This window comes from Lithobates pipiens, unplaced genomic scaffold, assembly GCF_037356315.1.
Source record: "Lithobates pipiens isolate NorthernLeopardFrog02 unplaced genomic scaffold, aLitPip1_a1.2 Scaffold_28, whole genome shotgun sequence".
In the NCBI taxonomy this organism is placed as follows: domain Eukaryota; kingdom Metazoa; phylum Chordata; class Amphibia; order Anura; family Ranidae; genus Lithobates; species Lithobates pipiens.
In genome coordinates this window covers 208,178,308-208,441,690 of record NW_027507789.1, presented here as the reverse complement: position 1 = coordinate 208,441,690, position 263,383 = coordinate 208,178,308, and the positions used below count along the sequence as shown (strand labels likewise).

The 263,383-nt window shown below is 44.7% G+C and overlaps 3 protein-coding genes across 12 annotated transcripts in view; 1 reads left to right on the top strand and 2 right to left on the bottom strand.

Annotated features, from left to right (window-relative positions):
* Positions 1-58,069, top strand: part of DNAJC5 (DnaJ heat shock protein family (Hsp40) member C5) — an 87,530-nt gene extending 29,461 nt beyond the window's left edge. The window contains exons 1-5 of one of the 2 annotated variants that reach the window (XM_077460402.1): positions 20,267-20,408; positions 30,959-31,077; positions 33,193-33,406; positions 34,875-35,046; positions 43,118-58,069. In XM_077460402.1, the coding sequence (XP_077316528.1) occupies positions 30,968-31,077; positions 33,193-33,406; positions 34,875-35,046; positions 43,118-43,221 (600 nt within the window). In that variant the 5' untranslated portion in view covers positions 20,267-20,408; positions 30,959-30,967 and the 3' untranslated portion in view covers positions 43,222-58,069. Of the gene's footprint in view, positions 1-20,266; positions 20,409-30,958; positions 31,078-33,192; positions 33,407-34,874; positions 35,047-43,117 lie in introns of those variants that run through there. The other variant, XM_077460400.1, reaches the window with a different exon arrangement.
* A 50,095-nt stretch (positions 58,070-108,164) lies between these two features.
* UCKL1 (uridine-cytidine kinase 1 like 1) lies at positions 108,165-164,602 on the bottom strand. Of its 5 annotated transcripts, none has more exons than XM_077460399.1 (15): positions 164,480-164,602; positions 157,666-157,850; positions 147,817-147,923; positions 143,403-143,573; positions 142,133-142,204; positions 138,868-139,057; positions 138,691-138,752; positions 120,045-120,064; positions 115,939-116,037; positions 115,535-115,628; positions 113,760-113,822; positions 111,961-112,083; positions 109,857-109,964; positions 109,618-109,774; positions 108,165-108,598 (listed from the first exon to the last, which is right to left on the bottom strand). In XM_077460399.1, exons 1-15 carry the CDS (start codon positions 164,506-164,508, stop codon positions 108,528-108,530), a joined length of 1,551 nt encoding a protein of 516 aa, XP_077316525.1. In that variant the 5' UTR covers positions 164,509-164,602; the 3' UTR covers positions 108,165-108,527. The 5 variants fall into 5 exon arrangements, with proteins under 5 accessions (XP_077316525.1, XP_077316524.1, XP_077316522.1 ...); XM_077460398.1 differs by having other exon boundaries at positions 157,666-157,853; positions 164,480-164,559; XM_077460396.1 differs by lacking the exon at positions 164,480-164,602 and adding an exon at positions 159,596-159,736.
* A 7,606-nt stretch (positions 164,603-172,208) lies between these two features.
* ZNF512B (zinc finger protein 512B) lies at positions 172,209-245,232 on the bottom strand. Of its 5 annotated transcripts, none has more exons than XM_077460390.1 (17): positions 245,101-245,232; positions 239,710-239,808; positions 230,632-230,705; positions 230,385-230,513; positions 228,723-228,895; positions 223,016-223,167; positions 215,811-215,882; positions 215,370-215,504; positions 205,694-205,818; positions 202,200-202,292; positions 200,195-200,293; positions 198,191-198,358; positions 195,908-196,111; positions 193,084-193,185; positions 189,461-189,523; positions 182,856-182,972; positions 172,209-177,509 (listed from the first exon to the last, which is right to left on the bottom strand). In XM_077460390.1, exons 2-17 carry the CDS (start codon positions 239,804-239,806, stop codon positions 177,222-177,224), a joined length of 2,091 nt encoding a protein of 696 aa, XP_077316516.1. In that variant the 5' UTR covers positions 239,807-239,808; positions 245,101-245,232; the 3' UTR covers positions 172,209-177,221. The 5 variants fall into 5 exon arrangements, with proteins under 5 accessions (XP_077316516.1, XP_077316518.1, XP_077316519.1 ...); XM_077460392.1 differs by having other exon boundaries at positions 182,856-182,954; XM_077460393.1 differs by having other exon boundaries at positions 182,856-182,954; positions 215,370-215,498.
* Between the last annotated feature and the right edge of the window lie 18,151 nt (positions 245,233-263,383).

Here is a 263,383-nt window from a genome sequence, read left to right as displayed (position 1 = left end):
AAAATATTTTAGTGTATAAACAATAATATGGTACACCACATGAATATGTAGTATAATAACAGCAACAAAGGTATAAACCCACAAAAATGTGGAACTCCGCTTTAAGAGGGATTTTCCCTTTTTAAGTCTACCATTTCCCGGTAAGCCTGCATGCAATTGGTGGCGGTCTCTTCACAAGATTTCCTTTTCAATATGTTTCCATTGATGTCTCTGAGATGCTAAACTATTGACATTGTCCATTGATACCAGGCTTTTTTTTAATTTTATTTTTGGATTTATACCTTCGTTCCTGTTATTATACTACATATTCACATGGTGGACTATATTATTGGTTATACACGAAAATATTTGGTATTGTTTGTATATTTAAGCACTGTATTTTTATTTTTTAGATATAAAAGATACAAATTAATGCATCTCTGTCATAAATACATCATTCATTTATTTTTTATTTTTTGTTTTTTTTATTTTTTTGTTTAAATGCAAGCAGCGTAAGTAATGTTTGGTGCCTGTTTGTCTGATTTGGTGGCATTGATTGGTGGACTATATTATTGGTTATACACTAAAATATTTGGTATTGTTTTTAGTATATTTAAGCGCTGCATTTTATATCTTTTAGATAAGAAAAGATACAAATAAATGCATCTCTGTCATAAATACATCATTCATTTTTTTGTTTGTTTAAATGCAAGTAGCGTAAGTACTTGAATGTTTGGTGTCTGATTGGTGGCACTGGTTGGTGGCACTGGTTGGTGGGGACAGTGTGTGACCGATGTCCCTCTCACAGAAGAGCGTGAGGGGGGGGGAAAAAAAAAGCCTATGACCGGCTTCTGTTTACATCATGTGATCATCTGTCATTGGCTGACAGCTGATCACATGGTAAAGGGCTGCGATGGGCCCTTTACTTCTACCTGTGAACAGCCGAGTCCCAATGACTCGGTGATCGCAGGGCGAGCCTCGGGGCACACGGGAGGCGTAAGAACATCCAGATACATCCTCCCAACGTTTTACTCCTGGGCTGTAGCCGTCTTTCAATTATAGTGCTGGCGTGAAGTTGTTGATGATAGAGGTAGGTTCAGGAGATGTCATGCACCTCCTTGGACGTATGGTGTGTCTGCACTTTTTATAAAGTGTCTGAATTCCTGGAATTTAGCTTTATTTAATACTTTAATGGTCGATTTCTTTTTTTATATTTTGGTGTCCTGCTTTAACACAGTGTTTTTTTTTCTTTTTTTCTACCACTGGTAAAGCCAGCTGTCTGAGCTGCTCCTTGTGCAAACACACAAGGCAGTGTGTCATCGGGATGTGAACACTTTGGTGGTTGTGATGTGGCTGGAGTTCTGGTCTTTTTCTATGCTGGCCAATTCTGCCCTGGTCTGCTTAGAAAATAGAATTTATTAGGGCTGCCTGCACATACCCTGAAAAATGCAAGACTTGTCATTCATAGACAAGCTAAGCTGGTTGTAGTTGAGTAGTTTACACTGTTTGCATAGCCATAGATGTAAGCACATTAACATGACTGTTATGGGTCTCTCACAGTTCCTGCACAGTAGAACTCCGACTGTGAGAGGGAGCATCAGCACAGGGTGCCAGTTGGTTTTCCTTCAATGTTAATTTGACACGCTGATAGGAGGAGAGAGCAGAGAGACAGAAAAATGAGCTTATCATCCTGCTGATTCTCCTTTAGCTATCCAGTCACAGGCTGGGGGGAGCTGCGGAGGAGGAAAAAGACCTGTTAGCCCTGGTTCACATTGAATGGGGCTTTCAAATTGTGTGACTTGAACTTGAAATTGCATGCTTTCAAAGCCGCATGTCAGTGTGACTTCAGGTGAGATTTGGCTGACATCTGTGTGTCTTCATGCACAGATGTCTATGCGAGTCGCACCTGAAATTGGTAAAAATAGTGCTGGAGCTACTTGTTCAAATCGATACGGCACCGTAAAGTTGGAGTTGTACCGAATTAACCAGTTCCACTGCCGACAATAGGGTGCGATGTGTCTTGTGATTTGACATGTCAGATCGCATGACAAGTCGCTCTGGTGTGAATGTGGGCTGAGGCTGGCCATAGATGGAGCAATTTTAATCGCTTAATTCCCCCATCAAAACAGTCAGTGTTGACGGGAATCCATCCTGCAGAGCCATTTTTGGTGGGGGAATCCGTCCCGCGGAGCCATTCTTGGCGGGGGAATCCGTCCCGCGGAGCCATTCTTGGCGGGGGAATCCGTCCCGCGGAGCCATTCCTGGCGGGGGAATCCGTCCCGCGGAGCCATTCCTGGCGGGGGAATCCGTCCCGCGGAGCCATTCCTGGCGGGGGAATCCGTCCCGCGGAGCCATTCCTGGCGGGGGAATCCGTCCCGCGGAGCCATTCCTGGCGGGGGAATCCGTCCCGCGGAGCCATTCCTGGCGGGGGAATCCGTCCCGCGGAGCCATTCCTGGCGGGGGAATCCGTCCCGCGGAGCCATTCCTGGCGGGGGAATCCGTCCCGCGGAGCCATTCCTGGCGGGGGAATCCGTCCCGCGGAGCCATTCCTGGCGGGGGAATCCGTCCCGCGGAGCCATTCCTGGCGGGGGAATCCGTCCCGCGGAGCCATTCCTGGCGGGGGAATCCGTCCCGCGGAGCCATTCCTGGCGGGGGAATCTGTCCCGCGGAGCCATTCCTGGCGGGGGAATCCGTCCCCGCGGAGCCATTCCTGGCGGGGGAATCCGTCCCGCGGAGCCATTCCTGGCGGGGGAATCCGTCCCGCGGAGCCATTCCTGGCGGGGGAATCCGTCCCGCGGAGCCATTCCTGGCGGGGGAATCCGTCCCGCGGAGCCATTCCTGGCGGGGGAATCCGTCCCGCGGAGCCATTCCTGGCGGGGGAATCCGTCCCGCGGAGCCATTCCTGGCGGGGGAATCCGTCCCGCGGAGCCATTCCTGGCGGTGGAAGAGATAAGTAAACACTACAGATACATCTGCCCAGGTTAGATTTCATGAATCGGGTTTACATCCACTTTAAGAATTTCTAAACTCCATCAGGGAAAAAAAATCAGGCCTCCTGTCCTGCCAAAGAGAACTGTGCTGTGTGGCGGAGATGTGTACATTTTAGGACTGCATGGACAGAAAAATAGAAATCCTTTGACAGCTCTTATACAGCATATGTATTTCTTCTTGTATGTAGCCTGGAGCTCAGATTTGATTTGTGATAAATGTGCTTCCAATGGTAATGTGATGGTACAACCGACAGCAGTCGAGTGTTTTTTATTTTCTGTGAAATATATTTTTTGTTTGAGTCGCTCATTTACTGCAACAAATAAAATCTGCGAGGCTAATGCCGCGTACACACGATCGCACATTGATCGGACAGTCCAACAAATGGATGTTGGCTCAAACTTGTCTTGCATACACACAGTGTTGTTGGAAATTCCGAACGTCAAGAACGCGGTGACGTGCGACAAGCCGAAAAAAAAATTGAAGTTCAATAGCCGGTGCGGCTCTAATGCTTGATTTCTAGCATGCGCGGAAGTTTGTGCGTCGGAATTGTCTATGCACGATCGGAATTTCCGACAATGGATTTTGTCTGAAAATTTAAGAACCAGATCTCAAATTTTGTGCGACGGAAATTCCCGATGGAAAACTGTCCGATGGAACCTACACACGGTCGGAAATTTCCGACAACAAGCTCCTATCGCACGTGTGTGTACGCGGCATTAGCACAGGTGATGAATTTAAAGCAGAGCTCCACCCAATAGAGGAAGATTCGCTTGTTTGCTACTGCCACGTTTGCTATTTTTGGCGGGGAAGCGGGCACCCGGTATAGTCACTTGTAGTCACTGTTTAGAATTAGAGATGCATTGAAATTTCAGTGATCGGAAATTATGTTTTCGTCATTTTGCCAATAAAGAAAAAGGTGCCGATAATGGCGCTGAAAATGCACATTTACTGGGCCTATGGCGTGTTTTTCATAGGGCGTGTGACCCACATCAAAAAAGAAACATGGGTGCAGCATTAATGCGTTCATTTTTGGTGCGTTTTTTTTTTTTTTTTTCTGATGAAAAATGCAGCGAGCAAGATTTTTACCACCACAATGGACCAGTGTGAAGACTTGCATAGCAGTTTACAGGATAGAAAAGTGACGGCAGAAAAAGACAGATTAGTCCATCGTCTGCCTTTTTTTTTTATTATTATTTATTTTTTATATCTTTATTGCCTAATTGAGTATACCCTTTTTCCCTGAAAAGAAGACCTAGCGTGATTGTTGGTGATGGCTGCAATATAAGCCCTACCCCCCAAATAAGCCCTAGTTGAAGTCCTTGTAGGTCTTATTTTCAGGGTAGGGATTATTTTCGGGGGGAAACGGGGTGGGGCTTATTTGGGGGGGTAGGGCTTATATTGCAGCCATCACCAACAATCATGCTAGGTCTTATTTTCGGGGAAACGGGGTAGCTCTATGTTTCTCCCAAACATGTTTGAAGCCGCTTCCTGCTGACTGTCTCACTACCTCTGCTGGTAGTTTATTTGTCCCGGTTCACACTGGCGCGATGCGGGAAACCCTGCGATTCAGTGCCACTTCCCCCATAGCACCTGAATCTCGCACACTGGCTCACACTGACAACCACTGGGGCGGGGGTGTCATTGTTAGGTTAATGACACCCCCATATCGGTTTTGTAGATCGAACTGTCAAATGGTGCAGGAATCCAATTGCATGGATGTTCACACACTGGAACCAGTGATCCGATTCCAGTGAGGACCAGAAAAAAAAAAGGTTCCTGTGCACCGTTTTGGTGCGAATGCGATGCGATTTATTTTTTTAGCCACACACTGGCTGAATTCTCATCGCACAGACATCGCATGTGATCTGCACAGCAATGCGGTGTGAATCACGTGCGAGGTCTGTGATGGCACAAGGGTGAACCCAGCCTTATGCATTTTTCATAAGCTTTTCTTGCGCTAAAGGTGCCGATACTGGCCGACAATATAGTCATTTAAATTTGTGATGTTAATGAAAAAGTCGAATATAATACAATTTATATATAAAAATGGATATATAGTTTAAAATATGTTATTTTCGGTTTCAGCCAAGTGCATCCTGAATGTTCAGTTTCTGCACCAAAATTTCTAATCGGAGCAACTCTAGTTTAGAATCCGGTGAGATAACTCGGGAGCACAGCTTGGAAATAAGGGACAGCGTTGGATTTTAGGGATTTGGAGTTTACATAAAACCACTAACCTTCCTAGGTCACTATAGGTAATTGTTGTTGGGTATTGATGTGGTGGTCCGTTTAGTCATTCTTCTTAAGTAACTAAAGGGACAATCCTCAACCTACTGGATTCTTCTGACCTTTCACATTTATTCCCTGATGTTGTGTTTTTTTGTTTTTTTTTCTCTATGTCTGCTGGTATTGGTTCATTATCACAGTCGTCATACTTTTAAAATATAAGTTCCTCAGTCGTGTCTCTCGTGTTTGTTCTGTGCGATGGATGGATATTTGTTCTACACAATGCTATCAGTATTGAGCTTCTCTAGTAAAATTCAGGGCTGTTTACTGTGAAAGGTGATTTATGTCTTCCTATCTCCAGGCATGAAAGGCATGTAAAGTTTATCACTCCAAAGATCAATAAGAGCTGAGATTTAAATACCTCTGATGGTGCAGTGAATCTTCCACAGTATGATCTGCCCTGACCACCTACACAAATTCTTCCAGCCTGTTTATTCAGCACTTCCTCTGACTGCAGTCGCCCTCCAAGTGAGAATTTTCCCTAGGCGTGGTGGGATCTTCAAGAGCCTGTATAGGTGTATTGCTAGGAGGGGGCGTCCATTGTGAGCGCACGGGCGCTGCCCCCCCCACCCCCGGTTCACCGCCGCCGCTCTCCCTCTTCATGCGCCCAGCCCGTTTCAGGACACCGGGCACATGAATTCCTATGGCTGGGGGTGTGTGTGTTTTTTTTTTTTTTTTTTTTTTTTTTAAAGCATCTGATTAGAGCCAGAGGCTCTAGAAGGCTTCAAAGTGGGGTGGGCTCGGGGCGCAGAGCATTGCGTCTGGTGCCCACCCAGGTGTGTTGCAACAGCAAATTAATATTCGCTGTTGAAACACTGATCCTTCTCCCAGCCCAATTGGGAAGTGGATCTGATACCCGTGTCCCTGAAAGGACAGGCGATCCTGTTGGATGCTTAGGAGGAGGGGAGGAGACTCACGGCGCAAGCGAGGAGGAGAATACATAGAAACCGACGGACGCCCGTGGCAGCCTGATGCTTGCCGCTGCCCGATGTGCCCGCCAATGCCCGATCACCGCCGATGTGTGCTTGCCGCCTAGATGCAGTAAGTGCTGGTGGACCGGCAGACAGCGGGGGGGGGGGGGGGGGAGGGTTGTGGCCCCCCAAACAAAAAACCACCAGCTGCCACTGATTGCTAGCCATACATGGTTTGAGTTTTGGCCGATTACTGCTGAATCTGATGAAATCTGAGCCATGCATTGTCTCAGCATCCATTGATGTATGAGGTGTGACAATTGAATTCCCAAAATGGATGTAAAAAAACACACCGCATTCTTCAAAATTGCAACATCAACCTTCTATCAAGATGCGAGGCACCATCTTTGCGGAAATCCTTCTTCCCAAATCCTCGGTTAGAATCCGCTGCACTTCCCTGTTCATTTCTATTCTTCTGCCATCATTTGCATACTCATTCTTGGATCTGAGCGGAAGAAGGGTCGCACTCTGACTACATTTACATTCATGCTTTTGCATTTTGGCTTCTGTTGTCATTGTGGACATTTTCCCACCCCTCCTTGAACTGCCTATGCCGTTCAAAAACACCTGTTTACTTCATGGAATGTTCACTATAAGTCTATTGTAACAGAGCTAAAGTTTCACTGTGACCCAAGACCTGCTTTGTGTGCCGCTCGGGCTCTATTGGAGGGGGTGGCAAGTCCTATGACGTCCACCGCTGGGAGTACTGGTGTCGGCAGGGAGCTTGTCCTGGCTCCTGCAATGGTTTAGAGTGAAGAGGAAGTCTCCCTGTGGAGGGGATGTCACATCCATGACATCCCCGAGGTGTGGGTGTGGCAACCTCAGCCTGGACTCCATTGTTCTATCCCTCCAACTGATTCCAATGATGGGGAACTATTCCTTCCACTGACATCAACAATGGGGCACTAGTCCTCCTACTGCCAAACATAGGGCATTATTTACTCCCAGTGGATGCCAGGACATTTTCTACTCCCACTGGCCCTGGCCTAAAGTCTGAAGGACAGTCAACTGGCCCTTTTGTTTAGACAGTTTGGAGAACCCTTCCATAAGGCATTTTGGTGGGAAGTCAGTTGCTTTGCCCTCCATAAGCAAAGCATAGGTTAGACATTAAAGCGGGAGTCCGCCGTTTTTTTTTTTTTGTTTTTTTTTTAAAGCCAGCAGCTACAAATACTGCAGCTACTTTTAAAATAAGGACACTTACCTGTCCAGCACGCCCGCGATGTCGGCACCCGAAGCCGATCTCTCGATTGTCTCTCGGGTGCTGCCGCCGCCATCTTGGCTATGGGAATCAGGAAGTGGAGCCTTGCGGCTTAATTTTCCGGTTCCCTACTGCGCATGCGCGAGTTGCGCTGCGCAATAAGGATGGTCCCCACTGTCTCTGGGATCTGTGTGTTTCCCAGCAGACAGCAGGGGGACCTGTGGAAAGGGGCGTAGATTCTGCGGATATCTATGCCGGAAGTGGGTGCAGATACCTGTACTGTACAGGTACCTGCATCCCCCCCTCCCCCCTGAAAGGTGCCAATTGTGGCGCTGGAGGGGGGAGGGTTCCAATGAGCGGAAGCTCCACTTTAGGGTGGAGCTCCGCTTTAAGGCCCCTTTCACATATGCTGTCCAAAAAAAAAAAAACGGACAGGTGGACCTGACCAGACGCTCCATTCACCTCTATGGAGCAAGAGGTGTCACCTGTGACCTGTCCGCTGACATCCGCCGCCATCCAAACCGGTCTACCAAATCCAGATAGATGGAAACCTTATTTTGCATCCGCCTGGTGGTTCAGATGAAAACGGACCAGTTTTTCATCTGACCTCCCATTGAGGAGAGCGGGGCTCTGACAAGGTCCACCTCTGCACAGTGAGCGGAGACGGACCTCTCATCCTCCTGCTCAGCGGGGATCAAAGGAGTGATCCCTACTGAACAAGTGGAGTCTGTCCAAATGGACAAGCCCTGTGTGAAAGGGGCTTTGGGCTTCATGCACACTAGAAAGCTAAAAAAAATGCTTAAAGGGATTGTAAAGATAAATTTTTTTTTTTTTTTTTTAAATAACAAACATGTTATACCTCCCCTGTGCAGCTCGTTTGGCACAGAGTGGCCCCAAACCTGCTCTTCTGGGGTCCCTCGGCGGATGTCTCGGCTTCCTCCCTCAGATGCTTCTCACGTTCATGCGAGTTCCCTCGCATGGTGAGAAGCATCTGCGGGCGCGCTCCTGTGATACAGCCGGCGGCTATAGCTGCTCACTGTATCACTCGGCCCCGCCCCCGGCGCACCGCATCAGTGGATGTGATTGACAGCAGCGCGAGCCAATGGCTGCGCTGCTTTCTATCCAGCCAATCAGCGGCCAGGCTGAACGGTGGAAAGGACATCGGGGGACGAGCGTGGGACTTTCGAGGGGTGAGGTAAGTAAAATGGGGGGGCTGGGGGCGCCGGCACTGTCTGTCAGATGTTTTTTCACCTTAATGCATAGAATACATTAAGGTGAAAAAACATTTACCTTTACAACCCCTTTAAACAAAAACAAAAAAAAAAAACGCTTGAATAAAAAAGTGAATATTTTTTTGACGGTGTTTAGCACAGTGTGTAAGCTACATTTAGTAGCATTAGCGTTGCGTAACGGAGCCGCCAATGTCCTTAACTGCTGGTGAATAGCTGGTTGTTAAGGAGTGGGCCAAAAGCCAGCTGCCTCATCTTTAGCAACAAATGACTCATCGGCTGTCAGCGGGGTTCCCCACTGACTGCTGAATGTAATAAAAACAATTGTCAGTAATAAAAAATTGTCACAAAAAGTCACATGATCAGAAAGCCCCCGTTCACAAGCAGTGATCAGGAACTTTTCGTTAGCCGCTGGTAACTGTACTATTTGCCCCAATTCCCACTGAGAGGCCGCATATTTGCATGCAGCTGGTGCCAAGGGGTTAAGGGGAACCCCACGTCAAAAAAAAAAAAGTGTGGGGTCACTGTCCTCCCCAAAATTTATACCGGGCCATTCAAGTCATTTATTCAGAGTTCTTGCAACAAATTAATTTACAAGTGCCATCAGGCATCGCAGCAGACATACTTGTAGTGTGAATGGGGTGCGGGCGTGCTGTTCAGCACACTTTGTAGTTCGTTCGTTCTTCCTCTGGCTTTGTAACTGAAAACCCATACAGGGATACGGGCATAAAGGTAGAGGAAGACTGTGCAGGAGCCTGACATTGCACCCATAATCTGCTGATCGCAGTTGCAATGCTCTGCAGACTCCAGTAAAAAGAAAATAAATGCAAATTTTATAAAAAAAAATTATTTTATTTTTTTGAGAGGTGAACATATCCTTTTACACCACTTGGTTTTCCCGGTATCACAACCATATATATAGCGCCAATAATTTATGAAAAGCTTCACACATACATATTGTACATTCACATTAGGGCTGAAACAACTAATCGATTATGAAATTGATTACTATTTTCATAATCGATTAATCGGGCAGTAACATAATGGTGTTTAAAAAAACGAAAATGACCCCTTTATAATACAAAAAGAACAAATAATCACAACTGTAAATATGTTGTACAGTAAAAAATGAACCCCTTACACTAGTGATGATCTGTTTTTTTTTTGTTTTTTTTTTGCTGTTGTACTATAAAGGGCTAATTTTTTTTTTTTTTAACCCCATTGTTACTAAACTTCTTGGATCTGGTTCACATCTATGTGTTTTTGGTGCTTTTTGCAGAAACGCACTACAGTTCATTTACTTGGTTTCCTATGGGACACTTTAGAGCTGCACGATTCTGACCAAAATGAGAATCACAATTTTTTTGCTTAGAATAAAAAGATCACGATTCTCGTGACGTAAAATCTTTCACATTATACAAAAAAAAAAAAAAAAGTGTTAACTCTACTGGTTAGTATTTTTTTTTTTTTTTTTTTTAATTCATTAAAGTATTTTTTTTTATTTATTTTTTTTATTGTATTTTTCTATTCTATTGACAAATTGTTACAATGTTTATACTTAAGTTCAACTGATAAAGAATGTTTTGATTCTTGGCAGACTGCCCAGTTTTTCTCTTCCTTCCTTTTGATGGCTGTGGCTTCAGAAGAGCAGAGAGAATTCTTTGCATAGAAAGAATTGTGAAACACTTTAGTCGAGATCGCGATAATGATTCTTGATGATTAATTGTGCAACTCTAGGACACGTTCACATCTATGCTTTTTTCAAAAAGTCTATGTACCAGATTCACCCTTTTTAATAGTATATACGGTATATCACTTCTAATAGTGTATACAGTATATCTCCTCTAATAGTGTATACAGTGTATCTCCTCTAATAGTGTATACAGTGTATCTCCTCTAATAGTGTATACAGCGTATCTCCTCTAGTAGTGTATACAGTGTATCTCCTCTAGTAGTGTATACAGTGTATCTCCTCTAGTAGTGTATACAGTGTATCTCCTCTAGTAGTGTATACAGTGTATCTCCTCTAGTAGTGTATACAGTGTATCTCCTCTAGTAGTGTATACAGTGTATCTCCTCTAGTAGTGTATACAGTGTATCTCCTCTAGTAGTGTATACAGTGTATCTCCTCTAGTAGTGTATACAGTGTATCTCCTCTAGTAGTGTATACAGTGTATCTCCTCTAGTAGTGTATACAGTGTATCTCCTCTAGTAGTGTATACAGTGTATCTCCTCTAGTAGTGTATACAGTGTATCTCCTCTAGTAGTGTATACAGTGTATCTCCTCTAGTAGTGTATACAGTGTATCTCCTCTAGTAGTGTATACAGTGTATCTCCTCTAGTAGTGTATACAGTGTATCTCCTCTAGTAGTGTATACAGTGTATCTCCTCTAGTAGTGTATACAGTGTATCTCCTCTAGTAGTGTATACAGTGTATCTCCTCTAGTAGTGTATACAGTGTATCTCCTCTAGTAGTGTATACAGTGTATCTCCTCTAGTAGTGTATACAGTGTATCTCTCCTCTTCTGAGTGGATCAGATCATTTTCTCTCTAACCATATAGTTATTTATAATCACCACTGCATAGAAATATTTAAGAATAAATTGCCTTTTTTTAAAACGTTACATATTAACTGAATTATACACCACCTTTTTTTTTTTTTTTTTAAGGTTATTAACCGATTAATCAAAACAATAATTGGCCCTAATTCACATCGGTCCTTGCCCTCAAGGAGCTTATCCTAGGTACCGGCATATATACACATGCTGGGGCCATGTCTTTGGAGTGTGGGAAACCCGGGTTCTCACAGGAGCCCCACACAAGCACATGCAAACTCCATGCAGGTAGTGTAATGGGTGGGATTCTATGGACGTTTTATGTCACATGCAGGAACAGCCTTCATATCCAGTGCTGCTCTGACAGGACTGAATGAACATCGCCTGCTGACTGTTCCACAATAGCTGGAAGGACGTTCTCTTGCCAAAGCCCGGCGTGCGGTTTTCAGGTATCCGCTTCCTTGATCAGTGTGTTTTTCAGAGCAAAGTTTACTATAAAAATAATAATACACAAAAACTTCAAAGCTAAAGGGCAGGAAAGTTTTATTACTGTGGTAAAGCAGGTTTAAACATTACAGTGAATCTGTCAGCTATTAGTAACTAAGGGCAATAGTCACTTCTGTGCCCAAAAGGTAAAGCGGAGTTCCACACATAAGTGGAACTTCCGCTCGTTGTGCCCCCCCCCACCCCCTCTGGTGCCACAGTTGCCATCTTTTGGGGGGAGGGAGGACAGGATACCTGTCTTTCACAGGTATCCTATTTCCACTTCCAGGAGCCTCAGCCGTGGGTATTTGTGGCATCGCTGGGGCTCCCCCTCCTTCCCCGGCCACCATGCCAGTAGGAGAGAGGAGCGGGACCTCGCGCATGCGCGTAGTAGGGTTCCCGGTGTGAAGCTATAATGCTACACTGCCGGGTTTCCTTACTCGCAATGGAGGCAGCAGCACCCGACAGCTGATGGAAACATCAGCTGTGGTGCCGACATCGCTGGCCCCCAGGACAGGTAAGTGTTCTATTTATCAAAAGTCAGCAGCTGCAGTATTTGTACAGTATGTGCAGCTGCTGGCTTTTAATGTTCGCAACGGTAGGCGGACCTCCACTTTAAGGTGGAACTACACGGCATCTGAGCAGCACAAGCCAAAAACGCTATTTAATTAATTTATAGTATTTAGAGCAAACTCCCCCATCCATCCATCCATCCATCCATGTCTCCATCCATCCATGTCTCCATGCTTTATTGTGCTGGGAAATTACTTTGAGAAACACCCCCCTCCTAGCATTTCTGTCCGTAGCCATCTTGAGTAAGGGCAGATGAGTGTTTACTACTTGAAATCCATCTGCCTTTAGCTCAGGCACGCAAGCAGGAGGGTGTGCATAGCTGGGAAAGCTCCCCTCCACCCCTCCCAAGGACTCCTGAGATGTATGACATTATTTGTTGAGGCCTGGAAACTATAAAGTAACTTAAATAAATAAAACAAGTAAATATGATATACTTTCCTATCTATTTACTAACGCTAGCAGCATAAAGATTACAAATAGTTCAAGTTGAGAGTGAAGCTCCTCTATTAAGCGGATATCTATTATCTGTATTAAATGAAACTTCTCCTCTGGGGTTTCACTTAGAAATGAATTTCACTTTTTATTTCTGGGGGTTTGCCTTGTCACCCCCCCTCCTGGTCTTTCCCTTGTCAAATTACAGTGTGTATGTAAACCCCTAACAAGAACTCTTTTTGATCCCGATTGGTCAGTCCAGTTTATCTATAATAAAAGCGTTGCGGTATATCTGTCTAATGCGGCAGAATGGCAAGGCTGGGCGAAGCGATGTTTTTTTACAGCGCTTCGCCCTGTGGCCACTAGGGGCGTGTGCGCGCCTGCTGTTCGCCCCCGGCCCGGCGGTAACGATCGCTTATTGTGATTTTTTTTTTTATATATATCACAAATATGTAGAATACATATTGACCTTTTTTTTTTGTTTATAGCGCAAAAAATAAAAACCGCATAGGTGATCAAATACCACCAAAAGAAAGCTCTGTGGGGAAGAAAGGATGTCAATTTTGTTTAAGTGCAATGTCACACGCCCGTGTAATTGTCAGTTAAAGCGACGAGTGCCGAATCGCAAGCAGTGTTCTGGCCCGGGGCTGAAGCGGTTAACCACTACCAACCAGGCATTCCTCTCCTACATGTAAAAACCATCATTTTTTTTGCTGGAAAATTACTCAGAACCCCCAAACATTATATATATTTTAACAGAGACCCTAGCTAATCTAATGACTGTTGCAATTTATGTCACGTGGTATTTGCACAGCAATTTTTCAAATGCAAATTAAAAAAAAATAAAAAATATTTTCATTAAATAAAAAAAAAATTAAAAAAAAAAACACAACATTTAATTTGTTTGTATAACACAAAATATGTTGGAGCACAGCAGCAGGAGGGGTGAGGGCGTCCCCTCCCACCGCTTGTAAAAGCAATCTAGCAGCTAAACGGCCACTTTGATGGCTTTTACTTTGCAGGGAATCGGCTGCACTCACCATTCAGATATCTCCACTCAAATCCAGCGTACTATATGACAGCCTCCTGGCGGGAAGTGGATAATAAGTGAAATCGAAAAAAAACAAAAACATCATATTTGGCTAACCGCTGGACTGCGCATGCGCGACACTGCCATATGCGTTCCACCCCTGAGTCCAGGTTCAAGGCCCACCATCCAAGTGGACATGGTTAGATTATAATAATGCTGAGCGAAGCGAGGCCGTGCCCGAAGCATGCGCACTCCAGCCGAATGTGACGTGACAAAGGCATTGATTGCAGCCATTGGATTAGCCTGGCAAGTAGGAGAGTGAAGCCATAGCAGGCTTCGTATTTATCTCACAACACAGAGACACTTGAATTCTGAACAGGGCTTGCCGTTTAAAATGCCGTTTGATTCCCCCAAACACCAGTGCCTGTTAATGGATGAGTGGAGTGTGGTAGGGAAGGGGTTAATGACCCAGCCTGTGCCCCATTATTCTTTCACAGAAGGGTGAATCGCTCTGACAGCGGCATTGATTTCCATCGGTAGGGAGGAGAAGCTGCTAGCTGAAGTCTTTTCCCTTTTTTTTTTTTTTTTTTTTTTTTTAAATCTTCATAGAGTTGGGCGTAGTGACATTCACATCAACACACTATCCACCCCTCACCTGATTCACCCTCCTTCACACTTACCTTTTTTTTTTGTTTAAAGCTGAAGTTTAATCTGCTTATGTTTTGCCTTCACTATTTCCTCCTTCGCTCCTCTTTAGACCCTTTTCACACTGGGGTGTTTTTCAGGTGCTTTGGCGTTAGAAAGAAGCGCTGGGGCGCTGCGCTGGCAGGGCGTCAAAAAAAAAAGTCCTACAAGCAGCTTCTTTACAGCGCTTTTGGATCGGTGAATACACCGCTCCTAAAGCACCCCTTCCCATTGAAATCAATAGGAAGCACCTGCAAAACGCTTTTGGCTGCGGCACTTTGTGGGCGCTTTTAACCCTTTATTTGGCCACTAGTGGGGGTTAAAAGCGCCCCGCTAGTGCTCTAAAAAACGCTGGTAAAGCGTCACTAGTTTAAGTGGCGCATTTTCGGCGTTTTTTGGGCACTGGCAATGTGAAAGGGCTCTTAAAGCACTCAGGCGACACACGATCGGACATTCTGCCAACCAAATCCGTCGGATTTTGTCCGTCGGATTGTGTCCGAAACTGTTGTATACACACGGTCGGACAAAGTTGTCGAAAAATCCGATCGTTCAGAACGTGATGACGTTATTTCGTTACGATGGGACTACGTTCAGGCTAGTAGCCAAAAGCTTTGATGTAGGAATTTGATCTGAGCATGCGTGGCACTTTGTCCGATCAAAATGCTCTACACATGATCGGAGTATGTCCTATCGGACCAGTTTGTTGGAAAATATTTCCAACAAGTTGGAAATTTTGGTCCGACGGATATTCCGACGGAAACAGTCCGATGCAGACCACACACAGTCGGATTATCCGACAGCACGGTCCGATAGCAAACATTCCGATGGATTCTCCGACCGTGTGTACAAGGGCTTAGAGCACTTGGGCTTTCATGTTGGGATTGCAGATGAAGCTTCTTTCAAGCGCTTTACATGCGCTTTTTTTAACGCTAAAGCGACTGAATAACACCCCGGTGTGAAAGAGGTCTTATTAAGATTATTAAAAGAAACTACCTTTCTGTTTTCATTACATACCTTATTTTTAGATCCTGTAATTATCACTGGGTCCCTGTGCTTCTCTGTGCAATGCCGGCAGGTCTTGGCTGATGGGAGGGGCCTGGCTGGGTGTGTTAACATGGCTTCCTGAAAACATCACAGCGCCCTGCCTCAGTACCTACAGGTAAGCCTATAATAAGGCATACCTTTTAGGTAAAAGGAATATCTCCTAAACCTTCAAGGTTTTAGGAGATGATGACCCTGCATGCATGCGCTCTGCAGGTCCGGCGTATCCTGCCGGAATGAGGAGCCCCCATGCACATGCACGCGAGTTACGTCATGGTGGCTCTGGCCACTGGGCGCCCGGAGCCAGCGATCCTAGAAGAAACGCAGAGGGAACGTGTCCGCTCCGTCAGCAGTGACTAGCGCCCATTCTAAGGTAATTATTTCGTAATGTGCTAGTATGCAATGCTTACTAGCACATTATGCTATTGTCTTGCAGGTTCCCCAGAGGGGGACTCGCTGGAGGAGGAGACCGAAAGTTGTTCCTAATCACTAGGAACAGACTATCTCTCTCTCCTCCCCTGACAAAGCCAGGATTTGTGTTTTTTACACGCACAGATCCCCGTTCTGGCTTTCGTGACCGCCGGCCATGCACATCCGTTCCCCTGCCGTGCAGCGTGCCTGCTAAGGGTCTTAAAGGAGCCGACGTACCTGTACGGCGGTTGGCGTAAGGCTGCCAAACTGCCGCAGTATATGTACGTGAGCAATAAATGGAGATTTCAACAAGTTGGCTTTTTTGACAGAACACTGTGTAAGGAGGAAAAAAGCTGTCGTTGCCTTGGAGGCAGCCATGTTGGTTAGTATCGGGCAGACTAACACTGTCCACTCATTATATGGTGTACACGCTGCCGCTGTTCTGTCAAAACGGCCAACACGTCCAAATCTCCAATTATTGGTGCTGCAGAGTCACCGGAGGTGACATGGTTAGAGATTTTGGCGAGCTGGAGTTTTCGGCACAACAATCTCAGCCCAAGCAGTGAACTGGCTCTTGGGAGGATTTATGCAAACAACACAATGCCTTGATGTGTGGGTTTGTGTGGAGGAGTGGGCGTTCCTAGGCAGACTGTATTTGCATGCAGGTAATGCCCATCTTCTGAGGCTCCATGATTGAATGAACTGAAATATTATTAATGAAACAGGCCGAACCAGGTTCAAGTCAGTATGGGGAGGAAAGGCCTAGATGATGCTGGACGTCCTCCAGCCATGAAATGGGATGGGCTCTTTTTGACTTGCTGCAGCTTCTGATGCACATTGTGAGAAGCTCACAGCATGCAGGGAGTTGTGGGGGAAGGAGTTTCAGTACAGGAGGTGAAGCCTGTATAAATGTGCAAGGCTGAAGGGGAGGCCGGGGTTCAGTTGTATGATAAAAGGTGCCATACACAATGGTAAGTTGAAGCACTTGCTGGCTTTTTATAACTTGTGGAATCTTCGAGGGGGGGGGGGGGGGGGGGGTTATCCTTATCGGCAGATGGTGGTTTTACACTCCTATACTGGACTTGTACTAATGTTATTTAAAGTGACCCCGTCAAAAACTAAACAGAGCCACCCTGTATAAGAAGATATTTCATGCTTTACTTTGCAGTAGGTTGACGGTCCAATATTCACTTTTAGGACTCGTTTACACTTGCTTCATAATGTGGCATTGGACAGGCTTTTTTTAAAGCTCTCTGAATGCCAATTAAAGCTCCTGTCACTAAATAAAATGGTAAGCTTACAGTCCTGTTCACACGTGTTTGCTTTGCTTCAAAAATGATACCCCCATGTCGCTTGTTTTGTGCTTCAAAGCATCTCTAAGGCCTCCATAGAAGTCTATGACAACGCTCGCTAACAGCACCTGGAGCTTTCAAGGGTTTTTTTTTGGGGTGTTGGCGTTGCTTCGTTTTAGAAATATTGCAGGTATGAGATATCCCAGGATGCACTGGGAAAGCAAGCGAACCAGGAAGGACCTCATCAGCAGTCACTTACAGTTCATGTGTATATGTTCTGGAAGCGCCTGGTGCAGACGTCCATATCTGGTGTGCAGCAGCAGGAAGGTGAGTGGGATCTGAAGAGGAGCAACTAGCAGACGGCACACATGGCGTTTAACATTGGAACACTATAGCGGGAGGGAAATGCAGAAAAGAGACTGATTGGCGGAGGATCAGCAGAGCTGGGGGACCAGAGCAGGAGAATCTAGCAGTTCTCACACATGGTGAGCAGTGTTGGAGCAATATAGCGGGCGATGAGCAGGAGCCAGAAAGAGGAGGACCTGCAAGCCAGAGGATCACTGGGGTTGGGGGTTACTACTAAGTGGGGGATTGGTAGAGCTGGGGGTTACTACTGAGCGGGGATCGGCAGAGCTGGTGGGGGTTACTACTGAGTGGGGAATCAGTAGAGCTGGAGGTTACTACTGAGTGGGGAATCGGCAGAGCTTGGGGTTACTACTGAGCAGGGGATCGGCAGAGCTGAGGGTCACTACTGAGCGAGGGATCTGCAGAGCTGGTGGTCACTTCTAAGTGGGGGATTGGTAGAGCTAGGGGTTACCACTGAGCGGGGGGATCGGCAGAGCTGGGGGATCGGCAGAGCTGGGGGTTTACTCTTGAGCGGGGGGATCGGCAGAGCTGGGGGTTACTCTTGAGCGGGGGGGATCGGCAGAGCTGGGGTTTACTCTTGAGCGGGGGGATCGGCAGAGCTGGGGGTTACTCTTGAGCGGGGGGTTCGACAGAGCTGGGGGTTACTACTGAGCGGGGGGGATCGGCAGAGCTGGGGGTTACTACTGAGCGGGGGGGATCGGCAGAGCTGGGGGTTACTACTGAGCGGGGGGGATCGGCAGAGCTGGGGGTTACTACTGAGCGGGGGGGATCGGCAGAGCTGGGGGTTACTACTGAGCGGGGGGATCGGCAGAGCTGGGGGTTACTACTGGGCAGGGGATTGGCAGAGCTGGGGAGTTACTACTGAGCGGGGGGGATCGGCAGAGCTGGGGAGTTACTACTGAGCGGGGGGATCGGCAGAGCTGGGGTTTACTACTGGGCAGGGGATCGGCAGAGCTGGGGGAGTTACTACTGAGCGGGGGGATCGGCAGAGCTGGGAGTTACTACTGAGCGGGGGGGATCGGCAGAGCTGGGGTTTACTACTGGGCAGGGGATCGGCAGAGCTGGGGGAGTTACTACTGAGCGGGGGGGATCGGCAGAGCTGGGGTTTACTACTGGGCAGGGGATCGGCAGAGCTGGGGGAGTTACTACTGAGCGGGGGGGATCGGCAGAGCTGGGGTTTACTACTGGTCAGGGGATCGGCAGAGCTGGGGAGTTACTACTGAGCGGGGGGGATCGGCAGAGCTGGACGTTACTACTGAGCGGGGGGGATCGGCAGAGCTGGACGTTACTACTGAGCGGGGGGGATCGGCAGAGCTGGGCGTTACTACTGAGCGGGGGGATCGGCAGAGCTGGGCGTTACTACTGAGCGGGGGGATCGGCAGAGCTGGGCGTTACTACTGAGCGGGGGGATCGGCAGAGCTGGGCGTTACTACTGAGCGGGGGATCGGCAGAGCTGGGCGTTACTACTGAGCGGGGGGATCGGCAGAGCTGGACGTTACTACTGAGCGGGGGGGATCGGCAGAGCTGGGCGTTACTACTGAGCGGGGGATCGGCAGAGCTGGGCGTTACTACTGAGCGGGGGGGATCGGCAGAGCTGGACGTTACTACTGAGCGGGGGGGATCGGCAGAGCTGGGCGTTACTACTGAGCGGGGGGGATCGGCAGAGCTGGGCGTTACTACTGAGCGGGGGGGATCGGCAGAGCTGGGCGTTACTACTGAGCGGGGGGGATCGGCAGAGCTGGACGTTACTACTGAGCGGGGGGGATCGGCAGAGCTGGGCGTTACTACTGAGCGGGGGGATCGGCAGAGCTGGGCGTTACTACTGAGCGGGGGGATCGGCAGAAAGAAAATTCCAATAAGCTGGGGGATCTGTTGAACAGGGGTACTAATGATCCGGGGATCTGCTGAGTGGGGGCACCACTGAGCCAGTGTTCTACTGAGGCCCTTTAAAACAAATAGAGAATTAACACACACAGGCCAAGCTTCAACAAATCATCAGACACATTAGGCGCTTTAATGTGTGTTAAAGTCACAGCAAGTGTGAACGAGCCCTTAAAGAGCTACAAGTGGCACTGAGTATGCCATACATCTGGGTATTGCACATAGCGTATCCCCCCGCTGAGCACCGTGGCTCCTCCCACCAGCTGCCACGTCACCTCTGTTTCTTGTTAGTGTAGCTTTTCAAACATTGTAGTCTCCGCCCACTGTAAAGCTGAGTCTCCTCATTTGTGTTACTTTGTTTTTTTTTTAGTTTTTCTTTTCTTTCTCTTTTTTTTTTTTTTTGTAGCAACAGGGTCACTTTACACTGGGGGGGAGGGGGGAGGGGGGGGCAGAGATTCAGTCTGTCAGTGTACACCCAGAACTGGGAATCAGTTTTGCATGGTGCTGTCCTTTTTTAAATATTTTAAGTTTTTGTATTTATTTAAGAACTAACCACCTCCAAAGAGTGTGAAGCTCTGAGATTTATGTGCCTTCCTCCAATAAGCATTTGATTAAAAAAAAAAAAAAAAAATGTAATGCCCATAGTCCCAGTAATAAAGCCTGGCTGTCCCCTCTGCAGGAAATCAAAGTCTACTATACATTATTGGTCTGTTTAATAATGCAGTGCAAAGCAGTAGAGGCTGTGCTGTAAACCACAGATTAGCTCCTAAAAGCTGCCCTGTGATTGGTCACCCCCCCCCCCCCCCCCCCTGGTTGCTGCATGCAGTACGTCATTGAATAGATCCCATTGGCTGGTCAGCATCCTTAGTGAACATGCTCCATTGAACAGGCTGTACATGCTGCACTGCAGACGGTGTTTGCTGCTGTCTGTAGCAGCAGGAGACCGGTGATCGGCTGCTTTAGTCTGCAAGGAACAATCACAGAGAAAATGGATCATCTCCGAAAGGTTCTCTCTCTCTCTCTCTCTCTCTCTCTCTCTCTCTCTCTCTCTCTCTCCTATAACTCCGTCACTACCATAAGGCCAAGATCATCGCAGTGTTATCCTCTTGTCTGCAGGCCTAATGTGCTTACCTCTGTATATGTACTATATGATGCCCTTTAAATTGCTGTTTGGGTTTTTAGCACTGTATATTTGTCAGTATTCAGAATAATGCATGTGGAATCATATCGCTGCAGCCAATGTAGCGGTAGACTGAGATTTACATACCCGTCCACGCAAAGCTGCTATCTTTCTATACGAGTGTATTTTTATTGCTTCTGTTATGTCTTCGGGCCTTCTAGTGGTGAGATCTTTCCATTAGAGTCTCACTCATGCCATTTTGCATTCTTGATGTAATATCCTTCAGCAGCAAGAGTGAGACTTCCTCCGAATGGATGCATTTCATGTATAGGACTGGGAACGCAGCAGATCTCCTCAACACAGGAGCCCCTAGAAGATGAAAGCCTTGAAGTTTAACATTAGACAAGAGCCTTATGCATGACATACTCAGGACAGGACATACTAAGGCAGGACGTCTCTCTAAGGCACAACATACATGGTGCAAATTTCATTCCTGCAACCACGGGTTGCAAGAAAGACATTTTTCACAATTTTCCAATCAACACACACAGTGCTGACAGGGCAATCCCTCCTGCCAGGCCATTGTCTTCTCCCGGTGGGAGAAGCCACCAACCCTTCCGTGATTATCGCTAGCAGCTATAGCAGCCACCTGCGATAATCACAAGCGAATTTAGCAGGTTGGTTGTACCCAAGTTGATCGATCATTGTGGTACAGTGAGCCTTTGCATTCCTGCTGTACCATCCCACATTGTCACCCACCCTTCCGTGATTATCGCTAGCAGCTATAGCAGCCACCTGCGATAATCACAAGCGAATTTAGCAGGTTGGTTGTACCCAAGTCGATGGATCATTGTGGTACAGTGAGCCTTTACATTCCTGCTGTACCATGCCAAGTTTTGAATCGTGTATGGCTGGCCTAAGGCTGCCTGTAAACCCCAGCGTCACGTTTTTGAGTGTTGTTTTTGGGGGTGTGTGTGTGCGTTTTTAAAAACTTTTTTGACCTTTTAGCTTTTTTTTTTTTTTATTTTTTTATTTTTTTTAGCCATTAGGGGAAGATATAATATAATATGTTTCATCTTTTTGTTGCTGTTTTTCAGCTTTTTCATTTGCTCTTATTTATTAATTGTTATATATATATATATATATATATATATATATATATATATATATATATATATATTATACTTTTTTGTAAGGGGTTGAGGTTAGGGTTATTATTATGATTTATTTATTTGTATTTAACTATTGCATTTGAGCAGAAAAAACTCTCCAAAACCAAATCAAGCCTTTCAATGCATTTCTATTAATTTTCTATTTCCATGCATTTATTCATTTTTTATTTATTTTTTTTTGGTTAGGGGTAGGGATGGGCTCGGGTGTGTTCAGACCGTACCCTCCAGGAAGCAGTCACTGCACACCGCCAATCATAAACAGTGAGGCATTTCCTGGCCCCAACAGCTGCACATGCTCACACTGCCTATGATTGGCGGTTTGCAGTGACGGCTTCCTGGCGGGTAGGATCCAAACATACCTGAGCCCATCATTAGTTAGGGGTTAGTATTAGGATTCGGGATTGAGCTTAGAGTTATTTTACTTATTTTTGTTATTTTTTTATTTTTAAGGTATGATGATTATTATTTAATATTATGATGATTTATTTTTATTTAATTATTGCGTTTGAGCAGAAAAATACTCAAAAATACCAAGTGTTTCCATGCATTTCTAATGGAATAGATAAACGCTTCAAAAATGCACCAGTATGCACGATTCGAGCTGCAAAGAAAGCTCCAGAATTCTCTTGAGTTTTAGGTGACTAGAGTGTAGTAGAGATGTCAACCATCTTCATAGAGAATAATTGATTTTTTTTCCTCCTCCAGCGTTTTAAATCTTCAAGCTTCAACCTACAAAACACTTAGGTGTGAATGGGGCCTTAAAATCCTGAAAAGGTAACAAAGTTTTAATTACTTTGCTGCAGAAACTACTTTTCAGGAATCCTGTGCCAGCTGGCCACGCGACCGTATTGCCTAGGCAGTTGGCCACGCGACCGTATTGCCTAGGCAGTTGGCCACGCGACCGTATTGCCTAGGCAGTTGGCCACGCGACCGTATTGCCTAGGCAGTTGGCCACGCGACCGTATTGCCTAGGCAGTTGGCCACGCGACCGTATTGCCTAGGCAGTTGGCCACGCGACCGTATTGCCTAGGCAGTTGGCCACGCGACCGTATTGCCTAGGCAGTTGGCCACGCGACCGTATTGCCTAGGCAGTTGGCCACGCGACCGTATGCCTAGGCAGTTGGCCACGCGACCGTATTGCCTAGGCAGTTGGCCACGCGACCGTATTGCCTAGGCAGTTGGCCACGCGACCGTATTGCCTAGGCAGTTGGCCACGCGACCGTATTGCCTAGGCAGTTGGCCACGCGACCGTATTGCCTAGGCAGTTGGCCACGCGACCGTATTGCCTAGGCAGTTGGCCACGCGACCGTATTGCCTAGGCAGTTGGCCACGCGACCGAATTGCCTAGGCAGTTGGCCACGCGACTGTCTAATTCTGTCCTATAGCAGAAAGGATGTGATCTGGCAATGTGACCGTGGAATCATGGTGGAGTTCAGTGGTTATGCCCCCTTTGTTACCTTGTAAAGGGGTTAAAGTTAGGGTGTGCTTTAACACCCACACACTGCATGTATGCGTCGATGAGTGGTCGATGTTTGTGCTGTGAGCGCGCTCAGTGTGCACTTTTAACACACAGACCGAGGTGTGGAAGACATATCTTGGTCCATACTAATGATCGGTAGCTGGCGGGACCAGCTCTTGATCCTGTGACTGCCAATCACTAGTCATGCGATGACCCGATCTTTCCCACTCCTTGGTGTTAAGAACTTTTTAAAGAGACGCCGGTGAGGGGCTAGAGGAGTAGCGTGGTAAGTTTTTGAAACGTGGTCGTGGGAAGCTGCATTTGGTTGCATGGGGAAAAAAAAAGTAGTGTGTACCAGGCTTAAATGAGACCCAATAGTCTTAGCAGTTCATGGAGCCCGAGAACTTAATTGAGTATATTTTGCTCGCGGAGTTTCCCTGAACCCTGACGGAAGCTTGAGTGTTTTAACTTCTTGACGTCCGCTATAGCCGAATGACGTCCACAGCGCGGACCTGAATTTCTGGGAGGCCGTCATACGACGGCCTCCCCTGTGCAGCGTTCCCTGTGATCACCTAGTCACAGACTCGATCTGAGTAAGAGGCCGGTCCTGGCCACATACCGTGTGATCAGCTGTCAGCCAATGACAGCTGATCACATGATCAAAACAAAAGCTCAGTGGTTGTTTTATTTTTTTTTCTCCTCGCGCTGTCCGTGGGAGGAGAAAAAAAAAAGCCAATCACCGGCTCATCTGAAAGGGACATCGGTCCCGAAGAGGAACAGGCAATTATGCTTCATCTATGCCACCTGACAGTGCCCACTATGCCACCTATCAATGCCCACCAGTGGTGCCAATCAGTGCCACCTAGCAGTGCTGCCTATCAGTGTAACCGATCAGTGCCCATCACTGCCACCTATCGGTGCCTATCAGTGCCGCCTCATCAGCGTAGATCAATGACGGACAAAAATTCGCCGTTTTAAAATTTTATAACAAAAAAAAAAAAAAATTGGTATTTTTACTTTTTTTTTTTTTTTATATAACAAAAAATATAAACCGCAGAGGTGATCAAATACCACCAAAAGAAAGCTCCATTTGTGGGGAAAAAAAATAACAATTTCTTTTGGGTACAGTGTTGTATGCCCGCGCAATTGTCATTCAAAATGCAACAGCGAAGAAAGCTGAAATTGATCTGGATAGGAGGGGGGGGGGGGGGTTAAGTGCCCAGTAAGCAAAGCTTTACACTAGGGCTGCAACTAACGATTATTTTCATAATCGATTAGTTGGCCGATTATTGTTTCGATTAATCGGTTAATAACCATTAAAAAAAAAACTGGGTCAAAGGAATTTTCAGACAAATGTATGTGATTTTCATTCAGAAATTATTTAATTTTAAAAACAACTGAAAATTTCAAACAAAATTCTTTCATTCAGCCGAATGTACAAAGATTTTTTTGTCTTTCTATTCTCATCTGAAAATTGATCGGTGTGGCCAGCATAAGGCTCGGTACACACCTATGCAGTTTGCTTTTGATCTGTTTCTGCAGTGCTTTTTGCTGTGCGTTTTGGATTTCTGCGCACGTGATTTTACTGCAATTTGCGTTTTTTGCATTTTTTTTTTGGGGCAGATTAAAAAAACACAAATTGCTTCAAAAACGCATTACATGCTTTTCTGCAGCTTCTCCGTTGAAGTATATTGAACCAAAGAAGCACCGTTTTGCGTTTTTAAAAGTCCCTGACCCTTTCCAAATACGCATCGGCTGAAAAAAAAAAGGCACAGATATGAACGTGTCCAATAGGAAACCATGTAAATGAACTGTAGAGTATTTCTGCAAAAAGCACCAAAAAACATATAGATGTGAACCAGGTCTAAGGCCTCTTTCACACCAACGTGCCGTTCAGGCCCGCCTGTCAGTTTTTCAGGCGGACCTGAACGGATGCTCCATAGAGCTCTATGGAGCGTCGGATGTCAGCGGTGACATGTCCGCTGACATCCGACCCGCTCCGATCCGAAAAAGTGTGACGGAGGAAAAAGCTATTTTTCCATCCGTCTGCGGATCGGATCGGATGACGACGGGCACTGCGGTCCGTCGTCATCCGATCTCCCATAGGGGAGAGCGACGCTGTGACAGGTCCGTCCCTGCACAGTGTGCGGAGACAGACCTGTCATCTCCCTGCTCAGCGGGGATCGGCGGAGTGATCCCCGCTGAGCAAACGGACATCCACGGGGCGGATCAGAACTGATCCGCCCCGTGTGAAAGGACCCTAAGACATTTAGTAACATAATGGGGTTAAAAAGACTAAAATGGGCCCCTTATAGTAATATTTACAGTAGCCATTATTTGCTCTTTTTGTACTATAAAGAGCTCATTTTTTATTTTTTTAACCCCATTATGTTACTGGCCGATTAATCGATTATGAAAATGGTAATCGATTCATTTCATAATCGATTAGTTGTCGATTAATCGATTAGTTGTTTCAACCCTACTTTACACCCCATAATATATTCAGCCAATGAAAAGTATGTTCTCCAATTTTACTTTTCTATTACGATCTATGACTAGCACATTACAACACGTTCCCTCCACCACCTCCTCTGGTCCTTTGACATCTCCGTTCACTTGGTGACCTGGAGGCCTCATGTATTTGCAGCAGACCATCAGTTGTACTACACTGAGCAGCAGATGGCTGGGAGGAGGGGCGAGTCATTAGGAAGACTAGAAGACTAGGCCTGAGGGGATTTACAACCCTCACTGAGGACATTATGGGTGAGCGTTTGCTGCTTTCCTCAATTTCTTATCTCTTCACCAATATGTAGAAATGTACGCCTGCCCCCCCCCCCCCCCCCCCCCCAAATCATTTCCTCTTTATATTTCTTGGAATCCCCTTAGAGAGATTTTCCATTTTTTTGTCACCAACCCTCTTCCCACAAACATCACAAAAGTATTGCTTCTTGTATCTATCTGTACTCTCTGATGACTTTGACTTGTTTATTTTGCATGACAGGGAATCCTCAGGGAAGGGGGGGGGGGCGGGCGGACATGACACCACCATTTGGCTCTGTAATAGTCTTGACGGTTTGAAGAATCCAAAATGTATCTGGTTACTGAAGTCCCCAACCGTACAGAAGATAGCCGCATGTGATTCAATTTTTCAACAACCTTGCAAAGTAAGGATGAGCTCAGGCGTGTTCGCATGGACCACGTGCAGAGCCCGCTAGGAAGTTGGTGCTGCGCTAATCACAGGCAGTGAGACGTTGTCCGATCTCTGCAGCCGCGCATTGGCACAATGTCTCACTGCCTGTGATTAGCGCAGCGCCGACTTCCTGGCGGGCTCTGCACGTGTTCCATGCGAACACGACTGAGCTCATCCTTATTGCAAAGCTGTGATATCATCAGATTGGATGCAGTTGATCTTTAAATGACACCTAACCCAGAGGCCGTCAATGCTTAGATGCCCAGACCAAATTTAGTGGTGGTCTTCAGTCAAAGTGAAGCTCCAGTCAATTTTGTGTTTTTATTAAACGATTATTATTTTTTTTGTGGAGCTGCTGACTTTTAATAAACACGCACTGACCTGTCCCAGAATCCAGCGTTGTAGCCGGCCGAACCCTCGGTTCTCGACCTCTGCTTGCGCCAACATTACAACGGTGCGCATGCACGAGTCGTGCTGTGCTTTCTAGATTGTCGAGCAATCTTCTGGCACCTGTGACGTGTCCCTGAAGATTGCAGAGAGGGAGGTTAAGAGGAGAACGTCCACTAGGATCACCTAGGCCAGTGGTTCTCAACCCTGTTCTTAAGTACCCCCAACAGGCCATGTTTGCAGGTTTTCCTTTATCTTGCACAGGTGCTCTAAATTGGAGTCAATGGCTTTGCATTTTGGACAGCTATTTTATCTAAGAGAAATTCCCAAAACATGGCCTGTTGGGGGTACTTGAGGACAGAGTTAAGGACCACTGACCAAGGTGGTCCTAACGGAAGTGGGAGCAGGTGCCTGTCAAAACTAGGTACCATTTCCACCCTATCCCCTGTGGCATATGAGGGGGAGAGGAGTGCTTAAAGCGGAACTTCCCCTTTTCGGTGGATCTCCTCTTTAATATGTTACTAAACCCTTAACTGTAAAATCAGTGTGTATATGCAGTAAAGCATGCTTGTTATATACTCCCTGTGGAACCTAAGGGTTAATCCTTTGCATTGTGTAAAAGGCTGTTTGGTCCTGTCTTCTCTGATCCTCCCCTACTTCCGCTGTCCCCAATTCATCTGATAGAACAGAATTTGGGGGCACTCTGCGCATGCTCAGTTTGGTATTGGTTTCGTATTTGGTATATGTATTGCTAGAGAGTTTTTTCCTTTTTCTTGGGTGCATGTGATCAGCACAGGGCCAATCAGCACTGTCCAGACAGAGGGTCAGAGATCCTGCAGCCTCATAGGACAGTCAGAGGAGAATGGAATCTCCTCCTACAGGCGTTAAGCAGACACTGATAGAAGTCACAAGACTTCTATATATTGCTGATGAGAGAAGATATTTAGCCGTTTATATAGTTAACATAGTAGGTGAGGTTGAAAAAAGACTAAAGCCCCATACACACTATCAGATTTTCTGCTGATTTTTGTCTTCAGATTTAGCAAAACCATGTAGTGCCAGGCCCTGCCTGATTGCATACAAATTGAAACTCCTAAGGTTTGACCTCATATTATATAGTTTTGGTAAATCTGAAGGAAAAAATCTGCAGAAAATCTGATGGTGTGTATGGGGCTTTTTTTTTTTTTTTTTTTTAAACTATCAATGCTCCCCGCTGAGACCACCGCCTGTGGAAGGGAATTCCACATCCTTGCCGCTCTTACATTAAAGAACCCTCTACGTAGTTTAGGGTTAAACCTCTTTTCTTCTAATTTTAGTGTTTTAAGTTTTATCCCTATTGTGGGGTCACCAGTACGGTATTTGTAAATTGAAATCAGATCCCCTCTCAAGCGTCTCTTCACCAGAGAGAATAAGTTCAGTGCTCCCAACCTTTCCTTATAACTAATATCCTCCAGACCCTTTATTAGTTTTGTTGCCCTTCTTTGTACTCGCTCCATTTCCAGTACATCCTTCCTGAGGACTGGTGCCCAGAACTGGACATTATACTCCAGGTGCGGCCGGACCAGAGTCTTGTATCGTTTTTATCTCTGGAGTTAATCCCCTTTTTGATGCCAATATTCTGTTTGCTTTGTTAGCAGCAGCTTGGCATTGCATGCCATTGCTGAGTCTATCATCTACTAGGACCCCCAGGTCCTTTTCCATCCTAGATTAAATTTATTTCCCTATGGGATGCACAGGCTTATGCCCTTATTTAATATGCTATTAACCACTTGCTTACTGGGCACTTAAACCCCCCTCAGTCCCAGACCAATTTTCAGCTTTCAGCGCTGATGCACTTTGAGTGACAATTACGCGGTCATACAACACTGTACCCAAATGAATTTTTTATCATTTTTTTCCCACAAATAGAGCTTTCTTTTGGTGGTATTTAGTTACAGCTCGGAGTTTTATTTTTTGCTAAACAAACAAAAAAAGATGCAAAAAAAAAAAAAAAAAAAATCATGTTTTAATAGTTTGTTATAAAATTTTGCAAACGGGTCATTTTTCTCCTTCATTGAAGTGCGCTGATTAGGCGGCACTGATAGGCTGCATTGGTGGGCACTGATGGGCTGCATTGGTGGGCACTGATGGGCTGCATTGGTGGGCACTGATAGGCTGCACTGGTGGGCACTGATAGGCATAGTTAAGGCGGCACTAATAGGCACAGATAAGGCGGCACCGATGGGCACAGATAAGATGGGCACAGATAAGATGGCACGGATGGGTGGCACGGATAAGTGGCACGGATGGGTGGCACGGATGGGCACTGATAGGTACCACAGATAGATGGGACTGATGGGCACTGATAGGTGGCACTGATAGGTGGCTCTGATAGGTGGCACTGCTGGGCACTGATGGGCGGCACTGCTGGGCACTGATGGGCGGCACTGCTGGGCACTGATGGGCGGCACTGGGGTGCAGCACCTTTGAGGCAGATTTTGGGTGGCACTGTGGGTGGCACTGCTGGGTGGCACTGTGGGTGGCACTGTGGGCACTGCTGGGTGGCACTGTGGGCACTGCTGGGTGGCACTGTGGGCACTATGGGCACTGCTGGGTGGCACTGACAGGGGGGCACTTACTTTATTTCAGGATGGCACTGCGGGTGGCAGGTGGGCACTGGCAGGGGGCAGGTGTCCGTTTAAATTGCTGGCCGTGATCGGGACTGATGTCCCGAACACGGCCGCCGGCGATCGGCTTTTTTTTTTTCTCCTCGCGCTGTCAGCGCGAGGAGGAATACTAGCCGATTACCGGCTCCGTTTTATCACATGATCAGCTGTCATTGGCTGACAGCTGATCACGTGATAAGGGGTCGGGATCGACCCCTTACACGGATCGGTGATCAGGCGAGTCTCACGGACTCGCCGATCACAGAGCGCGCCGCGCGCGCCCCTCAGGGGGCGCGCAGGCCGCTCGTAACCGGGACTACGTCAATAGACGTAGTCCCGAAAATGTGGGTCCGCGCTATTGCCGTCATTTTGCAATAGCGCGGATCCCAAGTGGTTAAAGAAAACCCATATCTTCTCCATGTTCTTTGTTCCTAAGATTCTATCCCAATTTATATCTTCTAGCAAGGTTCGTAGTTTAGGAAAATTGACTCTCTTGAATTTCAGTGTCTTTGTATTCCCCTTGTGTTTCCTATTTGTGTGATTTTATACTGAAGCTAATTGAGGTAACAGTTAATCGCTGTTACCTAAAGTGCCCCTTATTTCCACATCCGTGATCAGGTCGGTATTTTTGGTAATCAGTAGGTCTAGTAGCACTTTGTTTCTAGTTGGTGCGTCTACCATCTGACCCATAAAATTTGTCCTGCAAGACATTTGGGAAATGGCGAGCCTTAGATGAATGCACGGTTTCTTCCGCCCAATCTATGTCTGGATAATTAATAATCCCCCATTATAACACTTCCCATCCTTGCTGCTAATCCAAATTGTGATAGGGGGTCCGTCCCCCGGAGGTCCGTCTCCCCTTCCTCACTCAGGTTAGGGGCCTATAGCATACTCTAAGTGTTATTTTTCCCTTAGTTTATCCCTTTAGAGCTCTACCCATAAGGATTCCACCTCCTCCCTTTATATTTACTGAAATAATTGCGTTTTCCATTTTCTGTGTACTGTGGGAGACCAGATATAGTAAATGCAGGGTCCTGGGTTTAGTAACACTTTAACTTGACTATAACACTGATTATTTGGTCAGTTTGATTGTAGGGTCTAAGAACATGGAACACGCACAGTTGCACATTCCTAGTTCTCTACAGGAATTAACATTCTAACGGCATGAGGTGTTATCCAGGAAGACTTGTGGAGGAGTATTGTAATAACAATTATAGGGTGGGAAGGAGTTTTTCTTGTGGTCAATTTGAAAATTGCATACAGATTATTATTGGTCCCATAGTGGTTGTAATTGCAAATTTTTTTATTTTTTTTTGCAAATAACAAACATGTTCTACTTGCCTGCTCTGTGTAATGTTTTTTCACAGAGCAGCCCCAATCCTCCTCTTCTCAGTTTCCCTGCAGGCACACCTGGCTCCTCCTCTCTGCCAAGTGCCCCCATAGCAATCGGCTTCCTCATGCAGGTTCTCTCCCGAGCCACCTCTGTGTGTATGATGTGTTTAGGTTTCATCTTTTTTTTTTTTTTTTTTCTATTCCAAGGTTTGCTGAATGTTACTAATGAATCTGTCTTTTTTTTATTGTAGTGAGCAAGGATGGCGGCGGACCAGAGGCAACGCTCCCTCTCCACCTCCGGGGAATCGCTGTATCGCGTTCTAGGACTGGACAAAAATTGCACATCCGATGACATAAAAAGATGTTACAGGTGAGTTGGTGCAAAATGTACTCTTACATCTTAAAGTGGAAGTAAACTCTTTTTTTTTGCATGCACTTGAAAATATTTTGCCATGAATATCTCCTAAACCTGCACTGTTTAGGAGGTATTCATACTGCATGCAGCCGGTGATGTCACAGCATACCTGCGCCCTCCCTTCAGAGCCCGTGCCACAGTCCATGGCTCTATGACTTTGCGCATTGACATGCATTGCTCTAGGCAGGCCAATCAAAATGAATGGGCTGTCAAGCAGCTCGGTGGTCCAAAAATTGGACCTACACCATACTTCAACACACAGTGCATTCAGCACATCGCTGTCGGCAAGGTACATTGGGGGTCCTTTCAGAATGAATGGCACTGCAGCCTCTCATGGCAAGTAGCATGTGGTGCTGGCCAATGTGAAAATGCGTAATCTCCCTCAGTGTGATAGGGTGAACGCGGCCTAAAGCTTACTATGCATGTTACAGTATGACTTTACGATCTGTTTACTATCTTCTTTAGGGTTGTTGTCACCAGGCTTTTGTTCACATGACACACACTATGAGAACGCAAAAACCAGCTTGAAGTGGCAATTGCAGATCAGGAGGAGGCCAGCTGCAGTTTAAATGCACATGTCAATGAATTCTAAATGCTCTTAGTGTCGACGCAGGCTCTTTGATTTTTAAAACTAAGAAACATGAGGACTTGGCTAAAACATTTCCATTTTTATCCATTCAGACAGGCCACTGCTCTACTTAAGTCGGCCATAGGCTGTTTGAATCTCTGCCGGTTCAACGGGGAACAACTGAGATTCAAATCATGTATGGGCAGGCTGAATGTACTCAAGTCGATCGATCAACTTGGGTACGACCAGCCTGGCGGATTTTACATGCGATTATTGCAAGCGGCAGGAGAGATTCCCCTGTCAACGGTTTGTCTGTGGTTTTAGGAAAGAAATTCGCTCTGTTTATGGCCAGCCTTAGTTATTGGTAGATTTAAAGGAGATTGCTTATTCAGATTGTAGCCTGTGTGTCAGGCTTTAGACATGAGATGACAGCAACCATGAGTCAGATCTGTGAGAGGCCCCTGTCTCAGATGACCATTATATGTAGAAGAAGCTAATCAGCCATTTATTTTTATTTATTCCAGGTATTTATGTACTGCAGGCAATATATATATGTATATGTTTGGGTGTCCTAATTTTCTAGCAAAAAACAAAACAAAATATATTTTGACATGTAAACAAAAAGTGCTAGAAAATGCCAGGTCTTTAAGTGTTTAACCACTTGATGTCCACACTATAGCCGAATGACGGCTACAGCGCAGACCTGAATTTCCGGAAGGCTGTCATAGGACGTCGTCCCCTTTGCGCTCCCCCCGGTGATCACCGAGTCACCGATCCCGGCCCCTTATCACATGATCAGCTGTCAGCCAATGACAGCTGATCATGTGTGTAAACAAAAGCTCGGTAATCGTTTTTTTTTTTTCTCCTCACGCTGACATTATGAGAAAAAAAAGCCGATCACCGGCTTATGTTTAAGGGACATCGGTGCTAAAGAGGAAGGAGGCACATCTGCCTCCTCTGTGCCCACCAGTGCCGCCCTGTCGGTGCCCACCAGTGCCGCCCTGTCGGTGCCCACCAGTGCCGCCCTGTCGGTGCCCACCAGTGCCGCCCTGTCGGTTTCCATCAGTTCAGCGTACATCAATGAAGGAGAAAAATTACCTGTTCGCAAAATTTTATAACAAAATATAAAAAAATATAATATAAAAAAAGTGTTTTTTTTGTTGTTTTATTCTGTCTTTTTAAATGTTTTTAACAGAAAATAAAAACCGTAAAAGTGATCAAATACCACCAAAAGAAAGCTTTATTTGTGGGAAAAAATTATAAAAATTTCATTTGAGTACAGTGTTGTATGACTGCGCAATTGTCATTCAAAGTGCGACAGCAATGAAAGTTGGTCTGGACAGGATGGGGGTTTGTGCCCAGTAAGCAAGTGTTTTAATATAGGCATTAAAGTGATTAGCTTAAAGTAAAGCCATCATGAAAAATGTGAGAGCTTCTGTTCCTAAATTCTGCATCCCTTGGAAGTCCCTTGTTCATATTTATTTTTCCTGTTCACATTGCAGGAAGCTAGCGCTGAAATATCACCCGGACAAGAACCCAGATAACCCAGAGGCGTCGGAGAAGTTCAAGGAGATCAACAATGCACACGGTATCCTAACAGACTGCACAAAGCGCAACATCTATGACAAGTATGGGTCCCTCGGCCTCTACGTGGCCGAGCAATTCGGGGAGGAGAATGTCAACACTTACTTTGTGCTGTCCAGCTGGTGGGCGAAGGTGAGTGGCAGGGGTAGAAAGGCAGGTGATTAGTATTTGAAGGATCATTGGGTAGGATATATAGGTCTGCAGTCCCGCAATGTGCCATATCGATGTTGTCAAGATTCAGTTCCTTAGGGGCCTGCAAAGATGTTTTTGAAAAATAATTTTTTTCTTTGTCTTTTCTGATTTAACCACTTGCCACCCAGCAAGGTACCTGCACGTTGCTAAACTTCATGTGGTTATAGCAGGATGCAGGCATCATCCCGGTACCATTTTTTTTTTAGAACCGATGATCAACTCGCTTGTAAAAGCAATCCTAGCAGCTAACTAGCTGCTGGATTGCTTTTACAAGCAGCAGTAGCGGGCACCCACCCCACATACCACTCCCCCACGGCTTTACCAGGATCTCCCGTTTCACTGGGATACCCAATCGACCAGTCGGGCTTCTCCTGGCTGATCATAGAGGTGAACAAAGACCGGAACAGCTTTGATTGCTTCTATGATATAGGAACCCAGAGGTGATGAGTTTATATCACTTCTAGTTAGTATACAACACCATTTTTAAAAACGAAATAGATTTATTCAAACCAGTCTTGGTATGATCAGATGCTTTTAAGGGCAGAGGAGGGATTTTGGGGGTCCTATAGACCCCACATCTCTCCATAAAGAGCACCTGTTACATGCCTACTGCTGTCATAAGGGATATTTACATTCCTTGTGACAGCAATAAAAATTGTAAGGCGACAGTGTAATAAAAATAAAGTGCACCCGTGCAAAGTAAAATGCATGCGTCGGTCCTGCACGCACAGTTTGCAGCTTGCTATTGGGGCACTCGGAAGGCAGGAGGAGGACCCCAGAAAAGGAGAATTAGGGCTGCTCTGTGCAAACATTCTTAAAATAAATGTTTTTCTGAAGGAAGACATTGTTTTTGTATGGGCAGCATAAGTGACAGCAGGCGCAGGTAGCTTTTATCAAGCCACCTGCGTATGACAAGGGAGTCTGTTATACATGATATATAATTACACTGCCTTTTTAATTTTATTTTTTTTCTTTAAATACATTTTTTTCTCTCTGGGCCTGATGATATTTACCAGTTTCAACCTCTAATTGTATATACAGTATATCTTTTCTGTCATTTGTTTAATAACGCATAGAGATATTTAAGAAGAAATTGCCTTTTATTTTTAATTCTACATATTCACTAAATTACCGTATACACCACACTTTTTTAAGGTTATTATCCGATTAATCAAAACAATCTGCCAGCTAATCGATTATGGAAATAATCGTTAGTTGCAGCCGTAGACTGGATCTCTTCAAGGGTAAAGTAGCCATATTGTGACACAGACAGAAGCAAGAATCGTTTACCCTAAAAAATAGTTTTTGCTGGTAGGACGGGGCTGTTATAGTTGAAAACCATTTTCTTTTTTGGTTTCTTTCATAAATGATGTCTAACATGGTACTTTGTGTGTTCTTCTCTCCGCAGGCTCTCTTCATGTTCTGTGGCCTGGTCACAGGCTGTTATTGCTGCTGCTGTCTTTGCTGTTGCTGTAATTGCTGCTGCGGGAAGTGTAAACCTCGGCCTCCGGAGGGGGAGGATCCAGACTTCTATGTGTCGCCCGAAGACCTGGAGGCACAGGTGCAAAACGACGAGCGGGGTGAGTTGCTTCATAAAAACGGTCAGCTCTGTGGAAGAATTATCATTACGATTAAATTAGCTCTGTCTATTCTTCTTGTGATTTTATTGTATCCATTATTGGAAACACAGTTTCATCCAATCACAGCACAACTCCTGTATTGCAAAGTTCCTTATCGGACAGTAAAGCCTAACTCCACTTTTTTTTATTTCGATTTTTGGATACAATTGGGAAGAGTTAAAATTGATGTCAGGTTTTTATTTCTGTCTGTGGCCCTTGCTGGGGATATTTCCCCCTACTGTCTTTCCCTGTGAGGGTGCCGTTGTCCTTAGAACACTAAGTCAAGAAGTTTTAATCCCTCCTTGTTTGACTCCGCTCTGCGTCTTGGTGTTGTGCTTTGCTGGCAAATTTTATTTTTATTTTTATTTGTAGTTCACACAGGAAAAATAAAAGTTCAATAAAATTACCCTTTAAAAAAATTTGTTTTTAAATTCCCTGTTTGGACAGATTGCCCACCACTTAATACCTGGACAGGAAGTGAGGGGGAATTCTCTCCCATAGGGACACAGACATTAAAAAACAGGGACTTTAACCCCTCCTTGTATCTAAAAACAAAATAAAAAGTTTAAACTGGATTTTTTTTTCTAAATAAACTAGTGCTGTGCTCCAGCAGGACAAAGCAACAGGTTCACTTTATTACCTTTCCTCCTTTCATACACCCGCCACTCTGTTCACATGCCAGGAGTGAAAAGAAAGCCTTGTGTACACTACGTGGGTCGTGGCTTACACCAGGCTAATGGATCCAGATAACACATTCATCTTCCTACCTGTGAGAGCGCTGGGCCAATCAGCACTGTCACACGGAATGAGTCACATACTCAGGAGTACTGGGTGATTCCTTCGTTTCACAATGCTGAATGGAACAGCAGGGGAACAATGGAAAGGTAAGTATATGTTGCTGGAAAAGGGGGATTAAAGGGAAAACGTACCATAAAGAGGTGTATGGTGTGAATGAAATCCATTTTGCAGTGGGTGTCAATTAAAGTGGAGGGCCACCCTGAAAAAAAAAATTCATTAAAAATTAGAAAAAAATCTAAAAGAAAAAAAATGAATTTATTTTTTATTTTTTTACTTACCAGAAATGCCTGTTGCTAGGCACATAATCCAAATATGCCTCTTCCTCCTCAGCGGAGATCTTCTCTCTTCTCTCCTCGTCGCGTTGTCTTCTGGGTAATGGGTCGCGCTGTGTTCTGGGAACTGTGTGTCCCAGAACACAGCGCGTCCCATTCACAAAGCGCAGCGCGACTCGCGCATGCGCAGTAGGAAACGGGCAGTGAAGCCTCAAGGCTCCATGGCCTGTTTCCCTTAGAAAGAATGGCGGCGCCGGGAGCCGAGGGATGGGTCGGCCTCGGGCGGCCGACATCGCGGGCGCCCTGGACAGGTAAGTCGGCTTATTAAGTCAGCAGCTGCAGTGTTTGCAGCTGCTGACTTAATTATTTTTTTTTTTTTAAACGGCCCTCCTCTTTAAGTCATCATGATTAGTGGACCAGGAGCAGCTGATCATGACTAATCAGGCTTTGTAGTGCGGTGACCTGTTAAAAAGCACCCACATTGTATTCTAGAATGCTAAAGGTCAATATTTGTGTATTGGGTTAGGTAAGCCATAGATTCATTTTTCTTTCCTTGCACCATGGGTGGAAGGAAAGAAAATTGCTTGAATTCCCCCTCAATACAGTCAGTGTTGATCTGGGAATCCCTCCTGCAGTCTATTGTGTTCTGCTGGTGAGGGAGCCTTCCTGGCTGGCAGAACATGATTACTGCTAGGGACTATAACCACCAGCAGTAATCGCTTGTAAAAAAAAAAAATCAGACAAGCCGGTTGTATCCAAGTTGATAAAATTGGGTACAATCGGCCTGTCCTTTCATGGATCGAAATGCAGCCAGTCCCTGCTAAACCATCTAAATTTAAATCCATGTATGGCTGGCTTAAAAGCTACAGAAATGAGAAGTATTGGCAAACTCTCCTATTAATAAAATTGTCCTGCAGTGTCCAGTAGCTGCTTCTGACTTTAGGCTCCAAATCAGCCCCTCGCCTTCCCATCAGGCATTGCAATATGGGGACTAGAGATGGGCTCAGGCATGTTCAGGATCCTACCTGCCCGATCCTGCCAGGAAGCCAACACTGCACGTGGCTAATCACAGGCAGCAAGACATTTTCTGATCTGTGCAGCTGCGGACCTGGAAATGTCTTTGAATGAATGAAATACTTGTATAGCGCACAATGCGAACTGAATCGCCTTTCTGCCTAGGATTGGTGGTGTGAAGGGCCAGCTTCCTGGCGGGATCAGGCAGGTGGGACCCCGAACATGCCTGAGCCGATTCTTAATAGTGGCCTATTAAAAGGCACCCACATTATATTCTAGAATGTTGAAAGTCAATAGTTGTGTCCTGGGTTAGGAAAGCCATAGATTTTGATTTTCTTTTCTTCCGCTATGGGTGGAAGGAAAAAGAAATCGCTAGATTCCCCCATCAACACAGTCAGCGTTGATGGGGGGAATCCCTCCTGCAGCGCTATTGTATTCTGTTGGTGAGGAGCCTTCCTGTCCGGCAGGACACAATGATCACTGCTAGTGGCTATAGCCACCAGCAGTAATCTCATGTAAAAAAAAAATTCATCAGGCTGGTTGTACCCAAGTCGATTGATGGATTGACTTTTGTACAATCAACCTGCCCACAGATGAACTGAATCTCAGCCAGTCCCTGCTGAACCAGCCAAGATTCGATCCTTCTATGGCCGGCCTAAGCCCCAAAGGTTTAGGTGTTTTCTAGGGGTGATAAAAGGGCCAAAGATTTTACTACCATGTGTTTTTATTTTTTTAAATGTGTCACAACTAATAATTCACGCACTAGTAGTAGCACTAGTAGTCTCTGACCCTTAACCTTACCGTAGTCTAACCCCTAAACTTTAGTGACGTCCCAGCCAGCTGCTCATACTCCTCATTTGGCCGCTGGGAGCGAAGAGATTCACCCGGTACCTGCTGCCTGTTGCCCACCAGAGGACGATTTTGAGAAGCAAAGGGTATGTTGTTGGTGTTGCTGGTGGAAGGATCTTTTTCTCATGGCAAGTCGGATTAAATTGGTTGTTAACTGAGAACGCAGGCTTCGAAAATTACATCAACTGCCTGATGTGCTGGAGCACTGATTGTAAGTTGTGTATTGTGGATGCAGGTAGGAATTCAGGTAAGCTGGCCATAGATGGTTGGAACCGCAGCCAGTTCAGCAGGGACCATGTATGAGCAGGCTGAAAGTACCAAAGTTGATTGGTCGATTAACTTGGGTACAACCAGCCTGTCAGATTTTACCTATTGCTAGTGGTTATAGCCACTAACAGTAATCACTGTTCTCTCAGTGGGGGGCAGCTTCCCCCACTGAGAGAACACAATGGCTCTGCGGGAGGGATTAGGTACGTATGCTGCTTGTATTAAACAAAAGGTGCATAATTTGTGTATTTTTTTGGTTGCCTGGATTTCAGCTTTAGCTTCGGTTCACATTGATGCGGCGTGGGTTTCTCAGTGATTACTGTGCGTTTCCCACACTGCATCACAATCGCCCTCAGTTCATGCGGACTACTGCGAGTGTGTATGTTAACGACACCCTAAAAACATAGGTCACAAAACACTGTGCAATTGGCTGAATCAGATGGCATGGCTGTGAACACCCATGCAATCTGATTCCAGTGCATGCAGCATTTCTGTGCAGTGCGATTTGAGCCATACAGAATGAATGGGCTCTAATAGCACTGCAAAAAATCTTGTGACTTGAACAGGAATGCGATACGGTTCAAGTCTGAATCACATGCGGCTTCCCGCATCGCATCAGTGTGAACCGAGACTTGTACTAAATCTTTGTTTTGCCTACACAGGGCAAAGCAGTAGGTTTCATTTTTGCATTTTCTTTTCCCAAGCCGGCCACTCGGATCTGTCACTAGGAACGGAGGTCAGCCCAGTGTGAAGTCACCAGAGACAGCTTGTACAGGGCTATGGACTTCCCTTGTGACAGCTCTGATTGGCCCAGTGCTGTCACAGGGAGTGAGTCACATGCTCCTCCATACCCAGAAGTAATGACTGTTTCTTTTAGACTCTCAGTGCCAAAGGATATGGCAGGGAACAAAAAAAATGTAAATCTATGAAGGACAGATAGATCTATAAGCACTGCCACATGGACGGGTCACATTAATATCCACCAACCAAAAAAGCTGTTTTAGGGTGTGTGTGTGTTTTTTTTTTTTCCCCCATTAACACTTTTAACATTACCTGTGTTTACATGCCTTAACATTAGATAACATGTATTTCCTTCCAGTCTGGCCAAGAATGCAAAACATCTTGCTCGTAAATGTATACAGTTGCTCAACCAGCCCTAAATTCCTTTTTATTGAAGTGACTGTCACTACAATAAAAATAAATAAAGCCACGCTGTAAAGAAAAGAATTTGAGTATCTAGACTCTAGAACAGAAATGTGATATATTTCAGTGTAGCAGTTATTAGATATGGTAGCTGCATTTGTTTTTCTAAACGGTCTTTATTTTTGAGCCTAGGTTCACATATGTGCGATTCGGGAACCAGTGCAATTCCAGTGCTGGTTCCCGCATCGCACTTCTCCCACAGGCAGTTCACACTGCCTTCTGCAAACCGCTGCGGGTGTTAATACATTGTTAATGACACCCCCAGATCGATTAACAGATCGCACAGGAATCGGATCACATGGGTGAGAACACCCATGCGATCCGATTCTAGTGCGTGGGAAAAACAAGTCCCTGCACCTTTTTCTGTGCGAGTCCAATGTGGGTTCAGCTATACAACTGTATGGCTGAACTCGCATTGCTCAGACATCGCATGTGATCCGCACCTGCAGTGCAGGTGCGAATCACTTGTAATGTCAGAAATCGCCCTAGTATGAAACCAGGCTGAAGGGTCACATCACAACTTCCAAATACACAAGGATTCCCAGTCTGGAAGCATCCGGCACAAACATGCACAATGTTCCAAATACAACTGATTAATATCTCACAAAAACAAATTCAAGCATTGCAGATAAATGTTATACATTGCAGACAGATTGTGTATAACCCTATACAAAGAGTTCAATTTCGCACCTAGAGGTTTTCAATTATTCCAAGAAAAACAAACAAACAAACACACACACACACACACGCACGCACGCACGCACGCACGCACGCACGCACGCACGTGTATTGGGACACCTGCCTTTACACGCACGCACGAACTTTAATGGCATCCCAGTCTTAGTCCGTAGGGTTCAATATTGAGTTGGCCCACCCTTTGCAGCTATAACAGCTTCAACTCTTCTGGGAACGATGTCCACAAGGTTTAGGAGTGTGTCTATGGGAATGTTTGACCATTCTTCCAGTAGCACATTTGTGAGGTCAGGCGCTGATGTTGGATGAGAAGGCCTGGCTCACAGTCTCCACTCTAATTCATCCCAAAGGTGTTCTATCCAGTACAGGCCAGTCAAGTTCCTCCACCCCAAACTCGCTCATCCATGTCTTTATGGACCTTGCTTTGTGCACTGGTCCAAATCATTTGATGGAGTGGCGATTATGGTGTGCGGTTGTTTTTCAGGGGTTGGCCTTGGTTCCAGTGAAGGGAACTCCTAAGGCGTCAGCATACCAAGGCATTCTGGACAATTTCATGCTCCCAACTTTGTGGGAACAGTTTGGGGATGGCCCCTCCCTGTTCCAACATGACTGCGCACCAGTGCACAAAGCAAGGTTCATAAAGACATGGATTAGAGAGTTTGGGGTGGAGGAACTTCACTGGCCTGCGCAGAGTCCTGACCTCCTTCTCGTCCAACATCAGTGCCTGACCTCACAAAAGTGCTTCTGGAAGAATGGTCAAACATTCTCATAAACACTCCTAAACCTTGTGGACAGCCTTCCCAGAAGAGTTGAAGCTGTTATATCTGCAATGGGTGGGCCAACTCAATATTGAACCCTACGGACTAAAGCCCCGTACACATGATCAGATTTTCTGCTGATTTTTGTATTCAGATTTACCAAATTAATGTAGTACAAGGACCTGCCTGATTGCATACATATTTAAACTCCTGAGGTTTGACCTCATATTATGGTTTTGGTAAATCTGAAGGAAAAAAAAACAGCAGAAAATCTGATGGTGTGTATGGGGCTTAAGACTGGGACAACATTAAAGTTAATTTGTGTGTAAAGGCAGGTGTCCCAATACTTTTGGTGTGTGTGTGTGTGTGTGTGTGTGTGTGTGTGTGTGTGTGTGTACACTCAAACACACTGCTCAAATAAATTAAAGGAACGCTTTGAAAACACATGAGATCTCAATGGGGAAAAATATCATGCTGGATATCTATACTGATATGGAAGGAAAGGATGCCACATCGTTCAAAGACACACCGAAAATCAAAGTGAAAAAAATGATGCAGCAGGCTAGTACATTTTGCTGAAATTTCATTGCAGCAACTGAAAATGGTACTCAGTAGTTTGTATGGCCCCCATGTGCTTGTATGCATGCCTGACAATGTCGGGGCATCTTCCTAATGAGACGGCGGATGGTGTCCTGAGATATTTCCTCCCAGATCTGGACCAGGGCATCACTGAGCTCCTGAACAGCCTGAGATGCAACCTGGCGGCGTTGGATGGACTGAAATAGAATGTCCCAGAGGTGTTCCATTGGATTTAAGTTAGGCGAGTGTGGGGAGAAATTCAATGGTATCACTTCCTTCATCCTCCAGGAACTGGCTGCAGACTCTCGCCACAAGAGGCCGGGCATTGTCATGCACCAGGAGGAACCCAGGACCCACCGCAACAGCATAGGGTCTGACATTCAGTCCAAGGATTTCATCCTGATACCTCATGGTAGTCAAGGTGCTATTGTCTACCCTGTAGAGGTCTGTGCATCCCTCCATGGATATGCCTCCCCAGACCATCACTGACCCACCACCAAACCAGTCATGCTGACCGATGATACAGACAGCATAACGTTCTCCACTGCTTCTCCAGACTGTCATGTGCTCAGGGTGAATCTGCTCTCGTCTGTAAAAGGCACAGGGCACCTGTGGCAGACCTGCCAATTCTGGTGTAAAGTGGCAAATGCCAATTGAGCTCCACAGTGCCAGGCAGTGAGTACAGGACCCACTAGAGGATATCGGGCCCTCAGGACACCCTCATTAAGTCTGTTTCTGATTGTTCAGTCAGAGACATTCACACCAGTGACCTGCTGGAGATCATTGTGTAGGGCTTTGGCAGGGCTCATCCTGTTCCTGTTACACAAAGGAGCAGATACCGGTCCTACTGATGGGTTTAGGACCTTCTACAGCCCTGTCCAGCTCTCCTAGAGTAACTGCCTGTCTCCTGGAATCTCCTCTATGCTCTTGCTGGGAGATGCAGCAAACTTTCTGGCAATGGCAAGTATTGATGTGCCATCCTGGAGGAGTTGGACTGCCTGTGCAACCTCTATAGGGTCCAGGCATCGCCTCATGCTACCAGTAGTGACACTGACCCTAGCCAAATGCACAACTAGTGAAAAACAGTCAGAAAAGATAAGTAGGGACAAAAATGTCAGTGGCCTCCACCTGTTAAACCATTCCTGTTTTGGAGGTCGTCTCATTGTTGGACGTCTAGTGCACCTGTTGTTAATCAGTTTCACCTGCTTTGGTATTAATGAAATTAACAACCCCCTCTGCTTCTTAACTGACCAGATCAATATCCCAGGACTTTAATTGACTTGATGCTATACTCTGATTAAAAAGTGTTCCTTACATTTTTGTGAGCAGTGTATATCTATAAAACACTAATCCCAGAACAGAGAGTGAGAGTTGTCACCTTAGGACAGGAAGTTTGTTCCTGGCAGGATCAGCAGGTGAAAATAAAGTATAACAAGTCTGAAAAATGGAAACTATTGCAGCAATCATATCTAAGGGCTGGTAAACTGCAATGTGGTGTTTTTTTTTGTTTGTTTTGTTTTTCTTTTCTTTCTTTTTTTGTGGTTTAGATAATCTCTTTAAACTTGAGACTAAAACTTTGTATTTTTTTTCTTTTTCCAGATACCTCTGATATCCCTGTGATGGTACAGCCTAGCTCCGCCACCGAGACCACACAGCTCACCAGCGACTCCCACGTCAGCTACCGCACCGACCCATTCAACTGAGCGTGTGTGGGGCCCCTGGTTCTAGGATTAGAGAGGAGGGGGGAGAACTGATTCAACCCTACAACCCCCTGTGTAAACATGGCCCCCCTCCCCCTCCTCCCCCCCCCCCAAACCCATCATCTGACCAGCTATTATCTCATCCCCTCGCTGGGGAGACAGGCGCATGCTCACCACTCACCCTCCTGCCCCACCCTCCATGATCAAATCTTTTTAATTTATTTTTATTTTTTGTTCAAGTCTAGTTTTTAATGGGTATATTTTTGTAATGGGGACCTGTTACTACTGCACCCCTCCCTTCTGTGTTTGACCCCTCGTTGTCTGGGAGCGCAAAGCTTTCCTCGCCTCCGCTTCTCTCCCTAGAGGAGGAGTTTGCAATCCCTTGTACCATATTCCAGGTCGGCCTCGACAGGAAGCAAACTCGTCCTCGATAATCACTTGCTGTTTTATCGGCTACTGGGCAACCACCCCCTCAAGAATTTTACCTGTATGTCACGTTGTAGTCATGCGTGTGTGTGGAGGAGCGTGTGACCGGCAAAGCCACTTCTGTAGTGCGCAAGTGACGGGACGCTGGCTAGTCTGCCGATTTTCTCCTGGCGTGGAAAGGGGGTTATAGAAAATACGTTTTTTTTTTTGCTGCTGTATGTATGTGATATTTCTTATGAATCTCATTGTTTAGTGAGGAACATTCCTTTTATATGCAGCTTTTTTTTTTTTTTGCTGGAAATTGTCAGGAAGGACTTCTTAAAAGGTCAGCCCTCACAAAATGTACATGTAAGCCATAAGGTGACCATCGCCCTTTCGGCTATTTTTTGATCTCGGGGACCATTAATCCCAACACTTCCTCAGTGGCAATCCTTTTTGTTGCCTTCTAAAATCCATCAGAAAGGGTAGCACACCTTAGTGGGCGGGGCTGTGAGCTCAGGTGCAGAGAACTCACTTTTGGTGTTCCCAAGAGGCACAGAAATCCAGGCCCACCAGTATCAAACCCAAATGGGAATATTGAATGGGACTGATTTTTTTTTTTTTTTTCTTGAAGTGTAAGTCCAGCCGAAGCCTTTTCTTTTATTTTTGGATAGGGTGGGAAAATATTAGAACCCCTGTTGTTTTTTTTTTTACTGCTTTTTGGGGCTCCCAACAGCTCCACCAGGCCAGAAGTGAGGTGAAATCTGTAACTGGCACACAGACAGCAGGAAAACACTGACACGGGTTTTAGCTTTATTCTACTCTACTAAAAAAAAGGCATTTTTTTTTATGTCTTCGTTGCTGTTGGAGAAAGCTCCATTTTGGCTGGCCATACAGTTAAACCAGCAGTATCAATGTTGCTGGTAGTGTCATAACAAATGACTGGTTAAACTAGACCTGTCATGAGGTGCAATAACCTTCACTTCCTGTAGGGCACGCTGTTTATTACTTTTCTATTTAGGAAAACATTCATTACAGGGATTAACCCCCTTGGAGCTGGCGCCTCCCGGCCCTTTAAGGGGATTAGGATTAGCGGGAGGTGGGGCGGGGTTTATAATCGTGATGGGTGGTCACATGATCTGAAAGCGCCCAATCGCAAGTAGCGATCAGGAGGTTTCCGTTAACCGAGCTCTCGGCACAGCTGTATTCACACTACTGAACGCAAATATGCGGCCGATCGCCGCTAAGGCCCACCCGCCGAGAGGCCGCATATTTGCATTCGGCAGGTGCCAAGGGGTTACAGCAGTATAAAAACCGAAAATGTAACATATTGCTGCTTAGCAATCATTTGATGTGGTGGCTACATTCGTGTTTTGTTTTTTTTGTTTTTAGGTGATCTGGCCACTAACACACCTCCTTTATTAAAGCGCCCCCCTCCCACTCCAGATGAATGAGCACAGGGGGCACATTTGCACAGAAGAATTGTCAATCTGGGGGAGGGGAGTGTTATATGTACTATCAGTTTTAAATACACTTACAAATTGAAGCCAAACTCCAGCTAAAACTTTATAAGCAGTTACAGTAACCGTTTTTGTTTCTTTTGGGATAAAGTTTGGGTGAATGACACATCCATTAATAGCACCATATCCCTTGGGTAAATATTCAAGCAGAAGGATTAATCAATGGGACTTTTGAAGGGTGCCGAGATTTATAAACTATACATCAACCTTCACTAAATGGTGGACCAAGGTCCGGATCCGGACCGACAGACAACCCAGTCTGGACCGACCGACAGCCACTCTGCTGTGCTGGATCCTCACCAAGCTTCAGTCTTTCTAGGACTTAGGACCGCCGGTGTCATAGCAACCAATGATGTTGGAACATGTGTGGCCTGCTCCCTACAGCCGCTTTTCCTCCCAGTTCCTGCACACTGCCTGCCCGGCTCTAATGGGCAATTAGATGGGGGCCACCTGATGCAAGGGGGCACTAGATGGAGGTCACCTGATGTAAGGAGGAACTCAGATGGGGGCCACCTGATGTAAGGGGGAACTCAGATGGGGGCCACCTGATGTAAGGGGGAACTCAGATGGGGGCCACCTGATGTAAGGGGGAACTCAGATGGGGGCCACCTGATGTAAGGGGGAACTCAGATGGGGGCCACCTGATGTAAGGGGGAACTCAGATGGGGGACACCTGATGTAAGGGGGAACTCAGATGGGGGACACCTGATGTAAGGGGGAACTCAGATGGGGGACACCTGATGTAAGGGGGAACTCAGATGGGGGACACCTGATGTAAGGGGGAACTCAGATGGGGGACACCTGATGTAAGGGGGAACTCAGATGGGGGACACCTGATGTAAGGGGGAACTCAGATGGGGGACACCTGATCTAAGGGATCACTTGGTGGGATTCCTGATGAAAGGTGGTTCTATTTTCTTTTACTTGAGATGTGATTGGCCTGTTTTTGTTTTATTAGAGAGCGTTTCAGACCATGGCTTGAAGAAAATTTTAGCAACTGGGCCTCTTTAAACTTTACCACTGTTATACATGAACAAGTCACCAGTTAAAACTTCAACATTTATTGATATACACAGTGTTAACATTTTTTACATGGTTGCTGGTGTATTCATTTGTGCAGTAATATGCCTGTATACGCTCCCAACATGTTTTGCCCACTGGGGCTTCTTCAGCCTTTATCCCCTGAAGAAGCCCCAGCGGGCGAAACATGCTGGGAGTCCATACTGTCATATTGCCGCACAAATTAGTAGACTAACAACCATGTAAAAAAAAAAAAGCATTTATATTTTAATTTGAAATGTTTTTAACGTATATCAATAAATGTTGAAGTTTTAACTGGCAGCTTGTTCATGTATAGCAGGGATATGCAATTAGTGGACCTCCAGCTGTTGCAGAACTACAAGTCCCATGAGGCATAGCAAGACTCCGACAGCCACAAGCATTACACCCAGAGGCATGATGGGAATTGTAGTTTTGCAACAGCTGAAGGTCCGCTAATTGCATATCCCTGATGTATAGTATACACATTCCAGCACCCTTCAAAAATCCCATTGGTTAATCCTTCTGCTTGAATCAATAAATACAAACTGATCACTGTAAGCACCTCTTTCAGTGGTAAATGATTTGTTTCATCCCTGTAACTGTGAAAGAGCTTGTGGTGGTGAAAGCCAACAGACTTATGGGCTGGATCACCAGGTGAAAATAAAGGAAATAAATCCTAGAAAGGGTAACGATTGCAGCCATCACATCTAAGACATGGTAAGCAATATAATAAGTATTTGGTTTTGGGAATAATACTGCTGTAAAAGAGACCTCGGCTTCACAGTAAAGCCAGCACCTTAACCTATCCCCAGTGCAGCCGCAGAAAACCAGTAACTCTTTCTATGGAAAAAAGAAGAGCGGTGCCTGTGGGAGTCCCTAAGCTGTAATGGTTTCATTTTTTGGAACTGTGTACGCCCTGTGCACCAAAAGCCAGTGTCCTGGTGAACACATCTAACCACCGAAGTAAAATTATCCTAATCATGTTCAGAAAAAGTGATTTCTAATTTCCTCCTAGCATGACACGGCTGAAGTGTTGTCAGTGGCGGAGACTGGCATAGGCACCTATAGGCACATGCCAACACTGACTCTGGAGGTGTGTTCTAGGAGATCAACTCCTGTTTCTGAAGCTGTAGGATTTTCTGCACTTAGAGCTTTAGAAACAACTAATAAAAGCTTATACATTATATAACCCAATGTATGCAGACACCCTGCAAACCATTGAGGTCAGGTTTTTTTTGTATTCCTCCGATGCTGCATCATACGGACATGGTAGACAATTGTGTGCTTCCAACCCTTGCAGCAATAGTTTGGGACAGACTTTTTCTCTTCCAGCACAACTGTTCCCCTTTGCACAAAGCCAGCTATATTAAAGACATTGCGGTTGATTTTTGATAGTCCAGCAGGGGAGAGCTTAGGCAGAGCGGACAACGCTTCTTGGGAATTCAGTGCAGCAGAGGCAATAGGGGGGTAGATTTACTAAAGGTGAATAGACTGTGCACTTTGCAAGGGCAGTTGCACTAGTTTTCCCCTAGAGCATAGTAAAGGTAGTGAACCTTCTTGTAAAGAATACACAACTGGGTGCAAGGAAATGCAAAAAAAGAAGAAAAAAAAAAGGAGAAAAAAAAACAACTTTTTTTTTTTCTTGCACATGATTGGATGATGGAAATCTGCAGAGCTTCACCACATTTACTGAGTTCTGGGGAAAATGAGTGCAACCGCACTGGCAAAGTGCACAGTCTATTTGCCTTTAGTAAATCAACCTTCTTGTTTGATGAGTTTTCCTGCGGAGGAACTCGAGAGTCCTGACCTCAACCCTTCCTTTGAGATGAATTGGGAACACTGATTGTGAGGCAGATGTTCTCCTCCTCGATATCGGTACCTGACCTCACACAATGTACTTTTGGGTGAGGGGGAGGGGCATGACTTCCCAGCATAGACACAATACAAAATCTTGTGGAAAGTCTTCCTAGAAGAGTAGGGGGGCTGCTACAGTCACAAAAGGGGGGGGGGGGTGGAGGGGACGAACGGATAACACCTTCTTATACCCATGGTTTCTAAATGGGTTTTTCAAATATGCTTATATAGGTGTGATGGTGGTCCTGTGGGGTTTACAAAGTTTTGACCATATAGTGCAGGGATCTGCAATTAGCGGACCTCCAGCTGTTGCAGATCTACAAGTCCCATGAGGCATAGCAAGACTCAGAGCCACAAGCATGACACCCAGAGGCAGAGGCATGATGGGACTTGTCATTTTGCAACAGCTAGAGGTCCGCTAATTGCAAAGGCAATTTAGAGTTTTTATCCTTGTACACACTATTAGTTTTTTTTCCTTTTCCGTTCAACCCAGCGGGTCAGAGCCGCTGTACTAACAGTCCGATGTTAGTACAGTGATCCCCCTTGCTGTGCTATTGTGTTCTGACAGGGGGACGCCCCATCCCTGCCAGAACACCCCGGTCAGCGCTCTCAGCCATTGGCCGGGAGCCGATCAGCAGACCTTTTTTTTTTTTTGGTCATGCCCCTTTGACAGAAGCCGGCCCTGACTCCAGTGCACACGGACCTAATCTCGCCCAGTTTCTATTGAACCCGCCGCCGCCACCCGACATTCAGCCCGTGTGTACTAGGCTTTTGTCTTTAGCTTCCTGTAAATATATTGCACTGTTTGCATAGTGTTTTCTCAGGTTCTGTAGTCTTGCCAATGGCTTTTCAGTCGTTCCCCCAGTGACAATCCCCTCTCCAAACAATGGATGTGCTTTTGTGTCAACACTGAGTACTTTGCTATTTATGAATTGATATCTGATTGTTCGCTCCTCTGATTTGTACACTTTATCGATCATTGTTGCTGGATCTGTTTTTTGTTTTGTTTTTTTGTCCTGTCGAGCCTGTTGTTTCTGGAGAGCATCTTGGCGAGGCCTGAGGAAACGGAAATCCTCTGTTGAATGAAGAGACGTTGCACATAGTGAAGTCCCCCATTCATCGCGGCGAGCGCCGGGTTCCGTTAGAGAAGCCGTAGTGTGGAGGCCCTTAGTATGTGTACAAGCCTGGCACAGTGACCATGTGCGGTGTGTATTGCTGGCGGTCTTGCCATATTTATTTGTATATATAATGTGTGTAGTACTTCTCAGCGCTGTACTTATCTGTATATAGTGTCACTAGTGTGCACAGCGCTATACCTGGTGCCAGGCGTGTGCTCGTAAGTATGCCAAAGACTCCGCCCCCTCTTCCCCCTGCTTGACCTGTGTACTATAAGTCTATGTAGCAATCAGTGTGGTGACAGACTAGTCTGCATTATTGAGAGGTTCACCTGCTAACCCCATCCTGAACTCCGCTCAACATGGACCTTTATCTGTTTTGGTTGGAGTGGGTACGGGATTTCTTTTTATGCCAGGTTGTTTTTTTTTGTTTGTTTTTTTAGTCTGACATTTTATAAAAGGGATGACTGTGGCTTACAAGCAACATGCCTCCCTGTGCCACCAGCCTGCCACTTATATGATAAGACAAGGGATATGCAATTAGCGAACCTCCAGCTGTTGCAGAACTACAAGTCCCATGAGGCATACCCTGTTTCCCCTAAAATAAGACCTAGCGTGATTGTCGGTGTTGGCTGCAATATAAGCCCTACCACCCAAATAAGCCCTACTCTGTTTCCTCAAAAATAAGCCCTACCCTGAAAAGAAGACCTACAAGGACTTTAACTAGGGCTTATTTGGGGGGGTAGGGCTTTTATTGCAGCTATCACCGACAATCACACTAAGTTTTATTTTAGGGGAAACAGGGTAGCAAGACTCTGACAGCCACAAGCATGACACCCAGAGGCAGAGGCATGATGGGACCTGTAGTTTTGAAACAGCTGGAGGTCCGCTAATTGCTATCTCTGTGATAATAGAATCCACTAATGCAAGATATAGATATACTAGTTGCCAAAAAAAAAAAAATTATGCAGTTGAGTAAATGATACAAGTTTTAAGTGAAGAGATCAAGTGATCCTTACTATGAGATTTTGGCTTACAAGGCTGGATTTACTGACTGTCGGGTAATATCACTCCATACATGAGACTGGTCTGGTTTTTGGTAGTGAGTGGATACATAGGATGCATACACATTCTTTGTATTGTCCCCAGTGCTTTTATCGCCCCCCCCCCCCCCTGGATACAGCTAGCACTGTCTGCTCAGGGCATTATCATTTGTAGTCGGGCAATACAAGAGCTCTTAGTCATGGAATGAAGGCGAGGCGGTCTAAACTTCCATTTGCCATGTCGTGTCTGCCGACCCTAAAGAGATCCGGTCACAGCTGTTCTTATAATAGAATCTGAAGCTTCAATTTTTGTGAAATTGTGCAGCGGCTGCAGCATTGGGTACATGGTACACACCACTCCCAGCTCCAGAGTGTGCATACCCATATCAAATAACAGAGCCCTGTAGTTGTTTACATTTTTTTTACTAAATATGGGGGCCTGAGTTTTGGTAGTGCTGTGCACACTCGGGATCCGAGAGGCGGTGTGTGAGGTTAAGCAGTTGACAGGGTAGGAGCAGCAACTAAAGTCAAAATGTTATTTCACATGTGGATGGAATGGGGAGGGGGTTAGGACCCCTGTCAAATGTTTATTGCGGTCGCTGTTAGGAAAATTTACTAATTGTACTGGTCACCAGTGTCACAGAAGTGAAAGTGAGGGTATGTTCAGAGTTTTCAGCTGCCAACAGAACAGGAATAGAGGGGACATCCTTCAGTGGGGACACTTATTTCCATAACACTTTAGTGGGAATTCCCTTGGAAAGATATTTTCACTTCCTCATTGTATGCAAATATGGACTGGGACTATATACGTAGCAGAGAAACATATAAAAATTATATATAAAAAAAAAAAAAATCTATATTAAAATTGTAACAGTTTAAGGCCACTTTCACACCAGCGGACCAATCGGACCTGCCTGTTTTACAGACAGGCCCGATTGGACCGCCCATTGTTCTCTATGGGGCAGCGCATGTCAGCGGACATGTGTCCACTGTCACCCGCCGGCATCTGATCCGATCCAGTCCACTAAAAAGACGGATGGGGATACGTTCACTGCCCATCCGGGGTATCGGATGGAAATCAAAATGCAGTCTGTTTCCATCTGACCGCCCCATAGGGCGTGGCAGGCTGTGTCCGCTCTGCATAGCGGAGCAGACACGGACTTGTCATCCGCCTGCTCAGCGCGGGGATCAGCAGAGCTGGTGGATCTGCTTGGATGGATTCCTCCCTGTGTGGCCTAAAAGATTGCAATCGATCACATCAAGGGTTTATGTAGCATATTTACATTCCATTAAATGCAGATATCTTCAATATCAGTCTGTAAAAACACACTTTGAAGCGTTTCAACTCCGTCTTCATCAGGTGGTAAAGAATATGTTCTGGAATACAAACATAAGTAAATATCCACAAAAACATTGTAAAACAAAACAAATGTAAGCCAACTAGCAGGTCCAATTACTTACACAGATCCCAGTGATGCATGTATACGATAGACGTGAGTCCAATGAGAAAACCCAGGAGGGCAAGCCTGATGTAATGCAAGGGATGCCAAACCCCCCCAAAAAAAGGAAGTAAAAGTGAATGATGACCTGACATATATAATTATATAGGTATGGGATCCAAGTAAAAATAGAACTATGCTACTAGGCAGACATTAGAGGAATATTAATACCCCAAAACACTCACCTAATATCTACAAAGGTAAAGCCTTGGATCAACAAAAACAAAACACATACCATATATAAATGTAATATATGTTCCCATGACATCTAAGTGGGAATTGCCTTTGAAAGATCTTCTTTTACTTCTTGTTGAGTCTACACACAGATGGGCCAAAAAACAACAACCTGACGGTAGTTGTAACCCTTTCTACTCTATCCAAATTTTAGGTCTAGTTTAGGGGCCTGCTCACAGCATTCTCTTGTAATGTCAGCCAACACACGTTAAATGCTTTGGTGCATTGCAGTGCCATTTATTCTGAATGCCACCTAAACGCACTCTGCAACCGACAAGCATGAACATGCATTGCTTGCACCAGAACACCTCAACGCATGTCGGTTGGCAAGATGCAATGAGGTGCCATTCAGATGAATGACGCCCACATCACGTGAATGCACTCGGTGCGTGTTGCCGCACGTTATTAAAAAAAACTTTATTGAACACTCAGATTCTTGAAACAGCAGGGACAAGACTGGTTCTCCTTAAGGTGACAATTGCACGGGAATTATTTCACGATGATTGTACCTAGCTTGCAGCGAGTTACCTTGACTTCAGTGCCCACATGGTAGTTGGTGCAGAATTGAAGAATAAATGGCTGGTTGCCATCTGTTCTGAGCTGTCTCTCAGTTTCCTAAATTCTGGGATGCCATGAAACAAGTCTGTACAATAAAGTGGTGCCAAAAAGCTATGACCGTTGGGGCAATTTACTAAGACCGGAGCAGCTGTGCATGTCAACCAATCGGCTTCTGTGTTTTGTTTTTAAAGCTGAAATTAGAAGCTTTTTGGTTAATATGCACAACTGCTCCAAATTTTGTCTTCTGTAGTTTTAGTAAATCCCCCCCCCCCCCCCCCCAATGCATTTAGATTTCTGATTGGTCATTGCAGCAGTTTGCACTTTCCTCATGGCTTTACTGACTAATGAAGACCACCTCCATATCTGATGTGATTAAAGTGACCCTATCGCTAGACCAGGCAGCTTAGCCCAAAAAAATTCCCGCAGGTCTATATGTTCACTTAAAGAGGGGTTCTGCCCCCACCCCAAAGAATAGTTAAGTCAGCAGCTACAAATACTGTACCTGCTGACTTTTACTATTGGGGCACTTACCTTTTGCAGGTATCCAACGGGGTCCTCACCCAAACTGATACTTGAATCGGCTTTTGGGTGCTAGCGCCACCATCTTGGCTAAAGGAAACCGGCAGTGAAGCCTTGCAGCTTCACAGACAGTTTCCTACTGCGCATGCGTGAGTTGTGCTACACTTTGTGGGGGGGGGGGGGGTGGGGAACTTCCACCTCACTTCGCCATGTCAAAACCAGGTACCGGCTCCCGCTCCGAAAGGTGGCAGGGGAGAGGGAGGCAGACAAGTGGAGCTTCCCCTTTTGGGTGGAGCTCTGTTTCAATGTGTTTTGTGCATGATATTTACCTGTAAATGCCTACATTGTGTAGGCATCTAAAAGCCCTCGAAACGGCTGCTGGGTTTTCCGGCACCGTCGGACCTCAAGGGACACTTTTTAGGCCTATTTCACACAGGCTTCAGCTTGTAAAAGAGCCGTGTGAACAACGAGCGTTCAAGAACGGTTATAGCGATGAGCCTCGAGCAGCTTTCTCTAAGGCCTTAACGCTCCCCTTCATCACCTGTTTGGAAACGTTATACACAGATCCTAATGGGAGTGCTGATTGTCACGTCAAATAAGCTGCTAGCAGGCTTTCAAGTAGGGGTAGATGCCTGCTAGCAGCTTATTTAAAGTGGCAATCAGCACTCATATTAGAATCTGTTTTCGACATTTACAAACTGGAGCTGAATGGTACTTTTAAGAGCTTCAACAAAGCTTTCTGAACGCCCTGCAAATGCTTGCTGTTCACACTTCTCTTATACAAGCTAAAGCCTTTGGGGGAAGCTGTCCTTATAGCATTTGCCTTCATAGGTTTATGTAGGCAGCGGCAGAGAAGCTGGGCCAGCACAGACAGTAATCAGATACTCTTAGAGTAGAGCAATCGTGGGGGGGGGGGGGGGGGGAGGGAGAGCTGCGCTATGGAATTGACTCCTGGGGTGGTCAAATTTTCTTATCTTGTTCAGTGACACATTGCAAGTGAATAAAATAAATAACTTTGTAAAGGAAAGTATTACAAGTGAGCATCATTCATTTACTTGATTGTTCTGCATTTTTATTGTCAATTTGGACACAGAGCACAGATACAGAAAAGTACCTCTTTAGGGACTTTGGTCAGTAAAATAGAGCAGATAATAACAATTACTTTTATGTAAAAGTTTCAGAGTGGAAGATAATAAAGCTCAAAGTTCTGCTTTTGGGGGAGCCAATTTCCTACAACTAGCTAAGGCCCATAAATCCATTGAAAGACGCCGAAGACCCCTTCTGGTGAGCCGCCTTTAGCATAAAAAATTATTATAGATAATTCCTCTTTTTTTTTTTTTTTTTTCCGTCATAGTGTAAATATAGTACCAGCTATTTCAAGGTTTACATGTAAATATATGAAAAGATTTGTGTATATGAATTATTGGTCATTTTTTAAGCAAAACTCCAGGCAGACAGCTGAAAGAGAGGGCCTTATTTCACACAGGCTTCAGTGTGAACCAAAGCTTTCAGCAAGCTTTATTGGCACTTTTAAAGCGCCGTTCAGCTCAAGCTTGTAGTTGTTGAACACAGATCTTAGTTGGAGAACTGATTGCCACTTTAAACAAGCTGCTGGCAGGCTTCAGCACGCATTTCAAGCTTGTTGAAATGTTATATGCTAATGAGAGTGTGGATTGTCACTTTAAGGCTGCATTGACACCTGAGCGCAGCGATTTTATTGGAGTTTTTGTAATTTTTGAGCGTTTTTAGAAGTGAATTACAAGCGTTCTACAGCTTCAGGCGTTTTTGTTTAGCCCAATGGAGAGCACTAGGGGAAAGCTGAAATTAGGGTTGGAGAGCTGCTGTTTGAGCAGAAAAACATGCAACAAAACGCTTGTAAAAATGCTCAAGTCAGGCGCTTCTATTGAAGTCTGAGGCCAAAAAGCTTGTGTACTTTTTTTTGAGACGCGGGCATTTTGCTTCAGTCGACAGAATGCTCACATGGAAACGGGGGGCCATTGAAATGAATAGAATTAGGCTTGTTGAGTATTTTAGAGCTACAAGCTTTAAGCAGACAATCGCTCAGGTGTAAACGGGGCCTAAACAAGCTGCTAAGCAAGCTTCAGCACAAATTGAAGCCTGCTAGTAGCTTGTTTAAAGTGACAGTCAGCACTCAGAATCGAGATCTGTGTATAACATTTCCAAGCAGTTGCTGAAAGGCACTTTATAGGCTTAGGGAAAGCTTCTTGAAGCTTTGCCAAAAGGTCTATAAAAGCTTGCTGTTCACACTGCTCTTATACAAGCTGAAGTGTCAAACATGCCTTATACACATAAGCAAATCATTTGCAATTCTGTTTAGAGAGTCTTGAGATTTACGCAGTCAGTCATCGGCAAGCAGGATAACTCCGGTAAATGCTAGGCCCCTATTTGGAAAGCTAAATCGGCTTGGCACTTGGCCTTGCCACAAGACTAGCTGAACAGAATCGCATACATATATGTAGGAGAGTAAAACAATTAAAGTGGAATTTTACTCTCCCATTCAACATTGACTATTTGTAATACTTATGCTGCTAGCATTAGTAAATGGATAGGAAAGTCTATCATATTTACTTGTTTTAAACTTTTTTTTTTTACATTTCTTCATTTACTTCCTGGTTTCTTGCCTAGGCAAATAATGTCTGACATCTCGGGAGTCTTCAGCATGGGAGGAGGGGGAGGGGTTTTTCTCAGCTGAGCACACTCCTGCATGCATACTTGAGTTAAGGGCAGATGGATTCCAGGAAGTAAGTGCTACATCAATTAGTTGCCCTTACTCAAGATGGCCACAGCCAGAAATGCTATGGGGGGGTTCTTTTTCAAAGTGATTTCTCAACCAAATAAAGCATGGAGAGATGGATGAATGGAGGAGTTTGCTTTAAATATTGAAAATGAATGTAATAGCATTTTTCGTTTGTGGTGCTCAGATGCAGCAAAGATCCGCTTTAAGCTGTTTGCCTTGAGTGCAACTACAGCGTCGTGCTTTTAGGCATTTTTTTTATTTTTGTTTAAAGCAGTGTTGCATATATGTCGAGCGTTTATCTAGACGTTTTGTCTTGGCCAATGAAAATCACTAGGGGGAGGAGATAAGCTTAAAAAAAAAAAAAAAAAACATAAATAAAACGTTCAAATCAAGTGTTTTCAGCTGTTCCCATTGAAGTCTTAAAATTCTGCCCAAAAAGAAGCTCACGTACTTTTTTTGAGGTTCTGTTCATACCATAGCACTCTGAAACGAGGGCGGAATTACCACGATTCTGCCCCTGATTCCGAATCATACTTGCGATTCCTGTTGCTTTCAATGTCACCCCAATCGCGGTGTGATTTTTGCTGCGATTGTCGGGCAACGAATCGCTGTAAAATCGCAAAAACTGAATCGCAGGATGCCTGACGCCTGCGGAACCTCTTTTGGACGACAGGCATCCCGCGATTCTGTTTGCACGATTCGTCAGGCAACAATTGTGGCAAAATCGTGCCGCAATTGAGGCGCAATTAAGTAACAGGGATTGCAAGTGCGTCTGGCAATTTGCAGCGATTTCACCCGTGATCCGGAACGCCATGGTCTGAACAGAGCCTGAGCGACAGGCGTTTTGCTACAAGGAACAGAACGCTCAGATGTGAATGGGATTTTGCTTGTTGAAAGTTTTTGAGCTACTCGTGTGAGTGAACAGGGGCCGGAAAAGTGAATCTTGTCTTATCTGCTATAATGTCACAGGGCTGGTCCACCCAAACCTGGTAGTTCACTAATGATAGCAACCTTCAAGCTGAATCACATTCTGGTTCCTTGTATCTCTCAGGTACCTCCATGGTGCGATTCCCTTATCACAGTTACCAGCTCTGCAACCCCTAAGAGGGGGGGGGGGGGGGTCGCATTCTTTGTATGTAATTTTTCCATTTATTTTTTGACCACCTATAGCACGTAAAAGACTCTGCAGAGCTGCTCACATCAGTGAGTGCTCAATTAGGAGTTTAATCTGTCATGGTCACTACAATAGTCATATACAGTAGGGTATTGGGTGCTCAACCTGTTGCCAAAACTACAAGTCCCATCGTGCCTCTGCCTTTGGGAGTCATGCTTGCAACTGTCAGCTGTGCAATGCCTCATGGGACTTGTAGTTCCGCAACAGCTGGAGGGCCGCAGGTGGAGCACGCCTGCAGTAGGGTCTAACAAGGTAGAGGCTGACAGGTATGGGTGGAAACCCAATACAGACTCCATGGAGATCCTAGGAGTATTTGTACACAGGACCCCAGTGCTATACAGCAGTGCTTCTCAACTCCTGTCCTCAGGACCCACTAACAGGTCAGGTTTGCAAGATAACTGAAATACATGACAGGTGATATCATTTGCTGCTCAGTGATTGCCGTATTCTAGTCTGCATCTCCCCAAGGTAATACATAAAACCTGGCCTGTTGGTGGGTCCTGAGGACTGGAGAGGAGAACCACTGCTCTATGGTAAACACAAGGTGACTTTTTTTGTATCTACCATGACAAATGCAATGGGAGAAGTAAGACTCTATGGTAGGGAGAAAGAACATGGAGCTCTGGAGTCCTTACTCTATATTAGGATCATGTAGGCATTTTAATCAAGTTGTCTGCTTGTATCTGTAGGTTTTGGGCACCCCCCAGTTCTGGTGGATATTCCCTTTAAGACCAAAATTTTGATTCAATTCACAATAGATACATGCTTCTCTCAGTTCAACTGAATCTTTCGACTCTCTTCTCCGTTCCATTTCGAACGCCCAGCCTACAACTGTCCTCCACCCGCCAGGAGATGATGTTGCGAATGTCAGCGTCCGGGCATCTGTGTGTGTCTAGTTACCCTGGGGTGGGGGGGGGGGGTGTGTCTGGGAAGGGCCGGGGGTGACGATGTTCAAGGTCCCTCTGACCATTTGCAGAGGAGAAAAAAAAAAAATTAAATAAGTAAATAAAATGTTTTTGTTTGTAGCATGTCATTATGTATGTTTGAATATTGCCTAACGTGAAACAAAGCGAAGAAGGATGCTAAGTTATCAGAACCACTTCTGTAAAATAAATGTTTCAGTGCAGGAAACTCTGGGCTGTGTTTTGTTTTTTTTGTTTCTTTGTTTTTTTTGTTTTTTTAATCTTGATACATTCTTTTGTTCCACAGAGTCGCACGTCATTTATTCGGCCAATCACAAACTGATTTTCTGAATACATCCAATAGGCAGAGAATGATGCAGTTCTTGAATCCATATGATCTCAGGATCATAAGTGACCCATTTGCTTGCACATGTTCCAGAGATTCGCTCAGTTTGCAAATTGATTTGCTCACTTCTGTTTCTGATGTGTGTTTTGACAGCCATGTTTTATCATTTGGGCACTTTATATGTTCAGCAGCCGATGGTGGGAGTTTGGCACAGAAAACGGGAATATTTGACAAACACATTCTACAACAGATGATCTCGGTGAGAAACAAGCAGAGCAAGAGAGTTATTTCCTTGCTGGAATCTGTGGCGCTTTCTTGTCCATCCTTATTCATTTTAAAGTAGTAGTGAGCTTCTAAAAAAAAAAAAAAAAAAAGACCTGGCCTCTTCTTGTGCCCTGATCAAGCAAGTTGGCAAATATAAGCGTTTCCCTTTCTCAGGCTGTCCTTTGAGAACTGCAATGGGTTAAACAAGCATTCTGCCAGGGTTTATTTCCTAATCTACAGGTACCTGGACTGTGCATATGGCATTTTATTAGGGATGCACCGATACCATTCTTTTCACGAGCATGAGTGCCAATCAATTTTTTTTTTTATTATAGTGATCGCGGATACCAATTTCTGATATCTACCGCAACTGTTTTGTTTACACTTCAGCTGTCAACAATAGTACAAAGCATTTAAAATGTATTTACAAATTAAATTTTTTTTTAATTTTGCGCTCTTTTTTTATTTTTATGTGAAACGTAAATATATTTTAAAGGTGTAAAAATATTAACAAACAAAGCAAACAAAAAAAAATTATAAAAAAATCAGCAGGGAAATAATTAAATGGAGGAGAGTGAGGAGTTAATTAAGGCTGATTAGAGTAAATTAGGGGTTAATTAAGTGTTGAACGTTTAATACAAAAAAATCTTTTTTTTTTACTTGACCTGTTGCTTTTAACTGTTTTTTTACTTTTAACTTTTTTTTTACTTGACCTGTTTCAGATCGAAGTTCATCCCTTTGATCTGTAGATGAATAAACAGAAAGATATAAAAAGAAACAATGGGAAGGATTTATTAAAACTGAAGTACTCAGAATCTGGTGCAGCTGTGCATAGTAGCCAATCAGCTTCTAAATTCACCTCTTTCAATTAAGCTTTGACAATAAAACCTGGAAGCTGGTTGGTTTCTATGGAGAGCTGCACTATATTTTGCACATTCCAATTTTAGTAAATCGCCCCCAATGTTTCTTTTTATCTTTCTGTTTTAGTGGATGAGCAATGTTTATAAACATAGGCTGCTTTTTTTTTTTTTTTTTTTTTTTTTGATGGTTCCATTTGCCGAGACTTCGTTTACGCTTCAGCTATCAACAGGGGAAGCCGACTGACAGCTCATCGGTTATTAAGGACACAGTGGCGCCGCTCATTAACTGATAATTGACGGCTTTGTTTTTTTTTTTTTTTTTGTTTTTTTTTTGTTGTTTTACGTTTCAGCTCTTGGAATCCTGCTGAGAGAACTGAGCCTAAAAGTATTGGTTTCGGGTATTGGAGCATTTGCACGAGTATCGGTACTCCTGCAGATGCTTACTATCGGCACTGATATCCGTATTGGTGCAACCCTACATTTTATAAAAGAGAACAACCCTCTGGGTCCCTTTAGGTATGCATGCCCCATAGGCTTTCTCACAATATCCTACAAGGGATTATGAGCATCTAAAGGAGTACTGTCGATGACCTCTTCCATACACTGCCACTTCAGTTTTTTAGGGCAGGGGTAAGCAGCCTCGGCCCTCCAGCTGTTTTGAAACTACAAGTCCCATGAGACATTGCAAGACCCTAAGGCTACTTTCACACTGGGGTGGGAGGGCGCCAGCGGTAAAGCGCTGTTATTTTTAGCGCCGCTTTACCGTCGGTTTAGTGGTGCTATTAAGCCGCTAGCTGGGCAGTTTTAACCCCCGCTAGTAGTCGAAAAAGGGTTAAAAGCACCGCTGCAGCAACACTGCCCCATTGTTTTCAATGGGAAGGGGCGCTTTAGGAGCAGTGAATACACCGCTCCTATAGCGCTGCAAAGATGCGGCTTGCAAGACTTTTGATCGTCCTGCAGGAGCACCGCTCCAGTGTAAAAGCCCTCGGGCTTTCACATCGGAGTGAATTGAGCGGCGCGTTGCAGGCGCTATTTTTAGAGCTAAGTAGCCTTACAATCACAGGCATGATTCCTAGAGACAGAGTCATGGTGGAATTTGTAGTTTCACCACAGCTGGAGGGCCGAGGTTGCCCACCCCTGTTTAAGGGCATTTCAAAGGAGGCATGTGCTGTATCCTACCTATGATTTTAAGGGTTTATGGTAATCTGCCATGACAAGCAACATAGCAGTTATATTGTCTTTTATTTTTCACAGGGGTGTGCTTAGTTTTTATTGGCAGTTACATTCCTCATTCGGACTAGAACACACATCCTAATTCCTTCTGACGGAAAGAAATAACAGCATCATTTTCACCTATATGGAGTTTACTTTTGAGATTGAGGATTATAGGGAGAGTCTCTTCTCTGTTGTTTGCTGTGAAAAAGTCTTTCTTTGCTTGGAAGATCTTTCTATTATAAAAATTTTTTTTGCAATAAAGCATACATTTTAAATAGTGGTCATAGGTCTCCCACTATATATATATATATATATATATATATATATATATATATATATATATATATATATATATATATATATATATATATATATATAATTTTTACAGCTCTGTAAAGAGTATAAAGCCCCATACACACGGTCGGACTTGTACAAACTTTTCCGTGGACTTTTGTACAAAGTGTGTTGTCCACAAGTTTGTATTGCATACACACGGTCGGACTTTTTGACAACAAACACGAACGTAATGACGTCACAACGTACTGACGCCGCTTCAAAAGAGGACGTTCAATGACTCCAGCGCCACCTTTGGTCAACTTCTGTATTGTAGTCTGATCGTTTGCAATGGTTCTGAGCATGCGTGTTTGTACCTTGTACAAAAGTCCGATGCTTTTGCGTACACACGGTAGGACTTTGCTCCATCGGACTTTTGTTGCCAGAAAGTTTGTCCGTTCGCACAGCCAACAAAAGTCCGATGAAAACAGAAAAAGTTTGTCCGATGGAGCGTACACACAGTCGGATGTTGCTCCAAAACAGCTAATTTGCATGTTTGTTGTCAAAAAGTCCGACCGTGTGTACGGGCCTTAATAGAAGCATAGCACTAGCCTGTTCCCCTTCCCCCAACAACAAGTGTTCTGAACATCAGAAATACTACACCATGAGTGGGTTTTTTTTCCTTTGAGGAACTACCACCGGATACAAGAGTCTTTTTCCTCTCCAATAACGAATAAAATCTGTGGAGAACCTTTTGAAGATACAGCCGAGCGGTGGAATCCTCAACAAAGTGGAATAAGCTTATATGCCTATAACCCCTTAGGGGGTGCGTGGATTCGGTGAGTGGGGACCCTTGAGGGGGAATGAGCACAGAAGTCACCAATAAGCAGTCCTAACCACGAAAGTCACTTTCTTGTCTCCTGAAGCAGAAAATTAGCATATTTGATAGAAGAGTTACTGTGGACTATTTTTTCTATTTTTTTTCTTTTTTCTATTTTCACTCTCTTCCTTTTTATATTTTAATTATCTTCAAAAAAATTTTTTTATTTTTTGTTTTTTCACTTTTTTATATATATTTTTATATATATTTTTTTTTCATTTCCTCACATCTATAATTTCACATTGTAATATTCCTTGCCTATGAGTGGTCCAAGGAAGGTGTAGGATTGGTTTCGGGACTTTTTGTATTTAGCACATGGGATGTTTATTTAGTTGTTTTTGTCTAATTTGTATCAATTGGGGGTTTAAGCTGCCACACTCCCTATGTATGGGAATTTTTTCCTTCTCTTGTTTCAGAATATCACATAATTGTTTAGATAGATATCACTCAATTTTTTTTGGTTAAAAAAGTGAGGAATATTTTAGCTCATTCAAGTCAGTTGGTATAAAGTATTGAGAAATCACATTTTCCTCGGTTAAAATAGTGAGGAATCTTCCAGTCTAATCACTTTAGTTGGTATAAAGCACTAAACACTATCTGAGTATATCTTAGGCCTTAGGGCCAGCAAATGGTGATTTAACCACTTGCCGACCGCCTCACGCCGATGTACGTCATCAGAATGGCACGGGCAGGCATAAGCACATATATGTACGTCCTTTGCCTCCCGCGGGTCGGGGGCCCGATCGGGCCCCCGCCCGGTGCCTGCGGCGGTCGGTTTTCGTTCGGGAGCGATCCCGGACGAGGGGACGGCCATTCATTCATTGCCACCCCCTCGCGATCGCTCCCGACGAATGGAAATCCCCGGTGACATCACTTCCTCTCCTGTAATGTAAACACAGGAGAGGAAGTGATGTATTCTCTCCTCCGTGTCGGTATTTTTCGTTCCGACACGGAGGAGAGCGGATCAGTGAGTTGCACCAACACATCCCACACACAGTAGAACATGCCAGGCACACTCACACCCCCCCTTTACCCCCCGATCACCCCCCCAATTACCCCTGCCCCCCAGTCACAGTGACACCAATGTCATTTTTTTTTTTTTTTTTTTTTTTTTGCATTGGTGTCATTTGTGACTGTAATAACTGTTAGGGCAGTTAGGGTTAGCCCCCTTTAGTTCTAATGTACCCCCCTAACCCCCCCAATAAAGGTTTAACCCCGTGATCACCCCCCGTCGCCAGTGTCACTAAGGCTGGGTTCACATTGCAGCGGTTTATGAGAACGAATGTGATTCGCACCGCACTGCAGTGCAAATCACATCCGATCTCTGTGCGATTCGAGTTCAGCCATTCGCCGCACCCGCCGCACCCGCCACACCCGCCGCACCCGCCGCAAATTCGCACGGGACCCTTTTTTTGGCCCGCAGCAGAATCGGATCGCATGGGTGTTCACACCATGCGATCCGAGTTTGCAGATCGCACTGCGATATGCGAACTGATCTGGGGGTGTCAGTAACATTTCACTGACACTCCCAGCAGTTCGCATAGGGCAGTGTGAACTGCCGCCGGGAGGCATGCGATGCGGGAACCCGCCGCGGATTCGCGGCGTTTCCGCATCGCTCCAGTGTGAACCCAGCCTAATAAGCGATCATTTTTCTGATCGCCGTATTAGTGTCACAGGTGACGCTAGTTAGGCAGGTAGGTATTTAGGTTCGCCGCAGCTTTTTATAGCGCTAGGGACCCCCATATACTACCGCATAAAGCCCCCTGATTGCCCCCTAGTTAACCCTTTCACCAGTGATCACCATATAACTGTTACAGGTGACGCTGGTTGGTTAGTTATTTTTTTTATAGTTTCAGGGCACCCGCCATTTATTACCTAATAAAGGTTTAACCCCCTGATCACCCGGCAGGTGTCATTTGTGACTAATAACTGTTAGGGCAGTTAGGGTTAGCCCCCTTTAGTTCTAAGGTACCCCCCTAACCCCCCCAATAAAGGTTTAACCCCGTGATCACCCCCCGTCGCCAGTGTCACTAAGGCTGGGTTCACATTGCAGCGGTTTATGAGAACGGATGTGATTCGCACCGCACTGCAGTGCAAATCACATCCGATCTCTGTGCGATTCGAGTTCAGCTATACAGATAGTATGGCTGAATTCGTGTCGCACCCGCCGCAAACTCGCACGGGACCCTTTTTTTGGTCCGCAGCAGAATCGGATCGCATGGGTGTTCACACCATGCGATCCAAGTTTGCAGATCGCACTGCGATATGCGAACTGATCTGGGGGTGTCATTAACATTTCACTGACACTCCCAGCAGTTCGCATAGGGCAGTGTGAACTGCCGCCGGGAGGCATGCGATGCGGGAACCCGCCGCGCATTCGTGGCGTTCCCGCATCGCTCCAGTGTGAACCCAGCCTAATAAGCGATCGTTTTTCTGATCGCTGTATTAGTGTCACAGGTGACGCTAGTTAGGCAGGTAGGTATTTAGGTTCGCCGCAGCTTTTTATAGCGCCAGGGACCCCCATATACTACCGCATAAAGCCCCCTGATTGCCCCCTAGTTAACCCTTTCACCAGTGATCACCATATAACTGTTACAGGTGACGCTGGTTGGTTAGTTATTTTTTTATAGTTTCAGGGCACCCGCCATTTATTACCTAGTCTCACTAGTGTACCCCTAAATTTAGGGGTGTCTACTTTCTAAAATGGGGTCATTTGGGGGGGGGGGGGTTTGTGCCATCTTGGCATTTTATGGCCTTCAAAACTGTAACGCCCTTAGAAAGCCTGAAGGCGGTGCTTGGTTTTTGGGGCCCCGTACGCGGCTAGGCTCCCAAAAAGTCCCACATATGTGGTATCCCCGTACTCAGGAGAAGCAGCAGAATTTATTTTGGGGTGTCATTTCACATATGCCCATGGCATGCGTGAGCAATATATCATTTAGTGACAACTTTGTGAAAAAAAAAAAAAGTTTGTAATTTTCCCGCAACTTGTGGCAAAATATAAAATATTCCATGGACTCAACATGCCTCTCAGCAAATAGCTTGGGGTGTCTACTTTCTAAAATGGGGTCATTTGTGGGGGTTTTGTGCCATCTTGGCATTTTATGGCCTTCAAAACTGTAATAGGTAGTGAGAAGTGAACTCAAAAAATTACGCCCTTAGAAAGCCTGAAGGCGGTGCTTGGTTTTCGGGGCCCCGTACGCGGCTAGGCTCCCAAAAAGTCCCACATATGTGGTATCCCCGTACTCAGGAGAAGCAGCAGAATTTATTTTGGGGTGTCATTTCACATATGCCCATGGCATGCATGAGCAATATATCATTTAGTGACAACTTTGTGAAAAAAAAAAAAAAAAAAAAAGTTTGTAATTTTCCCGCAACTTGTGGCAAAATATAAAATATTCCATGGACTCAACATGCCTCTCAGCAAATAGCTTGGGGTGTCTACTTTCTAAAATGGGGTCATTTGTGGGGGTTTTGTGCCATCTTGGCATTTTATGGCCTTCAAAACTGTAATAGGTAGTGAGGCGTGAAATCAAAAATTGACGCCCTTAGAAAGCCTGAAGGCGGTGCTTGGTTTTCGGGGCCCTGTACGCGGCTAGGCTCCCAAAAAGTCCCACATATGTGGTATCCCCGTACTCAGGAGAAGCAGCAGAATTTATTTTGGGGTGTCATTTCACATACGCCCATAGCATGTGTGAGCAATATATCATTTAGTGACAACTTTGTGTAAAAAAAAAAAAAAAATTTTTTTTTTGTCATTATTCAATCGCTTGAGGCAAAAAAATAAAATATTCAATGGGCTCAACATGCCTCTTATCAATTTCCTTAGGGGGTCTACTTTCCAAAATGGGGTCATTTGGGGGGGTTTTGTACTGCCCTGTCATTTTAGCACCTCAAGAAATGAGATAGGCAGTCGTAAACTAAAAGCTGCGTAAATTCCAGAAAACGTACCTTAGTTTGTAGATGTGACAACTTTTGCGCAAACCAATAAATATACAATTATTGACTTTTTTTTTACCAAAGACATGTGGCTGAATACATTTTGTCCTAAATGTATGACTAAAATTGAGTTTATTGGATTTTTCTAATAACAAAAAGTAGAAAATATCATTTTTTTTCAAAATTTGCGGTCTTTTTACGTTTATATCGCAAAAAATAAAAATCGCAGAGGCAATCAAATACCATCAAAAGAAAGCTCTATTTGTGGGAAGAAAAGGACGCAAATTTTGTTTGGGTACAACATTGCATGACCGCGCAATTACCAGTTAAAGCAGCGCAGTGCCAAAGTGTAAAAAGACCTCTGGTCATTTACCAGCAAAATGGTCCGGTCTGAAAGTGGTTAAATAAGTTTAATTTTAATAGTTTGAATAGAAATAAGTTTGAGGTAGCGCCAGTAGCCCACATTAATTATTCACAGGTAAAATTTCTATTTACAGCATGGAGAGCAATGCAGATTGTTCACAGAATGTAATGGTTTTAAATGTGAAAATTACATTAGCACACGTTTCATGGGTAGCTGAATCGCAGCGATTCCTGCACCCGCAACCACCTGCAGTAAAAACGCGCTCTGAATGGGCACCACCACGCAAGTAAAAACACTGTGCGTTTGTGGGTGCAGGAACTGCAGGGAAATCGCATGGTCAAAATGACCATGCGATTTCCCTGCTGACTGCGTTTTGAAAAAGGCGCGCGCACCTTTTTTCTGTGGGAAACACAGGCACGGCAGCCCTTTCAAATGGATGGGCTGCCATGTCAAGCAAATGCGGCCTGCACACGCGCATAGCCTAAAATGAAGTTGTTGTATACAGGAGTGGTTAATGTAACAGCAATCGGGAGCTCTGGAAATGTCGTCGTTAAGCTAAAAAAAATATATATATTTTGTTGTATATTTTATTACTTAGGAACAAGAAAAAGGAGATCGCATTCAATTTTATTATTTCACATGACTTTATATAATTTTCCCATGCTTATAAACAAGTCTACCTTTCCCTTTCCCTGTCACTGCAAGCTTTCAGGATAATATAAATTCCATATTCAGGCTTTTGTACATGGATAAAACCAGAAGAAGAGATCCTAGCTTACATAGTTGGAAACTTAAGTTAGCGAAATATAGAGAATCGCTTAACCTGCAAACTTCCTGCATCAATCAACAGCTACACCGGCACATTACTCGACTACTGCTGTTCTGGAGTTCAGCACCCTGGATAGTTCCTCAGTTGCTCGTCTTTCAATCGGCCTTTTCCTAAAGTTTATTTTTTTTTTTCCACTTTTGCAGTCAGATTTGAGAAACCACTTCTATATATTTGTTATGTGTTCGCATTCACATAGCATACCTAGAAATATCCAGTGTGTATATATATATATATATATATATATATATATCTCTTGTATCTTATCTTTCCACTTATTTCTTTGAAGAAGCATTATACATAGGCCTTTATAGGCAGCTTCTAATGTTTGGACTAGATGGTAATGTGCAATGAGGGGGACAGACAGAGGCGCAGTTTTTCTTGACATTTTAACCCTTTGTTGGGACAGACAGTGTGCGTTATATCTAATTTACTACTGATAATGAAGATCTGCCAGCATAATACAGACAGGATTAACCACTTCAATACCGCACCATAGCTGAAAGACAGCTACAGCACGACTCTGTCTCTGTGTGAGCAAAGGAAAGCTGATAACCGGCAAAGCTGTCGGCACACAGTTTACACTGATAATCAGCGCAGCTTCTCAATGCAGCCTATCTGTGCCTATCAGTGCAGCCTCATCAGTAAAGAAGAAAAATTGATTATTTGCAAACTTTTGTAACAGAAACTAAAAAGTTTTTTTTTTTTTTTTCCTCAAAAGGTTTAGTTTTGTTTAGTAAAAAATAAGAACCCAGAGGTGATTAATCACTTAAGCCCCGGACCAATTTGCAGCCAAAGGACCAGGCCCCTTTTTGCGATTCGGCACTGCGTCCCTTTAACTGACAATTGCGCGGTCGTGCGACGTGACTCCCCAAACAAAATTGACGTCCTTTTTTTTTCCCCACAAATAGAGCTTTCTTTTGGTGGTATTTGATCACATCTGCGGTTTTTATTTTTTGCGCTATAAACAAAAATAGAGCGACAATTTTGAAAAAAATGCAATATATTTAACTTTTTGCTATAATAAATATCCCCAAAAAAAATATATATAAAAAAGTTTTTTTTCCTCAGTTTAGGCCGATACGTATTCTTCTACATATTTTTGTTAAAAAAAATCGCAATTAGCGATTATTGATTGGTTTGCGCAAAAGTTATAGCGTTTACAAAATAGAGGAAACTTTTATTAAATTTTTTTTTTTACTAGTGATGGCGGCGATCAGCGATTTTTATTGTGACTGTGACATTATGGCGGACACATCGGACATTTTTGACACATTTTTGGGACCATTGTCATTTATACAGCAATCAGTGCTATTTAAATGCACTGATTCCTGTGTAAATGACACTGGCAGCGAAGGAGTTAACCACTAGGGGGCAGTGTAGGTGTTGTGTATGACATTATGTGTTTTTTTTTTTTTTACTGTTGGGGGCGTGGCCTGGCTTGTGACGTCACCGATCGTCTTTCCCTATAAAAGGGAAGAGACGATCGGTGACAGCCACACTAGGAAGCACGGGGAGAGGTTTGTTTACACAGACCTCTCCTCGTTCTTCAGCTCTGTGACCCGATCGTGGGACACCAGCGACGAACGGGTCCTGCGGCCACGGAGTTCAGGACCGGGTCGCGACGCGCGACCCACGGCTGGGCACTTAAAGAGCAACGTACCTGTACGTGCCATTCTGCCGACGTAAATGTGCAGGAGGCAGTCCTTAAAGAGGGATTCCACCTAAAAAAAATATTAAAAGCCAGCAGCTATAAATACTACAGCTGCTGACTTTTAATAAATGGACACTCGCCTGTCCCGGGTTCCAGCGATGCCGGCAGCCGAGGACGATCGATCGCTCGGCTCTCGGCTGCTGCCGTCACCATTCTAGGTGAGGGAATCAGGAAGTGAAGCGAATCGGCCTCACTTCCCGGTTCCCTACTGCGCATGCGCGAGTCGCGTAGCGCAATAGGAATTGTCCGCGCTGTCTCTGGGACCCGTGTGTGTTCCAGCAGACAGCGCGGCAGGACAGGAAATGACATAGACTCCCACGGGAGTCTATGCCCGGAAGTGGGTGTAAATACCTGTCTTTGACAGGTATCTCCACCCCCCTCCCCCCTGTAAGGTGCCAATTGTGACACCGGAGGGGGGGGAGGGTTCCGGTCAGCGGAAGTTCCACTTTAGGGTGGAATCCCGCTTTAAGCGGTTAAATACCACTAAAAGAAAGCTCTATTTGTCTGAAAAAAATATAAAACTTTCACATGGGTACAGTGTCGCATGACCGCACAATTGTTATTCAAAGTGTGACAGCGCTGAAAGTTGAAAATTGGCCTGGGCAGGAAGGGGTGAACGTGCCTGGTATTGAAGTGGTTAATTACGGTAAACCTACAGTAACTCCCCAGCACCCTGCTTAACATTAATAGAAGGGGGAAGCTAAGGTATGTAGCAAGCTTGAAGCAGTCCTTGTCCCTCACCGGCACTTGTGTTCTATGTGCCAGTTTTCAGCCATCTTGATTGGTCGGTGCGGGATGACGTCACTCCTGTGCATGCTCCGGAGCTAGTCATCCCTGCACACAGGGATCGGTCTGGCTATTGAAAGCTGAGCAATGCATGCGTAGCTCAGTTTTTATGGCAGGGGGCGCTGTGAGCAGGCAGGTGAGTGTGTTTTACTGCAGAAACGACATTGCATGTCTCTTCTGCAATAAATAGCTCTCTGCATACAGTAAATCAAAGCAAAACTTTAGTGCTGCTTTAACCACTTGCTGACCAGCCTCCATTGTCATACTGCGGCAAGTCAGCTCACTCCTGCAAATCGCCGTAGGTGTACGGAGGCTCCTTTAAGAGCCATAGCAGGTGCCTGCTGCACGGCGGGGGGACCCGATGTGCGTGGCCAGCGGCCGCGATGTCCGCCGGCCACCCGTGATCACGGGAAAGAGAGCCAAAACGGCGATCTGTCAATGTAAACAGACAGATCCCTGTTCTGACTGAGGAGGAGAGAGAGAGATCTGCTGTTCCTAGTGATTAGGAACAGCGATCTCTCTCCTCCAGTCAGTCCCCCCACAGTTAGAAACACCTCCCAGGGAACACGTTTAACCCCTTGATCGCCCCCCCCCTTCCCTACCAGTGACATTTATACAGTGATTAGTGCATTTTTATAGCACTGGTCGCTGTATAAATGTCACTGGTCCCAAAAAAGTGTCGGATCTGTCCACCACAATGTCGCAGTCGTGCTAAAAAGCTCAGATCGCCGCCATTACTAGTAAAAAATAAAAATGCCATAAATCTATCCCCTATTTTGTAGACGCTATAACTTTTGCGCTAACCAATCAATATACGCTTATTGCGTTTTTTTTTTTTTTTTTAACCAAAAATATGTAGAAGAATACATATTGGGCTAAACTGATGAAGAAATTGTTTATTTTTTATTTTTTTTGGGGGGGGGGATATTTATTATAGCAAAAAGTAAAAAATATTATTTTGGTTTTTTTTTTTCAAAATTGTCGCTTTTTTTTTTTTTTGTTTATAGCACAAAAAATAAAAACTGCAGAGGTGATGAAATGCCACCAAAAGAAGACTATTTGTGGGAAAAAAACGTCAATTTTATTTGGGTACATCGTCAAACGACTGCGCAATTGTCAGTTAAGCGACGCAGTGCCGTATTGCAAACAATGGCCTGGTCATTAAGGGGGTAAATCTCCCGGTCTGTAAATGGTTATGGGCAGCCAAAAGCAAAAACAGAAAAACCAGCACAAGGAACATAACTAAAGGCCCGTACACACAGTCGGACTTTTTGACAACAAACATGCAAATTAGCTATTTTGTAGAAGCATCCGACCGTGTGTGCGCTCCATCGGACAAACTTTTTCGGTTTTCATTGGACTTTTGTTGGCTGTGCGAACGGACAAACTTTTTGACAACATAAGTCGGATCGTGTGTACACAAAACCATCGGACTTTTGTACAAAGTACACGCATTCTCAGAACCAATGCAAAAGATCAGGCAACAATACAGAAGTTGACCAAAGGTGGCGCCGGAGTAATTGAACGTCCTCTTTTGAAGTGTCGTCAGTACATTGAAACGTCACTACGTTCGTGTTTGTTGCCTAAAAAGTCAGATCGTGTGTATGCAATACAAACTAACGGCCAACGCCCTTTGTAAAAAAAGTCGACGGGAAAGTTTGTACAAAGTCCGATCGTGTGTATGGGGCTTTACAGTCACTAGAATGTGTGCAGGCTTCAAGCTACAAAACGCTCAGGTGTGAGTGGGGCCTTGGCGTCGGGTTAGGAACAATCTGTATCTGGGGCGGGGCGATGTTGGATCCTTTTCTCAGAAGTGTCCGTCGTGCATGAAGGAATGTTCCATGGGCTGACGAACCTGAGATTGACCATTATATTCCACCATTCTCAGGTCAGACAGTCCTAGGGACATCTCTCAGCTGCTGGATCTCAGGTAGAGGTGTGATGGGACCAGAGGAGACATTGCAAAGAATTCACCTAGGGGAAGAGGTGGGGGGGAAAAAAAAAAAAATCAAAGATTAAATTTTTTTTTTATAACTAAATAATACAAACCCCATAAGAAAACAAAATGAAAACTTAACTGATAAAAAGGTGTGATAAGAGCAAAACAAGCTAACCATTTCATAAACTATATAAAATTGGCTTTAAACCCTTCCGTATACTTAGTAAATGACCGGCCTCAGGTGATACACAGAGATTAAACAAATTCTCCTACATAAGTTGTACCTGTTTATCTACAGCAGCCTTTTTCAACCTTGAAGTTTCATCAGGGGGTCTTGGCAAAATGCCGTGAAATTGATCAAAAATTGTCTGCAAGCCAGTGGGTGGATGGAGCCTGCCATTTAATTAAACAAAGCCATGGGATTTCATTATGCACCATTACGACTGGACGCTGCCATCCTAACAAACAATGACATCATCAGCAGTGGCGTCCCGTACATTAAGGGCGCCGCCCCCTCTCTCCATGCCACCCCCTCTATATGCAATGGATAATCCTCAGCCATGGCGGCCACCGCCTATAAATGCGTCTGGCCACTTTCAGGACACCGGGTGCATGAATTACAGTGGCCGGGGTTTTTTTTTTAACCACTTAAGCCCCGGACCAATTTGCAGCCAAAGGACCTGGCCCCTTTTTGCGATTCGGCACTGCGTCGCTTTAACTGACAATTGCGCGGTCCTTGCCGTCCTTTTTTTTCCCCCCCACAAATAGAGCTTTCTTTTGGTGGTATTTGATCACCTCTGCGGTGTTTATTTTTTGCGCTATAAACAAAAATAGAGCGCCAATTTTGAAAAAAATGCAATATTTTTTACTTTTTGCTATAATAAATATCCCCAAAAAATATATAAAAAAACGTTTTTTTTCCTCAGTTTAGGCCGATACGTTTTCTTCTACATATTTTTGGTAAAAAAAATTGCAATTAGCGATTTATTGATAGGTTTGTGCAAAAGTTATAGCGTTTACAAAATAGGGGATAGTTTTATAGGATTTTTATTAATCATTTTTTTTCACCGATTTTTATTGTGACTGCGACATTATGACGGACACATCGGACACATTTTTTGCACCATTGTCATTTATACAACAATCAGTACTATTTAAATGCACTGATTCCTGTGTAAATGACACTGGCAGTGAAGGAGTTAACCACTAGGGGGCAGTGTAGGTGTTATGTATGACGTTATGTGTTTTGTATTGTAGGGGGTGTGGCCTGGCATGTGACATCACTGATCGTCTTTCCCTATAAAAGGGAACAGATGATCGGTGACAGCCACACAGGGAAGCACGGGGAGAGGTTTGATTACACAGACCTCTTCTCGTTCTTCAGCTCTGTGACCCGATTGCGGGACACCAGTGGCGATCGGGTCCGCGGTCACGGAGCTCAGGACCCGGTCGAGAGCGCACCGCCACCGACGTGCTCCCGACCCACGGCTGGGCACTTAAAGAGCCACGTACAGGTACGCGATTTTGCCCAGCCTTGCCATTCTGCCGACGTATATCCTTAAGTGGTTAAGCACATGATTGGAGCCAGGGGCTCTAATAGGCTTCAAAATAGGGTAGGCTCTGGTCGCAGAGAATGCACTCTGTCCCACCCAGCTATGTTACAACAGTGAATGAATATTCGCTGTTGAAACACTGATCCTCAATCCAGCCAATCAGAAGCGGGTGTGAGACCCGTTTTCCGATTGGCCGAAAAGAGAAGACTCCCGATTGGACGCCAAGGAGGAGGGAGGAAACAGAAGCCGCCGTCGCCGTGATGACCCATGGAGAACGGGAGGGGGAAGCCGCAGATGATGGGGCAAGTGCTACCGATGAACCAACCGACCGTCCGAGAGTTCAGAGAAAAGGAGGCGGAAAGATGAAATTACACTCTGCAGAGCTCAGTGAGGAGAGCTGATTGGAGATACAGCACCCAAGAACAGAGCTGATTGGAGAGAAAGGACACACCCCCTTTCAAACAGCACCCAGGAACAGAGCTGAGGCTGTCAATCAGCTAGAGGCCCCTCCCCTGTCACCTTTTTGTCCCCCTTGGTGTCAGGAAAACTTGTCAGAAGTGACTCATGCTGATAGCAGAGGAAGGAGGCAGCAAACAGAAATTACACTTTGTGCTCTGGATTAAGACAAGTACACACTGTAGAGGGATACTTTGTTCATATTTCATGCAGAGATCCTCAAACTTTGGCCCTCCAGTTGTTCAGGAACTACAATTCCCATTAAACCGAGTAATGTCTGTGAATGTCAGAGTTCTACAAAGCCCCATGGGACGTGTAGTTCCGCAGCAGCTGGAGTTTGGAGATCCCTGCTATAGAGTGATATGCTTTTTTTTTTTTTTTTTTTCATATTTCATGTCTGAGGTTTACACCCACTTTAAATGATAGAGAAAGCAGGCGGTAATCTCCTTTTGTTTGTTTCTAAACTACAAAAAAAAACAGGTCAGAGGATATAGGAAATGACTGACATGTACAGTTCTAGGTGCTGATGTTTCTGTAGAATTGTCTGTGGTTTGATCTGTTTATCGATAACAGTACATTCACTTCTTACCACCTTCTCGTGTTCTCCTGGGTATTTGAACAATTTAACTTTTAATAGAAATTAGCTCCTTTCTTGTATCCAAGCGTATAAACCTAGTTGGTGGTACAGACCTCTTTTCCTTGCTGCTGCTGTCCTCGGGTCTTTACTGAAAACAGTCCCACTAGATCAGATAAGTAACTGCAAAGACACAGGAGGGCGCAGCGCCTAGTGCATTACCAACACCGCTTTTTATTAACCACTTGAGGACCGAGCCTCTTTCTGAGATTTGTTATTTACAAGTTAAAAACAGTTTTTTGTTTTTTTGCTAGAAAATTACTTAAAACCCCCAAACGTTTTTTACATTTTTTTTCTAACACCCTAGACCAGTGATGGTGAACCTTGGCACTCCAGATGTTTTGGAACTACCTTTCCCATGATGCTCGACTACACTGCAGAGTGCATGAGCATCATGGGAAATGTAGTTCCAAAACATCTGGGGTGCCAAGGTTCCCCATCACTGCCCTAGAGAATAAAATGGCGGTCGTTGCAATACTTTGTTTCACACTGTATTTGTTCAGCGGTCTTACAAGCACACTTCTTTTTTTTTTTTTTTTTTTTTTTTTTTGGAAAGAATACACCTTTTGTAATTAAAAAATAAGACAACAGTAAAGTTATCCCAATTATTTTTTTTTATATATTGTGAAAGATTATGTTACGCCGAGTAAATTGATACCCAACATGTCAGGCCTCAAAATTGCGCCCGCTCGTGGAATGGCGACAAACTTTTACCCTTAAAAAATCTCCATAGGCGGCGTTTAAAAAATTCTACAGGTTGCATGTTTTGGGTTACAGAGGAGGTCTAGAGCTAGAATTATTGCTCTTGCTCTTCCATTCGCGGCGATACCTCACATGTGTGGTTTGAACACCGTTTTCATATGTAAGCGTTCTCTTCTGCACGCAAGCTCGGCGGGACGGGGTGCATTTTTTTTTTTCTTATTTATTTTGCCTTTTTATTTTTACTCTTCTTTTGAAAAAAAAAATTAAAAATTGTGTCACTTTTACTTTTGTAAACATCCCTTGTAATAGAAAAAAAAGCATGACGGGACTTCTTAAAGCGGGAGTAAACCCAGTTTTAAAAAACACTTACATTCCCGGCATGCCGGAAATGCTAACTTTCACATTGGTTGTGCTCTCAACCAAACTTTCAAACCATCCAATGGCTGGTGTCATAACTGATCACATGTGCAGCATTATGGCAGTTGAAGAATCATTAGAGGCCAAGATGGCAGCTTCCTTGACTGAAAACGATAGAAGGGTTTACTTCCACTTTAACCATTTAAAGTGGTTGTAAACCCTTACAAACCACTTTAAACCTACAGGTAAGCCTAGATTAAGGCTTACCTGTAGGTCCAAGAAATATCTCCTAAACCTACATGGTTTAGGCGATATTTACAAAAAGACAGCCACCGCTGTCTACAGTGCATGCGCCATAGACAGCGGCGCGCAGGCGCACTGGGCAGGCCGCAGATCGCGGCGATATGCCGCTCGTGTCGGCTCCCGTGCGCATGCATGGGAGTGACGTCATCGCAGCTCCGCCAGAGCAGCGAGACCCGGAAGTCACTCCGGGATGCATGTCAGCGGCGAACATGAAGACTGAGGACCGCTTCGGGGGCTTCGTTCTCAGGTAAGTTATTCATAATGAGCTAGTATGCTATGCATACTAGCTCATTATGCCTTTGCCTTGCAGGTTGCATTTTTTTTTTTCAACTGCCTTTACTTCCTCTTTAAGGACCACCTCACACTGATATACATCGCCAGAATGGCACAGCTGGGCACAAGCACATAAAGGTACGTTGCCCTTTAGGAGCCCAGCCATGGGTCGCGCGCGCGGTGGCGGCGCACTTGCGACCTGGTCCTGTGCTCCGTGACCATGGTACCCACGGACCCCGATCGCCGCCGGTGTACCGCGATCGGGTCACAGACCTGAAGAACGGGGAGAGGTAAGTGTAAACAAACCTCTCCCCGTGCTTCCTAGTTGCCTGTCACTGATCGTCTGTTCCCTGTCATAGGGAAAGACGATCAGTGATGTCACACGTCAAGCCACACCCCCTACAGTAAAAAAAAAAACACTCACACTTAACCCCTACACTGTACCCTAGTGTTAACCCCTTCACTGCCAGTGACATTTTTACAGTAAGATTTTTAATCGCACTGATCGCTGTATTAACGCCAATGGTCCCAAAAATGTGTCAAAGTTGTCCGACGTGTCCGCCATAATGTCGCAGTCACAATAAAAATTGCTGATTCAAAAAAAAAATATATTAATAAAAATGCCATAAAACTATCCCCTATTTTGTAGACGCTATAACTTTTGCACAAACCAATCAATAAACGCTTATTGCGATTTTTTTTTTTTTTTTTTTTTTTTACCAAAAATATGTAGAAGAATACGTATCGGTCTAAACCGAGGGAAACAATTTTTTTTTATATATATTTTTTGGGGATATTTATTATAGCAAAAAGCAAATATAGAATTTTTTTAAAAATTGTCGCTCTTTTTGTTTATAGCACAAAAAATAAAAACCACCGGGTTGATCAAATACCACCAAAAGAAAGCTCTATTTGTGGGGAAAAAAGGACGCCAATTTTTGTTTGGCAGCCACGTCGCACAACCGCGCAATTGTCAGTTAAAGTGACGCAGTGCCGAATCGCAAAAAGGGGCCTGGTCCTTTAGCTGCAAAATGGTCCGGGGCTTAAGTGGTTAAATATGAGATCTGGAGCAAAAAAACCTCAGATCTCATATTTACACTAAAATGCAATAAAAATTATAAAAAAATTAAAAATTAAATGTCATAAAGCAACATTTTTTTTTTTTTTTTAAGACAGGGGTCTCAAACTGGCAGCCCTCCAGCTGTTGTGAAACTACAAGTCTCATGAGGCATTGCAAGGCTTACAGTTACAAACATGACTCCCACACGCATGCTGGGACTTGTAGTTTCGCAAAAGCTGGAGGGCCGCCAGTTTGAGACCCCTGCTTTAAGAGATATAGGCGGAAGATGACGTTTTGACGCCGCTTCCGCCCTGCAATGGTATGGAGACTGGTGAGGAACATCTTCCCCTCACTCATCTACATACCAAGCCAGAGAGAGGACCCGATCGCCTCCACCACTACTGATGGCTCCGATAAGTGGCGGAGGGCACCGGAGAGCGGCGGGAGGGGGGGGGAGCCCTCTCCCGCCACCAATAAAAGTAATCTCGTGGCGAATCCATCGCAGAGACCACTATCATTCTGAAACCAGACCGCTCGCTGAAGAAGAGCATACCAGGTTTATGGCAGCTAGCTGCCATAACAAAGATGCCCCTCTACCACGTGCTGACGTATATTGGCGTAAGCTGGTCCGGAAGTGGTTAAACCAAACTCAAATACAGACTCACAGGCGTTTTAAATAACCATTCAAGCTATAGGGCAATGTTCTCTGACTGCACATGCCAAGATTGGTAGGCTGACGCATTTCGGGGGAGTTTCTGAGGTTTCCCAGTATGAGGGGAGCTGCATTGTGTAAAGCATTATAAGTTGGGACACCTCTGAATGTAACACCATCTGAGCACTGGATGTCTGAGGACTTTTGTGGACTACTAGGTCAGATATCCTGACATGTCTAACGGGGGGGTCAATAGGTAAAAAAAAAAATCTAATTACCAATGCTTCACAACCATATTGAAAATAGTTGGAAAAATCTAACCTGCCCAGTCACCCCTCTTTCTATTTAGCCTAAAAAAATGTATTGAAAGCAGTTGCATACTATAGTTTTTGAAAAATCGGAACCGAATGTACCGTGTGTATATATATATATATATATATATATATATATATATATATATATATATATATATATATATATATATATATATATATATAAAACACACATACATATGTCAATTCTCATAGGAAATGTTGCAGCAGGCAGCTCTAGTCAAATAGTATTTTGTTGATTTTACTATTTGCAGAAGCTCTTGAAGCCCCCCCCCCCGTTTTTAGTGCGTTTTTTTTTCTCCCGCAGTTGCAAAGGAAAATACATTATTCTTTATGGTGATTGTTCACATCGATGCAACACCGCTGCAGCACACGTTTTTTGAAAAAAAGTGCAGGCTCGACTTTGTTGTAGCTGCAGCGTGATTTTGGCTCCGTGGACAATGCACTTTTTTTTTTTATGCCACAAAAGTTTTTATTTAGAAAGAGTAAAGCATGTATAAAACATTTAAATCAGTGGTCATGCATTGAAGTACGAAGAACACATAGGGACTGATTTGCTAAAACTGGAGCGTGTAAAATCTGGTGCAGCTCTGCATGGAAACCAATCAGCTTCTAACTTCAGCTTGTTCAATTTAAGCTTTGGAAGCTGATTGGTTTCTATGCAGAGCTGCACCAGATATTAAACTCTCCACCTTTAGTAAATCAATCCCCCAGTACCCTCAATGGGAGGGATATTCCGGGCTGTTACAAAAGTATACAACAGAAAACTCTTCAGTAAACAAACATCAACTGAAGGGACCACCCTAAAAGGGAGCGTTGACTCCTTAGGCCTCAAGGCCAGTAAACCGAGAGGCTAAGCTTAGGGTGGCATTCAGATCAAAAGACTAAGCTTATGACTTAGGGTGGCATTGGAATTGAGAGGCTAAGCTTAGAGCTTAGAGTGGCATTAGGTTTGAGAGGCTAATTTTAGGGCTTAGGGTGGCATTGGGATTGAGAGGCTAAGCTTAGAGTGGCATTGGGTTCCAGAGGCTAAGCTTAGAGCTTAGGGTGACATTAGGTTTGAGAGGTTAAGCTTAGGGCTCAGGGTGGCATTGGGATTGAGAGGCTAAGTTTAGGGCGGTATTAGGGTTGAGAGGCTAAGCTTTGGGTGGCATTGAAATTGAGAGGCTAAGCTTAGGATGGCATTAGGATCAAGAGGCTAAGCTTAGGACTTAGGGTGGCATTTGGATCAAGAGGCTAAGCTTAGGGCAGTATTAGATTTGAGAGGCTAAGCTTAGGGTGACATTAGGATTGAGGGGCTAAGCTTAGGGTGACATTAGGATTGAGGGGCTAAGCTTAGGGTGGCATTGGGACAGAGAGGCTAAGCTTAGGGTGACATTGGGACAGAGAGGCTAAGCTTAGGGCTTAAGGTGGTATTGGGATCGAGAGGCTAAGCTTAGGACAGCATTAGGATTAGGTGGCTAAGCTTAGGGCAGCATTAGGATTGGGCATAGTTTTGTGTATAAAATCTAGTCAATTCCTAGAAAAAAAATTAACACATTAAACATGCAAAATACATAAAGTCGCACTACAAAAATGCACTGAAAAACACATCATGTTGCAGCAGCACTAGCGTGAACCTAGGCTAAGGGCCTATTCACACAAAAATGCACACGTTCTTATGCATTCCAGTTTTGATGGCCCATTAATTTCAGTTGGCTGCCAAACACACAAGAACATGCAAAAAAATCATGCAGGCGCTAAAAAGCACCACACAAAATTGCATGGTATTGGGTTTGGGGTGTCAGTAACAATTAATAGCACCCTCACATGTCTTGCACATGTAAAATATCAGACATGAATATACAGTACAGAGCATATACAAGACAACCTAAGAACATTTTCAAAATATTTTGCAAGCAAAGGTGGCGAAAAAAAAAATCCTATTGGCAGATATATAAATATATATATATTTTTTTGTGGTTGAACTGGATGGACTTGTCTTTTTTCAACCTGACTAATTATGTAACTATGTAAGAATAGAAAGTCGGATAGCTGGCTCTAGGAAATTACAATTTATGTAATATAAAATCAGTTCTACTAATAAAAGTAAAAAAAATTAAAAATAGTAGTTGTACAAAACTGGGTGGAAGTGTTTGTTGGGAATATGACATTACTATCAGCGTTGGCAGCTAGCCAGGGATTGACAGTTTATAATATAACAAACCAGGACTAGTAAAGTTATCACTTAAAGAAATATCTATAAAAAAAAATATGTGTGTATATATATATATATATATATATATATATATATATATATATATATATATATATATATATATATATATATATATATATATATATATAATCACTGTATTGTGACTGCCCAAACATGCTCTAGCAGTTTATAGTGAAACAAATCATGACCTAGTTTCCACTTAAAATTACCACCTATAAAAAAAATATTCTTCCTGCATTGTATATGTACAATCATGGTCTATCATTCTGTCCCCGTAAAAAATAAAAAAATAAAATAAAAAAATCACCAAACTACCACTGCTAAAAATGAGACCATATTCTTGTGATAGCATTTTCACAAAAATGTTATGCTAATTGTTTTACCTAACTGTATTATAAATACATTTTACATATATATATATATATATACACACACACACTGGCAGAAGTTCTAGGCAGGTGTAAAAAAAAATGTTGTAATGGAAGAATGCTTTCAAAAATATATATTCTAATTGTTTATTTTTATCAAATGCACACTGCACAAAATGCAGTGAACGTAATAAAAATCTGAAACATCTAAATCAAATCAATATTTGGTGTAACTACCCTTTGGCTTCAAACCAGCATCAATTCAACATCGAGATCTTTTGAAGAAGCAAAAGGAAATGGCAATGTTGAGGAGTGTAGACGTAGTGGTCAGGGAATGCTGAGGACCATAGACACAGTGGTTGGCCAAGGAAACTTAAAGTGGTTGTAAACCCTTACAAACCACTTTGACCTACAGGTACGCCTAGATTAAGGCTTACCTGTAGGTCCAAGCAATATCTCCTAAACCTACACGGTTTAGGATATATTTGCCAAAACACGGGGCACCGCTGTCTACAGCGAAAAGCCGTAGACAGCAGCGCGCAGGTGCACTGGGCAGGCCGCAGATCGCGGCGATATGTCGCGAGTGTCGGCTCCCGTGCACATGCAGGAGTGATGTCATCGCTGCTCCAGCGAATCACAGCCCCGGAGCAGCGAGACCCAGAAGTCACTCCAGGATCCATGGCAGCGGCGAAGAGGAAGACGGAGGACCGTTTCGGGGGCTTCGTTCTCAGGTAAGTTATTCATAATGAGCTAGTATGCTATGCATACTAGCTCATTATGCCTTTGCCTTGCAGGTTGCTTTTTTTTTTTTTTTTTTTTCCCAGATGGGTTTACAACCACTTTAATGCAGCAGATGAAAGACACGTCTTTTATATATGAAAGAAATAGGGCCCAGAGCTAAATTAGATATATTAGGCTATGATGTCCAATATAGATATCAAGTCATGTATATAAAGTACTGCCCTGTATTAGTGCACACCATACTCTCTAAATAGGCTAGGATTAGGCACAACGTCCTATACATTCACACTGCCTCATACTATTATATAAAGGCAATTGCAGAATATCGAGATGAATTTAAACAAATGGAAAATAAATCAATAAATGTGAAAATAAGTATGAAAAAATATAAGTGTAAACCCCCCCCCCCCCCACCCAAAAAATATATATATATGAGCATTATAGCAAAAAATAATTCTAGCACTAATCATCACGCTTACCCCTGAGCATAAATTCCCTTTGCAAGACAAATTTCTCCCTCCAAAATAATTTCCCCTCTTTCAGTACAAATCTCCTCTCCCGGCTCAAATCCTATCCCTCCCCAACTCAAATTTTCCCTCTTACCATAAATCCCCCCCCCCCTTCTCCAAAAATCCCCTCTCCCAGCACAACACCCCCCCCCCCAATCCCTTCTCCTAGAACTTACCACTCCCCCCTCCCCCTCTATTTCCCCTTCTAGCACAAATCCTTTCAATCAGCTCTATTGGCACAAATCCCCCTTCCTAACAGAAATCTACTCTCTTAGTACATATCCCTCCCTCCAAATCACCCATTGTAGCACTACCCTCAAAATCTCCACTGTGCACAGGGCAGCCACCCCTCCTGCCCACCCCAGCCCTGCTCTATGTTCCAATGAATCCATCACCAGATTATTATCTCTCAGTGAGATGTTCTTCTGCAGTCTTCTAAATGCTGTCCATTAAAGGATAAGAACACCTTTGGGAACATGTTGCGTTTCCCGTACTAGAGGTCACTTTTTAAAACCAGCGCGGCCGTGCGGGGCTCCACGCACATGGCCGTGTTATTCCTTCACACAGCTCTGTGAATGAACTACAAGCCCCGACATCCTTTGTGGTTGTCAGCTTGTAGTTCTCAATGACCTACCATGGTGCTGTGGAGCTCCGCGGTAGTTCATTTTTTTTCATCCTGTCAGTTTGTCTGCCTGCCCATACGGGATGTACAGGCATACAGATACACGGACTGATCTGCAAGAGACGAGCATGACACCAGCAATCTGATAATCCCTGGTGCAATGCTTTACCTGCAAAACAATTTGCACTTAATATTTTTTTCTAAAAGGTGAACTTACCCTTTAAATCGGTGTTTATCAACCTTTCTTTCAGTCACGGCACCATTTAAAAATGATGGAGAGTCTCAAGGCACCCTTTAAAAATGATGGACAATCTTAAGCAACCCTTTAAAAATGATGGACAATCTGAAGGCACCCTTTAAAAATGATGGAAAGTCTAAAGGGACACTTTAAGAATGATGGACAATCTGAAGGCACCCTTTAAAAATTATGGACAATCTGAAGGCACCCTTTAAAAATGATAGACAATCTGAAGGCACCCTTTAAAAATTATGGACAATCTGAAGGCACCCTTTAAAAATGATGGACAATCTGAAGGCACCCTTTAAAAATGATGGAAAGTCTAAAGGGACACTTTAAGAATGATGGACAATCTGAAGGCACCCTTTAAAAATGATGGACAATCTGAAGGCACCCTTTAAAAATGATGGAAAGTCTAAAGGGACACTTTAAGAATGATGGACAATCTGAAGGCACCCTTTAAACATTATGGACAATCTGAAGGCACCCTTTAAAAATGATGGAAAGTCTAAAGGGACACTTTAAGAATGATGGACAATCTGAAGGCACCCTTTAAAAATGATGGACAATCTGAAGGCACCCTTTAAAAATGATGGACAATCTGAAGGCACCCTTTAAAAATGATGGAAAGTCTAAAGGGACACTTTAAGAATGATGGACAATCTGAAGGCACCCTTTAAAAATTATGGACAATCTGAAGGCACCCTTTAAAAATGATGAAAAGTCTAAAGGGACACTTTAAGAATGATGGATAATCTGAAGGCACCCTTTAAAAATTATGGAAAGTCTCAAGAGACACTTTAAGAATGATGGACAATCTGAAGGCACCCTTTAAAAATGATGGACAATCTGAGGGCACCCTTTAAACATTATGGACAGTCTGAAGGCACCCTTTAAAAATGATGGAAAGTCTAAAGGGACACTTTAAAAATGATGGACAATCTGAAGGCACCCTTTAAAAATGATGGAACGTCTCAAGAGACACTTTAAAAATGACGGACAGTCTCGAAGCACCCCATTCTAAAATGTAAAAACTATTTTAATAGTTTTACATAATGCAGCAGCATCCGCACAAGTAAGACACCCAACGTTGGAGGTGATTTATTCTTCCAAAGCAAATACACTTTTAAAAACTGGTACTGACTAGTATTCCAGTGTTTCCCTTCTCCCTCAGTATTTCTCCATTCTGTGGCTTTGTGTAACTAAAAAGCAGGCTTCATCCACCTGCCGGCTTTTATACAATTTTTAGGCAATTTATAGGTATTTTGCCAAGACACCCCTGAAGAAACTTTAGATACAGTGAGTAATGAATAAAGAAAAAGAGCCCTGAAGTGTGGTAAAGAAGTGTTTGGGTCAGCACCTGTGTGTTTGTAGGGGCAGCACATGGCCTGATGACTCTGCAAGATTCTTAGATGAGCACTTTGATGGACCCAACACTTTGTATAAACGCCCGCATGGCGCGCAGCTCCCTTGCATAGAGCATAGTGGTGCATTTGTTAAATTAGTTACACGCATGGTCTCGGCTTGGTGACTGTACACAGAATGATCTTCCCTAGGCAGATATATGCACATTATGCCTTTTTTGGATGAGGTGACCTATTAAAGGTGACATCCACCTTAGAATGACTCTATGAACATCAAACAAGCATATAACGCATGTACCTTGATACATGCATTGCACGTTTTGACTTGTGGCCGCACTCTGGTTCTACTCATTAGAAATGCCAGTCAATTACCAGCGATACCATGGGAATAATAATAAAAAAAAATTATATATATATATATATATAATATTTATAATTAGGAAATTAAATAATTAAAAAATAAAAAGTGTCTGAGAAAAGCCCACAAATTTTCACAGAGCTCAGGACACGAAAGTTTTAAAGCTTATTGGCTGCGCTCCAGTCGAGACAATCTTTGTCCGAGACACTTTTCATTAACCCCCCCCCACAAGTTATCGACACTTTGTGATTGCAAAGCCTTATGTCGCGTACACACGAACGGAAATTCGGCCAGTAAAGACCGATGAGAGCTTTTTGGTCAGAAAATGCGACCGTGTGTACGCTCCATCGGACTTTTGCTGGCCGAATTTCCGATCGTGTGTACGCGGCATAAGGCTTTGCAATCACAAAGTGTCGAGAGCATGACAGAAGAGATGGAAAGACTAGTCCATCAAGCGCATGACAGACACGACAAATTTTCCCACACATGGGCGTGCTGGATACATTTCTAAACTTTCAAACCCCCCACCACCACTGCCAACGCTACCCACCCTGCACCAGTATTGGACCAAGTGTCCTCTTCAATACCCTCATAACCGTCATCCTTATACCGGTTCCTACTACCTTTTCCTTGATACCCATTCCCCGATTTCTCCTCAGGAAATATCTATTAACTACCACCTTATCCTACCTCTTTTATCCTGTTTCACCCATGCGTTTACATTATTTGACAAACCTTATATCATAACCCCACCCTTATGGGCGCATAGGTGCCCCCCCTCTATTCCCTACACACACTTATGACTGTTTCACCCACTGAAAATGTAAATGATTCACTCATTAGACCTTATAGGGTCTCCCCCACTATCGCACCTAGCAATTATTAACCCCTTCCCGTCGAGCGTATGCAGATGTGCGTACTCTGCTTCCGGGGGGTATACCGGGATGATGCCCGCACCTGCAGGCATCATCCCGGTACCGTTTTTTTTCAGCGGGCGATTGGCTTTCCAGTCATAACAACCCAAGCGGCTAAAAACCACTCGGCTGTTATGCCGGAGGAGCGGGATGGGACGTCCCCCCCTCCCGCCGCTGTTACCGGTGTTCCCGCTCGATCAGGAGCACCGATTCAAGATCCGGCGCCTCCGGCTGCCGGGGAGGAACAGGAACGAAGCCGTAATCGGCTTCGTTCCAGTATCCTAATAGTAAACACGGAAGCTTCCCGTTTACTCGGCTGCCAATGGTGCCGGTTTTAAAAAAATATACGGTATTCAGAATCGCCGTTTTTGGCGATCTGAATACATTGAAGTGTAAAGGAGGGGTGGGGGGTCTTTTAGACCCCCGATCCCTCCATAAAGAGTACCTGTCACCACCTATTACTGTCACAAGGGATGTTTACATTCCTTGTGACAGCAATAAAAGTGATCAAATTATTTTTTTTTTTTAATTTATTCATTTTCAAATAAAGAAAAAAAAATAATAATTTTTTTTTTAAAGCGCCCGCCGTCCCCGCAAGCTCGCGAAGCAAAGAAAACGCATACGGAAGTCGCGCCCGCATATGTAAACGGTGTTCAAATCACACATGTGAGGCATCGCCGCGATCATCAGAGCGAGAGCAATAATTCTAGCATTAGACCTCCTCTGTAATGCTAACCTGGTAACCATAAAAAAAAAAAAAAATTAAAGCGTCGCCTATTGAGATTTTTAGGTACCGCACTTTGTCGTCAATCCACGAGTGCGCGCAATTATAAAGTGTGACATGTTTGGTATCTATTTACTTGGCGTAACATTATCTTTCACATTATGCAAAAAAATTGGGCTAATTTTACTGTTTCGTTTTTTTTTTAATTCATGAAACTGTCCCATTTCCCAAAAAGTTGCGTTTAAAACACCGCTGTGCAAATACTGTGTGACATAAAATATTGCAACAATCTCCATTTTATTCTCTAGAGTCTCTGCTAAAAAAAAATATATATATATATATATATATATATAATGTTTGGGGGTTCCAAGTAATTTTCTAGCAAAAAATATGGATTTTAACTTGTAAGCAACAAATGTCAAAAATAGGCTTAGTCGTGAAAGGGTTAACTCTCACCCATCCACAGTGAGGTCCCCTTTGGGGGGTGGATGGTTGCTTTGGAGACTTGATAAGAGTTCCATAAGTCCTCAATCATCATACTCCACTTTTTTCACTCATTTTTTATCCATTACCTAAGTGGATACTTCCCTCAGAGCTTAGTATCTTCTGACTGCTCATATTAGACACAAGTGCTGTGTTTGTAGGCACCCGAACCTTATACCGTGTTTTTTTCCTCAGAAGTTCCTATGTACAATGTATTGAGTAATGGCAGTTTTCTAAGTTCATTTCTGCTTAATTGATACAAGTTGAGCTGTATTTCTCTTGAGATGTTCAATTACTATTTCTGTATTTTGGTATACATACATACAATGCTTGTATTCTATAATACCCAATAAACTTTATTTGGAAAAAAAAAGTGTCGAGAGCAGGTTCTCAATTTTTCGTTCGGGAAAAAGTTCCTATCCGGAAATGCGATCGTGTGTATGCAATTCCGACACGCAAAAACTCACGCACGCTCAGATTCAACTACGAGACGGAAGCTATTGGCTACTGGCTATTGAACTTCCTTTTTCAAGTCCCGTTGTACGTCACCGCGTTCTTGGCGGTCGTAATTTGATGTGACCGTGTGTAGGCAAGACAGCTTGAGCGAAATCCCGTTGGAATTCCTTTCGGGAAAACCATCAGAGCTTTTTCCGACCAAAATTACGATCGTGTGTACGCGGCATTAGGCTCAATTCACACATTTGGGCGTTTTGGCAATCGATGTGGATTTGCTGCGACTCTGCCCACCATCTCAAAACGCACTGCAATCGCAAAACGCTGGTTCAGGTGCCATTCTGTTCAAAGGCACTCACACTTTTCTTCCCCCAGCAACTTATTGCGTGGCCATTGTGGCAAATCGCAGGAAGCTTGTCACCCGAAAGAAACTCCTGCTCCTTTTGTGAGGCGACAAGCTTCATGTGATGCGATTTGCCGCGGCAAAACTGCACCGCGTTGTCTGTGCCTTTTGAAAAAAAAATGGCACCTGAACACCTGCGTTTTGCAGTTATAGTGCAGTTTGAGAACGCGGGCAGAACTGCAATGATTCTGCCCCCATCCCAAAAAAGCGTGAAGGGAGCCGCAAACTACGTTCACATCTAAGCGTCACGTTCTCGAGCGTTTTGTGGAGCAGAATCGCACGTCTTTGCAGCTTTTCCCAGGCGTTTTTTCAGGCATCTTTCAACTAAAAAGGGCGAAGAGCTGCTGTTTGAGCAGAAAACGTGCAACAGTTTTACTGCCCCTCCCCCCCAAGAGGGGGCAACCAGGGCATGCAGCCGCTCAGAACTGCCCACATACCACAGCAAAAAAAGGCACCAAATCTCATTTAGTAGGTGTTACCGCTGCCGGATGTGACCAGTGCAAGTCTATGGGGCCACGCCGCAAATACGATTCTGATACAGTATTTTTTTTTTTGTTTTTTTATATTAAATATGTTTATTGAAGATGTGGCACCGCAAAAAAAAAAAAAAATCAATTATTGAACATCAATAGTCATTGAAATGTAACAAATCCAAACTAAAAAAAGAATCAATACGTTTTATCGACCATCAATTCATCAAAGTTATGTGCGTTTTATAACAAATGCAAACTTAGAAGAAAAAAAGAAAAGTAAAAGGGAATATCAGGTGAGTGATGATGGAGAAAAGCCGGTGTGAATCCAGTTCACCGCAAGTGGAAAGGTAAGTCCTATATGAGGATAATATCTCACAATCGGAGGCCACAAATTCCTTCAATCACACATGGCGCTGTACATTTATCAAGGTGCACACACTATATTGTCAAAAGTATTGGGACACCCACCTTTACACACATGAACTTTAATGGCGTCTTAGTCCGTAGGGTTCAATATTGAGTTGGCCCGCCCTTTGCCGCTATAACAGCTTCAACTCTTCTGGGAAGGCCGTCCACAAGGTTTAGGAGTGTGTTGTCTGGATGGCCGCATATCAGAGAAATTACATCTTTATTGGTCCATAAAATCCAAATGCAGTCACATATCAAATATGGAAAAACGGGATAAAAAATCCAACGCGTCTCACGCCTTGTTCTGGCGCTTATTCATTGCTTTGAGCTATGAATGAGCGCCAGTACATAGCTCTGAGCTATGAATAAGTGCCAGAACAAGGCGTGAAACGCGTTTGATATTTTATCCTGTTTTTCCATATTTGATATGTGACTGCATTTGGATTTTATCGACCAATAAAGATGCCATTTCTCTGACGTGCGGCCATCCAGGAACTTCTTTTTATTTTCTACACCGCGCAGAGCACCTGAGTGTCTCATTAGGGATATACGTTTGTGGTGTGTCTGAGGGGCTGGAGCAGGAATCCCTTTTTGTTTAGGAGTGTGTCTATGGGGATGTTTGACCATTCTTCCAGAAGCGCATTTCTGAGGTCAGGCACTGATGTTGGACGAGAAGGTTTGGCTCGTATTCTCTGCTCTAATTCATCCCAAATGTGTTCTATCGAGTTAAAGTCAGGACTCTGTGCAGGCCAGTCAAGTTCCTCCACCACAAACTCGCTCATCCATGTCTTTATGGACCTTGCTTTAGGCACTGGTGCACAGTCATGTTGGAACAGGAAGGGGCCATCCCCAAACTGTTCCCACAAAGTTGGGAGCATGAAATTGTCCAAAATGTCTTGGTATGGTGACGCCTTAAGAGCTTTCTTCACTGGGACTAAGGGGCCAAACCCAACCCCTGAAAAACAACCCCACACCATAATCCCCCCTCCACCAAATGATTTTGTACCAGTGCAAAAAGCAAGGTCCATAAAGACATGGATGAGCGAGTTTGAGTTGAAGGAACTTGACTGGCCTGCACTGGCCTGAGTCCTGACCTCAACCCTATAAAACACCTTTGGGATGAATTCAAGTTGAGACTGCAAGCCAGGCCGTCTCATCCAACATCAGTGCCTGACCTCACAAATACGCTTCTGGAAGAATGGTCAAACATTCCCATAGACACACTCCTAAACCTTGTGGACGGCCTTCCCAGAAGAGTTGAAGCTGTTATAGCTGCAAAGGGTGGGCCAACTCAATATTGAACCCTACGGACTAAGGCCCCTTTCACACTGACGTCCCGTTCAGGCCCGCCTGTCAGTTTTTCAGGCGGACCTGAACGGGTGCTCCATAGAGCTCTATGGAGCGTCGGATGTTAGCGGTGACATGTCCGCTGACATCCGACCCGCTCCGAACCGAAAAAGTGTAACGGAGGAAAAAGCTATTTTTCCATCCGTCTGCGGATCGGATCGGAGCGGGTGACGACGGGCACTGCGGTCCGTCGTCATCCGATCTCCCATAGGGGAGAGCGACGCTGTGACAGGTCCGTCCCTGCGCAGTGTGCAGAGACGGACCTGTCATCTCCCTGCTCAGCGGGGATCGGCGGAGTGATCCCCGCTGAGCAAACGGATATCCACGGGGCGGATCAGAATTGATCCGCCCCGTGTGAAAGGACCCTTAGACTGGGATGCCATTAAAGTTCATGTGCGTGTAAAGGGAGGTGTCCCAATACTTTTGGTAACATAGTGTATATTATATGGCAATTTAATGTTCATAGTAAGGGGGAACCTCCACTTTAATTATAATTATTGCATGTGTAGAGAGGGATATTCAATCATTCAGGAATGGAAAGGAGAATCGATGTCGGGGTGTAGAATTCAGGAACAAGTCAGTCTATTCTGACACCCGCATGTACTTTATAGTAATCTGCATTTATTGGCTCACCGTACTTTAACTGCAAAAGAAAATTCAACAAAAACAATGTAAAATCTCTATCCTTCTAATCCTTCCATTCATCTGCTGGCCTTATCTTACTCAAAGCGTAAAAAAGCGCCTTCCCTAGGGATGGGAAATGTCAGGTACTTACCTGTCGGGTAGGTCTCACGTTCTCTCACCAGTCACATTCTAAGCTTACATGTCGGTTTATAAGCAGCACCCAGCCCCCCTCCACACTCAGTCTATTTATCATTGGCTACCATAGAACCTTCGCGTGCGTTTCCTGTGTATCTGTGTGGTTGGAGAGATTTCCTGTGATAGGCTGGACAGGCGCGCCGAGGGACCAGAACATCACCTCTCAGCCGCCTGTCCCCAGTATATATATATATATACTGCATCTGATCATATTTTATATATCTTATTGTTTATGGAGGATCATAATTAATGTTACTTTATTGGTGTTACCTATTATTTTTATTAATATTATTATTTTTTAACAAAAGGGGGTTTGCCATTTGCAATTTTAAATTTGGTCTCCTATGATCCTTTTTATTATTATTATAATTTTAATAATAATTAAAAAAAAAAAAAGGGGTTTGCCATTTGCAGTTTTACTTTTGGTCTTCCGTGATCCTTTTTATTATTATGTATTTAATATTATTTGTAACAATAATAAAAATAATACTACTAATAATTGTTGTTATTTAAAAATGAAAAAGGGGTTTGCCATTTGCAGTTTTACATTTGGTCTTCCTTGATCCTATTTAATATTATGTATTTATTATTATTATTTTAGAATAACAAGGGTTTGTAATTTGCAGTTTTACATTTGGTCTTATTTGATCTTATTATGTATTTATTATGATTGTTTAATTAATAATAATATTAATTGTTATTATTTAAACATCAAATGGGGTTTTCCATTTGCAGTTTTACAACTGGCATTCATTCTGTGATCCTTTTTATTATGTATTTATTATTATTATTTATTATTATTATTATTATAAAATAAATAGGGGCTTACCATTTGCAGTTTTACATTTGGTCTTCCGTGATCTTTTTTTATTATTATGTATTTATTATGATTATTAATAATATTAATAATTGTCAATATTATTTAAACATCAAATGGGGTTTGCCATTTGCAGTTTTACAATTGGTCTTCTGTGATACTTTTTATTATTATGTATTTATTATTATTATTATTATTATTATAAAATAAAAAGGGGCTTGCCATTTGCAGTTTTACTTTTTGTCTTCCGTGATCTTTTTTTTATTATTATGTATTTATTATGATTATTTTATTAATAATATTAATAATTGTTAATATTATTTAAATATCAAATGCGGTTTACCATTTGCAGTTTTACAATTGGTCTTCTGTGATCCTTTTTATTATGTATTTATTATGATTATTATAATAATAATTGTTAATATTATTTAAACATCAAATGGGTTTTGCCATTTGCAGTTTTACAATTGGTCTTCTGTGATACTTTTTATTATTATGTATTTATTATTATTATTATAAAATAAAAAAGGACTTGCCATTTACAGTTTTACATTTTTGGTCTTCTGTGATCTTTTTTTATTATTACGTATTTATTATGATTATTTTATTAATAATAATAATTGTTAAACAAAAAAAGAGGAAGGAACGGGACTTTGTATGAGACATGTCACTGAATTAATACCTTGTTCATATTGATCATTGAATTATTAATTGATTACAAATCAAGTTAAAAAGTGTCCATCTTTAGTAAAGATATATATATATTTATAGAACGGCAGTACCTTGCAATTTTGCAATACCTTGCATCTTTAGTAAACTGTAAATAACAGTTGACTTGTATAAATATACAGTCATTATATAAAGTACAATACATGATTAGTGGTACAATTTCATAAAACGCTCATCCATTGATAATTAAATAAACAAACAATTGCTCTTAGTGAGCCAAACTATAAAGTGTGAAACTAAAATGAAGATCATCATCCCCATCCCCCGTCCTCCCTTGGACACAGGTTGGGTGTCACCATCGGGCTGCAGTGTAAGTTATAGGCCTTTTTTTTGAGAGATGGTTCTCAGTTTAAAGGGTATCCTGTATTTATAGATATGTTATTGATTTAATTTCAGAGCATTTCACTCCCGATGATTGGCGTGAGCCATGAAATGTGCGTCGAGTATAACATCGAACTGGTTCCCCCGATAAGTTTGGCTCACTAAGAGCAATTGCTTATGTTTAATCATTATCAATGGATGAGCGTTTTATGAAATTGTACTGCTGATCATGTTGTATTTTACTTTATATAATAACTGTATATTTATACAAGTCAACTGTTATTTAAAGTATATTGTGTTATTTACTAAAGATGGACACTTTTTTTTTAATTGATTTGTAATCAATAAATAAACGATCAATATGAACAAGGTATTAATTCCGTGACATGCCTCATACAAAGTGTCATTCCTTCCTCTTTTTTTTGTCTAAAGTATATTAGGGATGGAGGTTTGCCACTGCTAAGGTCAGTTTGTGTCCGGTCGCATCACTATATTATTAATTGTTATTATTTAAACATCAAATGGGGTTGCCATTTGCAGTTTTACAATTTGTTCTTCTGTGATTATTTTTATTATTATGTATTTATTATGATTATTTTATTAATAATAATAATTAGTATTATTATTTAAACATCAAAAGGGGTTTGTTTGCCATTTGCAGTTTTACATTTAATCTTCTGTGATCTTTTTTATTATTATGTATTTCTTATGATTATTTTATTAATAATAATAATTGGCATTATTATTTAAACATCAAATGGCAAACGTTCGCCATTTGCAGTTTTACAATTGGTCTTCTGTGATCTTTTTTTTTTATTATTATTATTCTGTATTTATTATGATTATTTTTATTTTTTGAAAGGGGTTTATTTACATTACAATATAAGTACTTACATAGAAAGTATATTGTATACCCTTTATGATTACATACACATCAGTTTTGTAAGCTGACATGAGTAGCTGAAATTTTAAACCAGGGGTATGATTATTTTATTATTATTATTATTATTAATAATAATAATAACAATAATTGGCATTATTATTTAAACATCAAATGGGGTTTGCCATTTGCAGTTTTACAATTGGTCTTCTGTGATCTGTTTTATTATTATGTATTATAATTATTTTATTAATAATAATAATTGGCATTAATATTTAAACATCAAATGGGGTTTGGCATTTGCAGTTTTTACATTTGGCCTTTATATTAATATGTCTTTTTTTTCTTAATTATTATTTATTCTGGTATAATAAAAAGGGGTTTGCCATTGGTATGGAGCTTTTGCACATTACGCGGTGGAGTGTTACAATATTTTTGCAAAATATGTATTAGAACGTCAGTATTAGATTGCTATACAGGATTTATATAACGTCAACAGTTTGCACAGCGCTTTACAAAATAAAAGGAGACCGTACAGTTACAATACCATCGCTCCCAACTGTCCCTGATTTGGAGCGATGTCCCTCTGTCCCTCTTTCCCCCTCATTTGTGCCTCATTATGCTCTGATCTATAGAGTTGTATATAAAATTCACTTTTTATCTATCAAAAAGTGTTTCCCAGCGCTAAACCTTTCATCTGATTTCTAAATTGCTGCATTTGTAAATTTTAAAAGAAAATATAAAGGAATAGTAGTGGCATAAAAAAAGCACTTGTGGATTTGATTAACCTTTTTTTTTGGTTAATTCTTCTTTAAGGGGGTGTGGTAGGGGGCGTGTCCTATGCCTACATACGTTTACTAGTAGGTGTCCCTCATTCTCATCTCAATATGTTGGGAGGGAGGTATATACTATACCAGTGATGGGGAACCTCGGCACCCCAGATGTTTTGGAACTACATTTCCCATGATGCTCTTGCACTCTGCAGTGTAGTGAAGCATCATGGGAAATGTAGTTCCAAAACATCTGGGGTGCCAAGGTTCGCCATCACTGCCCTAGAGCAATGATGGCGAACCTTGGCACCCCAGATGTTTTGGAACTACATTTCCCATGATCCTCATGCACTCTGCAGTGTAGCTGAGCATCATGGGAAATGTAGTTCCAAAACATCTGGGGTGCCAAGGTTCGCCATCACTGTACTATACAGTTGAATACAGAGAGGGTTAGGAGGGCCCTGCTTGTGGGAACTTACAATGAAGAGGAATCGGAGAGGAGAGCATGCGGTGACAAGCGAGCGAGGGATGTGTCAATGCAATTTTGCAAAATATTTTTAGAATGTTTTTAAACATATTTTCATGATTTCAGTTTGGGCAGATCTATCGCTTCTGATCTCCCGTGAAATCGGCGTTTGCGGTGATGTGCTCATAAATAGCGCTGTTCACATTTTATGTTAAGTTTTAACTTTTAAGTTAGAGGGGAAAAAAAGGTGCAATTTTGTCATGGAGACAGAAATGGGAGGGGAATGTGCTGTCTATATAGGTATCGGACAATGAAGCTCATCATATGAATTACAGTATTCAGGGAGATGGAAGCTGAATATCCTAAAGGTTCCTTCAAGATATGAAGCATTTTCCTAAAAGCCAGCACCAAGTAATATATGGAAATTTCCCATCGGTGGGGGAAATACCCTTGTGGATGTTATGAACATGAAATGATCAGGCAATAAAAGTTTATTAAAAAATGATCATTAACTTATTCCTGAACATTTATCCATCACATCTGTCTTCCTAAACATGAATATGGGTGGGTAGATTCACCGGGATACTCCTTGTGGATTTGGATGGCGGCCTATTGTTGAAGTCGCTCAGTTCTAATGGACGGGTTGCAAATTGAGTGACTTACAGCTGCTCTGGAAACGCAATCTACCAAATGATGAACTTCATAAATGATCTCAGAACTTTGTTTTTTGCAGTGCCCCACCGCCCCAAATCACACCCACTATTACCATAGGTTGTCTAGAAGAGTAATATTGTATAATGATTGGGCCTGGGTTAGAATAAAAGCTGTCAATGTTCTGTTTCTCTGAAGGCTTCACAGAACAGCTGTATTTATACTGAGATTAAATAGCACACAGATGGACTCTATTTACTAATTAGGTGACTTCTGAAGGCAGTTGGTTCCACTAAATTTTAGTTAGGGGCCATCGGAGTAAAGGGCTCTGAATACAAATGTACACCACACTTTTCACATATTTATTTGTAAAGAAAATTTGAAAACCATTTATCATTTTCCTTCCACTTCACAATTATGTGTCACTTTGTGTTGGTCTATCACATAAAATCCCAATAAAATACATTTACATTTTTGGTTTTAACATGACAAAAAAACCAAAGCACTGTAGATAGATATAATATATATATATATAGATAAATGATAGATAGAGATGAGATTGGTTTATAGAGATAGAGTTGAGATTGGTAGATAGACAGATAGATAGAGATGAGATTGGTTGAAATATAGATAGTGATGAGATTGGTAGATTGATTGATTGATAGATATGATATATAGATAAATGATATAGAGATGAGGTTGGTTGATAGATAGATAGAGATAGAGAGCGAGAGAGATACAGTGCCTTGCGAAAGTATTCGGACCCCTTGAACTTTTCAACCTTTTGCCACATTTCAGGCTTCAAAGATAAAGATATAAAATTTTAATTTTTTGTGAAGAATCACCAACAAGTGGGACACAATTGTGAAGTGGAACGAAATCTATTGGATAATTTAAACTTTTTTAGCAAATAAAAAACTGAAAAGTTGTGCGTGCAAAATTATTCGGCCCCTTTACTTTCAGTGCAGCAAACTCACTCCAGAAGTTCAGCGAGGATCTCTGAATGATCCAATGTTGTCCTAAATGACTGATGGTGATAAATAGAATCCACCTGTGTGTAATCAAGTCTCTGTATAAATGTACCTGCTCTGTGATAGTCTCAGGGTTCTGTTGAAAGCGCAGAGAGCATCATGAAGACCAAGGAACACACCAGGCAGGTCCGTAATACTGTTGTGGAGAAGTTTAAAGCTGGATTTGGATACAAAGAGATTTCCCTAGCTTTAAACATCCCAAGGAACACTGTGCAAGCGATCATTTTGAAATGGAAGGACTATCGGACCACTGCAAATCTACCAAGACCTGGCCGTCCCTCTAAACTTTCAGCTCAGATAAGGAGAAGACTGATCAGAGATGCAGCGAAGAGGCCCATGATCACTCTGGATGAACTGCAGAGAACTACAGCTGAGGTGGGAGAGTCTGTCCATAGGACAACAATCAGTCGTACACTGCACAAATCTGGCCTTTATGGAAGAGTGGCAAGAAGAAAGCCATTTCTCAAAGATATCCATAAAAAGTCTCGTCTAAAGTTTGCCACAAGCCACCTGGGAGACACACCAAACATGTGGAAGAAGGGGCTCTGGTCAGATGAAACCAAAATCCAACTTTTTGCCCACAATGCAAAACGATATGTTTGGCGTAAAAGCAACACAGCTCATCACCCTCAACACACCATCCCCACTGTCATACATGGTGGTGGCAGCATCATGGTTTGGGCCTGCTTTTCTTCAGCAGGGACAGGGAAGATGGTTAAAATTGAGGGGAAGATGGATGCAGCCAAATACAGGACCATTCTGGATGAAAACCTGTTGGAGTCTGCAAAAGACCTGAAACTGGGACGGAGATTTATCTTCCAACAAGACAATGATCCCAAACATACAGCAAAATCTACAAAGGAATGGTTCACAAATAAACGTATCCAGGTGTTGGAATGGCCAAGTCAAAGTCCAGACCTGAATCCAATCGAGAATCTGTGGAAAGAGCTGAAAACTGCTGTTCACAAACGCTCTCCATCCAACCTCACTGAGCTCGAGCTGTTTTGCAAGGAAGAATGGGCAAGAATTTCAGTCTCTCGATGTGCAAAACTGATAGAGACATACCCCAAGCGACTTGCAGCTGTAATCGCAGCAAAAGGTGGCTCTACAGAGTATTAACGCAAGGGGGCCGAATCATTTTGCACGCCCCACTTTTCATTTTTTTATTAGTTAAAAAAGTTTCAAAAATCCAATAGATTTCATTCCACTTCACAATTGTGTCCCACTTGTTGGTGATTCTTCACAAAAAATAAAATTTTTATATCTTTATGTTTGAAGCCTGAAATGTGGCAAAAGGTTGAAAAGTTCAAGGGGGTGAATACTTTCGCAAGGCACTGTAGATAGATAGAGATAGATAGAGAGCGAGAGAGATATATTGATTGATTGGTAGATATGATAGATAGAGAGATTGATTGATTGGTAGATATGATAGATAGAGAGAGAGATATATTAATTGGTAGATATGATAGATAGAGAGATTGATTGATTGGTAGATATGATAGATAGAGAGAGAGAGAGATTGATTGATTGGTAGATTAGATAAATGATAGATATAGATGAGATTGGTTGATAGATAGATAGATAGATAGATAGATAGATAGATAGATAGATAGATAGATAGATAGATAGATAGATAGATAGATATTGGTAGATAGATATAGATAGATAGATATAGATAGATATTGGTAGATAGATAGATATTGGTAGATAGATAGATAGATATTGGTAGATAGATAGATAGATATTGGTAGATAGATAGATAGATATTGGTAGATAGATAGATAGATATTGGTAGATAGGTAGATAGATATTGGTAGATAGATATTGGTAGATAGATATTGGTAGATAGATATTGGTAGATATTGGTAGATAGATATTGGTAGATAGATAGATAGATATTGGTAGATAGATAGATAGATATTGGTAGATAGATATAGATAGATATTGGTAGATAGATATTGGTAGATATTGGTAGATAGATATTGGTAGATATTGGTAGATAGATATTGGTAGATAGATATTGGTAGATAGATATTGGTAGATAGATATTGGTAGATAGATATTGGTAGATAGATATTGGTAGATATTGGTAGATATTGGTAGATATTGGTAGATATTGGTAGATAGATATTGGTAGATATTGGTAGATAGATATTGGTAGATATTGGTAGATAGATATTGGTAGATATTGGTAGATAGATATTGGTAGATAGATATTGGTAGATATTGGTAGATAGATATTGGTAGATAGATATTGGTAGATAGATATTGGTAGATAGATAGATATTGGTAGATAGATAGATATTGGTAGATAGATAGATGATAGAGATGGAATTGGTTAGTAGATAGATGTTACAAAGTTAGGTTGAAAAAAAAGACACAAGTCCATCTAGTTCAACCATAAAAGATGTGAGATCATGTAGATAAATGATAGAGATAGATACAGTAGATTGGTTGCTTGATTAGTAGATAGAAATGAGATAAATAGATATGAGATCCTATAGATAAATGATAGACATGAGATTAGATAAATAATAGATACAGTTGATTGGTTGACTGATATGTATTTCGAAAATGAGAGAGAGCTAGATATAGAATTATATAGATAAATAACAGATTAGGTTTAGATAGATAAATAGATATGAGATTCGATAGATAAAGATTAGAATAGATCATCATTTCCCTTTGTAAATCTATTTCTCAGTAGTGGGACCAGAGAAGACTGCCATTTGTTACCAATATAAATCCTGCGGGTTCCCATATCTAAACTAGATGATGTTTCAGGATAAAATTACGTTTCCAATATACTGCGCAAAAAAAAAACACAGTATACACACACACAGAATAAACATACACACACTGAAAAGATACTGGAGAGGCGGGGCAGCTATAATCTTGGGATTTTAAAAAAAACACAGATTTTTACATACTGTCCCTGGTTTTATTGCGGCTGGCAACCCTGATGGGGCCCCTTGGTGGCATGGGGCCCTCGGGCAGTGCCCGAATTGTCAGTCCGTCCCTGAGCTGAGCCCCTAGGTGCAAATAATATGCATAAAAGGGAGTTGCTTTACCTGCCAAATAATGTGTATTTCTGTCTGTCCAGTCCTGAGATTTACACAACTCTGTCTGGCAGGACACCTGATTTTCCCCATATTGCAGTTAAAGCAGAACATCACCTAAAATGAGAAGTTCTGCTCAACCTCTGCCTCCCCCTCTCTCATCATTGCAATATTTTCTTTTTCTGGGAGCATGTAACTATTTCTGAAAGGTACCTGCTCCTACTTCCATCTTCATAGGTGGGAGGGGCGGAAGCTCAGCCCATCCCCCAACATCCTAGAAGGCTGTGGGACCAGTCCACAAGCACAGCGTGTCCCACGCATGTGCAGTGGGGAGCCAGCTGTGAAACAGCAGGAAGTCGCAGCCGGCTTCCCACAAACAAGATGGCGGCGCCAGGGACCGGCCCAAGTGATCATAGCGCTGGACTGATGAATCTGTTTATTAAAAGTTAACATCTACAGTATTTGTAGCTGCTGATTTTTTTGAGAAATGACTGTAGTTCCTCTTTAATTTAAAGAATAACTAAAAGGAAAAACTATTGCTGTCTATATTACATATTTAAATGTAAATATCTTTATTTTTTTCTAGACAACCCCCAAACATTATGCATAAAAAATTTTTTTAAAGCAGAGGCCCTAGAGAATAAAACGGTGGGTGTTGCAATTTTTTATGTCACACTGTATTTGCGCAGTTTCTTTTTCAAACGCAATTTTTTTGGAATTTTTATTAGATTTTTCCAGTATGCAACATAACAAAAGATAGGAAAAAATAAATAAATATATAATATATATATATATATATATATAAAAAACAAGGACATCTGATAGAGTTCACATCAGACTGATGCACTGTAACATCAACATACAAGGAAAAATCAAAGTGTTACAACTGCATGGCATTATGAGTGACTATGATACTGTTTAACTTAAATTGGTGTTCCCACTATTTAAAAAAAAAGAAAAGTCAGCAGCTACAAATACTGCAGCTGCTGACTTTTAATAATCGGACACTTACCTGTCCCAGGGTCCAGTGATGCGGGGGATCGAAGCCCCGCTTGTCTCCCCCTCTGTTGGGCGGCGCCGGCATTTTAACTGTGGGTGCCCGGCTGTGGCTTCAAAGCCGGGCACCCACTGCTCATGCGCGAGCCGCGCCATGCGCCGTGACTGGCCGCGCAATCATCTGGGACCTGAGACGTGTCCCAGATGGTTGACAGAGGGATTGGAAAGAGGCGATCTCCCTCCCTGCGCCGAGGGGAAGTGATGTCAGGAGCCCAGGCACTGGAGTAGGCAGATTTCGAGGGACCACATAGCAACAGGGAAAAAAAAGGTAAGTAAAAAAAAAAAAGTACATTAATTAATTTTTTTTGTTTTTTTTGGGTGGAACACTGTTTTAAATAGTAAGCCTTCTGGCTTCAGAAAGGACGTCAGTCAAGAACAGTCCCAGTAGGAACCATCCTAAGTTTAGCAGCTCTCTTAAAAGAGCCCTTGACAGTTCACAGAGTTCTTGAAGTCAGTCCAAAAAATACCAAAAGTAAAAACAGGAGGCAGAAAAGAAAAAGAGAAGAGGTCAGAGGAGCAGTAGACAGCTGGGTCAGTTGCTCCTGGGGAGGATGAGAGCTTCTTTGAAATTTAATGCACAAAAACACAATATAATACCCAATTGTTTGATGAAATATAAAAAAAATTACGTTACGCTGAGTAAATTCTTCTACATATTTTTGGTAAAAAAAAAAAAAAAAGTTTATATTAATTGGTTTGTGCAAAAGTTATAGCGTCTGTAAAATAGGGGATAGATTTATGGCACTTTTCTTCTTATTTTTCTTTACTAGTAATGGCGGCGATCTGCGATTTTTTTTTTTTGGGACTGTGACATTAAGGCGGACACATCAGACACTTTTGGGACCATTGGCAATTATACAGCAATCGGTGCTAAAAAAAAAAAGGCATTGATTACTGTTAAAATGTCACTGGCAGGGAAGAGGTTAACACTAGGGGGGCGATCAAGGGGTTAATTGTGTTCCCTAGTGTGTGTTCTAACTGAAGGGGGGAGGGGACTGTGTAGGGGAGATGACAAATCGCTGTTCATACTCTATGAACAGACGATCTGTCTCTTCTCCCCTCAGAGAACCGGAAACTATTTACACACACAGATCCCGGTTCTCGGTGTGTCAGCAGTGATCGCGGGAGCCCGGTGGTGATCGTGACCACCGAGCACATGCATCGTTCTTGGGGAGAGCAGTGTTCCCCTAGTGGCCACTGGGCGAAGCGACGTATCATAACGTCGTCTCACCCAGCCATGCCATTCTGTCGCAGTCGGCAAGTGGTTAAAATTATTTATTTTAGTTTACCAATTTTTTTTTGTTATCACAAGGAATATAAATATCCCCCATGACGCCAATAAAGCATTAGTGCTCTTTACTATGAGATCTGGGATCTATTAGACCCCAGATCTCTCCTCTGCCCTTAAAATCTTCAGATCATACCAAGATCGTTGTGATTTGCTTTTTTGAAAACGCTAAATGGTTTGTTTACAACTGCAAAACCTGGAGTAACAAAATGCTCATCAGTTCCGGTTTCTAAATCCTCATACACCGGATCCGATTGTTGGCAGACTGTTTGCCTAACATCTGACCGTTAGTACACTCCTTCAGACAATTGTTGTCCAACTTTCTGCCAACAAATGTTGGATAGCAGGCTAGTAAATTTTCGGCGGACAATGGTCTGTTGTCAGATTTTAGTATCGTGCATACACAAGTCCGTCACACAAAAGTACAAAGTAAAAAACGATTTCTCGGAATCAATGCTCACCAAACACGACATTAGCAGAAGGTGCCCGAAGGGTGGCGCTCAAGAGCTGAAATTCCACATAATACATCACTACGTTTGTGTTTGTTGGCCGACAATTGTGTACCGTCTGAAGACAAGTTCCTGGCACACGCCCCTTTGGACAAAAGTCTGACGCTCTGTTGGCCAACAATCCGATCGTGTGTACGAGGCTTTAGACTATAGAGATGATCAGAGCCATTCCAGTCTCCAATCAGCTCTATTGTCTGCCAGTGGAACCATCAGCTGCACTCTCGGGTTTCCCTGTGGGATGGGCGAGGCTGAGAGAAATGGGGAAGGAGAAGGGGGCACACAAACGTGTCCCTTTCCGCTGCTTGTAAAAAGCAATCAAGCAGGTAACTACACGCTAGGATTGCTTTTACAAAGAACAATCCGGGGTGATACCTGCATGCCTGAGTTCCCCCTCTCTTGCCTCACAGGATTTGACTTACAGGAACCAATGACTCCCTCTGCTGCCTTTGTGCCCTGTGAGAAGAGGAACAGAGAACAGATGGGCACAGTGTTGAATTGAGAGAGGACTCCGCTTAGTATTTGGGGGGGGGGGGGGCATTGAGAGGGGAAACAAAGGAGTGGGACATTTTTTAGCAAATGCACTAAGAAGATAAAAAACAAAAGTCTTTAGAATCACTTTAATCTAGGTATGCACTAGTACAATTTCATTTAGCATTTTTTTTTGTTGTAGGAACATTTTTGTAATCATTGGTGAAGTCAAACTGACATTTGTTTTTGATGAGAAAATTCGTAGGAGCAGGGTGGAAAGTTTTTCTCGATTGTACGAATACCAATGTATGTGGTTTTCATTTCGATAAAGCCTAATCATTTCAAAATCGAATGTTAACAGCAAACAAAATCTTGGAACTACTTTCCAATGACGATCAAAGGCACTGAGAATTTTCATAGGAATTTTTACAAAGACTTTTCATATTAATTTTCATTTGAAATTCTACAATACCCGGGTGCCTCAGCTAAATGGAATCTGCTTCCACAACGGGGAACCACTGTGCAGAGCGGACACGGACACAGTCCTGCTCTCCTCTATGGAGAAATCGGATGGAAATGGATCTGATCCGATCCGCTAGATCAGGGATATGCAATTAGCGGACCTCCAGCTGTTGCAAAACTACAAGTCCCATCATGCCTCTGCCTCTGGGTGCCATGCTTATGGCTGTCAAAGTCTTGTTATGCCTCATGGGACTTGTAGTTCTGCAACAGCTGGAGGCCCGCTAATTGCAGATCCCTGCGCTAGATGGATGGAAAAGAGGACCATTATCCGTCTGTTTTTTGGTGGACAGGATCGGATGGCGCCGGGTGTCAGCGGACATGTACTGATATCCTCCGCTCCATAGAGATGACTGGAGGGTCCAATCATGTCCACCTGAAAAACTGACAGGCGGACCCGATTGGACAGTCCGTGTGAAAGGGCCCTTGGGGGGGTCCATTCATAATGCCAGCTGTATGGCCATTCCTTATTTTTATTTTTTTAAAGACTAAAGCACTGCAATGTGCATTACAAATATGCTTTGCACCCCTCACACTTTAGGACTGAGGGATCCGATAGATTGAAGATCTGAGATACCTGATCAGTTCTGGTTGGTGAAGGCTTATGGTTGTGAAATCAGCAAATACACACAATGCATTCAATGAGAGCTGGCCACGACGGAGCAGAAACGGAATGCCGCTAAAAGTTAGCGTTGGAATCCCTGTTTGGGTATTTTCTGAAAATTACTTGTATTTATGAAATAGGAAGTTATCTGTTATGTTTTTTTATATTTTTTTTTAAATTCAGCCGTCTTCTGAAATAGAAGAATGAACACAACAAGGTTTATGCCTAGGCGATAGCTTGGAGGGTTAGAGCTCTGACTGGTCTGCTGGAGACCTGCGTTCAAATCCCTCTGAGGGAAAGCCTTGTGTGTCCCAGGTACTGTGTGGTGCCTGAGACCTCTCATGGTTGGATGGGACAGTGGAAATATTTCAGGCCCACTGCCATCAGAGGTTTCAGGTACTGTACTTGGGTGACTGACTAATAAAAACGAAGTTCCTACTTTTGGAATGGGGCTGCCCTCCTAAGTAAAATTGATGGTATCCTAGAAAGAAGATGGCGTGAAGACTATCAGCCTCTTAAAGGAGACCTAACATGATAAAGTAAAATACTAACATTATGTAGTTGGGAGTGTTGGCCCTTCCTATTTTTTTTAGGGCTGTGGTTTAAATCCTGATATCCTGGTCTCGTGTCTCCTACTGGTTCATGTTTTCATCCTAAGCACATCCAGAGTCTTGGTCTTACCATGAAATGGTTCAGAGAACTAGCGCACTCTGGTGGTTGTATTGGAGAATTGAACTCTGAACTAGCTGGGGGGTATTTTTCTAACTGGTTTATGCCTTGTATTTCTGAAGTAGGCGAACCAGCACCTCAATGTGTGAGCTTAGGTGGTAGCCTGGAGGGTTAGAGCTCTGACTGGTCTGCTGGAGACCAGAGTTCAAATCCCTCTGAGGGAAAGCCTTGTGTGTCCCAGGTACTGTGCAGTGCCTGAAACCCCTGATGTTTGGCTGAGACAATAATTTCAGGCCCTCTCGCTAGACAATAAAAACTAAGTGCCCTGCTTTTGTGGAATGGGCTGCCCCACTAAGGCTGCCCATTCTAATTATATATGTTGCAGTGATGTCACAGACTGTGGACCAAAGAGGAGGGGTGTCCACAACCTAATGTGATGCCCACACATGTTACAGGCCTGTGGGGACCTGGGACTGGAGCAGACTGGTGGGTTGTCCATGGCCTCCAGACTTTCACTCAGAGATTTGTGCTCAGGGCCTGCAGCACTATCATGGATTTGAACTCAGGTCTACAGCGCCCTGGGCCAACACTCATCCTCTGAGCTACTCACCTCTGCTCATGAGTTTCTGTGTTCGTTCTTCTATTTCAGGAGTTTAAAAGGAATCACAGCCTCAAAAGGAGGAGCTAAGATTCAAACCAACAACTCAGAAACCTCTGCTGGGCCATGGACTGGCTTCTAAACCTCTGAGCCAGGGAAAAGCTATGGTTGAAAGGTTTGGCTGGCAGCCCTTTAGACGTCAACATTTCTTGACTCAAAATTAGCTGATTAAAATGATTTAAAACGGAGGGAGGTGAAAAAATGGGACTTAGAATATTTTTCTTGTTTATGGGACTGGAAATCCGCTCTGGCTCAGTAGTTTAGCTGCCTGTCTTTTGAACATCGAGACTTTGTAAATAAAATGGCCACTGAATAATAATTTATCACGTAATTATCAGACTAATGCAGATCAGAGCCAGATTATTCAATATTCTTTATGGGGCCTCTCACAGCACTAATATCTGGGCTGGTCTGTCTTAACCTGGGTTGGTGGAAAGTGGGACTTTTATTTTACTTTTCTTATAGGTTCACACTGCTGCGACTTGGGATCCGACTTGAGAGACCCCGAAGTCATGTGGCATGTGAAATCCCATGTTAGTCAATGAGAGCTGTCTTAATTGGCACTTCTGAAGTCGCTCCGACTTTAGAAAAGATTTCTGTATAACTTCAAGGTGACTTCTATCCGACTTGTTTCAATATACTTTAATGGAAGTCGCCTCCAAGTTGGATCCTCATTTATATTGATGTGATTTAAATCTGACATTACAGGAAGAATACCTAGTCGTTCCCTGAAGTTGCTTCAAAGTCGCGCGGCAAGGTCGCACTGTAAGTTACACAACTTTCAGGTTGTGGCGGTGTGAACTGAGCCAGCATTGGCTCCGTGGTTCAGCAGCCAGCCCTGTAAATATTGAGTCTCCGTAAATAAAAAGTGATCACTGCTAACATTCTGTTCTTTAATATTGATTGGACCCTGGGCAAAACTTTTCTCTCCCCCCCCCCCATGCAGTTTTGCTCTCCACCTCTGAGACATACAATTAATAGCAGCTAGACTCAAAATCAGTTTAATGAATCAGATCAGGTGGCTATTGCAATTGGTTGCCAGAGGTTACAGTGTATCATTACCGCTCACAGACTGGTTGCTAGAGGTTACAGCACACATTACGGCTCACTGATTAGTTGCTAGAGGTTACAGCACATGATTTCTGCTTGTTGATTGGTTGCTAGAGATTACTGTGGATATGACCTCAGGGGGGCATGATATACATATCAATGCTGCCAGTCGCCCCTATTTACATATGAATTGCACTGCTATTTACATATGAATGTCGGTAATTTACATGTAAACACAGGGTCTGCAGCTGAGTTGGCTTCTGGTGTTAGCAAAGAAACCTCATAAGAAAGCTGTTGGGAATGAGATTACTTTTTTCCCCATTAATAAATTTGCACAATATGAGAATAAGTGGACCTCTAGTATTGGGGTTTGAACCCGGGTCTCCATAGACATCTGCTAATTGGGGGGGGGGGGGGGGCGATGACCCTGTTTGAGGATGTTTTCAGCAAAGAGTTTGGAAGAGTTGGTGAAGGTAAGTGTGCGGAATGGAGCCCCAGGTCCTGCTTTCATTTATTCTCATTTGATGGTGGAGTCTAATTATTTAAATTTACACATCCAGACTTGGTCCGAGGTGGAGGTGGGGGGAGAGATTAGCAGCCAGGAAGAATGTAGGTCTTTATTTATTTGTTGATCTATATTCATATAGATGTTGGTCTTTATTAATTCTGGCTTTTATTAATATCAACTTTTTATACTTCTGAAGTCCTAAAATGAGCAGATTGGTGTTTGGATTCCGGACAGACGTGTGGCTCTTGGCCTGCCGCCTCAACTGTCAAGTAGCCCAGGATGTGATGTGTATAGGGGGATTGGTAATGTATGCTGGCATCACTTGAGTGACAACAAATGATCTTTTATTAGGCTAAAGCTGGCCATACACCTATAGATTATCTGCAGATTTTCTATGCTTAGATGGAAAAAGTGCAACAGATTTCTCCATGTTTGCTAAACTGTGTGGATGGAGGAATCTCCCACTTTTTCCATCTAACCGTAGAAAATCTGCAGATAATCTATAGGTGTATGGCCAGCTTTAGGCTCTGTTCACATCTAGGCGTTACTATTTTATAGGCATTTTTCATGTGTTTTTGCAGCGTTTTTGTACAGGCGTTTTGAAGTTCACCAATATAAAAGAATTAAAATGCCTGTCGTCTGCCAGAAAAGAAACTCATGTACTCTTTTGACAGCGTTTTGCTTTAGGAGACAGAACGCTCAGATGTGAACAGGGGCCATTGAAATGAATGGGATTTGTCTTGTTTCGCATTTTTAGAGCTGAGGCTTCGTGTAGGCTTTTTTTTTTAGGTTTTGATGAAATAGGGAAGGGACAAATCAATTTTTAATGGGGTCTGTCCCCACTGGGAAGATTCACCCCTTTTTGTCCTGGTGACTACTGGCAACTGGACTGAAAGTGATGGGAACATTTGGACTTGTCACCAGAATAGGAATTAAGGGGAAATCTCCTAATGGGAATACCTACTAGGGTGACAACTAAGGCCAGCCATACATGGTTCAAATATCGCCCCATTAGCAGGTACCAGTCAAGATTCAAACTGTAAATGGGCAGGCTGAATGTACCAAGGTGATCGGTCAACTTGGGTACAACCAGCCTGCCGGATTCTCTTGCGAATATCACTAGGGATTTCTGAAATCAGTGGGCCTGTGTGCAGGATCATAAGTTGCCCCCCCTCCCCCCCCCCCCCCCGCAGCTGAGGAAAGTGTGGCGCTCTACACCACAGGAAAAGTTGTGTGTGATTTTCATTGCGTTGAATACTGGTCGTGGCTTACAGGGACCCAGAGTGCCGGGGTTCAGTAGTAAGTGACGCAAAGGTTCAGGAATAGCTCAACAGTAATTCCACAAACTGTCACCTGATTGGGGTTTTCTCAATCACAGGGAAATCCCTTCTTTCTGAGATTGGTAGTGGCAACCAAGCGAGTCATCTTCCTCCAGATGGTGGGCGGGGCTAGCATGACTGTGATTGGCTTTAGCAGTGGCCAATGACAGTCCTCCTCCTCCTGGAAACAGGGACCGCCCCCCCCAGCAGAACTACTTCCCATCACAAAAGCGGACGATCGCAGCTACAGCAAAGTTAGAGAACCAAACATTGTTTCCTATTTTTTACAATGTGTGGGGTGCAGTGCCTCCGCCCTCAGTCTAGGTGCAGTGTGGGGAATCCTGAAATTGGAATTCATTAGTGTTTCACTGACACTTCCCTGCACTGCTCTGCTGATGAAGAGGGGCCTGAGTGCCGCCTAAAGAGACTTTGTGTGCCACTTGCGGCACCAGTGCCGGGGTTGTCTACCCCTGGCCTAGATGAACACATCTATAACATACTTTATTGGTTATCCTAAAGTTTAGGACAGGGATATGCAATTAGCGGACCTCCAGCTGTTACAGAACTACAAGTCCCATCATGTCTCTGCCTCTGGGTGTCATTGTTGTGGCTGTCAGAGTCTTGTTATGCCTCATGGGACTTGTAGTTCTGCAACAGCTGGAGGTCCGATAATTGCATATCCCTGGTGTAGGACATCATTTGTTTGGTACAGCGACTAAAAACCTTCTTATGAGTAAAGATGGTAAACAATAAAAAAAGTTAAAAAAAAAAAACCATACTGTACATTTTACATAGTAATATGTATAATAAGATTTATTTTTAAATAATATAACTATTTAAAGGAGAACACCAGCAGAAAAAAAATATTTTTTTTATACATATATATATATTAAACAGAAAAACAACATGGGTGTTTTTGGAGAATTAGCTTGGAGCTGAAGTTCGCCTTGGTTCTTAAGCTACAGAATTCAAGAAACTGGTGCAATCTAGAAGCAGAGCCCTCGTTCACCAGCTACCAGATTTCAGCTTCTGTTCTCTGGACCCAGGAAAATGACACATGGAATCTGGTTGCTATGGAAAACTGCAGTAAGTCTTCTTGTTCTAGTTGTCAGATATTGGCACCAGTGATGGAGAACACGTGGGGGGACTCAAGCTGGGTCATCTTCATCGCTCCAATCCGCAGGGCCATCTGTGCCAAAATAACGGTCCCCAAAATTACCTGGAATGAAAGACAGATGGTAAAAAAATAAGCAACTGCACACAGGTGGGTTTACTAGGAGGTCACATGATAACTGGTCTGAAGTCCAAACCATTCAAACTAGGTGTTAACCCAAGTACCGATACTTATTCTCAAGTACTCGCCGATACCAATTACCCACTACCTAGTTTTAGTGTCTTTATTGGATAAAAACATTTTAAAGGACCACTTACATCAAAGAAATAGAGCAAAACCACGTCCCCACAAGTGACCAGGTTCTGGTGTTGAGAAATACCATCTGTGGCCACCAGGAAAGTAAAGGATGGAAAGATAGATGAACCAGCTGGGGATGAGGGATGTGGGTGGTGATGTGCTGTGTATCTCCATATCAAGGAAGAGCCACTGGGCATCACCAGTCACGGCGGACTGGAAACAAACCGGATCACTAGAACTAGGGACTCTGCTGGAAGCCTCGTTTTAAGGCACTGCCTCTGCCAAGCCACTGTAGATGCTCTATTTCCTGCCTGTAAGTGCCACTTTACATGTTTTTAATAAAATTTTAAGGTATTGGAGCATTTGCACAAGTACTTATGCAAATGCTCCAATACCTTCAAGTTTTATTAAAAACATGCTTAGTATCGGCACCAGTTTCAGTATCAGTGCAAAACTTTTCACAGCTGCTGCGGATGGGCGATCAACTTAGTGGTATGTACATTTAGGGCAGTACATGCCCATAGACAAATGCCCCCAACACAAGCAGTCTGGGTATTTGTTCCTGGGTCCATACTGCCCTAAACAAAGTACCAGTGAGTGCACCACCCACCCAATAATGGCTGCTCCTGTGCCCTCCAGCCACAGATAAACGGAGCCGGGGCTAAACTCCCAGTGTGAATGGGGCTTAACAGAAATCTAGAATCAATATGAACTGGAAGAACAATGAAAGCTTTATTAAAAAATGTATAAAATTTTTATAAAATCGGGGTAAAAATAGAATACTAATGTGAGAAATCCGGTGAAGGTTTGGAGAATCAGGCTCCTACCTATTCCAGGGATGATTCGGAACATGTCGTTAACTTTTTTGTCCACAGCCGTGGTTAGAATGCGCACACGTGGGAAGGCATAAGCCACGGAGTGGACGCCCAGCTCTGCCATGAGCAGCGACAGCAGAAATATCCTCTCTTCAGGAACTTCATGATCCTATCCAGATAAAAAGATGTTACCAGTAGGCAAAATCTCAGTGATGGTTCTCTACAATTCCCTAGTCTCATCACAAGCTTACCAGCAGTACACGGACCGCCATCATGGCCGCTGCTCCTGTAGACACCGTGCAGTCCATGAGAATAACGTGGTCCTCACTGATGTCCTTAGGAAGTCGCAGGTAATGCAGCTAAGGGTGAAATAAGGCAGAGAGAAAGTAATGATGTGAAAAGGTCACCGACCAAAAAGCCAGCTAGCTGAATTTTTCAATGGTCAATATTAAGTCTCTCAGGGCACAGAAGGTGAGATTTCCAAGCCTAAGTTCCTAGCTTTGCCTACCTACCTACCTTAAGCACTACAACTGGCTTTCACTTATCCTGTTGCATTTTAAAATTTTACATTACTGGAAGTACAGCCGTGGCCGAAAATTTTGAGAATGACAAATATAAATTTTCACAAAGTTTGCTGCCTCAGTTTTTATGATGCCAATTACGCCAGAATTTTCTGAAGAGTGATCAGATAAATTGCAATAATTTCAAAGTCCCTCTTTGCTGTGAAAATGAACTTAATCCCATAAAAAAATATTTCCACTGCATTTGTGAAGAAGACTTCAGGGCGCCCAAGAAAGTCCAGCAAGGGCCAGGACCGTCTCCTACAGTTGATTCCGCTGCGAGATCGGGGCACCACCAGTGCGGAGCTTGCCCAGGAATGACACCAGGCAGGTGTGAGGACATCAGCAGGCACAGTGAGGAGAAGACTTATGGAGGATGACCTGGTGTCAAAAAGAGCAGCAAAGAAGCCACTTTTCTCCAGGAAAACCATCAGGGACGGACTGATATTCAGCAAAAGGTTCAGGGATTGGACTGCTGAGGACTGGAGTAAAGTCATTTTCTCTGATGAATCCCCTTTCCGATTGTTTGGGGCATCCAGAAAAAACCTTGTCCGGAGAAGAAAAGTGACGCTACCATCAGTCCTGTGTCATGCCAACAGTAAAGCATCCTGAGACCATTCAGATGTGAGGTTGCTTCTCAGCCAAGGGAGTGAAGGGCTCACTCACATTTTTGTCTAAGAACAGAGCCATGAATAAAGAAAGGTACAAAAACATCCTCCGAAAGCAACTTCTCTCAACCACCCAAGAACAATTTGGGGATGAACAATGCCTTTTCCACCGTGATGGAGCACCTTGCCATAAGGCAAAAGTGATAACTAAGTGGCTTGAGGAACAAAACATCAAAATGTTGGGTCCATGGCCAGGAAACTCCCCAGACCTTAATCCCCTTGAGAACTTGTGATCAATCCTCCAAAGGCGGGTGAACAAAAACCCCCCACAAATTCTGACATACTCCAAGCATTGATTATACAAGAATAGGGGGTGGCCATCAGTCAGGATGTGGCCTGGAAGTTGATTGACAGCATGCCAGGGAGAATTGTAGAGATCTTGAAAAAAAGAAGAGTCAACACTGCAAATATTGACTCTGCATAAACTTTATGTAATTGTCAATAAAAGCCTTTGACACTTGTGAAATGCGTGTAATTATACTTCAGTATAACATAGTAATATCTGCCAAAAAGATATATAAACACTAAAGCGGCAGACTTTGTTAAAATTATTATTGGTGTCATTCTCAAAACTTTTGGCCACGGCTGTACAACAGGAGGGATGAGTCTCCATAGCAGGGGCAGTAACCCCGAACAGGGGAAGATCTCACTGCTGGGGTGCCTAAAATCATTAAGATTGGTTCCTAAAAAGAACTGCTTTAAATTACAGGATAAGCCACATATAGATTCTATAGTCCTGTGTGACTGGCCGACTTGAATTGAGGGAAGCGGTAAAGTGCAATCACTGTGCTGCACTGCACGCAATAGGCAAATACAGCTGCTACATGGGCAGATACAATGCCAAACTATTCTTGCTAACCTTTTTATTTACATTAAGACACAATGATAACTGTGTAAATGTTGAGCTGTTCACATCATTATACACTCAATAACACACACACATATACATATACATATATATATATATATATATATATATATATATATATATTATATATATAAACCATGGCAATCTAAAGAAGATTTATTGAGATCCAATTGGTTATTGGGTTACCACACTATGAACACCGTTTCCGTGTTAATGTGTACCACCACCCCACTCACAGTGAGATAACACAACTTCTGACCTCAGGCTCTCCAGTGCTGGGGTTGGTCTGAATAAGGATGGTTCCAATTCTCACGTCTTTGCACACGGCTCTTAACGCAGGTTCCATTGTCTCGCCAGCTCTCAGGATGGACACCCCGGTGATCTGATACAAAGGAAGCATGGCTTAGGTTCAAGAAAGGCAGTGCCCGTAATCTTGGCTATACACATCTTTTGCAGCAAAACAGCTCATGTAGACATGATTAGAGATGCTTATGCTATGCAGAAGACTGATCGTTCAGTTCACTTCCTTTTACACACAAAAAAAGGACAATTTTCCTAATGTACAGTGAGGGAAAAAGGTATTTGATCCCCTGCTGATTTTGTACGTTTGCCCACTGACAAAGAAATGATCAGTCTATAATTTTATTGGTAGGTTTATTTTAAAAGTGAGAGACAGAATAACAACAAAACTGTTGTTTTATGCTTTGCTCAAGCTGCATAAGCACTCCACGAAGGAAGACCCATTATATCTGGCTGTGGCAACCTAAACGAAAACCTAAGTCGTGTAGTGGACAGTCATCTTAAACCCTTTGTAACATGTATGCCATCCTATGTACGGGATACTATCCACTTTTTGCAAAGATATGCACATTGATGATAACACTCAATTGGTTGCTTTAGATATTGAGGTCCTGTATAGTACAATTCCTCATGAGAAGGGCCTTGCAGTGATACGTCATGTCTTGTCACAATCCAGCAAATGTGAACCCCACTATACTGATTTTATTTTAACATCCCTTGACTTCATACTTCATAGGGCCTTTTGCTTTGATGGTTCCCACTATCTCCAGGTGCAGGAGGTGGCGATGGGGACATGCTGTGCTCCATCGTACACCAACCTGTACCTGGGGGAGTGGGAACATTCACTGCTTACCAATGACTCGCTATCTATGTATATGGGCCATGTACTTGCATGGCACCGCTCCATAGATGACGTGTTTCTTATTTGGGATGGATCAGACAATCTCTTACACAAATTTATGGCTGGTATTAATATCAATGAATTCAATTTAAGTTTCACCATGTCACATAGCATAACTGAGATTACCTTTTTAGATGTCCTCGTTAAAAAACAGACAGATGGCAGCCTTTCCAGAGAGTTATACAGTAAATTTACAGCAGGGAAATCAATATTACACGCATCAAGTTTCCATCCGAAACCTTTACTTGCATCATTTCCTTACAGCCAATATTTGAGGGCTCTCCAGAATTGCTCAAATGATGCCAGTTTCAAGAGTGAGGCTGACACTCAGAGAATTAGACTTCTGGAAAGGGGGTACTCCAGTGCCTGTCTCAAGAAAGCCTATAGAAAGACAATCTATCCCGTTGAGAATTACTAAATGCACACAAACAACCCTCAAATGACAACACAACTAGAATTATTACTACTTACTCGACACAGCACAAACAGGTTAGGCTTATTTTGAACAAGTACTGGCACCTTCTAACTATGGACCCTCTGCCACAACTGGGCGCTTACAGTGACAATGCCAGTGCTGCAGAGAGGAGGGAGAGACAAGCGGGGCACCGTTCCCCCCGCATCGCTGGACCCTGCGTCAGGTAAGCGTCCGATTATTAACAGTCAGCAGCTGTAGTATTTGTAGCTGCTCACTTTTAATTTTTTTTTGTCTGAACTTCCAAGGTCTTATATAGATGTTACTTGTAGGGGGCTCAAGTGACTAGATTCATTCTGGTGCTATTCTAATGCAGGTTAGAAGACTAAAGATTCTGTGTGCCCAACACTTCCACTTCACAAAATACCCCAACAGAGCCACTCACTCGTTTTCCATCATACGTCCTTCCTTCATACTCGTGTCCTTGCGGGGTCTGAACGGTGCAGCTCTGCAGAGAGAGGAGATGGGTTCTTAAGAGTGGAAACAGTTCACATAGAAAACAATGCAAATTCACCAATTGAGAGCCGGTCACACTCACCTGTCATACGATTTGGATGTGGAAAAAAACTGCATCCGATTTGAACACATGTGAACCCCACCTTATTGGTTGAACTAAATGGACTTGTGTCTCTTTTCAACCTGACTAATTATGTAACTATGTAACTTTGGAAATACACTAAAAATCATCTTCTATTGGTCATAACTCGTATACACCAGGGCACATTGTTCCCAGTCATCTTGCCAGGACCGGTTGTTAGCTTGGCAGATGATCAAATGGGGTATTTTCTTTGTGTTCCACTCTTTACGGTCTTGTCTAAGCCCATTAAATTACAGGTTATACTTATTGTTTTCCTGTGGCCTTAAAGGATAAGTTCACCTTTACAAAATAAAATAATAAATGCACATTTTTTTGCAGGTAAAAAAAATATGCACTTATTATTTTTTCTGTTAGGAACCTGTAAAGCATTGCACCTACGATGTATCTGTTTGCCCATACCTCCAATATGAGCAAGCAATTACACTTGAGACAGGAAGCTCAATGAACTACCACAGTGCTTAACAGCGCTATTGAGAACTACAAGCAAACAGCAGCAAAGGCTGCTGGACCTTGTAGTTTTCCTATTTACAGAACACTGTGAATAGATGATGCGGCTGGTCAGGGGAGAAGATCCCCCGGGGGATCAGAGCTGGTGCATATGTAACATGTCACATGTTACACCCTGAATATAGGTGTACCATGTAACATGTTACAAAAGGTGAACTTTAAAGTGAGACTGTGTTCCAAAAAAAAAAAGGAGGACTGTTGGTGTGGCAACACATGTATGTTTATCTAGCACACATTAAATCATGTTAAAGCGGGATTCCACCCTAAAGTGGAACCTCCGCTGATCGGATCCCTCCCCCCCTCCGGTGTCACAATTGACACCTTTCAGGGGGGAGGGGGGTGGAGATACCTGTCAAAGACAGGTATTTTCACCCACTTCTGGGCATAGACTCCCGTGGGAGTCTACGCCATTTCCTGCCCTGCCGCGCTGTCTGCTGGGACACACACGGGTCCCAGTGACAGCGCAGAGATTTCCTATTGCGCGGCTCGCGCATTCGCAGTAGGGAACCGGGAAGTGAAGCCGATTCGCTTCACTTCCTGATTCCCTCACCTAGAATGGTGACTACAGCAGCCGAGAGCCGAGCGATCGATCGGCCTCGGCATCGCTGGAACCCGGGATAGGTGAGTGTCCATTTATTAAAAGTCAGCAGCTGTAGTATTTATAGCTGCTGGCTTTTAATATTTTTTTTTTGGTGGAATCCCTCTTTAACTGTAGATTTTTTTTTTTTATTAAACTGACACTCAGTATTATGAATGTAACATTTTGTAGATATTACTGATTTGGATACCAGTCTCTCCTTTAGTGTAGTAGGCATTACAGGAGGTCCCCGAGTTACAAACTTCCGACTTACAAACAACTCCTACTTACGAATGGTGGAGCCGGCGGGCGGATCGGAAAACAGCGGAAAACGTTGTAAAACATTGGAAACCGCCGCTCTGCGCATGCAGGTCCGAATTACGAACAAATCCGACTTAAGAACAAACAGGCAGTCCCTAACCTGTTCTTATCTCGGGGACTGCCTGTAGCTAGCATTACTCCATTTACTAAAACTCACCCTGAAGGGCAGGAAAGACAGCGCATACTCAATAAGAAGCCTCATTAGTCGTCGTGAGTAAAAGATAAATTCATCCCGGCACGTGTCCCGGTTCCTGATTGGGGAGAAATAAACATTACATTAGAGATAACTTCAGTAATACGAAGATATATATTATATATATACTAGGGTTGATTTACTAAAACTGGAGACTGCAAAATCTGGTGCAGTTGTGCATGGTAGCCAATTCGCTTCTAACCTCAGCTTGTTCAATTAAGCTTTGGCAAAAAAAAAGGGAAGCCGATTGGTTCTATGCAGAGCTGTACCTGATTTTGCACTCTCCCGTTTTAGTAAATCAACCCCACAGTAATGCTGGGGGATTAGAACTGGGAAGGATAAAGAAGAGCTGCATGCAAAACACCTACCTTATTATTGTGTGCATGACATTCACTTGAGGCGTCTCGACCAAAACGCTTAGCGTCCGTGGAAGAGGCTGTGATTGGTGGGCAGACGCTAGTGCCGCCCTAGTGGTAGAACAAAGACAGATGTTGCACACCAGCCAGACATTAAGCTGAAAAGCACACTACTGTACAAGGATTAACCATTTGTCATTCACATGCAAGTGACACTCCATATGCTACATGCAGTTTCATCCAATATTTTTGATTCGTTAGAAGAACAAAAAAAAACCCATAATCACCAAATCCCACCCAATTACAAATCTGCATTATAACTGGGATGCTCCTGCAGGGTAATGGAACAAATCATGCTAAACTGATATTTTAGTTATAGGATGATGCGGTTTGGTAAAATCAAAAATTCTAGAGAAATACTGATCAAGCTGAGCACTTTGGGGTTGCTTTACTAAAACTGGAGAGTGTAAAATCTGGTGCAGCTCTGCATAGAAATTAAATAGCTTCCATTTTTTATTTTTTGTCAAAGCTTAATTGAACAAGTTGAAGTTAGAAGCCGATTGGCTACCATGTACAGCTGCACCAGATTTTGCACTCTCCAGTTTAAAGGGTAAGTTCTCCTTAACTAAAAAACTGTAGATAAAAACAAACAAACTGTGCAGCTCTGACTAAAGTTGAGTAATGCCCTTGCTGTAGGTGTAAGTCATTTACATAACTCATGAAGTCTGACTGAAAGACTCCCAGGACGTTGCTAAGTGAGGCCTAGTCATTACTGCTCCCCTCCTCAATCACACAAGCGAGCTCTCAAATGCCGAGTTCAGAACTACTGCATCAGGGGAGAAAAATAGTGTGTGGGGGGGTTTGAACCAGGACACACGCCCTCAACATGGGGGGGCGGGTGCTTTGGGGCACCTTGTCTCCATGTTGATGGGGACAAGGGCCTTTTCTCGACAACCCTGGCTGGTGATTGTTGGGGCCTTCAGGCAGGGGTCTTATTGGAATATGGAAGCCCCCTTTAACAAGGGGTCCCCCAGGTCCCAGCCCCCCACCCTATGTGAATGAGTAGGGGCTACCGCTACTCATTCACCTAAAAAAGTGTCAAAAATAAAAACAGCACAAAGTTTGACAAAGTAATTTATTAAAGCAGCTCCGGCGTCTCTTCTCCTTTTAATTTCTTCCCCCCCCCCCCCCCCCCGGCGCGGTTCTTTTTCCTCTGGTTCTTCTCTCTCCGCTGATTACATCTCCCTCTGGTTCTTTTCCCTTTGCTGAGGTCTTCCTGTGCTGCCGGTTCTCCTCTCTCCACTGTCTTCTCCCTCTGCTGTCATCTCCGTATGTTCACCCTCTGATGTTCTCTTGACACTCTCTCCTACTGTAATGTTAGGGCCGCCGTGTGCCATTATTTATATAGCCATGGGGCGTGGCCACCCAGTCATGTCATCCAGAGGCCCCACCACCTTGTGACGTCACCACCCGGGGCACGATGGGGTGGTGATGTCACAAGGTGGCGGGCCTTTAAAGATGTCACAGGGTGGTCACACCCCATGGATATATAAGTAATGGCACACGATGGCCCTGGCATTACAGCGGGAGAGAGCGTCCACAGAACATTGGAGGAAGAACAGAGGGAGAAGACAGCGGAGAGAGGAGACCCGGCAGAGGGAGACGACAGCGGAGAGAAGAGACCCAGCAGAGGGAGATGACAGCAGAGAGAGGAGACCCAGCAGAGGGAGAAAACAGCGGAGAGAGGAGACCCGACAGAGGGAGAAGACAGCAGAGAGAGGAGAAGACAGCAGAGGGAGAAGACAGCGGGGAGAGGAGACCCGGCAGAGGGAGAAGACACGGCAGAGGGAGAAGACAGCAGAGAGAGAGGAGACCCGATAGAGTGAGGAGACAGTGGAGAGAGGAGAACCAGCAGTGGAAGAGGACATCAACAGAAGGAGAAGAACCAGAGGAAGATGTCAACAGCAGAGGGAGAAGAACTGGAGGATGAAGACAGAGCCAGAGGGAGAAGAAATCAGAAGAAGAGAAGCCAGAGCTGCTTTAATAAATAACTTTGTCAAAAACCTGTGTGCCGTTTTTATTTTTGACACTTTTTTTTAGGTGAATGGGTACAATTCTTATAAGCCTCCCACCCGCAGACCCCAACAACCACTGACCAGGGTTGTCGGGAAGAGGCCCTTGTCCCAATCAACATAGGGACAAGGTGCTTTGGGGTGGGGGGCGAACCTACTACACCAAAGCACCCACCACCCCCCCCCATGTTGAGGGTATGCTGGCTGGTAAGGTCCAGGAGGGGGAGGAGGGGGGCGCTAATCCAAACCCCTCTTCCTTACCTGCTGGGCTGTGTGCTCGGATAAAGGTCTGGTATGGTGTGGGGGGGTCCATACCAGACCGAAGGGCTTGGTATGGTCTTGGAGGGGGTACAATATGCCTTTTTTTTTTGTATTTGGCTTGGAGTTTCCCCTAAAGATTCATACCAGACTCAAAGGGCCTGGTATTGTCGGGAAGTCGAATCCCGTTCATTGAAGTCAGATGGAAGTCAGACTTCAAGTTGCCGGGCAAAGTCAGATCCAAAGTCGTACGACTGTCGTGTCATACCAGTGGGAACCAAGCCTTAGTCAGGCTTCATGATGTATGTAAATGGCCTACACCTGTACCAAGAACATTATTCATCTTCAGTCAGAGCTGCATGCTCCGTTTTTATCTACAAACACTCCTTACCTGCAAAGGCAGGTTTTTTTTTTTTGTAAAAGTGAACTTACCCTTTAAGTAAATCAACCCCATTGCTATGCATGTCCCCCATTCTTGAATCCGTGCTTGGGCTTGTTGATTGGCATTGGAGTTTGGGAATTTGACATACCCCACTATACTCAGAAGTAGGGATGAGCTCAGGCATGTTCGCATGGAACACGTGCAGAGCCCGCCAGGAAGTCGGCGCAGCACTGCGCTAATCACAGGCAGTGAGACATTGCCCAATCTCTGCAGCCGCACATCGGGGCAATGTCTCACTGCCTGTGAGTAGCGCAGCGCTGCGCCGACTTCCTGGCGGGCTCTGCACGTGGGCTGTGCGAACACGCCTGAGCTCATCCATACCCAGAAGTATGTTCATGGTGGTTGGAACAGGGATCAGGATGGGGGTGAGAAAAGTAATGGATGTCTGCATTGTAATGGCACAAAAGGGGTGTTACTTGGGTCTTTAACCTTAAAGTGAACGTATTCTGAGAAAAATATGCAGGCTGCCATTGCTGAAAATACTACCTGCCTGGCTGTCTCTGGTTTACATACCGTACTTTCTAGGTCAATAACCAAAACAACCACGCAGCCACTAAATTTCTAAATTAAAATTTCTTAATTTTTGTGTTTGCTACGAGTCCAAAAATGATGAAACCAGGAGGACCAACTAGGCAAATAGTCAGCAATGGCTTCCCCTGTATTTTTTCCTTCAGGAAACCATAGATTCAATGTACATAACTTTTGATCAGAACTTAATCTAGACAATCAGATTGTGCAATCTCGTTTAATCTTCCAACAACTATGCAGTGTGAGGATCTACGGTAAGCCTTCACATTACATAGTTCTGGTCGATATAAAAGATATTGCAATGTATATGGTCAGCTTTAAGCTGCTTAAACATGGTGTGAGTTGCAACCCAACCAATGAGAGATCATCTGAGATTTTCCACCACGCTGGAAAATAATCTTCTACAGGAAAATGAAATGGTTCTTTCCTGTGCGAGGAATGCCACATGGCTCCAGTCATCCTTCACCCCGAGGATGAAGAGAGGCTTTTAGCGCCAGTTGCTTCTGATGTGACATCTGACATATGAGAAAATAGGACTTGTGCCCGTTATACATGGAAAACCAAATTCCAGGTCACATCCCATTTCCAGCTTGCTGGGAAAACCTTGTCAGTTGACTCTCCTGCACTCTTATATAAGCGTTGCAAATCTCACACACAGCTTGCCCTGAACAGACCAGCTTGCAAAGAAGGACCCTTCCATGTGAGTTAGTGCTGTGAAAAGTAGCTTGCTCCAGGATGAGCCAATCACTGCGGGGCGTACACACAAAAAAAAGCGTTAATGGAAATGAAGACACACGCAGGCTTAACGCCGTTCTCACATGTCCCAGCGGAGTTTCCTCTGACCAGAACACACACAGGAAGAGATGGGATGAGTACCGACCACACATGGAAAAATAAAGGAGAGGAGGGAATAGTGAGAGGGGGGGACAAGATGGCTGTAGTCCTGCCAACCCCACACCACCTCATAGCTCATGACCTATCCACCAAAGTGTCTGAAAAGAGCGGGGGTCTCATATATGTAGACTGTAGCTGCCTATAGCAACCAGATTCCTTTGCTGAGGGAATAACAGAACAGCGAGTTTACTGCCCCCGTCTCTGCTCTGTTTTACAGCGATATTAAAGCTACATTCTTTTAATGAGATGCCTATAGTAAGACTTACATGTTCTTGCTTTTTTTTATTTTTATTTTTTTAAAAAGGTCTCCTCTCTTCATGCTCTGATAAAAGTGCCCCAGCCGCTCTGGCCAGCTTCAAGTATGTGAGACCCCCCCTGTGTATAGGTTTTTTTTTACTAAAAAGAAAGAGTGGAAAATCTGATGTAACTCTGCATAGAAACCAATCAGCGTCCAGGTTTTATCGCCAAAGGACATAGGACATAGGAGTACGGTAACAGAGCGGCTCTTCTGCGATGGATCACGTATCTAATACATGACCCAGCACTTCCGGGAAGGAGGGGGTGCACGTGCGCGCCACCTGTGCTGTGATTAGTGACAACACAAGCCGATCAGTGGGTGCCGGCCAATGGATGAATGAATGAATGAATGAAATACTTATATAGCGCACAATGCGAACTGAATCGCCTCTAGGCGCTGTGGCGAGCTTTGATCATCTGCTAAAAGAGGAAGGTCTTGAGTTTTTTCCTAAAAGCCAGGTGATTTTCTTCCAGGCGGATGTTTATTGGTAGAGCATTCCATAGCCGAGGCCCTTGGACAGCGAATCTCCGATCCCCCTTGGATTTATACCGGGCTTTGGGCACGAGGAGGAGGTTTTTGTTGGCTGATCGAAGACTGCGGTTTGGTGTGTAATGATTTATTTTCTCCATTAGGTATTGCGGAGCTTCTCTATGCACGCATTTGTGGGTGAGGCAAAGGGTCTTGAACGTGATCCGATTTTTTACGGTTAGCCAATGTAAGCTCCTCAGTGAAGGAGAAATGGATTCCCAGGGTTTTTTTCCTGTTATCAGCCTTGCCGCCGTGTTTTGGATCAGTTGTAATCGCGCAAGTTGATATTGTGGTAATCCTATGTAAAGCGAGTTTGCGTAGTCCAGTCGTGAATTAATGATTGTTCCAACTACCACTGCTTTGTCATTCTTTGGGATAAAAGGGATGAGTCTGCGAAGCATGCGCAGCAGATGGTGAGATCGACTGACTACTGCTCCTATTTGCGCATCCATTGACATTTGTGCGTCTAAAATAACCCCGAGACTCTTGGCTTTGGTCTTTGGGGAGATAGTCTGCCCAAAGACGGTTGGTGGAGACCAGGAGGTTTTGGTTGCGGGCTTATGATTTTGGTGTAAGATAAGAAGCTCTGTCTTTGATTGGTTCAGCTGTAGGGAGTTGGTGGTCATCCAGTCCTCTATTGATTTGAGGCAGTTTTCAAGTTGTTGTTGGTGATCTTTTTTTCCATTGATCCGGAAATAAAGTTGCGTGTCGTCAGCGTAAGAGTGGAAGCAGAGATCTGAGCATCTGATGATTTGAAGGAGTGGGCGAATGTAAATGTTGAAGAGAACGGGTGACAACGGAGAGCCTTGAGGGACTCCGCAGGTGACTGCCCGAGTTTCGGAGAGGAATTTTCCTAGTTTCACTGTCTGTGACCGATTTCCTAGGAAGGACGCGAACCAATGGAGATCTATGTCTTGGACTCCGGCTACTTCTGTGAGGCGGACGAGTAGAGTATTGTGATCTACTGTATCAAACGCTGCACTTAGGTCTAGCAGTACGAGGAGACACGGCTCTCCGTCATCTGCCGCTTCGAGGGCGTCATCCCAAATCTTGAGGAGAGCTGTTTCTGTTCCATGACCCGGGCGGAAGCCTGATTGCAGCGGGTCCAGGAGTTTGTGAGTATCCAGGTGAAGTTGTAGCTGATGTACTACAGCTTTCTCCATGATCTTAGAAATGGTGTTGAGGCTTGTAATTGGCCTACGGTTGTTTGGATCCTGAGGGTCCAGGTTTGGTTTCTTGAGTAGAGGTTTGACGATGCCTTGTTTGAGGATGCTGGGAACAATCCCTTCGTGGAATGATCGGTTTATGAGGTGGGTTATGGTTGGAGCCACGATGTCGGAGCATTCTTTCAGTAGTTTTGTGGGGATGATGTCAATAGGTGAGGTACTGTCACGCAGTTTATTAATGATGTTTTTTGCGGTGTCTACGGTAATTGGGGATAGTGAAAATTTTGGCGGTTGCGGTATGTTGGTGCGGACATCCTCTTTATGTATTTGCTGGCTGAGGTCGGATGTTTTCTTCTGACAAATTGTTTCCCTGATGGTTTTGACTTTATCGAAGAAAAAATCTGACAGTTTGTCACAGTAATCCTGGGATTCGCTTTCTGGGGGTTCTAGGCACACCGGATTCATTGATTGATTAACCAGTTTAAACAGTTCCCGTGGTTGGTTTGCGGCCGTTGAGATTGTATATGAGAAGTGGTCCTTTTTGGCTTTGAAGATTGCTTTCCGATAATTCTCTGTCAGACCTTTGTAGTTAAATAGGTTTTCCTCGGTGGGATTTCTTCTCCATGTTCTTTCCGCTCTTCTGCGTTCTTGCTTTAGTACGGAGAGGGAGCTATTAAACCATCCAGCATTTTTCTTCCTGATGAGAGCCCTGCGTTTTGGTGCTACCGAGTCTGCTGATTGCAGTAATGCCTTGTTCAGGGAGTTGAGTGTTTCCTCCGTAGAGTGGTTTAAGGTTATTGTAGATATTTTTTTGGACAGAGTGGTTTTGAAGGCTTCGGAGTACAGTTTTTTATGCGATCTGGTCCAGTGCGTTGTTACAGGTTTCCGTTTTGCGTTGGTGATGTTGGTAGTGATTTTGAATTTGATGGCGTGGTGATCCGTCCATGGCAGAGTTATGTTGTCGCATATGTTGATGTCAATGTTCTGTTTGAAAATGAGGTCCAGGGTGTGTCCTGACCCATGCGTGGGAGTCTTTATCAGTTGCTGTAGACCCAGTTCTTCTAGTTGATTGATGCAGGCAGTCGCGATGGGGTCTTTAGGCTCGTTTGCCCAAAGGTTGAAATCTCCGAGTGCCAGGAAATTTTAGAATTTTAGGGTGTGCATTGCAAAGGATTCCGTGAGGGGTGAAAGAAGATTGGACTTTGGTCCCGGTGGTCTGTAGCACAGTAGAATATGAGTGGTGTCATGGGGTGTTGGTTGAAAATGTAGCGTCAGGGTTTCCATAAAAGACACTGGGTTCTGAGATGATGGTTTAGTGAGATCCAGGTGACCTTTAAAGATCACTGCTAGGCCTCCTCCTTTTTTCCCTATCCGGTGTTCGGTTAGGATCCTGTAGTTTTCCGGCACCAATTCGGTGAGGATGGTGTTGCAGTCAGAGGTTAACCAGCTTTCGGTGATGAAGAGACAATCTACATTGTTCTCAATGATGAAGTCGTGTACTTCCAGTCTATGTTTGACTGCAGACCTGGCGTTAATCAAGGCGCAATCTAATTGTAGTGGTCGAGTAGATGTCTTCCTGTGGTTGGGAGCTGCTTGTCGTCCGGTTTTTAATAGTTGTTCTCTTTGAAGTATTTTTTGTATGGAAGATGGCAATGTGGTGTTGATGTTCCTTAGTCTGTGCAGAACTTCAGCTGAGTATTTGAAGTAGCACATGGTTTGTGGATGCTGTTGATGGTACTATGGGCCTAAGATGATGATCCTGATCAGGGTATTGATCCTGAGGTGGGGCTAGGTATCAGACTTGCCGCCGTGCTTGAGGCTATTAGCGCGCAAGTTGATCAGGGGATGCCTATATGGATGCGGAAGGAGTTGTTGTATTCGGTTTCTGGCTGTTCCAGCTGCCTTTACTTAAGGTGGAGGTCTCCGCTTAGAAAAGAAGTCTGGCTGTGATCTGGAATAGTCGTCCTAGGATAGCGTAAAAAATGGAAAGGAGGCCGGAGGTAGGGGTATGCTAACCTATGGTTGTTCCAGAGGAAGGCAAAAAACCCCCTGACAGTAGCAGCCAAATGCACCAGTGGGGCAAAAATTCCTTCCTGATCCCCGTAGGCGGTCGGACAGAGTCCCTGGAACAATCACTGGGGGGGGGGGGAGTGGAGGTGCGAGCTTACCTGGCTGCGGTTGTCCCCTTAAAACACTCTGATCCGGTGAATCTGGCTTGCTGTCAGCCTGATGTTTCTGGAAAGCTGTCTGGTTGCCCCTTGCAGTGGGATCTTTAAAATGGAGGGGAGGATGGATGTAGGATAGAGGTTAGAGACTCCTGTCTTAACTCCTGTGTTCAAACTCCTGGTTATTAACTCTCCGCTTTAGTTCAAAAAAATCCACTTATGTTCAGAAAATCCACATGCAAGCCACAATCAGGGAGCAAGCTGGCTGGCACCCACTGATCGATGAACAGGATGACAGAACAGAGCTCTGTGTATGTAAACAATGCAGAGCTCCATCCTGTCAGTGGAGATGTGCTGGTTTTTGATTACCTGCAATGCAGGCACTAAAAACAGACTCATCCCTAAAAACAGCTGACAGTCAATCCACCAAGCACTATTTTAACTCTTTGATCGCCCTAGATCAGTCATGGCGAGTCAATCATCATGGGAAATGTAGTTCCAAAAGATCTGGGGTGCAAAGGTTTGCCATCACTGCCCTAGATGTTAACCCTTTGCAGCCAGTGTCATTAGTACAGTGACAGTGTATCATTTTTTATTTTAGCACTGATCGCTGCATTAGTGTCATTGGTTCCCACAAAACCTCAGTTAGAGTCAGATTTCCCGCCATACTATCGTAGTCCCGCTATGAGTCGCTGATCGCCGCCATTACTAGTATAAAAATTAAAAAAAAATGTATTCCATATATATCCCATAGTATGTAGATGCTAGAACATGCGCAAACCAATCAATTTTTCCCACAAAATGTCAGTTAGTGTCAGATTTCCCGCCATACTATCGTAGTCCAGCTATGAGTCGCTGATCGCCGCCATTACTAGTATAAAAATAAATAAAAATTCCAGTATATATCCCATAGTTTGTAGATGCTGGAACATGCACAAACAAATCAATTTATGTTGACTTTGATTTTTTTTTTTTTACCAAAAATATGTAGCAGAATACATATTGCCCTAAATTTATGAAGAGAAATGTATGATATGCGCTACCAAACCAAATCAGGAAGCCGCTAACACTACAATGTGACAAAATTGTGTAAGATATGGAATAAAAGTGCAACGCTCATGTGTTAACCACTTCAATACCGGGCACTTAAACACCTTCCTGCCCAGACCAATTTTGAGCTTTTAGCGCTGTCGCACTTTGAATGACAATTGCGCGGTCATGCTACACTGTACTCAAATGACATTTTTATCATTTTTTTTCCCACAAATAGAGCTTTCTTTTGGTGGTATTTGATCGCCTCTGCGGTTTTTAATTTTTGCTAAACAAATAAAAAAATACCGAAAATTTTGAAAAAAAAAATGTTTTTTTTTGTTTCAGTTCAAAAACTTTGTAAATAAGTAAATAAGTAAATTTTCTCCTTCACTGATGGGGTTACACTGATGGGCAATGATAAGGCGGCACTGATGGGCACCGATGAGGTGGCACCAATGAAGTGGCACTGATGAGGTGGCATTGATGGACACTGATATGTGGCACTGATAGGCGGCACTGATGGGTGGCACTGATGGGCACTGATAGGTGGCACAAATTGGCACTGATAGCTGGCATGGATTGACATGGATGGGCGGCATGGATAGGCGGCACAGGTGGGCATGGGTAGGCGGCACAGGTGGGCATGGGTAGGCGGCACAGGTGGGCATGGATGGGCACTGATAGGTGGCACGGATGGGCACTGATAGGCGGCATTGTATTATAATATACTGTACTAATGGATGCCAATCAGTGCCAAACAATAATGCATGCCAATCAGTGATGCCCATTGTGGGCACTGATTGGCATCCATTATGGGCACTGATTGGCATCCATTGTGGCACTGAATGAAATCCCTGGTGGTCTAGGGTGGCATACCTTATCCTGGGCATCCCTGGTGGTCTGGTGGCATCCCTGGTGGTCCAGTGTGGGCATCCTCGGGGGGGCTGTGCTGATAATCGATCAGCACAGACCCCCCCCCCTGTCAGAGGAGCAGCCGATCGGCTCTCCTCTACTTGCGTCTGACAGACGTGAATGAGGGAAAGCCGATCACCGGCTCTTCCTATTTACACTGTGATCAGCCGTGATTGGACACGGCTTATCACGTGGTAAAGAGTCTCCGTCGGAGACTCTTTACCGAGATCGTAGTTGCCGGGTGTCAGACTGACACCCCGCAACAACGATCGCCGCGATGCGTGCCCCCGTCATTTTGTTATAGGGCGGGCGGCAAGTGGTTAATAATCAAAGTATCGACACAATGATGTGTCAGCAAAAAATTGCATGAAGTGTTAGTATAAATGAAAAAAACACAATGCAAATAAACAGGTATGTAGGAAAGCAACTCAATAGTGAATACTCATATGAAAAGTCCACCAACATCGCATAGACTGTACTTCTCACTTACATTTGTCTAGTGGGTTGAGATTCATTCTAACATACATGTGGACTTTTCATATCTAACCATATCTTAGATATGTTATTCATCATTGAGATTAGCATTGATTTGCACATTTATATTTATATTTTGCACTTTAAGCACCTATATATGAGTATTCATTACACTATTGAGTTGCATACCTACATAAATACCTGTTTATTTACATTATGTGTTTTCATTCATACTAGCACTTCATGCACTTTATTGCCGACACATCATTGTGTCTAAATTTATGAAGAAATTCAATTTGTTTTATTGGATATGTTTTATAGCAGAAAGTAAAAAAAAAAAACATTTTTTTTGTTCGTTTATAGAGAAAAAAATAAAAAACCCAGAGGTGATCAAATACCACCAAAAGAAAGCTCTATTTGTGTGAAAAAAAAAAATATATATACATTTCATTTTTGTACAGCGTTGCACAACCACCCAATTATCTGATGAAATACCACAGTGCCATATTGCAAAAAAAATGGCCGGGTCATAAAGGGGGTAAATCTTCCGGATGCTAAGTGGTGAAGTTAGAAGCGGATTGGTTACCATGCACAGCTGCACCGGATTCTGAGTGCTCCAGTTTTAGTAAATCCAAACCCCATAGAGCAGTGATGGAGAACCTTGACACCCCCAGATGTTTTGGAACTACATTTCCCATGATGCTCATGAACTCTGCAGTGTAGTTGAGCATTATGGGAAATGTAGTTCCCAAACATCTGGAGTGCCAAGGTTCACCATCACTGCCATAGAGTCTTGATTATGTGCTGTCATTCCCAGTGCCGCACATACAGGCAGATAAAAAAGGACACAGGGCCAAAGCCTCGCCTCTCCTCCTCCACTATCAGCTCCCACATCACTGGCTCATTCCCCCTCTCAGGAACAGCTGCACATGGCGTTGTAGTATTAAACAGCATTGTGCATGTAGTGGTCCCAGCGGGCACAGGGGCACCCACATACCTGACGTCAGCCAGGGGGACAGTCATCAGAGCAAGAAGAGAGGAGACTTTAAAAAAAAAAAAAAAAAAAGGAAGAGCAAGTGCATACAAGTCCTCCAAATAAAAAATGATTTAATATGACTTTAAGCAATCATGATTCATTGCACTGCGTATTGCTTCTTTTCCTTTTTCTGATGTTTGAATCTAGTTTTTTAACGACACAGGTTTATTTAAGCTGAACTCCAGGCAATCTGCTAAATACAGATGAAATACATTTAATGGAGATCTTTTTACTGCCAAAGGATTTGTATGTCTGTCCATGCAGTTCATTGGTGAAAAAGTATTCATACCCCTTGTCATGTTCCAACTAAAAACGTAAATGTATTTTATTGGGAATTTATGTGATAGACCAAAACAAAGGGGCACATAATTGTGAAGTGGAAGGAAAATGATATATTGTTTTCAACATCTTTTACATTTGTATTCAGCCCTCCCCGAGTCAATACTTTGTAGAACCGCCTTTCACTGCAATTACAGCTGCAATGGTATTTTAATGGTTCAAAGAATGTCAGGCAAAATGGTCGGCCCTCACACATGTTCACTTCATAAAGTCTGGCCCTTTTAAAAAAAAAGTTTGGGCACCCCTGATCAAAACCATTCCATTGTAGCTCTGGCTGTATGTTTTGGGTCGTTGTCCTGCTGGAAGGTGAACCTCCGCCCCAGTCTCAAGTCTTTTGCAGAATCTAACAGGTTTTCTTCTAATATTTCCCTGTATTTGGCTCCATCCATCTTCCCATCAACTCTGACCAACTTCCCTGTCCCTGCTGAAGACAAACATCCCTACAACATGATGCTGCCACCACCATGTTTCACAGTGGGGATGGTGTGTTCAGGGTGATGTGCAGTGTTAGTTTTCGGCCACACATAGCGTTTTGCTTTTAGGCCAAAAAGTTCAATTTTGGTCTCATCTGACCAGAGCACCTTCTTCCACATGTTTGCTGTGTCCCCCACATGGCTTCTCACAAACTGCAAACAGGACTTCTTATGACTTTCTTTCAGCAATGTCTTTCTTCTTGCCACTCTTCCATAAAGGGCAGATTTGTGGAGAGCACGACTAATAGTTGTCCTGTGGACAGATTCTCCCACCTGAGCTGTGGATCTCTGCAGCTCCTCCAGAGTTACCATGGACCTCTTGGCTCTTCTCTGATGAATGCTCTCCTTGCCTGGCCGGTCAGTTTAGGTGGACGGCCATGTCTTGGTAGGTTTGCAGCCGTGCCATACTCTTTCCATTTTCATATGATGGATTAAACTGCTCCATTTTTATAACCTAACCCTGCTTTAAACTTCTCCACAACTTTATCCCTGGCCTGTCTGGTGTGTTCCTTGGCCTTCATGATGCTGTTTGTTCACTAAGGTTCTCTAACAAACCTCAGAGAGCTTCACAGAACAGCTGTATTTATACTGAGATTCAATTACACACAGGGGGACTCTATTTAATAATTAGGTGACTTCTGAAGGCAGTTGATTCCACTAGATTTTAGTTGAGGGTATCAGACTAAAGGGGGCTGAATACAAATGCCCACCACACTTTTCACATATTTATTTGTAAAACATTTTGAAAACCATTTATCATTTCCTTCCACTTCACAATTATGTGACACTTTGTGTTCATCTATCACATAAAATCCCAATAAAATACATTTACATTTTTGGTACCATGACAAAATGTGGAAAATTTTCAAGGGGTGTGAATACTTTTTCAAGGCACTGTAACTGGCTCCTTGTGCTGTTTCTCCATCTCCTAGCCTGAGCCCTGCTGTACATGGATTCCAAGGAGCTAAACCAAAGCCAAATGTAGGTACTTACACTGCTTGTATTAAGAAAAACACATTTAAAAACACAGAGCAACAAAATGTACATTTTTATTATTATCTTGTTTTATTGGCCAAATGTTGCGGACACTCTTATGGTCAATTGCATTCTCACATTACAAATAATTAAAAAAAAAACGAAAAAAATGTCTCTTCTGCCTGGAGTTCAGCTTTAAAGAGTAATTCCACTTCTGTTGAGAAAAAAAATGTCCCCTCTGGGTGATCTATGTACATTGCAGGGATTTTACCTCACTTTATTGCAGGTCCAACCTTGTGTTATACTGAGGAAATAGCTGTTTGTTTGCCTGTGTCTATGGGGACAATGAATGTGAATAGCAGTGACTTTGTAATGATCAATCAGCTGCTGCACTTGCAGGGTTCTAATCAGGGTCTGCATCTCTTTAGATATGTTTTCCCTTTGGAAGTATCTCACCAAAAATGAAATTTTTGTTTCAGGGGATGCCCAAAATATATGTATCTTAGAGCAGACTTCTGGGAAAATCAGTGAGCCAATCACACAAGCAGGAAATTAAATTTTTGGTTGCCATATTGCATTTTACAGAAAATGACAGCCCTGCAGATGGAAAACGGAAAGGTAACTTGTAATAAGACATTACAATATGACTTGTGTAGCAATTATAAGCATGCATGTATATGCTATTTTATTATTATTATTATTTTTTATGTTTTGTTCCTATCAAAGTGGATTTACCCTTTAACATTTGTAACTCTGTTATTTTATTTTATATTTTTTTTTTTACATTTAAAAGGCAGGCCAAGCTGTCCAGCAAAATGTGACAGTTCCAGGTCCTGGGACAAACCATAAACACAACACGTGGGGTTGGATGGAAGGGTGTGTACAGCAGTCGCCTTTTACTACCATGATAGGATTTTTATTTTCTTAAAGGGCCGACGGGTGTTATTTTTTTCCCCCCTGAGTTTGATGCATACCTGGACTTAACAAATCACAGTTGCTGCAATTGCCCCCCTGTGCAATTTCGTAGTTTTCTCCAAGCTCTGCAACTGTCACTTTTATTGAGGACAGCTCGGCCTACATGTAATTGTTGCAAAAAAAAAAAAAAAAATTATATATATATATATATATATATATATATATATATATATATATATATATATATATAAAGGCATGGGCGTTTATATAGTGAATACAGTCTTGGCATTTATTATCCACACATAGTCACCAGATCCCGATACCCCAGGCAAGTGTCCAGTTGTGTTTAGTGTCAAATATATCATTTTAGATGTGACAATTTGTATACACACATTTGTGAATGTTGTTAGTTCTCTCGTTTTTTTTTTTTTTCCGGTTTAGTTGAACTGATCCTAAACGAAAGTGTGTTCTTAAAATAGAGGTGAAGGTGCAGTGTCCGAGCGTAGGTGATACAGATGAGGGTTTCCTGTATGGCGTGCGGGGGAGGGAGAGAGAGCTATGAGAGGAAGGAGGGGGCAATTTCCTGCCTTCATCTCTGCTGGACCCACAGTGGAAAATATCTGCCCACCCCGCCCCCGAACACACTTTAACCAGACTGAAGTGAGGAGATGAGAGCCGTGTCTAGCGTGAGAAAGCTAAAGAAATGCTCCAGTCCAACAGCAGCACTTCTATATCACTATCACCCTTCCTGTAATATGTACAGACTGAGCCTGACGCCCTCATACCTGGGGCCCGACCCCCTTATACCTGGGCCCCGACCCCCTTATACCTGGGCCCCGACGCCCTCATACCTGTGGCCCGACGCCCTCATACCTGTGGCCCGATGCCCTCATACCTGTGGCCCGACGCCCTCATAGCTGTGGCCCGACGCCCTCATAGCTGTGGCCCGACGCCCTCATAGCTGTGGCCCGACGCCCTCATAGCTGTGGCCCGACGCCCTCATAGCTGTGGCCCGACGCCCTCATAGCTGTGGCCCGACACCCTCATACCTGGGGCCTGGTGCCCTCACAGCTGGGGCCCAACGCCCTCATACCTGGGGCTCGAAGCCCTCATAGCTGGGGCCCAACGCCCTCATAGTTGTGGCCCGACGCCCTCATAGCTGGAGCCCGGCACCTTCATAGCTGGGGCCTTACACTCACATAGCTGGGGCCTGACACCCTCATAGCAGGGGCCTGACACCCTCATAGCTGGGGCCTGATGCCCTCATAGCTGGAGCTCGACACCTTCATAGCTGGGGCCTGATGCCCTCATAGCTGGGGCCCGACGTCCTGATAGCTGTGGCCTGATGCCCTCATAGCATGCCCTCACTACCTTATAGCATTCCCTCATAGCTGAGGCCTGACACCATCATAGTGGGGCCTGATGCCCTCATAGCATGCCCTCATAGCTGGGGCTTGATGCCCACATATCATGTCCTCACGTCCTCATAGCTGGGGCCTGATGCCCTCATAGCATGCCCTCACACCCTCATAGCTGGGGCCTGATGCTCTCATAGCATGCCCTTACGCTCTCATAGCTGGGGCCTGACGCCCCATATTTAGTCAGTGATTTATTGGTTGAACTAGATGGACTGTCTTTTTTTCAACCAGACTAACCATGTAACTATATATTTTTATGTTTTCTGTGACGTTGATAAGGAGTCCTGCATCATCTTTTATGTGCCCAAAATATATACAATATTTGTTGGGAAACTCCCGAACACTGTGACTTTCGACACTTCCGGGAGTGTCAGATTCCTGTAACCCCCCCCCCACCCCATTCTAGTGTGGGCTCAGCACTCAGCAGCTCAACAAATACCACTGCTTATCAGTCTTTTTAAATTCCAACCCCAGCTAAAACATTATTTTTTTTGCTTTAGATAGAACGAGGAAGGGTTAAAGCCTCTGTCCAGTTTTTATTGGCTGTCTGGATGTTCATTAAGGACAGGAAGTTAAAGTGATTCTAAAGGTAAAATTATAGAAAAAACAAACAAACATGGTATACTTATCTGTTCTGTGTAATGGTTTTGCACAGAGCAGCTCCGATCCCCCTCTTCTTGGGTTCCCTGCCAGTGCTCCTGGCTCCTGCTCTTCTGTGGGTGCTCCCATAGGAAGCTGCTTCCCATGGGGGTACTCATGCAGGATCGCTCCCTCGCTTGGCTGCTCCCTTAGACACAGACAGCAAGACTTCTCCCCACCCTCTGCTTCCTCCTCATTGGCTGTGATTGACGGCAGTGGTAGCATATGGCTGACAATGCTGTGTCTCAGGCAAAGAGGGGAGAGAGATCCATGAGAGCTGCTGCTCTAGTGCACATCCCTGGATGGAGATCAGCTCAGGGAAGCACTTTGTGGGGGGGAGGCTGGATACAGATGTTTATTTACCTTCATGCACTCTATGCACGAAGGAAAAAAAACTGCAGCCTTTAGAACCACTTTAAAGTGGAGCTTTAGTCAGAATATTATGTCTGGGTAGAGGATTTCATTCTAGCCTCTTTTGCAGGTATAGCTATGTAAAACATTAAATGGGTTGTAACTGTAAGTGTTTTTTTCACCTTAATGCATCCTATGCATTAAGGTGAAAAAACACCTGTCAGTGACCGGCCCCCCGTTTTATTTACCTGAACCCTCAAACTTGTCCCACGTGGACGAGCCTTCTCTCTGCTAGGGAGTTCTCGGCTGTTGATTAGATAGATTGATAGCAGCGCAGCCATTGGCTCCCGATGCCGTCAATCAATTCCAATGACGCAGCCTCCGAATGCTGGACTCGGGAGCGAGCCCGCAATGTAACACCCCCCCCCCCCCCCGGGAGATCGCTTCTCCTAGGGGGTTATCTGATGTGGGGAGGAGCCGAGAGAGCCGATGAGGGACCCCAGAAGAGCAGGTTCCGGGCCACTGTGTGCAAAGCAAGCTGTAAAGTGGAGGTAAGTATGACATGTTTGTTATTTAAAAAAAAAAAAAAAATTTACCTTTAGTGTCACTTTAAGGGTTAGTTCACACTATAAAGACTTACTGAAGATCCATTCTGGATGCTTTTCTGCATGCGTGTTTTTAACATGTTTTCTGTGCGTTCCAGGGGTTTTTAACATGTTTTCTGTGCTTTCTGTCCAGATGATTTTTTTCTATTTTATTCCCCCCACTGTACTGGGGTCCGGTGCATTTTTTATGCGTTTTATCACATTCCAGTACAGTTCTACGCAGGAAAAATGCAGCATGTGCGACTTTTTTTTTTTTTTTACTGGAACCAAAATGCACTGGAACTGAAAGCACTGGCGTGAACTATGCCACTGAAAACCATGTAACCTACTTTCTATGCGTTCTGAATGCTGATAAATAAAAGCACTGGAACACATATGGTGTGAACTAGCACTAAAAAGAAGTGCATACACTGTAAAATCCAGTAATACCTTGTCTCACCCTGCTGTGCACATGCTCAGTTGCTCTCTATTCTTGGCACTGTGCTTAAAATCAGAGCCACTAGAGCTGCGATTCTCCTAACAGCTTTAGGACTAACTCTTGCTGAAGGGGTAAGAATACAAGAGGAATGACACACACTGTGCGGAGAGAACACACATTAGGAAGGGAGAAAAGTAAAGCAGGGAGAGGTGACAGGACAAACGCTACTGCCAGGGAGACACAAAAAGAGTTCAACTTACAGCGATAGTGACTTATCTCCCCTATATACTCTCTCCTTTCTGCTTCAAATATATGAACTTCAGCACTGTAAAGCTCATGTCAGCCTTCCCCTCTGGTTGAGCCAAGATATACAAACAAGGCTGGAAATTCACACATTTCAATTGCAGAAAGCGAAATATAGTTTTTAAGACCAAGGAGAGTGGGAAAGTTTCCTATAAAGAAGTTGACTGTGCTAGGCTTCAACAAAATGGCGGCCTCCAGCAAGACGAAACAGGAGCAATGCTAGTGGCAACTTACAGCACACACTCATTTGGGTAACATATTTATTAATGTGGAATGTATGTTCGTTGGTTAAAGAACATTAATTGTTATCAAACTGTTATGGGTAAAGGTTTAAGTGAAAATCTTGTCACATAGACCAGAGATCTCCAAACTACGGCTCTCCAGCTGTTGTTGAACTACACTACCCATGAGGCATTGTAAAACTCCGATGTTCACAGACATGAATAGGCATAATGGGAGTTGTAGTTCCTGAACAACTGGAGGGCCGTAGTTTGGAGATCTCTGACACAGGCAAATCAGAGTTGTAGTGCAAGTGGGGAGAGGTTAGCACTTTTGACAATGTTTTTTTATTGCTGTCCATGCTGCTCTAGGGACAATCCCCACCATCCTGGTGGCACCCAAACAGGAAGTTAATAAATATCTCCCAACTGGAGTCACAGCCTAATTTAAACTCCTGACAGAAAATTAAAGCTACAGGCTGGTCACACAAAATTGTTAAAAATATATTCCTTGATGGCCACAAAGGATATAAATCTGCTTTGTAAGTACCAAATGCCTTTGTATGCCTTGTAAGAGTGGCAGTGACATCGTCAATTTCCTGTACATAGCCTATGCATCCATCAGAGCTGTGGGAGGGGCCCTGCAGGCCTCGCCCACTACAGGCTGTCTTCAAAAACTCCAGGAGGAGGCGGAGACAAGACCAGTCACCCTGCACAAGGAGAGAGATCAGAGCTGTGGGAGGGGCCCTGCAGGCCTCGCCCACTACAGGCTATCTGCATAAAATGACATGAGGGGGCGGAAGACAAGACCAGTCACCCTCCACAAGGAGAGAAAGCAGAGCTGTGGGAGGGGCCCAGCAGGCCTCGCCCACTACAGGCTATCTGCATAAAACGACAGGAGGGGGCGGAGACAAGACCAGTCACCCTGCACAAGGAGAGAGAGCAGAGCTGTGGGAGGAGACCAACAGGTCCCACCCACTACACTCTCTCTGCAGAAAGCTACAGGAGGGGGCAGAGACAAGACCAGTCACCCTGCACAAGGAGAGAGAGCAGAGCTGTGGGAGGGGACCAACAGGTCCCACCCACTACATTCTGCCTGCAGAAAGCTACAGGAGGGGGCGGAGACAAGACCAGTCCCCCTGCACAAAAAGAGAAGGCAGAGCTGTGGGAGGGGACCAACAGGTCCCACCCACTACACTCTCTCTGCAGAAAACTACAGGAGGGGGCGGAGACAAGACCAGTCACCCTGCACAAGGAGAGAAGGCAGAGCTGTGGGAGGGGACCAACAGGTCCCACCCACTACACTCTCTCTGCAGAAAACTACAGGAGGGGGCGGAGACAAGACCAGTTACCCTGCACAAGGAGAGAGAGCAGAGCTGTGAGAGGTGCCCAACAAGTCACGCCTACTACACTCTGCCTGCAGAAAGCTACAAGAGGGGGCGGAGATGAGACCAGTCACCCTACACAAGGAGAGAGAGCAGCAGTGACTGGTCTGTATTACAGGAAACTCCCACATAGAGGCAAAGGGCAGAAGTTACTGCACAGATCTGAAAGGAATACACAAAGCACACCAAGATTCAAGGGAGAATACACATACCTCTCGTATTTAGACAATATTTATTAGGCCCAGAGTTCAGCTTTAAATCTCCCCAACTCTATGCAGAACTAAAGAAATAACATTTGTCTGGAGTTAGTATTTCAGACAGGACCTCAATTTGAACAGTGAATGTGGAAGGTGATTTTTTTTTTGTGATTTCTGAATTAATCAATCGCTAATTAGCATGTGATGGTAAGCGCTAATTACAGTCGGATTATGTCTCATTGTACCGGTCTGTCACTCCTCAGGCAGGCAGTCTCTATAATGATTATACAGATCATTAGTCCTGCCATGCTGAAGCAAAGAAGGAGATAATAAATGACATGTTTGCAGTTTCTGTTAGTTTTCGGATGGTGTGAAAAGTGCAGAGAACTAAATTTATACAGTACTATAGATTCTGAGAATGACAGCAATCTTTCCACAGGAAGAGGTGACCAGCCACAGCCGCATAGACTCTACAGAGACATGTTTCCCCTTACCTGACACTGATCTCCCTCTGCAGCAGTGGGACAGACACACAGACATGATGAGACCGAGGACAGACACACAGCTCACCTACAAAAAGGCCCAAAATACACACACAGCACTTTGCTCTATACAGACTGTGAGATCCCCCAATAATAAAGAGAACCTGTCAAGTTTTTCATTGCTATCTAATAAAGTGATTTTTGCCCCGGTGACACAAATGAGGGGAAATCACAGACAGCAGTAAAAATCTGATGAGGTTCTGCTATACAAAATTAAAAAACAAACATTACTGTTCCCAGACATTCCTCTCTAGATTGTGAGATTGTTGAATGATCTCACTGTGCATATCGGGCTCCTTCTTTGTACATCATTTAGAGCTGAATTCACTACGGAGGCACCTAAATTAACCTGAGTAAGAGGCTCCCTCAGGTTCAGTCACCATCATCTCAGGCACCTCTGATCATCTTTGGCAGACTAACCTACAAGCAAGAAAACCAACCCTTAAAGCAGAACTCCAGAAATGTTAAAGGAGAGGTGTGGGATATCAAAACAAATATACATACTCACCTTTATGGCTGCAGCATTGGTTCAATGCTGCAGATGTCCCCTGCCAGCTCTAATACAGAAAACTGAGTGATCACATGACTGCTGTTCTCCGTCTTCACTGAGCAGAAAGAAGCAACTCTGCTTTGCCCCACCAGCACTTACTGGAGCACCAGGCTGTGGAGGGAGCGGAGGGTCAGCTGGCTCAGGCTCCCAGCAAGGCACTAAGAGGCTAAGCCAGCTGCTGGTCATCTGGATGAATACCAATCTTAAAGTGCCCGGAGCGGCTCTGTGATGTCAGCCAACAGCAGGCTTTAGCCTGCTGTCAGTTGAATCTGGGTCACAGGAGTACACCCAGAAAGGAGTGCACTCCTATGACCCAGAAGAGAAGTATGGCCAAACAAAATGTTTGGCCATACTTCTCTTTTAAATCCACAAGCCACTCCCTCCCCTTTTTAATTCCTGTACTTACCTTTTTTCTTAAAGTCTTCTTGCCAGTTTAGTGACATCACCGCAGCCTCTTCTCCTTACAGAAGTGCCATTCTTCCAGGACTGAGTGATGATCATGTAATGACTTTTGCTGCTCAGTCCTAAAGTACTGTGAGCCTAGTCTGCATGATAGAGAGTGACAAGGTGTCCCGGGAGCCGCACATCAAGTCAAGACCTGCTGTATGATAGTGAATGGCTGTACCAGCCTGCATGCCCGCCAGGCCATGCCTTCAATGCATTACATTCCCCCCACTGGAGCTTACTCATAGGGATGCCATCCCAATGAGTAAGCTCTGGTGGGTGGAGTGAAACGCGTGGTAAGTGTGGACTGGCGGGGGTACAAGCTGAGACTGCCGTTCACTATCATACAGTGGGTCTTGACTTGATGTGTAGTTCCGGGACACCTAGTCACTCTCTATCATTGCCTGGAGTATAGACAAGCTCCCTTCCCAGCCAGTACTCACAGTGGTGGGCACAGGACTTAATTCCTATACAGCAGGGGTAGGCAACCTCGGCACTCCACCTGAGGTGAAACTACAAATGCCATCATGCCTCTAGGAGTCATGCCTGTGATTATCAGGGTCTTGCAATGTCTCATGGGACTTGTAGTTTCACCACAGCTGGAGGGCCGAGGTTGCCTACCCCTGCCATACAGCCTGAGCGGCTCACACATATATCCTTGGTTCGCACCCAGTCTGCATGATGCTGTGCCCCATAGGGGGTATGCAATCATAAGACTGAGCTCACAGGAAATAGACAGAATGATAGTGTTGTTTTGCCCAGTAGAGGAGCTCCATGACTGGACTGGCACAGGGTCAGCACAACTTTTATGGATATTTAATTCAGCGCACCACTATTCTTTTTATACACACCTTAGCCCTATACTTTTTTTTAATACAGCAGGAAGGGGGGTTAGAATTTAAAAAAAAATCCTGGAGTGCTGCTTGAAAGGATTAGTCTACTAAAAACTGTTATTTCACTTCCTCACAGAGTCCAGAAATCTGAATTCCTCCTGCTGAATTCTCCCCAATGCAAAATAAAAGACCTAATCATGAGAGTCAACTGCATCATGGCTATAGCAGGTGGGCGGAGCCTGGAACATAGCCAATGAGTCATTAGCATTCCAGCATCAAAAACTAAAGTATGAATTTTGGGCGGGCCGACCCCTTAAGCCTTATAAACATTATGGTGACATAACTTTCACTCACCTTTTCCAGCTGGCTGTGAACGTGCTGTACAATCAGATCAATGGCCACCGTGTTTCCGCTCCCTGGAAGACATAATGTGATTTATTTCTGAATACTAGATAAATAACAGATATTTAGAGAGTCTGACAGCCTCACAGAACCATACGGATGTTGGCTGTTTCTGCTACGCTCACTTACCTCTGGGTACTACAATATCTACTAGACGCATGGTTGGCTGGATGTGTTGATCAAATGCTGGTTTCACAAAAGTATGGTACTGTTTAAGGACACCTTCAATTTCTCGCCCTCTCTCTGAGATGTCCCTCCTCAGCCTCCGTACCAGGCGGATATCAGAGTCCGTTTCCACAAAAATCTTCATGTCTAGCAACTGCAATTTACAGACAAATTACAAAACTAAAATCAGTTTTTTTATTACATACCTTATTTTAATCCCACTGACATCATCTCTAAATCTCTGTGCTTTAGGCAATGCAGGTGATGTACTGATATCATAAACTGGGCACACGAAAAAGTCGTGTCTGGCGGCCATGTTGTTCCGGAATAATAGGTTGGTCATGATGGTTTTGTAGAACACATTGCAGCAGCAAATACCTAAGAATTTCAAAGGTTCTGTTATCTCCACTGAGGCCAGAGATCAGGCAGGGTCTATTAGCCATTAACTCCTACAGCTTATCACTTTTCTGAAGGGATTGGAAGTGACCTATTGTAAAACTATAACAAAATCCTTCAATTCTGTCAAGGAATACATAGCCCATGCCATAAAATGTCTACCCAGAACTAATGGGTATCGTAAAAAAAAGCAGTTCGTTTTGAGGCCACCTTTCGGAGACCCTTGCCCAATTCCCAATTTAACAAAATCCACATACAATTTAATAAAATCAGACAGAAACCTCACACGTTAAAGTACGCTCAATAAAAACTTTATGGGGGGAAAAAAAATATTAAGTATATATTTGAATAGGGAATATCATACCAAATCTTATGCCGCGTACACACGGTCGAACTGTTTGACGTACTTAGTCCATCATACAATCTGACGGACAGTCCGTCATACTTTCGAATGAACGGACTTGACCACACACGAATACCCAAACAGTCCGTCGAAAGCTTGCGCGATGACGTGTACAGCACGTACGACGGGACTAGAAATAGGAAGTCCAAGACACAGCAAAGCACCCTTCCGCCGTGTAAATCCTTTCTGGGCATGCGCCATTCTTAGTCCGTCGAACTAGCATACTGACTACCGTATTGTCCGCTGAAACCAAAGTACGACGGACAGATTTTTGGAAAATCCGAAATTCTTAGTACTCCGGACTGCACGCTGAAAAAGTCAGCTGAAGCCCACACACGAGTGGATTGTCCGCTGAAATGTGTTTCGACGGACTAAGTACGTCAAACAGTTCGACCGTGTGTACGCGGCATAAGTCATACGTGACTAAGTTATAGTATACAGAAGTGGGCATAGCAGTCTCCTACCTCCTGGGTAAAAAACAGAAGAAACTTCTAAGTACAGTATTAAGGAGTATTTAATCATAAAAACACTAACAATGTAGTAGATCAAATGAGCATCTCAGTCAGCATAAGAGGAGCGAAGCCTGATAAAAGAACGAATTGCTCATGCTCCGAAACGCGTTACCGCCCCCTGAACGTCAACCCCAGCTTATACGTTCCAGCATGGGTCAGGAAGTCCATTGGCTATCTTAGTTTCCTTGCTTCTCCCTCTCCCGTCACAGCTTCGGGCCAGCTCTCCCTTCCCCTAGAGACATAGGAGGATACCTATTATGCTGACTGAGATGCTCATTTGATCTACTACATTGTAAGTGTTTTTAATCGCTTTTTATGAATAAATACTTCTTAATACGGCACTTAGAGGCGCAATCTGTTTTTTACTTTAGTTTCCTCCAAAGTTGCTTCCTCTACCTGAAGTGCTTCACCAGCATTTCCTCCTCTCCTTAACCTTGATGATGTTGATGTGACAATAATCCAGTAGAGTTCAATGGAGGACATTTCCTGACGGAAGCGCCCTATTCCTTTTCCTACCTCTTGGGTGACAGGCTTATCCGAGATACCCTGTGTTTAGTATCACTGGACACGAAATGCTGAACAATAATCTACCAGTTTCTAGAATGCAACCTGTACATATTGGAAGGTATTAATATTAGTATAAAACTGTGTGCAAGGGAAGGCCATGATACAGTCATAAACCCGGTGACATTCCATGGACACGTCCCAGGAGCTTGATTGGTCAGACGAATAGAATTATGGCGCAGAATGAACGGACCTTAGCAGTATGCGTTACATTGTATGGAAAGTCCGTGGGCTGGATGCGGATTAATTAAAAACAAGGGACAAGGGAAAGGTCAGCATTGCAGGGCGAGGCTTCTTATGGGGAGCTAAAGCGATCTCCAGGAAACATGCAAAATAGAAAATACAGAGGCGCCTCAAAGTGGAGACTGCAATACAGATTTAGTCAGTTAAAAAGGTGTAGTTTCACTCACATTTAAAATGATAAAATGTGGTTGTTGAGGAGGACACACAGGTAGATCATGGCTTATGGGAAGGGCTGGCAGCATGCTGTACATAGATTCCCTTCTCAAAGCCCTCAGTCCTGATGGAAGCAGTGGGCTGGCTCTTTGGAAGCATTGTGCAAATAACAAAATGCCCTGATGGGTGGAGGTCAGTCTGGAAGAGTGGGTGTTCCTAGGCAAATAGACTGCCATAGCGAGCACTCACGTGTGATACTGAACCTCCATGAATGAAAGAACTGAAATCCAATGAATGAAAGGGGCAGGGCCAGGGACAGTCAGACTGGGGAGGAAAGAGCTAGATGTTGGATGTCCTCCAGTCAGACGGGCTCTATCTAACTTGATGCAGCTTCTAATGTACACTGTGAGAAGCTCACAGTGTGCAGTGAAATCTGGGTAAGCCATTTCAGCACAGGACATGAGCCTGTACCACTGTGGCAACTAAAAGGAAGGCCGGAATGTTTAAGTTTTAAAGGAGAACGTCAGTAAAAAAAGTTTGTAGTTTTGAATAGTGTGGGGAAGAGTTACAAAGATTGTTGGGTTGTTATTGCTTTTCCCTAGTTGGTAGATTCTCCTCACTTCCTGTAGGATCACAAAGAGGAAAATCCCCCACATTATAAATATGACAAGTGTTTCTAAACCTTCCCCGCTCTTTCTAAAACTCAAAAAAAAAAAAAAGGATCATTCGGCTTCAGCTTAACTTTAAGAAATCCCATCAAGAACTACTTTTAAAAAGCTACTTGATTAAGCCATTTTGCCAGTTTGTTTTGACCAACCTCATTTTCATATTTTATGTTGCACCTTGGTATTGAATGAAAATGTTGCTGTTTTTTTTTCTAAACTCTTTTGTATCTGTTTTCCGTTTCCTGCAAATCTAAACCGTAATAGAAATATTTTAACAAAGACCACTTCCTTACCTTTAGAAGTTCTGCATTAGCAAACGCCATGATCCCTTCAAATATTATCACGTTTGCTCCATAAAGCGTTTTCTAAGACAAAAGAAAGAGGAAATGTCAGTTGTGATCAGGCGATAGGACAGCTTGATCCCAAACTGATACATGTATAAAGCAGTGTATGATATTTATCTTTATTTCACTACTGATGTCAGTCCTGTCAGTTAATATAGAACTGCTATCTTCAACCAGGGTTCCATGGAGCCCCAGGGTTCCTCCAGAGGTTGCTAGTCACACAGTTTTACCATTTTCAGATGAATAGGGCGATCAACTCATGTCTATGGCGGCGACAAATTCCTATCTAATATAGGAAGGAAAGATCGCTAGTTTTGGCCAAGCACTACTGTCCCCCAGATATGCAGCTGTAGGGGTTGTTTGCCGATACCTCCATCCTCATACTCTCTACAGCAGCCATTCTCAACCAGGGTTACATAGTAGGTGAGATTGAAAAAAGACACAAGTCCAACCTATGTGTGTGATTATATATCAGTATTACATTGTATATCCCTGTATGTTGCGGTCATTCAGGTGCTTATCTAATAGTTTTTTTAAACTATCGATGCCCCCCGCTGAAACCACCGCCTGTGGAAGGGAATTCCACATCCTTGCCGCTCTTTCAGTAAAGAACCCTCTACGTAGTTTAAGGTTAAACCTCTTTTCTTCTAATTTTAACAAGTGGCCACGAGTCTTGTTAAACTCCCTTCCACAAACAAGTTTTATCCCTATTGTGGGGTCACCAGTACGGTATTTGTACATTAAAATCATATCCCCTCTCAAGCGTCTCTTCTCCAGAGAGAATAAGTTCAGTGCTCGCAACCTTTCCTCATAACTAATATCCTCCAGACTCTTTATTAGCTTTGTTGCCTTTCTCTGTACTCGCTCCATTTCAAGTACATCCTTCCTGAGGACTGGTGCCCAGAATTGGACAGAGCTCTCCAGGTGCGGCCGGACCAGAGTCTTGTAGAGCGGGAGAATTATCATTTTATCTCTGGAATTGATCCCCTTTTTAATGCCAATATTCTGTTTGCTTTGTTAGTAGCAGCTTGGCATTGATCACCTGGGGTAATACTGAAGCACCATACTAGATATACTTTTGGCCAACCTCTAAGACCGTCAGTCCTCTGGGTGTCTGACCCGTTCCTTCCTCTATAGGTACTAACATGTGTGCACATTGGAATAATCATTCAGCAAAATGAACAAGGAAGTGATCTCCAATGTAACCGGCTGATCTTACCCAGTCTTTGGTTCGGCTGTGAGTGGTGAAGTCATAGGTGGGAATTTTTACACTCTTCCCCTGTTTCAGCTTCTTCAGCGTACTAACGACCAATTCAAAGTCAAAAGAGTCCGGGTGGTCAAAGTTGTACTCGTTGCGGGCGGCCAGGATCTGCTGCTCCTCTGTCAGCACCTGAAAAAAGAATTCACGCAGTATTAGCACAGTTGGGTTTAGGCCACTGGCGTCTCCAGCTTTCATATTTGGGGTAAAAGTAGTATATATATATATATATATATATAAACAATTTCAAGAATAGAATGCACTCCAGAGGTCTTGTTAGAAAGAGAGGTGTTAGCTGAACATTGAACATCAACACTGATCAGCTGCAGGCGGCCACTTAGATTCAAAGAGTGTAATTGTCCTTTTGAATGTTGGGTTCATCAATGCCGCCTATCAGTGCCACCTATCATTGCTCATCAATGCCGCCTACCAGTGAAGCTTATCAGTGCCCATCAATGCTACCTATCAGTGCTCAATGCCCATCAGTGCCGCCTATCAATGCTCATCAATGCAGCCTATCAGTGCAGCATATCAGTGCCCATCAGTGCCACCTATCAGTGCTCATCAATGCCACCTATCAGTGCAGCCTATCAGTGGCCATCAATGCTGCTTATCAGTGATCAATGCCCATCAGTGCCGCCTATCAGTGCTCGCCAGTGCAGCCCTGTCATTGCAGCATATCAGTGCTCATCAATCCCACCTATCAGTGTCCATTAGTGCCTTCTATCAGTGCCCATTAACGCCTCCTATCAGTACAGCAGTAGCTCCAGACCAAATTTTTTTCAGGGTGCTGTGCAGGTGCAAGTACAAGTGGTGAGGGCTGATCCGGCGCGCATAGCGCAACGCAAATTTGCATGTGTGGGCATGGCCAAAATGTGGCTATGGCCAAAATGGGTGTGGTCAAAATTTGCCTCTTTGTATAGGCGGAATAAGGCCTAGAGGTACACTGAAGAGATTGTGGAAGTAAAGTAAGCTCCATTAGACCCAGCATATGTCATGACCAGCAATGATAACCCTCAGCAAGGTGCCAGACCCAACAATAACCTCGTTGGTGGGGTAGTTAAGTATAGTAATTTAAAGCAGTAGTAATACATGTGTCGGCGACATCACTGCCTGCATGCAGTGTGAATATCTCCTAAACAATGGAGGTTTATGAGATATTCAATGTACCTACAGGTAAGTCTTATAGGCTTACCTGTAGGTACAAGTGCCAAAAAAGGGTTTACTTCCACTTTAAGGGCTGCAAAGAAGCCAGAGAACATCTAAAGACTCAGTCACACTTTGTCCCATGCCAACGCCACAGAAGCTCTTCCAGACCACTTCCTCTTTGTACCACAAACAACTGCTCTTCTCATATCAATCTGACAGACCTGAGTCCCAGCAGGCTACTACAGACTAGATGTCAAGAGATGCAAGTTTGCTCTGCAGACCACATAGCCTCTCACTATGGTGCATGGGTGTTGCTAGGATTGTGAAAGACCTAGGGCACACTACAAAAAAATTTCTTAAAAATAAAAGCGCTGAGCATGCCACCATTCATAGTGGGCATGCAGAGATAACACCTGACAGTGGGAGTGGCCTAAGAGAAATAGGTTAAATAGAATCTGATAAATGTGCATAGAAACTAAAGTGCTTAGTGGTAATTCCCCAAAAGATTTTTTTAAATCATAATAACATAAGAAAACAGCGCACTGCATTAAGTGTGAATGAACAAACACTTAGGCCCCTTTTACACTGGGGCGAGAGGGGCGTCGGCGGTAAAACTGCGCTAATTTTAGTGGGGTTTTACCATCGTTTTTGCGGCAGTATACGACCGATAGCGGGGCGGTTTTACCCCCTGCTAGTGGCCAAGAAAGGGTTAAATCCACCGCAAAGCGCTGCCGCAGCAGTGCTTTGCCAGCAGTATAGCCGCACTGCCCCATTGATTTCAATGGGCATTAGCGGTGAAGGAGAGGTGTATACACCGCTCCCAAGATGTTGCTAGCAGGACTTTTTTTACCATCCTGCCAGCGCACCGCTCCAGTGTGAAAGCCCTCGGGCGCTTTCACACTGGAGACACAGCAGCTGGTCTTAGCGCTGTAGTGCCTGCCAAGCGCCCCAGTGTGAAAGAGGTCTTAGCCCATGTACACACGGTCGGAGATTTCAACAACCAAATCCGTCGGATCTTGTCTGTTGGATTTTGCCCGTCTGATCTTGTCCGAAACTGTTGCATACACACAGTCGGACTAAGTTGTCGAAAAATCAGATCATTCAGAACGTGATGACGTAATTTAGTTACGATGGGACTACATTCAGGCTAGTAGCCAATAGCTTTGATGTAGGAATTTGATCTGAGCATGCGTGGCACTTGGTCCGATCAAAATTCCCTACACATGATCGGAGTATGTCCGACCGAACCAGTTGGTCGGAAAATATTTGGAAAATTGGGTCCGATTGTTTTTCCGACGGAATCAGTCCGATGCGTACCACACACAGTCGGATTATCCGACGACACGGTCCGATAGGACACATTCCGACGGATTCTCCAACCGTGTGTACAAGGGCTTAGAGAAATACCTAAATATGAAATAGATGTGCTAAGTCGTGCCGATTTCATGCTGTGCAAAATGAATTAAAGTGCTGCGTGCATACAAATTGATACATACATAACTAGAATAAGTGAATAAAGTTCAAAACATTAGATTCAATTTATTTATGCATTGCAAACAAAAGCAGATCTCCTGACAGCTATTAGTCGCCATTTCATTGTTCCCCCACCAAAAATAAAGTGACGTGCAATAAAACAAAAGTTCATTGGGATATTTGAGATCTTTACACCCACTTTGGTGCGCCGCCACCACCACTACCACAACTGTGAGCATACAGGGCTCTACCAGAGGTTGCAGCCACAATAGATAGGCCCAAACACACTTAAAGAGGAAGTAAACCCTGATGAGTTTACTTGCTCTTTGATTCCCTGCAAAGTTAAAGCATAATGGGCTACTATGCATGGCATAGTAGTCCATTATGTGTCACTTACCTGACACAGGAGCCAGCGAAGTCACCGCTGTCCCCTGTAGTCTGGAGCATCCATCTTCTCGGTGGGTCACGCTGCTCTGCCGCTGTCATTCGGCAAAGCCGCAATGACGTCACTCCCGCGCATGCGCACGGGAGCGCCACTCGTGGCATATCGCCGTTGACAGCGGCGCACTCAGTGCATGCGCCGTAGACAGCGGTGCCTGTCTTTTGGCAAATATCTCCTAAACCGTGATATTTCTTGGACCTACAAGTAAGCCTTAATCTAGGCTTACCTGTAGGTCAAAGTGGTTTGTAAGGGTTTAAGGGTTTAAGTGGTTAAGCACATTAATTCATTAGAGCACATGTTTGGCATTTATATATGCCTCTTCACTTTTTTTTGGATTGCGCATCTTTATTATTTGTACTGTCTACCCTCAAGTTGTAAAGCGATGTGTAAACTGTTGGCGCCATATAAATCCTGTATAATAATAATAATTTGGGTACAGTGTTGCATGACTGAGTAATTGTCATTCAAAATGTGGCAGTGTCCGGTATTGAGGTGGTTACAGTTTCAGGCTTGTATGAGGAGTGCCTGCTCTGTAAGCTGACTGGCCAAAGGGGGGAGTTATTCAGGTGGGTTTACTTGGGAAAGCCTTCAGGGTGGGCATTACCAGGGTGCTAATGTTCACCTTCTGTCCAAAGAGCAGGAAGGAGGCAAGGGCATTGGCATAGCATTTGTAGAACTGATACAACTCCATAGCACAGCAGAGAAGTGCATTGTTTTAAATTCTGGCAGGTTAAACATCTCACTTTTAACAGTTTGATGTTTGACCACAGTTACCTGTTAAGTGAGAACCTGTGCCCAGATCATGCATACCAAAGTATTTACATATTCTGAACAAGCAGTACAAACACTTGAAAACAAACCCTCATTTAACTCAGTATCTACAGTGCATCCGGAAAGTATTCACATCGCTTCACTTTTTCTACATTTTGTTATGTATCTTACAGCCTTATTCCAGAACAGATATATATGTATATTACTTCTAGAGGCCTCTACGATTATGCCCTGAAAAGTGAGAAACACATCTGAGGAGTTCTTTACAGGTGCAGAACAGAAGCTAAAGCCCTCTTTCACCCATTTCATTCACATTCATGCAACAGGGAGTCGCTGTCTGTGTGCAGATGGTTGCCATTTTGTTGAAGTCTACTTGACAAACCAATCCGGTCCATCCTGCAGCAGTCTATCCACACGCTGATCTGACTGATACAGGTTTGGGGGCACTTGAGCCGTACCATTTTCAGTGTTTTAGTAAAGTTTTGGAATGTGTCCATAGTCACAGTACACTTTATAGTCAAAAAGAGCTTTAAATATTACCTTGTAGAAGGAGTCCATAGAGAGGAGGACCACCCAGGGCACATCCAGGGCTTCTATAATCATTCTGGCCACTGTGGTTTTACCAGAGGCACTGCCGCCTCCCAGACCTGAGATAAGGAGAAGAGAAACTGGGTGAGGAGCTGGGTGCACCGACATTTACCCAACCCCCTTTTCCTTCCCAGTGATAAAGTATAAGTTCACCTTTTGACAAAAAATAATTAACATATTAAAAAAGCATTTTTTTGCAGTTAAAGATATATGCACTTATTTTTGTTGTAGGAGCCTGTAAAGCATTGCACCAGTGATCAGCAGATCACCGATACCATGCAGGACTCCTGCACACCTGTAAATGTATCTGTACATACCTCATACAGGCAGTCAGATACATTCTGATAGGAAGAATAAATGAACTACCACAGTGCTCCCAGCGCCATGGTAGTTCATGGAGAACTACAAGCTAACAGCCGCTAAGGCTGTTGGGTCTTGTAGTTTTCCATTCATAGAACACTGTGGATGAGTGATGTGGCTGGGCGTTTTTCTTAAACTTTGACAAATAAGGGGGGGGGGGGGGGGTGGTTCCTTTATAGCATATAGGGATGGAAGCATGCGGTTTTGTTTAGCAATTAGCTGACACAGAGACAAATGTGTCAAGCTTCGTTCCCTTCCTCTGGTCCCTGCAATACTGCGGGATAAGATTCAGGATAGGTTTCTAGAGGATTTTTTGACACAATACCCCAGTGCCAGAATTATTTTCTTTCCCTACAATACTGTAGGAAATTGGGAAATATGCCTTGTCTAGATACTGTTTATGCAATTTTTTGATCTACTGTCACAGTCCCATTGTGGTCCATGGGTCTGGTGTATGTGAGGGGTGTGGACTCTGTGGGTCCGGTGGTGCTAGTTGGGGCTCTGTCTGGCTCAGGGAGCTGCGATGCACATCGGGGGTCCTCCCCCGCTCCTCATTATGGAGGGGGGGCAGGCGGTCACCCTGCAGTGCATCGACGCCACGCATCCGGCGCAACACGACTGTTGTCGGCGTCATCATATGGCGCCGTGAATCCATCGGGCGTTTGACACGAGGGAGAGTAGTTTGGCGCCACTCGGCGGCCATCGTTTGTCTGAGGGGTGACGCCTCCTCCTCCCACATATTCGCCAGCGTGACCTTGGCGCCCACATGCGGCACAAACATTTTTTCTTAGTACTGCTACCAACACACACACACAAAGGGGCTGTAGACTGGGACTACCATGCATAAAGTGGGGTGTACTCTCTATTCAACACATCTAGGTAACATACTCAGCAAATATTCATTTCACTTTTTCTCCTGCCATATCTTTGTGGTTCACAGCTTTCTTACTTTCAACGATATTCAATGTTTACTATGTTGGAACATCCTAAGGGCCGGTTCACACAGCGAGGCGAGGCGAGGCGACACGGCTCGCCTCGCCTCGCTCCCGCAAGTCGCCCCCATTCAGTACTATGGAACCGTTCTGAGAGGAGCGACTCGAGTCGCTCCGACTCAGAAAAAAGGTTCCTGTACTAGTTCGGGGCGACTTCGGGGGCGACTTGCATTGACTTCTATACAGAAGTCCTCTGCAAGTCGCCGCTGAGCTCCCCGCAGGTCGCGGCGAGGTAAGTCGGAGACGCCTCGCCGCGCCTCGCTGTGTGAACCGGCCCTTATTGTTAGTAACACAACTTCACTATCACACATTTGAGTCTTCTTATCTCTAAACGATAGGGTTCACTATGTTGGAGCATTTCCATTGCTTCCAACACGGTTTCAATGTCACACATTTCTATTTCTTTCTTTTCTGCTTTTTTTCTTTTCTTTTTCCTTGTTTTTTTTTTTTTCTAATTTTTTATTTAATATAAGAAGACCAGTATACAGGGAGCAGAACAAAAAACAGCATAGATGACAGTACAGTTGTAGGAAAAACAAACGGCAGCATATCTATACCAATGCAGACAGAACGCTCAGCACTAAAACTATACCATTAGGTGGGTCTAAAGTGCAAGGCTATTTAGACACATATGATTCCCACGGCCGACACCACACCCGCCTATCTAGGTGCGGGGAGCAGCAACGTGTCTGTTCCTGTAAATGTGGTCTTCCCCTTTTTCTTTTTTAATCTTAAATCTCAAATCCACCCTTCAGGGTTTCCCCTAAAGTTACTAAAGGGCCGGAAAAGGTCCGCAGGGGGGGGGGGGGGGGTGGGGTGGTGGAAGAGGGTGGAGAGGGGCAGTTCAGGGAGAAAAAAGGGGGGGGGGGGAATAAAACATAGTAAGGGGGGAGGGTGGGGAGGGAGGGTACAGTGTCAGTATCCTGCAAAGGTCTTCAGTCAACGCTCCTGAGAGCCCGGCCCTCAGAAGAAAACCTGAAGGCATTCCATGCCTGCCACGTTTTAGAGTACGCTTCCTGTCGGTGCTGGCTGGTGAGGATCAAGTCCTCCAGTCGGCTGATGTCGTCCACTTTGTGTAGCCATTGGGCAATAGTTGGCGGGTTCGGGGATTTCCAGTTGAGAGGTATGCACGTCTTAGCTGCATCCAGAAGGTGCCGTATCACAGACCTGCCATATTTCCGGGAAGGAATATCCGTCACATGTAGAAGAAAATAGGCTGGCGAAAACGGCACCACTCTGTCAGTGAATGTCTGGGTAATACGCCACACCTCCCTCCAGAAATTGTACAAACGGGGACAGGACCAGAATATGTGTAGGAGGGTACCCTCGTCCGAGTGGCACCTCCAGCATCTGTCCGAGGTCGTCGGGAAGAGCTTATGTAGAAGAGCGGGGGTTTTATACCAGTGTGAAAGAATTTTAAAATTTGTTTCCTGTTGCCTGGTGCATAGTGAGGACTTGTGGGTGAAATTAAGTAGATGACGCTTCTGATTGTCCGTGAAGGCCACCGCTAGGTCCCCCTCCCACTTAGCAAGATACGGGGGTTGGAAATCTTTTGGGGGTTCGATCAACATCGCATATGCAATGGACAATGCGTGAGTTAGGGTCCCGGTTTCCGTGCAGAGCTTCTCTAGGTTTGTAAGGGGTCTCTGTGAGTCATTGGGTGGTGGCGGTATGTTCTGGAGAAAATGGGTAAGCTGGGAAGCCCGCAGGAAATCTAGGTGGTATGCCCCGGGGTCCGTCAGTTCCGCATATGTCTTCCACCTACCCATTCGACTAAAATGAGACGCTTGGGAAAGACCTTGCCTACCCAGGTCCCGGAAACATTTGTCTCTGAGTCCTGGGGTGAAATTCGGATGGCCAATTATAGGTCGCACTGGCGAGTCAGGCGTCGACAGTTCCGGGTCAGTCAAAAGGAGCGAGCAAATCTTCGCAGTATTGCCTATCAGGGGGTGACGTCTAAGCTCAATAGGTAAATCACCATAGCACCACGGACTGCCAGCCAAGGATATTTCAAATTGGTCCTGCTCTAACTGCGTCCATAATTTGGTGTCATTATGGCGACACCAGTCTAGGAGTCTACTGAGGTGGGTGGCATGATAGTACTTCCGAAGCTCCGGGAGTGCTAAACCCCCCCGATGTTTGGGGTTGGAAAGCATCGTCCTACGTAGGCGTGGATGTTTGCCCGCCCACAAAAAGCGGGTGAAAAGTGAGTGAGCCTGCCCAAAAAAGGCTCGGGGGATGTGGATCGGGAGGGCCTGAAACAAGTAGAGGAATTTTGGCAGTATCGACATTTTAAGAATATTACACCGGCCTAGCCAGGAGTGCATACCGCCCCCCCAACTATCCAGAAGCTTCTGTATCGATTTCAGTAAAGGGGGGAAATTAAGTTTATAAAGATGCGATATGGGACAGATCCTTGCCCTCCTTGGGGATGACCGAGATATGCGCCTGCAGAGTGGTGTCATGAAATCTGGTCTCCGTCCCCAGCCCGTTAAAGAGATCTACGAGGGGGCCACCCAGAGATGGGAACAGGGTCCTATAGTAGGCGAGTGTCAACCCGTCTGGGCCAGGCGCTTTGCCCGGTTTCGCACTTTTCAAGGCCGCCTGAACTTCCGTCAACGTAATAGGCCCCTCCAGGGAGTCACGCACCTCCGGGGACAGGGATGGCATTTTGGAGTCCGCAAGATACTGTGAGACAGCAGCGGGGGACGGCGGCGACCCGGGCAAGTTGTACAGAGAGCTGTAATAGTTCTTGAACTCCTGGGAGATCTGTAGGGGTAACGACTGTTTTTGTCCCGACGGGGTCATGACATGTGAGACATAGGATGCCATACGTTGTGTTTTCAAGGTCTGAGCGAGATGTCGCCCGCATTTGTTGCCCGACTCATACACCGTCCGCCTACATTTCTGTAGTGCAGCTTTAGCTCTATACTGAAGGAGGTCATTTATTTGGGAGCGAATGACATCTAATTCTACGCCAAGGTCTCGCGACGGAGCTGTTTTATGCGTTTGTTCCGTAGCATGGAGCTTCGCAAGTAGGGAGTCCAATTGTTCAGTCCTCTGTCTCTTCAACCTAGCCCCGTGTTTTATGAGGACCCCCCTGATTACCGCCTTATGGGCTTCCCATACCACGCCCATATCACTGCCTGGGGTGTTGTTCGTGACAAAGTAATGGCCTATTTCCTTGATCACATCTGCTAGAACTACAGGGTCCTGAAGCAAACTCTCATTAAGGCGCCACTGCATTTGAGGGTACGTATGTTTGTCTGAGAAATTATACTGCATGCTGATCGGGGCGTGATCTGACCACGTAATCGACCCGATGGAAGTGTACGCCACTGCATGCAGCTGTCTGTGTGGTATCAGAAAGTAGTCCAGGCGTGAGTAAGTCTGGTGTGGTTTTGAGAAGAACGTGTAGTCACGTTCCCCCGGATGTAGAAGTCGCCAAACGTCGATAAGTTGCGCCGAATGTAAGGATAGGCCTATACGTTTGCGCATGTCTCGCGTGGTAGAAGATGTACCCGAGGAAGTGTCTTCTAAAGGGTTGAGGGGGATGTTCAAGTCGCCCCCAACTATCAACTGGCCTTCAGCAAAACGCTGAAGGTGATCCAGTCTTTTGCGAAGGAACACATCCTGACGTTCGTTCGGGGCATAAAGGTTCGCCAGCGTGACCTTCCTCCCCCCAATCATACCCTTTAAATACAGGAAGCGTCCCTCATCATCCGTCTGGGAATCTATCAATGTCCATGGCACCCTCGCCGAGATTAAGATCGTCACCCCTCTAGATTTGGCTGCAGTATATGTGGAGTGGTATGCCAGGGGAAAATGTCGATTTTTAAGTAATGGCAGACTACTGTCCCTGAAATTAGTTTCCTGGATATACACCACATCCGCTTTGGCACGTCGCATGTCGTGTATAAGGATCCTAAGTTTTTCAGGTATATTAAGACCTTTTGCGTTAACTGAGATTACATGGATAGTATCCATCGCTAAAAGCGAAAGTATACCAAATCAGAGGAGGGGAACGGGGGAGGGAGGGAGGGGAGAAAGGAGAAATAAAAACCAAACAAGGGGGAGAGGGGATGGAAGTAAGTTATAAATAAAAGGGGGGAGTATCAAGGGGGGGGGGGGGCGTAAATAAAAGAAGTGAGGGGTATGGGGCCGTCACAAAACTGTGTGACCAAATAAACAAAACTAAAGTAGCCTAAACGGCTGCAACACTCTCCAGAGCTGTCTCTGGCCACCGAGCATAAGCCTAAGTGGGAGCTGGGGTGAACCGAGTAGTAGAGGTGAACTCCCGGTCCTGTGCGGAACCTCACCCCCGGCAATCAACAATCACATGCTAAAAGAAATAAAAACAGACATATAAACCGGCATAACAAGAAAAAACAAAAATTAAGGACAACAGGTTAGCATTTACACATATCGGCCTCTGCGTCATCAAGTATAGCAAGGCGGGAGGGAACTACCAAAGGCAGGGGGTCACACGGACCATAAGGGACCGCCACGCGGAAGCGGAAGCCGCAGAGGGCCATCAGCACCCGGCACCGAACACTAAGTCCAGCAGGGCACGTGCCCCCTCCGCGGCCACCCGCCCCACCAAGCAACCCCGCCTCCCCCCGGGACGCATGCTCTGGTGCTGAGGCAAAGGTCAACATAAAAGGAGAACCCCCCTCCCCATCACCATCCGACAATGTGCTCAAGTAGGCGTAAAGGCCCTCGATGGTTCTCCGGCAAACCCGTGGGTCCCCCCTCCTCCCCCAGTACAAAAGAGGTATCAGGTCAATACAAAACCCCGTGCTATCTCCCATAGGTAATCCGCTTGCTAAGTGCAGTCACCAAGTCCCCCATAATAGAAATCCCACTTGCTCCTCCTGTACTGGGGCGTGAAAAGTTCCTGCAGAAGGAGGACCTGCCGATGAGCCTGAGGGTGATTGACCTGCATCTGTTAGTCTCAGCCGGGCCTTCCCCCTCAGCCAAACAATAATCAGGGCCGGCAATGTGTTCCTCCAGGCCGCGGCTTGAGAAAGGAGAAGGGCCACATAGTCAGCGAAGCACATCCCTGCCCAGGACAAAGTAAAAGGATGACCTGTCCAGAAAGTGGCCAAAAGTCCGTGACACCCGCATATTCCAGTGTGGTCACTGCGGGCCCCTGGGGGGAGCCCCACTTAACTAATAGGGTGTGCGACCGGCAAGGGGGAAGGGGGGTGCCCACAAAAAGGCTAATCAGCAAAGGAGTCAAGGGCATATGCAAAGTTAGTGCAAAGTGTTCTTACCGCCTATGCCAGTGCCGTTTCTGCCTTATGGAAGTGGGATGGTTGTCCGGAGAGGGCGGCTCATGGCCTACTCACGTGGAGCGCCTCCTGAAGCAGATCGGTGTCGCCGACGGCCTCGTTGCTGGCGGGGGGGCTGGGGGCCCCGGTTAATCGATGCGCCCGATCTACCCAGCTGTCGCGGAAGCAGCTGTAGCCAGTCCGGAATCTGGATAGGCTCCGTTCCCAGGAATCGAAATAGAGCCGGCAGGTCAGCAGCCGTCTGTAGGGTGAAACTTCCAACGTCCTTGTGGAACATGACGGACAGGGGGTACCCCCAGCGATACGTGCAGCCGAGCTGTCTCGCCAGGTCAAGGAGTGGTCTAAGAAGGGCCCTCCGGCGCAACGTAGAGCGGGACAGGTCCTGCAGGATACGGATGGTCGCGCCATTCACCTCCACATCACCGAGCTCCCAGGCACGTCTCAGGATGGATTCCTTTTGCGTGAAGCGGTGAAGTCTACACACAATGTCCCGCGGTCTGTCCGGGTCGGCCGGTCTCGGGCCGAGGGCTCTGTGCGCTCTGTCCAATGCTACCACCACATCCGGATCTCCGGGCACCGCGTGGAAGACACCGCTAACCACCGCACTCACGTCCTCCGGGCCCGCCGCCTCCGGGACCCCCCCGGAGCCGCAGATTGTTGCGGCGGCTCCGGTCCTCCATGTATAGTTGGAGGGAGATGGCGGTGTCCCGGTGCTGGTCCCTCGACTGCTCCAGAGCGGCGACCCTGGCTTCCAAGGATGTCAGAGATGACTCCCCCGTGGATACCCGTTCCGCAATGCTGGAGACCTCTCCCCTGACCTCCTGGATGTCCCTCCTGTGCGTTTCCTCCAAGCGCAGAATCAGCGCTTCAATGGCAGACTGCGTTGGGAGGGCCTGAAGCATGTCTCTAATGTCCTGGTCCAGCATGGAGGGCGTAGGAGCCACCGGGGCAGGCATCACCTCCGCTCCTTGCTCCGCTTCCGCCATATAGAGCGCCGGAGGCGTCTCCTCGTCGGGTAGAAGTGAGTCTGAGGACGCTGTTCGCAGCCGCTGCGGTGAGGCCTGTAAGGCGCCTCGTGGAGAGGCCGCAGCCGCTCCCGGCGGAGATCCCTCGTTGCGCCCGAAGTAGCGGCGGAACGAACCGGCAGATTTGCTGTGAGGGGTCCCAGGTGGCGCTCCCCGTGTCCGGTGCTTCTTGGATGAGCTCATGCCGGTAGAAAAGCCTGTTATCGCCGGGGCATGAGGCCGTGAACCGGGAGCTCCAGAAAAATGCTGCTTTACTCGGCCATTCCTTAGCCACGCCCCCTTCCTTGTTTTTTTCCCCCTCTATTCTCTTCTGCTTTTTCTTTCTCTCCTCCTTCCCTTTCACCTTTCAATGTTAGGCCGCGTACACACGGGCGGATTGTCTGTCCAACTTAGTCCGCTGAACAGTGTTTCAGCGGACAATCCGCTTGTGTGTGGGCTTCAGCGGACTTTTTCAGCGGACAGTCTGCCGAACAAAGTCTTACGGAATTTCCGTAAGACAGTCCGTTCAAACTTGGTTTTGTCCGTCCAAACTTGGTTTCAGCGGACAGTCCGCTCGTGTGTAGGCAAGTTGGACGGACTAAGTATGGCGCATGCTCAGAAAGGGTTTACACGGCCGAAGGTTGCATTGCAGTGTATTGGACGTCGTTTTTCTAGTCCCGTCGTACGTGCTGTACACGTCATCACGCACGCTTTCAGCGGACTGTCTGCTCATCGTGTGTGGTCAAGTCCGTTCATGCAAATTTTGAACGGACTGTCTGTCGGATTGTCTGCCGAACTTAGTTGGGCAGACAATACGCCCGTGTGTACGCGGCCTCAGTGTTCACAATGTTGGAGCATCCCCATTGTTTCCAACACAGTCTCACTATCACAGATTTTTGTCACATTGTCATTACACATTTTTTTCATTTTTCACTGATCATCGTCTTTCACTGTTTCTGCACAGTGTTTACCACTTTTTTTTTTAACACCAACAGTCTTTTTTTGTGGTTTTTTGTTTGAATTTGTTTTTTGTCCTTTTACACCACCCCCAGATGGTACAAGAGCCTTGGCACTCGTGTCACCATCGATTCACCTAGTTGACTTCATGTCTTTTGCTTCCCTGCTTTGTTGCCGCATGGTGTGCCGCCTCAGCTCCCGTGCCGGATCCTGTTCCCGGCTGCCCGCGCAACCACTGCCCCGCCCTTTCCATCTCCTCACCTGTGAGTATGGGTGGTTGTTTCAAGCATATTCCATTTATTTATACTTTTACTCTTTAGAATTACTCATTGCTTGATATAATATTTTCGTTTTACATTGCATAGTTAGTAAGGTTGAATAAAGACACCAGTCCATCCAGTTCAACCTGAGTGAGTGTCTACAATTGTCCCTATCCCTGTACATTGCACACTCACATTGGTCCCTACCCTCAAGGAGCCCACAATCCAAGGTCCCCATTCATATACTAGGGCCAATTTTTGGACAGAAGCCAATTAACCTACCTGCATGTCTTTGGTTTGTGGGAGGAAACTGGAGTGCCCAGAGGAAACCCACGCAGGCACAGGGAGAACATGCAAACTCCAGGCAGGTAGTGTCATGGTTGGGATACAAACCAGCGACCCTTTTTACTGCTGGGCGAGAGTGCTAACCACTACACCACTGTGCCGCCCTTGTTTTATAGACATCCAATTTACATCAGCTCCTGATGAGTGGCAAGATAGCCACGAAACACGGCAAGCTTCAGATGCCACAAATTCTATAAGCATGTAGTCTTGTAACATATTCTGTATATACCGCTTCACCCAATTGACTTGATTATTATCGTCTATGTGCAATATGCTAATGTATGAATCAATTAATCATGATGGAAGATGCTATATGTACCACTGCTTTTGATGCATTTTACTGTGTAATATTTAATAAATTCAACATTATCAGACCTATACAGCTTATTTTTGCTTTCAAATCCACATGCTTCATGAAAAGTCCCAACTTCTCCTCTTCCTTCGTTTTGACGGGGATGGAGGCAACTGCAACTTAATTGTCCTATGCCTCACAAAAAGTAAAGTCCCAACCTCTTTTTCCTTTATAATGATAATGTACTAAGCTGCCAGCTGTTCTCAGCCACCCCAACGCTTGCAGTGCCATTCTCACCTATTACAAACGCCTCCTTGGACTGAGTGCCATGTTCGTTGTACCAGGGTGGGCGCCCAGCTGTGTAGATTGTCCTCTTACTGGTCCGCAGCAGAGGCGGCTCTGATTTACACTGACTGGTTGTCCGCCGTCGTCTATTTCGTCCTGGGCTAACTGGGGGGAGCAAGCCATGACTGGAGTCCGCGCTGCTGGTGACACAGAAAAAGAAGAAACAAAACAGCAGAATTAGATTCTGTTCGAATATTTTTATTGTGATTCAACAAAGGCAGAAATAAGCGCTTCAATAACCATGCAGCAGAATTAGATTCCAAGATTTATTTTATTTGTCCATCATTTAGACTGCCTGTGTTCACTGCCAATTGAGCCAATAACATTGACTGTAATACGGAGGCCCATGTCATACTTGCAATACAGTTTCTGGTGCCAACTCACCAGGGACAGGAGGACCGCTGTGCAGGAATGAGCACAGAAATACTCACCTGGTTTCACAGGTCACTCCTAAGGTGCCACACAGGCTGGAGGAGAGAGGGGGCGCTCTCTCCCTGGCAAGTGACGTTCCGCAGTGTTTCTGTCAGCAGTCCTGCCTTTGGTGAGTTATCAGCAGGGAGGAGGTCACAAGTATGACAAGGGTTTGCTAAGGAGGCTGCTATGGGGTTAATAAAAGAGGGGGGGGTAAAGAGACTCCCTCACGACCCTGTGGAAAGATACAGGACCTCTGCAATACCTAATTAGCAGGCTGGGGCTGGATCAGAGACCATGTTGTATTGCTTAATTCTAGTTTCACACGGGTGGTCCGATCAGATCCACCTGTCAGTTTTTCAGGCACACCTGATGGGACCACCCATTGCTCTCTATGAAGCAGCAGATGTCGGTGGACATGTGTCCGCTAACACCTGCCGGCATCCCATCTGATCCAGTCCGCCAAAAACAGACGGATAAGGGATTCCCTCATCTGTCTGGCGGATCAGATGACAGTCGGATGGAAATGGTCCGTTTCCATCTGAAAGCCCCATAGTGAAGAGCGGGGCTGTATCCGTGTCTGCTCTGCATAGCGGGGTTGACACAGACCTGTCATCTGCCTGCTCAGCGGGGATCAGCGAAGAGATTCCCTGCTGAGCAGGCAGGATGCGCATTACAGAGAACGCCCGTATAAAATCAGCCTAAAAAAGATGTATGGGGTTTATAAAAGAAAAAAAATAACAAAACACAACATTCATACTCACCTGTGTGCTGCAGCTGTCCCATGTTGGCTCTAAGACAGAGAACTGAGCGATCGCATGACCGTCGATCGCTCAATTCTTGGTCTGGTGAGAGCAGTGACTGTCAGTTACCGCTCTCCCGCCTCCAGCGCCCACTGGGAGTGCTGGGCTGGAGAGCCGCACGATGAGAGGTGGAGCCAGCTATGAATTAGGCAGCTGGGTGGATCCAAACAATATTGTCAGGATCCTTCCACAGAGCCTGGAGCGGCTCTGATATGTCAGCTATGTGACTTTAGATTTGGCCATACTTCTCTTTTAAATGCAGCGAGGTGGAGGGCCGGGCTGTGCTGTCTGTATCAGGTAAAACAGCTCACATGCATTTCAAATGTTAAATGTTTAGGAAGCCAAGACACACAAATCATCAACACGGCAGAAAAAGACCCAGAAAGGTTTGGCAACAGCTATACATTTTCAGAAAACATTAACCACCAGTGATTTCTCCAGCTGTGAGTAGAGTAACACTGGTGTCACATGATCCCTACGCTCTCCCTGTAATCTTGTTTAGGTCTGCGAAGTGTCAGTGACATTGTGTACTGAGCAGCAGTGACACCCAAGAGGCAGCGCTCAATCCCTCCACTACAGACTGACAAGGATCACCCCAACATGGCAGCCTATTCTGCTTCCTGCTAGGGGGCAGTGTGGTCACCGGTGGTCAGGTAAGTGCCACTCACCTGTTGTGCGCTCTGAGATTCCAACAACCGGTCACCCCGGAGCCCGGACACACAGGCAGGCTCATCCCAGTAAGCCCAGTGTGTCCCCCTCCGCAGGAGGAGATTAAGTTCCAGGCTGATATTAATAGCGTGCAGGTGATAAATATGGAAAGCCCAGACCCGCACACAGCGCCAATCACTACAAACATGCCTGATCATCACAGGACACGTCCCATGCCACACAACAGAAGAAGCGGACAGTTCAAGTGCACCTGTCATATACTATTCTGTATGTTTACAGGGAAAAGGAATGGCATTCACGATGTATAATAAAACTTCAGCTCCGGAAGGTTTACCCCCCCTCCCCCCTTCATGACCAGGCCATTTTCTGTGATTACTTTGACAACTGCACGGTCGTGCAATGCTGTACACAAATAAAATTGATGTCCCTTTTTTTCTCCACAAATAGAGCTTTCTTTTGGTGGTATTTGATTGCCACTGTGGGTTTTATATTTTGCGCTTTATAAAAAAAAAATAAAAAATTTGAAAATAAAAAATAATAAATTTTTTTGCTATAAAACATACCCAATAAAAAAATGTAAAAAAAAAAAAAAAAATCTAATTTCTTATTCTTATTTAGTCCAAAATGTATTCTGCAACATATTTTTGGCACAAAAAAATCCCAATAAGTGTATATTGATTGGTTTGCGCAAAAGTTACAGACTATGGGATATTTTTATTTATTTATTTTTTACTAGTAATGGCGGTGATCATCGACTTATAGTGGGACTGTGACATTGCGGTGGACAAATCAGACACCTAACTGACACTTTTTGGGGACCAGTGACACAAATACCAATCAGTGCTAAAAAAAAAAAATATGCACTGTCACTGTACTAATAACACCGGGAGGGAAGGGGTCAACGATGAAAGGGTTAAATGTGTTCCCTGGGAGTGCTTTCTAACTGTGGGGGAGGTGCTTTGACTGGGGGAATGTAAAGATCAGTTCTTAGCAGGGACACAGGATCAGTACATTCCCCTCTCACAGAACGGCGATCTGCCTTGTTTACATAGGTAGACCGCCGTTCTGCTTTTCTCCTGAACATTCGGCGGGCCTGATTGGAGCCGCTGATTGGCTCCTTCTGTGACTGGACACAGGAGCGGTCGCCGGCGGCGCGTGCGCACGCCCCAGACTCGGAAGTGTCAGATCACGTACCGTACGTAATCTGGTGCAGAGCGGCCACCCTGCTACAGTAAATCTACAGCGGGTGGTTGCTAAACGGTTAATCAGTTTCTATTTTGCCTCCCTCCCTCCTTATCCACATATTAAAGTATAACTAAAGGCAAAACGTTTTCTTCTGTTCCAGTGCGTTTATTCTGCACAGAACCGTACACAGCAAAACACGTCAAAAACATACTGGAATGGAGGCTGGTGTGAATGATAAGCAGAAATGCATCTTTGTGGTGTGAAAAAAGCCTTCAGCCTTTACAACCACTTTCATTTTTATACTTCCAATACTACCGTCTTTCCCCGAAAGTAAGACATCCCCCGAAAATAAGACCTACTTCCAGTTTTGCCTCTCGTTAATATATAAGGCCTTCCCCCGAACATAAGGCCTCCCCGATAATAAGGCCTCCCCGGAATATAAGGCCCCTGAAGCTACCGTAAGGCGTCTGACTCCTCTGGACCATAGCGGTGGGCGCCGCCACGCAGCTCACTGATTGGCCGCAGCACAGCTGGAGCTGTTCAGGCAGGTGCGAGGTCTCTTTATATCAGTGAGCTGCGGCCGGCTCTCTGGATGACGAGTGACGTCACCCGTCAGCAGAGAGCCCGCCCTGCCGCCAGGACAAGCTGCCACCTTCTGCCGCCTGCTGCTCGCTCTGCCCTGAAGGAGTCTGGCTGACTCGCAATTAGACAGTGAGTGGGTCGCGCAGGGGAGGAGTCAGGCACATTGTGTGGAATCTGGCCTCCACAGACACACAGGGGTGACTGAGGTGGGGGGGGGATGTCTGGTGAAGGTGGGGGAGGGGGACGGGGGTAGACACTAAATAATCCACTGGTACAGAGGTGGGGGGAGGGGGACTCACTTAAAGTGACACAGGGTGGATTTGAGGGGGGGGGGATCAAAATGGTACAGGAGGATCAGAAGGGGGCGGAATCAATAAATGTGTATCGTATTCATCTTCATGGAAAAAATAAGACATCCCCTGAAAATAAGACCTAGCACATCTTTGGGAGCAAAAATGAATATAAGACACTGTCTTATTTTCGGGGAAACAGGGTATTTGGTTTATAATATAACCCCAAGGAGCGGTGTATTGTATTGATATTGGATTGAAATGGAGATGTCCTCATGTTTTTTCCTAGCTCTGGTAAGGAGAGGGCTCTTAGACTCCCTGAAAAGTGTTGGTTACTTTTTGGATTGACGCCCTGACCTATTGGAATAAAGCTGTATCTGGACCTCTTAGCAGTGGTGTTGTACTTCAGTTTCCATTTTTGTTACATTACAAGCAAAGAAGTCCATAGAGATCTTCTTGGGTGTAGAAGCTGCCTGCCAGATCATTTACATCAACATCAATACTTTAGGATAGCAATTCCAGGGAGTTAGCCCTGCAGCTCCAGTGCAATTTTACACTTTCCTCACCAATGTAGAGAACCCTTCTCCTACTGACCACCAATGTAGGGAACCCATCTCCTACTGACCACCAATGTAGGGAACCCATCTCCTACTGACCACCAACGTAGGGAACCCTTCTCCTACTGACCACCAACGTAGGGAACCCTTCTCCTACTGACCACCAATGTAGGGAACCCTTCTCCTACTGACCACCAATGTAGGGAACCCTTCTCCTACTGACCACCAACGTAGGGAACCCTTCTCCTACTGACCACCAACGTAGGGAACCCTTCTCCTACTGACCACCAACGTAGGGAACCCTTCTCCTACTGACCACCAATGTAGGGAACCCTTCTCCTACTGACCACCAATGTAGAGAACCCTTCTCCTACTGACCACCAATGTAGGGAACCCTTCTCCTACTGACCACCAATGTAGGGAACCCTTCTCCTACTGACCACCAATGTAGGGAATCCTTCTCCTACTGACCACCAATGTAGGGAACCCTTCTCCTTCTGACCACCCATGTAAAGGAACCCTTCTCCTACTGACCACCAATGTAGGGAACCCTTCTCCTATTGACCACCAATGTAGGGAACCCTTCTCCTACTGACCACCAATGTAGGGAACCCTTCTCCTACTGACCACCAATGTAGGGAACCCTTCTCCTTCCGACCACCAATGTATGGAACCCTTCTCCTTCCGACCACCAATGTATGGAACCCTTCTCCTTCTGATCAACAATGTAGTGAACCCTTCTCCTTCTGACCAACAATGTAGGGAACCCTTCTCCTTCTGACCAACAATGTAGGGAACCCTTGTTCTGACCACCAATGTAGAGAACCCTTCTTCTGACCACCAATGTAAGGAAAGCTTCTCCTTCTGACCACCAATGTAGGGAACCCTTCTTCTGACCACCAATGTAAGGAAAGCTTCTCCTTCTGACCACCAATGTAGGGCACCTTTCTCCTTCTGACCACCAATGTAGGGCACCTTTCTCCTTCTGACCACCAATGTAGGGAACCCTTCTCCTTCTGACCACCAATGCAGGGAACCCTTTTTCCTTCTGACCACCAATGCAGGGAACCCTTTTTCCTTCTGACCACCAATGTAGGAGGTACTACAATTTCTTTTCAAACTTTACTTTTATTACTGAAAGTAACAAACAGAGCCTAGCTCCAATACCAGGGGGCTCCAGGTCACTAAAGCTGGCCATACACCTATAGATTATCTGCAGCTTTTCTATGGTTAGATGGAAAAAGTGCAACAGATTTCTCCATGTATGCCAAACTGTGTGGATGGAGGAATCTCCCACTGGACCAAGCTTCAGTATCTTGCTAGTCGGCCCCACTGGCTCTCAACCTCAACAATGCCCGCACCCAATCAGAATGTTTCTGGTATTGTGAGAGCCAGCGGGGCCGACTAGCAAGATATGGAAGGTTGGCTCAGTGGGAGATTCTTCCATCCACACAGTTCAGCATAGATGGAGGAATCTGTTCCATTTTTTCCCATCTGACCATAGAAAATCTGCAGATAATCTATAGGTGTATGGCCAGTCTCAGTCTAAGCTCACAGCTTTGCGTTTCCTGCACAGGCACAGCAACCCGTCCATTAGAATGGGCTGCTTGAACCGTGGGAAGTGCAGGGAATCCAAAATGCCCTCACAGGGCAGCTGAACGGGAATCGCGTGGGGCTATTGCACAGTATTATTACTTTCTTTGGTTTTTGCATGTTTGTGGCTGCCCTATGTGTGACAAGCACGCCAGAGCCGTTCCTGCCGTTGTTTTGGCGATGAGCTTTGCGCATTTTCGTAATGCGAATCTTGTCTCCTGACCGCCGCTGGGGTGCCATTAAGAAATGACGACTGAGATGCGCATTTTGGAGGTGTTTCTCCCGGAAGGAGAAGGTGTGAATGGGGCCTTGTAGGGCAATAAACCAATGGCGTTACCAAGACCCAGGGTGGTCCTTTGCTGTGCTTCAAGGGGGTTTCCATTTTCTTGTCCACTGAGGAGATGTCTTCATGAAGTAACACAGCCAGAAATGAGCCCCTCCCCCCCTCCATTACTCTGCCCAGGCTGGGGTTGGTATGGTCCTGTGAACACCAAGTAAGGCCACTGACCTCTCACAGAGCCCATGGCATCCATCTCTGACAGGACAGACACCTCAGGGCCCAGCACACAGGCCTAAGCCTGTCTCCATACAGCAGTCACTGGGCTGCCATAGAAACCACCAGCCAGACTAGCCTGTTTCCATAGTAACACCCCCTAAAGTCCCGGGTTCCTCTCACCTCTCAGCCTCCTTCCCATCCTCCGCCATTTCCGGGAATGACGTCGAAGGCAGGACTGTGGATGCCGGGAACTGTAGTTCCAGGTTAGCGCTTCCTCCAGCAGCTCACACGGCGCGCCTCTCCCAGCCGGACTACAACTCCCGGCAGCAACCGCGGCTCCCAGCGTCTCTAAACGGGATTGTTAGATGAGTCACCATGGTGACCGAGTTACCAAAAGATACCAAATAATTGTTCCAGGAGATGTCCGTATTATCATACCATGTTGTATACCCCCCTAAAGACATGGCATGGGCACTAGATTATATTGTATACTCCTCATATACATGGCATGGGCACTAGATTATATTGTATACCCTCCTAAAGACATGACATGGGCACTAGATTATATTGTATACCCCCCATAGACATGACATGGGCACTAGATTATATTTTATATCCCCCATAGACATGATATGGGCACTAGATTATATTGTATACCCCATAGACCTGGCATGGGCACTATATTATATTGTATACCCCCATAGACATGGCATTGGCACTAGATTATATGGTATACCCCCTAGGCATGGCATGGGCATTAGATTATATTGTATACCCCCCCATAGACATGACACGGGCACTAGATTATATTGTATACCCCACAGACATGGCATGGGAACTAGAGTATATTGTATACCCCATAGACATGGCATGGGCACTATATTATATTGTATACCCCCATAGACATGACATGGGCACTAGAGTATATTGTATACCCCCATAGACATGACATGGGCACTAGATTATATGGTATACCCCCCTAGACATGACATGGGCACTAGATTATATTGTATACTCCCCATAGACATGGCATGGGCACTAGATTATATTGTATACCACTCATAGACATGACTTCGGCACTAGAGTATATTGTATACCAACCTAAAGACATAACATGGGCACTAGGTTATATTGTATACCCCGCATAGACATGACATGGGCATTAGATTACATTGTATACCACCCATATACATGGGCACTAGATTATATTGTATATCCTTCATATACTTGACATGGGCACTAGATTATATTGTATATCCCTCATAGACATGGCATGGACACTAGATTATATTGTATACCCCTCATAGACATGGCATGGGCACTAGATTATATTCCCCCATAGAAATGGCATGGGCACTAGATTATATTGTACATCCCCACATACATGACATGGGCACTAGACTATATTGTATACCCCCATAGACATGGCATGGGCACTAAATTATATTGTATACACCCATAGACATGGCGTGCACACGATATTATATTGTATAACCCCCCATAGAGATGGCATGGGCACTAGATTATATTGTGTACCCCCCCAAAGACATGACATGGGCACTAGATTATATTGTATACCCCCATAGAAATGGCATGGGCACTAAATTATACTGTATACACCCATAGACATGGCGGGGAAACTAGATTTATTGTATACCCCCCCCCCCATAGACAAGCCATGGGCACTAGATTATATTGTATACCCCTCATAGACATAGTTACATAGTAGGTGAGGTTGAAAAAAGACACAAGTCCAACCCATGTGTGTGATTATATGTCACTATTACATTGTATATCCCTGTATGTTGTGGTTATTCAGGTGCTTATCTAATCGTTTTTTGAAATTACTGATGCCCCCCGCTGAGACCACCGCCTGTGGAAGAGAATTCCACAACCTTGACGCCCTTACAGTAAAGAACCCTCTACGTAGTTTAACCTCCCTGGCGGTATGATTATTTCAGATTTTAGGTGCTGAAAGCGGTACCATTATTTTGCATGGAAATTTGGCGTTTTATATTGTAGGTCTGTAATTCTTAAGCCGCGTACACACGGGCGGACTGTCTGTCCAACTTAGTCCGCCCAAACACATTTCAGCGGACAGTCCGCTCGTGTGTGGGCTTCAGCTGACTTTTTCAGCGTGCAGTCTGGCGGACTAAGTATTTCGGAATTTCCGTAATATTGTCCGTCCAACTTTTGTTTCAGCGGACAGTCCGCTCGTCAGTATGCTAGTTCGACGGACTAAGTATGGCGCATGCTCAGAAAGGATTTACACGGCGGAAGGTTGCATTGCTGTGTATTGGACTTCCTATTTCTAGTCCCGTCGTACGTGCTGTACACGTCATCGCGCAAGCTTTCGACGGACTGTTTGTTCATCGTGTGTGGTCAAGTCCGTTCATTCGAAAGTAGGACGGACTGTCCGTCGGATTGTCTGACGGACTTAGTTGGCCAGACAGTTCGCCCGTGTGTACGCGGCTTTAGAAATAACTACTCACTTAAATCCATCCAAACAAGAGTCTAATAGACATCCCGAGTATGATAAAATTAGAAATATGAAATCATAAATTATAATATAATTTTATATATATATATAAATATAATAAAATAAATAACTATAAATAATAACAAATAATAAAATAATAATAAAAATTATTCAATAATGTAATCAAATCAAAAACACTGAAATGTGCTGAGTTGCAGAATTGTTGCTGTCATTACTTTTAGTGTTTGATGATGAATTTCCCCACAAATTACTATCGCTCAATTCTGCGAGTAATTCTAATTTATTATCGCTGTTTTCTAGCTGGTCTATAACCTCTTTTGATGTAAACGGACATTTATTGGTTGCTATGGACAATCTCCAGTTTCCTGGCATAAAGAATAGTATTTATAATATAAAACTGCATGCAGGACACTGGACAAACCACTAGGGACAAAGGGGATGTGTAATTATTTGATACGGTAATGTAATCTGTAAGATTACAGAATACTGTATCTATACCGTTTTTTACTTTTTGAATTTGGCGCCGAACTCCATCCCCGTGCGTCGCAACGCTCGCAGGGAACGGAGCTCGGCACTGTCACAGATCGAGCGAGACACGGCGGCCCGCTGATCACAGCGGGGAGACATCGCTGGATCCAGGGGACAGGGTAAGTAACCCCCTCCATGGATCCAGTGATGCGATCCCGAGTCTGGTTCGGGAATACCGCTTATGGTAATTAAATCTCACCCCGAGCCAGACTCGGGAATACCGCCAGGGAGGCTACGGTTAAACCTCTTTTCTTCTAATTTTAATGAGTGGCTACTAGTCTTGTTAAACTGCCTTCCGCAAAAAAGTTTTATCCCTATTGTGGGGTCACCAGTACGGTATTTATAAAGTGAAATCAGATCCCCTCTCAATGTCCCTTCTCCAGAGAGAATAAGTTCAGTGCTCACAACCTTTCCTCATAACTAATATCCTCCAGACCCTTTATTAGCTTTGTTGCCCTTCTCTGTACTCGCTCCATTTCCAGTACATCCTTCCTGAGGACTGGTGCCCAGAACTGGACAGCATACTCTAGGTGAGGCCGGACCAGAGTCTTGTAGAGTGGGAGAATTATCGTTTTAAATCCATGTACTCACCCTATGGTCCATGCCAACTGACCTTCCTTTATATAGTAAACTTTAAAGGGGAACTGTGTCAAATGCTTTTGCAAAATCCAGATACACCACATCCACGGTCCTTCCTTTATCTAGATGGCAGCTCACCTCCTCATAGAAGGTTAATAGATTGGTTTGGCAAGAACGATTCTTCATGAATCCATACTGATTACTGCTAATGATACCGTTCTCATTACTAAAATCTTGTATATAGTCCATTATCATCCCCTCCAAGAGTATACATACTATTGATGTTAGGCTAACTGGTCTGTAATTCCCAGGGATGTATTTTTGTCCTTTTTTTAAATATTGGTGCTACATTGGCTTTTCTCCAATCCGCTGGTACCATTCCAGTCAGTAGACTGTCATTAAAAATGAGGAACAATGGTCTGGCAATTGCTTGACTGAGTTCCCTAAGTACCCTCGGGTGCAAGCCATCTGGTCCGCCAGTGATTTATTAATGTTAAGATTCCCAAGTCTAATTCTGCCCTCTGTTAACCATGGAGGTGCTTCCTGTGATGTGTCATGAGGACAAACTGCAGTTTTGGTTACTGAAGCCCCCCGATTCCCTCATGAAGACTGAGGAGAAGAATAAATTCAATACCTTCGCCATCTCCCCATCCTTTGTAACCAGATGTCCTTCCTCATTCTTTATGGGGCCAATATGGTCTGTTCTTCCTTTTTTTACTGTTTATATACTTAAAGAATTTCTTGGGATTTTTTTTGCTCTCCTCCGCTATGTGTCTTTCGTGTTCTATCTTAACCACCCTAATTGCACCCTTACATATATTGTTAAAGTCTGAATGCTGATGTTGATCCCTCAGCCTTGTATTTTTTGAAGGCCTTCTCCTTTGCTTTTATATGCATTTTTACATTGGAGTTAAGCCATCCAGGACTTTTGTTTGCTCTTTTAAATTTATTACCCAATAGGATGCATTGACTAATGACCTTATTTAATATGCTATTAAAGCAAACCCATCTCTCCTCCATGTTCTTTGTTTTTAAGATTTTATCCCAATTTATATCTTCTAGCAAAGTTCGTAGTTTAGGGAAGTTGGCTCTTTTGAAATTCAGTGTCTTTGTGTTCCCCTTGTGCTTCCGATTTGTGTGATTTATACTGAAGCCAATTGACCTGCGATCGCTGTTTCCTAAATTGCCCTGTGATTCCACATCTGTGATCAGGTCTGTATTGTTGGTAATCAGTAGATCTAGTAACGCTTTGTTTCTAGTTGGTGCGTCTACCATCTGACCCATGAAATTGTCCTGCAAGACATTTAGGAACTGGCGAGCCTTAGACGAATGCGTGGTTCCCTCTGCCCTATGTCTGGATAATTAAGATCCCCCATTATGATAACACTTCCCATCCTTGCTGCTAATCCAAATTGTGATAGGAGATCTGTCTCCCGTTCCTCCCTCAGGTTAGGGATCCTATTAGATACTCCCAATAGCTTCCTTATTGATGTCATCTCTCACATTCACTGTGTTTGATCGCTCGGTTCTCAGGGCTCCGTGAGCAGAGAGCTGCTGTCAGTCACCATTTTCTGCTCTGCCCCCCCCTCCCCCACTGGAGCGTTGGGCTGTGGAGGGGGTGGGAGCGGCTGGCTCAGGCTCTCAATGGCTCGCTGAGAGGTTGAGCTGGGTGCCAGTCCCAGACATCCCAAGTCTCCTGCATTTGACTGCGGGCTCCCAGACACCTGCCAACGCCGGCTATCTCCCAGCTGGGCCTGTCACCCAGCTACAGACAGAGCAGCTCGAGCGGCCGAATGGAGTATGGCCACGGTAGCCACACAAGCTGCTCTGTCTTCTGTCTGTTGCCAGGGGAGGGGACAGGACAAAGCTGGGAGTGCTCCGCTGGTGGACACTGAGGCTGCGCTAGTAGGCACTGATGAGGTGGTATGTTGCCAACAGGGGTCCCCATGACTGCGATCCACCCGTCAATCTCAGCTAGTTGACGAGTAGCACTCCTCCCTGCCGGCCCCTCCTTCCCTTCCATCCACCCCTGGTGCTTCTGTGTGCCCCATGTCCTGATGTGTGCCCAGTCAACAGGGGCTGGCGCCAGCGCGAAGCGTCACCTCCCTGAAATGAGTTTGCCACCTCCCTGAAATTAGTTTTTGCAAGTTGGGATGTCTGCAGTCCAGGCATGTGGGCGGATCCCAAATCCATTGTCGCAATCTTGCCTGAGCCTGGACTGGCTCTGTGGCGTCAGCAGACAGCGGACTTCAGCCCACTGTCTGCTGAAAATGGGTCACAGGAGTGCAGAACGAACTGCACTCCTGTGATCCATAGGAAGAGTACAGCCAAACAAGCTTTGGCTGTACTTCCCCTTTAACTAAAGCTGGAGCAGACAGAATCTGGAGCAGCTGTACATAGTAACCAATTGGCTTCTAACCTTAAGTGACACTAAAGCTTTATTAAGAAAAAAAAATAACAAACATGTCATACTTACCTGCTCTGTGTAATGGTTTTGCATAGAGCAGCCCTGATCCTCTTCTATTGGGATCCCCCCGTTGGTGCTCCAGGCTCCTCTTTGGCAAGTGCCATCATGGAATGCTGCTTTCCATGGGGGCTCCTGTCCCGGCTTGCTCTCCCGAGCTGCCCTGCCTGTGTCTATTGACACAGAGCGGGCGAATTGGCCCCGCCACCAGCGTACTCAGCAGGGCATTTGATTTATAACAGCGGGAGCAAATGGCTCCCACTGCTATCACTCTGCCCCAGGAGGAGGGAAACAGCAGCGAGATCTCCCACGAATATTGCTGGATCGGATCGGGCTCAGGTAAGTATAAGTAAGAGGGGGGGCTTAAGGCTTTAGAATGACTTTCAGCTTGTTCAGTTGAGCTTCGAAAATTAAAGATAGAAGCTGCATGTTTGCTACTCCAATCTTAGTAAATTCCCCTCCGTATGTTATGTAGTGTAGTGTAGTGTAGTGCTGTGGCATAGCGTGGGGGGGGGGGGGGGGCAGCTGTTGTGGTTGATACGCCACTGACAGGGTGTATCCTATACATAGATATGATATGGTCAGCAGATAAGACTGTAGCATAGACCATAGGGCTCTACATACTACATGTATTACTAAACACTGGAAACAGAATGTTGTCGCATCAGAGAGCCCATATTATACACATCACTGCATCTGTTGTCCTATTCGCTTCTGGTTTCAGTGGGAACTTATCTGAGAGGTATAAATTGCTGATTGCTTAAGGAAGCCCTAGCAACCTCCTCCCTAGGAGGAGTCCTAGGGATTCATGGAACCCAGGTTGAGAAACCCTGTGTTAGATAATCAGATTTGGATAGGCTAAGCTGAGTCCCCCTTCTCTTGTTCCTTATCAAATTTTTCTACTTTTTTTTACTTCCTTCTAGTTCGCCCCCCCCCGCCAATTCTTTCCTCTTCTAATACCAATCCCCCACCCTTGAGATCCCCATCACCTAACTTGGTGTTTGCTTTTCTCCTTGGCATTCTTAGACGTAGCATGCTCCCTAAACTACCCTCCTCATCCTTCATGATGCTGGATCACCATCATGTTACAAATATTTCCACCCTTTATCAATAACAGACATTCTAGATTGGTGCCAAGGGTGAGCTCCATACCGAAGCTCATCCTTAGGTTGATCTAATACCTTGACCCTTTCTCCCATTTTGTTACCTATTCCTGTTATCGCCATGTTAGCAACCAGCTTACTGTCTCTTTTTATGCATATAGATCTGGGATTCTCAACCAGGGCTCTGTAAAACCCTAGGGTTCCTCCAGAGGTTGTTAGGGGTTCCTTGAGCTGTGGCTTATTGACCTGCCATCTTATGGTGCCTCCATGGTTCCAGACCCAGTGCCACTTGGCAGAACCAGTGGTATGACACCAATGAACATTTTGCTGTGTGTGGCATTCTGACCACCACTGTGTTCCTCGAGACCCAAAAATTCTTTCAAAGGTTCCTCTTTGGTAAAAAGGTTGAGAATGGCTGATCTATATGTTAGAGTGTATCTTGCATACCTTTCTTTGCAATTTACATGCTTGCTCTCATTTTGTACAACATACAAATGGAATGTACACCTATGGTATCCACTGTCGTCGTATTTTGGAGAAAATAACCTTTTGTAAAAGAAATATAATTATACAGACATGTGTTATTCTGAAATTTCAGAGCTGAATAGACAGCAAATGTCTTTCCAAATTATAAATACATAGTAAAAAAAAAAAACATTCCAACTGCCAGGCTGGTATGGGGATATTGGGTGTTAATTCAGTCTTCATATTAAGGAACCAAAGCACTCAGAAACATTACAATATTAAATCATGTGAATTTATTGTAATATGAAGCCAGCTGCTACATGACAGATAAAGTATGACAAAGAACAGTCAGTAATCAGCAAACGTACTACGGAAGTAAACCATAACATAGGCTAGTCCTGTATATTCAGCTTTGTTATGCTGTAGGCACCTACACACATAATATTTCTACAGGTGTCTGCAAGTCTAGCCGTATACGAAGGTAAATATGTGCATAAAATGTAAATGTTGTGTACAGACGTGTGCAAAGGAAGCATCTATGCAAGTTTCAATAAAAGCGTCTAGGTCAGCCATTTAGACTCGGCAATGATGGAGAAAATGTTTAATCACTGTCAATCTTCAAGTGAAGATAGCCATTTTGGAGCCTATCCATTCACTAAAGACTAGTGACATCATCGAGAAGGCAGCCTATCCATTTACTAGAGACCAGTGACCTCAATGGGACTGCAGGCTATCCATTGACTAGAGACCAATGACCTCAATGGGAATGCAGCCTATCCATCCACTAGAGACCAGTGACCTCAATGGGAATGCAGCCTATCCATTGACTAGAGACCGGTGACATCACTGAGAATGCAGCCTATCAATTCACTAGAGACCGGTGACCTCAATGGCAATGCAGCCTATCAATTCACTAGAAATCGTGACCTCAATGGGAATGCAGCCTATCCATTCCCTAGAGACCAGTGACCTCAATAGGAATGTAGCCTATACATTCACTAGACACCAGTGACCTCAATGGGATTGCAGCCTATCAATTCACTAGAAATCAGTGACCTCAATGGGAATGCAGCCTCTCAATTCAATAGAAATCAGTGACCTCAATGAGAATGTAGCCTATCCATTCACTAGAGACCAGTAACCTCAATGGGAATACAGCCTATCAATACATTAGAAAATCTGTGACCTCAACGGGAATGCAGCCTATCAATTCACTAGAAATCGGTGACCTCAATGGGAATGCAGCCTATCAATTCAATAGAAATCGGTGACCTCAATGGGAATGCAGCCTATCCATTTACTACAGACCAGTAACCTCAAGGAGAATACAGCCTATCAATTCACTAGAGACAAGTGACATCACTGAGAGTGCAGCCTATCACCACATCGGCGATATTCTTATTTACATAGCACCACCATATTCCACAGCACTGTACAAGGATTTCGTATAATCGCTGAATCCTATTGGACCAATAACCTGCAGTCACAATATGGCTTCTTCCACAGTCTCACGTTAAATGGCTGACCTCGCCTTTTTTGAAACAGTAAATTATTTTCAGTAGGTGCAGTAACATCAACCTATTTACTATGTGCAGCTGTCTCCTGAGAACAGACTACTCACCAAGGCTCATTTACAAACATCAAAAAGGACCGCCAGGACACAGTGCCGTATTCTGGGTCAGGACTGTGCCCACCTCCTGGCGCCTGCCGACTAAGCACTTTTAAGTTAGTAAATGACCCTTACTGACTAATTAATAAGTGCTTATTGAATATATAAATTAAATATATCATAAAAATCTAAATCGCACTGAATAAAGAATTTACATCCTTTTTGTGGCTAGCAAACCCCTGTATGTACTGCAATCTGATATAATGTCATTATATTTACTTTCTGTTTTAAAGTGCAACTCCACAAGAAGCTTTTAGTGAGAAATGCAGAATAAGTGCAGTATTCATCAGTATAAATGGTTTCCTTAATTTTGTCTTTCTGTTGGATAGACTTTCCCCCTTTGTCTATTAAAAAAATTAAATCCCTATAGGGTTTCCATCTTATTTTTTTAAAGCCCAGCTCCGGTCTAATTTTTGTTGCCTCTGTGCCCATTTGGGAGGATTAGCCTTACTCTTCGGACAAGAAATGAAGGGAATAACGGTCACCAGGACCCGCCTGATCGCGATTAGACAAGGTCCGTTGGACCACTCCTGCTGGTCAATGGTCAGCTAGCAGTGCCTGTGCCACTGACCTAAGACTGACATCTGATCTGGGCTACTATGGGCAATGCTCCCAATGGTCATCTTAACAATGCCCATGCAGCATGGCATGGCCTATGAGGCACCACATGACCCTCTTCTTTGCTGGTGGAATTTTGATTGCAGTACCAAGACCTGCCCATGCTTACACACGATCTAGGCACAGTTACGCTAGTAAGGATTTAAAAGGCAAAGCAACATTGCTATTAAAGAGAACCAGTCACGTTGGGCTTATGCAAGAAAGAATATGCTATCCTAAATTATTACTAGTAAAAGTGTATCCATGTGGGTTACTGGAAGTCTATTTGAAGTTTCATGCCATTTTATCTCTTTATTGTCCTCTAAAAATACCATAAAATACAATTTTCTGTCAGTCAAAATGGTGCTTCCTACCCCCCACACTGTGGTGCTCTATGCTCGCATAAGAGGGGGGGGGGAGGGAGATAGGAGGGGAGGGGGGAACGAGAAGGGGGAGAGAGAAAGGGGGGAGAGAGAAAGAAAGAGGGGGAAAGAGAGAGGAGGAGAAGAGAGAGTGAGAAGCTAGTTAATTATTACTGCTAGCAGCTATATCTGCTGACAGTAATTGCATTAAAAAAAAAATCAACAGACTGGCTGTGGGGGGGGGAGGGGGGGGTTTGAGGAAGGAGAGAGGGGGGAAGAGAGGGAGAGAGAGAAAGATGAGGGAAAAGAGAAAGAGGGGAGGGGGGAGAGAGAGGGGGGAGAGAGAGGGGGGAGAGGGAGGGGGGAGAGAGAGGGGGGAGAGAGAGGGGGTGAGAGAGAAAGAAAGTGGGGGAAAGAGAGGGGGAGAAAGAGAGAGGGGGGAGAGATAGAGAAAGAGGGGGGAGAGATAGAGATAGAGGGGGGAGAGAGAGAGAGAGAGAGAGAGAGAGAGAAGTTATTCAATTTTTACTGCTAGCAGCTATATCTGCTGACAGTAATCGTATGCAAAAAAATTCAACAGACTGGCTGTGAGAGAGAGAGTGGGGGGACAAAGAGGAAGAGTGGGGGGCTTTAGTTTCTTTTTGTTCAGCCAAATGAGGTCAACCTGAGGAATCCCCCCTGCTGGGATATAGTATTCTGACAGTGGGACCCGCCACTATCAAGATACACCGATCAGTGGCTGCAGCTACTGATCGATAAAAGTTTTCCAGCATGTCCCTTTGATAGTAGTCTATTAAACGATCAACTCCTGTCAAGCAAGGACGGCCACACACTGATCGAAATTCATCTGGTCCTTGTGTGGCGAGGTGCAGCGTGGTGCGGCGGCAGTAAACAGTCCAGTTGCAGAAACAGAACTGTAATTAAAGTTCAACAAAGCACAACTACCCAGCAGCAAGATAACCCAACTGGACGGGGGCACTCACAGAATGTTGCTGTGAACAGTTAAACAGCAGGTGCATTGTTGACGCCTGTCTCAAGGAGGAAATGTGGATGGGATGGATTGTCCCTGCTCTTTCCTTACTCATCTGGAACCTCTCCCTGCTGCTAATACTTTCCCTGACTGACAGGTGACCTGTCCCTACAATGCCCACAAGTAAATGTGCAGCAAGCCCGGGAGCCAGGGTCTTAAATCGACTCTGCCTGACCCAAGATGGTCGCCAGAGTCACAAGGGGCGCCAGCATCCAATTGGATAGCTTCCCCAGTGACCCAAGAACCATGAGGAACCATGTTCCTCTTGACTTTCTCTCCTTCTGCAATGCCGCTGTGGTTGAGTGCCACCTGTAGTGGAGGAAGTAGACTGCACCTGCCTATGCTTGCTGAACTGGCCGAATTTTGATCAGTGGCCTACTTTACTCTGGTGCCTACTGGACTGCACATTCATATTTCATTTCATATCATGCTCGTTGCAATTTTGTTGCCACTTCCCTAGGGATGAATAGTAAAAGGCATTTAAAAACACACTGTGCTGCAACCACATGGCAGGAAAACAAAAGGGTCTACAGTATTTGGAACTTCTTTGCAGTAAGATGCTTGACTCAAATGCGGCAAAAGCTCCTCCTTCACCTGAAGAACTCCCAGTCCCAGCTGCTAGGAAGGGTTTGCAGTGTGCGTATGATAAGCAGACAAAGCGAGGAGGTGTCCTTTAGGAGAGAGGTGGAGCATGTGCATTCTTCCAATGAGCTTCTTTAGGTTGCTCGACTCCTGAGTGTGCATAACAGCATCAAATAACACAGCCCTGACAGTTTAAAATTGTTTTTTTCTTTCACTTGACACTGTTATGCAAACCTAGGAGCTGGGAGACAGTGTGTGATGTCATGCAAATGACAGGGCATCAACTGACTGATGCACATCAAGCTAAATAGTCAAATTAAAAACAAAAGAAAGATACATAAAGGGGAAAGAATACATTTTTCATATGCAAGTATGCACAGCTGTTATAATTTAAGACTTCATATTCTGATTCATGCATAAGTCCAGTTGTCACAGGTTCTCTTATAGAAGAAAGCCACTACATGACTTATTTACCCCATACTAGTTCAGGGATAGACTAAAAGGGGGAAGAGATTAAGCTTTACTGCCTCAGATATACGCACACCAGTCTTGGCATGACTGCTTCTATCAAAGCTTGACCACACAGGTGTTTTGCTTTATGACAGGATGGTCGCAGACGTCCACATACACTCTCTCAGTCCAGCAATAGAGTAGACTATTTCTACCCAGTCAATGGTTCTCCTGATTATTGTGCTCATTTCTGAGCCCTTCAAAACAGTCACAATCATCGGTGGTAACCCTAGTTTGGGTTCCTCTGATGGAACCGTCGAAGAATTGCTCATGTGACTTCTCAGCAACTGCCGCTTATCCAGAAAGGACTGCGGCATCCTTTCCCACAGTCTTAAAATATAATATTGACAGTATCATTTACATCTCCTTATTTCTCTATCCAGGTTATAAATCTGTAGAGCGATATTTATATCAATCTTATTTGGTCCTGTGCAAGGTGGCAGAAGTGCATCAGTGTGAAAAGCCTCGGAAAACGCAATTTTCTGAAGGCTACAAAACTGGATTCTGGTATCGGCGCCATGCATCATATTCTGTTATTTCCCTCTCTTAAATGTGGCGGCTTTCTGAATTTTCTCCGGGGGCTCCATATTATGTGCGTTTACGATAACGCTACCTGTTGCTGTGTTAGAGTGTGTATTCAGTGCAAGCAGAGTCTCTTTGTCCAGGGATGTGACCGTAGGGGTGGAACCGACCAAGCATTTCTCCTCTATCTTCCTCATTTTCTTCTTGCCGGTCACTTCCATTGCTGACTTACTAGAGGAGAAGTTCTGCTTTCTTTTCCTTTTAACAGCTGAAGAGACGGCGGAAACCCGGAACCAGTTCTGGGAATACAAAAAAGATTTAGGCACTGCACTAGGACAACACAACTATGGGACATCTGTAGGAAGTGTTATTTTTTCCTTTCAGTAGGAAGGATAGTTTTATTTTCTCTTCCAGTGCCACCATACGAAATGTCTTGCCTAGACTGGCTTAGCCCCTTCCTGTCCACCTTTTAAAAGTTCTTAATGCCCAGGGGGGTGGGAACGATTGACAATCATCTGACCACTGTGATTGGTTGTCAGTGGTCACATAATCGGAAGCCAGTCCCACCGGCTACCAATGTTTTTGAGCAGGCTTGGTCTTGTGCTGAGTGCACGCTCCCAGCACATAAACATTGCCCGCCCAGCAATGTAAATGTGTGGCGTGTGTGTGCGTCAAAGCCCAGCTTTTTGTCGCCACACGTATAGGCTACTGGGGCGTAAAGGGTTTAAATATTGACGACCTACACTCAACTTCAACAATGATTCTAAGGTGTACCTCCTCAGTTCTATCTCCTACAGTACATTTAGCTCCTGTCTTCCTGTTGCCTCCCCTTTTCGCCTCTATTATCGGCAATTACCTACTGTCAAAATGACAGCCGAGACTTGCCATTGTTGCCTTATGAGGAGTTTATGAGTAATCTCCATTAGCAACTGGGAATATTTGTATTATAGATGTAGATATTAGTATAAGAAATAAAGAAGTAGTTTAGCTTAACCTGCCCAGATGGTTTGAGTTACAGGAACAGACGTCTGGTCAGCGTATATAATTCAATTAACAATACCTTTGTCTCACAGGTATGCTAAGTGTGGGTGTGAGGGAGATGTCCTGCTGGTTACCTAATGTAATAATCAAAACCCACGAACAGATACCATTTGGGGTGTGTAGTCGGTACGGAGCCGAATTCATTTGCTAGATAAAGGCTTGTGTATTCTTCCGTGCTAATCAACCATTTATCCATTTCAAAGGGTGGTTGATATGCTTAAAATATTTCTTTGATCTGTTCAGGAATGGACAATTTACCCCGGCTGGGACTATGCATAGTTAAGTGTCCTATTCAAGAGCAAACTTCCTCTTTAATTAAGTGGGCTTCAGACTAATTATCGCTAACCAATCAGTGTGGTCCTATGCAAGTCAATGAGAGATGGCCCTTTTTAAGGGGACCCCAACCCTAGGATAATGGCAGATGAGAACTGACCAGAGCTATGGACCAATATTAGGTAACATATCAGATCATCTCCCAGCACTTACAAGGTATACCGAATTGTCATATGTCCTGTTTTGTATTGTAATGAATGTATTGTACTCTTGTTGTATTTTAAACTAATATTTTACTCCCTCACTTAGACTATAGGTATTTTCTGTGTATTAGATAAACCTGTAACGTACTCTAATAAATGGTGTTATGTTAAACCTTCCTTTCCTTTGTCAATAAGAATTCTCTTTTCAACCCATATCATATCTTCTGATTAATAAATCAGAAATATAGATTTTGAAGGTTAACACCATGTATTACATAGCAGGAGCGGCTGTCAAAATGCAGCTGCTGTGTAAAATAATAGTTGCAGATCGGCTGCACGTATCTTTGAGTAATACAATCCGAAGAGTCTTGCCCAGAATGGCTTAACCCCTTCCTGGCCACCCCGGCATACCTTTTAAAAGTTCCTAACACCAAGGGGGTGAGAAGGATCGATGATCATGTGACCACTGTTATTAGTTGTCACAGTGGTCACATGATCGGAAGCCAGTCCCACCAGCTACTGATGTTTTCAAGCAGCAGGCTTGGTCTTTGTGCTGAGAGCGGCCTCTCAGCACATAAACATTGCCCACCCAGTGATGCATTTGTGCAGCGTGTGGGCCCCAAAGTCCAGATTTTTGCCGCCAAACATATGGGTTATTGGGGCGTAAAGGGGTTAAATATTGATATTATACTCAGCTTCAACAAAGATTCTAAGGTGTATCCCCTACGTTCAATCCCCCAAGTTCTGCTGTTCCCATTCTGTTGCCTCCCACTTTCGCCTCTATTATTCGCAATTACCTACTGTCAAAATGACAGCCCAGAATTGCCATGTATTACATAGCAGGAATGGCTGTCAAAATGCAGCTGCTGCAGCATAAATTAACACTTGCAGATCGGCTGCAAGTGTCTTTGAGTAATATAGTGCAACAATATATTGCTTAGAGATGCACTGAAATTTCGTTGACCGAAAAAAATATTTTGCTGTGTATTTGCCACGATTTAACTGTGTTTATGGTGTGTTTTTCATCGGTCCTGTGACTCAAAAAGTGTATCAAAATGTAACACGGGTGCGTTATTGGTGCGTTATTGATGCGTTCTTGCTGTGTTTTCAATGCATTTCAATAATGGAAGTGCATTTTTGGTGCATTTTTTCTTAACTGACCAGAAATGCAGCAAGCAAGATTTTTAAGCCTAGGTTCACACTAGATACGGTGCGAATTCACAGAGAACCCGCTGCAGATTCGGCACCGCATCTAAATCGCAACCCATCCATGCAAACCACTTGCGGAGTGTATGTTACGTTAACGACACCCCGCAATCAGTTTGCAAAACGCAGCAGGATTTGAAGAATCGGATCACTTGGATGTGAACACCCATGCGATCCGATTCTGGTGTGGACAAAAAAAGGGTCCTGCACCAGTTTGGTGCGAATGCGGTGCGATTTGAGCCATACAAATACATGGATAAAAGGCACCCCAGAGACGCCGTATGTAATTCATACAGGAATGTGCTGCGATTCCTGTGCAAATTACATGCGACGTCCCGTACCACAACAGTATGAAACCGGGCTAACACCACAATGGAAGCGGACCAGTGTGAAGACATACATAGAATTTAAAGGGATGCACTTTTCTTGCGCTAAAGGTGCCAATAATGGCCAACAATAACTTTATATTAATTAAAATGTATGATATTCATTAAAAAGTCGAATATGGTACAATTATATATAAAAATATCTTTTTTTTTTTAAACTGTAATTTTTCGGTTTTGGCCAAGCGCATCCTGAATTTTTGGTACCAAAATTTCCATTCGGTGCACCTCTAGTATTGCTACATTGTATTTTCCATTTCATTAAAGACTTTTTTTTCTTCAATAGATTACAGAGAAAATAATTTTTGCAAGATGGTGCCAATAGAAAGCTCAGCTTGTTTCCCTCAGAAAACAATACATGTGTAAATAAAAAGTTATCACCAAATCAACAGTCCCATTAGAGAAATGTAGACATTGCTCTGGTCCATAAGGAGTATAAAGGTATGAGAGCTGAATGGGTGGAGGGACACAATCACCAAAACAAACACTTTGGATTCCAAGATCCTCAGCGGCCATCTTTATTATGCTCTGGGTTAGCCATACAATAACAGATTGCTCACCAACAACAGACAGTGAGAGAACTTTATATGCTTGTTTGGTTCGCTGCTTTAAAGGGGTTGTAAAGCTTTGTTTTTTATTTTCTAAATAGGTTCCTTTAAGCTAGTGCATTGTTTGTTCACTTACATTTTCCATCGATTTCCCTTCTAAATGTTTTTTTGCTTTGTCTGAATTTCTCACTTCCTGTTTCTCCTCAGTAAACTTCACACCATCATCCGAGCGGTGTTTAGTCAGCCAGAACAGCTTACTGAACAGCTTACTGAGGAGGAACAGGAAGTGAGAAATTCAGACAAAGAAAATAGAGGAAAAAAAAACACTTAGAAGAGAAACCGAAGGAAAAGGTAAGTGAACTAACAATGCACTAGCTTAAAGGAACCCATTTAGAAAATAAAAAACGCTCTCCACAATGCCGGGAAGCAGAGGACGTCATATGATGCCCCCCCGGAGGGAGAAATGGTTCCTGCTGCCGTCATTTTACAATACGCGGTAGGGAACTGGTTAAGTAGTTACCATTGTGGGGTTTTTTTTATTTATCCCCAAGCATTCACGGTGAAGGGACAGACTAATTTACTATGGAGGTAAAGGAAAATGTTGAATGTTCTTTTTCAACCATTATTCAAACATGCTAGAACACCTCTGTGCCCTGTAAAGGAGACCACTGACCCTCATAAGTGATTACCACTCATGTGTTGACCCCAATGTAACAGACCCAACCGGAACAGGGGGCTTTTGGAGGAGACTGCAGGCTAGCCTCTTGCAACTGACTATGGGCCCTGGCTTTTGAGAGGGCACTATTCTTTGGGAGACCTTTGGAGTAGTCTTACTTTGGATTCAAGTCCATGTCTCCCCAAAACACACAGACTCTGGGAACTGGAGGACCCGGATACAGCTTTGGGGTCTCTATGTCCAAATCAGCATTGACTGGTTTTCGGAGCAGATGTTAATGTAATCAGCTCAAAATAATTTGATACTGGGGTCTCCTGCTAAAATCTGAACACTAATGTGTTTTTTGTTAAGTGTGTCTCTCCTATTGTGTGCCTCCTATGTGTGAATTCCCATTGTTAATTGAGTTAAAGTGGAGGTCCACCCTAAAATAAAAAATGACATTAAAATTCTACAAAAAATATCTAAAAAAAATGTGGAAAAAAAAAAGTTTTTACTTACCAGAAACCCCTGTTGTAGGCAGTCTTCCTAATCTGCCTCTTCCTATTCCATGGCGCTGTTCTGTCACTTCCTCCTCTTCGGCGAGCTGCTCCGTTGTCTTCTGGGACATGTGTGTATCCCAGAAAACAACAGGGCTATTCACAAAGCGCCACATGACTTGCGCATGACCAGTAGGAAACGGGCAGTGGAGCCACAAGGCTCCACTGCCTGTTTCCCTTAGTTAGGATGGCGGCACCCGATCAAATGGACAGATCAGCCTCTGGGGGCCAAAGTCGCGGGCTCGCCGGACAGGTAAGTGCCCTTATTAAAAGTCAGGAGCTAGTAGTTGCTGACTGTAAAAAAAAAAAAAAGGCTGGAACACCGCTTTAAATGAGTCACCTATTTTTTCTGTCTGCTAATGCCCTTGGAGGTTCCGACATGATGGGATTAGCCTTGTGTCAACTTTACCTCATTATCTAACCATTGTGTGATGTTTTGGGTAAATATTTGGTTTCATGTGGTGACTGCCCTACCTTTCATGTGTATAAAAACCTGTAATTCTGTTCAATAAAAAGTAATTCCTTTGGTTCCTATCCCAACATCTTGTCTGTGTATGGTGCTTGGGGTAAAAGGGCTGGTATTAGCACTCAGTCTGCTACAATGGTTTGAAGGGCAGGAGGCACTGTATGGCGGAGGCACCCAAGCTGGGTGCCAAGTGGTCTGTCACACCCAACACAGCCTAGTTGTTACAAGTCACCTTTTACTAATAGAGTGGTAGGTTATCTGGCCTATAGAACTGTCAGTGGGAAGATATAAGGTAAAAGAGTTTCCTCCTCACCTGTGAGTGTGTCTTCACGATGTGGTACTTCACTCCACTCTCAGAACTGAACTCCTTCTGGCACAGGAGACATCGGTATTTGCCCACCAAGTACTCACCCTGCAAGACACAAAGCAGCTGGAGGCCAAACGCACAAAGAGTCACAATTGCAAACATACAAAGCTTGATGTTAGAATTGGCCTTCTGCTGACATTTCTTTTAGAAATCGTCAATTTCCTGGTTGTCATGCTCATTCCCTGGTTTCATTGCTTAGTGAGATCGCAACGACAGCCCAGGAACTAGCAATTTTTAAAAGTGGGTCAGTACTCCAATAATTAAAGTGACTGTAAATTTTTTATTTTTTTTGACAGGAGAAGTATGGGAATGTTTTTTTTTTTTTTTGTAATCATACTTACCTAGGTGGATGCTGCATCTGTTCCCAGCCAGCTCCAAGACTGAGAACCGAGCGATCAAACACCACAGATCCGTCAGCAGAGAGCTGGGCTGTGGAGGAGGACGGGAGCAGCCAGCTCAGTCTCCTAGCAGCTCGCTGAGAGGCTGAACCGGGTGTGTCGGTCCAGGCATGCGGGCGAATCCCGACCATATGGTCGTGATCTTTCCTGAGTCTGGACCAGCTCTGTGACGTCAGCCGACAGCAGGCTTCAGACTGCTGTCTGCTGAAAACGGGCCACAAGAGTGCATTACGAACTGCACTCCTGTGATCTATAGGAGAAGTATAGCCAAAGGAGCTTTGTATGTACTTCTCCTTTAATTACAAACATGTCATACTTACCTGCTCTGTGTAATGGTTTTGCACAGAGCAACCCTGATCACCCGCCTCTTCTGGGTTCCCCCGCTGGTGCACTGGGCTCCTTCTCTTCTCTGTGTGTCATCATAGAAAGCAGCTTCTTATGGTGGCACACCTGCAGGCTTGATCCTGAGCCACGCTGTGTGTGTCCATTGACACACAGAGCTTGGCCTCGCCCCCCCTCATCCCTGCTCCCTTGTCACTGGATTTGATTGACAGCAGCAGGAGCCCTTCAGTGAGGCGGGAGAGAGAGAGAGCTGCGCCTCTGTTCTTAAGCTCATCGCTCAGGTAAGTTATTTTTTTTTTGGGGGGGGGGCTGACAATAGAAGGTTTGTTACCTTAATGCGTTAAGGTAAAAAACAAAACAAAAAAACTTTAGCCTTTACAACCACTTTAATGACATTTATAACAACAAATACTCTCTGACATAATGAAAGACCTTGAAATTTTATAATTTACCAGGCAGATTCCTGATCACACTAGCGCCTAATCACATATACAGTACTATCTCAGAGGTCAAGCGGTTCCCACCAGACAACATGGGGGGGGAGGGAGACTATAACCAAGCCACCCACTAAGCAGCTCTGCTTGATTTTCTGCATTAGCTGTCTCAAAATGACACCACTCCAAAAAATAAAAACCCTAAAATGTTACATTTACTACATTTTTATTACTGCAATGATTCTGATTTGTCATGGGGCACCCCCCCCCCCCCCCTTTCACACAGCACACAGGAACAGAGCTGCTGCTTTCAATCACAGGCTGTGTGCTGGAGCTCTTTCCCCACAAACTAATTTTTCTAGGCGTCAGGAAAACTTGTCAGCAGTGACTCAAGCATATAGCAGAGGAACAGGGCAGCAGACAGAAATGACACTTAGTGCTTTGGACTGGGACAATTGCACACTATAGAGGGATATGCTTTGTTCATATTTCATATCTGGGGTTTACAACCACTTTAAACATGAACACCAGTTTAAAAGGTACAATGAGCTTCAAGTTAAATTTATATAAAAAAAAAAAAAATATATATATATATATATATATATTATATATTTATATATATTTATATATTTTTTTTTTATGTAAAACTACCAGGGGCCTTTTGCTGACTACATTCGCCAATAATGAGGACCAGGGCTCGAGTGCTGCGGGAACGCATGGGAACGGCGTTCCCGTACTATTTCCACAGCGGGAACGCCGTTCCCATTAGCTATCTGAGCCGGGCCGGCTGAGGCTATGCAGCGCGTAGTCCGCGCCGCTCCTCAGCCGCCGAGTGACTGTGCGTGCCCACGCCGAAGTCATGTGACCGGTTGCTAGATGCGGAGCGGCCCCTGCCTAGCAACCGGTCACATGACTTCGGCGTGGGCACGCACTGGCACGAGACCGTCAGTGTGACGCGCCGGACTGTCCTCCCGCTCCCCTCTACCCAGTGCCTCCTGTGGAAACAGCCGCTGCACTGTGAGTTTACTTAGTTCTTCTCCCCCCAGAACAGAAGGGAAGAGAATACCAGGAGGTCAGTCACTAGTAGTGTGTAAGTAAGTTGCATTCTGCAATACCCTGCCAAATTGCCAATACTCATCCATACTGCCAATACTCATCAATACTCTGCAATACCCTGCCAATACTCATCAATACTCTGCAATACCCCGCCAATACTCATCAATACTCTGCAATACCCCGCCAATACTCTGCAATACCCCGCCAATACTTTGCAATACCCCGCCAATACTCTGCAATACCCCGCCAATACTCATCAATACTCTGCAATACCCCGCCAATACTCTGCAATACCCGCCAATACTCTGCAATACATACCCTGCCAATACTCTGCAGTACCCTATCAATACTCTGCAATACCCTATCAATACTCTGCAATACCCTATCAATACTCTGCAATACCCTGCCAATACTCTGCAATACCCTATCAATACTCTGCAATACCCTATCAGTATCAATAATCTGCAATACCCTGCCAATACTCTGCAATACCCTATCAATACTCTGCACTACCCTATCAATACTCTGCACTACCCCGCCAATACTCTGCAATACCCCACCAATACTCTGCAATACCCCACCAATACTCTGCAATACCCCACCAATACTCTGCAATACCCCGCCAATAATCTGCAATACATACCCTGCCAATACTCTGCAATACCCTGTCAATACTCTGCCAATACTCTGCAATACATACCCTGCCAATACTCTGCAATACATACCCTGCCAATACTCTGCCAATACACACCCTGCAATACCCTATCAATACTCTTCAATATTCTGCCAATACTCTTCAATATCCTGTCAATACTCTGCAATACTCTGCAATACATACCCTGACAATACTCTGCAATACCCTGCCAATACTCTGCCAATAAATACCCTGCCAATACTCTGCAATACCCTGTCAATACTCCACAATACTCTGCCAATACTCTGCAATACATACCCTGCCAATACTCTGCAATACCCTGCCAATACTCTGCAGTACCCTATCAATACTCTGCAATACTCTGTCAATACTCTGCAATACCCTGCCAATACTCTGCAATACCCTGCCAATACATACCCTGCCAATACTCTGCAATACCCTGCCAATACATACCCTGCCAATACTCTGCAATACCCTGCCAATACTCTTCAATACTCTGCCAATACTCTTCAATATCCTGCCAATACTCTGCAATACATACCCTGCCAATACTCTGCAACACCCTGCCAATACTCTGCAATACTGTGCCAATACTCTGCAATACCCTGCCAATACTCTGCCAATAAATACCCTGCCAATACTCTGCAATACCCTGTCAATACTCTTCAATACTCTGCCAATACCCTGCCAATACTCTGCAATACCCTGCCAATACTCTGCAATACCCCGCCAATACTCTGCAATACTGTGCCAATACTCTGCAATATCCTGCCAATACTCTGCCAATACACACCCTGCAATACCCTATCAATACTCTGCAATACCCTACCAATACTCTGCCAATAAATACCCTGCCAATACTCTGCAATACCCTGTCAATACTCTGCCAATACTCTGCCAATACTCTGCCAATACTCTGCAATACATACCCTGCCAATACTCTGCAAACCCTGCCAATACTCTGCCAATACACACCCTGCAATACCCTATCAATACTCTTCAATATTCTGCCAATACTCTTCAATATCCTGTCAATACTCTGCAATACTCTGCAATACATACCCTGACAATACTCTGCAATACCCTGCCAATACTCTGTCAATAAATACCCTGCCAATACTCTGCAATACCCTGTCAATACTCCACAATACTCTGCCAATACATACCCTGCCAATACCCTGCCAATACTCTTCAATACTCTGCCAATACTCTGCCAATACTCTGCCAATACTCTGCCAATACTCTGCCAATACTCTGCCAATACTCTGCAATACCCTGCCAATACTCTGCCAATACTCTTCAATACCCTGCCAATACTCTGCAATACCCTGCCAATACTCTACAATACCCCATCAATACTCTGCAATACCCCATCAATACTCTGCAATACTGTGCCAATACTCTGCAATACCCTGCCAATACTCTGCCAATACACACCCTGCAATACCCTATCAATACTCTTCAATATCCTGCCAATACTCTTCAATACCCTGCCAATACTCTGCAATACCCCATCAATACTCTGCAATACTGTGCCAATACTCTGCAATACTGTGCCAATACTCTGCAATACCCTGCCAATACTCTGCCAATACACACCCTGCAATACCCTATCAATACTCTTCAATATCCTGCCAATACTCTTCAATATCCTGCCAATACTCTTCAATATCCTGCCAATACTCTGCAATACATACCCTGCCAATACTCTGCAACACCCTGCCAATACTCTGCAATACCCTATCAATACTCTGCAATACTCTGCCAATACTCTGCAATACCCTGCCAATACTCTGCAATACCCTGCCAATACTCTGCCAATAAATACCCTGCCAATACTCTGCAATACCCTATCAATACTCTGCAATACTGTGCCAATACTCTGCAATACTCTTCCAATACTCTGCAATACCCTGCCAATACTCTGCAATACTCTGCCAATACCCTGCAATACTCTGCCAATACTCTGCCAATACTCTGCAATACATACCCTGCCAATACTCTGCAATACATACCCTGCCAATACTCTGCAATACTCTGCCAATACCCTGCAATACATACCCTGCCAATACTCTGCAATACCCTGCCAATATTCTTCAATACTCTGCCAATACTCTGCAATACCCCACCGCTACTCTGCAATACATACCCTGCCAATACTCTGCAATACATACCCTGCCAATACTCTGCAATACCTACCCTGCCAATATTCTGCAATACCCTGCCAATGCTTACCCTGCCAATACTTACTCTGCCAATACCCAGACATACCCATCCATGCTCAGCCAATATTACAGTGGGGGAGATGTATATTGCAGTGGGTACTATATGGTGGTGGCATTTTCACAGGTTTTTGCAAATTCAATAATTATTTGCTGATTCGAAAAATGATCCGATCCATGACTCTGATCCGAGGAATGATCCGATCCGTGAGTTTTTTGATCCGTTGCACCCCTACCAGTTTTCCTCCGTGTCCCCCTCCGTTCTGCTGTCCCCTCCGTTCTGCTAATGTCCCCTCTGTTCTGCTACTGTCCCCCTCCAGTTTTCCTCTCTGCCCCCCTCCAGTTTTCCTCTGTGTCCCCCTCCATTCTGCTACTTCCCCCCTCCGTGAAAACACCTGCTTCTCTGATGAGGGCACTGTTATGGGGACACTCTGATGGGGGGGCTGTCTGAAGGGAACCCCTGCTCTCTGATGGGGGCACTGACAAAGCTCCATTTGATGGGAACTGATCAGGCTGCATTGATGGGAACAGATGAGTGAGTGGCCTGGGGCCTGAGCCCCACTTTGCAGAAACAATACAGGCAGCCTGAGAAGAGGAGCTCCGGGCCGGCACACTCAGCATGCCCGACCTCCCTCCCCTGCGCAGACCAACACATGTGTGGACATCTTGCGGCAGAAGGGGCCCCACATATCGTAGCTTGCATAGAGACATAGTGCAGAAGGGGCCCCCAGTCATTGCAATCCCCTGCGAGGGAACCGTTTTCACACATTTGTGGTGGTTTTTTATTAGTATAGCATACAGCTTAAATTATTTTGTTACATCTGTTCTAGATTTATTTAAGGCATGTGAATTTTGGAGGTGTCCTTGTAAACTGGTACTATAAATGTTGCAGTTTATTTGTTAAAGGAGTATGATTATATATATGAATTTGGTGATGTCACCCATTAGGAGTGGGCTTGGCATTGAACGCCTATCTTCTCTATTGTTTATTAGTCTCATTGGCCCCCCTGTGCATTTATGGGATCCTTTGCCATATGTCACAAAATGGCTGACCACACATCGCAGCGCAGATGATAATAAATCTCGGAAAGTTGATAATCTTAAACGCCAAGTACAACGTTATTCCTGTTTGTGGGATATTTTCTAATGGGCTGTGTAACAGAATTTGGAACAGGGTGTATTTGTGGTAGAAATTCCCTGCGAGGGAAAGATCATCACCCATTGTGTTGATTGTTTTGTTTGACACGTTATTTTGTTTTTGTAAACTTGCACTTTACAATAAATGTTGTACTGTATTTTCTTTGAAGTATATATGCATATGAGCGTACTTTTTTTTTTTTTTTGGTGGGGGAATGGATCTTGGGTGGGAGTTCCCACACTTTTTTTCCCAGGACTTGACCCCTGATGAGGACAATGGTAAATCACTGTAATGGATGCGGTATACCTTGTTGCAGTTGGCAAGATGAGCCTTTAGCCCGGACACACTGGAATATATTGCTTCACAACACTGGTGACAAAAGTCAAGAGAAAACTAATGTTAAACACTGAGACTTTACACTTCTAATGTTCATGTTTTAGAAGAATATGGTTAATAGTGAAAACAAAACATCTACATAGATAAAAAATTGGCATTTTCTTTTTATATATATCTGTGGGCAAGCTCTGACATCCTAATACAACGGATTAATATAGTAAAATAGTTTCCTACAACCCCCGAGTGGTAACCACGTACCAAAATACTGATGCTCCATACACACGATCAGAAATTCTGCCAGCAAAAGTCCGACGTGAGCTTTTGGTCAGAAATTCTGACCGTGTGTACGCTCCATCGGACTTTTGCTGGCAGAATTCCAGCCAGCAAAAGATTGAGAGCAGGTCCTCTGTTTTTCGGTCGGAAAAAGTTCCTATCCGAAAATGCGTTTGCCTGTATGCAATTCGGACACGCAAAAAATCACGCATGCTCAGAAACAATTTGACGTATGCTCGGAAGCATTAAACTTACCGTATTGATCGGTGTATAACACACGCCGGCGTATAACACGCACCCCAAGTTTAGGGGGGAATTTAAAAGAAAAAAACTTTTAGGAGGGAAGTTTAAGGAAAAAAAACTTACATTTAAATGCCCATCAATGCAGCCTTATCAGTGTCATTTGCAGCCTTCCATTACAGCCTTGTCAGTAACTTGCAGCCTTGTCAGTCACTTGCAGCCTTGTCAGTCACTTGCAGCCTTTTCAGTCACTTGCAGCCTTCCATTGCAGCCTTGTCAGTCACTTGCAGCATTGTCAGTCATTTGCAGCATTCCATTGCAGCCTTGTCAGTCACTTGCAGCTTTGCATTTAGCCTTGTCAGTCATTTTCAGTCATGTCTGTGGCTTTTCCATTTAAAAATGGTGCCGCCGAGATACAGAGCGTCCTGTGTATCTCGGTGGCGCTGGGTAGTTCTCGGCTGCTCTCGGTGGCTTACGGCTATTTCCGGCCGCACTCAGCCGTTCTCGACTATTTTTGGCTGCACTCGGCCGAGAACGGCCGAGTGCAGCCAAGAACGGCCGAAAATAGTGGAAAACGGCCGAGTGCGGCCAAAAATAACCCGAAGCCGCAGAGAGCGGCAGAAAGGGTTACAAATAGTGGGGGATCGGCGTATAACACGTACCCCCGATTTCCCCCTGACTTTAGGGGGAAAAAGTGAGTGTTATACGCCAATAAATACAGTAATTTTCTCCGCTCATCATAGTGTTGTACGTCACCTCGTTCTTGATGGCCGAAAGTTCAGAGAACTTTTGTGTGATCGTGTGCATGCAAGGCAAGCTTTAACGGAATTCCCGCGGAATAGAAAAAATCCAATTTTTTTCTGATCGTGTGTACGGGGCATTACAATCATCCTGGTACCCTTAACTGACCAGCGCCAACAGCTTATTCAGAAAACTGTCCCAGCTTTTTCCAGCTCCAGCTTCAGAGGAATTCTGCTCGGCCCATTCTTTCCTTTTGCTTAATTTCATGCACGACAGCCCCCTGCCGTAGGAATGACTGAGCTTGCATGCTGCTAGATAAATGCAAGCAAAACAATTGGGGGCTCGTCCGGGATCTGCGCTATAATTCAACTGAAGCAGACCTGTTTTTCTGTGGTGTGTTGTGTAGCTTGTACTGTATTCCTAATATTGTAACTGTTTTGAAATGTACAGCATTTTTGTTCAGTAAAAGCACATTTGTACACTGCAGAGATCTAAGCTTCCTTGCTTATACCACAAAGTAACCTTGCTAGATAGACGCAAGCAAAACACTGCATGTGCAGTAAGTCTGTGCAGTATCTGGATGGGCTGCACAGTGAAGAACTCCAGAGAGGGGCTGAGGGTATTTAATGTAAACGTATTACTTTTTTTTTTTTTTTAAGATATTAAAATCGACGTTGTGTGAACTAGATGTCTTTGCAAAGCCAGATAACCCCTTGAAAAAGGTAGGCGTGACATCATCACTGGTGCTGTACATAGCCTGAGCAGGAAGGAGAACTGTGGGAGGGGCCCAGCAACTGCAGCCCGCTTCTCCTCCTCTCCCTCCTGCTGGCATTCTTCTGCCACAGGAGAAAAATACAGGGGATCGGTTCCTGTAAAAGCTGTCCCTCCGGTCCAAGTTCCAATTCCTTCTGCTGCATGGGATAGTCAGCTGCTGCGGGGGATCTTCATGATGGAAAGTGGGGGAAGGAGCCTGTAAATTTGTAACTGTGTTCATTCAGAAAAAGAAGGGGCCAGTAAATTTGTAATTTACTGGCCCCTTCTTTTTCTGAATGAACACAGTGAGTGATCGATACCGATCACTCACTGTAATAATTCATAACTGAAGCACAGTAAACTGTGTTTGCTATGCTTCCGTTTTGTGAACGAACAGGGAGACAGTGCAGTGCTCTTCCTGATCATTCATTTTCTACAGAGATGGAGATTCAGGAATGTGTCCTCAATCTCCTTTTTCGCTTTCAATAGATTTTGGGACTTTTTGTAATGGGCAAAAAAAAAGAAACAGCTAGAACGTGGCTGCTGAGAATCTAAAAACCTCCCTCAATATCCCTTTTCTGTTTTAAAAGTGGGACATCAGAGGTCTGTTTAAACCCCTGATATTTTACCAAAGCCCCCAAGAGAGTTGCAAAAAAAAAAAAAAACATTTTTTTTAAATATTGAAAAATGAATTTTTAAAAAAATAATAAAAAACACAAAGAAAAAAAAATACTGACATTAAGGTTGCACCAATACCGTTTTTTCTAATCAGCAAGTACGAGTAACGATCCTTTTGGTCAAGTACTCGCCGAAACTGCGTACTGATACTTTGTGGTGCTATTTGCGTCCATTCAGAATAAATGAATTACATGCAATTGGAACAGGAATGCAGTTCAATATCTGTCCGAATTGCATGCGATTTCCCCACCGCTCCTGTGTGAACCGAGGCTTGTCATAGTGATTTCAGCTTGGGTGTACACAGGCACAGTGCGAGGAAACCGCATGCGATTCGGACAGGAATCCTAATTGGAAAACGTTCCTCACTTCAGTCCAGGTGACAACATATTTAAGCTAGCCATAAATGCAAATATTTCCCACAATCAATCGACGGGTTGAATGAGAGAAATCTAAAAGGTTCCTCCATCCATGCTAAGCAGCGTGGATGGAGAAATTTCTCCTGCATGTTGTTGTATTCAGACAGCTGCAGCACCAGTAGTTGTCTTTATACCTGAACAGCGACTGCATCTGACTGGCTGAAGTCACTGTTCAGTTGCCAATGTTCCACCTGACTCCTTTGATTTTTCACACTTTGAGGCTTCTCAAGCCTGGTACTGATAGGGCCACCTACCACTCGAAGTTTGGCTGATTTTCTAAATTAGAGTCGTATATGGGCAGCTTTATTAGGAAATTCACCTCGTGAGGACCCAGACAGTAAAAAGAAGAAAGAGAGGTTCTAATTCTCCCCTCCCCCCTCACTATCCAAAACAAAACAATTATTTTGGCTTGAGTTAATCTTTAAATATTGCATACTCCTGCTGTACACCATATGTTAAGGACATTAAGAATACTTATACACAGTGACTCACGCTATTAGGGCAGCAGATGAAGCCGTTTTCTTTAACACTGGTCTTCCAAGTGTCCAGAAGTTTGGGGTTAAAGGTCGGCAGGCCAGGACGGAGGTAGTTCAGCTGTCATAGAAGAGACACAGGTTAGCCGTCATACCTCTTCCATACAGAAAGGGGTCTTTTACAGGCATCTATAGATATAACATAACGTTTTCATGTCTGAATTTTTGTAGGAGGTTAAAGAGCCGTCCACCCAGCACAAATGTAAATCAGATTGGCAATTTCAGCAATATATGTGTGGCTACATCGTCTTTATAAAATGCCCAGAATATGCTGATAGGAGCAGACAGCAGAGTGACAGAGAGATAACCTCGTCAGTCTGCTGCTTCTCCTTCACTGTCTAGTCACAGGCTGGGGAAAGGACAAGACCTAGCTGTACTGCAGTAGAGGATACCAGCTCAGCTGTGTGACAAAGCTGTGTACATTTCAGGATGGAATGGAGATAAAACAGCTCCCCTATATGTATTTCATCTGTGTGTTTGACTGTTTGCCTGCAGTTGCGTTACTAAACCCACAACAGTAAAATCAGTTTGTATACGAAGTAAAGCATGCTTGTTATACTCAGTGTGGAAACTAAGGGGTTAATCATCTGTAGTGTGTAAAAAGGCTGTTTGATCCTGTCTTACCTGTTCCTCCCCTTCTTCCACTGTCCCCATATATCTCCTAATTGTACAGAGCATTAGGGGACAAGTTGCACATGCTCAGTTTGGTGTGTATTGCTAGGGAGTTTTTTTTTCCTTGGTAGAGTGCATGTGATCAGCACAGGGCAGAGACTGTCCAGACAGAGGTGCAGCCTCAGTGGACAGTCATAGGAAAATGAAAACTCCTCCTACAAGCTTTAACTAGACACTGATAGAAGTCACAAAACTGCTATATACTGCTAAGGAGAAAAGGTATTTAGTATGTTTCATATAAAGTCCCACCTTTTCCCTTGCCCTTTCCCCTTTATGACATTTCCAATATACAGGGATGGAGCTATATGACCTAAATTGTCTTTATCTCATATAAAGTCCAAAATAATTTTTTTGTTTTCCGATTTAGCCGTTAATATTTACTAAAACTATTGCATTTCCATGTTCGGTGTACTGTAGGAGACCAGATATAGCGAATAAAGGTTCTGGGTTTAGCAACACTTTAAGCTTACACAACAGAACATTTACCATGGGTGGAGCTCCAGTATGGAAAGCTTCTCACAAGTTCCCGAAAGACACAAGGATCCGATAGGTGACACAGCCTTCTACTATCAATCCCATAACTGAAAATTGCTGTAGCCAGGTGCTGGGCTACAGCAATATGGAAAAGAAGACTCAGGCTTTTATTCTTCTCTTCTTCTACTGAGATGCTGATGTTGTGCTGCACCATTCTACTCCAGCCAGCAGGGGGAGAGCTGAAGCCAAGAAAGCCCAAAGACTTCTATGCAGAGCGCTAAGAATCCTGGGAGTTGAAGTTTGAGATGGCAGCCATATAATGGGTCCAATTGATTCCTTAAACTATAGCAAGCACTGTGCAGCAGGAGTGGAGAGATGATTTTTTTTTCTTTTTAAAGTGCCCAGGAAAGTTCTTCCTCTTGGTGCAACGGGAGTTAGAGAGAAAGCACCTCTGTCTGGATATTTGCCTGCCAGTGGGAGACCACGCCAGCGGTGATTCGAGACTGAGGAAACCTGAGCCCCGCCCACATCACAGCACCGGGATCGCTGGCTCAGGGAGACTGGAGCGTGCACTCACCCTCTGCTTCCCACTGCTGATCACTGGAGGCATTCGAGTAGTACAGACTGAAGGGGCCCATCTTTTACAGCGAGAGGTCACCGCAACATCTCGGGGACTAGTGAGAAAGCTATTCACACATTGCTGATACTGCTAGCAGGGACTGAGCCACTGAGAGCAGGACATCAACTATACCCAATCCACTCTGCACCCATACTGCACTCTATACCGTACTTGATCCAAACCTTTACTGCATCTATACTAACACTATACCACACTATACTAAAAACTTTTACTGCATCTGAACATCCACATCTACCTTGTACCTGTGCCAAGACTACACCATACCTATAATGCATGCAGTTAGACTGGTACTGTCATTAAATGCACCAATGCTCTTAAAGAACCCCAATGTTAGCCGGCAGAAGAACATCTCAAAGTACTGCCCCTCCCATAATATTTATTCTGCAAAACTCCTTTGTTCCTCTGCCCCTTCCTCTACCATCCTCCTTTTCTTTTGGACAGTGCAAACCCAGTCGGTCTAGGACTAGCATCGCCACCATAAACGCACTCTTGTAGTATAGTCCCAGCACTCGGTAGATGAAACTTTACTACTGCACTTGAGGTGGTCTTGCAAGGGTTTATGCTAATCTGGACACCAAATGCCATCCTATGCCTAGTTTATACAGTTAATCACTTGTATGATAAATTGTGTTGTTACCATTGTTAATCCATTTTATGCTTGCCTACTTACCAACAATATTGGGTGACAATATATTAGGTTTTCCTTTTACTACCTGGTTTGGTGCTTTCTTTGATAAAGCACTACTTTTGGGTACTAATTATTACTTTCAGTGATTTTCTATGATATTTTATGCTTGTACACCCAACCTGGTGTGTTAGAGGGGCTGAGGTTCTTGAAAAGGTTGAGGCAAAGAATAGAGGACCCATCCTATCCAGCGGCTTCTACGGGGGTAGCGCTTCATATGTTTTTTGCACGGAGCGAGCCATTAACCATGCCCACATCACTAATACATTGGTGTGCAGATCGCATTGGGCAAAGGGACCAGCTCCAACTCACCCTCTTACTGTCAGGTACAAGGTCCTCCTTCATCCTCCTACGACTTCCTTCCTTTGTCAGCTCATCCTCTGCGATCTCTTGTAGATGGAAGACTGCGACCTGAGCTGACCGCCTCCTTACTCGCCCACTTGGGGTCCGTTCAAAGTCCTCAATCTCCACTTCCTGCTTTGATGGCAGCTCTGGTTCTTCTGGACTAATCAAGTCCTAGGGTGAAATCAGAAAAGTAATGGTAATCTCCAATCTAAATGTAAAATGCAGCCTTTAAATGCATACAGGAGCACAGTTTGTAAGCTTTTATCCATAGCTGTAGTGCGCAATCCACCTCTTTGCCTTCTCTGGTGATATGGAAACCTCTTTTGCTTATCTATTAGTAACATAAGAGAGGAATTTACAAACACACCCATTGCAGGTTCTTTGATGTTTCTCACATACAGAACGCTGGATGTATCAAGCTGTCGGTGCTGATATACTCCTTATAGTCACCAATCAAATTCAAACCTGCCTTGGAAGTATGAATCTGATTGGCGATAAGTTAAGAACAGAGAGAGAGAGGAAGTTACCCAGCTGGAGTGTCAGGACTCGCCAAGCCCAGCCCATGTGTGAGGAGCTTTATGAAATCTGGCGTCTGGCAACTAAAAACTCAAACTGAGTGCGATTCTTGAATTTAAAACTGTTCAAGTGCACCATGGCTAACAGCAGTCACACTTTTTTTTAAACCCTTCATGCCTAAGGGTAAATCAAATCTTCATGCCTAAGCACAATTTTGCAATGTGTAAGTATATCACCACAACTACCTTGTGCATCCAGGTGGATTATATCTTGTTTTTTTTCTCAGGACAAATTGGACTTTCATTTGGAGGTAATTGGTAATGGAGATCTCCCGATTTTATCAAAGCAAAGCCCAAAATATAAAAAACATTTATTTTTTTTAATTTAGCTGTAAATTTCTTGCTACTACCATAACCTTCCACAAACAAACAACCCAAAATAAAATGTGGATGTTAGTTATTGTTTGTAGCCCAGAAACGAGTGCATATATATATTTTTTTTAATCCTACATAAAACACACTGATACTAATACTAAATAAAAAAAAATCCTGTCCCTGACCTTTGACCCAAACTCTAACCCTGGCACTGACCTAGATCAAACCTTGATCTAGGTATTTTTTATTATTATTATTTTTTTCTCTCTCTGCAAGGAAGAAGAGATAAGATGTATCCTTCTCCTCCATTTACAGAGAGAGAAAACATAAGGGCGGGCTTCACAGTAACCGATCACTGTGGTAACCAATTAGAGTTCAAGGAGGAAAAACGCCACTCCAGATGAGCAATCACTGCAGTCAGGGTGAAAGCCACGGCTCGCGGCCATTGATTTATGAGAAGAAAAAAACGGCTGCACACCAAAGGAACATTCCAACGTGTTTATTACAAAATAGCAAATGACAGCCAACAAAACAGAGTACCAGAACCCAGGAGGTGATGCGTTTCACACTGACCTCAGTGCTTCTTCAAACCACTTATCCACCAATCAGGCGGTAAAGCGCCATTATTTTTAGCGTCGCTTTACAGTCGTATTTGCGGAGGTATTCGGCTGCTAGTAGAGCGCTTTTAACCCCCTCTAGCAGCCGAAAAAGGGTTAAAACCACCTGCAAAGCGCTGCTGCAGCAGCTCCTTGGCAGCGGTATAGTTACACTGCCCCACTGATTTCAATGGGCAGGAGCGGTGCATACACCACTCCAAAGATGCTGCTAGCAGGACTTTTTTTACCGTCCTGCCAGCACACTGCTCCAGTGTGAAAGCCCTCTGGACTTTCACATTGGAGACACAGCAGTGGCTCTTTCAGTGCGCTTTGCAGGTGCTATTTTTAGCGCTGTAGAGCCTGCAAAGCGCCCCAGTGTGAAAGGGGTCTTAGTGGCTATCACAGCGATCAGATGACCCGGAATCGGGTGTCCTGGGTCCCGATCGTTGAGACCCCAGTGCCATGCAGTGCACTCCCAGCACATAGAGAGATACGCAAATATGTGCCCCCCATGCTAAAACAGCCCAGTCTAGTGGGGCCACATATTTGTGTGAGGTCGATGTCAAGGGGTTAATTAAGCAGAGAGTAAACCGATAAAATTGAATAAAATCAGGTCAAGGAAAGCTGCCCATTGTCCATAGCATGCAATTATGTTTTGGCTTTTCTTTTTCTGGAAAAATAGAATATAAAATCGGATTGGCTGCTGAGTGAACAGCCCCAGCAGTATTCACAGTCTGTACTTCATATACCAAATTTGAACCTACTGTGCAGTGTTCGGTCCGCATGTGGTAGTCTCTCCCAGCTTTGGATCGGTATGCCTTGCTGCAATGAAGACAAGAGAAGTGCAGTTTCTCCCGGTCGCACTGCTCTCGCCCGCAACGCTGTGTGTGGTACTGGTAACCCATTAGACTGGAGAATGAAGCCATGCAATTCTGGGGAAAAAAAAATACAAATACATACTGGGTAATTCTAAAGGAAAACACTGTATTTTTAATGGCATTGGTTCTCCTGGCAGTTGTTAAAAACATAGTTAAGTCTGGTTGTATATTCATTTAAAATCATTCAATGTATATTGTAATATATAGTAAAAGCACCTGAATCTGTCCTTATATTAGCTATAAGTAATAGACCACACAACCGGACAGGAGGGCTCAGTACAAGAGCTGTTCACAGCTTTATTGCTAGCAGGCTAACACCATAATAATATATACAGGAGAGGAAAGCAAGAGCGATAATCTCATGGGTCTGCTGATGCTCCTTCATTGTCCACTCACAGGCTTGGGACAGGTTGGCGAACAAACTGCAGTGGAGAAAAGTGAGGTCACTATGCTGTCTGGCTGAACAAAATTGGAAGTCTTTAGCTCCTATCACCGTTCACATATGTAGTACATAAAATTACACACACTCACAGGCCCCTTTATTAGGCACACCTTGCTAGTACCAGTTTGGACCCCCTTTAACCTTCAGAACTGCCTTAATTCTTTGTGGCATAGATACAACAAGGTGTTGGAAACATTCCTCAGAGATTTTGCTCCATAGTGACATGATAGCATCACGCAGTTGCTGCAGATTGGTCGGCTGCACATCTATGATGTAAATTTCACATTCCACCACATCCCAAGGGTGCTCTATTGAATTGAAATCTGGTGAGTGTGGAGGCCATTGGAGTACAGTGACTTCATTGTCCAGTGGTGAGATGATTGGAGCTTTCTGACATGGTGTATTATCCTGCTGGAGGAGCCATCAGAAGATGGGGACACTGTAGTCATAAAGGGATGGGCAAGGTCAGCAACAATACTCAGGTAGGCCGTGGTGTTTAAACCATGCTCATTTGGTACTAAGGGGCCCAAAGTGTGCCAAGAAAATATCCCCCCCACACCATTACATCACCACCACCAGCCTGAACCGGTGATACAAGGCAGGATGGATCCATTCATGTTGTTATTCTGATCCCAACATCTGATTTTCACAGCTGAAATCAAGACTCATTAGACCAGGCAACGTTTTTCAAATCTTCTATAGTCTAATTTTGGGGATCCTGTGCGAATTTTGGCCTCAGTTTCCTGTTCTTAGCTGACAGGAGTGGCACCCGGTGTGGTTTTCTGCTTCTTTAGCCCATCTGCTTCAAGGTTTGATGTGTTGTGCGTTCAGAGATGGTATTATGCATTCCTTGGTTGTAACGAGTGGTTATTGGAGTTTCTGTTGCCTTTCTATCATCTGGAACAAGTCTGCCCATTCTCCTCTGACATCAACAAGGCATTTTCCTCCACACAACTTCTGCTCGCTGGATATTTTCTCTTTTTTCCACCATTCTATGTAAACCCAAGAGATGGTTGTGTGTGAAAATCCCAGAAGATCAGCAGTTTTTGAAATACCCATACCAGCCCGTCCGGTACCAACAATCATGCCACGTTCAAATTCACTTAAATCCCCTTTCTGCCCCATTCAGATACTCGGTTTGAACTTCAGCAAATTGTCTGCACCACGTCTAGATGCCTAAATGCATTGAGTTGCTTCCATGTGATTGGCTGATTAACAATTTGTGTTACCAAGCAATTGAACAGGTGTACCTAATAAAGTGTCCGGTGAGTGTATATTTTGCAGTTCAACTTTAAAAATAGGCTTACAGTTATTACTGCAACATTAAATAATCATTAATTTACACCCAATTAACATGACCCTACAGCTCTTTATGAAAATGACAGTCAGCCCGACAAGCTTGCTCTCCAGATTTTGCAGATTATTGGACTCTTGTCCTAAGGAATTACCTCCTTGGGGCAGCGCAGTTTTCCCATCTGCTTGAGAACTTTGCGCAGGCGTTCCCGCTCCCTGGGGTCATCCACCGGGACCTGGTCTGGGCTGGAAGACTAAATGGAAGTGGAGAAAGATCAACGTCTGAGGGAAGTACAATCACCCCATGCCCATCACGATGGGTTTACCAATCTGGCTATTGTAGGACAGTCAGATCACTCCTAAAGATGAGTGGAATGATTTTGCAGCAAAATTGATGTTGTTGAAAAATTCCTGATTCAAAATTGGCTATGCCATGCAAACCACTTGGGTGAAATTTGCTTGAAAAGAACATACATGGCTCTGCTTACTAATAAAGCTATATGATCACCATAATAGAGTACATTCACAAAGGATCACCCTGCTTCAACCCAGACAGAGCCCTATACAGAAAAGGAAAGATGTATGGTTCTCATTAAGCAATCTTTTTTTGAGCACTCTAATTATAACCAAAAAGTTTCAGGGTTTTAATATACCAAATCTCTACTGCATCTGAACCACATCTTCCGTGTACCTGTGCCAAGACTATGCCGCACCTATACTGCAAGCAGTTTAACTGGGACTGTCATTAAGTGCAGCAGTGCTCTTAAAAGGGCCCCAACATTAGCCGGTAGAACATCACGGATATATAAAACACTGAAACATGCTGGCTTTAATTACAATTCAATTTTTTATCCCCATTTTACAACCAGTGAGTGGTTCAGCCAACCAGCATCCACACATCACTAGAATAATACTTTGGGGTCAACTATTTAAAGCGGTTGTTTACCTCACTTTCACATTTTTACCTACAGGTAAGCCTATAATAAGGCTTACCTGTAGGTAAAATGAATATCTCCTAAACCTACACGGTTTAGGAGATATTCACCTTGCATGCAGCTGCTGATGTCAGCAGCACATGCGCTCTGAAGGTCCGGAGGATGCTGCTGGAAAATCAGTGTTCTGGCAGATAGTGTCCTGCCATCATATAGCGTCCGCCCCGTACTGTGCATGCGCAGTACGGGGCAGAAGAAGCGTTGGAAAATCTCCGAAGCTGAACGGCGCCTGCGCCGTTAGTGGAGGTGGTAGCCCCACCATCCAAGCGGACACAGGGTTGTGAAAATTAGATGGCCCCTCGCAGGGCAGCTTCGCTCACCACACTTCGGGCTCGGCCTCGCTGCGCTCGGCTCTTTTTTATTCCTACTCTATGTCCACTTGGATGATGGGGCTAGAACCTGGACTCACGGCGCAGGCGCCATTCATCCTCGGCTATTTTCGGAATCTGTGTTGCTGTGTACTGCGCATGCAGCATATATATGGGGAACCTTATATGATGGGACACCGGAAAGAGGACTCCCGCACGCATGCACGGGAGTGACGTCATTGCGCCTCTGGCCACACACAGCGCCGGAGCCGAGAACCCGGATGAAACGCTGAGAGAACATGTCAGCTCCCTCAGAGGTGAGTGGGAGGTGATGCCAGTGCTTCGTTCGAAGGTAAGTACTTCCTAATGAGCTAGTATGCTGTGCATGCTAGCTCATTATGCCTTTGCCTTACAGGTTTTTTTGTGGGTTAAAGGGGTAAAGGGAGAACACAAAGTGATTATTGCTAATGGCTACAGGCACTTGCACTAATCAAATGAAAAACCTGACAGGCTCGTTGTACCCAAGTTGATTGATCAATCAACTTGGGTACAATCAGCCTGCTCATACATGGTTCAAATTCTCATCCAGTCCTTGCTGAACCAGCTAAGATGCAAACCATCTATGGCTGGCTTTAGTCGCATGCCCCTCCATACCTAGAAGTATGAACAGGAAACAGAACCGAATGTGCTGAACAAGGTGCCAGTGGAAAAAAGAAAATATATAGATCTGGTGCTGGAGATGGGTGGAATAAGGCAAACATGTTAAATTGCCCTGAATTGGTAAAGTACAGGATTTTGTTAACCCACCAAAGGATTATATTCACATTGCTTTATTTGGATGCGTGTGTGTATTCTATTACCTTATTGACGTGTTCGGCCATAGTGTGGTAATTCAGTCCAGCTTTTGATTTAAACTGTTTCCTGCAGTGCTGACACCTCAGAGCTTCTTGGAGCTGATGGAGAGAGATCCAAAGTCAGAAGCACTTTCTTAGGAGACATAAAAAAATGGCAGGCTAAAAGGAGAAGATTACTTATAAACACATTAGGCCACTTTAAAACATCCCCGAAAATGAAGCAGGTTTGCATGTATACATTTTCAGCTGCCATCAAGGATCCTGCCATTTAAAATGGACTTCTGTGTACTTGATGTGATGCCCATGTCACACTAGCCATCCTGACACTTGTAGCAACTCGCCAGAGACAGGTCCAATGTTCCTGGTCCCCAGTGGCTTCTGCTGCCAACCTCCAACATCACTACAGGCCACAGCAGTGAGGTGGAGAACAGCAGAGGGAACCACTGAATGCAACAGGAAACAGAAAATCAACCCTTCTGAAAGTGCTGGTTTCTGAGGAGGCATCGGGGATAAGGGAGTTCGGTGGCACATGATGAGGAAGGTAAGCCTCCACTATATTTCTTGGAGGGAGTTCTTTTATTTAAAGTTTCAATTTAGCGAAAGTGTCAAGAGAGCAGAAAGAACGGTATTCTACAGTATTGTTTCGCCACAGGCTGAACCAGCTAGGCATGTACTCCATCACTGATACCCTAATGGAAAGTGAGATTCTGCTGATTTTTCACTGATGATATGGCACCATAGCGGCAAGTGTAGTCTTTTCCGTGATCCTAGCAATTTCATGCCAGTATTAGGATCACTAATGTGACATGGCCCTTACATCAAATGAGATTTCTGAGGATTCCTTTAGACTTCTGAAAACGTTAGCCCAACTGACCATGAAAAGTCATATGGGAAAAGTTCTGCTCAATTGTTTTTGGGGATGTCTTTTTATATCTGTAGCTTTTTTCCTTCTTATTTTTTGTATATTTGATTTCTGCCACTAAAGACATGTGCCATATAAACTTCAACAGGGTAAGAATAAGAATTCATTATTATTTAAAAAAATTAAAAATTCCCTTACGCCGGGTTCACATACAGTGAGTACATCCCTCACATTTTTGTAAATATTTTATTCTATCTTTTCATGTGACAACACATGGCCAAAGAAGTTGAGTGCACGTGTTCAGCATCATATCCAGAGGTTGTCTTTGGGAAATAGATGTATGAGTACTGCCAGCATTGCTGCAGAAGTTGTAGGAGTGGGGGATCAGCCTGTCAGTGCTCAGACCATATGCCCCACACTGCGTTAAATTGGTCGTCCCAGGAGGAAGCCTCTTCTAAAGATGATGCACAAGAAAGGCCGAAAACAGCTCGCTGAAGGACATGGATTACTGGATTCATGTCCTGTGGTCCGATGAGACCAAGATAAACTTATTTGGTTCAGATGGTGTCAAGCGTGTGTGGCGGCAACCAGGTGAGGAGTACAAGTGTGTCTTGTCTACAGTCAAGCATGGTGGTGGGAGTGTCATGGTCTGGGGCTCCATGAGTGCTGGTGGCACTGGGGAGCTACAGTTCATTAAGGGAACCATGAATGCCAACATGTACTGTGACATACTGAAGCAGAGCATGATCCCCTCCCTTCGGAGACTGGGCCGCAGGGCAGTATTCCAACATAACAACCCCAAACACACCTCCAAGATGACCACTGCCTTGCTAAAGAAGCTGAGGGTAATGGTGATGGACTGGCCAAGCATGTCTCCAGACCTAAACCCTATTAAGCATCTGTGGGGCATCCTCAAACGGAAGGTGGAGGAGCGCAAGGTCTCTAACATCCACCGGCTCCATGATGTCGTCATGAAGGAGTGGAAGAGGACTCCAGTGGCAACCTGTGAAGCTCTGGTGAACTCCATGCCCAAGGGGGTTAAGTCAGTGCTGGAAAATAATGGTGGCCACACAAAATATTGACACTTTGGGCCCAATTTGGACAATTTCACTTAGGGGTATACTCTCTTTTGTTGCCAGCGGTTTAGACATTAATGGCTGTGTGTTGAGTTATTTTGAGGGGACAGCACATTTACACTGTTATACAAGCTGTACACTCACTACTTTACATTGTAGCAAAGTGTCATTTCTTCAGTGTTGTCATATGAAAAGATATAATAAAATATTTTTAAAAATGTGAGGGGTGTACTCACTTCTGTGAGATACTGTATGTGCAGCCACGGGTTCATGCCTGGGATCCGGTGCATGTCTGGTCAGCAGTTCAGGTGCGATTCAGGTCTGAATTTTTGCCTGAATTCACACCTGAACTGGACCCTTTTGCAATCTGCTCCACGGTCGCTCTGGACCTGAGTGAACCTGCTCCATTGAGAGCCGTTCACACTCGCATGTTATGCGAATTGGATGCGGGGAAACATTGTGCACATATGTGAACTCAGCCTTAGATTTTATTGTGTATGTCTGGGCACATTGGCAATCTATAGAGGGGTCTGACAGCTTGGAGAGAGATAATCAGAGCACTTGACATTCCTCTCTTCAGCTGACATCTACACCAACTGCTTAATCTTAAAGTGCTTGTCAAGCTTTGATTTTTACTTGTTAAAAACAATAAACATGTTGCACTTATCTGCTCTGTGCAATGGTTTTGCACAGAGCAGCCCTGAGCCTCCTCTTCTGTGGTCCCCTGCCGGTAATCTTGACTCCTCCCCCTCTGCGATAGCCTGGCTCAGCCCTGCCCCCCCCCCCCGCTGACAGATTTTGACTGACAGCAGCGGGAGCCAGACAATCCCGTGAGAGCCGGGTGAGGGACTGCTGCAGAAGAGCTCAGCGCTGGATACAGATTGGATTCAGATGAGTATTTAGGGGTGGGCTGGGGGATGTGCTACCATTAAAAGTTTTTTTTTTTACCTTAATGCAGAGATTGCATTAAGGTGAAAAACCTTTTGGCTTTACAACCACATGTAGTTACCCAAATAGCGACTGCATCCAATCAGTTGCAGTCACTGTTTGGGTATTCTGACAGCCACGGATTCCATCTGTCACAATACAATAGAGGGCAGCAGGAGATTCCTCCAGTCGCGCTGTTTGGCATGGATGGGGGGATTTTTTTTTTTACGTATATAGCCAGCTTTAGACAGAAGACCACTCTAGTGCTACATTTGAAACAGTATTCCAGGTTGAGTTATCTCTATTCATTTTGAAGACAGGAATGAGCATTGACTGAAAAATCTAATTTTCAAGTTTATCAATTGATCTGGGATAAATTATTTTCCGTTGATCACATTTACCCATAATAAATAACCTGCATGTGGAGATGGCCAAACCTTCAAAAGTATTCCTTCAAATTGTGCAAGCGCAGTTATGATACCACCATAAAGTCTTGTTCATTTGCACTAAGCAGCTGGTGGCTCTTAAGGAAATTGTAGTTTGTGGGCAACTTTGGAGCCACCCATTACCCGCTGTGAACCTATAAAGATGCACAGTGCAGAGCTGCACACTGGTTAACACATGTTGCGCCTCACCTGCTCACATACATCCATGTGCTTCCGCAGTCCTGCCACCGTCTTGCGGGTAACCGATCCACAGTTCGGACAGGTCACCTCCCCCCTTTTGTTAGTCTGTCGATGGAACTTGTCGTCCACACTGCCTGGTACAGAGGGGGTGGGGGGGAAGAAGTGTGAAAGTGATCCTTATCCAAAATTCCATTTTATTTACAGGAAAGCACTGCTTTTATTAAAAGTAGAACGCTAAAAGCCCAATTCCATATTCTGAGAAACTTCCCACCGCCCTGCTTAAAAAAAAAAATTTTTGAAGAGGAACTTTAAGCCTAAAGGGAAGTTCTGCTGATCCTCCTCCTTCCCCCTCCTGTTCCACTTTTGGGGAACAGGTACCTAGTTTTGTCAGGTACCCACTACCAATTCTATGCCTAGGCGAACCCAACAGATGTTCTCCCTAACCCCCGCAACTTCCTTGGCGGCGGGACCATTCACAGGGTACAGTGCGGCCTCATGCATGTGGAGCCATCTGTGAAGCTGCAAGGAGCCACAGCCGGCCTCCCAGGCTCAACATGGTGGTGCCAGGGACCCAAAGACTGGGAAAGAATCGGCTCGGGGGAGGACAGTGCTGGATCCCTGGACAGGTAAGTGCCTCTTTATTAAAAGTCAGCAGCTACAGCATTTGTTTTTTTCAAAAACTGAAGATCCTCTTTTAGCACTACTCACCCTTCTTCATGCTCTTACACTGCCCTCTGCTTTCTTTTCTGAGGCCAGTCCCATTCCAAGTCCAGGCGGTCATGGACACATTCATTGGGGCTGCGTTATCATAAAGCCTAGACCCACAGTAGAATCCTGCATAGAATGGCACTCCACAGCCAAAACTGGAGAAGTGGAAGGACCCCGCCAATTTGATTGGTCAGAAGACACCTGGAATTTAGGTATGTATACCGGTACAGGCTCTAAAAGGATTCCAACATTAAATTGTAAGTAAACCCCCCCATCCTTTTCAGCCAAGGAAGCTGCCATCTTTGCCTCTGTTTAATCTACAACTGCCATGATGCTGCACATGTGATCAGTTATGACACCAGCCATTGGATTGTTTGACAGTTTGGTTGAGAACACACCCAATGGGAGTGTTGCATTTCTGGCACGTGCCGTAAATTAAACTTGTTTTATGGATGGTTCTACTTCCGCTTTTAAGGTCGGGATCGACCCCAATGCCTGACCTGTAGCTGGCTCAGCCTCTTGGCATGCCGAACCTGAGCCAGCCGCTCCCGCCCCTTCCACAGCCCGGTGCTCCAGTGAGTGCTGGAGGGGCAGAGACACCGAGCGTGAATTGACAGTCACCGCTCTCTGCTCAGTGAAGACCAAGAACAAAGTGGTCAATGGCCATGTGTTTCATTCTCAATCTCAGAGCCGGCAGGGGAGAGCTGCAGCATCCACCAATGTCACAGTCATGTAGGCAAGTATAGATGTTAAATTTTTTTTCAATCCCACACCGAATCCTTACTTTAAAGGACATATAAGGTTTTTCATTTGGTACACTGGTAAACCTAACGCTACGCCACACCATGAAATTTTGAGTGCAGTGGGTGAGTCTGTGATGTCCTGCACTTACAGCATGTCCAGCATTTACAGTATGAGAGTCATTCACTGAGGAAGACTGATGGCATCTTGTGGTGTTCCCATAGGACTTATTACCACCTACAACCAACTTTTGTTTCCTCTATTATCTTTATGATTAACTTTAACTGAACTGGTATAATAAAAAAAAAGGTACATAATCTTTCCGGTGGCATTCTCGGTTTATCTTTCAGCTCTCTCCTCACATCCTGGTCACAGAAAAAGCTATTATCAGTAGATCCCCCACTACTTTTATCCTGGGCAGCCTTAAAAAAAATGATGATTGGAAGCTGACATTAAACAAACAACTGGATAGAAGTTTTTTTCCTTTTTAGGTTCCAAGATCTGTGGTCTCATACACCAGTTTGGATCCTCAGTCAAGTTGTTACTTCCCCTCCCTCCTTCCATTTTTCATGGCTCTACCTTTATTGGAGTATTGTTGCTTACATTTGGCGGTGTTTATGGTGATACCTGGTGATAGGTACAGTTATTTGGTGCTCAAGTACTAAAAGATGGACCAGGTGGTTTGGTTAAAAGTTTTCACGGTGGTATTGGCCTTTGTGTTTAAAAGCGAAAACGAAAGTTTCCATACTTACCTGTCGAATGGTCCTGCATCGGCGCTGGCATCTTCTTTTGAGTTCTGGTCCTCAGGCCTCTTTACTGGCTGGCAGGGAATGACATCACTCCTGCGCATGCACAGGAGGCTATCATCCTGACACTCGGAGGCCAGCCCAGCACTGTAAGCTGAGCTGCGTATGCTCAGCTCAGTTTACAGTGCCGGAGGAGACGGTGAGCAGGCAGGTGGGGGTGGGGGGGTATTGCAGAAGAGACCGTGCATGTCTCTTCTGCAATAAACGCCTGCCTGCTTGCAGGTTTTTTTAACAGCGGGACTTTACATAGTTAGGTTGAAAAAAGACACAAGTCCATCTAGTTCAACCATAAAAAAAAAAAGAAACCATAAAAATCATGCAATGTCATATAACCAATCCTATACCCACAGTTGATCCAGGGGAAGGCAACCCCCCCCCCAGAAAAGCATGATCCAGTTTGCTACAGCAGGGGAAAAAATTCCTTCCTGATCCCCAAAAAGGCAATCGGATTTTTCCTGGATCAACTTTACCTATAAATGTATTATGTACATTTAGGAAATAATTCAGGCCTTTCTTAAAGCAATCTACTGAGCTGTCCAGAACCACGTCTGGAGGGTGTCTATTCCACATTTTTACAGCTCTTATTGTGAAGAAACCTTTCCGTAATTGGAGATGAAATCTCTTATCCTCTAGACATAAAGAGTGCCCCCTTGTCCTCTGTGTTGACTGTAAAGTGAATAACTCAAAACTAAGTTCACTATATGAATCCCTTATGTATTTGTACATGGTAGTCATATTCCCCCCTTAATATCCTCCTCCCAAGAGTGAATAACTTCAGTTCCTCTAATCTTTCCCCATAGCGGAGTTCCTCCATGCCTCTTATCAGTTTGGTTGCCCTTCTCTGCACTTTCTCCAGTTCCCTGATATCCTTTTTAAGAACTGGTGCCCAAAACTTAACTGCATATTCCAGACGAGGTCTTACTAATGGTTTGTACAGGGGGAAAAAAAATGACATCTCTCCCTCTGGAGTCCATACCTCTCTTAATACAAGAAAGGACTTTGGAAACCAAAGCTTGGAATTGCATGTTGTTATTGAGCTTATGATCTACCAAAACCCCCAGATCCTTCTCCACCATTGATCTCCCAGTTGTACTCCCCCTAGTATGTATGATGCATGCACATTCTTAGCCCCCAAGTGCATAACTTTACATTTATCAACATTAAACCTCATCTGCCACATAGTCGCCAAATTAGAAGGTCGGCTTGTAAATTGGAGACATCCTATAAGGACGTATTCCACTGCATAGCTTAGTGTCATCTGCAAAGACAGAACTGTTACTTTTAAACCCAGACCCAATATCATTTATAAAGATATTAAAAAGTAGGGGTCCCAGCACTGAACCTTGAGGTACACCACTGATAGCCTTAGACCATTCAGAATAAGAATCATAAACCACTACTTTCTGAATTCTGTCTTTTAGCCAGTTTTCTATCCATTTACAAACTGATATTTCCAAGCCTGTAGACTTTACCTTACACATGAGCCGTGTGTGGGGAACTGTGCCGAACTTTAGTTCCACTTTAAAAGTAAAGGTGTGGTGTAATACAAGGTTATAATATTCTGTTTGAACCCAAATAAAGGGGTCACGGCCATAATTTTCTGCGCTTCAGTTGCCTGGTTTTCTTTATTATCATGAATAATCAGATTGTTACTGTGTGGGTGGTGTAGGGGTGGTTGCTTGTGAGGTTGTACAGTCCCATGTGGGGTACAGCAGCAGCTTTTGATGTTTTAAACGTCTTCTGGAAAGCTAATAAAAAAAAAAAAAAAAAATGTGCCCGGAGTTGGGCTTTAAAAAGACACTAGTATCCACTTCAACATGCCATCAGAATTCCTGTGGGTGTATGTGCCAACGGTTTTATAATTCTGCTTTACAGGGTACATTCATGTAAAAAAGAATCTATAAATATGTTAATTAGAGCCGTTTCACTACTTCAAGCTTTCTGTGGATGACTCATAAAGGAAATTAAAAGAGATGTATTATTCATGAGTGGAGATGCTTTAAACACGGCTTTGACACATTGGGGCTTATATAAACCACTGAAACTCTTAAAAATATATATATATTTTTGCTAATAAAGTTTATGGGAATCAGTGACCCCTGCCAGGTTCTTTTTGCTGTCTTTGTGCCCCACTGGGGTGATTCGTCTTCTCTATTTGTCTCGGTGAACAGGTTTTGCTTTGCACACTGCAGTGCTGCACAGACAACGTCTGCTCCTCTCCCTCAAAGCAAGTTTATGGATCAGGTGTGACCTGTATGAAGACAAAGCAATCTATACAAGACCCCGAAAGACAGGAAGGGCCTGATCAGGTCTGCCTGTCAGTTTTTCAGGCGGAACCTGATCAGGCGGTCGACTCACCCCTATGGACTGGCCAGTGTAAAACAGACTTGTGTCCGTTTCCACCCGCCTACCTCCGATGCCCAAAAAATAACGGAAGGATCTCTGTCCTCCTCCGTCTAGGCAAATTGGTTTAGAGAGCTGTCAGATGTAAATGGACAGCGAAGTCTGTTTACTCTCAGCAGAGCAGGCTCTGTCTGTGCCCACTTTGCATAAACTGAGAGAACACGGATGGCTCATCTGCCCGCTCCGCTCTGATTATCAGGGAATCAGTGGACAGATTCCCTGCTGATCAAATCGGAGTCTGCCCGTGTGAAAGGGGCCTAAAGCCTAGTACACACTTTGTTTTTATTCATTCAACGAAGTGGGATGAAGGGAAAAAAAACTGAAGCACTGCTGCACTAACTGTTAATACAGCAATCCATTGTGCTCTGCCCCCCCCCCCCCCCCCCCCCACCCAGGACACCCTGGTCAGCGCTATTAGCGACTGGCTGAGAGCACCAATTGGATGCTGATCGGCAGACCTTTTTTCGGTCAAGCCCCTTTGACAGAAGCAGCGGCTGGCTTCTGTCAGACCAGCTGCCGTACACACAGGCCAAATGTCGGACAGTTTCTATTGAAACAGCAGATGCCGCCCGATATTCGGCCCGTGTGCACTAGACTAAGGCTGAATTCACACCTATGCATTTTTAGTGCTTTTTGCAGATTTGCACTACAGAATATGTGCCATAGGAAACCATGTTAAATGGCCTGTAGTAGAAATCTGTAAAATGCAAAAAGCACTAAAAATGAATAGGTGTGAATCCAGCCTTAAGGCAAAAAGCACTAAAAATGCATAGGTGTGAATCCAGCCTTAAGGCTAACTGAAACTGGGTACATACGGATTGAAATTGGCTGGTTCTCCAGGAACTGGACAGCTTTCAATCCCTGGGTAGCCCGATGTGTTCAACAGAAGCCGATTGTTTTCTGTAGAATGTTCCTGATGGAAAACCAGAATTTAATCAGCCGCCGCAGCCAGTAGCTGCAGTGTTGATCAGTGTATTCTTATGAAAGGGGGTCCCCTGTGATAATCCAATAGCGCAGCTGGGGAGATTCCTGCATGCACTCCTGTTTTAGTGACAACTGTAGAATTTAGGGTTCCCCCTCGCTTTCTATATTCAATGCACCCGGAAAGTATTCACAGCACTTCACTTTTTCCACATTTTGTTATGTTACAGCCTTATTCCAAAATTGATTAAATTCATTATTTTCCTCAAAATTCTACAAACAATACCCCATAATGACAACATGAAAGAAGTTTGTTTGAAATCTTTGCAAATTTATAAAAAAATAAATAAATAAATCCCATCTACATAGGTATTGTGAATACTTATGTAGATGGGATTTTTTTATGTTTTTTTTTAGCCTTTGCTCAATACTTTGGTGAAGCACCTTTTTTTTTTTAAATCAGAAAAATATTTTATTGAACTTGACAGGTTAAAACATCATCCAATGTGCATGTACATAGTAAAGACCCTTTAATCATCAACTTACACATTATTGCGTCATTGCCCCACAACACAACATCTCCAACATATCTCTTCCCTCCCTCCGATCCTCCACTGACACGGCCCATACTGACACGGCCCATACCTCTCCCGATTCATCCAGAGCACATCCCATACGTATTATCCCCACTAGGGACATAACAACAGTCAGGACATCACAAGCTCATTGGAGCACAATCCAGGCGTATCCAGCCATTGTGCCCATATAGGTTCAAACCTGCTTAGGCATCCCCTATGTTGATAAATGTATTTTTCCATAATCAGGGTTTTCCCCATATGTGTTATCCATAAGGCGCTAGCAGGTGGTAAAGCTGACTTCCATCCCATCAGTAGTACCTTCCTGGCTTGGAACAATGCCTTTCGAAAGTGCAACTCTGACCAGTTCCTCAGGGACTACCTCCTCCAAAGTCCCAAGTATGCAACACATTGGGTCCTTGGGTACCTTCATTTGGAATACCATATTTAGCGTATTTATCACCTCAGTCCAGTACCGAGCTTTGGACAGCGCCACAGGAGGTGGATGAGGTCCCCTCCTTGTCACTGGCAGCGGCAGCACACAGGGTCTGACAACCTGCCCATCCTGTGCAGTTTCTCAGGGGTGTAGTGTACCCTCAATATTATGTACAGTTGGGAGACCTTTTGGGCTACATTTAGAGAGCAGGTGGTTATTGACTGCAATGCTTCCTCCCATTGATCCCCCATAATTTGGCCTAGGTTCTTCTCCCATGTTTTCACTGCCCTGCAAGGATAGGCCTTTAGATGCCTGGCGAGTAACATTTGATAACATTGAGATATAATTCCTTTAGTTGAGTTGCTCGATTGCAGCACATGGAACACCGGGGTGGGTGAAACCACCCATTCCCCTGCATCCCCCTGAGCCACAATCGCATGCCGTAACTGGTAGTAGGAATACCACATGTTGGCTGGCACATTTAACCTGGTTTGCATTTCCAGAAAAGAAAGCAATCTACCATTTTCAAATATGTGAGATAGCATAACTACACCCTGTGCCTTCCATTTGGGCCCCTGCTGTAGCTGTGAAGCACCTTTGGCACCAATTACAACTTCAAGTCTTTTTGAGTATGACGCTATAAGCTTGGCACACCTATTTTTGGGCAGTTTCTCCCATTCTTCTTTGCAGGACCTCTCAAGTTCCATCAGATTGGACGGGGAGCGTCGGTGCACAGCCATTTTCAGATCTCTCCAGAGATGTTCAATCGGGTTCAAGTCTGGGCTCTGACTGGGCCACTCAAGGACATTCACAGAGTTGTCCTGTAGCTACTCCTTTGTTACATTGGCTGTGTGCTTAGGGTCGTTGTCTTGTTGGAAGATGAACGTTCGCCCCAGTCTGAGGACCAGAGCGTTCTGAAGCAGGTTTTCATCAAGGATGTCTCTATACATTGTTGCATTTATCTTTCCCTCGATCCTGACTAATCTTACAGTTCCTGCCACTGAAAAACATGCCCACAGCATGATGCTGCCACCACCATGCTTCACTGTAGGGATGGTATTAGCCAGGTGATAAGCAGTGCCTGGTTTCCTCCAGACATGACGCTTGCCATTCAGGTAAAAGAGTTCAATCTTTGTTTCATCAGACCAGAGAATTTTGTTTCTCTGAGAGTCCTTGAGGTGCCTTTTGGCAAACTCCAGACGGGCTTTCATGTGCCTTTTACTGAGGAGTGGCTTCTATCTGACCACTCTATCATACAGGCCTGATTGGTGGAGTGCTGCAGAGATGGTTGTTCTTCTGGAAGGGTCTCCTCTCTCTACAGAGAAACACTGGAGCTCTGTCAGAGTGACCATCGGGTTTTGGTCACCTCCCTGAGGCACTTCTCCCCCGATCGCTCAGTTTGGTCAGGCGGTACGCTCTAGGAAGAATCCTGGTGGTTCGAAACTTCTTTCATTTACAGATGATGGAGACCACTGTGCTCACTGGGACCTTCAATGCTGCAGAAATTTTTCTGTACCCTTCCCCAGATCTGTGCCTTCATACAATCCTGTCTTGGAGGTCTACAGACAATTCCTTGGACTTCATGGCTTTGACATGCACTGTTAACTGTGGGACCTTATATAGACATCTGTGTGCCTTTCCAAATCATGTCCAATCAACTGAATTTACCACAGGTAGACTCCAATTAAGTTGTAGAAACATCTGAGGCTGGGTTCACACTGGTACGACAGGACAGTTGTTCCACTTTGGATACAACTTTGCCCTGTGACTCGAAGTCCGACTTCAGTGAACAGGATCCGACTTTGATCTTCGACAATACCAGGCACTGTGTCTGGTATGAATCTTTAGGGGGAACTCCACACAAAATGTTAAAAAAACCGACACAGTTTCCCCCTCCAAGAGAATACCAGACTCTTCGGTCTGGTATGGATTTTAAGGGGAACAGCCATGCCGAAAAACAGAATGGGGTCCCCAAAATCCATAACAGATCCTTATCCGAGCGCAGGGCCCGGCAGGTCAGAAAAGGGTGTAGGGATGAGCGAGTGCCCCCCTCCTGAATCCTCAACATGGGGGGGGGGGTTGGGTGCTTTAGGGCAGAAGAGCCAGAGAGGGGAGAAGAAGTTGGAAGAGATGCCTAATAAATTACTTTAACTGGTTCCCGACTGGCGCACGCCGATGTATTTTGGCAGAATGGCACGGCTGGGCAAATGGGTGTACCTGTAAGTCCCTTTAAATTTGCCGCTGTGCCATCACGTGTAAGCCAGCCGGGACCTCCGTGAGTTGTGTCGCGGGTCCCGCAGACTCGATCGCCGCAGGGATACCCGCGATCGCCTCACTGAGAGGAAGAACGGGGAGATGCTAATGTAAACAAGCATCTCCCCGTTCTGCCTAGTGACAGTGTCACCAATCTCTGCTCCCTAAATTTGGCGTTGAGTTCCCCTTCAAGATCATCAGAGCACAAGTCGGATCAGTTAGGACGGCGATCTGACTTTGATCCAACTTCAGTGATATTCACTGGGCTGAAGTAGGACCAAAGTCTGACCAAAGTAGTGCAGGGAGCATTTTCAAAGTCGGACCGACTTGTGTCGGACCAGTTAAGACGGCTCCCATAGGGAAACATTGATTTTCACACGTCATGCGAAATGAGCTCCCAATGTCGAAGCATTTAATGCACCAGTGTGAACCCGGCCTAAGTGGAAACAGGATGCACCTGAGCTCAATTTCGAGTGTCATGGCAAAGGCTGTGAATATTTATGTACATGGGATTTTTTTTACCTTTTTTATTTGTAATACATTTGCAAAGATTTAAAAAAAAAATTATTTTACGTTGTCATTATGGGATATTGTTTGTAGAATTTTGAGGAAAATAATGAACTTAATCTATTTTGGAATAAGGCTGTGACATAACAAAATGTTGAAAAAGTGAAGCTCTATGAATAGTTTCTGGATGCACTGTACTTTAGGCACAATTTAGCACACCTCGAGTGATATTGCAGCTTGATGAACCGAGGCTGAAGTGTGTTTCACTTATTAAAAATGAGGGATCTCCTTTCTCATATACAAGAGCTGTCATGGTATAGGCTAAAGTTTCCTACCTGAAGAGGCGGTCATGATGTGCCCCAGTTTTATACAGGGGGCCTCCTGTCTCTTCTTCGTCTCCCCTGTTCTCCCCCGTACAATCTTGCTGTGTCTCACCCTGGATTTGTCTTCTGCTTTTCCCAGGCCTGTGAATGGAACATGAGAAACTCAGCAAAAAATCCAGGCACATATACAAGGAGGTATTATATATATGTATGTGTATCTGCCTATTAGCTTCTTGTAATCCCCTTCATGGTAGGACTCAAACTGGACAAGGGAGGACCAGCACTCAGAGCAAATCCCACTCCATTGCACAGTACTTTAGATGGAATAAAGAGAAGCCCTCATATACTTTAAGCAAAGTAATATACTATCTGGATCTGTGAGGGTAATCTATGTCCACAATGAAAAAGAGGCTGGCAAGGTAAGTGAGTGAGCATATGAAGAATGGCACTTACCTTTCAAGCCAAACGTGGTGGTGATGGAAGGTTGCTCGCCTGTGAACTTTTTGGGCGTTTTCTGTTTCCTTCCTGACTCCAACCAGAGCACAAAGAAAACCGCTGCATTACAATCATTTAAAAGAAATAGATGGGGCAGAATAGAATAGTAAAAAAAAAAAAAAAATAGAAATTGGATTTCTACAAAAGTCCCGGCTGTCTCAGAGCGGTTTTTAGGAGTTTCTATACATACAAACGTATAGAAGAATTCACATGACCGGTACTCAACCAATATATCCACGTGGAGGGTCTGGGTCAAGCCCCCCTTCTCACTTTTAATATCCTGCCCGCTTCTACCCCCTCCTTCCATACTTTATTACAGACCTTTTCCCACCCTTCCTGCTTATAGGCCTTCCTAATGCCCCATACACACACGGTCGGAAATTCTGATGGAAAAATCCTGATCAGATTATGTTGTCGGAAAATCCGACCGTGTGTGGGCTCTATCAGACTTTTTCCATCCGAATTTCTGATGGAAAAAGTTTGAGAGCTGGATCTAAAATCAAATCAAAATCAGACTTTTTCTGATCGTGTGTAGAGAATTCCCGAACGCACAAAGTGCCACACATGCTCAGAAAAGCTATTGGCTACTGGCCTCTACCTAGTCCCGTCGTACGTTTTGTAAGTCACCTCGTTCCGAACGATCGGATTTTCTGACAACTTTGACCACAAAATCCGTCGGATTTTTTCAGACGGATTTTGGGCGAAACTTGTGTTGCATACACACGGTCGGACAAAGTTGTCGGAAAATCTGATCGTTCTGAACGCGGTGACGTTCATTGCATACGACGGGACTACGTAGAGGCCAGTAGCCAATAGCTTTCGTCTAGTAATTTATTCTGAGCATGCGTGGCACACTTTGTCCGTCGGAATTCTCTACAAACGATTGGAAAAAGTCTGATCGGATTTTGTTGTCGGAAAATTTTTAGATCCAGCTCTCAAACTATTTCCGTCTGAATTTCCGACGGAAAAAGTCCGATAGAGCCCACACACGGGAATGGTCCATTCAGATTATGTTGTCGGAAAATCCGATCGGACTGTTCCCGTCAGAATTTCCGACCGTGTGTACAGGGCATAAGTGTACGTATGCATGATTCTGCACAGAATGACTGCTCTCTAGCAGTAAATATTCTATGGGGCGGTCAGCAGGTGGTTAACAAAATAAAAAAAAAAATGCACATTTTACCTCTTTACAAATGCTGCACTGGAAAAAAAGAAAACCCGCCACTCCAGATGAGATAAGGAAGCCTAATGATCCAGCAGGCGCTCGCCTCCGTACACAATGAAATTAGAAGAAATGGCCGCACAACACTGTAGATCAAAATCCTCTTTATCTGGACATCCCAAAAAATGACAGGCATCGGAATGCTGGGTAGACACTTTTCGCACACTTCACGTGCGCTTAGTCATTACTAAGCACACGTGAAGTGTGCGAAACGTGTCTTCCCAGGATTCTGATGCCTGTCGTTTTTGGGATGTCCAAATAAAGAGGATTTTGATCTACAGTGGTGTGCGGCCATTTCTTCTAATTACAAATGTTGCACTTACAGAAAAATACCTGTTGATCTGCCAGAAAATCTGTGAGCTCTTCACTTCCACTACAATAGCTTCACTGAAATCCAATGAAGTGTCGCCGTCCCCCCGTCCCCCCCCGCAACTGGACTACAAACTGCCTCCGCCTCTCTTTATGTCCATGGCATAAGAAGGCTCTGTAGTCAGCAGAGGACAATTGTGCAGGGCTGATCACCCTGGAATTTCAGGGTAGCAGGGGCAGAGTGGAAGAAAAGCTAGGAGTTCACTGGATTTCTGGCATGAAGAATGGGTATTATGTCCTTGCTGCATCTTTAAAAAGGGATAAAACGCAGCAAAACGTGCGTGTTTTGCAAAGATGATGTGAGGAGTATCTGCAGCCTTTTTGCCCAGACAAACATTAAACAAAGAAGAACTGTGTAGTACAGCACACAATACAAGTGCAGTACAGAAAAGCACAGAAAAGAATAGTAAAATCACAAAATAGCAGACAATAAAACTATTTGGCATACGATAGAAGAGTGCATGACAGCACAAAATGGAATAGCACAGGACGTAATAGTGTAGAACAGGATACTTCAAAACAAGATTGTATAAAACATTATAGGGCAGAGAAATACAGAATAGTACGGAAAATGTATTAGGGTACACCTGTCTAGTACTAAGTAGGAAGCTCATCTTATCCTAATATTTTTATATGAAACCATAAAGTAAAGCTCAGGTTTATTCTGCTTTTATATTGCCTTCCCTGGTTCTTATCCCCCCCCCTTTTTTTTTTAATAAATAAACCCCTTCAATTTCCATGACATACTTTATATTAGACACAGTGAGACAATCATAAGGTCTCTGTGCTTCTCTATACAATGCAAGTGTTCCGTCAGATTAGGCAACCCGTCAGAATGTGTAGCAGAAGTGACGTTTCATCGCTGCCATCTTTCTACACCCCGCACTCCTCCACTATAAGGATACACTGAGAAGGGGGAAAGCAGACATCTTGTTACACCCACCAGAGTTTTGCATTTTACACTTATTTTTAACAGTAAACTGAGTTTATATAGTGAAATACAGTACTTAGAATTCCGTCTGAATGTTTAGATGTTTAATTTTAAAAGCAGCGGCAAGCCTGCTGATCTCAGAGGTTTGCTCATTGGACAGAAGTTCGCTGCTTTTAAAATTCAACATGTAAACATTTTTAGTACAGTTCTAAGTACTGTATTTCCCTATATAAACTCAGTGCACTGTTAAAAAAAAAAAGTGTAAAATGCAAAACTCCGGTGGGTATCACAAGATGTCCACTTGCCCCCTTTCTCTGTGTATGCTTACTGTGGAGGAGTGTGGGGTGTAGCAAGATGGCGACGACGAAACGTCACTTCTGTTACACATTCTGACGGGTCGCCTAATTAGACAGAGCAAAGGCAGATCATTGCTGGTGGGAGGGGCCAAGAGGGTGCTGTACATAGCTTCCACTAAGCATTGCAGCACCCTGCCTCAGATCTCCTCTCAGGAGTCCTCAGCCTTGATGCAAGCAGTGAGCTGGCGCTTGGCAAGAATTATACAAATATCACAATGCCTTGATGGGTGAATGTCAATCTGGAGGAGTGAGCTTTCCTAAGCCGGCTCCATTTGCATGCCTAGGTGATACCCACGTGTGACGATGGGTCTCCACAGTGGCAGTTGGTGCTCAATTTTTAGGTGGGGGGGGCAAACCACCCGCCACCGCTCGTCGTTCACTCATCCATCCACCCACCAGCCACGCACTTTCCACCATCTAGGTCGCGGGCAGCTTTGGATGCTTTGTGCACCTCCTCGTCCTCGGCAGCTTCCCCTACATCTCCTCCTCGGCCAACACGGCTGCTTCTCCTCTCAGAGATCTCTCAGAGGTCTCAGGACCTGCTTCCTTATTGGCCAGGAGGAGAATATGGAGGACAATAGTGAATATGAATTTGCTAGTGTCACACAAGTGGGTGGGCTCAGGGCGCAATGCTCTGTGCCCTGAGCCCACCCTTTTTGAAGCCAATTAAAGCCTGCAGCTCTAATCACGTGCTTTCGTAAGAGAAAAAATACTCCATTGAAATCCATGCATCCAGCACCCTTCATGTAGATTAGGGGGCCGGACACGTGGATTAGGGGGGGCGGCGCCCCTGTGCCCTGTATGGACGGGCTGCCACTGGGTCTCCATGACTGAAAAGACTGAAATCTGATGAGTAAAAGCAGCAGGCCTGGGAAAGGGCTAAATGATCCTGGATCCAACCAGGACAAGAGGCGGGCTACATCTGACTTGCTGCGGCTTCTAATGCACATTGTGAGAGGCTCACAGTGTGCAGAGAAAGAGTAATCAATTTCAGTACAGGAGAAAAGCCTGGACAACTGAACACAGGTAAGTCTGGAGCCCAGCTAGTGGTTGTAAATGCACCAGTTTTGATTTAATCAAAATAATAAACATGTGATACCTGCCATGTGTAATGGTTTTGCACAGAGCAGCCCCGATTCTCCTCTTCTTGGATCCCCCATCCGTGCCCCTCCCCCTGCTGAGTGCCCCCAGAGCAAGCCACTTGCTCTGGGGGCATTTGTGCATGCTCACTGCCAAGCCCAATCAATGGACACAAAGAGAGTGGGGCTTGGCCCTGCCCTCTCCCTTCTCACTGGCTGTGATTGACAGCAGCAGGAGCCAATAACTCCTGCAGCTGTCTCTGAGCCATTGAGGAGGGAGAGAGCCCAGAGAGCTGCTGCTTTCGTGCACATTGCTGGATCAAAATCGGGCTCAGGTAAGTTTAAGGGGGAAGCTGTATGCAGAAGGATTTTTTACCTTAATGCAGAGAATCCATTAAGGTAAAAAAAAAAAAAAGTCTGCTTTTACAACCACTTTAACAACTCCAGCCCCCCTACCAAAAAGTTAAAAGTCAATAGCTACAAATAGTGTAGCCACTGACTTTTACTATTAGGGCACTTACCTGTCCAGGGATCTTGCGGTTTCTTTGCCCCAAGCCGATTGTTGAATAGGCTCTTGGGTGCTGGCGGTGCCATCTTGCTTAAGGGAAACCAGCAGTGAAACCTTGCGGCTTCACAGCCGGTATCCTACTGCGCATGTGCGAATAGCGCTGCACTTTCTCAATTGGCTGGCTGCAGAGAGGGCTGAACATCCGGCTGAGTTTGCTGTGGCAAACTCAGCAGGAAGTGGGAGGGGGGTACCTGTCAAAACTTGGTCCCCTTTCTCCTTCCCTACAAGGTGTCAAATGTGGCACTAGAGGCAGGGAGGAGGCAGACAAGCCGAGCCTCTCCTTTTGGGTGGAGCTCAGCTTTAAGTTTTCACAGAATTTCCAGTCTTCTTTTGTCATGTTTTGGTGATCCTGTGCCCACTGTAGTCTCATTTTCCTGCTCCTAGCTGATAGGAATGGAACCTGGCATGCTCTGTTGCTTTCAGCTTCTTCAAGGTGCACTTGGTTGTCATTTGAGAAAGGCCGGTCTGCACCCCACTACTATAAAGATCACTCATCTGAGTGGCTGTGCACTTTCTGCCTGCTTGACCATGTCTGCCCAATCTCTTTGACTTCTATTAACAAAACGCATTCGACCAAAATGAGGATCACTGCATTGACCAGGTGTGAAAATCCTAGATCAGCCATTTCTTATGCTCTGCCACTGATACCAATAATTGGCAACTAAATTGCTTGGATCGTGCAGCTTCTCTATTGGTTATACTACAACTAAACCTCTTTACCATGTCTGCATTCTTTATGTATTGAACCGTAGCAACATGACATGTTTTGTGTTGAAGTAGATATATAGTATCTCACAAAAGTGAGTACTCCCCTCACATTTTTGTAAAAATTTTATTCTATCTTTTCATGTGACAACACTGAAGAAATGACACTTTGCTACAATGTAAAGTAGTGAGTGTACAGCTTGTATAACAATGCAAATTTGCTGTCCCCTCAAAATAACTCAACACACAGCCATTAATGTCTAAACCACTGGCAACAAAAGTGAGCACACCCCTAAGTGAAAATGTCCAAACTGGGCCCAATTAGCCATTTTCCCTCCCCAGTGTCATGTGACTCGTTAGTGTTACAAAGTCTCAGGTGTGAATGGGGAGCAGGTGTGTTAAATTTGGTGTTATCGCTCTCACTCTCTCATACTTGACGCTGGAAGTTCAACATGGCACCCCGTGGCAAAGAACTAGGCTATAAGAAGATTGCCAAGACCCTGAAAATGAGCTGCAGCATGGTGGCCAAGACCATACAGCGGTTTAACAGGACATGTTCCACTCAGAACAGGCCTCGCCATGGTCGACCAAAGAAGTTGAGTGCACGTGCTCAGTGTCATATCCAGAGGTTGTCTTTGGGAAATAGATGTATGAGTGCTGCCAGCATTGCTGCAGAGGTTGAAGGGGTGGGGGGTCAGCCTGTCAGTGCTCAGACCATTTGCCGTACACTGCATCAAATTGGTCTGCATGGCTGTCGTCCCAGAAGGAAGCCTCTTCTAAAGATGATGCACAGGAAAGCCTGCAAACAGTCTGCTAAAGACTAGCAGACTAAGGACATGGATTACTGGAACCATGTCCTGTGGTCTGATGAACTTATTTGGTTCAGATGGTGTGAAGTGTGTGTGGCGGCAACCAGGTGAGGAGTACAAAGACAAGTGTGTCTTGTCTACACTCAAGCATGGTGGTGGGAGTGTCATGGTCTGGGGCTGCATGAGTGCTGCCAGCACTGGGGAGCTACAGTTCATTGAGGGAACCATGAATGCCAACATGTACTGTAACATACTGAAGCAGAGCATGATCCCCTCCCTTCAGAAACTGGGCCCCAGGGCAGTATTCCAACATGATAACGACCCCAAACATACCTCCAAGATGACTACTGCCTTGCTAAAGAAGCTGAGGGTAAAGGTGATGGACTGGCCAAGCATGTCTCCAGACCTAAACCCTATTGAGCATCTGTGGGACATCCTCAAATGGAAGGTGGAGGAGCGCAAGGTCTCTAACATCCATCAGCTCTGTGATGTTGTCATGGAGGAGTGGAAGAGGACTCCAGTGCCAGCCTGTGAAGCTCTGGTGAACTCCATGCCCAAGAGGATTAAGACAGTGCTGGAAAATAATGGTGGCTACACAAAATATTGAAACTTTGGGCCCAATTTGGACATTTTCACTTAGGGGTGTACTAACTTTCGTTGCTAGCGGTTTAGACATTAATGGCTGTGTGTTGAGTTATTTTGAGGGGACAGGAAATTTACACTGTTATACAAGCTGTACACTCACTACCTTACATTGTAGCAAAGTGTCAATTCTCCAGTGTTGTCACATGAAAAGATAGAATAAAATATTTACACAAATGTGAGGGGTGTACTCACTTTTGTGAGATACTGTACCTAAATAAAGTGGCCACTAAATGTATATTATTTAAAGAACACAACAGCACAACAAAATATACTAAATGAACAAGGGTTACCATAGCCTAGTAACAAAAAAATAAAAAAATAAAAAAAAGAGTCTGTCACAGAATAAAAGAGACAGGTATAGTACATAACAGAACACAAAACAAGCATTGTATACAACAGGACATAATAGCGTTCTATGGATCAGCAAATAAAAGGAGGAGTCTCTCTCTTACTGCTGATATTAAGCCCCACCCCCTTACTGTGCTTCATCCTCTCTGGATCCTCATCGGACAGACAGGCGTCTCCCTGTTTCACCCTGCCCTTGGCGTGCGCCATGTGTCCGTTCTCCTCTGGGGGGGTCATTGTTGTCTGGTTAGACCCCCTGTTGGTTCGGGGTCCTCTTTTTACCACCCTAGGAGCAACAGAAACACTGGTTAAACAGCAGGCCGATGTCACAAGTCTATGCAAAATGTTAACTATCATCCAGGATACGGTCTGCAGCATTTAAACTAATTGGAGAAATTGGACTTGGGCCCTTTTCACGTGGGCGTTCCTCTGTTCCCTCACGTTTTTTTTTGTGCTAGAAAATCAGATGAAAAATGGATCCGGACTTAAGTTTTTACATCCGTTGTGTACATCCGCTTTCTAACGAATTTCTAATTTTTGGAACGATTGGAATTCGGATTGGTCAAAATGTGATTGACCGATATGAATTGTATTTGAAGATTAGCTGGTTCCTAAGGAGTGGGCCAGCAGCTGAATGTAAAAAAAAAAAAAAAGAAAAGAAAAAACATTACCCACAATACAAAAATTGTGAAAAAAAAATGTTTGGGGGGGGGGGGGTCCCCCAAAATACATACTCGACCCTTATTCAAACATACCCTCAACCCCCGGAAGATGTCGTCAGGAGGGGGCCACCCCTTTAGTTATTTAAAGTGGTTGTAAATCCTTACAACAGACTTTGACCTACAGGTAAGCCTAGATTAAGGCTTACCTGTAGGTCCTAGAAATATCTCCTAAACCTACACGGTTTAGGAGATATTTGCCGAAAGACAGGCACCGCTGTCTACAGCACATGCGCCGTAGACAGTGGCGCGCAGGCGCACTGAGCGCGCCACGGTCAACGGCGATATGCCGCGAGTGGCGGCTCCCGTGCGCATGCGTGGGAGTGACGTCATCGCGGCTTCGCCGAATGACAACGGCGGAGCAGCGAGACCCACCAAGAATATGGATGTGGCGGACTACAGGGGACAGCGGTAACTTCGCTGGCTCCTGTGTCAGGTAAGTGACACATGATGGACTACTATGCGATGCACAGTAGTCCATTATGCTTTACCTTTGCAGGGAATGAAAGAGGAAGTAAACCCATCAGGGTTTACTTCCTCTTTAAGAATGGTCAGAGGTCGAAGTGGTCAGACGGCGGGAACCTTCGTCGGGTACGGACCTCTTTTTTTATTTATTTTTTCTTCAGGTCACGACGTTCATCATGATTGACGCTGGATTTCCTTCGGGGGACATTGTTTTGGATTTTTTTGATAAAGGAATTGCGAAAAAACTGTTTTTTTGGTGAATCAGTAGGGTTACATACTCATTCACTAAGGGGCGGGATCTGGAGGCTTGCAGTTTCCGATAAGACCCCTGTCCACAGACCCCGCCAGGGTTGTGGGGAAGAGGCCCTTGTCCCCATCAAAATGGATACAAGGTGCTTGTCAAGAGTATGCTCTCTCATCCCCTCACTTTTCTGGGGGCGGGGCTGCATGCTCGGGTTTGGTATGGATTTTGGGGGGGGGGGCAGGCCTTTCTTTTTTTTTCTTTTATTGCCATGGAGTTCCCGGACCTGAAGGGCCTGGTATGGATTGGGAGGAGGTCTCCCACACAGTTTTTTTTTTACAATTTTATTTATTGCCAGCAATCATTTTTACATTCAGCTGTCAGTGGTTGCTAGGACAGCGGTTGCTAGGACGCCGGCAGGTGCCGGCTCCTAACTGCAAATATAAACACAGACCATTTGACAATAATCTAGGACTGCTCCCGTTTTAAAACGGAGGAAGAATAAGGCTTTCTACGGTTTCAAAAAACGGTTGCTGACGAAGGAGAATGTCAGCGGGTGTCAATGGATGATCATCCGCTTGCCCATAGAAATACATGGGTGTCCGTTTTTCATCTGTCAACGGATGGACAAATGGAACACACGTGTGAAAGGGGCCTAACTGAAGATTCCTCACTAGTGTTCTCTGCCGTGTGTGTAAAAAAAGAGATTTCATTTCTTCTCCCGCATTGGTGCTCCTCTAGGATTACATGCCTGTCGCTAATAATCACCAAACACGCGGTCACAATAACACGACAGTTGCTAAAACAATGCAGTCATTCTCACATGTGTAATCGTGTTATTTAAAGTGGTTGCTCGCTCCAGACATGAAATATGAACAAAGCATATCCCTATATAGTGTGTACTTGTCTCAATACAGAGCACTAAAGGGTCGATTTACTAAAACTGGAGAGTGCAACATCTGACACAGCTCTGCATAGAAACCAATCAGCTTCCAGGTTTTATTTTTGTTTTTTTTTGTCAAAGCTTAACTGAACAAGCTGAAGTTTGAGGCTACCAAGCACAGCTGCGCCAGATTTTGGGCCATCCAGTTCTAGTAAATCAGCCCCAATGTCTGTTCCTCTGCTATCAACATGAATCACTTCTGACAAGTTTTCCTGACACCAACAGAAAAATTGTGACAGGGGAGGGACCTCCAGCACACAGCCGGTGATTGATAGCCTCAGCTCTGTTCCTGTTTGAAGGGGGGTGTCCCTTCCCTCCAAACAGCTATAAGGAGCCTTCTTGACTGAGCTCTGCACAGTGTAATTTAAAGTGGATGTAAACCCTCACATATAGCCAGTGAAATGAACAGCCTCACATGATACACAGGGATGAAACAAATCTCCCTACATAAGTTTTACATATATATCTGCCGTCTTCACCTTTATACAGTGGAACCTTGGATTACGAGCATAATCTGTTCTAGGAGAATGCTTGTAATCCAAAGCATTCACATATCAAAGCGAGTTTCCCCATAGAAGTCAATGGAAACAAAGATTATTATTATTATTATTATACAGGTTTTATATAGCGCCAACAGTTTGCTCAGCGCTTTACAACATGAGGGCAGATAATTCGTTCCACATTGACTTCTATTGCATGCAATACCGCATGTGGCCAGAGGTGGAGGGCGGGGGGTGGGCGGAGAGACTCAGAAATACTCGGATACCGCTCTGATGCACTCGGAAACCCTCGGAAAGGCTCAGAAACTGAGAATTTCCGAGTATTTCTGAAGGGCTCAGAGCGGCTCCGAGTGTCACCGGCGCCCCCCGCACCTCTGGCCAAATGCGGTACTGCACACAGCAGAGGCTTGAATCCTACTCGTTTTGCGAGACAACACTCGCAAACCGAGTCAGGATTTAAAAAAAATAATTGCTCGTATTGCGAAACGCTCTTTAACCAGGTTACTCGCAATCCGAGGATCCACGGTATACTGTTTAGTAAGTTCAGATCCAGTTTTAAGATGTTCTCTTCCTGTTCAACACTGCAGTGAAGTCTGGGCATACAGCCAAGACAGCTGATTGGAGGAAAGGCACACACCCCCTCTCCTCATAGGTAGAGACTTTCAGAGCTGATCACTGAATAGTTCAGGGCTCTGCCAATTTATTTATAGCATAAACCAACACAAAACTCAGGCTGCTTTTATCACATGTGACAGAGAACTTGTCAGGAGTCGCCAGGCTGATAACAGAAGATCGGAGCAGGAGATAGCTACAGGACTTGGTGCTTTGAAGAGAGATAAGAAAACAGATATTTGTGCCCAGCTAAAATGTCATGAATCGGGTTTACATCCACTTTAAAGGGGTTGTAAATCCTCATGTTTTTTCACCTTAATACATCCTATGCGTTAAGATGAACAAAACTTCTGGAAGTCACCGGCCCTCCACCCCCCCCCCTTTTTTACTTACTTGAGCCCCGTATTTCCCTCAGCGGAGACGCACTGTCCCTCTCTGCACGGGGCTCTTGATTGGATAGCTTGATAGCAGCGCAGACATTGGCTGCTGCTGCCATCGGTCAAATCCAATGACGCGGGCGTTGGGGGGGCGGGGCCGAGTCCGGCATTCATGTCTATGGATGCCGAATGCTGGACTCGGAAGCGCCCGCAAGGTAACCCCCCAGGAGAGCGCTTCTCCTAGGGGGTTATCTTATGTAAGGAGGAGCCAAGAGAGCCGCAGAGGGACCCCAGAAGTCACGGATCGGGGCCACTCTGTGCAAAACGAGCTGCACAGTGGAGATAAGTATGACATGTTTGTTATTTGAAATAATAATAAAAAAAAAAAAAAAGCCTTTACAATCACTTTAAGTTCTCCATCCCCTGTTTTCAGACAGCTCAGACAAGCTTTAGAAATTCTGGACTTTGAACAGGTGTAGAGAAGACTGCAGGTAAACATGTACAACTTATGTAGGATGATTTGTATCATTTATGTGCATCACCTGAGGGCAGCGAACCTCAATGAGTATATGTAAGGGTTTACAACCACTTTAAATCCCAACACCAGCATATTTATGACCCTATCCCTACTTTTTTTCAGATCTTTTTAAACAGATCGGTGATATCACAGGTCCTTCCTATTTTCCTCCGGCAGCTGGCGATTCTTAAAGTGTATTTCTACTTTTGCAGCAGAATTGGGATAACGCTTTCGTGTTACATATTCCCATTAATACAGCATAACTTAAAAATATTTACTAACAGCTGGTTTACCTTTTTAGGTGCTTTTTACTTTCTTAAAAATCCTTACATACTCTCTTAGCTTTGTAATGTTTCAGTGGGGACTGTGAAGTAATGTTTAACATAAGTAGCCCTGGGTTCAATTCGGTGAATAAAGTCCAATTCACCAAAAAAATAAAAATAAAAAAAAAGAGATTTTGCGTTATTTACCGCAAAATGAAAAATGTGCCAGTAAATATTGTCAAAAAACATGCAGTAAGCTCTTCACTTCAGTTCACTTCACAAAATGAACAGAAGAGTAAAAAACATTCAATATTCATCACCAGGGTTTTGCTGGAGGTATCACATGCAGTATTTATCAGAAACAGCATGGGGACACCCCCCATAGCTGGTTGCTAAGGAGTAGGCAGGGAAGCCGGCCGCCCCGTCCTTAACAACAGATGAGTCATCAGCTGTGAGCGGGTTCGCTGCTGACAGCTGAATGTAAAGAAAAGAAAACCATGCCGGCAAAAAAGTTCAGACAAATAAAAAAATAATAAAACACAACACAGTGGTGCCCCCCTCCCCCCACAATGCATACCAAGCCCTTCAGGTCTGTATGTCCTAACAAAGATCTACAAATTAAGAAAACAACCCTCTTGCATTGCAGGTTAATGAGGTATAGCTGACTCTGTGTGGGGACAAAATACTGTCCCCACACGTTGCATGTAAATGAGGTATACTGTTCCCACACGTTGCATGTTAATGAGGTATACTGCCCCCACACGCTGCATGTTAATGAGGTATAGCTGACTCTGTGTGGGGACAATATACTGTACATAGATCAAAATTTGTCCGGTTCAGCAGGGACTGGACAAATTTTGATCCATGTATAGGCAGGTTGGTTGTACAAACCAGCCTGTCATTTTTTTTTTTCAAACAATCAGTGCCGCCAGCTATAGCCGGCAACACTGATCACTGTGTTATGAAGGCGGGAAGTCTCCCTGCCACCAGAATACAATACCACAGCAGGAAGTATTCCCCCCATCCACCTCGAATGTGTGAATGGGGAAATCACATTTTTTTTTTTTTTTGTTCAATGAAGCCACCATATTTTGGTTGGAAACAACCCACATCCACCCAGTGCGCTCCCTCCCTCATTCACAGCCTCCAAATGCTATAGATGTGTCATCCAAGGTCCATAAAGAACTCTGCGGTGTCGGGGTACCCATTGCACCTCTCTTTTGCCCTGCTAGGAAGGCCCGGTGGACTCGCCCTGCTCTCCCGGCTATCCTCCTTATCTGCGTGGTTCCAGTTGAGGTGTTTCTGCAGCTGAGGCTTTGAGGCGAAAACGGCTTCACAGTGAGGGCAGGAGACCACCATCCGGGACAGGAGTGCGGCCTAGACAGAGAGGTACAGCACGTTAGAGAGCATCAAAAGCCCAGAGTATAACTCTTACAGAAGAACGCCAGTCTAGCAAAACAAATGGTTATCCAGTAAAAGCAAAAAATATAACCTAGTTCAAACAGTCTGCCTCCTTTTCCATATCAAAGTATCCTGACATATGAAAATCAGGAAACTGCCACACAGAAACTGAAGTGAAAATCCACATAAAGTGACCTGGAGGTTACAAGCAAAATGTCAATGTACCTCTGGGTTGCATAAAAAAATGGACCCTTGCAGTAAGGCTTCCTAATGGTTAAATGGTTGTTTTTGTTTGTGGAAACATAAAAAGCCACCAGTACTCTTCACTTCTTATTGTGTCGTTGGTGTCCCCACTTACAATGTAGGACTGCTGGTCCGGCACTGTACATGATAACGTAATAGTCCAACCGACGGAGCAGTGAAGAGAACAGGCTTTGGGGGACCAGTTGTGCAGCTGTTGGGGAAGGCCCCGCCAAGGCTCTATTTTTTTTCCCCAGAGCTCAGCTGTAATAATTTTAATCGCAATAAAATAATTTACCTGTTATGTTGCCATTTTTGAATTACTGCTTATCTTTTTTTCCATGTCTCACGGTGGTGCCACTACTTCCTAGTGGATCCATACAGATCATTCTCTAAAATATTGCTGTCATTAATTATTATGGTAGACTGAGAGAGACTAAACAGTACCATGAATAAAGTGGCCTGAAAAGGTGGCTGGAACAATATGGTGGACAGGGAGTGGTTGGCAATATGGAAGGCAGATAATCACATGAAGATTACCATAGACAAAGTGGCAAGAGTAAGGGGCTTCAACAATATGGAAGGCAGATAATGACCTGAGGAGCACCATGGACAAAGTGGCTTGAGTAAGGGGCTTCAACAATATGGAAGGTAGATAATGACCTGAAGAGCACCATGGACAAAGAGGCCTAAGTAAAGCATGGTACACACGGGCCTTATAGCGTCTGGCATTGGTTGGTTCAACCGTGTATACATCAACCTGGCCAATGGGAATGCTGGAAAACCAGCAGGTACACACGGGTCTTATATCGTCTGTTATTGGTTGGTTAAACCATGTATACATCAACGGGAATGCTGGAAAACCAGCAGCTGATCGACATCCAATCAGCGATTGCAGCCAATGGCTGCGAGAGCTGACCGGTGTGTTCTGGCATGGGGGAAGTCCCTCTGTCAAAACACAATAGCTCAGTGGGAAGTTTACTGTACTAAAATTGCACAGTCAGTACAGCGAGCTTCAGTACACAAAGTGGCCTGAACAAGTGGCTGGAAAAATATGGTGGACAGAGGGAGGCTGAAACAATATGGAAGGCAGATAATGACCTGAAAATTACTAAGGACAAAAGTAGCCTGAATAGGTGACTGGAATAATATGTTGTACAGATAACGGCTTGGTCAACATTTGAAGGTGATGAAAGTTCTCCCTGAAGTTTTGTAATTTACGTACCCCCTGGCATCTCTGGTAATGTTGTTTTAGCCCATATACGCTTGGGAACTCTAGCCAACAACCAGAGCTTGGACATTTTACTCGGGGCGACGTCTTAAACATCTCCTTCCATTCACTGATCAGAGAGGCCTGATGACATGAATACATGAAGTGTCAATCAATGGCCAAAAGAGCCACATAAAGTTCAAGCAGCAGTTGGCCAGCAAAGCAGCCAATCACATTACTCACTGGCTCATGCCTTACTTACCGGTATTCCCTGTAGCTCTTGGATTCCCGGTCTGGCATATTTCTTCTGGACTGTTCTCTTGCCGTAATAGATTCCTATTAGGGTAGAAGCAAAAATACATTCATGAAAAGGCCTGAACAGGTCATCTAGCATCTCAGCTGCTTTACCTGACAGCGTATGTGGATCTGCAAAGGCCTCCGGGCATCCAAGCATCATAGGATGTTCACTGTAACCAATTTTTCATTTTTTGGTTGGCATTTAGTTTGGGAAAGCCTTAGCGAGTTTTTTAAAGCTGAATTCCAGAAATTTAGCCAGTTTATAAAAAGTGAAGGCACACTATGAGTTAAGTCCAAGGAGCTGCATGACATCTCCTGGGCTTATCTCTATTATCCTATATCTGACAGGTTTATTAATCTGCTGGAAACTACACAGGAGACACTTGGGGCTGTAAGAGAGGAGAAAGGCACACAGAGCAGCTTTGCCCATTTCTCCCCCTCTGCTGCCCATTTAAAGAGGCCTTTGTATTTTATGAATTTGTTTACATAATACAAAGGCTTCTGTGAATAGATAGAAGGAGGGGAGGAGCGGGCATAGCAGCTGCAGCGACTCTTGTGTTCAAGATGCATAGCACAGAAGCATCGGCGTCGCTCTACCGGAACCATAGCTGCCTCCTGAGAGTACTAGAATACTGTAAGATAAAAGCGCTAAGGCCCAGGAGGTGCTATGCACCTTGTTGGACTTAACTCATAGTGTGCCTTAATTTTTTACAATTCCTGGAATTCAGGCTTTAAAAAACAAAAAATACACTTATGTTGCATCCTTTGCAGAGCTGAGCTCAGAACTGCAAATCTCGTGCAACCTATAGTCTATATGCACTCCAGCAATGGCTGCATGGCATTCCTCAGGGTTGGTTTCCTGATGGTGGCAACGATGGACCATTCCCTCATGGGAAAGCCAGATAACAGGGTGACAATGCAGGAGAACATTTGGGAGACAGGAACAGAGTGTTTTAACAGGATGTGTCTGAACGTGGACCTTCATGGCCAGATCACCAGGTTTTATATTATTGAAAGCTGCAGATTTAAAAATCCTAAAAATGGCTTTGAACATGTTAAGCTCGTTTGAAATTTTAGTAATTGAGCTTACATACTGTATATTTTAAACACCAAGAATAATTGGAAGGTGACAAATGTGAACGTATTGCTTTAATCTGTTTAAATCTGTTCTCAGCTGCAGCTGGCACCTTCCCGGCGGCTCTCTCAAAGTCTCCAGTGTATGAAAAGATTCCTCGGCTCTGAGCTCCCACCTACCTTGTAATTATCACCTCTCACAGGCAGAAATGGTGCGATTTGCCACACAGCGCTTGTCAGAAAAGCAACGGCGGCAGAACCACCATCCCAACCTGCTAAAAATAAAAATGAATGCCAGTTCCTGTCTCTTTTGGAAGAAATGCCTCATAGTTAATGAGCAGAATTAAAGAATCGGTTCATTCAAATCCAGAATTTTCCTGGTAGAGATCAGTTGATTAAATCACTCCCTGGTAAAACAAAACACCCCCCTGTGCATGAGTGTGATAGCGTGGCACTGGTTCTTCATACACATCCGCTTCTCTGCATGGATCAGGGAAACACCATGCCTTGCTGCCCTCTAGGGAGACCATGGTAGCATGCTACAAAAACACCAATAAGAGAGGGTGCTCCAGTCTTGTGCATTATAATATATACTATTAATAATTATCAAATAAATCTACTCACAGGCAGTGTGATATGCAAAGTGTGTCAAAGTAAGGATCATCTTCAAGGTTGCTCAATCAGCTCAGTGTATTCCAGGACTTGGAAGGACACCACCTGATTCTGGCTGGTTTACGATTTTCGAGGGTAGTACCCTCTTCCTTAGAGACAGAGTTTGGCATGAAGGAAGAGGATACTACCCTCAAAACACATGGTTTGGGGGTAGTGCCCGCTTCCTCTGAGTTTGGCTCTGGAGGAAGAGAGAACTATCCTTGAAACGCATAAGCCAGTCACAATCCAGGTGGTGTCCTTCCAAGTTCTGGGTCAACTGCAATATTCCCCACTCACACGTTCGGGAAAATGGCTGTTTAGTAATACCAGGTGCTGTAATGACCACAGGCTGGAAACTGTAGACAATCAAAGTAAGGCCGCGTACACACGCGGGGACTGTTCGCTCAACTTTGTCCGTCAAACAGTTTCAGCGGACAGTCCGCTCAAAATTAGCATGGACGGACTTGCCCACACACGACGAACGAACAGTCCGCTGAAACCGTGCGTGATGACGTGAACGGCACGTACGACGGGACGAAAAATACGACGTCCTATACACTGCAATGCAAACTTCGGCGTGTAAATCCTTTCTGAGCATGCGCGGAACTTAGTTTGACGAACAAGCCTACACACGAGGGGACTGTTCGCTGAAACAAAGTTTCAGCGGACAGTTTTTCGGAATTTCCGAAAAACTTTGTTCAGCAGACTGTCCGCTGAAACTGTCCGCTGAAAGCCCACACACGAGCGGACTGTCCGCCGAAACACTGTTCAGCGGACAAAGTTGAGCGAACAGTCCCCGCGTGTGTACGCGGCCTAAAGAAATTTCATCAGCACACCAAGGATTCCACAAAACACCGGCAGAGGTGATTAAAATTATCAGTTTTTAATTATTCATGCAAAACCTTTACCCCAAAAGGGAAAAAAAACTGTTTGCTGTAATTGATTATAAATTGTGAAAGGAAGTTTGGCTTCAATTTGTTAGTGTATTTAAATCTGCTTATACATAATGCTGCTGTCTGCTGTACCTCCTGTCCTCATTCATCCAGAGTGATGTCCAACTAATAGGGGAGTTGTGTTACTGGCCGGATCACCAGGTGAAAAGGAAATAAAGCCAAAGAAAAAAAAAATGTACCCACCACATCTAATGATTGGTAAGCAGCAATATTACTTTTTTGGGGGGGGAGGGGGTTTAATAACGCTTTACCTGCCCTCTGTGTTTCCACTACATAGATTCACCCATTTACCCCGATGACTGAAATGGCAAAATCCAAAATTTTAGTTGGGACTAGGACAGGAAAAGAAGACCCAATCTTCACCCTTCACTGGTGGGTTCCGTTAACCCTTCAGGAGCTGGGGATCCTCGAGGAAACCCACAATCCTGGACCTGTAACAGCACCTCCGCCAGTAAAACTTCATGGTCTTACTACCAAAAAGTACTGGATCCCGGGGTGCAACTCTCTAAAAAAAGAGAAGCATTTACAAGCAAGACCTAGTTTCTTCGGATACAAGGCCCGGGTACCATTCAATTTGGCCAAAAGAGACACTTTGAATGGATCCGGTCAGCATGGCTAGCCCCATCAAGGACTGCTCCAGCGGAGCTCAGCACAGCACATCTTCACTTGTGACCAACACCTTAGATACTGGTGAAAAAACCGAGGTACTCCCAGTAGTGTGGGGGGTTATATAGGGAGGGCACTTTTTGTCTTAGCCCACGTACACACGGTCGGAGATTTTGCCAACCAAATCCGTCCGATTTTGCCAGTCGGATTTAGTCCGACGGATTGTGTCCGAAACTGTTGCATACACACGGTCGGGCCAAGTTGGCGAAAAATCCGATCTTTCAGAACGTGATGACGTAATTTCGTTACGATGGGACTACATTCAGGCTAGTAGCCAATAGCTTTGATGTAGGAATTTGATCGGAGCATGCGTGGCACTTGGTCCGATGAAAATGCTCTACACATGATCGGATTACGTCCGTCTGGCCCAGTTGGTCGGGAAATATTTCCAACATGTTGGAAAATTGGGTCGGACGGAGATTCGGACGGAACCAGTCCGATGCATACCACACACAGTCGGATTATCTGACGACACGGTCCGATAAGACTCATTCCGACAGATTCTCCGACCGTGTGTACAAGGGCTTAGAGTGTGCCAGTGTCAATTACCTGAAGGTGGCCTAGAACCACATAGTAACTACTATGGCTCTGTGTCCCGTGATGTACGATAAGAAAGAAGGGAAAACTTCCAAAAGGGACACCAGTGACAAAATTGTCTGAGCCCGGGTTCACACATATGCCTGCTGATAATCGCTCCATTTTCTTTCCTTCCTTCCCTTCATTCTTTCCCTTCCTCCCCTATGCAAAAACGCCTCTGATCCACTTCTATGCAAAATGCCTCAGAATCGCACCTATATGTGAACACTCATCTCATAAATTCACTATATTCTATGGGCTGCGAACTCTTGGAACGCATCGCTCCAAACTCGCAGTTCCCTTTTTTCATCTCCATAGGAACGCAGGTCTGTCATGCGTTTCAGTGCCTGTGAAAACATATTACAAATCGCATATATGTGAACCAGGGCTAAAGAAGGATCTAATCAAATTAAAAACAATAATAATAATTATTATTGTTGGGAGGGAACTCCTCTCATTTCCACTTATGGCTAGGGGACAGGAATATCTCCCTAATAGAGCAAAAACAGCTACAAAAAAATTGTCAGGTGTTTACCCATTTCATATTCAAGTGCAGTGATGGTGAACATTGGCACCCCAGATGTTTTGGAACTACATTTCCCATGATGCTCATCTACACTGCAGAGTGCATGAGAATCATGGAAAATGTAGCTCCAAAACATCTGGGGTGCCAAGGGTTGCCATCGCTGTTCTATAGTGTGTCTTGCCTACAGTCAAGCATGGTGGTGGGAGTGTCGTGGTCTGGGGCTGCACGAGTGCTGCCGGCACCGGGGAGCTACAGTTCATTGAGGGCACCATGAATGCCAACATGTACTGTGACATACTGAAGCAGATCATGATCCCCTCCCCTCGGAGACTGGGCCGCAGGGCCGTATTCCAACATAATGACCCTAAACACACCTCCAAGACAACCACTGCCTTGCTAAAGAAGCTGAGGGTAAAGATGATGGACTGGCCAAGCATGTCTCCAGACCTAAACCCTATTGGGCATCTGTGGGGCATCCTCAAATGTAAGGTGGAGGAGCGCAAGGTCTCTAACATCCATCAGCTCTGTGATGTTGTCATGGAGGAGTGGAAGAGGACTCCAGTGCCAGCCTGTGAAGCTCTGGTGAACTCCATGCCCAAGAGGATTAAGACAGTGCTGGAAAATAATGGTGGCTACACAAAATATTGAAACTTTGGGCCCAATTTGGACATTTTCACTTAGGGGTGTACTCACTTTTGTTGCCAGCGGTTTAGACATTAATGGCTGTGTGTTGAGTTATTTTGAGGGGACAGCAAATTTACACTGTTATACAAGCTGTACACTCACTACTTTACATTGGAGCAAAGTGTCATTTCTTCAGTGTTGTCACATGAAAAGATAGAATAAAATATTTACAAAAATGTGAGGGGTGTACTCACTTTTGTGAGATACTGTATATATAGAGGTATTGCACCATTTTCCATCATATATTATCTTACAGTAAAAAGACCTGCCTGTGATACCCAAAGCAACCAATAATATTTCAGCTGTCATGCTTTACTCAGCTGAATCCCACTAGCTGTTAGGTTAAAAAAAAAATAATAATTTCTCTCCCCCCAAAAAATAAAAATAAAAAATAAATTTGTCTCCATTGCAGAAAGTCAGCTCTGTATTTATTTCAATTTCCAAATAACCACAGGCAACTCAGAAGTCCCTGGAGCTCAGCTTCAAAACTTCAACTGTTATGGGTAGCCTGGCCGTGAGAGAAGCCCGCTGGCAAATACGTCGGCACGCTTTTAAAAAGGTACCAATGGGAACGTGAACCTCCTGTGGTGGTGACAGCGATGGTGTGTTGCCGATAGCCAATCACAGCAAGGTACCAACGGGAACGTGAACCTCCTGTGGTGGCGACAGAGATAGTGTGTTGCCGATAGCCAATCACAGCGTCTCTCTGACTGAAGAGTCAAAGACTTCCCCAGAGGGAACATTTTTTTTTTGTCTGCATTAGGCCCGCTAAATGATCTGAGCGAGCCGAGTTTAAAGTATGTTTAAAGCCTAAATGTTTTTTCTTCATTTCGGATAGAGGGTTTAACACCTGTCAGATTTTTTTTTGTCACCTGTGTCCCATTTGGGTGATTTTTCTTCACTTCCTATACTGGAGACACAACAGGAAGTGAGAGGTCTCACTCACAAAAAAAAAAAAAAGTGTCCCCATTGAAGGTTTTTCCCTCTATTGTTGATTTGGTGACAACTCAAAATCGTGGAATAACCTATTACTTTTTTCCCCATGGCGATGGACATCAGGACAAGTAGAGAGGGTGAATGTCCCTTCGCTGGGACACAGACAGCTTTTAAAACCTGACAGATTTTCTAACCCATCACCACACTATCCAAAATTAAGCTTTTGCTTTAGTTACACTTTAAAGTGGAACTTTAGTCAGAAGATTATGTCTTGATGGATGAGTGCATGCTGGCCCCTTTTGCAGGTATACCCAGTTTCCCCCGAAAATAAGACATGGCGTGATTGTAGGTGATGGCTCCAATATAATCCCTACCCCCCAAATAAGCCCTACCCTGTTTCCCCAAAAATATGCCCTACCCTGAAAATAAGACCTACAAGAACTTTAACTAGGGCTTATTTGGGGGTAGGGCTTATATTGAGGCCATCACCGACAACCACACAAGGTCTTATTTGCGGGGAAGCAGGGTAGTATAGTATGGTATATGTAAAACATTATTAATAAGTGCCTATACTGTGTAAAATCCAGTAATACTAATGCACTTGGAAAAACAAGTAAAATGGAATAAACACCTTAAAAAAAAAAGAATCCAGTAATACCCTTCTCTGCACATGCTCAATTGCTGTCTATTCTTGGCACTGTGCCTAAAATCAGAGCCACTGGAGGCTGATCAGCTGACCGCTTTAGGATTTACTGTTGTTAAAGAGAGAAGAAAGCAACAGGAATGACACCCACTGTGTGGAGAGAACACAGATAAGGGAGAGAGAAAAGAAAAGCAGGAGAGGTGACAAGACAAACTCTGCTGCCAGGGAGGCACAACAGAGTTAACCACTTGCTGTCCGCGCTATAGCTGAAAGACGGCTACAGCGCGGACTTCATTTGCCGGGAGGGTGTCCCTGGACGTCCTCCCGTGCTCGAGCAGCCTGCGCGCCCCCTGCAGGGCACGCGTGGCACGCTCTGTGATCAACGACTCTATGACACTCGCCTAATCACAGATCGGAGTAAGGGGTCGATCCCGACCCCCTACTACGTGATCAGCTGTCAGCCAATGACAGCTGATCATGTGATGTAAACAAAGCCGGTAATTGGCGATTTTTCCTCCACACGTTGATAGTGTGAGGAGGAAGATAAAATCCGATCACCGATGGCTGAGAGAGGGACATAGGTCCCGATTGTGAAGGTACTTACCAGTGCCCACCAGCACTACCTACCAGTGTCCACAGTACCACTCATCAGTGCCACAGTGCCGCCTATAAATTAATCAGTGCCACCTATCAGTGCCACCTATCAGCGCCCACAGTGCCGCCTATAAATTAACCAGTGCCACCTATAAATTAATCAGTGTCACCTATCAGTGCCACCTATCAGCGCCCACAGTGCCGCCTATAAACTAATCAGTGTGTCATTACCAGTGCTGCCTATCAATACCACCTACCAGTGCCCATCAGTACCACCTACCAGTGCCCATCAGTGCCACCTATCATTGCCCATCAGTGCCATCTGTCAGTGCCACCCATCAATGCCACCCATCAGTGCTGTCTCATCAGTGTCATCTTATCGGTGCCTATCAGTGTTGCCTTATCTGTGCCCATCAGTGCAGCCTCATCAGCGAATATCAATGAAGGAGGAAAATTACCCGTTTGCAAAATTCTATAACAAACTATTAAACGTTTTTGTTTTTCAAAAATTTCTGTCTTTTTTTTGTTTTTTTAGCAAAAAATAAAAACCAAAATGGTGATCAAATACCACCAAAAGAAAGCTCTATTTGTGTGAATTTTTTTTTATAAAAATGTAATTTGTGTACAGTGTTGTATGACCGTGCAATTGTCATTCAAAGTGTGACAGCACTGAAAGCTAAAAATTGGTCTGGGCAGGAGGGGGGTTTAAGTGCCTGGTAAGCCAAAGGACCAACTTACAAGGATAGTGAGGGGTATTTAAGAAACGCAAATCCACTTTGTACTACAAGTGCAAAGTGCACTTGAAATTGCACTGAAAGTGTACTTGGAAGTAAAATCGCTGTAGATCCGATGGGGACATGCAAGGAAAATAAAAGACAGCATTTTAGCTTGCACATGATTGGATGATAAAATCAGCAGAGCTTCCCCTCATTTCAGATCTACCTCTTAGATTTAGAGCGCCTGCACTTCCAAGTGAACTTTCAGTGCAATTTAAAGTGCACTTTGCACTTGTGGTGCAAAGTGGGTTTGCCTTTTGTAAATACCCCCCAGTGTTTCATCTTATCTCCCTAATATACACTCTCCTTTTCTCCCTTTGCAGCCTGTGAACTTCAGGCCTGTAAAGCTTCTGTCATTCTTCCTCTCTATCTGAGCCAAGACATACAATCAAAGCTGGAAATGTACTTATTTTGATTGAAGAAAATGACATTGTTTTTCAGACCAAGGAGAGGGGCAGAGATTCCAGTAAGAAAATGACTGCTCTAGGCTTCCCCAAAATAGCGGCCTCCAGCAGAAATAAACAAGAGCAATGCTGGAGACAATTTACAGCAAACACCAATTTTGGTAGCATATTTATTAATGTGGAATGCATGTTCTTTATTTAACCAGATGCTGACCACCCCACGCACATTTACTGCGGCAGGGCGGAAGCTCTGGGCAGAATCACACACCTGTACGTGATTCTGCACCTCCGGCTCTGCGGCGCGCACATGTGCCACCGGTGACTCGCTTCCGCTGTGACTGGACACAGCAGGGGCCAATCAGTGGGTCCGGCGGACGCAATGTGCGGGAGGGAACTGACGGTTTTTCAGGGGAGACAGGCAGGACGGCGATCGGCCTATGTAAACAAGGCAGATCGCCGTTCTCTGACAAGGGAAGGCTGTGATCCTCTCTTCCTGTTAAGCAGGGACACATATTTACAAGCAAAACCAATGCTGTAAATGCAACGAAGTGGAGACTGACCTGAGTCACAGGCAAGGACCTGCAGCTGGGTGGAAGCTCGCGATTTGCTCATACGGGGAAACTGTCGACGGGATCCTGTGGCCAGAGAGTCCGCCATGGCTGCAAGGTAAAGAGTGCGAGGGCAGCTGTCAGTGCGCCACAGTGCAGGTACAGGTGTCAGTGTGTTATGTATGTCACAGTGCAGGTACAGGTGTCAGTGTGCTCTGTATGTCACAGTGCAGGTACAGGTGTCAGTGTGTTCTGTATGCCACAGTGCAGGTACAGGTGTCAGTGTGTTCTGTATGCCACAGTGCAGGTACAGGTGTCAGTGTGTTATGTATGTCACAGTGCAGGTACAGGTGTCAGTGTGTTATGTATGTCACAGTGCAGGTACAGGTGTCAGTGTGTTATGTATGTCACAGTGCAGGTACAGGTGTCAGTGTGTTATGTATGTCACAGTGCAGGTACAGGTGTCAGTGTGTTCTGTATGCCACAGTGCAGGTACAGGTGTCAGTGTGTTATGTATGCCACAGTGCAGGTACAGGTGTCAGTGTGTTATGTATGTCACAGTGCAGGTACAGGTGTCAGTGTGTTATGTATGTCACAGTGCAGGTACAGGTGTCAGTGTGTTCTGTATGCCACAGTGCAGGTACAGGTGTCAGTGTGTTCTGTATGCCACAGTGCAGGTACAGGTGTCAGTGTGTTATGTATGTCACAGTGCAGGTACAGGTGTCAGTGTGTTATGTATGTCACAGTGCAGGTACAGGTGTCAGTGTGTTATGTATGTCACAGTGCAGGTACAGGTGTCAGTGTGCTCTGTATGTCACAGTGCAGGTACAGGTGTCAGTGTGTTATGTATGTCACAGTGCAGGTACAGGTGTCAGTGTGTTATGTATGTCACAGTGCAGGTACAGGTGTCAGTGTGTTATGTATGTCACAGTGCAGGTACAGGTGTCAGTGTGTTATGTATGTCACAGTGCAGGTACAGGTGTCAGTGTGTTATGTATGTCACAGTGCAGGTACAGGTGTCAGTGTGTTATGTATGTCACAGTGCAGGTACAGGTGTCAGTGTGTTCTGTATGCCACAGTGCAGGTACAGGTGTCAGTGTGTTATGTATGTCACAGTGCAGGTACAGGTGTCAGTGTGTTCTGTATGCCACAGTGCATGTACAGGTGTCAGTGTGTTCTGTATGCCACAGTGCAGGTACAGGTGTCAGTGTGTTCTGTGTGAAACAGTGCAGGTACAGGTGTCAGTGTGTTCTGTGTGAAACAGTGCGTTCTGTACATTGCAGTGCAGGTACAGGTGTCGGTGTGTTCTGTATGAAACAGTGCATTCTGTACATTACAGTGCAGGTATAGGTGTCGATGTGTTCTGTATGAAACAGTGCATTCTGTACATTACAGTGCAGGTATAGGTGTCGGTGTGTTAAGTATGTCACATTGCAGAAACGGGTGTCAGTGTGTTCTGTATGTCACAGTGCAGGTACAGGTGTCGGTGTGTACAGTATGTGACAATGCAGACAGGGGGGGGCAGCCCATACATGAGCAGGGGGCCCAAGCATCCAAAAGGGGCCCGGATCACTGGTCCCAACCCAAGCAGTCTTTAGCGTGTTGCTATCTAAACGGACCGGATGCCAGGATGCAAAGGAGGGTGGAGTAGTGGGTGGATCCCACATATGTGCAGGGAGTGGTCAGGATGGCAGTGTGGCACATGCTGTACAGTGTGGGTGAGGCCAGTTGCCAGTGGAGGGCCCCGTGGAGGAGGTAGAAAAGGAGGAGGGTAGACTGATTGTTGCAGCTGCCACTGGAGATCCTGGTGGAGTTGGGACACGGGCTCAGCTACCTCTCCTGGCACCAGATCCTCTCCACCCACACCATCTAGAGGAGCCACTGCAGGACAGGTGAGAGCTGGTGCTTCCCAAGGTGTGTGTGACGCTGCCTCCCACCTGTCCTGCTGCCCCCTTTTCATCCTCTTTTCTGCCCTCCTGTGCAGCTGCCCCCCTTTAGTCCCACTGCTCTTCTGTGACACTCCACCCCCCTCCCCCACTGTCCAACTGCCCACTTCCTGTCCTCCTGCACCCTCTTGTCCAGCTGCCCCTCTCCTGTCCCGCTGTTCTTCTCCTGTGACACTCCCCACAACTGTCCAACTGCCCACCTCCTGTGGTGGGAGGAGATGGGACTGGAGGAGGAGGAGGAGGAGGAGATGAGATGGAGGAGATTTGACTGGGGGAGGAGGAGGCATGGGATGGAGGAGATGGGATTGGAGTAGGAGGAGGCATGGGATGGAGGAGATGGGATTGGAGTAGGAAGAGGATGTGGGATGGAGGAGATGGGATTGGAGTAGGAGGAGGATGTGGGATGGAGGAGATGGGATTGGAGTAGGAGGAGGCATGGGATGGAGGAGATGGGATTGGAGTAGGAAGAGGACATGGGATGGAAGAGATGGGATTGGAGTAGGAAGAGGACATGGGATGGAAGAGATGGGATTGGAGTAGGAAGAGGACATGGGATGGAAGAGATGGGATTGGAGTAGGAGGATGTGGAATGGAGGAGATGGGATTGGAGTAGGAAGAGGATGTGGGATGGAGGAGATGGGATTGGAGTAGGAAGAGGATGTGGGATGGAGGAGATGGGATTGGAGTAGGAGGAGGATGTGGGATGGAGGAGATGGGATTGGAGTAGGAGGAGGCATGGGATGGAAGAGATGGGATTGGAGTAGGAAGAGGACATGGGATGGAAGAGATGGGATTGGAGTAGGAGGATGTGGAATGGAGGAGATGGGACTGCAGAAGAAGGAGGATGTGGGATGGAGGAGGAACAGGACAGAGGATTGGGGAGACTGGACAAGGAGGATGTGGGATGAAGAAGGGGGAGGGCATGGGGTGGGTCTTTGTGGGATGGCCAATGGGTAAATTTGGTGGGATGGCCACATGGGCGGGCCCTGTATAATGTTGGTGGTCAGGCCTGAGGAGGCCCCAAAATTTCTGATGGCTGCCCCAGGTGTCAGTGCTCCGTACAAATGTCTGATATGTACCGTATATACAATGCCAGTGCAGTCAGAAGCTGTCGGTGCAAACCAGAGCTCTCAGTGTAGGTACAGGTGACAGTGTGCTCAGTCAGTGCAGCGACAGCTGTCAGTATGTCATAAAACAGGAGCAATTTGTGCAATCGGAATCTGGGTGCAAATACAAAGTAAACAGGAGCTGTCAATGCAGGGACATGTGCCAGTGCTATCAGGAACTGTCAGTTCAGGTAGAAGTATCAGTGCAGGTAGAACTGTCAGTGCAATCAGGAACTGTCAGTTCAGGTAGAGAAGTATCAGTGCAGGTAGAACTGTCAGTGCTACCAGGAACTGTAAGTTCAGGTAGAGAAGTATCAGTGCAGGTAGAACTGTCAGTGCAATCAGGAACTGTCAGTTCAGGTAGAGAAGTATCAGTGCAGGTAGAACTGTCAGTGCTACCAGGAACTGTAAGTTCAGATAGAGAAGTATCAGTGTAGGTAGAACTGTCAGTGCTACCAGGAACTGTAAGTTCAGGTAGAGAAGTATCAGTGTAGGTAGAACTGTCAGTGCAATCAGGAACTGTCAGTTCAGGTAGAGAAGTATCAGTGCAAGTAGAACTGTCAGTGCAATCAGGAACTGTCAGTTCAGGTAGAGAAGTATCAGTGCAAGTAGAACTGTCAGTGCAATCAGGAACTGTCAGTTCAGGTAGAGAAGTATCAGTGTAGGTAGAACCGTCAGTCCAATCAGGGACTGACAGTTCAGGTAGAGGTATCAGTGTAGGAAGAACTGTCAGTGCAATCAGGAACTGTCAGTTCAGGTAGAAGTATCAGTGCAGGTAGAACTGTTATGGCAATCGGGAGCTGTCAGTTCAGGTAGAGAAGTATCAGTCTAGGTAGAACTGTCAGTGCAATCAGGAACTGTCAGTTCAGGTAGAAGTATCAGTGCAGGTACAACTGTCAGTGCAATCAGGAACTGTCAGTTCTGGTAGAAGTATCAGTGCAGGTAGAACTGTCAGTGAAATCAGCAACTGCCAGTTCAGGTAGAGAAGTATCAGTGCAGAACTGTCAGTGCAATCAGCAACTGTCAGTTCAGGTAGAGAAGTATCAGTGCAGATAGAACTGTCAATGCAATCAGGAACTGTCAGTTCAGGTAGAAGTATCAGTGCAGGTAGAACTGTTATGGCAATCAAGAACTGTCAGTTCAGGTAGAGAAGTATCAGTGCAGATAGAACTGTCAATGCAATCAGGAACTGTCAGTTCAGGTAGAAGTATCAGTGCAGGTAGAACTGTTATGGCAATCAGGAACTGTCAGTTCAGGTAGAGAAGTATCAGTGCAGGTAGAACTGTCAGTGCAATCAGCAACTGTCAGTTCAGGTAGAACTGTCAGTACAATCAGGAACTGTCAGTTCAGGTAGAGAAGTATCAGTGCAGGTATAACTGTCAGTGCAATCAGGAACTGTCAGTTCAGGTAGAAGTATCAGTGCAGGTAGAACTGTTATGGCAATCGGGAAAGGTCAGTTCAGGTAGAAGTATCAGTGCAGATATAACTGTCAATGCAATCAGGAACTGTCAGTTCAGGTAGAAGTATCAGTGCAGGTAGAACCGTCAGTGCAATCAGGAACTGTCAGTTCAGGTAGAAGTATCAGTGCAGGTAGAACTGTTATGGCAATCGGGAACTGTCAGTTCAGGTAGAGAAGTATCAGTGCAGATATAACTGTCAATGCAATCAGGAACTGTCAGTTCAGGTAGAAGTATCAGTGCAGGTAGAACTGTCAGTGAAATCAGCAACTGTCAGTTCAGGTAGAGAAGTATCAGTGCAGGAGAACTGTCAGTGCAATCAGCAACTGTCAGTTCAGGTAGAACTGTCAGTACAATCACGAACTGTCAGTTCAGGTAGAGAAGTATCAGTGCAAGTAGAACTGTCAGTTCAGGTAGAGAAGTATCAGTGCAGATATAACTGTCGATGCAATCAGGAACTGTCAGTTCAGGTAGAAGTATCAGTGCACGTAGAACTGTCAATGCAATCAGGAACTGTCAGTTCAGGTAGAAGTATCAGTGCAGGTAGAACTGTTATGGCAATCGGGAACTGTCAGTTCAGGTAGAGAAGTATCAGTGTAGGTAGAACTGTCAGTGCAATCAGGATCTGTCAGTTCAGGTAGAAGTATCAGTACAGGTAGAACTGTCAGTGCAATAAGAAGTATCAGTGCAGGGGGAAATGTCAGTGCAGGTTGAAGTGGCAGTGCTATTAGGAACTGTCAATGCAGATGAGTGCCTCCGAAGGTGTCAGTGCGGGCAGAGATGTCAGTGCGGGGAGAGGTGAGTGTGATCCGGTGATGTCAGTACAGGTAGAGTAGAGGGTGTGATGCGGGAGATCGGTGACAGGTGGACGGTGATCGGGGTTCGGGCTCTCACCTGCCGGGCCCGCCGCTGCTGCCGGTCATGCGCTGAGCTCTCTCCGCCCCCGGAGCCCGAACTCTCGCGGTACTGAGGGGAGAACCGGGGGAAGAACCGGGGGAGGAGATCCGATCCGTCTGGACCGGCCGCCCGCCTATAGGCGGATCATGTGACCGGCCCGCTCCGACATCTCACTGATCACCGCTGTGCCAGCCAGCTACATCACCCCCCCCACCATACCATACATTGTATATACATCACCCCTACTATACATTGTATATACATCACCCCCCCCCCCCCCCACCATACATTGTATATACATCACCCCTACTATACATTGTATATACATCACCCCCCACCATACATTGTATATACATCACCCCCCCCACCATACATTGTATATACATCACCCCTACTATACATTGTATATACATCACCCCCCACCATACATTGTATATACATCACCCCCCCACCATACATTGTATATACATCACCCCCACCATACATTGTATATACAACACCCCATACATTGTATCCATATCATCCATACATTGTATATACATCACCCCATACATTGTATCCATATCATCCATACATTGTATATACATCACCCCATACATTGTATCCATATTATCTACTCATGTGATCCCCCATACATTGTATAGCTTTCTCCAATGTCCCCATGCTGTATATAATCCATACCATCACAATAACGTGTGCACCATCTATAATTACATCCCATGTATCTGTACCATATACAGTATTTCACAAAAGTGAGTACACCCCTCACATTTTTGTAAATATTTTCTTCTTCTTTTCATGTGACAACACTGAAGAAATGACACTTTGCTACAATGTAAAGTAGTGAGTGTACAGCTTGTATAAGGCTACTTTCAGACTGGGGCGGACGGGCGTCGGCTGAATAACAGCGCTATTTTTATCACCACTTTACCGTCGTTTTAATGGCGCTATTCAGTCACTGGTGGGCCGGTTTTAACCACCGCGCTAGTGTCTGAAAAAGGGTATAAACCGCCCGCAAAGTGCCACCGCAGTGGTGGTTTGGTGACGCTCCCCATTGATTTTAATGGGCGGGGTGCTTTAGGAGTGGTGTATACACCGCTCCTACAGCGCTGCAAAGATGCCGCTTGCAGGACTTTTTTTACCGTACTGCAAGAGCACCGCTCCAGTGTGAAAATAGCCTTAGAGCCGGTTCACACAGGGGTGACACGACTTTCAAGACGACTTTTGGAGGCAACTTGGACAGGACTTGAACACGGCTTGGACAGGGCTTGGGGCAACTTACAACACGACTTTAAGTCGCCCCAGGCCAGGCGACTTTTGCCGTGGCCAATCAGAGAATGAGCTCTGAAGGGGGAACTCCATGCCAAATTTATGAAAAAAATTTGGCGTGGGTTCCCCCTCTGAGAGCATACCAGGCCCTTAGGTCTGGTATGGATTCTAAGGGGAATCCCTGGTACGGCTCAGGAGGGGGGGGGGGGGGGCGCTCGCTCATCCCCACCCCTTTTCCTGGCCGGCCAGGTAGCGCGCTGGGATAAGGGTCTGGTATGGATCTGGGGGGGACCCCCACGCCGTTTTTTCAGCGCAGGGGATTCCCCTTAGAATCCATACCAGACCTAAGGGCCTGGTATGCTCTCGGAGGGGGAACCCACGGCAATTTTTTTTCATAAATTTGGCGTGGAGTTTCCCCTTGAGAGCTCATTCTCTGATTGGCCGCGGCAAAAGTCGCCTGGCCTGGGGCGACTTAAAGTCGTGTTGTAAGTCGCCCCAAGTCGTGTTCAGGTCGTGTCCAAGTTGCCTCCAAAAGTCGTGTTGAAAGTCGTGTTGCCCCTGTGTGAACGGACCCTTCGCAGTATAAATTTTCTGTCCCCTCAAAATAACTTTTTCCCTCCCCAGGGTCATGTGACTCGTTAGTGTTACAAGGTCTCAGGAGTGAATGGGGAGCAGGTGTGTTCAATTTGGTGTTATCGCTCTCACTCTCTCATAATGGTCACCGGAAGTTCAAAGAGGACTAATAAATAATTGTTGCTCTACATAAAGATGGCCTAGGCCAGTGGTGGCAAATCTTGGCACCCTAGATGTTTTGGGATTACATTTCCCATGATGCTCCACTACACTGCAGAGTGCTGGAGAATCATGGGAAATGTAGTTCCAAAACATCTGGGGTGCCAAGGTTCGCCATCACTGGCCTAGACTATAAGAAAATTGCCAAGACCCTGAAACTGAGCTGCAGCACAGTGGCAAAGACCATACAGCGGTATAACAGGACAGGTTCCACTCAGAACTGGCCTCGCCATAGTCAACCAAAGAAGTTGAGTGGACGTGCTCAGCGTCATATCCAGTGGTTGTGAAAACTGGGAAATAGACGTATGAGTGCTGAAACAATATTTAAATACAATTTAACTGGTGTATATATTCAGGTCCATACTGTGCTCCAATAAATAAACTATTATGTTGAACACTCAGAACAGAGGCGGCTCTTTAATTAGGCAAATTAGGCGGTGGCCTAAGGCCTCGCTTTTGCAGGGGCCTCACAGCTGCCTAATTTGGCCGACCCGCACACAGAGCATCACTTTTTGGGGAATGTCTCTCTCCCTAAGCGGAGATCCTCTCTGCTCTGGTAAATTACCTGCATTGCCAGGACCTTGCCTGTGTATCCAGGCTAAATCCTGCTGGTGCTGAGCCAAGTGGCTCCAGTGAATTCCCCAGGGGGGCGCTAATGTGGGCACACCCACCCTCAGCTTATGTGGGCTGTTTGGTGTCCAACGCACTGCAATCTGAACTCGGGGGGAGAGATGCTGGCTGCCTCCTCACCTCTGATGTCTACAGACAGGAAAAGGAGCTGACAGAAGGAGGATCCCTATCCTGCCTGTCAAGTTTCTCCAGCAATGGTGGGACTCCTGTCATATACCCGATCTTTCTCCTGCCTGTCAAGCCTCCCAGTAGTGGTGATACTTCTGTCCTAGCCCAGAATCACCCCTGACTCCATTGTCTCATGCACCACTGATAACTTGCTTTAATTATTTTTTCCATTATGGGCGTGAGTGGGGCCTCATGTCTAAGTTTTGCCTAGGGCCTCACAAAACCTAGAGCCACCTCTGACTCAGAATAAGGCTTGAAACTTCTGTTCGGAAAGTGTGATAAGAGAGGCCGCTTACCAGATAAGCTGGATCTCAGATTATAGAGCTCAAACCCGCTCATCCAGGGATCATTCAGGTGGCGAATACTCCTCCAGAGACTCATCCAATGCAGGTGTCCTTTCTGGTACAGCAGGCTCCTAAATTCATGTGGTATTCCTCACAAATGAGATGGCAGCTCTTTCTCAATCATCTCCAACATTGGGATGTATCACAAGATAAAAAGAAGAAGAGGCTTCATGGTGCAGTACTCCCGTTTTAAAAGATTTGGTAAAAGCTTCACAGGCACTGACATCCAAAGACAATGAAACGATATTTTTCAAACAACCGCGGCTTAAGCCAGCCAGCTGGTGCTCCACCCGACGCGTTTCCCCATACAGCGGCTGACCCCTTCAACCTTGGCAAACAGATGATACTAGAAGTCTGAAAAAAACATAGTCATGCTCATGAGTGCCTGTGGCGTAAGACTAATGCCCCATACACACTATCAGATTTTCTGCTGATTTTTTTCCTTCAGGTTTACCAAAACCATGTAGTGAAGGGCCTGCCTGATTGCATACAAATTGAAACTCCTAAGGTTTGACGTCATATTATATGGTTTTGGTAAATCAGAAGGAAAAACTGATAGTGTATATGGGGCTTCAGTGTCAGGGCTGGCTTAGCCCTTCTTTCTCTGGGCTGGCTGCTCAGCTGTAGGCTAATTGCCAGCTCTCATCTCTCTCCACAGTTACCAGCTGTCCCTGATCCTGCTCGTCTGACCTGCCTACTTAAAGCTGTCCAGCTCACTTCATATCTGCCTTCGCCTTGGTTACATCACAAGAAACCATCTCCTGCGGTTCTGTTTAAAGACTGGATTGCTGACATCTCTTCTGGCGCCTTATCCTGCTTGCTGTTGCTCTACTTGGATCCCTGACTTCTGGCCTGGCTGATTACCCGATCTGGTTATTGAACTCTGGACTGGCTGACTACTCGATCCGGTTACTGGACTCTGGCTATGCTTTGAATACGCTTACTCTATTTACCTTTTTATTTTTTATTAATGAACAAGTGTAATTTAATTGTACTTCTGTCTAGGTCTGATTGATGGTTTCTGACATTCAGTCTCATAGAGATTTCAACCAATAGTACAATTCCAGCCTCCTCACTGCCAAGCAGACCTATTTTACCACTCTCATTAGCAAGTTATCTTCCTGTCCCTGTCAACTCTTCTCTACCTTCAACTCTCTACTTAGTCCTCTACCTGCCAACTCACTCACTGCCCGCCAATCACTTCAAACAGAAGATTGATACAATTCGCGAGGAGACCTCTACTGTTCCTCTACCCTCCACGCTTTACACATCATGCCCATAGGCACAATCATTACTTCCCTCTTTCAACCACACCACTATAGACGAGGTTGCTAAACTACTTGCTAATGTCGACCTTACCACCTGCTCTGTGGATCCTTTTCCCTCACAAATGCTACATTCCCCTGGCTCTATGCTACACTCTAACCCACATCTTCAATCTCTCCCTATCTTCTGGCATCTTCCCCAACTCTCTAAAACATGCACTTGTCAGACCCATACTTAAAAAGCCCTTACTGGACCCATCCAATCTTAACCTATGCTCCTCTTCTTATCCAAACGCATCAAACGTCTGGTCTACAACTGACTGAGCGTCCACCTCGCTGATAATAGCCTTCTTGATCCCCTTCAGTCTGGATTTCGTCCTCAACACTCCACAGAAACTGCTCTCCTAAAACTAACAAATGATCTACTAACGGCCAAAACCAATCAACATTATTCTGTACCCCTACTCCTGGACCTCTCTGCTGTCTTTCATATGGATGACCACCCCCTCCTCCTCAAAAAACTCCACACCTTTGGTCTCCGTGACTGTACTTTTTGCTGGTTCTCTTCCTACTTATCCAATTGCACCTTTAGCGTTTCTTACAACTCTACTTCTTCCTCTCCTCTTCCCTTCTCAGTTGGGGTCCCCCAAGGTTCTGTTCTCCTCCCTGGGTCAGCTGATAGACTCCCATGGCTTCCAATACCACCTTTAGACTGACAACACCCAAATCTATTTCTCTACTCCTCAGCTCACTCCCTCTGTCTCCTCACGTATCACTAATTTACTGTCAGATATATCAGTCTGGATGTCACACCACTTCCTCAAACTCAATCTGTCCAAAATCAAACTTATAATTTTTCCTCCCCCATATGCCCCTTCCCCTGATCTCTCTGTCAAAATCAATGGCACAACTATAAGCCCATCCCCACATGCTAAGGTTCTAGGTGTAGCCCTGGACTCTGAACTCTCCTTTAAGCAACACGTCCAATCACTGTCCAAATCGTAGCACCTCAAACTCCGCAACATCTTCAAAATACGCCCCTTTCTAACCAATGACACAACAAAGCTCTTAATTCACTTGCTGGTCATCTCTCGCCTCGACTACTGCAACTCCCTCCTCATTGGCTTTCCTCTACATAGTCTATCACCTCTTCAGTCCATCATGTATGCTGCTGTCAGACTCATCCACCTTACCAATCGCTCTTTGTCTGCTACTCCTCTCTCAATCCCTCAACTGGCTTCCGCTCGGCCAAAGAATTCAATTCAAAATACTAACAAGTACCGGGCCATGTATTGTAAAATCTTGGATGAGAACCTTCTTCCCTCAGTCAGAACACTGAAGATGGATGGATGGGTCTTCCAGCATGACAATGACCTAGAATATACCACCAAGGCAACAAAGGAGTGGCTCAAAAAGAAGCACATTCATATTAAGGTCATGGAGTGGCCCAGCCAGTCTCCAGCCCTTAATCCTATAGAAAATGTATGGAAGGAGCTGAAACCCTGAGTTGCCAAGCGGCAGTCAAGAAATTTATAGGATTTAGAGAAGATCTGTAAAGAAGAGTGGACCAAAATCCCTCCTGAGATGTGTGCATATTCTGCCTCTATCATTTAAAATACACCTATGATACAAAGAAATTAAGGGTCTATAATTTGAAAGTGGGAAAACGTACAAAATCTGCAGGGGATCAAATAATTATTTTCCTCACTGTAAGCCCTTGTACACACGGTCGGACATTCCGACAACAAAATCCGTCGGATTTTGTTTGAAACTGGTGTTGCATACACACGGTCGGACAAAGTTGTCGGAAAATCAGTTAGTTCGTAACGTGGTGACGTTATTTCGTTACGACGGGACTACGTTCAGGCTAGTAGCCAATAGCTTTGGTCTAGGAATTTGATCTGAGCATGCGTGGCACTTTGTCGGATCGGAATTCTCTACACACGATCGGACAAAGTCCGATCGGATCATGTTGTCGGAAAATTTTATAGCCCAACTCTAAAACTTTGTCGGTCGGATATTCGGACGAAAACAGTCCGATGGAGCCCACACACGGTCGGAATATCCGACAACGCGGTCTGATCGGACATTTTCCGTCGGAATGTCCGACCGTGTGTACAAGGGCTTAGACATCATTTTGATCCGAAACCAATTGAAGAAATGTTAAAAAACAAAAGTTTAAAACAAGTAAAAATAATCTTCCTTCCTAGCTATCTATTTACTAATGCTAACTGTGTTCTGCTTTAATTAATGTGATTTTTGGCAATCATTTTTATTCAGCATCTTAAAGTGGTTGTAAACCCTTACAAACCACTTTGACCTACAGGTAAGCCTAGATTAAGGCTTACCTGTAGGTCCAAGAAATATCTCCCAAACCTACACGGTTTAGGGGATATTTGCCCGAAGACGGGCACCGCTGTCTACGGCTCATGCGCCGTAGACAGCGGCGCGCAGGCGCACTGAGCGTGGCATCCTCGATAACGAAGATGCCGCGCAATGCCGCGCGTGTGGGCTCCCGTGCGCATGCGCGGGAGTGACGTCGTCGCAGCTTCGCCGAATGACAGCGGCGGAGCTGCGAGACCCACCGAGAACATGGATGCGGCGGACTACAGGGGACAGCGGTGACTTCGCTGGCTCCTGTGTCAGGTAAGTGACACATAATGGACTACTATGCGATGCACAGTAGTCCATTATGCTTTGCCTTTGCAGGGAATGAAAGAGGAAGTAAACCCACCAGGGTTTACTTCCTCTTTAACCACTTAATAACCGCCCTATAGCCGAATGACGGCTTCAGGGCGGTTTCTTAACTCTGGGAGGCCGTCATATGACGTCCTCCCAGAATTCCGCTCTCGCGCGCCCCCTGGGGCATCCGCGGCCGTTTACCACGTGATCGCTCCGTCAAATGACGGAGTTATCACTTGTAAACAAACCGGCGTCATGTTATGACGCCGGTTCCTCCCTCCCCCTCTCTGTACCGATCGGAACAGTGGAGGGGGAAGAGATCGGTGTCAGCAGCGATGTGGGCTGCATCTGCAGTGCCCACATCGCTGCTCACCGAAAATTAACCCCTCAATTCCCTGCAAATACTCTGCAATACCCTGCCATTACTCTGCATTACTCTGCAATACCCTGCAATACCCTGCATTACTCTGCATTACTCTGCATTACTCTGCAATACCCTGCAATACTCTGCAATACTCTGCATTACACTGCAATACTCTGCATTACCCTGCCATTACTCTGCAATACCCTGCCATTACTCTGCATTACTCTGCAATACCCTGCAATACTCTGCAATACTCTGCAATACCCTGCAATACCCTGCAATACTCTGCAATACCCTGCAATAATCTGCATTACCCTGCAATACTCTGCAATACACTTCAATACCCTGCAATACCCTGCAATACTCTGCATTACCCTGCAATACTCTGCATTACCCTGCAATACTCTGCAACACTCTGCAATACCCTGCAACGCTCTGCAACACCCGCCAATACCCTGCAACACTCTGCAATGCTCTGCAACACCCGCCAATACCGTGCAACACTCTGCAATGCTCTGCAACACCCTCCAATATCCTGCAATGCTCTGCAACGCAATACTCTGCAACGCCATACTCTGAGATACCCAGCCATACTCTGATATACCCAGCCATACCCAGCCATAGTCGGTGATACCCTGCAATACCCAGCCATAGACACCCCCCCTCCCGCCGCCCTCCGGTGCTTCTACCGACTCGCCAATACGATCAAATCCAGAATCTTTTTTTTTTTTCAGGCTTCCCAGCTTAGAGGTGAGATGCGGGGTCTTATTGACCCCATATCTCACTGTAAAGAGGACCTGTCATGCCATATTCCTATTACAAGGGATGTTTACATTCCTTGTAATAGGAATAAAAGTGATCAAAAAATTTATTTTTGGGGAAAAAAATGTCAAACTAAAAAAAATAAAGTAAAATGAACAATAAATTTTTTTTTTTTTTTTAAAGCGCCCCTGTCCCCATGTGCTCGCATGCAGAAGCGAACGCATACGTAAGTCCCGCCCACATATGAAAACGGTGTTCAAACCACACATGTGAGGTATCGCTGCGAACGTTAGAGCGAGAGCAATAATTCTAGCCCTAGACCTCCTCTGTAACTCAAAACATATAACCAGTAAAAAAAAAATTAAATCGTCGCCTATGGGGATTTTTAAGTAGCGACGTTTGGCGCCATTCCACGAGCCTGTGCAATTTTGAAGAGTGACATGTTAGGTATCAATTTACTCGGTGTAACTTCATCTTTGACATTATGCAAAAATTGGGCTAACTTTACTGTGTTTTTTTTTTTTTTAAGCACAAAACTGTTTTTTTTCCAAAAAAAAAGCATTCGAAAAATTGCTGCGCAAATACCGTGCGAGATAAAAAGTTGCAACGACCACCATTGTATTCTCCAGGGTGTTTGCTAAAAAAACATATATAATGTTTTGGGATTCGATGTAATTTTCTAGCAAATAAATGATGATTTTTACATGTAGGAGAGAAATGTCAGAATTGTCCTGGGTGCTCCAGAACACCTGATGGCGCTCCCTGCATGTTGGGCCTCTGTATGTGGCCACACTGTGTCAAAGTCTCACACATGTGGTATCGCCGTACTCGGGAGTAATAGCAGAATGTGTTTTGGGGTGTAATTTGTGGTATGCATATGCTGTGTGAGAAATAAACTGATAATATGACAATTTTGTGAAAAAAAAAAAAAAAAAGTAAAAAAAATCTTGATTTTGCAAAGAATTGTGGGAAAAAATGACAACTTCAAAAAACTCATCATGCCTCTTACTAAATACCTTGGAATGTCTTCTTTCCAAAAAGGGGTCATTTGAGGGGTATTTGTACTTTTCTGGCATGTTAGGGTCTCAAGACTTGAAATAGGCCGTCAGTACTTCAGGTGTGATCAATTTTCAGATATTGGCACCATAGCTTGTGGACTCTATAACTTTCACAAAGACCAAATAATATCCACCAATTTGTACTTATTTTTACCAAAGATATGTAGTGGTATAAATTTTGGCCAAAATTTATGAAGAAAAAAATTACTAATCTGCTAAATTTTATAATAGAAATGAAGAAAAATTCATTTTTTTACAGAATTTTCTGTATTTTTTCTTTTATAGCACAAAAAACAAAAAACCCAGCGGTGATTAAATACCACCAAAAGAAAGCTCTATTTGTGTGAAAAAAAGGACAAAAATTTCATATAGGTCCAGTGTTGCATGACTGAGTAATTGTCATTCAAAATGTGAGAGCACCGAAAGCTGAAAATTGGTCTGGTTATTAAGGGTGTTTAAGTGCCCAGTGGTCAAGTGGTTAAAGTACAAGGCCCCTTTCACACTGAGGCGTTTTTCAGGCGCTACAAATAGTGCCTGTATAGCACCTGAAAAGAGTGTCTCCTTTCACTCTGGCTTTCACACATGAGTGGTGCGCTAGCAGCATCTTTGGAGCGGTGAAGGAGCAGTGTATTCACCGCTCCTACCAATTGAAATCAATGGGGCAGCACGGCTATACCGACGGCAAAGCGCTGCTTTAAAAATGGCTATAGCAGGCACGTGTGTGTCGCTGGCCACCCCGCGATTGCTCCACAGAGAGCCAGAACGGCAATCTGTCAATGTAAACAAACAGATCCCCGTTCTGACGGGAGGGGACAGAGAGATCTGCTGTTCCTTGTGATCAGGAACAGCAATCTCTCTGTACTCCCAGTCAGTCCCCCCCCCCCCCCACAGTTAGAAACACCTCCCTAGGGAACACTTAACCCCCTCGATCGCCCCCTAGTGTTAACCCCTTCCCTAGCCAGTGACATTTATACAGCAATCAGTGGATTTTTTTTTTAGCTGTGATCACTGTAATAATGTCACTGGTCCCAAAAAAGTGTCAAAAATATCCGATCTGTCCGCCACAATGTCACAGTCCCAATAAAAATTGCGGATCACCGTCATTACTAGTATAAAAAAAAAAGAATAAAAAAAATGCCATAAATATATCCCCTATTTTGTAGATGCTATACCTTTTGCGCAAACCAATCACTATCTGCTTATTGCGATTTTTTTTTTTTTTTTACCAAAAATATGTAGAAGAATACATATTGGCCTAAACTGATGAAGAATTTATTTTTATTTTTAATTTTTATATTTATTATAGCCCAAAAAAGTAAAAAATATATATTTTTTGTTTTGTTTTTTGCTAAATTGTCTGTCTTTTTTGTTTACCGCGTAAAAAACCCCCCAAAAAACGCAGAGGTGATCAAATACCACCAAAAGAAAGCTCTATTTCTTGGGGGGAAAAAAGGACCTCAATTTTGTTTGGGTACAACATCGCACACCTGCACAATTGTCAGTTAAATTGACATAGTGCCGTATGACAAAAAATGGCCTGGTCATGAAGGGGGTACATCCTTCTGGGGCTGAAGTGGTAAAAAAAACAAAAAACAAAATCCATACCAGACCCTTATCCGAGCATGCAGCCTGGCAGGTTAGGGAAGGGGGGGGCAAGCAACCCCCCCACCCAGACCACACCAGGCCACATGCACTCAACATGTGGGTGTGGGTGCCTTGGGGCAGGGGGGCTCTGCGTCCCCGTCCCAAAGGAACTTGTCCCCATGCGGATGGGGACAGGGGCTTCTTTCCAACTACTGTGGACAGTGGTTGTGGGGGTCTGCAGGCAGGGGGGCTTATCGGAATCTGGAAGACCTTTTCACAAGGGGGCCCCCAGATCTCTGCCCCTCTCCTATGTGAATGAGTATGGGGTACATTGTACCCCTACCCATTCACCCCCAAAAAAGTGTATTTTCAATAAAAACAAGAGACAGTTTTTGACAAGTCCTTTATTAAAAATGAAGAATGTCCCCTGTTGTAGCTCCAAAGTGTGTCTTCTCCCTCCGATGTGTTCTGATGTGACAAGGGCCTCTTCCCGACAAACTTGGCTATTGGTTGTCGGGGTCAGCGTGCGGGGGGCTTATCAGAACCCAGTAGCCCCCTTTAATAAGGGGGCCCCCAAATCCTGGCCCCCCCAACCTATGTGAATGAGTATGGGGGACATTGTACCCCTACCCATTCAACTGAGGGGAAAAAAAAGTGTCAATAAAAAAAACACACTACACAGGTTTTTTAAGTAATTTATTAGGCAGCTCCGGGGGTCTTCTCCCGAATTCGGGGGTCTCTTCCGACTTCTCCACTCTCTTCGGTCTCTTCTCCCGGTGTCCGGCCTCTTCTCCCACTCTCCGTTTCTTCTGCCGGCTGCTTTGCTATCTTCTTCTCCCGGATTCCGATAAGCCCTCCACCCGCAGACACTGACAACGAACAGCCAGGGTTGTCGGGAAGAGGCCCTTGTCCTCAACACGGGGACAAAGTGCTTTGGGGTGGGGGGGCTGCAGGGCGCCCTCCTTCCCCAAAGCACCCACTCTCCCATGTTGAGGGCATGCGGCCTGGTACAGCTCGGGGGGGGGGGGGCGCTCACTCGTCCCCACACCCTTTCTTGACTGGAGCGCAGTGTGGAGCCATGGGAGTTGCTAAGTGTTGTACCTTCATTAAATGTAACCATATTGCTACACTTGGGGGCGCCTCTCTTCTCTTTTATAGTCAGTTGTGATGTGACGTGACGCTACATGTATATCAAGACATCGCTTGTATATCAAGTCAAGATGTATTTAAAAATTTTGCTCGTCTTGCAAAATGCTCTCAAACCAAGTTTTTACTTTATATTAATTTGTCCAATTACATTTGAGCCCCTGGAAATGGGGGGGGGGACTGTATATCTCTCCAACAGTGTTCCCCCCTCCCCATACATCTTCCTCACACAGTGTCCCCCCTCCACATATGTTGCTGTCACACAGTGTCCCCTCTCCCTATTCCTTACTGTCATATAGTGTTTCACTTTCCCATACATTTCTCTCACACTGTCATTCATCACTGGAAGTAACCCATGCTCTGGCTTCAGTAGATGTAATAAATGCCTTGTTGTCAGTGGTAGTAACAATGTCAAAGGTCAGCGGGAGTTATTTTGGCTCCTCCGTCAGTAGAAAATGGTGCTCCTGTGTCATAATAGCTTCTTACTGCCCCCTAGAGAGAGAGTGAAGCATATCTTAATCAGCTCATTAATGGGTACCACTAAAGCAGAGCTATACCCACTTTTTATACTCACTTTCTCTGCAGCAGTGCAATATCCTGGAGCTCCCCAGCAGCCGCTTGCATCTTCAGCAGCTTCCAAGTATCGATCCCCACCTGTTTCCATTAGCCGGGCCGAGATTACATCACTCCCACACGCATGCCTCCCAACTTTTTTGAGATGGGAATGAGGGACACCTATCAGCAAAAGTGTGCAGACATAGGACACACCCCTTGCTACGCCCCCTTAAAAGGAGGAGTGTACAAAAAACAAGATTAGTTAAACTGACGAGTGCTTTTTTTTTTTTTACAGCTACTATCCCTTTATATTTACTTACCTGTAGGTACTGGAAATATCTCCTAGACCTGCATGGTTTACGAGATATATATACCATATACGCTTGCGCTGACGCCATTAGTGCATGTGCACTGAAGAAAGGGCAACATCGTGCTGTTTCTATAGGGCCCGTGCCGTGACTGTCGGCTCCCGCGCGCATGCGCGGGAGTGACATCACGTGACTCCAGCCAGCCACAGAGCCAGAGTCCGCGGCCCCGGAAGGAAGAGGGGTAAAGATGGACGCGGCCATCGCAAGTAAGTGCAACATAATGGGCTGGTATGCAATGCATATTAGCCCTTTATGCTTTTACTTTTCAAGGGAAAAGGGGGTTTACTTTCTCTTTAAAACAGGTAAAATAACAAGAATTGTATCAAATATTTACTGTAATTTTCCTTTCCTGGTGCCATTCCATGGCAGCACACATATGCTAGTATGCTGCCATGTTGGTGCTAGGAAAAAACATTTTCTCCATACCTTAATAAAAATATGCTATAAGTCTCTAAACTGTAAAGTTTCTACTTCCATAGAAATAATTGTAGTGCTGGCAGCTCTTTAAAAACCCTGTGAATGAGATCATCATTCGCCATGCACACTGGTACAGGTAAGTTCCTCAGACGTTTGGTGTTAGTACACCTCAGCATTAACTTCAACTGCAAGTGCTGAAAAGGATTTAAACCCCTTAGCGCGGACCGTACGCACATATGCGGCCTTAAGACCCCTTTCAGACAACGTCGCTCATAGCGTCGGTGGTAAAACGCTGCTATTTTTAGCGGCGTTTTACCGTCAGATTTGCGGAGCATTTCGGCCGCTAGCGGGGCGCTTTTACCCCTGCTAGTGGCCGAGAAAGGGTTAAAACCGCCGGCAATACGCCGCAATAGCCGCGTTTTGCCGGCGGTATTACAGCACTGCCCCATTGATTTCAATGGGGAGCAGCAGGGGAGGAGCGGTAAACACACCGCTCCTTCACCGCTCCAAAGAAGCTGCTGGCAGGACTTTTCCTGACGTCCTGCCAGCGCACCGCTGCAATGTGAAAGCCCGAGGGCTTTCACACTTCAGACAATGGTGCAGCTGTTTTAGGGCAGATTGCAGGCGCTATTTCTAATGCTATAGTGCCTGCAAAACGCCCTGGTGTGAAAGGGGTCTAAGGGGTTTTACCGGGATGATGCCAGCTGCAGGCATTATCCCAGTACCCTTTTTTAGGGCAGGCGGTCGGCTGTTCAGGGATAACAACCGATGTGGCTAAAAGCCACTCGGCTGTTATCCCAAAGGAGTGAGAGGGGACGGGCCGCCACCCCCCCCCCCCCCCCACACATCGCTCTTCCCAGGTTTCCGGTCTCACCGGGAGACCCGATCCACGATCCGGCACTTCCATCGGCTAGAGTGAGACTGGAAGGTCACTTCCGGTTTACTCGGCTACCAGTGGCGCCGTTTAAAAAAAAAAAACGACAGTATTCAGAATCACCGTTTTTGGTGATCTATGTACTTTGAAGTACAAAGGAGGGAATTGGGGGTTAGACCCTCAATCCCTCCATAAAGAGTACCTGTCACCACCTATTACTGTGTTTACATTCCTCGCGACAGCAATAAAAGTGATCACTTTTGTTTTTTTTAAGTGACAATGAAAAAAAAAAAAAAAAATATATATATATATATATATATATATATATATATATATATATATATATATATATATATATATATATATATATATATAATTTTAAAGCGCAGCAAAGAACACACACGTAAGTCGCGCCCGTACATGTAAACGGTGTTCAAATCACACACCTGAGGTATCGCCGCCATTGGCAGAGTGAGAGAAATAATTCTAGCGCTAGACCGCCTCTGTAGTTCTGTAGTCCTCCTGTGGTTTTGACAAAGCACTTCTACAGTGTGAAACGCGTCAACCTACCTGCATTTGCCCTGCCTGTACCCATCCAGTGCTTTTAATATTTATGCTTCAATAAAGACTTTACACTTTACTTTATGTGTGGGTGTGCTGCCGATCCAAATATTCTCTATTCTATAGACCTCCTCTGTAACTCTAATCTGGTAACCGTTTATTTTTATTTAAAGTGCCACCTATGGAGATTTTTTAGGTAACGTGGTTTATCGCCATTCAACGAGTGTGCACAACTTCAAAGCATGGCATGTTAGGGCCGGTTCACACAGCGATGCGAGGCGACACGGCTCGCCTCGCCTCGCTCCCGCAAGTCGCCCCCGTTCTGTACAATGGAACCGTTCTGAGAGGAGCGACTCCAGTCGCTCCGACTCAGAAAAAAGGTTCCTGTACTACTTCGGGGCGACTTCGGGGGCGACTTGCATTGACTTCTATACAGAAGTCCTCTGCAAGTCGCCGCTGAGGTCCCCGCAGGTCGCGGCGAGGCAAGTCAGAGACGCCTCGCCGCGCCTCGCTGTGTGAACCGGCCCTTAGGTGTCTATTTACTTTGCATAACATCATCTTTCACATTATACAAAAAAAAAAAAATGGGCTAACTTTGTTTCGTTTTTTTTTTTTTTTTAATTCATGAAAGTGTATTTTTCCCCAAAAATGTGCATTTGAAAGACCGCTGTGACATAAAATATTGCAACGATCACCATTTTATTATACAGATTCTCTGCTAAAAAAACATATATAATGTTTGGGGGTTCTAAGTAATTTCCTAGGAAAAAATATGGATTTTAACTTGTAAGCAACAAATGTCAAACAGGCTTAGGTATGAAAGGGTTAACAAGGAAAGAAGCAGCCAAGACAATCCTCACCATCACCCATGAATGTTTATTAAGAAAACTGTATTATAAAAAAAGGAAGAACTTCAAAAAGGTGAAAGAAGGGACCCCAAATAACCAGGTAACATGAACATTCAACCAATCCCGACCTGGCCAGTGGAGGCACTTTAACTCATTGTAGAGGGGGGGGAAGCCCCTCCACTTGTCGCAGTGCAGTGAGAGAATATCACAGTGATCGGATCCCTGCCCTCCCCCCAGCAACAAAAATATCTATATTTACTAAGCTCCCCCAGGATCAGAGGGTGAAGCCCCATGTTCCCTGGAGTTTGCAGCTTCTAGCTATAGCAACATTCAAAGTTTATCACTGCTATGTGGGCAAGGGGAAGACTTTATAAATATGCTGTTTTTATTTGGGATGTTCCAGTGTTCGATAGTGTACGACTATTGCTCTGCCTCAGGCGAGGAGGAGTGCCCCCTCCCTATCTAAATTTAAAACTATATATAGGAACACTCCAGGATGCATGAATCTATTCATAATGTATATTCATTGATCGCATTTGTAAGCAGTATCAGTTACTAGTTTTGTGTCATTGCTTGTCTAGCCTGCTGCTGTTTCTGCAGTGCCCAAATTCAATCATTTCCATAAATTAGACAATCGGGGAGATTTAACAAAACTGGAAAGTGCAAAATCTGGTGCAGCTGTGTATGGTAGCCAATCAGCTTCCAGGTTTTAGCCTCCGCTCACATTGGCGCGTCAAATTGCAGCCTGCAATGGGCACTGTCCCAATTGGTGCGATAACGACTTTGTAGTGCCGCAACGATTTCCAAAAAGTAGTTCCTGCACTACTTTTGGCGACTTCGGGTGGTGATTTCAATAGACATCTGTGCATGAACCCACACAGATGTCTTTCAAGTCGCCCCCCTGACCGATTTCAAACCCACGTTCAGTGTGAACAGACCTTTATTGTCAAAGCTTAAAGTGATTGTAAAGGTAAAAATAAAAAAACAAACATTTCATACTTGCCTCCACTGTGAAGCTCATTTTGCAGAGTGGCCCTGAACCTGCTCTTCTGGGGTCCCCCCCGGCGGCTCTCGCAGCTCCTCCCCACATCTGATAACCCCCTCGGAGCAGCACTTCCCCTAAGGAGGTTACCTTGCGGGCGCACTCCCGAGTCCAGCATTCGCCATTCTTAGAGGCCGAATGCAGGACTCGGCCCCGCCCCCCGGCGCTCACGTCATTGGATTTGATTGACAGCAGCGGGAGCCAATGGCTGCGCTGCTATCAATCTATCCAATTTAAAAGCTGAGAACCCCGGGCAGAGAGAGAGCCTGTCCCCGCCGGGTCAAGTTCGAGGGTTCAGGTAAGTAAAATGGGAGGGCTGGGGGATGGTCAATGACACGTGTTTTTTCACCTTAATGCATAGGATGCATTAAGGTGAAAAAACATGAACCTTTACAACCTCTTTAAATGAACAAGCTGAAGTTAGGCTCGGTTTTCACCGTCACTACTTGAAAGTCACGTGACTTGCAGTGCAACTTTGTCAGGCGACTTAAAGTGGTTGTAAACCCTTACAGACCACTTTTACCTACAGGTAAGCCTAGATTAAGGCTTACCTGTAGGAGCAACAAATATCTCCTAAACCTACACGGTTTAGGAGATATTTGCAAAAAAATCAGGCACTGCTGTCTATGGCGCATGCGCACTGAGCATGCCACTGCTAACGGCGATCATGCCGTTAGTAGCGGCTCCCGCATGCATGTACAGGAATGATGTCATCGAGGCTCCAGCCAGTCACAGCGCTGGAGCCGCGATACCCAGAAGTCACTCAGGGACAGATGGCGGCGTCGGAGGAGGACAACGAGAGTCGTTTCGGTGGCATCCATCTCAGGTAAGTTATTCATAATGAGATAGAATGCTATGCATACTAGCTCATTATGGCTTTGCCTTGCAGGTTCTTTTTTTTTTTTTTGGCTTGGCTTTACTTCCTCTTTAAGTACTACTTTGATAGAAGCAGAGAATAGAAGTCGTCTTGAGGTAGTACAGAAACATTTTCTGACGTAGTCGGAGCAACTTCAGTAGTGCTAATTAGGACAGCTCTCATTGCCTAACATGGGATTTCACATGTCACGTGACTTGGGGGTCTTACAAGTCGGATCCCAAGTCGCGGCAGCGTGAACTGTGCCCAAGAAGCAGTTTGGTTACCATGCACAGCTGCACCAGATTCTGAGTGCTCTAGTTTTAGGTCTTGTACACACCAGCAGTTGGGGGGGTCACTAAAACCCCATGGCTGATTTGCCCTATTACAGTCCCCCAACCGCTACCCCATTTAGCTTCTGGGGCTGTACACATCATGCTGTGGCCATGATGCTTTGCTTCACGGTCAGGACAGGAGTCATACCTCCTGCCGCCTAACGCGACCTATTTAAGTGAATGGGAGCATTCTGCTCTGCACACAGTTGGGGCTCACCAGCGCAGCAATAAAGGGGTCAAAGTAGGTGGGGAGGACTGGATACAATGCCTACTCGACACCTGTCAAGAGTTCTCTGAAGAGCGGTCCGAACATGAATTCCTTTTTAGATGCTAAACCTCGTTTGAACGAGCCCTTACAGAAAA

Excerpts from the sequence above, each read along its gene's own strand:
- UCKL1 (XM_077460395.1), bottom strand. The coding sequence starts at position 159,660 with ATGAGCCTGCCTGTGTGTCCGGGCTCCGGGGTGACCGGTTGTTGGAAT. Across the intron at positions 139,058-142,132 it reads CTAATGCAGAACTTCTAAAG|TTGCTAGACATGAAGATTTT; the intron begins GTAAGGAAGTGG and ends TGTAAATTGCAG. Across the intron at positions 116,038-120,044 it reads AGGAAACTCCGCTGGGACAT|GGCGGCACTAGCGTCTGCCC; the intron begins GTGAGAACGGCG and ends TTCTACCACTAG.
- ZNF512B (XM_077460389.1), bottom strand. The coding sequence starts at position 230,826 with ATGATGCTTGGATGCCCGGAGGCCTTTGCAGATCCACATACGCTGTCA. Across the intron at positions 198,359-200,194 it reads AACTGCGCTGCCCCAAGGAG|AATTGCATGGCTTCATTCTC; the intron begins GTAATTCCTTAG and ends TTTTTTCCCCAG. Across the intron at positions 177,510-182,855 it reads TCGTGAAGACACACTCACAG|AACTGGTTCCGGGTTTCCGC; the intron begins GTGAGGAGGAAA and ends TTGTATTCCCAG.